This window comes from Numenius arquata, chromosome 2, assembly GCF_964106895.1.
Source record: "Numenius arquata chromosome 2, bNumArq3.hap1.1, whole genome shotgun sequence".
NCBI classification, from domain to species: domain Eukaryota; kingdom Metazoa; phylum Chordata; class Aves; order Charadriiformes; family Scolopacidae; genus Numenius; species Numenius arquata.
This window is the reverse complement of record NC_133577.1, coordinates 66,390,186-66,663,732: the sequence shown is the minus strand read 5'-3', so window position 1 is coordinate 66,663,732 and position 273,547 is coordinate 66,390,186. Positions and strand designations below refer to the sequence as shown.

Below are 273,547 nucleotides of genomic sequence, written 5' to 3'. Positions count from 1 at the left end.
AGCCCTTCCCATACCCCACCAAATTTTCAACAACTATAGGAAATAACAGATTGCTGGCCCTGTACCGTGCTGAACCTTTCATTTTTTTATGTGTCAGAGTAATTATAATTCAGTCAGATAAATCTGAAGCCCTCTACGCCTTGACCTCTGGAAAAGGCCAAAGTGTCTCTGCCTATTCTTTGCCCCATCTCTTGGAATTTTCTCAGCCTGGCAGCTGTGGGGCAGAAGGTTCCCCAATGCATTTCTCTTCCGTTGCTGCTACTCACTTAATAGCAACAGTGAAAATTTCTCACTTCTAGATCTGTTGTACATACAAAAAGCTCTGAGAGTTCCAGGGTCTGTATTTCCAAAAGCAAACAATATATAGAGCTGCATTGGGCAGGCTCTTTAAGCTTAAGCAGCAGAGTGCCAGGACATCCTTTGTTTTGAACGTCAGGCCATGAAAATTACAGGTCACTCTTGCTAATTTAAGCCTGGAGGTGTATTGACTGAGACAGGAGGAAGGCGTTATATCCAGTTTGTTGGTGAGTTTCTCAGAAACCACGGAAGTTTTGAAATCCTTCACGAATTTGAGAACTGTTTTTTGGAAGTTAGAGACAACAACTTCTCTCTGAATTGACAACTAAAGTTAAGTATTAGGCAGGTAAACTGTTTAAGCCCTTTATTTTATTTTTTAAAATGAGATTGTTGAGTTGGGTTTCTTTCGGAGTCCATTTGCCTTCTCTACACTAGCATGCAGAGCGGAAAAGGGTTTTATTTTTCTTCTGCTAATGAGGTCACTTGCACAGTCACAAACTAATATTTAGGAGTTAATGTGTTCAAGGAAAAATCTGCTTTTGCATAGCATCATCTTTGTGTCACTCAGCTGAACTATGGCTGCTCCCTAGTTCTGCTTCTTGTATACTTTTCAAATCAACTGCCAAGAAAATTTCATCCAGATGTTTCTTACAAGGGGTTTAATCAGCAGCGTGGAGTCGGGAATCTTTGTTGTCTGTTTTGCAGTGGGGGTCAGAGATATCTGAGGGGATGGCATGTAAAAAGGTTAAATGCCCTTACCTTCCCAGGAGATTCATGAACAAATGTTTCTACTGGCAAAAGCAAATGTTAATTATTCTATTCCTTTTTTTGAAAAGGGATTTCATCCAAAAAGATTTATTGGGCTCTAGCCTCCACTTTAACATATGGTTCTCTTTTAACATGATAAATATCCGTTTGTACATGATCATAAATAGGTAATGGATTTTAGGGATTTCTTTCTGAGCTGTGTCCAGCTTTGTACTACATTAAAGGGAGAGAAACACAAATGTGCATTACTGTCTCACTTTGAAGCCAAGGTAATCATGGAATATCAGATACCAGCATTGGCCAACCAAGCATGATATATATATGTGCTGTTGGAATTATAGAAAATCATGAATGTATTGTAAAATAAAACAAAGGCTGATAACCCGTGACCTGTGTTGCCCCATGCCCATGTTCCCAAAGTGTGAAGGTGACTCACATGGGCACCAGGGGGGCTTTACATAGGAAATTAGCATTGTGTAGGTTATAATCATAGCAAATGTTAACTTACGTGATAAAGTGCTTTTTCAGATAAAACTAACTGATCTTGGGTATTGAACTGCATATGCTGTTTTGTCACTCTTAAAAGGAAAATAAGAATCACCACATGTTTTGGCTGCTTATTTTTGCTCGCTCTCTTTCAAAGTTGAAGTACTTGGTTTGGTTTTGTAACAAAGCAAAATCTTTAATCAAAATGGGCAGCTTCAGAAAGAGTGCAGAATATCAAGCTAAAGAAAAAGCTAAAAAACCCAACAGACCTCCCCCCAAAAAACTGTGTGCACAGTCTGATTGAAACAAATGTGCTCAGAGAGTGTAAGTCAAGATATGTAATGAATGTTATACAAAATGTGACTGTGAGATTCTTTGCTTTAAGGAGAAAGGCTGCCTGCAGTGTTTCAGGGAGACATGGAGTGAACCGCTTTAGAACATACTCTTTTGCCTGTGAAGTCCAGGCAGTTTGTGACTCTGGATTCCATCATACATTGTAGAGGAGAGAAGGTAGGACAGCATAGGATTTTAATTTTTTTATTATTTTTTTTTTACTATAGAGCAAGAGTCTGTTTTCAGACTTTTGTGAGCCGAAGGAAATGTAGGCTACATGAATGGTTAACTGTCTTTTGTTTCCAGAGTACTTTTCAGCCTTTTTTCTTCCCTTCTTTTCTTCCCATTGCCAACCACTATGTTACCAGTTATTTCAGGGGATATTCAAGATATCTGAAGAGGTAAAGCTTAAACATTTTTTTTTAAAATCCTGTTGTTCTTGAAGCAATGCGATCTATCCATTGCATTTGTATCTGCAGAACAAAGTTTCTTGTTTGACACACACAGATGATACAGAACTACAATAACCCCTCAGTCGTGTCTGCGGTTTGAGAGGAGTCTTTCTGTGATTTACTTCTTAATATGGGTACTTTGAAATCCCCACACCTTGTACTGAAGTTTTCTCAAAGGATAGGCAAAAATGCACTATGTAGTGGAGTACCCAGTCCCAGTTCTGAGATATGCCCTTGTCAAGCTTTTGATAATGTTTGACAGTCTGGTGGTCAGTTCTTCAAGGATCTCTGCCTCTGACTGAGGACATTCTTCAAGTCCAAGAGACTCAGTATATTTACAGGTGGACAGAGAATCATGTTTCCCTCATTGCAGCAAAGCATACAGCAGGTATGGCTAAGAACTTTTTGATGTTATGAATGAAAATAGCCTTCTTATCTCTTGAATGTCAAATCTTACCCCAGATGGATGTGATACAGTAGAGTTGATGTTCCCAGTGTGTTAAAGGAAGCCAGACACTATTGCAGATACTAGAAGGCTTTAGCATAAAGCTGCATTATAAAGTGGATGTATGAACAGGCCAAGCTGCTTGCTTTTGACACCCCTTCCACTGCTGTTACTTTTGTAAAACCAACCAAACAAAACCACTGTAAACCAAAAGAGAACTAAAGCAGTGCGTGTGCACTAGACAGTTAGAAACTTCCCTGGCCTGTGGATCTAATTGTAATATTCACTGCAAATGCATTTGCAGTCAGATACCTATAAAATAAAATATGCAACATCTGTATGGATGTCAGTACCCCGAATCTGACAGCATTAATGAGAGGTAAAGACTTAATGTGATTTTTCTCTGTCAGGAACAGATGCATCTCTTTAAAAAGTCTAGGATCCTCAGGTCTTGGCTGATGTGCAGTCACCATCAGGAGACACTCAGTGGGATTACAGGCTTTCTTAAAGATTGCCAGCATACTTTCTACCAAATGGCTACCCAAAGTGCTGTACAGCTAGGGAGCTAACTGACCAGCCACTCCCCAACTAATTACTTTTGGGGAAGAGCAGTTCAAAGAGAATCTGCAGGCATTTGTATCTGTGATGATGTAGGAATCGGAAAAGCATCCATTTAAATTGAGGTCATGTGTTTGGTATGATCTCAGATCTGCAGTGTTCCAGATTTTGCCTGGATCTTCTAGAGGAACGTCCAAGAACTTTGTCCCGTCCCTTTCTCCAGGAAGAGAATGTGCTTGACTTCTCAGGCCGTCCCAAATGTGGTGTGACGCTTTGAACTTGGGATCAGAAAGCAATTTGGTTACAAGCTGATAGTTACCCGTATCAGAAAAATGAGGTGAAAGTGGTATATTAATATTCTCTTCATAGTTGATGTAGAGGTTCACCATTTTAAGTGCTTGGCTATGTGCGTGGTGGGGTAGGAGGTGAACTTTCGGATGCATTGATTTCCCCAGTGTGAATGCACCCGTGTCAGCTCCAGGATTCACCTGAGGTGAATGGAGAGTGTTGGTCAGGGTCTGCCTGACAAACTTGTTCTCATTTTCAGGTTTCTTGCCCTTACACAAAATACAAAACTATTACATGACATGTAGGCCTATTGATTTTTCACAGGACTGTTTAACATTGAAGGTGTTTATCCAAGAATTGATCCTCATTTTTAGATATTTTCAACATGTTTGTTAGTAAAGTTGCACATATCCCTCTTTTACTACTTTCTGCATATGCACAGAAATGGCCTTAACAAAAGGAAGAACAGCGCTTTGACTTTTTAGAAGACTATGCAGAAGCAAGTTATTTTTAGAAGACAGAACAACTATGGCCTCTGAAGAAAATATGAAACTATATATATAAGTGCTGGAGGTAAAGAAATGAATATAAGCTAATATAAGCGAGACTCCATTCTTTGATCACAGTTGTAATTGCCAAACAATGTGTGAAAATAGCCTTTGATTGGATGTGCTGGTGGTAGTATGCTTAACATAAATCACCTGAATTTTTTTGGGCTCAAAAAGAGACCAAAGAGGCCATACAGATTTCTTTTGATATTAAAAGCAAAGATAAGAGCCCATACCTGCAGTGACTAGAGGAGGGGGACCACCATGTGCTATGTTAGCAGGTTGAATTGCAGGATCACCACCTTTGTAAGAAGCCCAAAATACTAAACTGTGGGTTGACTTTGAGGGCAAGAATTGACAAATGGAAGACATGCATCGATGACAAGAAGAACCTCTTCCTAGCTTAAAGAATTCTGTACAGTGTTCTCTTAAGCTGTGCTGAATTTGCTTTAAAAATAGTAATAAATCTTATTGCTTAGGTCGAATGTTACGTCTGTTGTGTATTTATATGGTAGGAATAATACTTCTTAAAAAAATGCAACATGCCACCTACCAAGAAGCCCAATCTCATTTTATAGCCTCTCTTCATACAGCCATAAAACTTATTTGCAAGAACACCCCAGAATTAATTTTAAACAAATGTGTACGTTATCCAGAGTTAATGTGTGCATTTGTGTAGCAGTGTGGGTTTGTTAATCTCAGACTTGTGAAGGCAACTGTTCACATGCATGCTTTGCCTGCAAAAGAACATAGCTGGCGTTTGATGTAGATAAGATCATTATGGATCATCCAAATACAATTACCAAAACAACAAAGTAATGAAGACAGTCATCTTGCAGTTCTGAGAGAGAGGCTTGCACCAGAGCTTGGGCCAGTCTTCTGTGCATGGAATTCATACACATTATAGTTTTACCAGGCCTCCACAGGACAAGAGATTCATCCTGTTGAACCTGCAAGCCTGGTATTTGTATCAGCGGATCAACTTCAACTTGTATCAATGTCCCTGATGGTGAGTTGCTAAGTAGCCCGTTTGCCAAATTGCACTGGTTGATAATGCTTGCCCTTCTCTGTTTGAGGCACTTCTGTGAATCCTTCACAGTATCTCCAAGAGCAGTGGTTAGTGGCCCATTTTTATAACTGGGGAGGTTGCGTTACTGTTGTTTGCCCAAAGCTATAGCAGTGTGTTGCAGCTGGCATGAGAAATTAAAATTCTGGCTCTGTAGAAGCGCCTGGGAGTTTTGCCATTGGCTCTAATGGAGGCAGGATTTCACCCAAGAAATTTGCTAGGTCCTAGTGTTTGGATCGCTGCTAATACCTTCCAGAGAAGCTCTGCCAGAACGTACGTAGTTTATGAAATTGCTTAGAAACAGTGAGTTCCTCTATGGAGCTGCAATTTTAATCTGTCTAGCAGTGACATTGTTTAATTGTATCTTGTGTGGATTGTTTGGTATGACGAGCTCTCCTGTAGAAAAATGGTTCTTGGCTAGGTGATGACTGACATCCCGATTGCTAATTCCTCTTGAGGCTTTGAAGTGAACCTGATGGTGTGGGAGCAGAATGCCAGGTGACCCACGGTATCATCTGTACCATGTATCAGGGTGCTGGGAAGCTTATAGCCTCTCTGCAGGTATTAACAAACGCGCTGGATCGGTTGTGAAGTTGGAGGTTGATTGCCACTTTTAACAGGCTCTAAAGAGTGTATTTTTTACTGAAGTAAATACATGGTTCCTATGCCACCTCCTGCCCTCTGACAAAGCGTTGATCTTTTAGCTGGAATCACATTCTTAAGCCGAATTCTAACTCCAAACCTCTTAAAATGGTAATTTCTTTTAGTTGGTCCCCAGCAATGGTGAAAGATGATCAGCATTTGCTTTTTCTTGTTATCAGGTATGTTAAACGAATAATTTAAATAATTTAGTTACGTGGCTGATGAAATCACTGGGACTTCAACCAATCCCATGCAGGTTCCTACTGAATTTGTGTTTTTTCTGGCAGGCCTCAAGCTACATGGATTTGTGTGCACATCAGGAAAACTCTCCCTAGTCATATAAATGAGATTCAGAGTAAGATGTAGAGAGAGATCCTGGAAACGTCATACCAGTATATGATAATGGATGTTTTCTTTTTTATTAAAGATACTGGCCTTCTGTCTCTCAGCACCTTTAGAGCAGAGTATGCACCTGCAACAAATAAGGATGCCTTAACCAGCTTCAAAGTCTCCCTGCTCTATTAAATATAAATAATCCATACTGTCCTTTTTAATACAACATACCTTGCCTTGCACCTGACTGTCTTGACAGGTTGCTGTGCACGGAGCAATAATGGAGTGGAATGGCTGCGCCTTTGCATAGGGATTTGTTCACAGCTGTGGAGCTGACACCTGGACCTCAGGAGCAGTTGTGGCTGTGCTCTGGAAGAGCTACGTCTGTATGGAGAAAGCATACTCTGTGCTGTGTTTTCCTCCTGCCATAAGTATCTTTCTGGAGGGTGCAGGGGGTTAAACAAAACCGTAACAAGAGTAATTGGAGAACACCGCAATGCATCTGAATGTGCGCTGAACAGCACCAGCTATCGCCATCCGTTTCTATGCATAGAACGCTCAGGAATTTGTCAGCATGAAGTGAAATTAAACAGGTAACATGGAGTCTAGTTCCTCAGTACAACAAGGATCGTAGTTGTTGAATTCTGCCAAACAGGAATCAACTCAGGGGAACAGCATGGTTAGCTCAGTTTCTCAATTTGTATTATTGTTTTGAAGAAAGACGGACAGGATCTGTCTGCATCATTGTGGGGGGAAAAACCCCAACTTGGCCAAGAGAGAGGCCATGAACAAGAAGTCCCCTGAGCACTGATTTCAGTGGAAGACCAAGCATGGAAATTGCTCCATGGAAGAGTTACTTCTGATGTTCAATTACAGAATATTTATCCCATTGTATTGTTAATCAAAAGGTTTACTGATCTCACGAAGGTAGGACTAAGGTAAGGAGGGTTGCTAATACTTTCCCATTGTGCTCCTCTAATCTATAATACGGTTGATTTCAGAACCCAGGGCTGTCTGAGCCACCAGGCTGGAGGGTCTAAAAGACTCTCCTGGCTGCCAAAAGTAGTTCTATCAAGAATGGAAAATCCGCACAGTCTCAGGCTGCCTCAGTTCTTGTGGTTGCTTCTTGCTAACGGTTGCGAAGGCGCATTTGATTGTTTAATGGGATTTTCTATTACTTATGATAGATATTCTTCTAATAAAATACACATACTGAAAAACCACTGCCACTGTGTGGCTGAAGTAGCAGCTGTTTGTGGTTGCGAATCATGCCTGGCTGCCTGTCACACAAGGGTGAGGGAGAGAGCACTTGTGTTCATCTCCTGTCTGCTCTGGTTAGGCTTTGTCACCCTCTCGCTTTGCTCTCTGTTCTATAGCTTTAGGATGCAGTGATCTTCCAGGGCATCAGGAACTTTCCTTAGATCCTCAGCTTCTGCTTTTTGTAAACAAAGAAATATTCTCACTTCATCATGATTCTGGATTCCTCTGTCTTCCCCCCACATGTCCCTCTTGGGGGTTTGTGGCTGTGATCTGCTGAATTAGGAAGAACAGTGGAGTGATGCCAGATAGATATTCCCACAAAGCATTGATTATTGATAATGAGATTCTTTAACTATTCTGTTTCTTTCTTTAGATACAGCATTGTGTAAAAATGTTTTCAAATAGATTTTTGAGCAATTTTTTTTCAGCATTTCAGGGCCCAATTACTGAATCAGGGCCTGAATCCTGATTGAATTAAATTCTGTAACTGTACAGCAGGTTGGGGAAGATACAGAAAACATGAGGCAAACAAATCCAAGGTTAACTGTGACAAGAAAAAGAGAGTATTGCTTTGTTTATAAAATGTAAATACTCAGTTTATAGCTTCGTATTCTTGCTCTGTTCCTGACTTCAGAGGGGGAAAAAAGATTCAATTTCCTTTTACTTTTCATTTGGATATGGAGTTATAGTTGACTTTTAATTCCAGATTTTACTTCACGACAGTACTGCTGCAGGAAAAAAAAGAATAGCATTGACTACTTAGTGTCAAAGGACATTGTGCTAGTTTATTTTGTTGCCATCTTTGTGGCTTTGATCCAAGGTCACTTGCATTATGGGACGCCTGAGTCCAAGATTTATTCTCCTGCAGGAGATTGCCTAACAGGACACTAACAGTTCGTAATGTAATGAATTCCCAAAGCCATATTAAAGCACTGGGAAGCATTTCATTCTTTCCTGGATGGCTTCTGTTTCACAATATAGTTTCGTAGAGTAACATTTTCTTACTGTTTTTTTACAACATTCTCTTTTTGGTTGAAGAAAAATAGGGGGGAAGAATCACCAACTGTGGGATATGGCTTTTAAAGACACACAGGTGAGCGCTAGTATGTGTAGTGCTAATGGGGAGATAAGGAAAAAAATAAGCATGCCACCTGATTTTAGGCACCTAATTTGGGTTAGGAGGCATATCTTGTTAGGCTTTCGTAGTAGAGTTGGGGATTGCCAGGGTTGTGCTTCTAAGCCATTGGATGCTCTAAATCACTGTCTGGCAAAGCCTGCTTCCTTCTCATAAAGCGAGCTCAGGGAAATGTACCATTCAGGTTAGGTAGGTAATTCTGTTAATGTGGGTACACCCCCGGTGGATTTATTTGGAGGGGAAAGAGAAATGCTCAGGGGGATTATAACCAACAGTAATTAGAGAAGAAAAGTCTCCACTTCTTGTTTGCTGATTGTGTGCAAGTGTATAGTCAGTTTTGCTGATGCTTGTACTTAAGAGAGATTCTGAAACACGAGTAATTTGATGCGTATGCTTTGTCTTGCTACAGTAAATTACAGCCTTTCCTTGCCCAGGAGCTGAGCTGTAGCTCTTCTTTTGGTTCACAGTGTTAGGTTGCCTTAATTGCACCACCTATTGCAATGTTTTTGGTGCTTTTTATTTTTGTCTCTTACTGTGGATGCTCTAACGCAAGTAAAGGATACTACAGGATTCAGAAAACTTGTCAGGCTGCGTTCAGGTCAGCAGTTCATCACTGAGTGCTCTGAAAGATAATCTATGAACGTCAAAGTTGCCTTGAAAAGAGGCAATCAGGAGGAACAGCTTGGAAATCTACTGAGCAGAAGGACCTAAAGCTAGGTAAGGTTCTGATTATGAGTTACTGAATGTGATGAGACCCTGGGCATGTGGTGTCCAGATCCTGGACTTTCTGTTGACCATTTGCTGAACCTTTAGAATTGGGGAGAAACCCTAAAGAAGGGCAATATATAGACCCATAAAGAAGGGAAATCCAAAGGGGGGAAGTAGGTTACAGAGCTGGATTTTCTATCAATTTCTCTTACTATGCCTGCTTAGAACCACAGAATAGTTCAGCTTAGATGAGAGCCTGCAAGGTTTCTAGTCAACCTGCTCCCCTAATCAGGGTCAGCTTGGAGATTGGACAAAATTGCTCAGGGTTTTATCCAGTCAGTTGTGCTGCTCTTTCTTTAGTAGGATGGGCAGGGGGAATTCAGGGTTAGCAGTGGCAGAACAGCTTGGCTGGGCTGTGTGGGCAGAGACGATTAGGAGGGCAGGTGTTTGACTTGTTCAAAATGTGATAATGGCAATAATCTTGAATGAAGTGGCTCCGCTTCAAACAGTCAGAGGATAATTAGACTTTGCATTTGAAAGGAAATGAGCAGGAAAAGCAATAAGCATTAGGCAAGAGTCCCGCTACCATGCAATTTCTAACCCTGGAAACTACAGCTTGCTTGAGGTAGCGTTAGCTTCCATTACAAGGGTATGTCACTTCCTCAGAGCAGTCCAAAAGCTGAAGCATGAACTCTAGAGTTCTGTGTTATCGTGAACTGTAGAGTTGTGTGGGAGGAATGGGTATAAAAGGAGGACCTACATGAGAAATCAGTGTCTGCTTGGATTGCAAAGTGTCAGCAGGTGTCTGGTAGGTTCTACTTGCTGAGGGAAGCAGGTGGCTCATTATTCACAGGAGAAGAAGGAGCATCTCACTGACAAAGTATCTAAGCATGGCAGAACCAGATGAATGGAGGGATCTCTGGAGGTTTCAAGGAGATGGGTTGTGACCCCTGTATTCCTAACCTTTTCCAAGATAACAAAGCATATTGGTGAAGAAAAAAAGGCTAGACAGGGAAATACTGGCTTTTGAAGATTGAGAAAGGCACCTGCAGTGATTTATTTTGTGTTACTGCAGGGGAAAGTAGAGGTACGGTCCTGACCGTGAAGCATTTGCTCAGCTCTAGTTTAGAGACACGCAGCCAGCACAACTGTGCCTTCCAGTCTCAAGCTTTGCCATCAAATTTTAGCTTTTCGCAACGAACCCTCAATGAGAAGTGCAGATGTATTGTCTCTTCATGGATGTACCGGAAAGCCAGGTAGGAGAGACCTGGTAGGAGAGACCAGGATGTGGGGAGGTCTAGGTAAAAATGTGGCGGTGAGGAAGAGAGGGCACAAATCTAGGGAAAAGGCACAGAGCTACGAATCCACTTACGGAGTCCACCTGCCTCCTGGTCGGGAGGCGGTGGGTGCCGGGACACGCGTGGGTGGGTGGGAGAGAGGCCGCGCCGCTGTCCGCGGTGCTGAGCGGCCACTGTCGTTGGTGCTGAGGGCCGGCGCGCCCGCCTCTCCACGAACCCGGCTAGAAAACGTGGAGTGGGGTTCAGGCTTCCCTTCCCTTCCCCTTCTGCTTCTGCTCAGGCAGGCTCCTTCGGCCGGGCAGCAATCACGGGTTTTCTACCGGGTCCCTGCTTGCTCTGAAGGAGATTGGCTGCCCTATAATCTTTCTCTGTGTCATTTCTCAAGTAGCGTAGCTTTGTGGCCCACAAGAACCCAGAGATTTTCACCGTGGCAGATAACTCTGAATATCTCCAACCAGGGCTACCTTTCCTATTTCCTTGCAGAAAGCTACTATTACTGAAATAACTATTCCCTAAGCTGAGCACAGCAGGGAGTCCTCAGGAAGATCATTCTTCTGAAAATGGCTGTGCTGCGCCAAAGCAGGGAGCAAACCTGCCCGTACCATCCCAGCACATTAACTGACAGAGTTGCAAAACTTGAATCCTTAAAATCCTGACTGAACTGATATAGCTGAGCTTCTGTATGCTCTTGATTACAATACTTGATTGCCTAGAACTGCTTACAGTGGCTAAAAATATCTGATATATTCAAACTATCAACGACACATCCAGCATATAATACTGGATGCCACCCACTGGCTTGAAACATTTTTTCAGCATGTGCCTGACTTGCTACAGGAGCCAGAAGGCAGGCAGAGAGTCAGTCAGGGGTGACATTGAAGGAAAGAGGCTTCCATATTACTCATCTCACTTGTTGGATCAGTTTGTGGTTCAGAGTTTTGTAGTACTAAAAGCTCTTTGCAAAGTGTGATTATTTAAATTGATGCAATCTCTCTGATGGTGTTGGAGAGCTACTTCAACTCCAGCATTTCCTAGGAAAGCTGATAGCAAAAGACATTTCTATAGGTTTTATTACATACGTGTGACATTGGTTTGGTCTACATCCATGAGAAGATCGTATTGGATTCAGCTGTACCATTCTATGGATGACTAACATTTAAAGATTTAGCGTTGTTAAATCTAAAAACAGATTCATTTTTCACGTTGTTGAAGTGTTCATGGGTTCCTTCTGAGAGTATGTGTGCCTGTCAGGCTTAAGGAAGAAGAAATATCAACACCCACCATCACCTTGATTCCCTAGGCCAGCTGAGCATCCAAGAAAGGAATATTTGAGAGGAGAAGATCCTAGATCTCTATAAACATTTGATTTATGATGCTGTATTCTCTGCCAAGCATCCCTTCTGGCAGTCTTCTGAAAAGCTCTTGTTAGCAGTCTAGGACACATTTTCTTCCTGCTCCTACCTTTGTCTTGCATTTGGCCCTGTTTTTATTTATTTCAGGGAATGACAGAATGCCTTTATTCAGAGTCACAAATCTTGATTGTAAGATTGACAAAGTTGCTTTGCAGCTCTACAAGAGCTTTACTTTTGTATGTGTTGTTCCTTTCCCTTGCAGGAAGGATGTGAAGTTTCATCTACAACAATATTGCTTTTATTATATTGGCTTGTCCTCAGGATCGTTGTTAGCATGGGATATTTTCATATTTTATGTTAGAATTCATATGATTCTAGAAGACTCTGCTTCATTCCTCCCACATGTTCAAATAGTAGCTGTGCAAAGGAGACTAATCGCTCATCTTGTCTGTGCCAAGCAGGAACTAATTTCCGTAACTGGGGTACCATCACCCAGTCTTTGCCTGCAGGACTATATGCTCTGCACGGGAAGAGTCAGCTGTAGAGGAAACACTCCAAGAGAGGAGTACAACCACTTATAAACCTTCTGCAACAAAACGCAAAGAGTGTTTCCCAATACATGCCAGAAGTCATGCCTTGGGATTTCTGTCATGTATGATTTTTCATCCCATGATCTTAAAGAATGATGTACATGTAACTTTTAAATTTTTTTAATAGCAAGCATGTTAGGAAGATCAGGTCAGGCAGAGCTCAGCTAGCCATCAAGATGATTTTCATTCTGTATGTCACCGATTTGTCATTCCCAGGAGGCTAAATTTTTGGTTAGGTTTGATTGCATGAGGAGACAGGCATAGGCTTAGCTTCCTTCTTCTTTACAGTATTCAAGGCTTAATTGATGGTGGTTACAGAAAGATACCAGATACCTTCAGACACCAAAACGTTTAAATCCAAGTAAAAAATTATCCTGTCAAACCAGCATATTCTGCCAAGTGGAAGAGAGCTTCATTAAAGCACAGCAATGTCTGTTATGTCCCCATTATAAAATACTAGTTTTCTGACCTGATTATTCACATGGAGATTTTGGAGAGAGACATGGAACACCCCCGGTTGCTCTGTGAACTATCTCAACATATTCACCTCCTAGTTTCCCTGGTCTCTGGTGACCAGTGGCTAGGAACATTATATGTGCTTTTTCTTCCCTATAAAGCAGAAAATTACCAGTTTTGCATCAGCAAAGGAATGAGAGTTTGATGGAGCCCTCTCTATGCCCCACTGTGTTATAAGGCTATGCAGTAAATTTATCAATGGCTTCTGCTGCCCAACAGCATCTCCACCCTAAGACCATGTGGCAAATGTTCTGGCTTTGGAGCACACATCTAGCTAATATATCTCTGACTTTAAAGAGACGACGGAGCAGCTGCAGCAGCATGTGTTTCATCCTAATGAGTAAGGGCAAGGCCCTGACCTACCTAATCCAGTTGGCCCTGCTTTAAGCAGGATGTTGGACTAGAGGGCCTGCAGAGCTCCCTTTCAGTCTAAATTATTCTGTGATTCTAACATAGCTGCCTGAGCATATAGCCAGAATCAAGGGTGGCTTATACAACCAGTGCTGGAGCCATTGCTGCTCTAGGGCAGAGGTTTGCCTCCAGGTGCTGCCTTCATTTCTCCTGATGACCGTGGAGGCACTCAGAGATATGGTTTCTGGGACTGTGCTGTGGTGTGGCCGACTGTGCAGTCTGAACACGCTATCACATGGAAGTGCTGGCGTGCCTCTGCCTCCCTGCATCCCAGGCTTGGTTTGCTGCCTGCCACCATGGATGTGGCTGGATGACTGCCAACTACCTCTTTGCAACACTTGTACCTAAGAGGAATCCCTGCAGCCAGACAGAGCCCCTTTGGGCAGCTCTCATGCTTTATAAAAGGCTCAGGAACCTCCAGATGTGAAAACCTAAGGCCGCCTGCCACCCCACCTGGCGATCCATTGCTCTCCACTGCGAGTGGGTCGTTCTCTGTGTTTCTCACAGGGTTTCTGGTTGCACAAGCCAGGACCAATTTATTCTGTGGGCAGTCCTGCATCTTTACTGGAATGCAAATGTCACATGACCCTTCCTACTGCTTCAAAAGAAGATAAATCACCCAAGACTTTAACCTTTATTTTCTAAAAATTGTCTTTTTCAGCTTTGTGTGCCATGAAACCTCCACTTAAACAGGCGGGAACTGAAAGAACAGGAGTTCTTTTGAGTTATACATAAATCAAGTTCAAGCCCAAATAGTGACATTTATAAAGGCAGGTGGCTTGTTGAATAGTATGCTCAACTGCAAGCCGTGATACTAAATGTCAGTCCGGGAATGCTATAAATCCTATCTAAAAAGTGCTCAGATTGTTTTAAGTTTCAACATGCTAGCCCAAAGCTCCACGCATGAGAAAAGAATAAACAGTGTGGGTGGCATAATTGTTACTTTTTTATATCCCAAACATACGCTTTTAGCAATCAGAACCTCATAAATTTTCCCTCCGTGCTTGTCGGCGTTGCTTTGGTTTCCAACCAGGGGCTTTGAACTCTGCTGGCTCTTCTCCAGAACTATGATCTTGGCTGCACCGATGTCTGCGGTTTTGGGGGTCTAGTAAAAATGCTCCTGAGAAAAAAGCATAGCTTCTATCAGTGAAAGACAGAACTTGACAGGTAAGACTAAGGCTTGTTCCCATTTTAAATGAGCCTTCCTTTACTAATCACCTTCTCCTTTGTACTCCCATCCCTGCCTCAAGCCGTGGCTGTCTGACAGTTCGGTCCTTTTAGGTTTAGCCTTTTGCAGCCTGTGCTGCCCCTGTACTCATTTGCTCTATAAGTTTCCCACTTGATTAGCATCTGAAAATCCTTCTCACCTCCTCACCAGGATCTGTGTGAACAGTGTTGCCAGATTTCGAGACTGTTAGCTTCAGCTGCCCGTTCTGACCTGCTGATAAGGCTCTGTGAACCCTGTGACTGGAGCTGCTGGAGACAGGCTGCTGCAGGGCTTGCAGCGTGTGGCGGTTCTTCTCAGGGAAAAGGTTTGGATTTATTTTGATTTCATGTTACTTTCTTGTTTGTTTTGCCACATTTCTTTCTTTGGGGTTTTTCTGGGGGGTTGGGTTGTTGTTGTTTTTCAGCATCCCTGGTATTGCCCAGTAGTCAAAGCCTTTTGATGAGTGTCTCCTGTAGGTTGGGGTCTGATAGGTCCTCAGCGCTGGCTCCAAAGATATCTCCTACAGTGTGACTTTTGCTTTCCTCTCATCAGGCCCCTATCACTGTTCTCATGACAATACCCTGAGCAGCAGCATGCAGCTCTGAATGCACCCGAGGAGCTGGAATGGCAACATCCCACCTCTCCTCTGGCGTGAGCTGATGTAACGCTTCAGACTGGGGTGTGAGTGCCAACCAAGAACATCTGCTACCCATGTGGATTCTGCTGCAAGTAGCAGGTGCACGCTGGGCTGATGCTTAGGCAACGAACAGCAGCCGGTCAGCCTTTCTCAGCCATCGCAGGCTACAGGGCTCACTGAGTACTGGCTACTGTCCTCCAAAACAGATGCAGCTTGGCCTGGGGAGGTTTCTGTTTGCCTCACAGCAAGTACCCTTCCTTGGGTTTATGGGAAATGGTTTTCCTTTACTGAAACTTAACAAATGAGGCACTTACTTCGGATGTCTCTGATGACAGAGAAGTGGGGGGGAAATCTGGGGTTGCTCGCACAACCTTAAACAGATCTGCTCTGATATCTTTTTTCCTCCTTTTCCTGAAAGAAGATTTCACCTTGATAAATCTAACCTTTAACTATAGAAGACCCACCACAGGGATGAATGTCATCTTTATAGAGGAAGAAAAATTACAGGAAGAGTTATGCAGTGCTACAGCTTTTCAGTGTGGTAAATTCAAGATACTCAATTTCCACCTTTATAACTCTTCAAAATGATCTAAGAAAATCACCTCTGAAGCCCAGACTTTGCCTACTTCTCAAATGCAAAGATTAACCTTTTATGAAATCTTCACGTTAAACCTTGCTGCAATTTGGCAGGAGTTTAGGGAGGAGAGAAGGAAATGGTCTGGAAAGGCAACCGTGATTTAAGAAGCTGTTCTCAAACAAAGCAGCCTCATTCTTTTATTTTTATTTATCTAGCCTGTCTTTCGAAGAGTATTTTTTGCCTATCAAAACATATTTATTTAGATCTTTCTTTCATGTGATTAAGACCTTGTCAGCCAGTTCCTGGTTTGCAAGTGCTTGATTCTGCAACCTTAATATTCTCTTAACATTGGTTTGTATATCTTTTCCTACACTTGGTCTTAGGAGCTAATTGAAAAAAACCAGCTTTCCTGCCATATGGAAGCATATGTACCCTCACAGGGGTCAGCAAAATGGCTGAGCTATTTAGACTGAGATTGAGCAGAGACCTCCACTTGAGTTAAGAGTGTGCAGCGAGAGCACTCAAGAGCTATTCGCTCTGGCAGGGTGGTCTGCAGTCCCCGACTGTCAGTGGCTGCTGGGAGTAGTCAGGAGCTAGTCTGCAGACTGGTGTTAAACATCAAATTAAATGGAAGTTAAAGGTGAAATGCTCTACTTGAAAAGCATGGGATGCACTGTGGGTTTACTGTGAACCACTGGGCTGCAGGGTTTGGGAACCGCTGGTCTGTAAGGCCAACTGCTAGAAGAAGGTGGGCCACCTTCTTTGCCAAGGAGTTCTTCAGATGGTTGAAGAACCTGGGCTTGGATTCGAGTTGCTGTGGAAAAGTGCAGACACAGGCATTCCTCCTGTCTCAACTTCTCCATCTCTCTCCGTCGCTTGTGAAGGTAGTTGCTTCCTTCTACCTGCACAGTCTGGGTGTTGTCACTGAAAGCAAGGTGACAGAAGGAGAAGTGCCATCTATGAGTTTTTCTGCTCTATCTTGTGCCACAGTGATCCCTGGAAGCAGTGAATTGCAGAAAAGCTTACTTGGTCCTTGGTCCTTGTTTAAATTGGTGGTAGGGTGTTGGGCCTTTTAACTTCAGAGGCCCGGTCCACCCTAAATTTTTCTGTTTCTGTGTTGCCTTAAGATGGCTCATGCACCAAGAAAAGCACATCATTCTGCAGTATTTTCTGTATTTCTTTAGGAGTAAGCAGCTGAAATGAATATAGTTCTGCCTAAGCAAAGACAATAGTAGGGATTTTTTGGCAGTGCTAACCAACACATTGTCAGTAGCTGTTTATAAAAAAAACACAAAGCAACCAACCTCCCATAACTCTTAACTTAGGGCAGCTTTCTTATTCCCTCTTTCTGGCCTTCTCTCAAGTTCGCTGCTTGCCCATATTGCCCAGCGTCTCTCTCCGTGGCCCACTGAACTCAGCCACTCTCCGTTCGCTGAAGGCACAGAGCAAACACAACGTGGTTGTGTAGCAGAACACTTGTGGCATTGATCAGCTCCTTGTAAATGATTTTATAACCATCCACCGCGGGTGTTGCTGTGTGCCTTGTGTGAGCGCAGAGATCTCCCGTTGTGACAGAGCGTGCCAGTGAAAGCACATATGGGGAACTCAGAGCTTGGTGCAAAGTCAACGGCTGAGGGTGAACTCCTGGCTTTGGCCACGTCGCTCTTGGATTATGGACAGATTTCCAAGGCAGCAGCACATCGACTTCTGGGATAGAGCATACTACTTCCTTCCAGTGTTTCAAAGCCTTGCTTCAAAGCTTCAAGAGCTTCTAAATAAGGCAGTCGGAGCCTTTCTTAATATTGGTTTTCCCTAAATTCATCCTCAAAATATCTGGGCTAATTTTGCTGGAACCATCTGAAAATATTTAGCCCCAGGCAAGCACATTAGAAGGAAAAATTCTGCAAACACTGAACGTTTGGCAGTTAAGAGCAGCTGAAATCAGGGTCTCATAAAAGTAAGTACGAGGCAAATTTAACTATTGTCATGTGTGTCGGGTGTTTGCCTATACTAACATTTCTGGGTGGATACACAAATAACATGTGCAAGTTCATAATATATCCTTTCTCTTTAGGAACCAGCTTTATTCTGGTAAAACTCATTAAAGTCTATGGAATTACAAGGTCATAAATCTTATATAACGCTGGAAAATCAGGCCCTATAGATGTGCTCTGTGTGTGGTATCAATCTATTTGCAGTGTATATATAAATAAGATTTGTGGTGAAATGAGGAAAACAAGCTGCTTGTACATCATCTAGGAATGAGCTCTATGTTGTGCTTAATATTTTCCAGAGACAAATGTGGTGACAGACTTATCAGAAACACTGGCTGAAATGAAGCTGTTGATCCAAACATCCTCATCATCCTTTATCCTAAAGCCAAAGCAAAAATGAGATGTCCCAGTGGGTGTGGGCCATGGTAACATTACTTTTTATCATTATTATTATTATATTCAGATGTTGGTTGTGTTTACAATTACAGTGCTGGCAGACAGACTCTGTTAGAACTGCCAAAGCTGATCATCTAGCCCCAAATCTGATCGTATTACTGAGAACACAGTCTGGGATTTTTACAGGGGCCTGAGACAAATTGACTCTTTCTTCCTCGCCAGCTCATCTTGCCATATCTATTTCAGAGTGAGCCACAACATCTATTTTGTTGAGCCTTCTCCTCTTGCTTTGGATCCTTCTGGGTGGCTGTCAGGCAGAGACCCAGCAAAGTTAGTGGCTTTGTGCTGGTGGAGGGAATGACATGCAGGTATCCGTGCAGGTTTGCCAGGTAAGCGAGCTCAAGTTCACTGTGTGTGAAAGATAAACAAGGGCTTGCTTTCCCACTCTGGCACTCTCTTTTTGTAACAAAAGGAGTTGTGGAGGAGGGGAAATGCCTGACAAGCCAATGTATGTCATTTCTCTGTGGTTAGGCTGATTATTTTTCTGTCCTGGGGATCACAAGACAACAGCGCTTCCATGGTGTACATTGCATCCCAAGGATAAAGTGGGCCTAGGAGCTGAACTGGGACAAAAGATATCCTTCAGGCAGCTCTAGCAGCCAGCACTTCAATGAGTTTCTACTACACAGACTCTGTTCCCTGGATTTAATGGCTGACCGAATGAAAATGAAGACATGAGCAGGTTACCTTTCCCTCTGGAGAGAGAGAGAGATGCTCTTTGGAAAACAAGGTAAATATTCAGGCTATTTGCAAGCAGAGCCAAGAAAGCAAGAACCCCAAGGAAATGGATATGCGCAATATGATTATTCTGAGGAAACAGTCTAGGGTAAACAGCAGAACAAACCTACTTGAGCTTTGATCCTGACTCCAACAGAAGGGCTGTTTTCTACCGTAGGAATGACCCCCTGCAGCTGAATAGCAAAGACTATCTCAAAAGACATCACAAACCTTCCGACTACTGCTTATCAAATCTCAGGACATGAGCTCATGGGGCTTTGTGATAGAAGCGTTCTCCTATCCCACAAAATAGGAAGATCCCAAAGACTCCCCCTTTACCTTACAGGGTATAGCAAAGATACTGGAGTCTGTGGGTCCAGCCCTAATTCAGGGAAGGAGATTTCCCATATCCCAGCTGACTCTGCAAAACACTCGGTCACTGAAGTGGTCTGTGACAGCATCTCCTTTCTTTCCTGCTGGAAGAACTGTTACAAGTAGGGATCCTCTAAGAGAATGAGTGTCTTTTGAGGAAGCTGAAATTTATGTTTATGTTTGTTTGTTTGTTTTTTCTTTGGTAGAAACTGCTTGCAGACATCCCAGGGTTTCAAGGAATCTGAAATTGCCTTTTTAGTGGCAAAATTATTCGTTTTGTCTTACCCTGCATTCTACAGTGCTGTTGGCCTAAGGAGCCTTGGAGAGGGGATGTAGCTTCAGGCTCAGCAGGAAACAGTTTCAGGAGCCGGCAGCCAAAAGTAGCTTTTTCTCATGGCAGAGAGATGCCATGGGAGGCAGGAATCTTTTGAATCCTGAAATCAGTGGGAGACAGATGTCAGGAATCTGCTTCTTGCAGAGGTAAGATCTGCTTTGGCTGAGTGCAAAGGTCTTCTGACATGTCACTCTCAGGGTTTCCCAGATGCCTGAGCACCGTAGTTGGCCGTCCCTGCCATTTGTGGAAGTAAATTTACCCGGTGGAGCTGATGCAGTTCTGCTACAGCTCTCATAGCAGCAAGACTTTGGATCCAAAGTGCCTACTCTGTTTTGAGCTCAGGAAAAAATGTGATTTTGCTTTGAAGGTGGCAGGTTTTTCCTGCCCTACTCAGCTCAACAGCCATGGAGAGAGAAGGCCAGGAAGGGGGAAGAGAGGAAGGTGATCCAGAGCGGTTGCCCTGCAAGGCGATGTCTGGCTGCCTCAGCAACGTGCTGCAGCAGCGAGAGGTAGCAAATCCTGAACCATTACTCCACTTCCAGAGCCCACAGGCTCTGTGCAAGAGCAATCCCTCCCCCAGTTCTGCATCCTCTGGGAGAGAAAGAAAAAAGAACGGGCAATGTGGAGTAATGGTGCGCCTGTCCCACTTCAAAGACTGGCTGGGCATTTAGATTCATAGATTCATAGATTCATAGATTGGTCCAGGCCGGAAGGGACCTCCAAAGGTCATCTAGTCCGACCTCCCCGCAGTCAGCAGGGACACCCCCAACTAGACCAGGTTGCCCAGGGCCTCGTCGAGCTTCACCTTGAATATCTCAAGGGAAGGGGCCTCAACCACCTCCCTGGGCAACCTGTTCCAGTGTTCCACCACCCTTACGGTAAAGAATTTTTTCCTAATATCCAATCTAAATCTCCCCTTCTCCAGCTTAAAACCATTGCCCCTCGTCCTGTCACTGCAGGCCTTTGTAAACAGACCCTCCCCAGCCTTCCTGTAGGCCCCCCTCAGGTACTGGAAGGCCGCTATGAGGTCTCCCCGGAGCCTCCTTTTCTCCAAGCTAAACAACCCCAGCTCCCTCAGCCTGTCCTCATAGGAGAGGTGCTCCAGCCCCCTGATCATTTTGGTGGCCCTCCTCTGGACCCGCTCCATCAGGTCCATGTCCTTTCTATATTGAGGGCTCCAGACCTGCACACAGCACTCCAGGTGAGGTCTCACCAGAGCAGAGTAAAGTGGCAGAATCACCTCTCTGGATCTGCTGGCAACACTTCTTTTGATGCAGCCCAGGATGTGATTGGCCTTTTGGGCTGCGAGAGCACATTGCCTGCTCATGTCCATCTTCTCGTCAATCAGCACCCCCAAGTCCCTTTCCTCAGGGCTGCTTTCTAATACCTCATCCCCCAGTCTGTATTTATACTGAGGATTGTTTCTTCCCAGGTGCAGAATCCTGCACTTGCTTTTGTTGAACCTCATGAGGTTCATCTGGGCCCACCTCTCCAGCCTGTCCAGGTCCCTCTGAATGACATCCCGTCCCTCCGATGTATCGACAACACCACACAGCTTGGTGTCATCTGCAAACTTGCTGATGGTGCTCTCAATCCCTCTGTCTATGTCTTTGATAAAAATGTTAAACAGTACTGGTCCCAGGACGGACCCTTGAGGGACACCACTAGTCACTGCTCTCCATCTGGACTTAAAGCCATTGAGTACCACCCTCTGGGTGCGACCATTCAGCCAATTCCTTATCCACCGAACCGTCCACCCATCAAATCCATATCCCTCCAATTTGGCAAGTAGAATGTTGTGAGGAACTGTGTCAAAGGCCTTACAGAAGTCCAGATAGATTACATCCATAGGTCGCCCCTTGTCTACTGACCTAGTCACTTTATCATAGAAGGCCACTAGGTTAGTCAGGCAGGACTTGCCCCTAGTAAAGCCATGTTGGCTGTCCTGAATCATCCCCCTGTCCTCCATGTGCCCAAGCATGGCGTCCAGAAGGATCTGTTCCATGATCTTCCCAGGCACAGAGGTGAGGCTGACAGGTCGGTAGTTCCCAGGGTCCTCCTTTCTACCCTTTTTAAAAATGGGTGTGATGTTTCCTTTCTTCCAGTCTGCAGGGACTTCACCTGACTGCCATGACTTTTCGAATATCATGGAAAGTGGTTTTGCAACTTCATCAGCCAGTTCCTTCAGGACTCTGGGATGGATTTCATCAGGTCCCATGGACTTGTATGTCTTTAGATTCCTTAGGTGATCACGTACCATGCCTTCAGTTATAGTGGGATGGACTTTGTCACCTGGATCCTCAACTTGTGGGCCATCAATACAAGAGCTAGGAGGAGAGGGGTTGCCAGTGAAGACTGAGGCAAAAAAATTATTGAGAACTTCCGCCTTCTCCTCCTCTGTTGATACAAGTTCCCCACTGCTGCTCATTAGGGGGGGTACATTTTCTTTAACCTTCCTTTTCTGGTTAATGTACTTGTAGAAGCCTTTCTTGTTTTTCTTTATGTCCCTTGCCAAGTCCAATTCTAGCTGTGCCTTGGCCTCCCTGACCTTATTCCTACACAGCCGGGCAACATCCCTATACTCTTCCCAGGTTGCCTGTCCCTTCTTCCATTTCCTGTGTAGCCCCATCTTGCCCCTTAGTTTGACCAGCAGGTCCCGGCTCAACCATGGTGGTTTCTTGCCTTCCTTACCCAATTTCCTACATGTTGGGATTGAGATCTTTTGTGCTCTATGGAGAGCATCCTTAAAGATCTGCCAGCTTTGTTCTGCTCCCTTGTCCCTAAGGGCAGTTTCCCATGGGGTCCTATTTACTAACTCCTTGAAGAGTTGGAAATTCGCTTTCTTAAAATTTAACATCCTGATGGTGTTCCTCTTGGGCTTCAAACTTCTTAAGAGAGTGGACTGCACTAGAGCATGATCACTGCAGCCCAGACTGCCTTCAACTTTGATATCCCTGATGGCCTCACTTGCATTTGTGACCAACAAGTCCAACAATGCATCTCCTCGAGTAGGGCTGGTGATTTCTTGTCTCAAGAAGTTGTCGTCTAGGCACTCTAGAAGCTTCCTGGAGTGCCTGCAGCCAGCCGTGTTGCTTTTCCAACAGATGTCAGGGTGGTTAAAGTCACCCAGCAGGATGAGAGCCTGTGATCGTGATGCCTCTTCCAGCTGGAGTAAGAAGGCATCGTCGACAGGCTCTGCCTGGTCAGGAGGCCTGTAGTAGACTCCTACCACAAGGTTCCCTTTGTTGTCCCGATCTCTAATTCCTACCCACAAGCTTTCTACCTGCTCATGGCTATTCTTTAGCAACAACTCTTCACACTCTAGCCATTTCTTCACATAGAGGGCAACACCTCCACCCCTTCTTCCTCTCCTGTCCCTTCTGAATAGTTTGTAGCCATCAATGGCCACACTCCAGTCGTAGGACTCGTCCCACCAAGTTTCCGTAATTACTACTATGTCGTAGTTTTCCTGTAGCATGATGGCTTCCAACTCATCCTGTTTGTTTCCCATGCTGCGTGCGTTGGTGTAGAGACACTTTAGTCGGTCTGCTGGCTGTGTCTCCTTCTTAGAGGGGCACTCCACTGATTTCCCAACATGTTTTGTGCCAAATACACTTCTGTCCCCTATTGTCTCAGGGGATCTCGGTCCCTCTCTGCAAGACCATGCCTTTGTTACAGTATTTACAGCATCTCCCACTTCAAGTGAGATGGCAGGCTGAAGGCTCTCCTTAGGCTTATTTCTGCTGGACTCGTGTTTAACCCCTTCCCCCTTCGAGCCTAGTTTAAAGCCCTTTCAACAAGCCCTGCCAACTCACATGCCAGTATCTTTTTCCCCCTCTGAGAAAGATGTATTCCATCTGTTGCTAGGAGACCTGGTGCCGTATAAAGTTCCCCAAGATTAAAAAACCCAAAATTTTGTTGGTGGCACCAGTTTCTGAGCCACTTGTTAATTATGCATATTTTTTTATTCCTCTCGGCATTCCTACCTGCGACTAAGGGTACTGACGAGAAAATTATCTGTGCCCCTGATCCCTCGACCAGTTTCCCCAGTCTCTTAAAGTCCTTTTTGATTGTTTTTGAATTTCCAGTGTTGACTTCATCGCTACCCGCCTGAATAACTACTAACGGATAGTAGTCAGAGGGCTGTACCAGACTTGGCAGCCTTCTGGTAATGTCTCTGACCCGGGCCCCAGGGAGGCAGCAGACTTCCCTGTGGGAAGGATCTGGCTGACATATGGGGCCCTCTGTTCCTTTCAGAAGGGAGTCACCAATAACAATAACCTTCCTCTTTTTTTGTAGTGTAGAGGTTCTGATGCGAGGGGGAGACTGAGTTGCTTTAGGTGAGTCCCCAGATGGTGCTTCTTCTACCTTCTCATTTGCCTCACTCTCAACTTCCAGTGCCCCATACTTGTTGTACAGGGGTAAATGGAGAGAGGAGGCGGGCTGTGAAGGTTTTCCCTTGCCTCTTCTAACAGGCACTTGTATCCATTCCTCCTTCTTCCTTTGGTCACCTCCCTCTGCTACAGGGGTCTGCAGTACCTGATACCACACATCTAGTTCTTGTTTGCATTCCCTTATGGATCTTAGTCTACTGACTTCTTCCCTTAGTTCGGCCACCATGTTAAGCAGATCGCTGATCTGCTCACACCTAACACAGACAGTGTCTCTGCCACCCTCTGTTGCAAGGTTCCAGCACTCACTGCAGCCAACTGCCTGGGTGCCTGCATGTTTGTGTAGGGCCTCAGTTTGGGTACCCACAGTTTTTTTAATAGCCTTTGGCCGAGCTCCAACCATGATTCAAAAAAATCTCTTCTGTCAAGTGACTACTTTTTTTTTTTTTTTTTTCCTGTGTGTCGCGCGCCGCCTGCCAGACCGGTCAGCTGCTGCCGCCTCGCCGACCGACCGAGTGTCTGCTCTGACCGCGTTTAAATCCCCGCGGCCGCGCCCCCTCCGCGCCTGATTGGCTGACGCGGACTTCCGGGTTCCGGCTGGGGCTCGGGCTGTGAGTGGGGGGTCCCTGAGCTCGGAGTGAGTTAAGAAACAGAGCTCCTTCCACATACCATTCCTCTTTCTAGTTGGTACAATATTTCCCTGTACCCTTTGCTTTATGAAAAAACTGTTCTTCAAGCTGCTGAGTATTTTCCTTCCATGTCCTGCCTCCTTTGTCTCTCTCCCTCTCTCTCCTAAGTGCATAGTTACCATCCTTGTCTAACTCCCTTTCCTTCTCCTGCACTGACAGTGAATTGAAAAACATCTTTCCATAGAGCAGAAGCCTTCACAAGGAAATCATAAAATCCCACCACCACCCCACCACATCAGTGGGGTTCAGAGCTGGAGAGCTGGCCAGGAAGGGATTGATGTTCTGTCCCGGGCTGTAAGCCCACTACGGGATTTTGAGCTCTTTTAGGTTGGTGTGAGCTGAAGGACGTTTTTGAAGTCCCTTTCTCTGAGTTCTTATTTTCTAGTTTATTTTATCTCCCCATATTAAACTTCTAGTACCTCTTTTGGGTACCTCTTTTTGGGGATTTTGTACGTAAGTAGGAAACTTATTTATCCTAACTCAGCTGGTGTTGTTCCAACAGCTCTTTCTTGTGGACAATTCAGGCACATCTTTGTTGGACCTCAATCCAAAAAACTGCTGAAATCAAAGGAAATGGTGACGTGGACGGAGTGATTAACTTCACTAGTTAGAGTGAAGTAGTGAAATATTTGTAATGAAGTAGTGAATATTATTAAGGTGAAACAGTGATTTAACAAAATCAGTAGTAAGTGCGATAAAACCAGTAGTAAATGTGATAGAGTTTTACGAGATTCGATGTCAAGGTACACTCTATTATTTACTGCATAGAGGACAGGGTCAAACAAGCTGTCAGGGAGACCCTCCCGTTGAGCCACGAGGTTCAGAAAGGACCCCCTTGCTTTCTAAACTCCTTCTCAGAGAGAAGTCTAGGTGTGGCTGGATCCAATCCTAGTCCCAGACTTGGTCAACAGTTTATGTCTAAAGGATTATATATGCGCGATCAATCCTTTACATTACTTAGCTAAGATTTCAAAGTTTAGCATGCTATTAGTCACTTACTGAGAATCTGTTGTGGCAAGGAATCTCTCAACCTCGAGGAGTAGAACCTTAAGCGAGCGTCCTCACAAAAGGGGAGATCCTGGCTTGCAGCCCGCTGCCATGCAGGAGAGCTCAAAGGGCTCTTGGGCTGTCCACTGTTTATACAGTAAGATAATTGACCTATAGTCATATTCTCATGGGAACAAAATTTCTAGGTCCCCACTCCAGACAGTATTTTGACTATGTTGCCAGCCATCCCCCAAAGTCCAGGTGCAAGTTATCACAACTGATGTTGTGATGGCCATGGTGGCCAAGGCCTGAGCAGGAGCCGGGGGTGGGGTGGAAGCAAAACAGACAGAGCACACCGCCACAAATGGGGCTGGGTGTCCTGGCTTAGAGAAGATCAGCGCAGAGGTGAGCCCTTCTCAGGAGAGGACCACCTATTGAATGGACAGTGCCAGCAGGAATCTCCATTCTTAGGACAGTCTGTCCACCTGCTCCTTTAGACGGATGAATCTTCACAGTTGCTCCTCCTGCCACCCAGGTCTGAACATTGCAAGCTGCCCCGTGTTTCTCTTTGAGCTGGTAAGTTTCTCCTACTTTTCTTTGGATTTTTCTAAGCATACACTTGACTCTTGCGAATGGATTTAAGAATTGATTTGCATTGACTTATTGTGTGGTGTTTCAACATGCTGCATAGACAATCCAAACGGGTCAAGTAAAAGCCACTGCTGCATGGGCACGAGTGAAAGCAGGAAGAGGAAGGTGCAGATATTGCTGTCAGCACAGCTGTCTGTGGAGAGGAACCACTTTCACCTTTGTTCTGACCAATAGGTATTTAGGTTTTGCATGACTAAGAATGCAGCATTACCTTCCATTTAAGTCTTGCTTTTTGCTACTTAGCTGTTGTCTTTTTATTTGAATGAATAAGCAGCTCTGAGGAGGAAATATAGCTGTTTGGTGGTTGGGGTTTTTTTTGTTGGTATTTTTTGTTTGTTTGGTTTTTTTTCCTGTGGACAAATGCCTATGTAGAGGAGCAGTGAAGCTCAGCTTAGATGTTATTTTAAGCAGCTCATTTTTGCTGCCTGACCTATATGACTGAGTTAAGGTCACAGGAAAGTGCATCTTTTTTCCCAGATTAGATGATGTGCTTCATGCTTTGGACTGATGTTAATAATTTTGATTTCTGGGACTGGAGGTAGAGATAAAAAGACACCTTAATTCTACTAGTCCTTGTTAAATCTTCTCAGAGGAATTCTGTAAGCTCTCTCTATAAACTGCGTCGTCCGTTGGTTTCATCTTCAAAAGTAAGGGCATCAGCTACCCTGTGAAGGACAGCAGCACAGGGTGTTTTTCAGCAGAAAGATGAATATGGCATAACTGTCAGTCCTGCTCCATTCTGAGTTTATACAGTACCATTAAGCTGACTATCATATCTTTCATTATGTTGCTTCCAGTTATTTTGTATATTGGGAGTAGTTAATGTGCTGGAGGGCAAGGCTGCCATCATTCAGGGGGACACGAACAAGCTGGAGAAATTGGATGGCAGAATCATTATGAAATTCAAGAAGGCAAATGCAAAGTCCCACACCTGGGAAATAATAACCTCATGCGACTGTACAAACTGGGGACTGAGCTAGAAATCAGCTTAATGAAAAAGCACCTGAAGGTCCTGGAGGATATCAAGTTGAACATGAGTCTGGTAATGTGCCATTGCAACAATGTGAGCCAACCACACCAGAGACGGGGCGCGTTAACACCAGTACAGACGGCAGGTCAAGGGAAGTGATTGTTCTCTGTACAGCACTTACGAGGCCACATCTGGCTTAATGTGTCTAGTTCTAGCTTCCAAAATGTATGGAAAAGACTTTCGTAAACTGGAGCAATGTTAGTGGATGGCCATGAACGTGGTCAAGGGGCAGGAGTTTGTAATGTAGAAGGAGAGGCTGAGGGAGCTGGGTTTGTTCAACCTTAAGAAGAGAAGACTGAGGTGGAACCTTTTTGCTGCCTTGAACTACCTAATGGGGGTTACAGAGACAACAGAGCTGCTGAGAGGTGCCCGGAGAGGAATGACAAGAGGAACCAGGTACAACTTGTATCATGGGAAACTCCTACTGCACCTAAGGAAGAGTTTTTCCCTCAGAGGGAGGTGCAGAGCTGAAGAGGTGCCAAGAGAGGCTGGAGGTCCTGAATATTGTCAAAGCTTGACTGTGCAAAGACCTGAGCAAATTTTGAAGGTAGCCCTGCTTTGAGTGGATGGGTTGGACTAAATGCTCTCCCTGCTATTCTTTGCTTCACTTTTATTTAGTGGCCGTGTATTTAGTCTTTCTCTAGCTCATCAGATTTCTCTAGCAGACTATTAGATATTCAAGGTATAGCTCTTCATCATACCTCACAAAGGAAATGTTTGTGGCCTGCAACTTTTGAAACATAAGTGTTGAACTGAGCCTGTGAACACTTAGGTATGTCTTAGCGTTATGTGTTGAATGGCCCCACTGAATGCAGTAGTTTTGTATTCAGTGGCTTCAGATAGGTTGGGTCTATCACTTTAATATTTAGTCTTTATTTACATCATTGGGTCTTTCTTACAGAATAAGAAGTTAACTTTTTATAGAAACGAGAGCTTTCAGACATGATCCTTTGCCTTACAGCATTGTATGGCTGCTCCTTAAATATGCATTTCAGATGAGGTATGTTCTTTTTGCCTTGTAACCATAATTGCCATTTGATTCCCAAAACTGATTTTGGGAAAAAAATGTCCCTGTTACCGTTCCTGTTCCCTCATTACATAGTTCCTGCTCCTTCACTTGTTTTCCAGTCCCTGGAATAGCAGACACGACAGCGGAACACGTCTACTGAGAGGACCAGAAGTAGTTGAGAAGGAGTGGGGCTGTGGAACGGCTCTGGCAGGTTCCCAGTGAGCCGCCATATCCTGCTGTGTGACCCTGCTGCCCTGAAAAACCCTCTCATCACCTCACCTGTGCCAAACATCAGATTAACCACTTGTGTGGCCCTGATCCAACTGAAAGGGCAAAGCCCTGTGGTGAGGGCCAGGTGTAGGTGGCAGGAGGAGAGGGGGAGAACACCTTCAAACCACCATGAAACTGATAAATGCTTTCCCACGCAGGCATCGGTAGGCAGGTTACTGGTTCACAGCTCTCGTCTGTATCAAGCAATCTGTCATTTACAAAGGCAATTAAAAAGCGTGCTGCGAGAGCCTGCTTTGCTGAGCAGAGGGAGGAGAGCGCAGGCTCTTTGAGCTGAGCGTGACCAGGAGCTGTCGGGATGTGTTGGCGTTAGTCCCCTAATGATGTCAGCGGGAGAGCTGCGGCAGAGATGCCTGGAGAACATCAGGCTGCTTGTCTCAGCTGCAGCTCATCCTTGCTGTGATATGGGAAAGGTCACACTCGTGACTACTGCGCTGGGCTGCCTTCAGACCTGCCCAGCAGCTGCGAATGAATATGGAAGGAAAAAAGAAATGAAACCCGAAGCAAGTAATGAAAAGAAGGGGAAAGCAGCCGTGACCTGTTATTGCACTGAGAACTTGTACGTTTGCTAAATACATCCTGCTCCTTTTCCCCTAGCAGATAACCCATGGGGAAACAAGCCTTTGCTGTTGCTGTCAGCTGATGAGGTTATTCCTTTGGTTGTCACTGACAGGTCTGAGGCTGGAGGTCCTGGAGCACCTCCTCGCCCATGTTCCCCTGCCCGGAGGGAGGTGTTATAGGGGCTGTAAGCTTTCCTCAGTCCTACACTTACCCTTAAAAATAGCAAGACAGGTCACAAGAAGCCAAAAGAGAGAGGGGAAAAAATGATGGCTTTGTCACTTTTGCTTCCTTAGTAATGGTCTGTGAATTTTCTTGGAGGAAGTCAAGCAACTCAGGGATCCTAAGGGCAAAATTTCACGAGGACCTTCACGCTGATTGTGTGCTCTGCTACCCTTTTGCAGGACAAGGACGCTCTGATTTCATACTAACACAACACTATAATGCTTTATATTAGCTCAGTCCATTGCTTGGTGTATTCTTAATATGCCTTTCCTAACAAATAGAAAAAAAGCAGTTCATTTAGGCTGTTCTTAGAATTTAGATGATACTTTCACCAATGCCTCTTTCAACAAAGCCGTTTTTACATAATAGAAAGTACCAAGATTTTATTTCTCTCTCATCTGATATAATACATCTTGCCTTCATAATAACGTGGCATAGCCGTTGCATTTTCAATGCCAGAGTAAATGGTACCTACATCGTATTACCAATAATGGTAAGATACCTTGACATATCTCTGTAAAGCTCACCTGCAATCTCAAGTATTTTCCTCTTCCCTCGTAAGACCTGAGGAAGATCACAACCTAATGGAAATGCATTCAAGGGAAAAGTGTTCTGGAGATCCATTTGTTTCTTTGGACTCCATTAAAGTACAAAAGTAGAGTTAAGCTGGGAGCAGGGTAGAGCCTTCACATCCTCACGTCTCTGAAATGCCTGCAACCAAATTGCAGTCCTGATCTGTATATTTTAACGGGGTCGCTGAGAGAGAGCCATTTGAATGCTTCATGCTCTGCATCTTCCAAGTAATTGCAGTTTAAGGATTCATTTTAATGTTAATTTTCCCACTTACATGTTTGAAGCTGAGCTTGGAGTTATGCAAAAAAGAGGCATATCTCAATCTATTTTGAATCTGAAACAACTAAGTGTCAATATAAAACCAGCCCTACATTATAACTTCACACATTAAAACTTTTTACATTATGCTGCTTTTAAGATAGTGAAAGACAAAGGACTCTGCCTTTTAAAAATGACCCTGTAAAAAAAAAAAAAAAAAAGTTGATAAGTTTTCTGAAGAAGCACAAAACAAGATGCTGCTTCACGCATCCATGTCTTTGAAACACTGATTGTTTCAAAGCAAGGAAAAGACTGGATGTTTACACTGCTTTATCTGACCCACATCCCATCCAGCTTCTTGGTTCATTTATTTCTTCTTTGCAATTTATTTCTTTGCCATTTGTTTCCAAAACATAGCTCCTAAAATTAGTCCTATTACCTCCAGACACTAGGATTGACAGGACCTTTAGGAAAATGAAAAGAAAACGAAAAAAAGAAATGAAAAGAGAAGTTTTGCGACGACTGAGACTTACAGCTGAGGGCTGGGGCTCCTGGGTTCTTCTCCTGACTGTACCCACAGCCTTTTCCATAGGCAGTGGGCAAATTGCTGAAAAAGTCTATGCTTCAGTTTGCCTGGGTGCCTCAAAGTCTTTGCTGCCAGAACCAGTTAGAAAATATTTTTCTCTTCATGGGAAATTCTGACTTTTGGTGGTTAAAAAAACCACCAAAATTAATTTCTGTCCAGACCCTCAAATTTGTACCTAAGAGCTGCAGCAGGCTGAGAGCTCTGTCTAGGGACCGTCACCACAGTGTTCCCAAGAGCTCTGTCTTCAGTGCTTCATGCCACAGTTTCCAGTACAGGAGGGAGTCGGGGTCTGAAGGAACCTCCCCTCATTCACAGGCACCCTGCCCCTTACTTAGCTGGCGTGGGGTGCAGCTAGTGTGGTGTGTCCTGGCAGATGTAATCCAGCAGGAACCCCTGGCTCTGAATCTGAGGCTTTGAAACTGCAGCTCTGGTGAAGAAATTTGGAAGAATTTTCAAATGCATGGATTTTCTGCTTCTGGCCAGATAAGTTAGCAAAGCGAATGATGAAAAATGTTGCTTAGTCAAAGCAGTGCCTGTCCATCGTGACTGATGTTGCTGGACCTTCATTGAGACAGTTGCATTTGCTCTGAGATGGCTTTACCTTGCAGCTAGCAAGCCAGTACCCCAGCTGCCAGCCTAGCTCTTCCAAGCCTTGTCCATTCCCCAAACCCCAAAGGAGCGTGGGCATCCAGCTCAGGGCTTCCTCCCCATGTTCTCCCTGCATAAAAGGGAAATCACAGCTATAAGAAACTTTGGCAAACCTAATCTCTTGACTTCTTACTCACAGCAACCAGGAGAAGTGTTTCAGGGGCTCCATGTCCCCTCACTACAAGACTCGGAGGCCTCCAAGGTCTGACAGCCCTGAGGGCAACGCAGTTCCAAGTTGCACTTGCTTGTAGAGTCTGGCAAAGCTCTGGGGCAGTCTTTTGCTTGGGTGGAGATGGTTACTCTGTTTGCTTTGCAATAAGCCTTGCAGTGTGTTAAACCCCGTGAAAGTCTGTAAGGGAGCAGAGACACTGTCCCAAAAGAAGAAAGAGCAACAAATGTCATCAACAAAGGGGTTTTTTTATGTAAATAAGTGCTTTTGGTAGCTGGCCAGTGGGAAGGGGTAGCCTCGGATGCACTTGGCATGCTGGTGGAAGTGGTTCTTGAGGCCATGGAACAGCTTTATTGAGCAGAAATATCGAGAATGAGTTAAGTGTCACTGATGGCAGGGACAGTGGCTGGAGGCACGAGTGGGGCCTTTGGGACAAACAGAATGAGGAGGGGCTCTGAAGATAAAGATAAGGAAAAAGCAGCTGAATTAGATTAGGGATTCAAAGCAAATGGTATTCTTCAAATGGCCAGGCAGGAAAGGCAGCTTCAGAAGCAAGACAAAATGATAGCTGGAGAGTAAAGAAGGCTAATAAGTGAATGATACAGATTTTATTGCAGAAATATGCAGCAAAAGAATTTAATTACAGTCATGATTTATTAAAATGAGTTGGGAAATGTCCCGGTTCAGAGAAGCTTTTTATAGAGGAGGCAGCCCACATATTGCCTATCCAATTAGCAAGAGAGATTTGTGGACATAGGATGTGGACACTGGCAGCCACGGGGTGAATGGAAGTGTGTCTGTAAATCACATTTTGACAAACAAGGGAGAAGACTGTCTTGGCTCATCACAACCACTCCCCTGCCTGTCTCTTTTTTTTTTTTTCCCGATCCAGAACTGGAGTGTTTGTCCCTTCAAACAGCTGTCCTGCCTTTGCTTCTTTTGATGCTGTGAAGTTCATCAATATTCATCAGGGCTGGAGAGAGAGAGACTAATTTTTGGCAGAGGCAGCTGGGTGACTCACTGTCAACACCAACACTGCCAACAAGGCCAGACCCTTTGCCTTTTGGCATCTCCCCCCGTCCTACAGTAGGAAATCTACCCTGCCATCGCAGTGCTGCTGGCTGGGGAGGTCTGCTGAGGACTGCAAAGATTTAGATGTGATGCCCACACTAATCCTAGCATGTGGTCCCAACGAGAGCACAGGAAAAATCTAAGCAAGCCTACAAGGCGATGGGCAGAAGCTTTAAAGGGTGTGCTGTTGCATCTAGTTTATTGACAAGGGAAAGCTTCCACAATTCTTTTGAGAACTTTTCACCCAGCCAGGTGGATTGTCTTTTTTTTTTTTTTTTTAAATTATCATTTAGATTTTTAACTAGAAATGAACTTCTTTTGACCTGTGCACTGCTTTTCCAAAGTGCTGGTCTGAGCAGACTGATTCACATTTTTCTTGCTCTATGAAGTGGCTTCCTGGTTAGTAAAACTTACAAAACATCTGCACTTGTTTTAGGATTTGCTAGTGGTGTTTATGTGTTATGTGCATGGGCAGGGGGATTTAGCATAACTGTATTGGGATGAGATTCTCAAAGGAACTTAAATCCTGTTTCAAAAATATTGCTGTCACTTAGGGCAAAGGCAGATGTTATGGAACATTTGCCACTCTGGGAAGAGAAGCTGTGGGAAGTGTTAGGTGGAGACACCTTGCAAGGCTCCGCAAGACAGCTCTGTCTCAGCAGCAGGGTGGAGAGCAGAGACCAAAGCAGCTCCGAAGCTGTGGTTGCACCCATGCGCTATATGCCTCCCCTGAGTAGCATATAGTGAGGTAGGATGGTGAGTTCGGGGGCAGCCTGACTGATGATTTTCTAGAGCTGATACCAAGGCTGTGCCAGCCTCCTTGGAGGTGTCGGGCCATCTCTGTGCCTGTGAGAGCACAGATGCACGCTGTAGGATTTGTGCATTTCTGAAAAAGATACTTGTGGTGTTGCATTTAGCAGTCTCACCCCATGTCCACAAGTCTCATATCTCGTGATGGTAATGCCAGCAGGAAGGAACAGCATCAAGGGCTGTTTCCTACTGGCCCTTCTGTTAGGGTGCCTTGGGCTGACACTTGCAGTGGTTCCCTTCAGATTTGAGACCTGTGATCATGCCTAGGCTCTGGAGGTGTCTGTGTGGATGGTGGCAGGTGCTGCAAGTAGGTGTCTATTTATTAGTCCCTGGAGGATGACAAATAACTTGGCTTTTGCCAGGTCTGGCTGATCCACGCTGGCTATGGCAGATCAGAAGTGATTCCAGACTTACGACCTCTTTTCCTTCATCAGATAGCCACCACAGAAGTAAATATTGCAGCCCACTGAGGAGAGTAAAATTTCACAGCTGAGATGAGAGCAAGATGGACACTTTTTGTTATTTCTGTATACTAAAAGTAATTTTTTTTCCAGGGGGCTCTTCACACCAACCAAATGAAAACATTGCAGTCAGTTATAATATATAATACATAATATTAATACATATAATATAATACAGTCAGTGGTGCTCCAAAAATTCTGATCTGCTCTCTGGAGTTTCCACTGGCTTTGTGGTGGCCCTCAGGCTGTAACTCAATGATCTCAGCTATATGCTGTGAGTCTTAAGTTTTACATTAACTATATATTTAACTTACTGGGTTGGAACTATTCACGGAGCAATAATATTTTTTCCTACTTGCAAATCTTCATCTACTCTGACCTTCCTTTTCCATAAATGCAGAGGAAATAAAACAGAAACAAAACCTCAAATGTCTTTGCAACTGTTTGATATTTAGGAATCTCATGTTGTGAAGGACATGCAAAGCTTCTGGGTTTTTTTTTGTTAGATACATTTGCCACCAATCCAGACTTGCTATAAGTTTGGGATGTAAATGTGAAACTGACCCAGCATCACCGAGATTTGCCTGATTTCATGTCTGACTTGGACTTGTTTTTGGCAAACAGGCACTTGCAGCTGATCCAAACCCATTCAGAAGCTCAACAGATGCTTCTCTGAGCCTCTTCTATGTTTAAAAACGGAAATGAAGCATGAAACCAGGTGTTTTCCGTGCTGTCCTGAATTCCTGTCCTGATTTTATTTTTCTTGTTAAAACACTGTTTACACGTCTTCTGGTTTATCATTTTCAAAGATGATACAGTGTAAAATACCAGGTTCTAGCTGACAAATGATGGTGGGACTCCAGGAACTGCTCTCTTCTCTAAGGCTCTGCTCCAGCTCGCTTGATTTCAACAGCAATCCCCTCAGCAGGGGGGAGCGAGGGCTCTGGGTGTTGCACAGACCCAATACTACAAATAAAAACTGAAATTAATCATGGACTTGCTGAAATTCTCCAGCCTCTATAATGCAGGAATTCAAGCAAGAAGATCTTAACAGTCCCTTTTAACCTAAATATCAGTGAAAAAGAGACCCACATTTTTGAGATTAAGCATCAGAGGACTTTTTTTTTTTACAAAGAATTTTCTGAGGCAGCAAGAAATACTTTTCTTTAGTTTTAATTCGGAAAATATCAGCAGGTTTTTTTATTTTGAAAAAAAAGCCATGAGATTGTTCAAGCCATTGCTGCTACGTCTGCAGGTTTGCAAAAATAAAGGGAAAATGGGCTGCTGTGACTTGGATATTCCATAGGGTGCTTAGACATAATAATGTACTGATAGGTTTTGCGTGCATCAAGAGTGATCACCGTAATACTGAGCTGAAATGCTAAGTGGAGGAAAATCTATTATTGTCATGACTGACCTGAATCTGGCAGGATTCTTTGTTGTTTGTGGCTTATATTTTTGAAATTGTTTTTCAGCTACTAAAACTATGGCTTCTCTGTAAGCTGAGCTCAGAAAATGAAGGTCAATAATGGGAGAAGAAAAAACTGCTGCAAACCCATCTAAACGCAAAAGTTTTAAACCTCTGGCTCACAGACTTCCAGGAAATCCACCATCATTTTGTTTGCAGTGATTAACGGTGAGCAACTTAGCCCTGTGTGGGATTTCTTGAGTTTGAAAGCATTTAGTTAATTATTCCATCTTAATTTATTTTCTACTCTACAATAAGTCTTGCTGTGGGAAGCAGAGCATAGGAAACACAAGATGGTGCTTTTCAACAGCAAAGCTTCAACAATGGCATCATTTTTCATATTTGCAATATTAAACCACAGTATCCACAAGGGAGGTACCATAATAGCAAAATGCTATTAAAAATCATGGTCTATTTTATAAGAGCTTCCAGTGACTCTCATAATATTTGCAGATAATCTCAGTTTGCCAATTTTCAAATCATTATTCTCCATCTGTGATACCCAGTGATAACCAAATAGATTTTTTTAATTCATTTTTATCAACATTAGTGAGCTCATCACTAACGTGTTGAAAAAACAAAATGCAGGCATTAAAATCAGTGTAAAGGCAATATATTGTTATTCTAGCATGTACTCAAACCTGCATAATAACTGCTAATTTAAGTGTTAAGGTATTTATTTTAGAAAGACAAGAGGGTCTATCTGCCTTTGTACTCTACTCGCCACACAACTTTTTTTTTGTGATTTACTTTCTAGGGTTGGTGACCAAGGGCTTGTTTTGTCTGGCAAGAGACAATTTCACTTAATCAGGTGCACGCATCAAAAGGCAGCAGCCACGATTAAGCATTCACTTGTACCAAATCTACTGTCTCAAACCAGTATGTGCTGCACATGACCTTGGATCCCCAGATGGCAGGAACTTGGGCTGTCATTGGAGAGGAACACAGTAAAAATTCCAACCCTTTTTTCATGGCCTGGCTGTTGGCAGCCACGCTCACACATCCTTGCCCCATGGACCAAGCAGGGACCACTTCATCAGTTTTTTTAAAGTTCCTTTAAAAAAAAAAATGGTGAAAGATAGCTGGGAATGAATGAGACCTTTGCGCTGTGCCTTAAACTCTTTTGAGTACAGTATTGGTTTGGGTGATATTGATGTTCAAGTAGCACTTTGCACATTACACATTAGCACTGAGAACCTACAAGAAGAGATCTCGGTCTTCCATTTGCACCTCTATTTGATGAGGCTGTGTACAGCCTCAAAGAAGTTCAGCATCTTCTTCCTGAACTGCAGTATTACATCTGGACACTAGAGAGCTCCTTTTACCAAAAACAGCTCCCCGAGAGGTGCCTTCCACACATTCTGCCTTTTTTAGGGGAATTTTACTCGTTTTTCATTTTTATATTAAAAATTAATATTCTCAAGGGAAAGCTATCTTTGCCAGAGTGATAGCTGCAGCTGTAACTCCACATCTCCTACCCCCAACAAGGCAGAGATTTCACAGGAGTTGTAACTTGGGAACTAATTATACAATTTCAGAGATAGCAAAAAGTAAATCAAATGCTGCCGGCTTGGAAATTATAATTAAGTTTTCCTCGGAATAACAAACACACTCAATATGTGATTTATTTTGACTATTACTGTATTAATAATAGTAATAGTCTATGTCATGCACCTATGCAGAGTACATGTTTTCATCTAAATTGCTGGATTACAGTCACAGATGCAGGATGAATTCTAACTAGCTCTCTGCAGTCACTCTGCTGATAACCTTAAGCCTTACAACACACAAGCTATTGCCAAACACTACTCTATTAGCAAGCGATATAACAGGATGACGACTGGGTCTACTTTTTTCATTAGCTGTGTTTGACCTGTTCCCCCCAGTTGCCTTTACCCTATCAATCATTTATTCAAAACCAAAACAGAATCTCCTATGCTGTCACTGTAAGGGCATATGCATTCCTGCTTTTCAGACATAAGCACCGGCTGCCGCAAGATGCTATAGCGATGTGACATCCTACCATATTCCCCGTTAGGGATTTTGCTCTAGGATTCTTTTACAGATTCTTCCCAGAGGCACCGGCATGCTAATGCCCACTTCCTAGCTCCTGCCACCTTGTCCCAGTGTGAACCAGAGCCAGTGAAATCAAGAGTGGGGAGCCTTTGCGCTGCATGCAGGTCTGTCTCGGCCCAGTCCTTGTTTGCCCTCAGTGGCAAAAGATGGACTCGAAATCAGGAGATGTGTTTTCACCTCCTGCCTGTATTTCCTGCCTGAATTCCTTTCTAGCTTTGGGCACATCTCTTAGCCTTCCTCTACCTCTGTTGCTTCAATGATGAAGCCAAGGCTTGCTTGCTTCCACCACTTCTTTGCCTTGCTCCCCTGCCTGGACTGGGATCAGGAGGCTTTACACAGAATCACAGAATGATATGGGGTTGGAAGGGACCTCCGGACATCATCTAGTCCAACCACCCTGCCAAAGCAGGTCCACCTAGAGCAGGTTGCACAGGAACATGTCCAGGCAGGTTTTGAATGTCTCCAGAGAAGGAGACTCCACCACCTCCCTGGGCAGCCTGTTTCAGTGCTCTGCCACCCTCAAAGTGAAGAAGTTCCTCCTCATGTTTAGGTGGAACTTCTTATATTCAAGTTTGTGCCCATTTCCTCTTGTCCTGTCACTGGACACCACTGAAAAAAGACTGACCCTATTTTCTTGACACCTTCCCTTTAAGTATTTATAGGTGTTGATCAGATCTCCCCTCAGTCTTCTCTTCTCCAGACTAAAAAGACCCAAGTCCCTCAGCCTCTCCTTGTAAGGGAGGTGCTCCAGGCCCCTAAACGTCTTTGTAGTCCTTTTGCTGGGCAGATATGAGGGACTGCAGCTCCGTGGGCAGTTATGGTAAGGGTAATAACCTGCCTGGGTTTAGGTGCCTCTCGTGTCCTGGCGGGAGGTCAGTGTCTGTGCAGCTGATGGCACAGCTGGGAGACCAAGCTGGCACAGCAGGCAGGGTGGTCCACAAAGTTGGAGGCCCGCTGTTGCAGTTGCTTAGTGACACTTTCAGCTGGATGGACCAATTCATTATGAACTAAAATGTTCCAGATCTGATTAGATTACTTGCAGGCAGCCTCACACTGTGAAAATGTATATTGTTGTCTTTGCCTGGGTGTTGAGGATGATATTCTGCAGGAGGGAGTCAGACCTGATCAGGTTCACCTAGAGAGCCAAGGAAACGGTACTGAGCTTCGAGAAAGCTGCTCTTCCAGACAGCCTGACTGTGTTAAAGGCAGTGAGCTGAAATGTGGCTTGAACATCTCGTCACTTATTTTCCAAAATCAGCATGCGTCAATGATAGCTGAAAGATGAATTCTAATGTTTTTTTTTCTTTGTTCTTTTCAGCCCACAATCCTCCGAAAATGTATAGGAAGATGCAAAGAGGATTTTCTTTGTAGGGCAGCTCCAAAGAAGGTCAGTGTAGGAGGGGAGAGGCTGCCTTTTGGTTCATCTGAAATTCTTCTCTCTTCCAGACTGCTCTGTATGAGCCTTGACCGTGTCATTATCCAACTCATACACTGGCTCCCATACATGCAGAGAAAGTCCCCAGCACAGCACTCAGCAACCCTCTTCCTAAAGGACCTTGAGCTACCCAAAGGTTCCTCTCTTATCTTTGAGAACAGAGGGCTTGGAATGATAGAAAAAGTAACGAAATCCAGCAGTAACTTGCTGAACTGCAGCTAACAAAATGAAAGGGTGTGGTGAAGTCAGGGCTAGCACGTCCCTTGCAAAACCCCATTTCTCAGAAAATTGTGGTTTATTGTTTCCAGCCCTGGGAGCTCACATTACACCCCAGCCAAACCTAGCAGGGCCCTGTCATTCATCAGTCAGTTTTATGGCATGACAGGAGTCTGCAAAGTTAGAAGCCAGTTAAACAAATTAAAAAATTTAATGGGATCCTCTGACTGTGTCTTGCAAAAAGAAAAAAGGAAATGCCTTGGGATATCTTCTTCTCATAGGGAGGATCATATGGGTGCCCAAAAGGCAACAATAGCAAGGTGGACACTGGAGAGAGAGAAAAGCTTGCAAAATTTTACAAAGGAAATTAAAATGTGATTCCTGTCAAGTCACTCCTCATAAGCCTGTCTTTTCTCATCAACATTTTGGACCATGTGATATTCAGAAAAAATGAAACTGCTAGCTGTGGCTGTGAACTACTTTCCCCCTCTAATTTTATTTCACTTCAACTGTCCAGAGAGCAAATCTTTTGGGAGGTATCCAAGACCTCAGTGTCTGAGGAACTCTTTCTAGAAACTAAATATAATAGCTCTGCCAATTTAGCTGACAGATGTGGTTATTTCAGTGATAAAGCGCCCTGGGACCTTCTAATCCCCTTTTCCAAAAAAAAAAAAAAAAATATCCCCCACTATCGCTTTATTCATCTCCCCAAAATATTTTGGTATGTGGTCTTAGGAAAAATGGCTCATTTAAAATCATTTTTATAAACCGTTATTGAATGGATCGTGATCCATAGGCTATTCTTTTCATCAAGTTGTCACCAACTGTCAAGTCTGACTAATAAGAGTTTATAGACCAGTGGTGAGTATAAGGGGTCTCAGTGACACAAATAGAAACTCAGCAGCTCAGCTTACTGCAGCTTAGCTTGGATTAATTTCCCATGGCAGATGCCAGCCTCACGCCAAAAAAAGACTAACCCCATCTTTATGATTTTTCTCTTCTTCACAATTGTCAATCTATGTAAATACAGAGATAACTAGAAATAGGTCCAAATTACAAAGTGTGGATCTCTGCAGCACTTCTTTGAAGTTGGGCTGTGCCTGTGTTTTCCTTCAGGCTACTTTCTAGTCCTTTCCCTTATAAAACCATTTGGAGCAAGCTTGGTATGGTTTTACCCTTTTTATCAACAGGTCTGTTTAGGCAGTGGTGCTATAAATGATGTTGGCTCTCAGGTAATTAATTTTTTTCTCTCCATCTTTTCCCAAGGAAGGATTTAGAGTACAGAGGTGTATTGTGGTTTGATAGAGTGGTTTGCTTGCTATTGTTATCCTTTTTGTTTATAACGGAGAGTGTTGGTCTTTTTGCACTGAGAAGATGGTGATGAGGGTCACAAAAATCCTTAGGTCTTGTGGAGAATCACTCACTTATTCTTGAAACAACTTCAAGGGAAGCTCTGTCTCAGCATACGTGACCTCTAATCTACAAAAGAAAAGGTTGCCTTGTGCCTGAGGAACAGAGCTGTGGCATGAACTCAGTAATAGTTAAGATATGCTGGGCGATGGTGCATCTTTGAAAGCCTCTAGACAGCCCGCAGGAAAAAACTAAGAAGGACCAAGGATGTGGCAGTGAGGTCAGATGAACCTCGAGCCAAACCCCTGAATTTGATGTGATGTCCCAGGGATGGAAGAAAAGGGCAGGTGTAATGTGCTGGGATTGGTCTACTAGAAGTGACGGAAAACCTGATGGAGAGGTGTTGCTGAGCAGGTTTAATAAAAGCGAGTGCACCGGATTTGCTCTCGAACTGTGGCTTGTTTTGATTTCTACACCTTCCAGGCTCCAAATGCTGTTCAGAAATCTTCCAGACTCTATTGCTGGGATCCTAGGAGTGTTTCAGCTGAACTGCAGATGACTTTTGGCTTTGGGCTGAAGCCATGGGAAATTTTGTGAGCTCCAAACTAGGCAAGGCTCAGTAATTTGTTTTTTAAATTGTTTAACAATAGAAATTGAAAGGTTACAAGTTCTTACTGACTGAGAAGAAAGCTGGAGTGGAATCAGGCAGGAGAAATCAGCTGAAACACATGAAGGGAACATGAGTGGGAATAAGAAAGCAAGAGAAACTAATTTCTTTGGAGGGAGACTCTGAAAGGGGGGTCTCTTGTGGTCCCCATTAGCAGGAGGAGCTGAAAATCCTGAGCTCATTCTGAGTGTGCATTCATCTTGGGGAAAACTGAGAAAAACTCACATGTGTCTCCCCAGAGCGTTTCAGTCAAGCCAAGAGTCGGTGACCTAGGTGCCGTCTGCACCCACCATTCTCATAGTACTTCTTCTACTGGTCTTTCTGGTGCTTCCACACCTAGATAATCACTTTCATTCAGAATGGTCTTAATATTTTTCTTAAAAATTTCTCAAGTGTTGCAACATATTTCACCTGTCCACAACAGACTTACAGGAGTGCAGATGAGTGCTGAAGAGCAAGGATCACTGAGGAGGGTCCAATTTATGTAGCGCCAGTTTGAGGGTCACTTAGGTGCATGGTCTATGGAAACAATGGAGAGGGAAAAGGGAGCATTGAAAAGCTACTCCGGTCATTCCCAGCTGCCTCCTTCTCCATCCCGCTTCCTCCGGACACTGCTCTTCTCCATCGGCTTTCAAATTATTTCCTTTGAGAAGCTGTACAGGGTTTTATTGCTTTAGTTTTTAACTGATCTATTAGCTGCCTGTGAATTTCCCAGACGCTTTGGGAAAACAGCAGCCAGCACATGGTGATGTTTGCAGGTGAAAAGCAGACCTGGGTGATAGCTTTCCAGCAAGCGTAGCACTGGTGTTGGCTTAGGTGGTTATAATTCCGCTTGAAAACTTATTTTTGCTTCAACACAGCTAGAGCTCCTCAGTACAACTTGGTGTAAGAGGACTAGTGAGAAGAAGCAGCGCCCAGAGTGGCTGATTGATGCATTGTTTTATCTGGAATGTTTGTTCAACATAAACACTAGAAAGTTAAGCATTGTAAAATAAAACTGTATCTGCTTGAAGAAAGAAAATCCAAAGAAGTCACTCAAAAAAAAAAACACATGTCCTATTCCTTTCTCAGTAGCTTTTATGGAAACTTTCACCCTCCTCAGATTACAATGACTCCATGTGGCTTATTCTACATGTTTTAATATTTTTGCTAAAATTTATTCCAGCTGTTGCTAATCATAGAGATATGAATAATATTATTATATAGAGAAAAGTCTTGACTGGACTTGGTGCAGATTTATTCATTTGTAATTTTTCCATCTTAGACCCAAATATTAAAATCTAGATGAAAGGAAAGAAAAGTAATTGTAACCACTGGCTTCTACTTCACCACGATGAAATTGAGCTTGCTTGGTAATCAGAGAATAAATGGAGAGATTTTCTGATTTTATCCGACTGATTTTATCAGACCATTTGCAGTGACTGCAATTCAATCGAAACTAGGGATGCCAGAAGATCTTGTATATAAATCAGTTACTTTTCTGAGAGAACTGCTACTGAGTTCCAGCTCAAAGATGCCCAGAAAACAAAACCAACTGAATCTGAATAAGGAACAGACTTGGAGTCTTTAATCTCTCTTCTTATTTTGACACATAAACTTCCACAAGACAATTACATTGAGGAATGTACAGCCAACTCTGAAGGCTGAGTACAGGGTCAAATTAAACTGAATTCAGATCAGACCAAGCTGAAAATGCCTCCTTTGTCTTGCCAAAATCAGATTCTTCTTCCGAATCCAATGCCTCTCTGCGGGAGCAATAAGGATCCCAATCACTAAATATTGATCAGAGCGCTGTGCCCAAATCTGTTTCTCATGCTGCATTTGACTCCAAGGGCCCTCAGCGTCTCAGCGTCCAACTTTACAGCCACGTGACAATTTGCATGTGTCCTTGCACAGCCTCGTAGGAAGTGTGTGCTGTCTGAGTTGCTAATGTCCATTTCTCAGGAAAGTTATGCTTTTTAAACAAGTCTCTAGCAAGATCCCCATTTCAAACAGCCTCACACCCATTCTGACCTGTTTATACTCAGACACAATGTCCCAGGCAGAGCAAAAATGCAGTCCAGGGCTATGCAATGTAAGTGAAAAAAAAAAAAAGGGTCATCTGGGTCCCTCATTCACTCACCCAGAAATGGACCTACCTTAAGTTGGGTTTTCCCTTTTAATTTCTGTCGTTCTGAGCCATTAGCTGATTTCTGTGAAGCACATAAAAATTCAACTTAAACTGTCTTGTACTTAATCAACATTAAATAGATGAATGTTAGAAGTGATAACTCTTATGACTCAAGCCCTGTAGGCTGCACTTTTCCCTTGCTCCGATGCCATAAAAAAGATCTTTATGGCAAGGGCAAGACTGAGAACTCTCTATGGCTTTGGGAAATTTCTGCAGTGCTTCTAAGGGAGGAAAAGTGGAGATCCATGCTCAATAAGGAAAGAAAAATGCTTTCTCTCTTGCAGTGCCAATTCCATCATGGGGTTCTGTACACCCAAATCACACACGCGAAAATGGAAAGTACTAATGGCCTCAGCCGATGAGTGAATCCACTGGAATGGACAACTTCAGCAGCCTATGCCATAGTCTGCCTCTGTCTGCACATGAAGAATCCTGTTATTCTTATTACTGGGATTCGTCTCACCTTTGTATTGTCCCTGACCTTTAAGCTGCGACTACCAAACCCAAGTCACTCCATACAGTTTGCTTGGTGTCTGTCCCCTGTCAAATCATGGATGTTCCACCCACTGCAGGGGTTCAAAGACCTTGTACGATCCTGCCCATTGACTAAGGCTTAACCTGGGTTGCTTCAAAGGCAGAAAATGCATTTGTTGTATGAGCTGAAAAAGAGATTCCCTCTAATCCAGTAACAACTATGGCAAGCTTTTTCTCAGCTTGAAATCTCTCGTTTTACGCAAGCACATGAAACAGGTGACAAATGGATCTAAAAGTGGGTCATGGAGGATTCTGTGTTACTTGCCATCTGTGTCAGGGGTGGGAAATGTGCATCCATGGGGATCCACCAAGCAATGCTTACCATATGATATCTTCTTGTTTATATAGCTTTATAAAAACTGAGGGGTTTGAATTTTCAGGGGTAATATTTAGCACGCTCTGTGGCTACCACAGGGAGAAGGTTTATTATTAGGAGGCTGTGGACTGAACTTGAAATACTACATCCCTATTGGAAAGGAGAGGTCATCCTGAGGATACTGGATTGCTTTGTCTCCTAAGGATCGCAAGACCAGGGTACTAAGGGCAACGAGTTTTCCTCTTCTGCTTGTGGTACTTGTGGCTCTTGGCCACAGTTGAAAGTGAAAGCAAAAGCATAGGAACTTTCACTGAGCTTTAGGAAGAATTCACCAAAGATAAACTTTCTCTAGCCTTCATAGACCTAGAAGCAATTTGGTAACAAGCAAAAAGGATCATAAATAAGATTTCTCTAGCTCGGTCCAGCGCAGTGTTTCACAGTGCCGTTGCAGTGCTGCTGGTAACTCCAAAGTTCAAATCCTACTTGGCTGAACAGAACGACGCCTGCTAAACTGAACTCCTTGGAGGGGCTCTGGACCACATGGATTGTTCTCTGTCTCCCCAAAGCTCTTCCAGCACAGATGGCACACTGGAATAAAGACGCCAAACTTGGTTCCAGGTTTTGCAACACTCCTTCAATTAAGATGGCAATTTCCTTTAATAGCTAGCAGAACCTGGTGGCTGGCTCATTCTTTATTTTTTTTTTTCTTGATTTTAACCATATGAACATAATCTGTATCAGCCAAAGATTATATGCGTGGCAGACACAAAGTTTCATCCTGGGGCTACTGAAATGAATTGCAGAACCATTCAGTAACTGGCTACAAGCAGCAATCAATTGTACCAGTTACCAAATGACTTAGTTTAAATGTAAAATTATTTGTTCAGACAGCAAGAAACTATTTACATGTGCTACTTTTGAAATTTACCTCTAGCTATGACCATATGGTAATTTAACTTTTATATTGTATTTACCGCATTCTTATACTTTAATCAGTCAATGCAGAGCTAAACTCTTCAGAACTCCACATTTCAGCTTGAAACTCAAAACTTTTGCAGTTTCTCTCTGCTTTTGAGCAGTTGCCATCTTCAGATAATAACAGATCAATCAGTGCTCAACCCTTTGAAGTGCAACAGTTCAAATATGTCTGCTGCCTCGTATACCCTGCTGTAGGTTTTACTCCGAACGGGGGCTAAACTTTCCTACTTCAAAAGTAATGAGCTCTGCTCAATTAGCAGAGCAAGGTTTTTTTTGAACATCGCATGTAATTAGTTTCGAGGTCTCCAGTTTTAACACCCGTTTGTTAACAATCTTTTTATATAGCTGGCATGAAAGCTGTGGTTCAAATACAAGTAGGCAGTCAAATAGCTGGAGTGCTTCAGCTACACACATGATTCCATAACGCAGCTAGGCTTTTCTGAGAAGCAATTTGGCTTTATATATCGGAAGGGATGACATGGCTGCTTTAGGTAGAGAAAGAATCAAGGCTTTCAGGAGGGGGAAGCACTTCTTATTAGACCACATATTTTTGGAAGTGGCAAAGCAGCTTTGGAGCAAACCATCCCATCACTGGATTTTCTTCTTTCTCTCTTTTTCCTCTCCCTCTGTGTATATGGCTGCATATGTGTCTACAGACTTAAGACCCAATATACAGCAGTGTTCAATGTGTGTTCTCCTGCTCTCTGAATTCTGACTTTTTACTGTTAGTTTCTTTATAGGTGGTCAAGACTTCCAGCAACAGACAGCATCTTGAATTCAGTCTACAATGGTGGCTGCTGCATCACAAGGTAACGTCTCCCTTTGTGGATCGAAAGGAGAAAACTGTGACTGTATTTCAGCACGTCTTGGTGGGAAGAACAGGAGGTCTTCCTCTGTGGCAGACAGAGCACTGCTCTCTCTATTTCAGATGTTTGCTTGAGGGAAGAAAGGAAAGATCTGGTCTGTCTTGGAGAAGTGAGAATAGATTTTCTTCTTGTAAAAGAAACTTGACAAATCAGTGTTAACTACACTTTGTGCATAACATTTCACTCAGTGCGTAAGAAAACAGATGAGAAAATAAATAGGGTTTTTCTCCCTTGCAAAATCTAGGTTGCTGTGCCAGATGAAAGCCAATGGCTAATATTGGTGCCCTCCTAAGGATCATGAGGGCAGAAGGAGTCCTGAATGGGTCAGGACTGCCATCTCTTTCCATGGTTTTTGGTGTTGTCAAGCATGGTGGGTTATGAAAGTGAACAGGAAATTGTAGATCTATATAGGAAACAACGTTATTTATTCCATAGAGTACATCTGTTGTACTATGCGATGTTGTATGGCTGTGTATGTCACAGTCATAAGATATTGACAGTAAATCCCTTGATAAGAAAATGATATTTTATTGCCTCTTCATCATTTACCATTTTAGAACTCTTGTCTTTGTTGTAAACCTTATGTGGTGAACAGTAGGACTTGTGACACAGCAGTGATATGTACCACAGTCCTGGACAACTAATGGAGAGACCTGTCCCCTGTCCCCTACTTTCCTGCTTCATGGCAGGAGTGGGCTATCATTGGACTGGCCACAACCTGTGAAGAAGGAGAAGGACAGAAGGCTGAAAGACATCGGTGAGGAAGACTCTGTGGATCCTGGTCCATGGGGAGTGGACCAGAGGAACGGGGGGTCTTGTTGGGAAGGACAGCCTGGAAAGCCCCAGCTGGGCTGCTGGGTGCATTGGGTTTGTGGGGGTCACATCAGCAGTGCTGCTGACCCCCCTTTTAGTCTGCCTAGCTCACCCATATGCGGTACATCTGCCCCAGAGAATAGTTGCTCACTTCTCAGCTCAGACCCTCAGCTGCTCACTTCAGAACTACAGGGGATTGGAGATTTAGTTTGGTGGAGTAATTTAGGATTTCAAATATTAGCTGGAGTCTGCTGTAAGGCAATTTCAACCTTTAAATCTTACACGATGTTTTTGCTTTCACCTACATTACAGTTCATCCTTCCCCTCATCACTCCTCCCAGTAACTGTCACCATTTTAATTTATGTCAACAAAAAGTCCCGATTCCACCTTTTAGGCATGTCTGCAATGGTGAGTTTGTTTCCAGAGCTGCTGGGCAACTGTGGGCTTCGGTACAGCTGTGCCTCTGGACACCAGGCTGTTTCTCTTTCTGTGCCCGTGCACAGATGTTGGAGTCCAGCTTTACGTGCCCCAGCTTTGAAACTTTAGTGAAAATGAGTAACAACGCACCACCACGAACGGTCTGCCATGCCGGGGAAAGCTCTGGGGAGCCGACTGCCAAAATGTCATCAGCCACTTAAAGGGAAAGTTTGAATGATGACCCTGCTTCTGGTGGAGTTTCCTCCTGTCCCGGATATAAACACGCTGTCCTAGATGGAGTTAACTGTTATTTTTAGCTATGATAAAAGTGCATCTGAAAAGCCTGTTCTGTTGCACTTGGAAAATACCAGATGACTCGAAGTGCCAAATATGCTGGGGGAAAAAGCATTCCTGGAGAGGGCTCGCCCTGGACAGTCTGCATGAACTCTTCACGGCTTCCGCTCCCCTCTTTTTCCCACAGGCGGGCAGGCACGCTGACACGCACACACAGAGAGCAGCTTGGAACTGCACGGGCTGGTGGTGAACCATGCTCAGTGCATCTTTTTTTCAAGAACAAAGTCAAAGTATGTCCAGTGTGTTCGTTCATCTCATTGAATCTAAGCTTCTTTGCCAAGCGGTGTCATTTCTTTCCTTGGGTATAAGCAGGAGGTTTTGTTTAAATGGTAGAAGAACATTTAATAGAACCCTTTTTTTTCTGTTTTCTAAAAAAGTCATGGCCTCATACCTTTTATATGTGGCTGAATAGATGATCTGAACATGGCCTTTCCTTAAGGAAAAGTTACTGGGAGTTGTCACTAACGCAGGAAAGGTTGTGTACGGGAGGGGAGGGACACACTGCAGTCGTTAAAATAATGTTTTGGAGAAGGCAGCTCTCAGGTGATTTTGGAGGAGGGACAGGTGATGGACCAGAGTAGAGAAAACAAGTTCCATGGCACCAAAACACTTTCCCCGCCAGCAGGACGCGGTGGGGACCGTTTGGCACAGGCGATGCTGCGGCATGGATGGTGTGGAGCAGCATCGATGCTGTGGAGCTGCGTGGGTGCGGTGGAGCCGGCTGGGACGTTCCCACTCCCCAGGTGATCACGGCCCACCAGGGAGGCCGGTCCTGGCGCGACCGGCCGTGGAGGGGGATGCCCGCCGGGGGAGGCAGGCGGCCCCGGCGCCAGGCAGGGCAGCCTTGTACCTCTCTCCCGCGAGTGACAGCGGCCACCCGCCGCACCAGGGCTCCGCTCCCTGCCCCGCGGGCAGCGCGGCCTCGCGTGGGTGCTGCCGTGCCCCGCCGCCCCGCGTCGTGCGGGTCTCCCTCCCCGCTGTGCGGGGGCCACCCCAGGCAGCGCCCACCCCGCCTGCCCGGCGGCCCGAGGTGGCGGCGGGGCCGGGGGGGGGGGGGGGGAGCGGTGACAGCGCGGCAAGGAGCATGCGTGGGGGGGGGAGGCGGGGAGGAGGAGGAGGAGGAGGAAGAGGAGGAGGAGGGATGGCGCGGGGAGGCGGCCGCTGTTTATTTGCAGCCGGGCAGGCTGCGCCTCGGCAGAGCGCGGGTGGCCGGCGGCGGTCCCGCTGCCCGCCCCGCACCATGCGGCCGCCGTTGCTGCTGCTGCTGCTGCCGCCGCCTCCCCGCGCCGCGGCGGCGGCGGAGGAGCCGGGGCTGGGGCCGGGACAGCCGGCCCGGCGCCCCGCGCCATGGTGACGGGCTCGGCGTTGGGCTCCCGCAGCCGGGACCGAGCCGCGCCGCCCCCTTACCCGTCCCCGCCGTCGGCGGGCGGGCGGCGCGGCGGGGCGGCGGCGGCGGCGGCGGCGGTGCTGGCGGGGCTGTGCGCCCTCTGCTACGGCAACTCCCTGCGGGGCGAGTTCGTGCACGACGACGTCTGGGCCATCGTGAACAACCCCGACGTGCGGGCGGCCACCCCCGTGGCCGCCGTCTTCGCCAACGACTTCTGGGGCAAGCGGATGGCCGAGAACACCAGCCACAAGTCTTACCGGCCCCTCTGCGTCCTCACCTTCAAGTAAGTGCCCGCCGCCGGCCAAGCGGCCGGACCCGTGTGGGGGTGACGGGGGGAGCCCCCCACCTTCGGCACCGCCGGCTCCGGTCCCGCCGTTTCGTGATTCAGCATTTCTGCCCGGAGCGGTACGGGACAGGGTGAGCCCCGGGGGCGGCGGAGGAGGCGGTTTTCGGCCGCCTGGTCCCGCCGCTCGGCCCGGTGGAAGTTCACCGGAGAAGAGGAACGCTGAGGAGCCGGTGGGGGGGTAGCCTGCCGCTCTCCCGGCGAGCGCCCCGCTTCGCCCGCGGGTTGGGAACAGGTGGCGGCGCCTTTTTTCCCGGGGTGGGGGGACAAATGGGAAAACTCGAGCTTTTCGGAAAGCTCTTTTGGCTGAGAAGGGCGTTCAGATTGAATTCCCCGTGAGTTCTTCCTCATCCATCCCTTCTGCTTAATCTCCAGTACTTTTCTGCGCGATTGAACGGCGATGCCAGAAACTTCCCCGGCGCTGGTTTGAAGCAGCCCCGCCGTCGCTCATCCCTACCTTTCTTGGTTTTTGTTTTTTTTTTTTTTTTTTTTTTTTTTACTTCTTTTTTACCGCGAAGCGGGGGGGGGGGGGTCTGTCCCCAGGGTACCGCGCCGTGTGTCGCAGCCCGCCTGGCAGCTGCCAACCCCTCTCTCTCTCTCCTGTCGGTCCCGGGGTTCCCACGTTCCCCGTGCACCGGGCAGAGCTGCTGAGGAGGAGTTTCGGGTTTTACGGGAATAAAGAGAAGTTGGGTAGCGGCGAAGTAACTGGCATCACTGATGCTGGAAGGAAAACCCAGACGCCTCTCCCCTCTCTCTCTCTCTCTCTCTCTCCGAGGAGAATAACTTGTAGCAGACCAGCTTAGTTACGATTGATACAGTTTTGCCACCCTTGCCATTAGCTTATTCTCTTTTTATTCGGAGGAAACATAAACGATGGTGAATGTTTACCACGTTATAGCATTTAAAAATGATGCGGGTGTTTGCGGGGAGCTGTGCTGAAGACCCAGTGTAGCTGGGTGATGTTTAGTACTAGGGTCCTGTGTGGAAGTGATGGGTGGATGCTCGTTACAAACCTGTGGCAGGCGTAAGGAACACGCTACATAGGCAGTAGCAACTATGCCAGGAGGGGGTGTTCCTGGAGCTTCGTGACTCTGCTGATCGAACTCTTCATTAAAATACCTGGTTTATAAATAAAACTTCATGAACTATGTGAAAATTGCACGTTTCTGTGAGGCGGGAGCAGTTCTGGGGAATGCAGCATCCCTTCAGCCTTCCCACGGAGCAGTTGCCACCCTTTGGTTGTAAGGGTGGGCTTGGAACGAGAGCCATCGGAGTCGGCTCTCCGGGGAAGCAGGGCTGGGTGGGCATGGGGTTGGGATATCCCCGATAAAGGCACAGACCCTTGTAAACTGGGTTGTTTAGGACAGGTTTTGTACCTTTCCCTTGAAGGGGCTCTCAGCAGGTTTCTGTAGAGAGTGACAGGGATGTAGGCAGGCATGAGCAGAGCTGGCTTTGTGCACGCAGAGTGCTTTCTCCATCGGGTGTCCAGCCAAACTGTTGCAGTCTGGGGAGTCATCCGATTAATCCTTTCCTTCAGCAAAACATCCTGGGGTAGTGTGAGAGGCGAGTGAACCTGTGTGTATCACCACTGACCGTGTCGCATGCAATATTGGTTCTGGACTTGGCCTCCTAGATCGCCTTGCAGGATTGAGGTTACATTATGCTAATTAGCCAGAGAATCTTAAACTTTAATAATGGAATGGAAACTAAATGCTTTAGTTCCCATTTATATGTCTTGACTCTGAACTGGTTTTGCCTTTGCTATTTAAAGCAGGGGTGTGTGTGTGTTTTTTTAAAAAAAAAAAAAAGATAAAAAATGAAATGCTGTCAACGTATAGTCCTTTTTGGAAATTAGTGAGACTAATTTTGTGAGCAAGATTTCATTCTCAAGTGCTTATAATAACCATACAGCTAAGACATAGGGTCAAAGGCAGAGCCATTTGTTCACCGCTTGGCATTGCATTTGGAATAGAGAAGGAATCATTTATCTTCCCTGGCTGCAGAGGAAGATTATTTCCACCGTGTCCCAAATACCCTTCCAGCACCCCAGCTTCTACATTCTTCCTGTTTTGATTCTACCAGTTGGGTGTCAGAGGAAGACATTAAGATCCGGGTGCAGTGGATTCCCCAAATGGAGCGCTTCCAAAGAGGCTGCAGGGAGCTCTTGCCAAGCAGCACTGAACCTGTGGTTGAGCTGTGCTCTGCCTGCCTGAGCCACCCACCCCTGCCTTGCCCAGCAAGAGGTTGCTGGTTGTGCTCTGTCCTCCTGCAGAAGGAAAAAGAATTTACCGTGAGGCTTGTAAAATGCTCAACAGAAGTGGACTTTTAACAGGATGGAAATTAATGTTGTCTGTTAATACTTTTGTTAGAATTTACTGCCTCCACTGAGGATACTTGAGAAAACTGTGTGTGCTTTGCAGGATCTTGCTGAGGAAGGGAAGGGGGGAACCAAAGTATTCTGGTCTCTTTTTTTTTTTTTTTTTTAATTTTCTTGTTTTATTTGTTTTCTTTTCTTGTGCTAATTTGATCAAATCCAAGGCATTTTAATAGTAGCATCATTCTTTATACTTGCCTAGTGGCTCTGCTTCTGTTGCATGAAACTTTCATCTGGAAAGACTTGTTTTGAGTCTTACTGTACTAAGATTAAAAATCTGGGACACATCCAAACTGCATGTACAGAACAGATGTGAAGGGTGGGCTGAAATTTATATCTACAGATCCATCAATCTACAGAAACTTTGTCTTGGTCTCTTTTCTGTCCTTCATGGCTGTGAAAGTAAGAGGAAGGACTTGTGATGCCCTGTGGATTTTTCATTAGGCTGAACGTATCCTACATTTATGTTACGTATTCCTGAAATGATCTCAATTTAAAAAATTTATCACCTGTCTGTCAGAAAAACTCTTAAGCAGACATTGCTGAAATTTTGCAACAGTCCCTGATGAACTGGAAATCTTAAGTGACAGTCCTCATTCCAGTAGACTAATGCTCTGGAGCCAAACAGTGAAAAGAGCTCAAGTATTTGACATTATTCACACCGGATCTGTCAGTATGAATGATCAGAGGAAAATAAGTGGCCCGTGTTACTGAAACCATTAAAAAAAACTTAAAATATTCACAGAGCTGCTACATTGTTTTGTGTGGGTTAACATCAGAAGGGGGGGGAAAAAAGCCTGCACATGGACTGTTGAATTGAATAATGTTTGCTTTGCGCCTTTGAACTTCTCTCACCTTTTGACTTCAAAAAAAGTAAAGGAGTGTTAAAACTAATTGGTTCAGAAACATTCCTGTTACACGTGGGTAACTGTTAGGTGACAGGTCCAGCACAACTCCTCATCTCCACAGGAGTTGGGATGGTAGGCAATGGTTTTGCTTAATCCTTAGGAAAAACTTCATGCTCTCTTCTCCAGTTGCTGTCACTCAGAGACATTTACCTGCATCTATTTTCTTCTCCAAGAAGTGATTCAATATACTTCTTTCTAAAGAAGGTGGCATTTTGGACTCAGGATACACTATTTCTTGGTGTCTTCCCTATAAAATGTTAAGATGAAGGGTGGGGAAAAAAAAAAAGAACTGTCAGTTCTGTAATTCACTCAGGATTTTATATTTAAACTGGGTGCTCTCTGTCTTACACCTTGTCTCCACTAACAGAAGTTCAGTGAATCATTTATTCCCTCAGCAGCACTTAAGTTATTCCTTGGTTCCAGTGGTTTTGCAAAAATGTTTCTCAACTCTTGAAGCAGAAGGTGCAATCCTTAGTGCTGTCTCCCTCCTTCCCTCCTTCTCTTCTTGTCTGCCAAATCCCCATTTAGATAGATTTTTTTTTTGTTTCTGGGCTGAAAAAAAAAAAAAAAAAACCAGGTGATGGGGGTTTGATGTAGTCGGCAACACAGCAAACTTAGCCTGAAGGTGTGCAGTGGTAGGAAAGGGTGAGAACGAAGCCTTTTGAAAAACCCCGATGCCAAGATTTAAAGACTTTTAATGAGAGATCAGCCTCCTGGCTTTGCAAGTGGTCGAGAAGAAGTGAAGGCCCTGCCCGCTCAGCCTCTTCGGTAGCAGGATGGAGGGCACTGCCAAGGCAGATGCTGGTGAAGGAGGTGTCTCGAGTAACAGCTCGCCAGGGACAAAAGACTGGGTGAAAAGGTTGTGACGGGTCTAGGCCACGTAGGTATGACAGAGACTCAGGAAGATGACACTGGGCAGAGAAGCACAGGAGATAACTGATCTTCCTCGAAGGAGGTGGCTGTGACTGCTCACTGGGAACGTGCTTGGCTCCGTGGGAAGCATGTCAGAGTGTCCTCTTCAGCTGCTGCTGGGTGGCTCTGGTGGTCCAGGAGGAGAGGAGATGGAGAGACAAGCTGTAAAGGGCAGCACAACTCTCCCCCCAGAAAAGCCGTAGACACGCAATTTGTGCACAGAACCATCCTACTAGCACTCTGGCTGGAAAAAAAAAATGGGGAAAAAGATAAATTAAAAAGTCCAGGCTGTGCTCAGCTGCTGACTGCAGAATGGATGACCCTGCAGGTCTGCCCACCGAGGCTGCTAGCCAGTGATGGCTTGGGTACGTACATGCCTAGGAAGTAAATGGAACCCTTCAGCGGGGTTCAGTATTCTGTGTAGGCACCGAGAGCCTAAAGTAAGACTACCGGTGGCTTCAGATCAAAGCCTTAACTGACTGTGAGCTTGAGTTAGATGTAAATACATAGCCAAAGAGAGAATTAATTCAATAATTCACTGCCAACCTTCTGATCTATCTAGTTGCTTACAGCTGATCCTTCTATTTTTTCAGCTGTATCAGTGGCATGAGTTTCAAGGATAGGGAGCTTAAGAAAATCAAAACAACCTGAGGAAGAAAAAAAAAGACCTTAGATTTTATTTATTCTTGATTTAATGCTATATTACAGTTTGACATCACAGGGTAATATAGTGGAGCTATAATGCGTCAAGTTAAATACACAGTGCACAAGCATTTTCTTCACTCTGTACATCTATATTAGGGCAATATCACAATGTTTAAGATTGTGTCAGTATTTCTCCTGTACAGCTTAGTCTAATATTTCTACCCTAGCTATAGCAATCACTCTCCATCCTGATACTGTGACACCTGCCATGAAATTGATGTAGTACTGGGGTAGCCCCATTGGGCGAGGTGGAGTTTGTGAAGAGAGGCAGTTGGGGTTTTTTTTTTTCAGACTGGTTGTGTTATAGTTGGAATATTTGGACACATTTCTAGGCATATAAGCTTTTCTTCTGGCCCACAGCAGAGTGCCTTTCTGCCATTTGAGGTCTCGGAGAGGGTGTATGTGCTTCAAAGCTTGTTTTTTTTCCCCCAGTTTCAGGTGCAAGGGGGGGTTCCTCCCCGCCTTGAATGTAACTTCATAGCAGATGCCTGATGTTTTTTGGTTGTAGGTTTGTGCTGTGTTTCTCTTGGGGAACTGGCGAGGTTGCTTGCCTTCCCTAGAGGGAGGAAAGGACTTCTGGGGAGGGTCGGGGGATGCTCCCTGTCTGGGCCGGGGCTCCTGGCCACTGTGCTGCTTCCTGCCAAACCCAGAGGTGAGGATCTGCCCCAGAGGAGAGGTGTGTACAAAACACGTAGGACTTCTGCCTAATCGCAATATTTCCTCAGTCCTTAATAAAATTTGACTGTCCCTTCAATTAAAAGCCTTTTATGTTGAGAGGAAGAGTTCACTAAAAGGTCCAGGCAGATTCTCCTGAAAAGACTTGACTGACGTGTATCCAGTCACGCCTATGTTTGCTGCTTGCTTCAGTCCTGTTTTGTCTCTATTTAACACCTACCAGTTCCTGGGGATTTTCTCTCATCTGGCATCCTATTCCTCTTGCACCGATGTCACCTTTAATTTTCTTTTGCCTTCTTTTACCTAAAAGGCTCAGCTTTGGACCAACCTTCTTCCCCACAGGAGCATCCCTGTCAATACTCTTTAGAGTCCATGAAAATAAAGTGCTCTGGCTGCTGCTGGTTAGCTAAAGGCATTTCTCTGCGTTTACTCGCTCTGTTTCTGACTGCTTTCCTGGGCTTTGTCAGTTACTGTCTCTCAGATTTAAACGGGGGAAAAAAAAAAGAAAGGTTGTTCTCTTTTCGTGAGTTGTACTTGGTGGTTTTTTTCTTTCTTTGCCTCTGTATAAATTTAAATGGCACGTTCTCCATGGTGTGAAGCTCAAGCTGAAAGATATTACCAAACTTATTTTAAAGTGGAAAGAGAGTATTGAAATACTGTTTGAAATATTCTCTTCATTAGGCCCAATAGCTTTAGACTAGACTTCTGTTAGTGTTGTTTTCTCACCTTGATGAATGACTGTCCTAGCTTGGTTCTTGATCACGTCCCATCTCTTACTCTCTCTGTGCTCAGAAGAGGATTGCTTGGTGGCTGCTTAAGAGTTTTGTGAGATGTTTGTTTCCTTCAGTGCATTGCTCTTGCTGAGGCAATACTCAAGAATAATTTTGAAGACAAACTCTCTTTTCTTCAAAATCTGGGTAAAATGACACCTGGTTTGTCAGTCTGAAAATTGCCATTGTCTGGCTTAAAATTTTCCAGGGCTATTTGTGAAGGCTTATCTAAAGCAGTGTGAATGATGCTTTCAGTATTCTTAACGCAGGAATGATCATCAAACCACACTTTCTAGGGTTTCACTAGAAATTTCTGCCCTGGCTTTTTTGCTGCTTCCAAGGTGCTGCTGCTTCCCAGTCTAATTGTGATTTCTGTTTTCCTAACTGTGCTGGGAAGCAATAACCTGCTTGGAATGCCAATACTTAACTAGTGCTCTTGTAAGTGATGACTGTTGTGCTCTAAGGGAATTGCTATAGCTTGGGAATTGATGTGGCCTCGGTCTTCCCACCCATCCCCTTTGTGGCAAATCACGTAACAAACCATTTAAGCCTTACTGTCTATTTAATTCTGAGGCATACTATGAAAAGATGATCAGCACAGATCAGCACAAAGTGCTCTTGGACTGTGGTGGAAGCTCTGCCCTGCTTGCGCTGGCCGTTGCACAAACGCTGCTGCAAAAGGCGGCTTATTCGAGTTGTTTCCACACAGAGCTTTAACCATTATTGCCACTGATGCAGCTGCACCGTTTTTGGAGTGCAAACGCTCCTTTTCTTGGCACGCAGTAGATGCATCTGTGGAGTTTGTAAGGAGATTCCACTGAAATCGGGCATTAGTTTGCATAAAGTTTGCCATATAATATCACACAATTCCAAAAGGAGGGGAAGATCACAGGAAACTTAATCCGTCCTTGTATGTTAGATTAATTTATATAAATCTGCATGTGAGCTTTCCTCTATAAAAACTATGGGGGTTTTATGAGGTGTGGGATGCTCTGAGACTTTCCATTAAGTGTTACTCGCTATGACAAATTACCATTATTATCCTGTGCATTTCTATTTCATAACATGTTGTGGTTTTTGTTAGCCTTTTGAAAATAATAAAACAGATTAAACTAAACAAGAGCTGCCCAGGGATGATAATAAAGTCTATAAAAAGAGAAACTCTCCAATTACGGTTTACAATATTATTAAATCACGAGAGGCCTTAAAAAAGGTTGAATGAGTCTTCGTGTGTACAAGTGGATAAAAAGCACTATATTAGAGCCTGGGGGTGCTGGTGATTATATACCGTAACTGGATATGTATGGGATTTGTCGGCGAGCCTGTACTCTTGCGGCACAGCCCTCCTCTGGTTTTGGGTCTGCGAGGATGAAGTCACTGGATGCCACTTGATTTCCAGGCCCTCTGTACGGGGCAGTGTTTACCCAAGGATATGTGTCCCTGCCTGATGACTTACCCTGAGAACGAGTAAGTGCCCGTGGCTTGGGGGTAGCATGGTATGTGGTCCCTGCTCTACAAATGCCATTCTTCCAACGAGGTGGCTGTAGGTGTCAAGGCAAACTACACTGCTGTTCCTGGAAAACATCCATTTGCCTTAACAAAATCAAGGAATTTCTGTGTTAGGGCATATACCTCTTATTGAGGCATACCTTCTGCTTGGGTATGTAGTTTTGGCAGCGCTCTGCCTTGGGTGTAACATGCTGAACCACACATGCTGCCAACACTTGGACACAAAGACCGGTGTTGGGACAAGAGTCTTTGCTTGAATACATGTTTCAGGGCAGCCTTCTCTGCCCTGACAGGGTGTGTGATTGATGATGTGATTTCTGTAATGAGTTTTTATTTTGGTGCTAGCTTGGATGATGCTGATCGGCTCTATTAGAAGATACCTGTCAATGTCACCTAGTATTGAGAGACTGCTCCTTGGTATACATGCTCTTCCTCTCCTTTTCCTCCGGGTCCTTTTGAGGACCTTTGTGTTTGAACTGCCATTCACCACTTCTTAGGAGGCCTAGTACACTCTTTGCCTCCAGGGACTCTTCCAGCAGAGGTGCTGAGCAATGCAAAACTCTTTTTCTCTGAGTGTTTCACAGGTGGCTCCCCTGAGGAAAGACCTCTTTGTTGGAGAAGGTGGTGTCTTCTCTTTCACGTGTCTCCATTCGTAGGAACCTGGTCACTTGCTTTATTCAGCCCCAAATCTTTAGATTGCTGTTTGCAAACACTTCTCTGGTTAGAGGAGAAGTCAGTTCAGAAAGCCAGGCCAGCCCAAAGCATCTGCTCTCCTATCTGTGTGCTCCACCAAGGCCGTAACGTGTCTTTTACAAGTTGTGCTTTAGCTCAGACAGATGTTACCATCTTCATGCAGAAGGGGCTAAGGTCTTCCAGACCACTTGATGCTGCAAATTAGAAATGAAGGTAGTATTGGTGTCTTTGGGGCTTGCAACTTAAAAAATGAAATATTTTCCCCATTTGTGGGCCAATTTAGATACGGAAATATAAGGACATGCCACACCTCCCAATGGAATACAGTTGTTCCCTGCTAGAGTTTCTGTTCATGAACATTATGTTGGAGAAACGCCACTTCTTACTTAATTTTGAGATTCCCGTCTCTGGTTTGCTTCCTTTGTTTGCTGAGCCATATACTGTGTATAATTGCTACATGACTGTGATAATGCTCCTGCCAGTAAACAAAGACAAGACTGAACCTCTGTAAGGGTATTAAAGTTTAAGAAGGGAGAAGTAATTTTTGATTTACTCATCCCTTCCTGCTCTCTTGCCCAGAAGTTGCTCCATAGTTGCTCCGCAGTGGAGCAAATTTGGCTTTCCATAGTAGGCTGCCTTTTTTCCCCATGGGGGTGTGAGCGTGCTGGGGAGCTTTGCAAAGTTCTTGTGACTTGGATTGGAGTTGTTTGGAGCCCCAGATTTGCTCACCCGTTTGACATACAATAAATTCAACCACTGCTAACGCTTCAAAATAATTCTGCTGGGATTGTTTCAGGACAAAAGAATGTTTCCTTCATTGCCACATGGCCTAATTTCTTATGACAAAGAGCTTTAGCAGCAAAAAACACTGGTGTGAATATAGCACCTGCACACATTCACGTTTAGTGTTCATGGACCACCAAGGATGGTATTTAAAACACACACCGAGGCATTCTTGCAGTCAGATTTTGCTGTTTAAGGGACGGCTTATCTAAATACCCTGGTGTTATGTTTGTGTTTTGTTCTGCCTTTTTCTTACACAGGGGAATAGCCAAGCTGTGAGGCTGATGCTTTTCACAGAATCACAGAATGATATGGGGTTGGAAGGGACCTCTGGAGATCATCTAGTCCAACCTCCCTGCCAAATCAGGTCCCAATAACTTACATCAGCTAACTTACAGCTTACAAGCCTTGTTGACTTGATGTTCACCCCAAGAAAGGTTGTGAAGAGCACACCCTGCCTTTGGGATAGGTAACCTGATGGCAGGAAGATCCCTCCCCTATGAGGTTCTGCATCTCTTGCCAGTAGATCTGTTTTGCAGGGTGGGAAGTGATCAGACGTGATCCACGAAGACTAATGAGAGATTTTTCAAGGGCATTGTCAGATGTCATGTTTTTAGTGATTGGTCCTCACAACTTGCCAAATAAATGAGAATCTCTCACATTTTGGTGCATATCACCTGATAATCTCAGCACTTCTTGTCCTCACCTGCCCACATCTGCTTTCTGCAGAAATCAGGTTGCCAGACCACCCTCTGGCATTCGAAGGGGAGCAATGGTGATGACTGTGCTCCATCCAGCTGTTGTACAGCCAGAAATGATTCATGCATATAAAAAATGGGTCCTGCAGGTGGTCCCTGCCGTCGCACGCATCTGCGGGTACCTCTGAGTGGGACCTTCGGCTCCTATGGGGCAGGGTGGCCCTGTGCTGCCCCTTGTTCCCTGCAGTGCACTGAAAACAAGATTTAGGCCTGGGGGTTCCTGCTGCTGCAGCGGATTTACAGCTGAAACCCTGGCTGGGTGTCTGTTACCGCCATTTGCTGTGGTTTGTCATTCGGTGCTGGTAGAAATGAGGGAAAGTGATGTATGCTGCTGCCCTGGAGTGGCTTGCAGGAGAAATGGGGGGAGGGAAGAAAAAGTCCCCACTTTTCATGTATTCTTGAATCACACAGACTGATGTCTTGTCAAAATGTAGCTGCATCAACCCATACTTCAAAGAGAAAGGTCAAGTCATGCTAAAATCTCGCTTTTCTCAAAGTCTCTGGGTTTCAGCTATTGCCTTCACAAACACTCCAGTGGGAGCAGAGTAGGAATGCACAAGTAAGACTCCTGGTCTGGTAAAGTTAGACTGGCCTGGAAAATGCAGCCCAGGACAGATAGCACTCTGTTGCTTATGAGCAAGGAATGTAGAGAGTACTTATAAAAAGCATATGTTGTCTGGCCCTCACAGACACACCGCACCTCCTCTGTCTTACAGAAAAACTAAGGTGTTTGCATCATAGCAACAGCTTGGTGGCTTTGCTGTTGCATCATATCTGTCACGGGAGACCTGGAGTCTGTTAGTAACCACAGGAAGGATTATTGACCCTTTAGCATGTTTACAGACACATGCAAAATATTTAGATTGAGCCTTCTTTTGACTGGGTGTCTCTTTTTTTTTTTTTTTTTAATGGCCTTTAACATTAGTGCTTCCAAATTCCTTGTTCATATATGGAGTCTTCCCTAGATAGAAACACCATGTGTATATGTGTGTATATATATGTGTGTGTGTGTATATATATTTGTCCAAATGTACAGATGCAGTTAATTCTAAAGAGAATTGAGTTATCTTCAACTGCATGTAAGGCAAAGCCTGTCAGCATCTGTTAAGCAAGCTGGCTGTAAAAAACAGTGACCAGAAAAATGTGTTAATGCACACTGTCAAACAAATGTCATAACAGCTTGTTATATTTTATTCTTTCCATGATCAACACAAATAATGAACCCTAATTGTCTCATTGAGTCTAGGGGGATGTTAGCTAACTTCTCTTTACCATCAGTGTCTTTATAAAAATGATGCTAGCTTTTAGACCAGCTTCTTAGTGTCGTCCTGGTGTCAGCAAAGCATTTAAATAAATGCTTAACCTTCAGTGGGTGAAAGCATTTTGAGAATTAAATGGGAATAAATGCACCTGAAAAGCAATTAGATGCTCCAGCCCCTTACCAAGTCCTGGTCTGAGCTGTTCCCAAGCAAAAGCATCTATTCCATAGTAGCAAATAACTACCTGTATTGTAAAGCTGCCACGTGGCTGAGACAACCGCAGGAGGTGCCAAGAGGGAAACAGGACAAGTGCTGTACTTCTGATGTTGGCCGGCGTTACTTGCTGCCAAGGAAGCCCAGGCACGGTCTCACTGCAGCAAACTGCACGGGGCGGGCGCGAGCCTCTCCCGTCGCGGTGTCAAGAAGGTTGCCAAGTGCAACCGCATATTTTAAAAATTGGGGAAGTGGTTTCTCGTCAATCAGATAAACCAGGAGTTCAGAGTGATTTTCGCTAATTAGTTTAATAGCACTTACATTAGAAGACTGCAAATCAGGCAAAAAGCATAATTTGGAGTATTTGAAAGCTGTCCTGCTATTACAAGACCTCTCCAGCTTGGTAATGATGCCTTTTTGTATCCTTACAGGTTAAACATATTGCTGGCTGGTATGAACCCCTTCTATTTCCACGCAGTGAATGTAATTTTACACTGTCTAGTGACTCTTGTGCTGATGTACACTTGTGACAAAGCTGTGTTCAAGGACTGTCGACTTGCTTTTGTCACGGCGCTGTTCTTTGCTGTGCATCCCATTCACACCGAGGCTGTAAGTATGTGACACAAAAAAGGACGGTGACACAAAAGCTAAAAATAAATGCACACTTTAAGTCTTTTTTTTTTTTTTTTTTTTCTAAAGAAACCTCTGAGTCATACAAAATATGGTACTTGTGATTTTTGCTGTGGAGGAGCAAAGGTGAGAATGTACTATATTTAAAATAATTTGCAGGAGTCATTAAGAAAAACGTGTATTCATACCGGCCATCTTTCTGCTCTGGCGCTAAACCTAATTGATGGTTCTAATCAGCGATGCCGGGAATAAATGGACAGTCATTCAGCTGATGAAAATGTTGAGTCTTCTGAAACCAAAGACCTCGGTGAGGCCATGCTCTCCTGCTGGGACATTGTTGCATGCCTTCAGTCATCTCCTATAGTCATCAATTCAAGGGAGGAAAAAGTGACGGGAGCATTAGTGTGTGTTCTGGAGGAGATCGCTAAGATAGAGGTGATATGACCCATGGATTAATTTATATTGATTTCAATTAAAAACCAGGAGTATCATCTTCATGAAAAACTTGTTAGCTTAATCAAATGTCGTGGTAAGTTTACAGAGCAACAGTTTATATTGGACATTTTTCTGTTCATTGTAAGGAAACATTTAAAGACATAGTCATGCTAAAACCTCAGTCCGTTAGCATTGGGAGGTACTTCTGTAGATAAAATGAGTCTTACCGTCATTAAGAAGGAAATGCAATGTCTAGCTATCCCTACTTAAAAAAAACAGAAATGCACTTGTTAGCTGAGATACCATTGACATCACAAGCTTTCCTTATGAGCCTTTGTAAATGAGCGAGGGGAATGGCTGCAGCGGCTGAGAACTTTTGAGGAGAGATTACCTTAATAACAAAAAGCCACGAGCTTTACAGTTACTCCCTGTGCTGTCTCGTGTGAACTAATCAGCTAGGCTCCTTTTGATAATACAGCTTTATATTATAAGGGAGGTTTTAGAAGAGGCACTCTTTGAATTTATTTTTGTCTCCGTCAGAACTTAAAAAGGTTAAAATAAATGCCAGAGCGCTGAATATAGCTTAATTATGTAATCTCAAAAGAGGTGAAATTTCAAAGAGCCTTTTATTTGCTTTATGGGCAATTTTTAGATCTTTATGAAATGGAATATTGAAATAGTTTGTAAAAAGAGTGTTTATACATTCTTCTTCAGTATTCTCTTTCTTGTAAAAAGATTTGGTTAATTAATATGTAGAAAAAAACTCTCATAAAGTCAGCTTATTCAGAAAGACAATAAATTGCATACCACTCTATCACTTTTTGGTGATGAAGTTCATTCAAATAGTAATTATTAACTCATTCCTATACGCTAAGTCTTCTCCAAAGAGTTGCTATTTCATTAGTCTTTTTTTTTTTTTTAACCAAATCTCAGTTCTGGGAGCTGAATGTGTTTCTCATTTGAGCTGCCTCATACAAAATTAAAACAGATCCCTAAAATTGGTATTTTTCTTTGCAACTTTATTAATATTTTAATAAGAAAGTGAAGAGTGACTTAACTGTTGGCTTACTCATTTGTTTTGCCAAGTGAGAAATGCAGCAGACAAAACTGAGCGTATCCTACGTTAACCAAGTGACATTTTGCTATATTGAGGGAGGGTGACACTGGAAGATGAAAAGCTTATCATAGTAGCGGTTAGCGTGGATTGTTCAAACAGTCACTGAATGCCCGTGCCTTTTATATATACATGCTTTTACACCTGTGTGTCTCTTTTTTCCTTTTAGGTAACAGGTATAGTAGGCAGAGCGGATGTCCTAGCCTGTCTACTCTTTCTGTTGGCTTTTCTCTCCTATAATAGGTACGGATCCTTCCTATCAGTTGTGATAATACCATGAGATGCTCTAGTCTGGGGAGGAGACAAAGGGGAAACCTGTCAGTTTTTGGTTGTTGGCAGAAGTGCTTTCCCCAGCAGAGCTGCGTGGAAGTGCCCTGGCCTCTGCTTTCAGCCGTGGTGCCGTATGAGTGATGCTTATGGGAAGAAATAAGCACAAAAAGAGAAGTCAACATTTAAGGTCCCCTCTTCCATTGACATTACGGCTGGCCGTATGCTAGAGGAGGGCTTGTAGAGCTAAAAATTATGAAGAAATGTTTTCAACTGAAGGTAAACTGCCTGTATGTAGAGTGAAGAATGGACGGACACATGCCTGCCTTTGAAATACATGCTGTGACCGTGGGGCTGTAAAACACCTGGTCTGGGAGAGTTAAGGATTGCGTCTAGACTGTTAGTCATCCTTTTCAGAGGAAAACTTGGCACCATTTACTGGTCTGTGTCCTAAAACTACGACTGAACAAGTATAGATAAAGAAATAACTTTACTCGGATGGGGTTTCTGCCCCTTTTGCAATGCTATTTCGTTTGGGAGTAGCACCGTGGCCGTGTGGAAAAACTGCTTATATCCCTCTTGGGATGTTTGCCACAAATCCCCAGTGCTGTTTCATCAGAAGGTTTCGAGGGCATAAAACTGGTAGTGACCCCTCAAGAATCGGCTTGTTTGATTTGGGTTCTTTCTTACCCTCTTCCCTTTCATACAGGCTTGCTGCCCAGTCTAGTAATGATGAGGATGCATCTTTGACTCAGGGGAGTGTGGGTGGGATTGGAGGAATTTTTGCTTGCAGAGTGCATTTTGTCACATAAGGAGAATTAAGCATGTGTGTTCTAGATGACAGAAAGCAGGTGTTTTTCTGACCTTTCTGTCTTTATACTTACTCTGCCTTCCACTCTATCTTTCTGCTTGTCTTTTTTTCCTCCTCTGCTCAAATTCTTGGTGTGCCTCTCAATACTTGTGTTTTCCTTTCCTGTCCTGTGTCTAAACCTTTCCTATTTATCAGCGAATAGTGTAGATTGTTCATGCCACTTCTTATCAGCATCTTAAGAAATTAAGGAAAAATGTCTCAGTATTTGTGTGAATGTAGTAAACATGAAAATAACAGAAGTTAAAATACTTATGCCAAATCTGTTTTTCAGGAGTGTGGATCAGCTTTATGTTGGGGAACATTTCCCTCCCACTGCCTCCCCATTCTTTTTGCTGCTTAGTTTATTCCTTGGGACGTGTGCAATGCTGGTGAAAGAAACTGGAATCACTGTGTTTGGTGTGTGCTTGGTTTATGACTTCTTTTCCCTCTCCTGCAGTGGACTCAAACTGTAAGTAACTTGCTATGCTCCCTGTGCTTTTCGAGTGCTGCCACCTGTGTGTGCAAAATATATATTATTATACACAGCACTGTGGGAGATGGACTTACCCCGCTGAATTAGATGGCACACATTTGACAAATTTGGAGGGTACCAAGGTTTCATTCTGTTATTTATTTATTTATTTGTTACTCTTGCTGCATGATAACTTTTGCTGGGTAGATACACCCGATATGAAGAACTGAGCTCTAAAATGCTCAGTTCACTCTGGCAAGACTAACATCTATTTTTTCCGTGGGAGTTCTGACTGAGCGGTTCTGACTGATCAACATCCCATTTGCAATGTCTGCTTGATTATTCAGCCACAATGTCACAATTGTAGAAATATCATATGATGTTTAGTAGTAAAATCAGATTTGAGCCTTTCTGTCCTTGCAGAATGCAAAAAGAGGGAAAATATCCAGCCAGTTCTGGAATGACTGGGATAATTAGCAGCTCTCAGCCATCACTGGAGAAAAATCAAATACTTTTGAAGCTTTTATGCCTCACCCACTTAATGTCACAAATAACTATGCTGTTCTGTATCCATTAGAAGTCAGAAGTCTTTTGTTTGATAGAAGCTGCTTTTTATCTGTTTCTCTCCCAAACCATACCTGGTGCAGATCTATCAAAGAGTGAACGGAAGAGCTTACTGGCACTGAGAATGGGAGGTCCCACTCCTGCCATCGCTCCTCCTGCTCCCACCGGTGCTGCCCCACAGGCGCTGGAGCCTGTCACGCCCCTGTGTGAGCTAGCGTATCTAGGTTATAAAAAAGGGACACTGAATTCATGTTTCTGCAGTAGTGAATTAAATCAGCTCCCAGAAGGGTTTGGGGAGTGCCAGAGCCGACACAATGCCAGAGCAGCAAATGCAGGGGGGAGAAGAGGGACTCTCCTCTTTCAGGAGCATCCTGGCTTCCCTCCCGTTTCAGCCCTTCCTCTAGGACCCAATGGAGGATGGACCACTTTTCAGGCCCACCTGCCTCCCTCTGGCCCCTCTAGCAGCAATAGCAATCAGAGGGCAGGTGCAATGGATCGGCAGAGGATTTATCCTGTTTGGAGCAGATAAGTAATTCCTAACGGTGTAGCTGGTGGGCAAGTAGCCAGTGAGGAGTTTTCTGGGGACTGACAGCTGGCATGCTTGTTAACACTTGTGTTAAGTGTCTGCCAGGCGTGTTCCAGGAGCTGCCTGGCTAAAGGTAACACAAAGGTAGCTGGAGAGGGACTCTGTCAGGAAATGTAGTGACAGGACAAGGGGTAATGGTTTTAAATTGGAAGAGGGGAGATTTAGATTAGATATTAGGAGGAAATTCTTTCCTGTAAGGGTGGTGAGGCACTGGAACAGGTTGCCCAGGGAAGTTGTGGGTGCCCCATCCCTGGAAGTGTTTAAAACCAGGCTGGATGGGGCTTTGAGCAACCTGCTCTAGTGGGAGGTGTCCCTGCCCATGGCAGGGGGGTTGGAACTCGATGATCTTTAAGGTCCCTTCCAACTCTAACCATTCTATGATACTATGAAATGTTTAATAATTGGGGAAAAATCTGTGTCCTCCTCCTTCACCCTCCCCTCAATCTCCCCCTTCCTGTAGGTTCACATTCCAGTGGCCTCTTCAGATTATTTGCTTCAGTGGCATCCAGTTATCCAGATGTGGCAGTTGTTTAGCTTGCAGGAATGAAGATGTGTAGTCCAGATGTGCTGCATTTTCACAGTTGCTCTGGTTGCATGAATTGTGCACTTTTCTGTCTGTGGTGCTCAGGATTTTATGACTGTATTTGACTTTTTTTAGGGGGCAGCAGAAAACCAGCAGCCTTCTACATGGTGCTGAAATTCACTTCCTCTGCTGCTTCCTCCAACCTGTACAGATTTATTTTCTATTTAAATGAGGAAGAATACCAAGTATTTTCTGCAGCAAAAAATTAGGAATGGCATCCTCACAGTGCTTCCCATCTTAACAGAGATCCACAGAACAGCTTAAGTGCTCATCTTCTGTTACTGTCAGGTCTCTTTCTCTAGATCCAGTTAGGAACTAGTAAATCCAGTCCTTCCAGCATGCAAAGGCTTTGTATTTTAGATTAAATAAAATGTTGCCTGTTGTAGTTAGATACCATGTTGTGCTGTTTTTATAATGTTCAACCTTTTGATAAGTGAACATGAAAAATAAAAATCCTTAAATCCTTTTCTTTCCCATTTCTCCTCTCTTTTATTTTTTTTTTTCCTTTTCTCTGCACGTGTAATCAGGAGAAACGGGGAGATCTACCAGAGACCTGCCCGGCAGCCTGCAGCTTCTCCCTCTGCCTCGCTGCACGTCCCTCTGGCCGGCCGGGAGAATGGGAAGCATCGCTTTTCTCACCGGGGCACCTGGAGCTCCTGCCACCCGGCATCACCCGAGGGTCAGCGCAGCGGTGGCCTTTCGGTGCCCAGCAAAGCCATGTGGGCCATTCGGAGGTACTGCCGCTCTGCTGTGGTTTAGTTTGCAGCTGATCCTATCTTAAAATGTCAAGGCATTCACTTTGTTTTAGCCATTTTCATCTTGAAATGCGCTGTAATTTTTTCTTATGCTACTAGAGAGGGAAGAGAGGACAAGGTGGAAGGGGAGGATTAAGGGAAGAAAGAGGAGGGAATAGAAAAGTGCATTTCTTCTGCTTGAGAAGAAGAGAATATCTGAGGACTGTCTGAATCCTGAGACTTTCTATCCTAATATGATACTGGTAGGCAGTGCTCTCCTTCCCAGCTTCTCCGTGGAGAAAGCTAAAACTGTAATGCGAGTTTGAATGGGAAGAGGGGGTATATGTGCGTGTGTACAATAATGCCTGTACGTGAGGTGAGTGCAGTGTGAGCAGGGTATTATATGATATTGCTATATATCTATATCTACATGTGTCTTTGGGTCTAATTTCTGTACGTGAGTATACAGATATATAGAGATGTGTGTGCATGCATATTTATGTAAATGTGTGAAAGCAGGGGTGATGCCCTCTCTTCCTTTATGCCTAAGAATGCAGATAAAATGGTGAGAGCTGGGCTCGGGCAGTAACAGAAGGATTTTCACCGGTTGCAGTTCTCAGCTTGTTCATTGTGGACCTCACTGGGGAAGGAAGGGCTCTGCAGTATCTCAGGGCCAGGCTCTGGCATGGGACCAGCACTCAACATCCTTATTCCTGTGGAACAGCACTGGGTTCGTCAAAGTGTTTAAGGGAGCGTGACTCAGCGGCCCCATGGATCTGTGCCAGAGTGTGGGGTCTTTTTCTTTTAACCTTCACCTTTGTACAATCTCCCTGGTAGCCCTTGCCCGCCTTGGCCTTTGCTGCTGACTTCTGGTTTTAACTACAAAACACTCACAATATGATTTAATTTGCAGACCTGTAATAATGAATTGCCCTACACTGCCTATTCCTTGGGAGAAAGTGTTGTGTTCCTTAAACAGATCAGGAGTTACCTGCTGCAGTTCTCTGATCATTTAATGGCTGGCACCTGAACAGGCCCCGTGCAGTGCTCCTGAAATCTAGAAAAGGGAGTCTCTTATTCCCTCATAACACTCCTCATTAACCAGTTCAGTAGGAGCTGTTTGTTGTCTGTTTTGTTTTGTGTTTTTCTTTTTTAAATGATCTTTTGCTGCATCAGTATTGATGGCATACAGGCATTACATGAGATCTATAACTTCTCAGATCAGTCTGTTTCCTCTACCTGTAGTTTAAATGGTTCAACCCACTCAAGAGCTTCAGCCCTGCAGGTGTTTTTTCTGATCGGCCTGACTTGGGGATGCTCAGGTCTTTGCTTCTGTTTTTAGCAAGGAGGGGAGTGGGTTTGGTCATGTTGCCTCTCTGTGTGGGAATCTGTGACACAAAAATGGTAAGGATGTCAAGACATTTCAGAGGGGGTAAGTGCTAACTGCTCTGGGGTGGAAACTTTTCCGGCCATTAGGAACAGCTTCTAAAGTTGTTTGTTTGAATTTATTTCTTCTCCTGTATCCCCAAATGAGTAGCACAATTAGAAAGTGTGGGTGACCCTGGGTCCTTCTGATATGCCAGGCCAGAACAGGCTGTCTAGAAGCCTCGTTTAACATCTTGCCTCTAAAGTTTAGGACCTGCTGAGGAGGAGTAACCTGAGCACGATGCTGGTGCAGCTGTGATTCCTGGCCTTCGCATTCTCCACGTCTCTCTCAATGCTTTTGTTCTCTTTGATATTTGTATTTGTTTCTATTTTCCCTTGTGGATACTAATACTGAAGGTGTCAATACAAAAATGTCTCCTGCCTTGCCCCATCTTTTTGTTCCTTCTTTTATCCCTGTTTCTTTCTTTCTTCCCACTACTCCTTTCCCCTTTCCCCCCTCCTTTGCTTTGTACTTTTCCCACACACACCCTCACTCTACCCCAGCTTTTGGGAACATCCCTTTCTTACACTGAGGGGAAAGTCTCTGGTTTTCCAGCCTCTTCGGGAGAGGCTGCAGAAGGTGTGTTGGAGAGACCGTGCACGTGGGATGGCTTCGGAGGGAACTCATCCACACTGCCAACTGGCATTTGCCTTTTGGCAGCTGCCTCTTCAAGTGTTGTAAAGGATTTCTGCACATGGCAAATCAAGCTCTGCGTGTACGTAGCTGCTTTTTTAAAAGGGGCTCTTATGGTGTAAGCCGCTCAGCTTCTCTTTTCAAGTGAGTGACTTGTGTGCAACGCACTTGAAACAACCTGTTGTGTGATGGTTTGCTGTGGGATGCCCACAGTAGAGCTGGCTTGGTCCCAGCAGCTGAGAGGGAAGCTTGCTGCCGCCCATCTGTGTGAGAGTTGTGCCCGAGAGCCGTGGGGGAAAGCCTGGCATGGGTTAATGGATGCTGCTTTGAAAGAAACTTCTCTAAAACACTGTTGGCAACCTTCTTTGGTGGTTTTTTTTTTTCCCCTTGCTCTGAATTCCCATTTCCTCTGAAGGCGGGATAAGGCCAGATAATGATTTCTTGTTGTGTGGAGTGACAGCCTTGTAGGGGCTGGGCAATTTGACCAGTGTCTGCTTGTCTAACGTCAAAGTTTGCTGGTCACTATAAAGAATGGAGTGTGCTACAGTATTTGTAATTTCAAGAGATCTCAATTCTCAACCACATAGAGTGTGCTTGCGGTAGTACGGAACAGCAAGATTAGATGTATTGCTGCTCACTGACTCTCAAAATGACGTTCACATCACCTGGAGGTCTGTGGACCACTACCTGATCGTACGAATGCAGCCTTACCCTCACTCCCATTTGTTGACTCCTCTCACAGGACAGATTAAAATAGTTGAAATACTTTCTGCGCAGAGTCTTTCTCTCGTGCTACTGGCATATTATATGATATGAAGTAGGAAGAACTCAAGGCAATTGCTCTATTAAAATGCAATCCATCTTTAAAAAAAAATAAAATCCTTGCTGTAGCTGAAAAAAGACAAGAAAAAAACTGAAGTTGCTGTCAAATATACAAAATTAATTACACAATATCTCCTCTAATCAATGTTTCTCTGACTTGTATAGGTCTCTTCCATGGTAAAAGAGAGGGGAAAAGATTTTAAATATTTCTAAAACTCCAAAGTTGGAGAGCAGATTGGGCATAGTGAAGTAGCTTCAGGTACCTTATCGAGTGCACTGAGTTGCTAGTTGTAAGATCTTCATTAGAATAAAATAGTTGTGCACTGCTTAATCTGTACTTTTAAGTACTTGTAATGTGATTAATTAGGTTTCTATTTAATAATTTATTATGTATCTTGCTAGTGGAGCTAACTGGAAAATGCAGAAAAAAGTAATGGAGGAGTTAAGGGAATCAGTCTAATTAGCAGTAACAGGAGCTAGTTATGTAAATTCTTGGTGCAGAGATTTCTGTTCTTTATTGGCACTTGCTCTTATCTTCAGCTATCCAGTGTATGTGTGGGTTGCAGTCCTGGGTGCCTTCAGGAGCATGGAATGAGTTAGTATGGATGAAATTGTAAGTTTGATCACCGCAATTTATTGCAATTTTGGGAATGCTGGCATATACTACTAAAACGAGGCTTCTCGGATCTCTTACGAGTTTAATCCACCTCCCTCAGTTTTTAAGACCTGAAAGAGGCTTATGACCATATGTGCCCTCCCATATGACACAAATGGAGGAGGACAGGCAGGAACTTTCACATCAGGCTTGGGCATCTGTTTGGGATAAGGCCAGAGCTTCAGTGCTTTCACTATGATGGTGCAGTATACACACATACATGTCCTATTAAAAAGCAATATTAGTGCCAGCACCTCATTGCTGACCACAGAGATACTCTGTTCGATCCATGAATATGTTTAACAAGGATGATACATGTAAAACAAGTTGTCACAGTCCCTTGTGCACGTTGTGTCCATAGTTACTGCCAGTTATTCTCTTAATCTTGCTTTGTTGAACCTACTGAAAATTGAGATCTATTTTTTGACCTTTTTTTTTGTTTAAAAAAATTCCAAAGCCACATATAGCTGTAGTCATGCGATGTCACACGTACCTCACACTCAGCATTGCTAAATGCTGTCCAGCCTGTGACCTCCCCCTCATACCACCTAGTCACCCTGATGGTTTTGAGCTTTGTAAATGAGCCTGGGGCGGGCCCACAGTGTACACTTCAGGTGTTCTTGAAATACAAGACTCCTCAGTAGCTTGCATACTTTTGAAACTGAAATCTCCATTTCTCTTTGGTGACCTAGGAACTGATTTTTATTGCATTAGCTCTTGGTGATTTGGCTGGAGAGGCTCTTCCTTTAGAATGGACAATAGACTAGTGTTTAATGCTGCCATTTTCCATCTACATGAACGTTGCATTAGCTTTTTGGTTTTTTGTGTTTTGTTTTTTTTTTTTTTTTTTTTTTTTAATTTTTTTGCCAAGTGACAGAATGAGAGAGGCAGGTGTACTTGGAGCGGTGCCCAACAGCATCACTTTAAATCTCTGTGTACATCCAAAAGAGAGTGAGGAAGCTCACTCCTTGTTAGCACTGTGGGATCCGGGCACAAAACCCCATTGATCCAAAATTCAATGAAATCCTTAAGGCTATAGCAGGGATAAATGTGACCTGATGACTAAACCAGCAGCAATGTTCTTTCCTTCTGCAGTAGCAGGGGAAGGAAAATGGAAATGCTCTGCAGAACGTGGTGCATTCCAGGGATGGCTGTGCTGGCCCGAAGGCTGATATGCTATGAGGAAAAGTATGTTGAGGTCATAACGTATCTTCCCTGTGTCCCCGTGCAGCGTGCGTACTCGGCATTTGAGCTGAAACAGATGCTGTTCTCCAACATGAAGGAAGAGCTGAGGGAAAGGGGGAAGAAAAGCACTGGCACACATAACCTGCAACTACATAGCAATTGCTTGGTGCTCATTTGGCTTTTTCTCACTGGGTGCTTCTATTTCCTGTTCTTGTGTAGCAACGATTATTATTTTTTTTTAAATTAATTTGACAGTATAGCACACTTCCGCTTTAACACAAAATTCCTGTTCAAAAAGCAGAAGCCTCAACTGCGTTTCTAATGCTTCTCCATGCCACACAGTGTAATGCTGCTTCCTAGATTCATAGCTGACAGAGGCAGAATAGTGTGACTGGTTTCCCAGATACAGGATTATGCGTGTGCAAACTTTACCTTTTCTTGAATTTGTCAGAGGGAGTTCTTTTAGCAAGGCGCGGCTCAGAGTATGAAACTGCCTGGGTTGTAGAAGTGCGAGGAAGCCATTTTCTGTTAGATTCCATACACCTTTCTTAAACTTTAGCAAGTCATTCTTAGTTGCACTCACACCCTGAAGGTCGGCGGTGGTTGCCTTCGTACGTGGAGTACAGCAGTAAAAAGCCCTGCATGCCTCTGAGAAAACACTAAGGTCACTATTATTAATGTATTATTTTGGTCTGGAGCAAACATACAACAAAAGGAAGACCTGGGTACTTGACACTGGCCTAAAAGGTCCTTGCTTTTGCAAACATCACACCGTTGGTGGAGAAATTCCAGGACAGCGGCCTGGTTTGGGATTCAGCCTGTGGTGAAAAAAGGCCTTGGAGTCTGGCAGTCAAAATGATTTTCTTCTCTAGGAGAGCACAGGGAGTAACCTGGAGCATTAAGCAATGGAGCCAGGCTAGGCTTTTCCCTTCCTTCCTCTCTCACTGGTGATCTCCTGAGGGTTGTGAGGCTTTGTAAATAAAGGAGTGAGCTCCTAGTCTGTGGTGCTCTGAGCAAAGATTGGTGTTGGATTGCCTCCCTGGGAAAGGAGAGAAAAGAAGTTGTCCCTGGCTGTAGGCTGATTTTTTTTTTTTTAATTTTTTTTTTTTTAAACTGATGTTTAAAATTGAACTGAGAATAGGATGACACAATTTTACCCCAAAAGACAAGTAGGACCCTGAGTCCCAAGGCATTGGAAGGCACATTGTGTGCTGAAAGATGACAGATTAGGTAAGTGTCATTGTTAACGCTGGTAACTGTGGGATGGTGTTGCAAGCTTTTTATAATTGTAGCAGATTTACTGAGGCTCTGCTGTTCTTACTCTTTAGTAAGCTTAAGTTCTGAAAGATGTTGGGCCCCCCTTTGGAGAGGTGTATTGCAGAGGTGGGTTTGGCCCGTGGTTTACTCTTCTCTGAGCTCAGTTCTTCAGACCATTTTTCCATTGTGAGTCTGAGCAATAGCTCTAGCTACTGCTGTGTCAGTGTCCTGTCTTCTTAGGGAATGTTCACAAGCAGCAATACATAAATCTTCCTCTCCTTCGCCTGCAGTCAGTGATAATATTTATTGTCATGCTCAGATGCTACCTGAGGCCACTAGAAGGCTCTGCTAGAGTCTAGAAACACGTGAGAGGTGGGTGCTCCTATGCTTAAAGCCTTGGATTTACACGCCTTAGCCTGTGACTGTCTTCCAGAGAACCCTTGTGTAATCTTGGGAAAATAATTACATCTCTCTGTTCCCACTGTGAGTGCTGGAAGATGAGGTGCAGTAATGCATGCTGCTTTTCCACCTCCATTTGTGGTGGTTGTTTTAAGACTCCCCCAAAAAAAGCTAAGGACTGTTTCTCTTATGTATGCTTGTGGCATTATGTGTCTTAACCTTTGAAATCTGCAAGTGCTGTTTCAATACAAGTAGCTGAACTAATTGCTTGCTAACTAAAGTTTATTTAAAAACAGCACCGCTTTGGTATGGTGATGACTAATGTTGCATGCACACACAAAAAGACATGTTTAGACATCATTAGGTTGCAAAATTATGTGCTCACCAGGTAAGAAAGGCCTGATTTAATTTTGGCCCTGTTGTGTGTTTATGTTATGACAGTCTTTAATTACACTATCAGATACCATTTTTTTCTGCGTGATCCCTGCTCTATTCATTACCCAGAATGGATGGTGCTCACTTAATGAGCAACAACTCAATATTTTGTTTCTTCCTTGTCCAGAGCACAGCCCCATGCTCTATTTACTTCGTGGTATTCAAGTCCTGCTCTGAGACAGATTAACTTCTTGATAATTTCTCTGTGTACAAACTACCAAGTGCTGGTATTTCCTTGCAGTTTGTTGCTTCAGTCTATAATCTTTTAAAGTACATTTGGCATAGTTTCTGGATGTGTAATTTCCTTGCTTTTCAAAACAAGGAAGGTGAATAGCCAGAAATTTTAGAGCAGGGAACCACAGGCGCGTGAATTGCTGGATTGAAACCTTTGGATCCACCTTATCGACATCTGCTGCTTGAGTGAGCAGACTAGCTGGTGGCAACAGTAGATAGTGCTCTATGACAGTCAGTATTAAGAGGTGGGGGGCTTTTCCCCTTAGATATTTGCAGACAGAGGAGGCACGATGACTTGTTCCCTTCCAGACTGAGAGAGGAACTGCTGCATGTGCAGCTTCTTCTGGCAGCCCCTTCTTTCCTCGCTCCCCAGTTTGTTGTCCTGTCCTCTCTGCTCCAGCTTGCCCTCGTCTCTTCTCTTGCTTGCTTCTCCTCAGTCATTTAATTGCTTCCAATCTTTGCTCCTCAGGGTTTGCCTTGTGGGTCTTGTTGCTCTCCCCAAAAGCTGCTGTGATAAAACTTCCTCTTCCTAGGACCCCTCCTGTAGTCCTAATGCCGAAGTCCTTGCCCAGCCAGTTCAAGGGCCCCCACCTAAGTCCTTGTACTTCGTATTGCATCCTCCATGCGCTCCCTGGTCCTCCAGCCTTGAAGGTTCAGTCTCCTGCTGTGGGAGCTCTGCCCAGAGAGGGCGCAGGTCACTGGGCTTTTCTTCTTGGACCCCAGCTGTCAACACTCACTGTCTCTTTGCTCCCCTCTTTTCTCCCCCTGGGTTTCCTCTTTTTCTCCAGCTTTGTGGGTTGGGGTCTCCTCTGCTGTGAACTTGGGAGCTTTCCCTGTGCTTTGCTGCCTGGGTTTGAGGAGGAGGGAGCCTGGAGAGCCAGGTAAAAGCCAGGAGCTTGCCCTGCCCTGGTGCTCGGTGTGGTTGGCTTGTTTGTGTGGCTCCACTGTTGGCTTTTTTGTGTATGGCAAAGCAGGCGCTCGTGCATGTGGTTGTTAGAATAGAAGATGCTCGGTTTCACATTTGACTTCCTTCGTTCGATCGTTTTAGCTGCTATTCTGGGTAGTGTCTTTTGTCTTGCAGTACAGAAAAGCACCTCTCTCCCTCTTCTTAAAATCCTTCTAAGCAGGAAGTGGAAGGTAAATAATATCCCCTGGACTATTAATGTGTGGCAGTATCAAGAGGCCCTGTTTATTTCAGTAAGCAGCAAATAAACTTGAGTGGTTTGGCTTTGTGTACATTGAATGTCAGGAAAAAGGGACAAGACTGAGTCTGATGTTATTTTTCTTAGCTGATGATGACTTAACATGTTTTAGCTATTTTTTTTTTTTTAAGGGAAGATTAGTCTTTGAAAGATCCATTAGACTTTCATTTTTGTGAATTCGTAAGTGAAAACTCTGCCTGGGACAATACACCACGCAGTGCAAAACAGAATCAGGAGGAAAAGTTAATGTCTGTGTTCTTGGTTTTGTTTTGTTTTTTCCCATCTTGTGAAAGATGCTGATCGTCTATTCATTCATGCGCGCGGGAAGCGGGGTTTTTTTTCTCTCATTAACAGGAGTTGCGTTTAAGCCCTGCAGTTGCAGTCACTTCATTGTACGTCGGCCTCTTCTGTTCCCTCTGTTGCTAATTGGAAATCCCTAATTTGTAGGTGCAGCCTGTGCATCCCAGAGCTGACTCACAGGAGACTCTGTTCATTCCCTTTACTTCACAGGGCTGCCTTTCTATTCACAGTTCATGGCAGTCTCATTGAACCAGCGTTTGAAATAGCGGTGTGCCCGTGTTCATTGGCTTTCTCTGAAAGCCCTGTAAACCAGTGTCAAGGAATTAACAGTGGCTGAGAAACAGAAAAACTTTAATGGCTTGCCAGGTCTTTTTCCTTGCAGTAAATCTGGGTTAGTTTGACACAGAATGGTATTTCAGTCACCCAGGAAATAAAAACTAAAACACCTGAAGATAGATGATGCCCAGATTATTGCAGGTATTTCCCTGGAGCTAGTCTAATTGAACAGTTTCTCTCTTACATCTTTGACTTGCAGGCATGTTTTTGGACAACTATCAGAACCTTTAGGCTGTTCTCAGGAGTGAAGGATTCAGCTGTAACTATTTACCTCATTAATGACTGATGCTTTCTGAGCTGGTCCATGTCTCCTTTGTGAACCTGGTAATCACAGCAAGTATTAAGAGGAGGGCAACAAGCTCTCAGGACTAAGTTATGTGGCTTTAGGTTTTCACAGACCAATACAAGCAATCATTTGCTCAAAACCACGATGACGCCAGTGTCATCACATACATTAGGTGGATGGTTCCAGTTGTGTGATGAGTACTACTTTGATTTTTATTTTTTTTTATGTGAAGTAGCTGTTGAGATTTAATATTTGGTTTTAAAAGACAAAATCTGTTAGCATGTCTAATGCTTCTCCCATCCTCCCTGTATGCCTTCCAAGATGAATAGATCCTTCCCTGACTAGAAACTTAATCTTCAACTTAATCTAAAGAAGAAGAGTAGTAAATCCACTTTCACATTTCTAATTCAGTTATCCCAACATCCTTTTCCAGCTAGTGCATTAGAAACCTTAATCTTCTACTTGGCTTGGAAATGCTGGAACCCACGTTTCTCTCCTGACTGCAGATCTTTGAAATGCAGATTTTCTTGTTACTTCTTTTAAGCAATTTCCAGAATGTGAATGTCCAGGAAGCTGCAGTGCAGAAGGGACTATTGTAAATGCATTCCACATTCCCAAACATCCATGCTGAAATTCAGATACTGGCCGAAGTGAGCCTTGAAAGACAAGGTTTGTGCTTGGGCTGCTGGAACGCTGCTGTCAAGTGTTGGCTTTCCAGGTCTGACAGGTCTCGCAGCATCTGGCGACGCTCTGCTTTGCCGTATGAATTCTCGTTACCTGCCACAACTGATCATGGAGCAGCTTCAAGGAAAATCTTCCACTGCAATATGTTGTGGTGGTTGTTATTTTATTTTTTTAATCCTCCTTTCTTAAAGTTAAGTTTGGTTGACTTAATAAATTGTCGCTCTCCTGCTGTCTGGGTAATGCAGTTGTTCCCTCTGTTTAAAGTTTTGGTTTAGCATTGTGTTTGCCGTAGGTCCTCTGCTCAGGTTGGGGGCTGAAAGCCTGCTCAAATCTCTCCGTTAGTGACCTATGAGTCCCTTGTTTTTGCAAATCAGCTGTAGAATAAGGAAATACTAAGTGTAAAATTTGTACTTTGAAACTTACTATGGTTGCACTTTGGTTGTACTAGTACAGAAGGTATGGCATGAAATACAGTTCCTTTTAATCTGTGAAAGATGCCAGCAATCCTGCTGGGCATTCGTTTTAGAAGAGGGAAAATTAGAAAGAAAAAAACTGTCTCTTCTCTGTTTTCCATGGAGACTAGGACTTTATTGATTGTTCAAAATAAAGTTCAGGGAAAGAGTAATTGTGAGTCAGGGGTGGAAATGAGAGGGAACATTATGTTTATTTCTCTCCTATAAAATGCAGTTTCATCCCATCATACAACACCTTCAGATGTATCGTTCTTGCAAGACCATGCTAGGAATTTCTGCAGAGACAAAGCTGCTGTAAAATGATGGCCTTCCGTTGTCTTGCAATATTTTGACATTGCTTGATTTAATTGTGTTTACTGCAATCTCTGCCTAATCTCATGACAGCAGCTTGTATCACTGCTGTGCCTGTGAGTTATCTGTGTTTGAAGCAGAGATGTTTTTTTTGTATTTTGGTAGTAAGCTCCATTCATTTGTTGTTGTTGTTGTCCCTCTTCTCCTCCCTTCTCTCCAGCGTTAATTATGTCACACATTTATTTCAGAAGATCAATTGCTTAAAGTACAAACATTTTTGGTACTAGCATCAGGAATTTTCATCTTTAGAAATTTGTCACCTGGTCTGAGATCTAAATGGCTGCTAATGCCAGTCTTTCTAGTCTTTCCATTACAGATCAGCATTCCTTTGCTGATCTTGGCTGACATACTGTGGATACACTATCGTGACTGTGCTTATGATCCTGAATGGTATCTCCATCATGGAATTGCTCAGTATGGAAAACGAAATTCCTTCATTCATTGCCCGTATAAACTTTTGGAGATGACGGATAACTTTCCACCCAGAATGCGTTGTTCGTGCATTTGGTCTAATGCTATGCATGAATATGAATATAGGAATTTTTGCATGATATTTCTTCAGGGAAAAAAACCCAACAACCTCTTCTTACTTTATATTAGGATTTTTTTATTGAACTCATATCAGTATATCAATGTAATAGAAGAACATTGTGGGACCACCATATCAAACCAGTGGTCCATCTAGCCTTAGTATCTGTTTTCTGACTGTGGTCATTACTAGATGCTTACAGAGAAGAGAAGAATGGGAACAGGGCCAGTTATGGGGTCATCTTTCCTCACTGTGCATGTTGAATGTATGCCAGTCAGTGATTTAGAGTCTATGGATCTGGAAGCTTTATCTGGAGCACTGTGTTTAAGACTCTCCACGGACCCGTCCTCCATGGAGTTGTCTAATTCCCTTTTTAGAATCTTTCTCTCTTCTGACTTTGACGACATCTTGTTGCAATGAGTTCTATGATTTAATTACACACTGCAGGAAGAAGTCTTTGCCTTTGCTTGAAAACTGATAATTTCATTGGGAGCCCTTTGACTTTGTACGATAAGAAGCAGAAAGTAATTTTTCTGGTTCACTTCCCTAAGCCCTTCATAATTTATCGTATCTTTATATGTATTCCCTTTCCAGGGTGGAGAGCTCTGTTCTGTTGAATATCTCCTCATGCAAAAGCCATTCCATGTGCTCGATGAGCCTTATTACCCTTTCCTGTACCTCTTTGATCTCTATTAGATCCTTTGAAAATTGGGCAGAGGAAGGGGAGATCTCAGAATAACATGTAGTACTCCAGATGGAGGGACATGCTGGATTTTTATTCAGTCTATTATTGGTTGTTGTTTCCTTTCTAAACATGCTATTCAAAAGTTGCATTTTTCTGTGCTGATTTATAGCACCACCCTTTTTAAAATATTATTTATTCTTTTGTTCTGGCTGCAGTCTGCGTAGGTAATTGAGATGTACAGTCAAAACCCAAGTGGAAAATCTGAGTATCTTTTATTAGTGTGTCTTGAATTGTGTGCACTAGCTTTGGCTGAAGAGCATCTTGCGACTGCCTGGCCTGTTCCCCATTACAGGGGAAGGGCTGGAGCAAGATGCTGAACTCTGCTAAGGTGGGCCAGGATGATTTGAGGGCCAGAGAGGACACCATCAAACCCTGTATCTGCTGTGTCTGGGCCTCAGTTACTTTGATAGGGAAGAGATATTGTAAACCCATTTCTTAACTGCTATGTGGGGGTGAGTAATAACTCCAAGTAACCTGGCTTGGGCCAAGCTCGTGGGCTTCCTCAGACACCCGCTCACGAAACTGAGTCCTTCTTGTTGCTTTTTCTCAGCTTCAGCAGTTTTCTCTTCTCCTCTGCAGTGTGGTCACAGTGCAAAGGGGCTGCCCGGGACCTGTGTGTCCTCTCTGTCCAAGTGTTTATGCTCCATCAGTGAGGGAGAAGCGTTACCTCAGGGCAGAAATTGCTAGTATATGCCCAAATTCACAATCAGAATCTGACATAAAGCAGAGGCAGATGTACCTCAGCACAAGCCTTCCCACTTTTGCTGGTAAATTGACTATTTCTCTCTTAAAATTTGCTGAAAAGATAGACCCCCATATCCCCCTCCTCTCTCCTACAAGCTGAAAGCTTGTTGTTTTAAAGTACAAAGATCTAGACAGTGCGAGTCATGATAGCTGCTGTCTCAGGGCCTTCATGTCACTGTTTGTTGCATTATTTACTTCCATCTGATTTGGCCTCTTGACTCCATCAAAAGCGCCTTTCAATATGAATTAATTAAGAGAACTGTATTTTTCTTCTTTCAATTGCCTCTAAAAGAGAAATGCTCCCAGATGGCACTAGGGAAGGAGGGAGGTGTTCTTTCTCTCTGCACAAGCCATGCTGCTGTTGTAGACCAAAGGCTTTCTCTGCCCCTCAGTTACACTTCGGGAGTCTGCTGTTTTGATGGATTGGAAGGGCTTTTCCCAGGAGTTTGGAAATGCCAGAACCAAATAAGACCCCCCAGTGGCATCCTAGACCAAATGAGCAGCTTTCTAATAACGAAGATGACTTTAATATTGCAGCATCCTGTCTCTGCAGAGCAGTCAGTTAATTATAAGGTGTGAATAAGGAATATATTTCACAGTGCCTTGGCAATTTTCTGAGTTCACTGATCCATAAACAAGATTATTCCCTAATAGTCCTTCATCTCTGCCATTATTACACAAGGATGTTAAACTTTAAATTAAATTAAAAATGATCATCTTTAAAGTTTGTTGAGCCACGGCTAATCTTTTGAGAGTGATTCCAGGATTAGCTATTTTAAAATTACTTAGTTATTTGGGGAGGAGGAGAGAATTGTTTGTCATTCCTGCTGTGCAATTTTTATAAAGACCGCGTTGTAGCACTCTCTGCTGAGAAATGTGAATTAGGCCCGTTCTTTTCTTTCATTCTTTTCAAAGTCCCTGATGCTGTCAGGCAGCAGATGCTTTAGGGGGGGAAGCTGCTTCATCAAGGTACATGGTAATTTTTTTACATTTTTTTCAGCTGTTGCCAACCCAGGAATGAGGGACTGAATTTGGTACCCGAATGCCAGCTGTCCAGCCTGGCTCTGTCTCTGTCCCTCTGACAGTTTGTATGGGATAGAAATGGCACGGGCTGTTGGTGCAAAACTGTCGTGTGGTTTGCGATCTCTCGGGGTTCTGCAGAGCTACAACTCCTTGAAGATGTTTTTACCGTTACTGGGAGCGTCACTGTAAATTTTTAAGGTCAAGAGAAACCATTTATGATCATCTAATCTGAGCTGGAGCATGGTGCGAGAGACTGAGCTTCGTCTAAGAATTACTGCATGAAGACTGAATTTCTCTTCGAGCCGTGTTACGCATCTGTCAGCGGGGCAGTGCAGCCCTGACTTAAAGACTTGATGTGATGGAGTATTTGAAGTATCCTTAGGTGGACGGGCTGCAGCCATACGCTATTCTCACTGTTAAAAATGTCTGCCTATTTCTAGTCTGATTTATCTAATTTCAGCTTCCAAGCACTGCATCTCGGTATGTCTTTTTCCACTAGATTAAACTCTAATGGAAGAGCCCACTAGGGCCCTCCTAGCTGAAAGTTTTGCAGACTCTGATAGTTGTTTTATCGCTCTTCCAGGCAGAATGGAAGGCTGGGCTTCCTCAGGGTATGTCCACCCAGCAGTCGCTGTTGTGATGCAGTTTATGTACTCGGGTTTGAACAAGTCTTAGATTAGGTTGCTTGGGTCCTGCTAATAATGTCTGCAATGGCATGGAGGTCAGAGTAGGTGAAGCAAACTTTCTAAGGTTTTGCCAACCTTTTTTTTTTTTTTTTTAAATTTTTTTTTCCTGTGGATGTCAAGCTAAACTGTTCAAAATGGTAAAATACAGTTAATTTTTGCAGTGCAAAATTTACATACTGTAAAAGTCAGTACTTTGCTGAGTAAAAACAAGTAGATTAGAGTAAAATTAGTGTATCTTTGATAATAAATCCCTATGGGCAAAACCAAGATCTTCCCATGTGTTTGTTGTGTTTCTAGCACAACAGTGTTTCAATCTTAATTGGAAAATTAATCATATGAGGAGGTGCACTTGATACTGCATCTGCACACACAGATGACATTTGGATGGTGCACTGCTCTTGATCTTAAAAGCATTGCCATGGAATCCTTAACGAACGCAAGTGCTCAGAGTCTGGAGTTGACATTTTGTCTGGAAGGACTGAGAGTGAACACTCCGGTCTTGTAGATGCTGTGCTGAGCCCTTGATCACACTGGTTAAACTGGAGAAAAGGGCATGTAGAAAATTTGGATAGATCATTGTTTTAAACACAAGATTGTCCCTCATAGTATAGTTCCTAGCAGGTTTTATATTGAATCTAGCATTAGAAACAAGAAAAAATAAAGATTGATATCTTTATTTTACACTCAGTATGTTTTATAATCAGGAAGTATAATTTCAGAGGGGAAAAATGCCTTTGCTGGATTGCTGGCAGCTTTACCTAGAGTGTGCCGGAAGCTCTCAGGAAAGCAGGGATGTCAGGTGTTGACCTGTGCTGATGATGCTTCATTTGTGAGATTTAGTCAGATTAAAGCACAAAGTAATATGATTAATTTGGCTCCAGGTTCAGTGTCTAAGAATACATAAGACAGAACATCATCATTGTTCCTTTATACCAGCTGAGACCGTGACCCAGCTGGCAGACTACTCTGTGAGTCCCATTATCTTTTACATAATAAGTTTCATATTCTCACATTTCAATTTTTTTAAGCATCTGTCATTACCTCTTCAGAAACCCCTTACAAATTAGAGGTGCATCTTGCATAACTGAAGAGCAATTATTGTTCCATTACCAAGTAATGAAGTGCATACTTGTATGGAAAGAATGATGACTCCAAACATGATAAAGTTCAGCAAGATTCCAAAGATAATTTCTAGAAGTGTTTTCTACCTTCAAAGCTTATATTTCAATAGGTGGCAGATCTTATGTCCATTATCTTCTTTAAAAAACTATTAAGGAAGAAAACCTATATGTGAGAGCTTGAAAAGGGAGCTGTTTCTCTATCAAAGTCAAGGGAGATGTTTTGCATCATAATGAAAGATGCCTTCCTGCCATGGCCCAGACTTTGAGGTTACTGACTTTGATTTAGTGTGTTGGTTCAGTGTGTTACTGGCCCCCAGGTAATTCTGCCAGGACAAGGAGGAGGCTTCTGGGGAGGCAGGAGTCCTGGGAGTTCAGTATGGCATGGCCTTCCCCCAGGTTAGGTTTGAAGAAGACTTTAGTTTTCAATGAGATAAAGTTGCAGGGCTCTTGAGCGAGTCCAGATGGTGCTTCCAGGGCCTGCCTTTGAGCCGTGGGATTCCCGGCACAATCACTTGAAGCGGTAATGCTCCCTGCCAATTAGGACTTCTCTCCGGCTCCCGAACACTGAGGTACTTGAGCAGGAAATTATTTTGAACGTTTAGTCCTCACGTTTAATGCTTTTTTTGAGTAGAGCTTAGTGTGATGATCATGACCTGCTAATCCCTCTAGCAGAGTCCCCCAGTAACTGGGACACGTAATCATGATGATTACTGGGTCATGGCAGCTGAACAGCTGGTGTTGATCGCTGTAGCTCTGTTTGTGTTCCATATAGCTGAAGTTTCCACATCTCCGGTATCCTCATCACACGACTCAGGCCTCTGTAAATTTAGTGAATGGGATGGCTAACAATGCAGATCTGACTGCCTCGCTAAGCCTGCCTGTGGGATTCTTCTCACCTTCTTAATCTAGGTTTGGTGAATTTTACACCATTAATTTTAAAAGCCTTTTCCAATCTGCTAAATAAGTAGCTTCTCTCATGGGAGTTGCCATGGCTTTGGCAAGAAGAGAGGTATACTCTGATTCAGGAAAAGAGAAAAACCCAAAACCTAAACAAACCAGCACAATCCAGAAGATAGTCTGGAGGTGGTCACTTCTTAAATTAACCTCTTTCTTTCTATCAGAAGAACATCATATAATAAGGGAGTACTTGGCTCATCAGACACAGTCCTCTCTTATCACAAGCAGCCAGTTATCTAATCCCTTTCATAGACTGGCTTAGCCCTGCTTTGTGTCCAGTTGGGTTGTCTCCACGGACCTCCTTGGAAGGCTGCTCCACAGTCTGACAAGTTTGCCTGGAAAGCTTTCTTTTCCCAGCCTAAATGCCTCAAGGGCCAAGTTATGCCCACTTAACCCTTGTGTTTGTGCACCTCTTTTGTCTTCCTTCCTTTGTGTGCCTGAGTGTTAATGTGAGAGCGCACAAAACTAAAGAGACTGTCAAGTGAGGTACAAACTGGTGTTCAAGTGTGAGAATCCAGCAGCAATTCTTTATTCATAAGTGTTCCCAGGGAGGGGACACAGGGGATTGCCATGGGTTCTTACTGAATCATAGAATGGTTAGAGTCAGAAGGGACCTTTAAAGATCATTGAGTTCCAAGCCCCCTGCCATGGGCAGGGACACCTCCCACCAGACCAGGTTGCTCAAAGCCCCATCCAGCCTGGTCTTGAACACCTCCAGGGATGGGGCATCCACAGCTTCCCTGGGCAACCTGTTCCAGTGCCTCACCACCCCGACAGTAAAGAATTTCTTCCTGATATCTAATCTAAATCCTCCCCTCTTTCAGTTTAAAACCATTACCCCTTGTCCTATCACTACACTCCCTGATAAAGAGTCCCTCTCCATCTCTTCTGTAGGCTCCCTTCAGGTACTGGACGGCTGCTATAAGGTCTCCCTGGAGCCTTCCCTTCTCCAGGTTGAACAACCCCAACTCTCTTAGCCTGTCTTCATAGGAGAGGTGCTCCATCCCTCTGATCATCTTCGTGGCCCTCCTCTGGACTCATTCCAACAGGTCCATGTCCTTTTTGTGTTGAGGACTCCAAAGCTTCCACTTGGACATTGAGCCATTGACCATAACCCTTTGAGTTGGGTTGGCCAGTTGGAACTGGCCATCCAGCCAGTTCCTTATCCACCAAGTGGTCCATCCATCAAATCCGTGACTTTCCAATTCTGAGACCAGGATGTCATGTGGGACAGTGTCAAACGCTTTGCGTAAGTCCAGGTAGATGACGTCTGTTGCTCTGCCCTTGTCCACCAATGCTGTGGCAATATTGTAAGAGGCCGCCTGATTTGTCAGGCAGCAATGTAATAACCTTCTTACCAGCGTTGTCTAGGCAAGTTTTGTGTAATGACAATGGCTAAGACTCTCCAGAGAAGCTGCCTTTGCTTTTGCCAAGGAGAGGGGTATGTTTGGAGTGCTTGTTTTTATTTTTATTTATTTGCTTTGGTCAAGTGCCATGAAAATCTCAGCAGCTTCAGAAACTTATGCTTCTCATTCTGACTCGCAGCCGTTTTGAGAAAGCATGGAACAAAAAACATCAGCAACTGCAAATGTGTGGGATAACAAACATACCACCAGTATCCTCGCCAAATATGTTTAAGGTCCCTTTATAGGAGAATGAAGCAGTAGAGAACCTCCTGCTTTATCTTGGCAACTGGCAAACTGGAAAAATGAAGTTGAATTATTTTGGATAGTGGTTCATGCTTATGCCCTGTTGTACACTAGTGCAAAACAGGTCTAAGTGAGGTGAGAACTGAAACTTAAACTGGACCTAAAACTTAAATATCAACACTTTCCTGTCATGTTTGTCAAGAAACTTGCCGTTTCCTGTTTTCTTCTGGACTCCCAGAGGCATTAGTTCTCATTATATCAGGACTTTTGGAGACCCTAGCTCCCTTTTCATGAGCTTGTTGGACAGGCTTCCTTTGCCGTGCTGATGGGGTACTTGTTGCCCATTGTGTCAGAGTCTGAATGATTGTGTGAAAATGATGTAGCCTGTAAGCAAAGATAATATGAATCACAGTTTAAGAAAAGGATGATTATCTTTCCTTGCCTGGTAGTGTACTTCCCAGAGGGATGTCTGTCTTTTTTTGTTGTCTTTGCCATGGATTGCTGTCCATGAAGTCCTGTAGAAAGATTGCCTTTTACTGAGCAAGAGTGACTTGCTACTTTTTGGCTAGACAATCTGAAAGGGATCTCTAGGGGAAGGGCGTGCACTTCTATAACCTCTGTTTCCCTTGGAAGGTGTGTAGGCATGGTCATCCTCATGCCTGGCACAACTGCAGGGCTGACTGACCTTTCTTCAGCCACCAGGTGAAGCTGGGGACTTTCCTTCGCTACATCTGGCCTCTCTGGATGCATGAGACAATACTGTAGCTGCTGTTTGAACACTACAGTTTATGCTGCTGCTGGGTGAGGCAAGTCCTCGATGGGCTGGGTTGTTCTGTCCATCAGCTGTGGAGCAACGGCTTCAGAGTAATGGCTCTCCAGCTCTGCACTAAGAAACACCCATCGCTCAGCAATGGACCCAGCTCCTTTTTAGCTAAAGGAAAAAAAGCTAAAGAGGAAATGACTTGGAGCTCTGTGTATTAGTGGTCTAAAATGTTTCTGGTTCAGAGGAGACAAAATAAACTTTCTGCATGAGCTTGGATGTGTGGTCCTCTGCTCCGTCACCATTCATTGACAGCAGTGTGAGGTGAAGGCATTTGACACCTTTCAATATTGGCATCAAGAAGAGATTGAGGCTTCTTAACACCTCCCAGCAGTCGGGTAACTTTAATTTCCTGAGAGCAGAGGAAGGAATGCGGTCCTCCCCTCTCCCTGGCAGGCTTTGGGAGGTGAATTCCTTTGTTTTGGAAACAAATTTGATCTAAAAACATTCTTTTCCATAACAAAAATAGACTGTGTGGTACAGTCTCTAGACCTGATGTGAAGGCTGAATGTTTCTGTTGTAACGAGGTGCCTTCGGTGTCAGGCAATAGATGGCTCCATGCATGGGTGCCACGGCATCTCCTCTGAGTCGCAGCCACAGTATCATTTATATACTGGGGTCCAAAGAGCTGAAAAGGCACAAGCATGAGGGGTTTCATATTTCCTCTTTAGTCTTCTGTTTCTGTGGTTCAGTAAAATCTTATATATAGAGCTATTTATGTTAAGAAACAGCCTAAAGAGCTCTGCTCCTCTGTTTCCTCTGCTTTCCTCCCCTCTCCTGCCCCTGTGCTGTCCTAGCTCTGGGTGGCTCAAATGGAGAGGATCTCTGCTCAGGACATATCCTGGCCTTTTGGATAGAGACCTGCTGCAGTGTGTGGTGAATTGAGATGTCCCCTCACCTGCTGCTTTCGGGAAAGCATTGCCCTTTTGCTGCTGAACGCGCAGCTTTTCAGGTTGTTCTTTCTGTCTGCAAAACTACTGATCAGTCGCTGCTCCCTGAGCGAGTGCGTTTTGTTGTTAGTTTTAAGGGAAATAACAATTACAAAACCAGCAAATGATGTCTGATGTGAACAAGTCCCCTTTATTTAACTTTCTAGCCCTGCCATGTTGGTAAGGATATGTTAATGGCTTTCCTAACTTTAGTTCACTTTGAGGGAATGGTGTTTATGTATTATAAAGTAATAAATGTGTGCTATTCAGTTGAAATTAAATTGTTGCTTTAGGTCTACTTTTCTTTTGTCCACAAATTTGTTAAGCAAATAGATGTATATTTATGGAATAGGTACCCGATGTAGGAAAATGCTCCCAGAAGACAGTAAGAAATTAATACATACAGACCATGTTGCAAGAAGTGTTTAAATAGCTGTTGCCTTCATTTTCCCACACTTGAGTGGAAAATCATGCTGCAGAGAGAAATAATGACTCGGTGATAGATCTTGAAAGAAGTACAGATGAGGTGTCCTTATAATGAGATACTATAATTAGCAACTGCTTTGTTTTGTATTTGGATGCGGCAATTGCGTAGGCGTGGTGAGAAAGCAGAGCATGGCCAGGATTAAGAAAACTGGCTTCTAAATCTCCGTTTTCAATCTCAACCAATCTAATACTGCATAGTAGAAGCATAGTCTAGTAAAAGCACCACTGAGAGATAAAATGCTGGGTTTTACTCTTCCTCCCCCACCTCTCTGCCCTCCCATTCCCTGCAATGTGTTTTCTTTGAGATAGTTGGTTCGTTGTCAAATTTTTTGTCCCTCTTTTTTTTTTTTGGTAGTGATGCTTTCCTTGCTGTGAAACAAAAGATCCAGCCTTACTTCCCTCCTTCTTGCTGTGTGAGTTTTAATTAATGTTTTTGCAAAGCGTGTTAAGATCCTTGGATAGCAGAGTTGTTTTGGCAGTGGTTCAGTCTCCGGGAGAAAAGCATATGCCTTGGAGGCTAGGAAAAAATACAATCTAACAGAAATAGATCCTATAGAAATAGACAGGTGAAAAAAAAAAGTTAGCAGGGTTAAAAAAAGTTGCTTTTCTTTGACTCCTCTAATCTGAAGGTTTAGTCTCATAACAGCACATTTTTTAGTAAAATGGGGTGTTTTCCCTCCTGGAGTTGGGAGTCATCCCTGTTGAAATCTTAGGAATAGTGTTCATTTTGCACCAGTTTATCTTCGAAACAGTATTTCCTTATGCAGCTTTACGCTTTGCTTCTCTGTTTTCGTGATAGAAATGAAAAGGAAACTTTGAAACCTGTCAGCTGTTGTCTTAAAAAAGATGGAGAGCATCCTTTTTTTAAGCAAAGGGATGGAAAACACAAACCCCTCTGGATTGTTGTCAGTCCACAGTGGGGTAAAGATCCTGAATGTATCCTGTATAAACTATTCCAGGGCTGGCTGTACCCGCCCTCTTTCTCAGTCTCCAATATTAAAGCTTTGAAACAGGTTTTTGTTTCGTGCTGTTACTGCAGTGCCGAGTCGTAAAGTCAGCAATGGGACAAAACTGGTGAAATGGTCACCCACTTCTCAGTGTTAAACCCAAAAATGGATTTTGTAGTGCATTATGGGGAGGCTGTTGTGGTGTCCCAGAGTCTCCAGCAGCCCTTTCTCCTGCAGCACCCCAGCAGCATGGACCTACTGTGGGGTGGGCATGCACGCAGCAGATGTTGCAGAGCTGTGAAATAGTCTTGCAAATTCCCTGTAACAGCATAGATAGAGAAGTCCTGAAGAAACACTAGTTGGGCAGGTGTTTGTGGTTTGGTTTTTTTTTTTTTTTTTGAGTTTCATTTCGTTTTTTAAAGCTATCATTCTCCTAGGAGTGTTGGTTTGGGTATTTGGGGATTTTTTTTGCATGGTTGGCTTGAATGAAGTGACTCCTTACAAAGTACACTTAAGGAAGCCAATGTTTGTGTTAGGAATCTTAGGAGTCACATCTGCAGTTCCTGTAAAACGGTTAGCTTCATTTTGGGAACAGATCTACATTTTCCACACGCTTGCTCCGAAAAGTGGTCATGAAGCAGCTTGAGGACATCTGGAAGGCTAGATAACTGGTGCTTCTGCAGAAAGCAGGAAAGTCATTTGGGAGGGAAAGCTGTATGTTAGTTTGACAAAAATATTTACTTGTTGGTGAAGACGTGTTGTACCAAGCACTCTCACTCGCTCCTTTTTTGAGAGTGCAAGGAATTTCCCGTCCCATGTCCTCCCGCTTCATTTCTAGCGGTGGTGATGTTGCAGTCTTTTCTGTGCTGGGCACTGCTATGGATTGTTTGGTTTAATTCACTCTGCCATCCTGGAGGTCAAGTCCTTGAAACTTCTGTTTGGGAAGGATGACCATGGGTTATATGTTTCAGGAGAGCCACCTGATAGGTACTGTGGTATACTGTAGGGTGGGCAGCTTGCTTACAAAGAGACAAAGGTAATAACAGTTACCAAAATTTGTCTCTGAGGAGAAGTCCAGCGGCACAGCTCGTGCTCGGTTCAGCAGTGGTGGTTGAGAGATGGAGTCCCTGGTGAGATGCCGCAGCTCCGGGACAGCCAGGCATTCCCCTTTCAGACCCGTGGCGCATGGTCCCAAAGAGCCTGTCCGACTTCAGCATCCCGGGAACTGTTTGGTCTTTGGGTCTCGGCTGAAGCGGATGACTGAGGTATGATTGCATTGACACAGACAATCTGCAAGCCATAAAACAAATATCCCCACCTTGTTTTTCCAGAGTTGCCTCTGCCAAAGTGCTGTAAGACTGGCTGGCACTTGGGGCTCTGGATAAGCTCTCCTCTGGCCTTCTCATTACTGATTTTAAACATGTGTTACCATATCAACGTTATTTGTGGTCATCTTTTTTTTTTTTCCTGTCAAGAGGCAGTCTGTCAGTGTACTGCTGTTGTGAGATGACAGAAGCTTTTCCATTTATGAATCTGTCTCTTTGATTGACCCACAGACCAGCAAAGAAAAAGCTAGCCCCATGCTTTCTGAGGCTCGGCAGCATGTTTTTCTATCAAAGCTGGCATCAGTTGCTGGGATCTCAAAGGCAAGGTTGCCAAGAGGCCAAGGTCCTGCACTCTTTTGCTCAGTAAATACCAGACCCAAAAGGTGGTTTTTCTCCATCAGTAGTTCTAATTATTTTTGTCAGAGCCTGAACTGTGTCTGGACGGTGTGGGTTTTGAGGAAGCTGAGTCTGAGGGAGGTAGCTGATGGAGAGAAAGAGGGTCCCCAGAGGGTGACTCGGAGGGAAGGATGGCTCTGCATCAGCCCTAGCCTCTCGCTGCTGATCAAAAAGGGCGAGTGGGGAGGCTCACTTCCCTTGGCAAAAGTTAGCTTTTCTGAATATCCCCTCTGCTGCAGCTACTCTTCTTGCAGGGGTTTCCAACAGCTTTCACCAGCATTTTAGTATGTGGCTTGGGGTGCTTTGTTTCGGGACAGCAGATCTGTCAGACTCCTGGTGCACCCTGTCTGGTGATAGTTGGAGGAGCAGAGCAGAGAGTACAGGGGAGGGAGCAAGCCCTCCCGGGTGTGAGAGCGGTGACGTGCTCACACAAGCGTTGTAAATCCCAAGCGGTGGGTCGGTTAGCGCCAGGAATGCTGGCAGGACACGGATGAACAGCACCCGGTGGGATTGTCTCATTCTTCATCAAGTGCTGGCCCTCTACCAAAAATTGCTTTAAAAATAATAATAAAGAAGTGGAAAGACGTTATAATTCCTGCTATGAAATCAGCAAGAGGCGGCTGTTGACAGAAGTGAAAGTGGGATGGAGTCTGTAGGCTTTCAGCTTCCTTTTCCGTAACTTGGTGGATGCTGGTATTATTTATATCAGATGTGGCCTTGCAGAGTCAGTAAAAGAGAAAAAAAGAAATTGAAATATCTGTCATGGTTGAGGTTTAAACTGGGTTTGTGTGCAATTAGGGGATGGTTGGCTGAGGCCAAGGGGTGTGATCTGGTCTATTAGAGTGCTTACTCTAGAGATATTACCAGAGGGGCATACACAGGATCCCAATTACATGTTTGAAATGCTTCCACGTGCACCTATATGTTTGCATCAGGTCAAAACCATGGAGTCGGCTGAAAGCCCAGGAGATGGGCGAAGGGCATGGAGAAGCCTCCATGCAGCCAGCGGTGCTGTAACCTGTGCTGGAGGCGGCTGCTGCTGCCAGCCTGCCCATCCCTGCCTGAGCAGAGGAGCAGGCAGCAGGGGTAGCCTCGGGTTTGCAGCACTCGGGCCAGCCCAGGAGCTGCCAAAATCAGTGTGCAGCCTGTGCCAGCAAGGAACCAAACCAGAGTGTGGCCTGCTGACCTTGGAGGAAGGACGTGAACAAGCACGAGCTCCTGTTGACTCCTAACAGGATGAAAATTAATTAATTAGGTTCATCCTAATGAAAAAAAAACCCCAACAACTGGACATCCTAAAAAGCTTTTTTTAAAATGAGCTGGTTTTTATTATTAATCCTAACTATCTGCAAAAAGAAAAGCCCAAACCAAAACACAAAACAAAATGGAAAAAAAAAAGTATTTCTCAGTGAACAGCAGGTTTTGTTTCTATTTTGGACATCTACTAAATAAGAAATGTAGAAAAAGAGTTAGATTCAATTACAGTCACACTTTTCCCAGGGATGGGATAGAAAGAGGAGGCTATTAAGATGCTGCTCCTTGTCCCCACCAGCCTGGGGTTTGCTGAAGGTTGGTCAATGCAATGCCACTTGTTTTTCTTGTGGAGCTTGCAAAAGTGCAGTGTGGGGCTGGCAAAGTTGCAAATCTGGGTTGAAACAACCAAAAAGTTTCAACTGAAACAAACATCCTCTTCCTCTCCAAGCATTTTGGAGATTTTATTGCTTCCCTGTGAAACTATCAGTATGGCACATATAATAGCTCAGCCTTGTGTAATAAAGAGGGGAAAACCAAATGAAGGAGGCAAAGAATCAGCTCCTGTTCCCTTTGGGAAGTGGTATTTCACCCAGCAGTAAAAGCTGCCTTTCGAGCTGTGGCAGAGGGGCGTCTGTTCAGCGCTTTCTGGGGGGATCTGAATTTACGCCTCACCTGAGCGCCTGCCCGCTGTAGTCAGAGGGGCTCGGGGTAAACGGTGTTCCTCTCAGGTCTCTCTCTTGATATTGCTCATTTGCATAAGATATTGCAGAAGATGGTCTGCTCCCCCTTAATCCATATTTAACTACGGATGCAGTAACTTCCCTTCCTCCTCTCTATTCCTCCTTCCTCCTCCTGTCCCTGTCTCTACATTAAATGTTTGAGATACCTATAGCGCTCATGGCGGACCTTCAGTTTTCCTTTTTTTATTTTTATTTTTTTTTCTTCCTTCAGTATGTTCGTAAGGAAGCCAGATCATTTAAACCAGCTGGAAGATCCCCAAACTGCTACAGTTCTATAATCATTTCCCTCCCAGCTTATAAAACTGGCTCTCTCCAGTTTACTGCCAGGCCCTTTCACTGCAGATTGAAAAAATAAAGGTCTCTGAGGACCGTGTGCTTCTCAACTCTCCGAGAGATCGATCGGATCAATTTGCCTCTGTGCGTTTCGACGTCTCTGTCCTAATTCTGGAGACAGTCGCTCTTGGCATGTTGTCAGGTGGCTGTTTGCAAAGGGAGAGACTCCTGGATCGGCTCAGGGCACTAAAACAAGCTCATTAGAGGTTAAAAACCCCAACAAACAAAAAAAAAGGAAGCGGTGGGTTATTGCTCTGCAATAGGTACCAGCGAATTGGGCAGAATTTTTCTTTTCACCTGAGGTGAGCAGCCTACAGGGTACTGCAGCACGTAGGGCTTGGTCAAGACTTTAAACTGATGCAGATGATTTGTAGTGATTTTTGTAATGTGAGTTTCATTAAGTTGCCCGAAGCACAGTATGTTCATCAACGCTTTGCCTTGGTTCGCTCCATCCATCTTGTAAAATCCGTTTCTTTCTGGCCCTTGTGAAAAGTGCCCTTTTCTGCCTTCTCCATCGTAGCCCAGAGCTATCAATTCAAGGAAACAAAACCAAAGCAGACGTAATAGCTTTGCTCAAGTGAAGTGCACTTGGGCAAGATTATGCTCTCTGGAGGAAGCTTTGACAGGCAGCAGCCACTTAGGTAAACTCCACTGCTTCTCTCCTCCTTGGAAAATGCTGCAGTAACTCCCTGCTCTCAGTGGGGCAGGTTAGAGACTTATGGCCAAAGAGGAGAAGCTCTGAACCAGAGCTGGTGTCCATAGCGTAGGTGCCTCCTATGCTTAGGACCATGGGAGGGGCGCGCGGTGGCCAAATTCAATAGAAAGTGCAGCTGTTTTGGAGACTGCTCCTTTCTTACCCACGCGGGATCCACAAGCGAAGTGTGATTTGAAAGCTTTTGCTTTCAGTGAAGACGTGTGGCTGTTCTCTTCCAAAAAGCCGGGCCTCTTCCCTCTGTGGGAGGTGGCAGTGCACAGGGCTCGCCCCTCGCTTGGTTGGGCTGTGGGGTCTCACCGGAGCAGTCCCCACTGTCCTGCCTTCTGCCACTGGCTCTTCACTCTCGATGAGTCTGGTGACCTTTGGTGAGGGTGTTGCTCTCTGTGTTAGTTTCTGGTGATAAAATGGAGACTGATGAATCAGTACATTTGTTTAGTGTTATTCTTACTCTCTTATTTTTCTCAGACTAACCTTCTTTCTTCAGCGTCCGAGGGCAAGAGTTTTGCGTAGTTAATTCAAGAATGTTTTTCTTCCCATCCATTTCACCGCTTAAAAAAGATCCAGAAGTAAACCAGGAAGCACAAAAAAAGACAGTTTTCTGGAATAAGTAAAGCATTACCATTTCAGAAGATTTTTTCTACAGAGACATATTTCCGAAAAAGACCCTTTTCCAGATGTATAAATAACACATATACATGTAATCTGAAAGTTATTACAGTGGCTTACAAACAACAACCTGTATTGACACTTTCCATTTTTGAATTATGTTTTTAAAATCTTGCCTTTGTTTTTGCTCCACAGTTCAGGTTTCTGTGATTTGTTTTTGTTTAGCTTGTGAGTATATTGGATGCTTTACTTGTTTAATTGCATTTTAACCACAAGAGTATATGTGATTGGCACTTGGAACAAGTCTTTATTTCTCTGGGAATGTTTGCAGAATAGCAATTCTGATTGCTGCTTTATGGATGTTACATTTAATCAATAACTCAAATACAGAAATAATGGCAGCTCTCTGTCTTCTGTCTTTGTTGGCAATATTACCCACGCTGGCTGGTACTTTTTTCTTAATTATTCAGCAAGGTCTTATTTATTGTGTTTAATAATAGCATCAAACATATGCAGTGTAAATATTAAAGGGGAGCAAGAAAAGAAAAAGAATCAGTTGGTTTAATGAAAATATGTTTCCTGTGAGTGAATTTATGCAAGAGTCTTTAGATCAGTTTTGTTGCCGCGTTGCTTGTCCTGGGGTGTCTTTAAAGTGAGTTTGGGAGAATTGGTTCTCCTGCTTTAGCTGCAACGGGACTGCCACCAGGCTGCGGAGCAGAGGCTGTGCTGCTGTTCTTCCATAGTGACTCTTCTGGTGGCCTTTGAGTCCAATGCCCTGGCTGTGTCTGTGCGCCTGTGCTGCAGTGGTCCTGTAAGAGCCACCACTGTTCCTTAAGAATGAGCAGATGTGTTTGTGGTAGCTCTGATGCTGCTTTTCACCTTTCCCCTCCTTCATCACCTGTGCCTTCTTATCTAGACATCTGCATCATTTCTGACCAGATCTCATCACTCTCTGGAGTCCAGACAAGCACAGGCCACAGGAGTATCCTCTGAGGGACCTACAGCCTTTCCCCCAATGTGTGGCCCCTTCTCCTTGCCCACCAGGGCCTGTCTGCCCACATCCTTGCACCCTCCTTTTGGTTGGCTTGTGGGCACCACATGGTAGCCAGAGCTGGTGTCCCTTTGGGCAGTGCGGAGATGCGTTGCACAGTGGGGCTGTGGAAGGGATGAGATGACCTTGTTAAACCGATCTTGATCATGGTTTATCAGAGCAACCCAGGCCATGGCTACATTGGAGGGTTGTGAGAACCTGACCGGGACCTAACAAGGGTGACGAAGCCTTGAACAAACTTCACAATGCGATTTCATGGGTTTCCCTCAAGCCAAATGGGCAGTGTGCCTTCTGTGTCTGTAGAAGAGAGGCTATCAGATATGTGGGATGGCTTTGTTGTCCCTACAAATACACATCTGAGCGTAGTCGAGTGTCGACTCCAGCCCCATCCTGTAAAAGTCTGATGTGGTTGGGGGGCGCGTTACAAGCTGCTGCAAAATCCCTGGGGCAGAAGCTGCTCGTATTTTTGGCTGAGTGCAACATCCCGTAAGCTTTCCTGTGAGCAACTGTGCAGGATCTTTCATGCTTGCCAGGCTTTTAAATATCAGAATTTAAACCCACTTCTGTAGAGATGGAGACTACAAAATGATGTCGTTTTCTTGCTACTGCTTATTTTTGGAAGTTGCCAATGCACTTCAAAGCAAATATCTTAGTGACTTAAGACTGGAGTACTTGTGGTTGTATTTTTCTGGCAATAGATGAGACTGAATTGTGGTCAAAATAGGATAAAATGTAATTATTTTTTCTAATTCTGCCAAGTTTTAGAATTACTCTTTTATTGATGTGCTTTTGGCTTTTACCATTTATTATCTGTTTAGATGAGATATAAAGAATAGCTTTGCAGAGGAAATCCATTTAAAGCAAGCCACTAATCTTTACTGGCTATTGCAGATTTTAATTTTAATTTTTCACAGATGAACCCTATCATAACCGAACCATGAGCGCCTGTGATGAAAGAACCAGTCCATTTTTAATTTGAAGAATTTAGGATTTGTGTGTAGATGATTGTGTGGAAAAGCGACAGATAAAAGTTGTTGGAAGTACAGTGTTTGGTATTTCATGCCAAGAGCAATAGCACAGGCACAATTTACTTACAGGGCTGCTGACAAAAGAAGTCATTTGCTGCCAGTTTTTGAATTGTTTTCTTTCAGATTCTTTCTGTGTTGCAGTATAACTTTGGCATTGAGTTGCATTTGATTGCAAACATCAAAAAGTTTCTCTGAAAGGATACCAGCTCTGAAGAATGTTATTTTGCTCCTTCACTATATTGCTAACAGACTCGTGTCATTCATATTTAAAAAGAACAAGCTATTTTTGAGGATGTTAAAAATAACAGACAGTTTCCTAACAAGAAAAGAGTGAGGAAGGGTTGGGATTTTTTTACCATTTATTTTGTATTTAGAGATGGCTGTGACATATTTACGGATCGCTTTATTTAATCTGACAGAAGCAAAGGGACATGCCAGATCAAATGTCAGATTAAGAATTTTCCGGAAAGGAAATACCTTCTTCCTGAAGTATTTAGCATTGACATCCAGTAAACTGTTTTTTAAGTAGCCGATGCATGTGTTTCATTTTGAAGGAAAAATTTGTGGAAAACAGCCAAGCTTCAGCTCGAGGACAAGACAATACAGCTGAATTCAGTGTCTCTGCCACTGCTGGCTTTTGACAGACAGTCTGGATCCAAACAAGGACCATCCCTTTACATTGTGTGAATTTGAGAAAATTCGCAGTGTAAATGTGTGGGTTATAAACTCTCTTTTAATTTAGAGGGCATTTTCAGGAGAATCCCCTTGAGCTTTTTGGTCTTCATTGATATCTCTTATAAGCAAACTGTTGCTATTGCAGTAGTGTCCTGCACACTAGCTCTTGCTCTCTCCTTCCTTGCTACCTGCTCCCAAAAAGTCTGTGCTAAGATGATCCTTTAACCCATCCCTAGCCCTTAGAACTTGCTGTCCTAAGGTAGAGGCACTCAGGGAAGGAGGGAACATGATCAAATGCATGAATCCCCCTCTCCGAATGTTGTCTTTCACTTGTTTTCACTTCTCTCATTACCACTTGCACTTGCTTTCTAGATGTCCATAAATTGATTCTTGGACATTAAGTCTGGCGAACATCCCATACATGCTGTGTTTTACTTTCCTGAAGGTCCACAGTCCCCCTACCCCATCATAGTGGTGTGATAACTGCTTCTCTTTCCGTCTCCTTATCTCAAAGTCAATGACTCAAACTGCGGATGTGTCATTTTCCCCCCTCTCCTGTTAAGTGAAAAATGTGGGTTTAAATTGAATTTGACAAATAGTTTTAGATTACAAGTAAATTATGCAAGAATTAAAAAAAAAAAATTCAAAACAAATAGGTTTTGAAATAAAGCAATACTCTTCAGGCTACATTTACAGGGGGTTTCAGGCATTTACTACTTCTACGCATTTCACTGCAAATTGTGCCCATGTCTCCTTCTGAAACCAGATTTTCACTTACCACTTTCACTTGATTTACCAGAAATGCTCACAACTAAAACATGATGTGCCTCTCCAAGCATTGCAAAATATTTCTTTTTGGGCTGACCCCACATGATGACTTAAAAAAATGTAATTCAGTGCAGCAAGCACATTTAAGAAAAAAACCCACAACTGAGCATTTGCCCTGATTGAGAGCAGGCTCAGCTCTAAAAGTTTGCTTTCTTCCCCTCCTTCCTCAAATCAAACTCTGTACTAGCAAGTTATTTAAATTCCTTAAAGAATTGTTTCAGGAGCTGGGATTTGGACCAGCTGACCCTTACCTCCCCCTGTGCTTCTCATCAGTACCTATCACTTTTTTTAGGGCTCATGTATGGAGAAGGGAGGGAGGTGATGGGCTTTTTCTCCAGGGGAATTCTTTGCTGCTCCCGATGTTGCCTGATGGCTGAGATAGGGGTGAGTGCATCCATCCCCACCTCGGGGCTCTTGGTGCCTGGGCTCTTGCCTTTGCTGGACGTATGTACAGCGGGACTGTGCTCCTCATTGCATCTTCTGGGGGCTGGTTGCCTGCATGGTGCCATGTGTTTTCTCCATGAGAAGGAGGTAGTGTGCCTGAACATGGTGGCTTCTGTTTTGTCCTGTTCTTCTTGTTGGTTGTTTTTTTTTCCATTCCTTACTTGATCTTTTTGGCGCTGTATTTGAATCCAGGATGGTCTGCTGTTGCTAGCAGTAGTATGTATTTTTTGAGGTGTGTATCTTTCCTCTCCTGTGCTGAATGCAGGATGCTCATCAGAAAGAGACTGTCAATCTCAGAGACACTGATTTCTCTGCTCTTTCTCTGTCATATTTTCTTTTTTTTTTTTTAATTAAAAAAATGTTTGCTTACTGGGATCTCAGGCAAAGACAACAGCAAAAAAACTGGAGCCTTAATTCCCTAATTGTACACACATAATTTTAAAGCTGCCATGGTTCCTTCTCTAAATTAGCAGACTACTTGGACCAGTGTGTGTTTACTGACACGAAATGCTTTATGGAGAGCATCAAAGCAACGCAGCAGTCCTCCGCATCTTTTATGGCTTGTTTGTAAATTTTTACTAGGACGCTGGATTCCCAGGGACACCTCAATAATTGCCACTCACAATAACGGAGCCTTGTGCATGAATGGAGGATAAGCTCCTCCTCTCTTCACATAAAAGCCAGCAAGTCAGCGAGTTTTTTGTGATTAGGGAGCATGTTTTATATAACCTTTCAGACCACAAACTCCCTGCCTTGCACGCAAGCAGACCCCTTTACCAAGTCTGGCTCTCTGCAGAGTGTGTGTGTTGCCCGTGGGTGTTGTGCTGCCTTTTGGAGAAGACTGTATTAGAAAGCCACTACCTCTTTTCTATGCAAAGACACAAAGGCAGCAGTCAGTCTTTTGGAGTCCTGACTATCCTCTGTGGTTTTGGGGTCCATCTGCTCCTGCTAGATCAGTTCGTCCAAAGCACAGCTGGTTTCTTAAGCTGAGCTGCTCTGGGGAAGGCCGGCTCTTTCCTGCCTCTGGTGCCGCAGACCAGCTCCTGAGTGCTCACTGGGGACAAGTGAATGGAGCTCCAGTGGCAGCAGATTTCTTGGATACTGCCCCTGGATCTTTGACAGCAGCAGAGGTCTGAACTTCTCCCTGTATCTCGATCTTTCTCTTCCTTTCTCTCCAATCCTGGCTCCTCTTTGCTCCCATTCCTCTGCTCCTCGTGCCTGCCTTCCCTTCTTTCTCTTTTATCCCCTCCCTTCCTTGTAACACATACTCACATAGACTCTTCTTCAGCCACAAATTTTCATTCCTTTGCAGTCCAAGCAAATGATCTCCTCCAGGTTGGATACAGGCATTGTAGGAGAGAGAATCATGTGTCTCAGTGGCTTTGCAGGGGCAATGCAAGGAGAGTCCTGGTGCTGTTCCTGCAGGCCCCCAATAGATGCTGTTTGGTAGGGCTGGAGACCACGAGGAATTGATACAAATCTCTAGTGAGCATTGCAAATGGAGATTATTCTTTTTTTTTTTTTCCCCTCCCCAGTGCCTTGTCATGTGCCCAGAAGTGGAGTGAGTTGTCACTGAAAGCAACCACAGGCGCATCTCTGTGGTCCCTCTGCTAAATTTCAAATCCCTGCTCTGAAGTATAGAACCACTGAAGTTTTCCCAATAAAGTGTTTGCACAACTTTGTGAACATGGGCAAATCTCTCTAATTGCTTTTTCAGGAGCAGCCTAACTGTTTAACCTGAGACTATCAAGGAAGAAAACAATTTCAGCTTGACACAAGCTCCTGGAAGGGAAAACTTTCAGCCTGAATGAAAAAATAAAGCTTGTCAAAAGAACAAGGAGCTGAGAATAGGGGTTTGTAGTTCAATGCATGGAGCAGCCAAAGCTGCCATCAGTGCTGCTTATAATGCAGTAACTTGAAATACCTCTACACCAGCCCTTAACTGGCCTAGGACAGGGAATAATGAGCCTAATGGTGGATTTCAGTGCCTCAGGTGTGTGTGATGCAGAGGAAATAAAATGGCTGAACTCGATGGAAGCTTTAAATTGCAGGCATGGTACTTCTCTTTCCTGAGATCTGGCGGAAGGTGGCTGTGCTTTGATGAGGTCTTATTTTTCCTGTTAGCCCTGCTCTACCTTGTCTCCTCGTCGCGTCGGTGGAATGTCTGGTATGAAGGGAAGCCCTTTTTCATCTTCTTGGTCACATCTTTGATCCGTTAAGTGCATTTTGCTACTTTCCTTTTTTTTCTCTTTCTGTTCCTGATCTCTTACTGTGCCTCTCTCCCCTCCTTCCCCTGTTCCTCCCGGTTTTCTTCCTCCACTTTCATCCCATGCAAAATGAGGTATGTATTGCCTAAAAGAATAAGTAAAAGCCATATCTGTCTTGGCCTCCACTTGGCGAGTGGGACCACCTTCTCTGCTGTGTATGGCAATGCAGTTATGCCGTGCTCTGCTTTCCCTGAAAATTCAATAAACATCAAGAACCCCAAATTTGTCGTCACATCTGAAAATGTACACGAAGAATACGTGCCGTTATCAGTGGAAATGACTTAAAACAGTTGTGACTTTCATAAAATCTCTCTATGGTCCCCTAAAGAGTCTGTAAAACTGTTTGTGTGTGTTTATGTATCTGGGTCTGCATGGGTAGTGGTGGCTGGGGTTTAGGGCTCTCCAGGGAGATAAGGAACAAGGATGCCACACATGCTGCGGGGAGTGTCAAGACTACTCATAAAGAGGGAAGAAGGAGGGCTTGTCCTTCTCCCTTGCAAAACCTGTAGCTATGACTTATATTTTATTTCCCTGCATTGACAGGTATTTAAACAAATTAAAAATCCAGACATGTCTGGAATGTATTGGTTTTTCTTTTTTTATTCAATTTTTTTACTCCACAATGCATTTTTCCCTCCTCTTTTCTCCCTGGGATACCACATACACTTGACCCTTGGTGGTTGTCCTCAAGGAGCAATATAGGCTGAGCTAGTTTGAAATGATACTTCTCCAATATAAGATGTAGCTGGCTGGACAAATTATAAGGAGGTCATCTTTAGGTACAAAAGGTAAGGTGGTCCCTATAGACAAAATATGGCTTCTGTTAAACTTGTGCATTCTCAAGAGAGGAGTCTGTTGAACTGGTTTGGAATTAGATGTGCATTTACCAATGATCTGAAACTCTGACATTCAATTAAAATAGCCCTTTCTGAGTTGAAAAATGGCTCAATTAGAGGTGTCTTACTGTTATCAATAATTAAAAATAAGTTGACAGCCTTGCTTTTATACTGATCCTTGTAATGGTTTCCTTGAGGGAAACCCCCTATTAGGGTTCTGAAAATGCTAGTTCAGAACACTGGCGGCTGCTGGGAGTTGGATATGTTTCCTGAGAAGAATATAAATGGGAGCAATGATCTTCTCACAGTGGAGGGACCTGGCCAAAATAAGCTTTTGAAATATCAAACCTTGTTCTTCTATGTACTTGTGTTGGTCTTTTAGATGTTGCTGATGGGGAGCATCCATCATACATCTTAATTGTTTGTTCGTTTCCCTTAAGAAAGCCTTCAAAGAGAACACAAGAGCGAGTTCACGTTTTATAGCAAAGCTGAGTCAGCTGCAACGTGGGATAAATGTGTTGCCAATATCGTCTGCGATAGCTCACACAGCTGTGGCAATGAACGGCGGCTGAGGAGCTGCCCTGCTCCTTTCTGTAAACTCTAGATGCCTCCAGTGGTACAGGCAAATTAAAAAAGCTGCCTCCTTCTTAAGGAAGTTTGTTTTGATTAACACAGAGTCCATCTGGTACCAGCAAAGTTTACATTCTTGTAAACTGCACGATATTGAGTTTTACTAGGCCACCTACCCTGCTGTCTTCAATTATAAAACCTCTGAGTGCCCTGATGATGTAATTGACTTCAGGATGAGCCGTGCTTTTCAGGAAGCCGGAGCTGCCAAATATCTGTCTTGGCCTCCGCTTGAACTGTGTGAGAGAAGTCCCTGCATTATTAAGCATTTCTTGGATTTATTGTTTGTTGTGATTCTGGTTGCTTTACGGAGTATTCCTGAAAGTCTTTTAAAAGATAGCAAGTAGGCAATTATATGCTGGCATGAAGCAGGGGTGGAACCTCTGCCCAAATGGGCTCTTTTCACACTTGTTTAGCAAACCTGGTGATTTGGATTGCCTCCTCTAATTTTATCATTTCATTATGAAAATCTGGGAGACCCATACCTTGAAATGTTTGACTGCTCCTTGCTGCGCGGAGCTACCATCAATGCAATTTTCCTACAGATGTCCCATGCCTGCTCTCATGTGGGAATGAAAGTGTGTGTGTGTGTTGGCGTGGGGAGCCACGTTACACTGGTTGGGGTGGAGAAGGTGATAGGGAGTGGTTCCCAGGAACAGTGGGATGTTTGGCAGCCTGGTGTGGTTGGCAAATACATAGAAATCTGACCTGTAAATGACTTTATAGAAAGCAGCTGTTTAAAATGAGTATAAAAGAGTTAAACTGTTGTAATAGTAATTTCTTGATTGTCCTAGCTAAAGACAAAATAAGGAGTTTTGGCTGATCTTAAGGTTGTCTGAGCAAAGTTCAACGTAACTTTAGATGTGTTTGCAAGCTGCAATTGTACGTGTGAAAAAAACACTGCTACATTTTACGTGCTGTCTGTCACTGACGTTTAGCAAACTTCCTCATCCAGGTTCATTTGATTTTAATACATAAACCATGTATTGTTCTTCGCCTGCACCAGACGTGAGATGTTTTACTAGTTACCTTCCCTGAAAAAAGTAGTAGCCTCAGCAAGGTACCCTGGAAAAACACGTGGTTCTTGTAGAGCTTTGATGCACTGAGCATAACCCCTATGTGTCTGCAACTCCCACAGGTTGATCAGATGGGCAGACAGCTGGATTACCAGGCGATGAACCATGTTATCTTTCGTGGTTTCTAGAATAGGCTTCAAGACAGTACCTTCCTCCAAATGGAAAAGCTTTGCTTTTTCATTGAACTATGGTGGAAAGAAACACTTCTTAACTGAAGCTACAAAGTAGGAAAAAGGTTTTTGAGGAAGGATGAGAAAGCTCAGGGCCCTCTGAACTCTCTTGCTTCGCCCATTCCCAGTTACCCATTGGGTTCATTCCGGTTCCTTTTTGCTTGCTGCCCATCTGCACTCTAGCACAGGGTGGTGATTTCCAGCTGCTGTCAGTGCAGGAGTTTCCTTTTTTTTTTTCTTCCTGGTGATGTTACTGCTCCACAACATAAACTGTGAGGGGCCTGGCAGGATTTTCTGAAGTGCTTTCAAAAGGCCTGCTCTGCAGTGGCCAGAGCTACCCTGCAGTTCGGTGGATTCAAATTAACTTTGACTTGCAGATAAACTCATGCCTTGAAACTGTGTCCGGTAGCTTGCATGATGATGTGCTTTCTGCAAGGAAGGTGTGAGATGTGGGCAGCATTTTAGTTACTTATAGGCAGACAAAAAACCTCAAAGTCAAGATGTTTAAAGAGTAAGCATTCCTGCATTGTACTGCCAAGGATGAAAAAGCAACTACTGCCTTGCGTTTGCATTCATTTTCTGGCTTTAATTTTCTCCTCAGGCCAGGCTCGAGAGGAAACAGAGGGACGGGTAATAATGAGGGTTCCTCTGTGCTCTATGGTAGTCTCCAGACCTGAGCCTCAGCAGCCTAAAATGAAGTTTACCCTTGTCACTGAATGGCTGCCTTCACAAATGGCGTGTTGTCCCTAGCAGTTGTTCCAGGTGGAACATCTTTGATGCAAACTTGATCTGCTAAAAGCCAGATCCCCACCGAGCACGACAAAGCAATGGGGTCTGCATGCCCCCACCTCTCTGCAGGTGCTGCCCCCCGAGCTTGGCTGTTCTAGAGGGTGGCAAACACGTGGCCTGGAGATGACGGCCGCCTGAAGAGTTTCAGGTCACTGGTGCAAGGCAATGCCACTTCTCAAGGATGAAGTTGACAGACTGGTTGACACCGATAAAAGCGCTCCTCTGTCTCCAATTGAAGTCTTGGAGAAAAAGCTGAAGTGTTCTGGCTGATCTTTTCCCAGAATAATTCCACCTAAAGCAAATATTTGTAATGGAAAATTTCTGCTCAAAGTGTTGCAGTTAGTTAAAACTACAATCGAGTGAAAATAGGTTCTTGAAAAGAGTCAGACAGCATGATTAATAGAGGGCTCTCCTCCCTCCACACATAAAAACATAAACAAAGCGCAACCCAACACTTCTGTTCCTGCTGCAAATCATGAGGGGGTTGAGTTTCATAAAAGGTTCCAGTAGGGAACAAAAGACCGGGGTTTGATCCAAATGCTATTAAAGTCACTGAGAGTCTTTCCCTTTGGCTCCGGTGGGCTTTGGATCAGGGCCATGGTGAACACTTGAAGGCCAACCTGACCTTTCGTGGAGAGAGAAAGCTGAAGGCTTAGTTTCATCTCACTTGTACTTGCTGGAGCCTGATTAAAATCAGTGGGAGCTCAAAAAACTTTGCACTTTGCGGAGTTCAGCCCTTGAAGACTAGTCTGACATTTAATTCCGATTCAGTGCTTAAATGTCAACATTTGTAAATAAGTAGACACCAAAGACTGAAAGTCATCTGGCTTGCTCTACAAGGTATGGTTCAGTTCCTAAGTTTTAGGCACGACACTTAGAGAAGGTTTTCTGAAGAGCAGATATTTTGTAGAGAACACCCAGATGTACTTCTTTCGTTTTGTTAAATGCTGCCTCTGTTTCTTGCTGGCTTTGCCCCTGGTGCTTTTATCTGCAGTGTAATCTTGTCTCCATCTTGCCATGGTGACCAGGCTTGCAAACTTCCTACTATAGAAAATTTGAACAAAAAGCCAGATACTAAAGACTCTTAGCAGCACTAGGAAGTGCTGCAATCTTGTTTTTTCGAAGACTTGAAGGGTGGAAGCAATTAGATGACAGACTGTCTTAAGGAATTTGGAGAGGAAATAAGATGTGTTTTATATGCTAGATGTTCACAGGAGAAATGTATGATGTTTTCATGCTTGGAAAGGTAAGTTGCATGCAGGTGTGGTGATTCATGCTGCAGTTTTTGTAAATCATTTAAATTGAGTATCCCAGTACTGATTGTTTGTTACACAGAGGAACCTGCAAATGTTTTCCTTCTGAATTTATTTTGTTTACTTGATATTTATAACTTCTTAAAATTATTTGTCATTTTTTTCAATAGTTTTCTAACTCCTATACGCTTAAAATATTAGTGTTGTCTCTTCTGTATTTTTTTTCTTATCACTTTATTACAATGACGAGGCCGCTGTAAGTTCAATAGAAATGGAATTATCATTGAATTAATGTCATAGGTATGGCATCGTTTGTTATATTAAGAAAGCTCCTTAGAATTTGGCAAGTGCTTCTACTCTATATTAAAATAAATGTGTAGTTTTGGCTCCAGATATAGTTTAATTTTACTCATTGAGAAACAGGAAGGTTTTTATGAATGCTCCTGCAATAGCCACCTGTGTGTTCGTATCTGTGCAGTTAATTATCATAACACCTTGTCAGCAGACTTATAATGAAACTTAAGCGTGCAGAATACACTTTAAAAAAAAATAATGCTTAAAATAAGTTAATTTCTGCTAAACAGTTATTCCCATCTCTAGAGACTGAGCAGACAGCTGGGAACAAGGAGTTTTTGCATTTTAATCATGGCCTAAAATTTAATTGCTCTGTTTGGGTGACCTTTTAAACACGTCTCTGTGCAGTCTCCTGGGAGTCTGAAGACAACAATCTTAGTGAGACACACGTGGGGTTTTTCTGAGTATTAAGGAGTTAACTGATGATTGTTTAAAAAAAGAAAAGGCAAAACCAGATTTTGATGGGGAAATTGCAATGTATTAATGTACTATAGCATGTATTATTTGAAGTGGTCTCAGTATTTTGCTCAAGTCATGTGGAAAGAGCTTTGAAGAGTAAGAGTGATGTCATTATTACTGCATGTTAGTTTAGGGTAGTTAAAACAATGTGCAGCTTTTTTTCCAGTTTGAAAAATGAGTCATTGTTTCAAAGTATTTCAACAAATATTTGTTTCCTTATATTTCAGCTACCTGACTGCAAATAACAACCAGAATTTCTTGTATACGGCAAGGCCTTTTTTGAAGAGAGCTGCTTTGGTGATAAGCTACGTAAGTACAAATGGATGTGCCCATGTATTTCTGTGTATGTGCTGAGAATGAGCATTGCGTGGTGGTATCCCAAAAGACTCGGAAAGCTTAGATGGTAGATCTTAATGCAAAGTTAGTCTTGGGAAATAGTGTAGAAAACTTCAGCGGGGCAGAGACAAGAATATTGCTGTTTTCAGTTCAAATTCTCTTTTAGTTTATAGTAGTTGCCCTTAAAACTGTGTAATCATCTGCGACTATTTCCTGCCCTAAATAGAGGGGGACTCTCTGGCGCTGGGCTGACTTTTCAGTGGCATGGCTTTAGTTTCAGCGCAGGGTTTGGGAAAAAGTCACAAGAAAAGCTCTGCCTGCAAATCCATGCTGCTTGGCGTGCTCCAAGCAGGACTTGACATGTTGCAGGAGAGAAAACCAGCACTTCCACAGGGGTCTGCTGGGTGTGCGACTCCCTGTGCTGCTCTAGGAGCTGGATCCCCTTGCTTGTCCCTTGACAAGTGGCTCCCAGAAAAGTGGAGGAGTGCCAGCCCGCAGGAAGTCCTTCCAGGGATTAGGCTTACACAGTATGAGAAACACCAATGGAGCTTGCCCTTATACCTATGTCAGCATGAGTGAAGAATAATAGCTGTTAAGACATCAGCCACGTTTTTCGCCTCTGTATTTAGGTAGAGGTCAATAACACAACTCTGCAGTCTGAGCCGCAGCAGGGCGACGGATTTGTCCTTCCAAATGCTGCCTCTGTCATGGGTAGCAGAGATATGCCAGTCGCTGTCAGTAGCGTGCACACAAAAGTGGGGACACACAACAACAGAGCGTGCTGTCAGTGCTGAGGGTCGGCACGTTTGTCACCCTGCATAGGGCAGAAAAATTGAATTTTGCCTAAATCGCTGAGCTGACTCCCTTCTAGGCACAGAGCAGAGCATGGAGAGCTATCACAACAAAACATTTGCTGGAGGCTTAGTTCTTCTTAGTAGTGCATTCCTAACTGAGATGTTCTTCTTTGAAGGTGATTCTCGTGTTGTATTTCCGCCTCTGGATAATGGGAGGATCCATGCCGATGTTTTCGGAGCAGGACAATCCAGCTTCATTCTCACCATATTTACTGACGAGGTACAATGCTACTAATCAAACAAAAGATTTCAAAAGTGTAGTCTTGATGTTATTTTTTCCCTGTGCTAAAATGTTTTACAGATGGCAAATGAGAAAACTTGTTTTGTTGTTTTTACTTAATTACTTCTCCTTATAGCTCTGTCTAGAATAAAAAGCAACCAGCATTATTTGAACCCCCAAAGCACGCTCTGGGTCCTGTAGAGTTACCTTACATATGCTTTCTTACTGAAAAATGTGAGCTTATTTTTATGCAAAGCCCAAAGAAATTTAATTGCCTGAGCACAGGACTGGAAAGCCCAGTGACTGAAGCCTAATCCTAAACCTTAAAACTGTCTGCTTCTGAGGTATGGGATGCAAGCATTCAGAGTTTTGGCTTCAGCTAAAGTTTGAATAAAAAGGGAATGACCATGCCTGTAGGTGGAGTATCGGTGGCTGATCGGTGAAGGCTGGAGGCAGGATCCCAGTGGCACAGAGTACTGCACAGCTCTGGCTAGGTATAGGATGAGCTGCCATGGATTAATTAAAAACAGCAAACCTGAAATTTGTGTTAACGATTTTTGTTATTTTATCACTTTTTCTTTTTTTTAAGATACATAAATGCTTAAATTTGGTAAAAATGTTTGTTCTTTTCCTTGCTGGGGAACCAGTGTGTGGTTAGGTGATACCACGTCCCTCTGGGCCAGACCAGCAAGGCGGTGGCAGCTGTGACTTAGCTCTTCCCTCCAGACCTAACCAGACCAGTGCTCCGGGAAGGTGGTAGAAAGTTGATTTCCTCTTAAGACAGGGCCATGTGCGTAACTGCTCTGATTTGTTATTGAACTGGGGAAGGACACTTTGGAGGCTTCTGGAGGAATTCCGTGATGTCTCAAACACAAATGGGAACAGTCCTCCTCTGCGGCACTTTCTGGCCTTGCTGGCTCCTCATTCCAAGAGTGGAATTGCAGCTGAGACACAGGTTAACATCAAGCAATCCTTATTCAACATCTGCTGCGGAGTCAGATTGGATCTCATTTGGGAGACCTTTATGATAATGTGACAACAGCTCCTATTACCATCAAGGCTAAGAGTGCTTCCAGGAAGCACGTTGTCTGACTTGGAAAGCTCTGATGTGTTTGCAGCGTTTCTGGCAGAGTCATTAATACCAGACTCTGTGCGGCACGGCGTGAAGGATTTGCTGTTGTCCCTTTTTGATATGTTTATGCTGAGATGGGGGTCATCAAGTCATAAATGATCCCGGCCTGATTCCAATTACCTATTCTGTGCTGCAGATGCCTTTTGTGTGTTTGTCTCTTTACGTCTTGTAATGACAGGGGAAAGTTTTTTAAATGCAAAAACTAAGTCATTCTTAGAGCATGAAACAGTGACTATTTTTACCATCAGCACTGTGGATTTTATTAACAGCTTTATGAAAGACAAATGAGAGCGCTGCTGGCTGAGGTCCTCCCTGGCACCAGCAGCAGCCCTGGCTTCACCTGCAGTCCAGCAACGCCTACCTGCTCCAAACCTAATTAAGGAGACCCTTGCCAGTAAAAAACAGTGTTATTGTTCTGGGGGGATTCTAAAACCTTGTAGTTAGCCCAGCTCTTCCACTTCTGCTGAGCTTGGTCTTCATCCTCAATTTAGCCAATTTACCCAGAAGCCTATATCTTCCATCCAGAAAACCCATCACTTCAGCAAGCCCAGATGCCAGCCATTACATGGCTTTCTAATATGCAGAGTTAAATTTAGCTGTTCCGTTCCTTCTCTGCTGATCTAGCACCAACTTCCCATGGCTGATGCTCAGGCAGGGATCCTGAGAACAGAAGCTGAAAAGTAGGTTTTCTGAGTCTTGGTCAGGGTCCAGTCAGGAGACAGAACTGGAGGCAAAGCTGCAACACTGGCCCAAAGTCCATCCAGCAGAAAACGCAAAAGGCAGGAGTAGAGACAAACGACAGCATGTGTCTGAGGGGGTCCATCCACGAGACAGGCTACCTACAGCACAAGTTCAATGTCCATCCAGGATCTAGGGCTGAAATGGAGCTCCTAAAGCAATGGGCATTAGGTGTGGGACCAGGTGAGGCTCATCAGGACTCTGACAACATGTTGCTGCTGACCTTCTGTGATAATCCTTGTCCTCACCCTCTGGGCATGATACGATATAGAAAGAAGCATGGTCCTGAGCTTCTGTTGACCTTAACCCTAGTCTCCTGGCATGAGCCTTCTCTTAGATGTGAGGTCCCTGCAGAATCTGCCTATACGTTCTTCTCTCCAATTCTTGTTTTTCTGAACTCAAACCTTAAGCCGACCACTGTGTTGAACTTGCAACCAAACAACCTGAAAGAGGCCAAAACATGGCTATCCTGATCCATACACCACCCTAAGCCTGCAGGATCCACGTGCCAGCACATTAGACTTGCTCAGCAACACCTGCTTTCCTGAACCCAGACCCTAACCCTTCACTTCAGAATAGTCAGTGACCCCCCTGACTGTCTCAGAGCTAGCTATAGGCCCAGCTGCACTGCTAGCAGTATTCTTCATGTTAGACCTGTGGGGTCCACCTACAGATGAGAAATTGGAGATGAGAGCTGTTCTTTTTATTGTTGTATCTTGCCAGACTTGAGGAGCTGTGGGAAGACTGGTTAGTCAAAGCGGATGATAGCTTAGGATAAGTTGTGCCTTGTCATGATGACATTGTGCCAGTCATCATGACCTCAGGACTGGGATATCAGATGGAGACAGCAAGGCTGAGAGTCGTTGGCCTGGTTTCCAGGAAGATCTATGTGTCTGGCCAGCGAGAAGGCTAGGCTGAGGTGCAGGTCTTAGATGCAAGGAAGAGAGAGGCTGGAGAGATAAGCTTGTTTTTAAAGCCTGGTATTTCCACAGCGTGGAAATAAGAAGTGGTGTTAGGTGGATTGGAGGTGATACAATTTTCTGGCCCTGGTGTTAGGGGTGACATTAGGTTAGGGTCTAGGACATCGAGGCTCAATGTATGGTATTCAACATCCAAGTAGGTGCTGGTGTGTGTGGATGCTTGCCCAACTGGTGGCTGTCCAGTAACGTGGGAGAGTTTGTGGTTATGGTCCAGCCTCAGAGAAGCTGCTAAACAGTGTGTGTTCCTCAACTGCGGACACCTACAGCAGCAGTATATGAAGAGTTGATGTGAGAAGCTTTTAATGAGGTTTTGAAGGCAGTAATTGGGTCACAGTACTGAGTTTAAAACCAGGATGCTATTTGCAATTTGGGTTGACTTGGGAGGAAGGGAGTGGAGGAGCTAAGGATGATGTCAAGACCAGAAGGAGAAGTCCCGTGAAACTAAAAGAAAGGCCAGTGTTGGGCTGTGATCTTGAGCTGGTTACTAACACCTTAACTATGGATGAAGCAAGAGTTAGTGCTTAGGCAGCAGACAAGCTGTTTTGTAACTCTCTGAAGATCATTCAAGGCTGAAGTGAGAGTTTCAGTTTGCAAACAGTCGTCTTTATTTCCATTGAAGTGGAAATGTGGTTATTGTGCACGGCTCACCAGGGTAAATGTTATGGTTTTCTACAGAGTTGAAAGTTATTGCAAGACTTGGGCCAACTCTGTGGGGCTAGGAGGAAGGCTGATGACAATGAGTAGAATAAAAAAGCAAAACAGCAGTTTGGAAATGTGTGGCAGTCTGTGAAATGCATGAAGTTAGATCGGGAATTGGGGTCTTGGCTGACGTAGGATGAACCCAAAAGAGTATTGTTAACTCTCACAAGGTTTCAGGTGAGCTGGTTCAGCTGGTGAGCTGTACAGGTGCAGTTTGTCCCGAGGCTGGCACATGTGGCTAAGATTAGGGGTAGGTCTAAGTTATGGGTTTGAAAAAGTATTGAGTAATGAGGTGAGATTTTGTCAGCCCTTACGATGGTTGTAGTGTAAATTAGATGACTGAGGGTGTGAGAGAGGTCTGTGCATCCATGATTGTGTGGAGGAGGGGAGCACATAGAAGTTAAGGTGTATTAAATGAATCTAAGAGGAGGCAGGTTCAATGTAAGTCAAGGAGGCGGCTTGCAACAGGTAGTTGAGCTGGGGAGCTCCTTCCTGCAGGATGCTGTGGGTGTGCTGAAAGTTTATGCAGGCTCAAAGAGAGCTTTGCCAAGTTAAAAAAAGAAATCCAGGCTACTAAATATGCAGAAACCACATCCAACTCTGGGACATCATGCTAGCTAGAAACTGGAAAAAAAAAAATGTTCTTATATGCTTTGCTTGGCATTAATTCTTGGTCACTGCTGGAGAGAAGATGCTGATCTCGACAGACCTTTGGTGTGGCCCAGTCTGGCCTTAGAACATGACTGTATGTCTTGTGTAACCTGTCTCCAATCTTGGACAACACAAATATATAAATTAAAGTAGACCGATAATGTTTTATTTAACCATTGGAAGATGAAATATGCTGAAAAAGTGACAGTTTTTCAGTCTTTAAAAAAAAAAAAAAAATCATCTGTTTAGTATGTTCACTGAATTACTGTCCTTAAAATTACAAGTGAATGGGGATGCAATTAAATGTTTTGGAAGTCAGAATATGAATGCTTAAGTCCCTGCAAGGTACCGGATTTTTCCAATATTCCCGAACACCTTAAAAACTTACAGTAACACAAATGAAAGGCACATCTCCATGTCCTTCAGTGTGTTGCTTGGCAAGGTTGATCTGAGAAGATGAAATCGGTCCATCGTTCCCTTTCTCAGCGGAGGCAGAAATGAAGGTGTTGGGAATCCTGCTATTCCTAAACCCTGCTATTAGAGCCTGTCCATACAGGCTGTTGTATGCTGCAGAAAGGATGTACCTTCCCCAGTGACCTACCTTAAAGAAGACAGATTTTCCAGTCATTGTGACTTGCCATCCCCAAATCTGCTATGGGTAAGCTGTTGCAATAGGAAAACCAATCCCAACCGTCTGTTAAAACATTCTGGCTTGTCTTGGATGAAAGTTGAGGAAGAATGCGATTGGAAAGGCTCTGAGAGCTACCCAGCTTTAGGTAAACAGTGTACTGAAGTGCAGCTGGAGCGTTAGCAGGGCATCAAGCGGTGGGCTGTCATGCTTCAGGCGTTTCGCACAAATGTTTCTTTCTTCTGGCGTTCTTCAGGGGAAAGAAGTAGGAGGCCTCTGTCTAAAACAGATTGTATTACTAACACCATGGTAAGGCAAGGGGAAAGTCCATTGTACCACACATCTCAAGGTGTGTGAAACAGATTAAATCCTACCCGTAATTTCAAACTAAGAAAATGTTTTTTTAAACTCTTATCTTCAGGAGTCAAATTATATTAGTTTTTGCTGGCATTTGCCTTGTGATGTCCTTTGGCTGATCACTGTGAATGCGAAGCAGGCTTATTTGTGGTGTTGCATTAAATAGTTAATGCATTTCAACTAAGACTGCCTTCAGATAACATTGTCCTGTGGTTGAACTGCTCTCTCTGTAAGCTGGCTTTCTGCATTTCTTCGCTGTTTCAATCAGGTAAATGAGAATTCAGTGCCGTAGAAGGCTGAAGAAATGCTTATATGTAAAAACTGGTGCATACTCCTTTTCACAGAGATTTGTGACTGTTTTCTGAGCAATGCATTTAATCATCCCAGTTGTAACAGGGCGGACCTGTGCTGGAGAAGTGGGTCCCCGTTCCAGGCAGTTCTGCCAAGACAATAGAGGTCAAATGCAGCAACTACTCTGGTATAGGTATTTTCACTGACCTTAGGGTAGGAAATGCTATTAAAATGGACCCCTGTGACATACCAGTTCTTAATTAGCCAGGCTTGCACATGCTTCCTGAGTGGAAAAATTCCGCCTGTTTTGTCAGTGCCTTCTTTTGTGTACCCAAAGGTGCTTAACTTCAGCCCTACATGTAATCTCCGGAGGCTCGCAGGACTCAGGACTCACTTCTAGGCAAAAAGGTGAACAACAGTTTCGGTACGAATTGCTGTCGTGCCCACCCAGAGGCCAGACAGTCCATACATTAAATGTAAAATGTATTTTTTCGTTCCAAGGCGGGGCTGGGGTCAGGAGGAAGCCTATATAGAAGGTGGTGCTACAAAGCAAAGGCCAACCTTCAGTAGCAGGTTCCCAGAGGAACTTGCTTTCCCAGAGCCACGTGAAAGATTTGAGCATCTCTCTCATTTAAGTTTTCTTGGTTTAATGAGCAAACCCAGGTAGGTAGCGCTGCTCTAGAAATCAGCTTGATAGTAATTTTTAATGGGTCATGATGCTTGCTGCAAGCGCTGGTTACACAACAAGTCTTCCTGGCCAAAACCCTACATATGGAGTGGAAGGGGTGCAGCCAAAGCAATGGCCGTTGACTCCTATAGGAAATGCATTTTGTTTTTCAAAATACTTCCATGCAGGAGGGCCAGACCATGGCCAGTCTTTGAGGCAAAGCGGTGTGCCCAGGACATCCCTTTGGCTCCTGCCGTTGCAGGGTAGGTAATGCTCTGGGGTACAATGGACCATTTCCAGAAACATTATCACAGCGGCTTTATGAGGTCTGATTTTTAATTTCCTGAGGATCAGCTACCAGTATCTCAGCGGCTGTCCAGAGGACCCTCCATCCCCTGCCGCCTCAGTGAGCCTTTTCTGAAGCAGTTGCCCACTGGTGGCTGGGGGGTTTTGGCTGCGTGACTTCTGGAGTGTGCTGCTGTCGGTGGCAAACTGAGGATCACGTTTGATCACAAGGCATACTCTCACCCACAGCACGAGGGGGTTTGCAAACAGAAAACAGTACAAGATCAATCCCAGGTTTTCTATCTCTGAGACTCTGACAGCAGGCTTAGGTTTCACTGGAAATTCATAGGCTCTTTGAAAATCTCTACTCGTCAAGAATTTGATATTTTTCAGATTCTTAGCCACAGAGTTGAAACAACTGAGAGCGAACGGTTCACTAGATCAAAGCTCTTCAGGCTGTGAAGCTATAGAGGACAACATAGTCTGCCTTTCCTCCTGTGCCCCTGGTGCATGCAAACCCACCTTCCAGAGGAGTTACCTTGCTATTCATCAAGTTGCAGCTGCCTGTTTATCAGTATCTTTCTCTTTCCTACTCCTCTACTGACTGGCAGCTCTTTCCCCCTAAATGCAAAAGTTTTGATGAAAGGGAATGCACAGGCACTTCTTCCAGTTACGAGTATTTTCTGTCTAGCTGGTACTTGCATTTGGATGTTAAATTGGGATTTGTCTGTCTGTTGCTTGTTTGTGTAGTCTTACTCCACCATCACCGAATGTGCTGGATAGACAGTGTGATGTTTCTTCTAAGGCTATGAAAAGAAAATGTTTAGGCTGACAATATATAGAGCAGGAAAATAAACTCATGTGGGAAGGTATGACTGGACTGGCAGTTCCCCAGGGGAAGCGCAAATACATACAATTTTAAGACAATATCCTTAAATATCACCACCTGGTTATAATTGACCCCATGTGTGTCCTAGGAGGACATTATTGTGAAGCAGCTCATCAAACACACTTGGTTTTAGGGCTTTGTAGAGGATGAAGAGAGCCTTGAGCTGAAAGCAGCTCAGCTGTTAATGCAACTGAGAAGCTCTTTTCCCTAATAAAGGAGCTCTTCTCACCCTTACAGTGAACTGAAACTTCCCAGAGCCCTTGGCAGTGCACAGGTCTTCTTCTGAGAAGAGCGTTAACAAGGTCTGTGACTTCTGGAAGGGCAGTGACTATCTTTCTGCTTCTGTTCCAGATCCCCCGCTTCTTTAAGCACCCCCTTCTTTTCCCAAATACCAGTGAAGTGCACTGTTATCACCTGTCTTCTAGATAGGTCCATTTTTTTTCCCCATCCAGGAGAATATTTTGCCTTTGCCTTGCTAAAATCTCCAGTGCAGGAAAGTCTTCCACTTGCAGGTGGAGACCCTGCTGGGTCTTTGGGGGTAAGGCTATTTGTCAGGAATGGGATGGGTTGTCCCAGAACTGTGTAGGTGGTAGGTTGCATCACCGTATGCACCTAGAAAGAATAGGGTCACTGCCCCCTACTTTCCCATGCAGCTTCAGTGGGGCATGGTCTGAGTCTTGTGATCGCTTGTGTAGCCCAGTTTTAGACAGAAATCTATAATCTCAGTCCCTGGGAGCTGTGGAAGAAAAGCTTGAAATGCTCCAAAATCAAAAAGCAAGTGAAACTCCTCATAAATTTCTATAAATCTTGTATTTTTTTTAGCTAGTCTCACAATCCTCATGTGCTCTGATTGCCTGGGTTGGGCAGAGCTGAGAGTAGGGCTTTTCCAAGCTTGTTAGTCTCTCTTACAACAAAGGGTAACAGACAATCCCTCGAGTATTTTTCTGTCGTGTTGTTTATAGCTTTAAGTAGCACCCTGTACTTTCATTTTTGCAGAAGTAATCAGTTCAGATAGTTGTTTTCTGCAACAGGTTCTAGGTATGAGTCATCCTGTCTTTATCTCAAACAAAGGACGCAAGAGTACATTTAAACTAAAAAATTTAAAACTAAACAAACTGGATTGCCATGACAACACCTGCTACCCACAGGAGGAACTGTGTTTTTCTGAACATGCCAGAGATGCTGAGAAGTGAAAAGAAACACTTGGTACCAGCTGAAACTTGGATTTCCATGTTCAATTCGCAAATTAAAAAAATGACTCCACTGTAATGCAAATGCTGTTAACCAGCCTGGGGGAAAACTGATTGCCAATTAAGAGGCAGATTCTTCCAATCACCTCACCAGTAATACTCTGTCATCCCTGGGATTAACTGATAGAGAGGGAGATGTTACAGGCAGGGATTTTTCTCCCTTGGAATTCCAGCAGACATGAACAGCAATATAGAGGAGACCATTAATTTAAAATGTAATTCACTTAGTCAACTAATTAAAAGAAAATACTTTTGTTGCCATTTGCAGGTAGGCTGCTGAAATGTAATTAGCTCCTGGGATGACTCCATGAATCTTTGAGTCTTTTCAAAATTTGCAGGTTATTTCCTTGCGGTGTCAGTTTTGGTGAGAGGGTTCTTCTAGAGTTTCTCCTGCTTTTAGCTTCTCCCTGGCTACGGATATGAGAGCCACACGGATGTAAAGGAATATCATGTTCTTTCAAGAGCTACAAGTGAAGAGCAGCACTGAATTGTCAGCGACTATTATTAGCATCCTGTTATTTTTCTGTTCCTACTACCTAGAATAGCGATAGTTTGTAATGTTTTATTTTATACAGCCATCCATCACATTCAAGTAGAGGTTACCAATGCTGAAAGCATATCCAAACTTTTGCGTGAATCAGAGTTCACTGAAGGCTTTCTTGCAGCTTACAAATGCCTCCTAAAATCAGGCAGTGCTCTCCTAGATCTTCCTTCCCTGCCTGCTGGTGGCACACGCACGTTGAATGAGAGTGTTCAACCTTCACGATGAGAGACGTGGCCAAGATTTCTCCAGTAGGGTGTCTGGAGAGGCAAACCAGTCGGCCGTACATAGATGGTAATGACTGTCACAGGCTTTAAAATAGTTCACTGCTGTTGGCAGAGTGTATTTAAGACACTAATTATTGCTGTAATAGAATGGAGTGATTGTCCATCTCCTCTGGGACCTGCCTCTGGCAGAGAGTTGTGCACATGGCTCCCAAGGAAAATGGAAACCCCTCAAGCACAGGGAAAGAGAGACTTGTTTACAAACATCTCCTGATCAGTGCGTGTCCTGGAGCGTGTCTTCTCATCTTCAACAGCAGTTTGTCCTAACCTCCCAGCAGAAATGCATGAAAGCACTCTAATCTGGCTACCCCGAATTCCTCTTAAAATTTGTTAAACTGACTCAATTTGTTATGGCAGCAAGCTGTGTTTATTTACTCTGTGCTGTGTAATGGTTTATCAGCTCCTGCCTTATCAGTGAAGATGCAGAAAAGCCACTAGTCCCTCTTCAACTGCAATGCTGCAGTTTGCAAAGATCCCAAATGCCATCTCGTTCCTTCTTACCCAGCAGCCCAGTCTGAGAAAGTAGAGGAGGGTTTCTGGTGCGTGTTGTGGGTGGCATACAAATTTCCATGAATATAGTGATGCTTATTGAAAATGTTAATATGCCAGGGCATAAAAGGTTACGCTCCCTCCAAAACCTCAGCTCTCTTAAGGCATCAAGTGCAAAACTAACTCAATTTGAAAATCCTGAAAATCTGTCTAATACACAGACTTGTAACAATATCCTGTGCCATGACATTATTCAGATGGACATAAATGGACATGCTTTTTCTTTGGAAAGTAAAGCTAGGAATGGGTCTGAGTTTGGCTTTTAAGTAAGTAGCAGTAAATAAATGCTGGCAACCTTTTCTGAGGTGACATCGTGTTGAGGCTGATACAGAAGTCTGTTTTGCATTGTGACCGCTCAGCGGTGGGGCCGGGCCACATGTAACATCATGAGCGAGCACCTTGGCCTGATGAAGCTCCACCAGATTTTGCCTTGCCGTGTTTCTCCGTAATGTGGGCCAGAAAAGATTGGTTTGATAACTAGGAAAGACACGTTTGTTTCTTTAGAAATAGTGAACAATCAGAATTGTAAGAACATTTTGAGTAAAATTAGATTATGTTGTTAAGGGATGTTTTCTTAAATAGAAACTGTCTTTTTAATCACTGCCTCTGTTAGGAGAGAAGATGGATTTTCTATCATTTTTCCTCTCCTTTACTCCCTCAGGATGGGGAAGGGGAGGAAAATGGAGGGATGTAAGAGAAATGTATCAAATGGCTGGAAACCTTAAAAATGTGGGAATGTTCCATTTTCCATCAGAACTGGGAGCTTAGAAAGATTTGTGGGGAAATGAGAATGTGCCTTTTCCACTGTTTACAATGAAACATTATTCCAGCTCTGTAAGCCTCCCTGCTTTTGGGTTGCTGTGCTGCTGGAGATGTTTGTTTTTCAGATGAGAAGAGAAACTGATATCCTAATTGTTTGTGGTCATTTAAAAATATTTTCACAAAAATTTAGGCCAGTTTCATCCCTGTGTCTTGGCCCAGCGCCCATCCGGGAGCTTCAGTCCTGCCTGCCTGGAGTCACATTTAACTTCAGTATCTTACCCCTTCTGCCACAAATAAAATATGATGTTGTCAGTGCTGTTGTAAGGGGTGGCATTTTGACCCCAAAGAGGTATGTTTGCAAGTGGCAAGTGAAACAATCCTCTGTCTACATGGCTTGACATCTCTTGGGCATCCTTTGTTATCGTTTTAATAAACCTGCGAAAGTACCATGGCAACTGGGTGTGATAACAATAGCCAAAGCAGGCTCAGATGGAAGAAATACTATGCAGGGTAGAATATAATTTCATTTCTTTTTGACTATTTGCCGTCTTGGTGCTGTGTACAATGTAGATTTTTCCATTTGCAGACCAAGGAAGGGTTTGTCTGTTCTAAGGCTGTTGCAATTTTGTTTGATTTCACGATTGTTGGAATAATCTCCAGCCCCTTGCATACAGAAGTATTCAAACTTTGGTATATGTGGTTTGAGGGGGATGCACTTTTGGGCAAGTAGGTGCCAAGCATCAAAAGGCTGGCGGGGAGAAGGGGATGTTGGTTTGATTTTATTTATTTTTTTTTTCTCTCCCCCCGCCTTGTTTTCTTTAGCCCAGTTGCACACATGCTGTTCTTGTTCAGTCTTCTAAAAGCACTGCATGCTTTCCAGAGGGCAGCATGGTTCCCCGTTTCCATTCCCCATTAATTTCCTCTCTATTGAGAATACCAATTAATGAAGATTACAACAATTTGAAAGGCTCCCTACTTCTCGATCATTTCTGTGGCCATCTCATGCAAGCTGTCACCAGCCCTAGTAAGCTGTGATGGGATCAGCCGAGAATCACCCGGTGCCTCCTGTCTTCTGTATTTTCTCTCTGTGCTGGGATGTAAAGAGAAAAGACAGAGAGGTCTAACTTTAATTGCTCAATATTGTGCACATAGGAGAAATCCTAAATTGTAAGTTAAACCCAGCTAGAGGGATATTTTGTATTGCAGGAGTGATGCAGTGAACTGTGAAACTGTTCAATATGTGTACGTACTTGCTTAGTTATTATTCATTTATTGCTGAAGCTGGTAGAAAGTCACTTCAAAAATCCAACATTCAAATGGGAGATGAAGATTTCTTAGTTTTCCAAAGGCTGGTGCATAGAAACCACATAAATATTGATCTTGGGTTATTTCTTTAAATTAGCTGTTGAATTGCCCCTCTTCTACGTTAGCATCGCTTTATGGTATTGCCTGTGAGAGCAGAGCTAATTTTTTTTTTCCTCCTCCCATGTAGTAAGTGGTAATTGCCGAAGGAAAACATTACATGCGTTGGCAGTCATTCCCTGTATTACATTACCTGTTTTCTTTTGCAGGTTTCTAACTTATTCCTACCTTCTGGCCTTCAATGCGTGGCTTCTGCTGGCACCGATCACCCTGTGCTACGACTGGCAGGTCGGCAGCATCCCTTTGATTGAGTCTGTCTGGGATGTGAGGAACTTGGCCACAGTGTTCCTGGTGCTGGTGATGGCGTTACTCAGCCTGCATTGCATAGCTGCATTCAAGGTAACACCAAAAGACACACAATACAACATTTTGTTTATTAAAATCTTTTGTTTCCTACTCTTCAGGTTAAAACATTTAGTAAGCCCAAGTTTTCCTCCCAGATGCATTGGATTGGAGTGAAAAAATTCGTACCGCTATGTAGCTAACGCAGGCAAGCTTAACAGATGAAAATGTCCCTCTAGTTGAATGTCAGTCTCTAATTGGTCTGATTTGAGGGCAAAACTTGGCCTGGAGTCCTGCGTTCAATTACTGCTAATGATCCAAACCCCACTGAAGTTGTTAAGAGTCTCTGCCTCTCCCATAGTCATTAGGCTCTTTGTCACTGCTTCAAACAGGACTGGGAACTGTCTTCTGCTGAGCCATTTGAAAATGAAATCAATTATTGTATTCATACCTTTACTATGTCTCTAAAACCTAAATGTTGGATATAGAAGATTTCCCATCAGCAGAGTAATGGAACACAGGAAATGTGAAATGACCTGGAAATGGTTATTTAGTGTATATAACATAGTGGTAAGCCAAACTTCACAATTCAACAGCCGAGATCTACCATTAATCATATTGCAAAAGTGAAAGTGAGGTTGCACTAGACTTGTGGGAGATCAGATATTAACTTACATGAAAGGGGTGTCTTTGTGGATCACACAGGCAATTGCTTCTGTAGTTGTGTTGTGGAAGCTTCTTTAGGAAAGGTGTTGGTAATAATTTTTGAAATAGTACAAAAGTTTCTCTTCCTTAAACATACATCTCATTCAAAAGCATAGTAGGGGAGTAACATTTTTTTAATACCTAAGCTATGCTAAAATGTGCAGGTCATGTATGGGCTTCAGTCTACCCTGGCAGTCTTCTCTGTGCTCCTGATAAGAAGATGGAAAATGAACCAGTTTGAGACTGCAGAGTCATTAATTTAGATTATACATTGACAGAGGCTGTATGGGAAATATGGGAAAATATCCTATTAGATATTCACTAGTTCTACCTGCAGGTTGTACATCATCTTGTATTCCTCCTGCTTTCATTACTCACTGCTAGAGATATTCAGAAGTGTTTGTATTAGACCTAATCCTGTTCTCAGGGAAGTTAATGATAAAATTCTCATTAGCCCAGTACTGACCACTTCTGAAAAACCTTATCCCATGTTCTTTGAAGTTTGGATTGCTTTTTATTTCTTCTCCTGGCGTCAGAATTGGAACTCTGTGTAAGATTAATGTCATTGGTTTGCTAGGAAAAAATCTTTCAGGATTATCCAAAGACATTTTGTGTTATTTTATTTTGGGTAAAACTATAATCCAGAAGGATTCCTTTGGGTAACTGAATTGTGTGTCTTCTGTCAAACTGCAAAACAAAATGTTCCAAAACACTTTGTGCTTTAAATTTCTGGGTTTTATCACATTTTTATTCATTTTTTTTTTCTAAAAGGCAAAACAATTCAGTATGGATTTATGAATACCACTGTTTGATTTGAAACTGCAGCTTCTACTTTTTTTGTGAGAATAATTTTGCTGCTTTGCCCTTAACCACTGTTAATGTTGTGTTAAGCAACATGAGTTTTGCTCTCCAGGCATATACTTACTGGATGCTTTGAAATTCATCTGTAGATTCCCTTGTGCTTACTCTTGAAAACCCCAAACACAGAATAAGTTGGATCCTAAGTGTCTAACCTAAGTAAAACCAGGACTATCATGTATTCTTCACAAAGTGCTCTAATAAACACTCAGCTCACCAGCTTCTCAGCACACCCACTGTGAGCATGGAAGTGGTAATTGTTCCTGGGGGTCAACTTGATATGCCAGCCCTAGGTATTATTAGAGACAGCCGAAATATCCTGCTTTTCATGAAATTCTAAATGTCTGAAACTACTTTCTATTTTATTTTTAGTGATTCTCATAACAACCTAATTGTGATACCACTGTGAAGCGGTACAGGGATGATCGCGTTGTGCTGAGTAATATGAATTATTGAGGAAAGCAAACAGTAGGAAGAGACACATTTCCTGGAAATAAATTATCCTGTTTGGCTTCAGACACTCTCAGGAATGTCTTCTACAGCAAGGAGAGGGAAGTTCAGGACACATGAACTGTAGGCACAATTCATTATATTAGGCTCTTAAGCAAGCTTCTTTCCAAATGCAACAGTGGTGGCCTTTGGTATATAACATTGCCCTCCCCATTGGGAAGGACCATCTTTCAGTCAAGCCCCAGACAGGCCACTTTTTGCTATTTTGCAGCTTGTAGGTGGCATGAGACGCATCAGTTGATTTTTCACGTTTCATAAAATGTAGGATGTTCTGCTTTTCTTTTTGAAGTGAACACACGAAACTGTCTTAGTAGCCATTTTTCTCTCCTCCTTCATTGCAAAGCCTAACCTGGAAGCAATAGCTTGCAATTTTCTAGGGAATGGTTTTAGAGTGAACAGGCACGGAGTGTGTGCGCCTTTCGTCTGAGCATGTAGGTGGGCAGGGGTAAGAGGACAAAACCTCATATTCAATCTCATTGGCACTAATGCTTTCCTTTCTGTGGCACGGAGAATGGAAATTCTAGAAAAGATTTTGGCAGAAGTGACGACATTTGTGCAGTGAACACCGAGCTGATTTTCAGTGGCAAGAGAGGACGCGTGTGCATCCACAAAACAAGCTCACAGGAGACTTGCAGAATATATTACATGGACTGTAATTAGAGAATGCCTGTATTGGATTTCTGCCTTTGTTGCCATTGAATTTTAAACAGGGCTAATTTGTTGTTGACGTTTGTGATTAGGGTAATAACCTTGTTGGCATGTATGTGTAGTGCTGATAAAGGACATCTAAGGCATGAAGCTTTCTTGTTCTGTTTCGTTTTGTGAACGTTTTACTGCAGAAAGAGAAGAAACAGTGCAAGATTTCTACCCATAAGTGCTTTGCTTGGAACATGTTTGTTACTAGATGGGAGTTTTTATGCTGAAGACAGCAGAAACGGAGAAGACAGCTCTCCAGTTTGTTATTGTTTGGACAGAGAAGCCTCCCTCCTCATCCTGCATGTGCACTTTCACTGTTGTTCTCCTTCTTACGTAATGAGGAAGTCGCTTGAAAAATTGCTTTGTTAATTCCTTGTATACAACTTCCATTAGCTGAGTTGTTTCACGTGTGCAGTGCTAATCCCTCTTGCTTATCGGCCAAAGAGCTCCCGGTGAGCAGCTCCCCAAGAAGGACTTGTTGCTCTGCACGGTATTTAGGTGCACAGCCATGCTTGTCTCTTCCTGCAGCCATCCCCGTCACACGGGATAATTAATGACTATCCTCAGGAGGCCCGACGACAGTAACCAAAAGGCCTGCTCCTTGGTGCACCTCCCACTGTGGGAGTAAAAGGCTTTGTTGTCATCTCTGGCTAAGATTTTTTTCATAGTGACTTGCGTGCCAAAGTTGCAGTCCATCGTTAAGCAGCTCTTTGAAGCCTTTTGAGACTTGATTTCTCACCCCGCAGGTGCCCAGCATGCTCTACAGATTGGCCTCTCTTGAGCTGTTTTAGCCAAGGCACCAGGAGTCACTGGTGGGTCTCAAAATCCTCAGGTTCTGCTCAGCTCTTTGGGGTGAACTTCCTCACCCAGCCTGGCTGGGCTTCGAGTAGCGTGCCAGGGACGTGACAGAGGCTGGGGATGCTATTGCAAATGCCTGCATCCTATAGAAATAATTATAGTTGGGAAAAGAGGGTGAGATTTGTTTATTGCTCATTTTCAAACACAGCCTCAGCTGCAAAGAATAGACGTGGTTTGTCTTCCAGCTTTGTGACTAGGGAGATCACAGAGGTAACAGTGAAATGGATGAAGCAGTCTCTTTTTGGTTGCCAAGCACGCCAGTTGCAAGGCCAGAGAAATAGTCTTGTCTGATGCTTCCAGTGGCCACTAGCATACCCAAGGGCCCATAACGCCGTCTTTCTGTGCTGGAAGAAACAGCGAGCACCTGGTGGACTGGAGAGAGGACAGCAATTCTGGTCATATCGTCAGGATGGCAGTTATTTCTTTGACATGTCATAATAATTCAATGAGCATGAAAGGAAAATCCTTCAGATGTTTGAAACGCCACTCTGCATGGCATTTTTAGGTCACTGCTTAATTAGCAGTGTGATTAAAATGCAGTTTGTCCTGTAATTGTAGCTGTGAACATATGTACAGAGCACATGATGGATCGGATTCACCTTTCTATGTGGTACTTGATATATGGAGGGCTTGATAGTGGGGAAACTCGTGTGTGTGATGGGGTAATTCAGAGGAAGGTGATCTGGAAAACTAATTTGGGACAGTAGCTTTTGTCACCAGTCTGGGGGAATTATTGTACCTCATACTGCTTGGCCCTCTTACGTTTATACTCATGACCAACTACTATGGAGGGACCTTATGGTGGTTCACAGCACCTTCTACTTGTTCAGCAGGAATGCATAATGATGTGCCACAGCTTGCTCACGTCTGAGGAGGGAGTGCTACTTATGTTTCACATCAATTTAAAAAAAATCTCTAGTGTTCTCTAGGATATATCTTTTTAAAGAACATGCTTTGCTGCTGTGTGAGACATGGCTACCTATGGTACAGGAAATTGTGATGATTTTCAGGTTGTATTCATTACATGCAACTGAGATACGTATTATTATCCTGTTCTTTCATATGCTACAGTTGGTTGTTTTTTACTTCAGGTCTAATTTTAAGGTACTGCTACTTCTGTGTTTTTCTGCATACTGCATCCTAGCCAAGATAAGGCATTTTATACCAAATTATTATGACTTTAATTTGTGCTGTAATTGGCATCATATTGCCATTTATCTGGTCGTTTATATGTATGAATATCATCTAAGCATATTCCTCAGTCACTTGCAGACTATATTTCTTAGCTGACAATGTTTAATACCATCAAGGAGAGGAAAACGTTTGTGTCTTCTCTTTGTGTGCATGTTTCTGTTGTTTTTGCTAGCACTCATTATGTGTATTTTGTCGTGCTATTTGCTTTACCCTGCACTCCTGAGACCTTTGCCTCATTGCCCAGGTTTGGCATTTCATTAATAAATCACAGGTTATGGACCTTTCTCGGGAACGGTTGCCTTTTATAATATTCTACAGTAGTATCAGCACAGTTAGAACGTATGCCTAGCAAAATTCATGTGCCACAACACTTCCAGAACAATACCTGCTTCAAAGGCACGGCAAGGTGAATAAGGCTATTTATCGACGGAGTCTATCTGACAAGCTGGAAACCACAGTCATTTTCATAAAAGGTCCATTTAAAATAAATCCTGCTTTCATTTTCCTGAGGGCCCACTTGAATTCCTTCCACACACAGAGAAGGTCAGGACTGATGTTCTTAATCCTTAGCAGCGAGGTTTTTTCTGTGCTGCTTCTGTTGTTAGTGTTTGCTGCGGGGAGAGAGTAATAAGCCAGAAAGACTCTGTTTAGTGAAAGCTGGAGGGAGGGATGGAGGGGGGGAGCCCCTTGTGTGTGCCCTGCCTGCCTTGCCGGCTGTGTTTCTGCTCTGTCGAGTGCTGCAAACAGATCAGCTGTGGGTCCCTGGTGGGGCTGGAAGGAACATGAAAGCCTTCCCAGGGTGTTTGCTGTGCCAGGCAACAAACAAGCAAAAGAAGAAACCTTTCTCAGGTTTCTGTCTGTATGCGATTGCCATTCTGAATTAAAAAAGCAAACACAAGAACTATCAGCATACCTTCTTGCATCAGATTTTTTTTTTTTCTTGGTAGATGTTTGAAATAACTGGTTTGGAGTGTGGTAGTCTGAGTAAATACAACCATGGGTGAAGTAGTTCTGATTTGGCTCACCATGAAGATATTCAGCATCTTCCAAACAGGCTCTTAACTCCTGCAGGAGTTTGTCACGCTAGGCAGGTAGTGCTCATAGGGGTAGGTAGTTCTGCCATTTTCAGCATATTAACACTGAATTACTGTATTTTTCATAGATACCCTTTTTGTTTTCTACCATTTTATTTTTCTGATTTGAGTTAATATTTCAAGACATGCTCAGAACTGAAAGGTTCTGGAGTGTCACAATAATAGGGTGAGAAGGAGAGGGTAGGAGGAATGAGGTCCAAGATACTTACAGTTGAGGGAAATGATGCTACTCATTGTTCCTAGTTGGTCTGAGTTAAACATTAGGGTGCCAAACTATTGCGTGATTTTTATCAGGATCCTTTTGATCAGTGTTACCTCCTAAGAGCGAACTCTTTGTGAACAGAGTTGCTTTTACAAAGATCGCGCTGTTACTTACCACAAGTGGTGTGCATGTGTTTAAATTTTACCTTTTTTTTTTTTCTTTTTATTTTTCCTCCCTCCATGTAGTGACGCAGCCTGTGGTCACAGAATGAAAGGGAAGAGGGGAAAAACAACCTCAAGGTCAAAAGCATTTTTTTAATTCCTGGACCAATTTATTGACTTTCCTATTTCCTTTTGGAATGTTCCACTTCTCTTTCAAAGATGCGTGTACTCCTGCATCCTGCTCAAATCATCTCATCAAGCAGAATTAGAGGCTGTAGAGATTAAGGATTGGGAAAATGAGTTTATATCTTCAGGGGATTTTAGAAACCTGAATAAGAAAGACTGTAGACACGCAGCTGAATGGATGGGTAGCTGAGGTCTACAGAGAAAAAGAAAATAGTAGATATCAAAATTTTACTTTCAGATACTAAAATAAAAAGTGAAATGTCGGTAGGATACACTTCTGTGCCCTGATGTGGGTTATGGGATTGCAAAAGAGCTGCTTTCCACTCTTATTCCATATTTTAGAGCCTGATTTCCAGAATTTCTGAGCATCCACAGTTCCTACTGAAGTAAACAGAGTTTTTAAGCACTTTCAGCATTCTGAAAAATAGGCTGTTTTACCTAATGGTACAGACCAGTGCTTACTTCCTTCTGGAAATGGAAAGTGGATGATTTCATTAGGGCAGTCTGAGGTATGTGCCAAGGATTTGTCTTCAGATAATCCCACATTAGGAAGCCAATGATACTTTCAGGGGTTTTGATTCAGTTTCTGACTGGCGCATGTTTTCCTGAACACTGGTTCCTGAATAGGTGCTGCTGCTGGTAAACTGGAAAGCAGTTTTTGTTGCTGCTGCTGAATGCTGGAAATAGGACCAACATGTCAGTTAATAAGCAGTGGGCAGTGAAGGTCAAAATAGTATTATAAATCTCCATGGCTTTGGACTATCTGTGAAGTACAAAATTTGCTTAATTCTAGTGAGTAGTGACTGTGGGTGATGTTATCAGAACTAGATGATCACCAAGGAAAACTGAGCTATTTTGGGAAGACAGTGAGTTGCTAAGCCTGGCATTCAAGCAGCTGGCGCTATTGAAGATGCTGATTTTTTTTTTTTTTATGAGATGAAAGAATAAAACTGATAAAATGTAGTGATTACAGAATTTGTGGCTCTTTTTGTAGGAGCAAGCTGATTAAGCCTGGTGTCTGCGCCAGATTGGAAGCTGGGCAGTTACCTATTCCTTACTAAATGTTTGAGTTTTTCAGACCATCTGTTGATATCTGACTTTTGGCACCATTCACTTGGTTGTGGTGGCACACGCAGCAGAGCGAAACAGCCATAGATCCACAGGGCCTTCCTGTTTGGCCACAGAAAATAAAGATGTACATCACTTGAATCACAGAATACGGGAGGGACCTTAAAGATCATCGAGTTCCAATGCCCCTGCCATGGGCAGGGACACCTCCCACTAGACCAGGTTGCTCAAAGCCCCATCCAACCTGACCTTGAACACTTCCAGGGATGGGGCACCCACAACTTCTCTGGGCAACCTGTTCTAGTGTCCCACCATCCTCGCAGTAAAGAATTTCTTCCTGATATCTAATCTAATTCTCCCTTCTTCCAGTTTGAAACCATTACCCCTCGTCCTATCACTACACTCCCTCATAAAGAGTTCCCTCTCCAGCTTTCTTGTAGGTGCCCTTTAGATATTGGAAGGCTGCTATAAGGTCTCCCCGGATCTTTCTCTTCTCCAGGCTGAACAACCCCAACTCTCTCAGCCTGTCTTCATAGCAGAGTTGCTCCATCATGTCCCATCCTGATTTCCACTGGTGACCTTAAGGATGGTACATGAAGCATGGCACAACTCTGCCATGGCCTGTCTGTGCCTGCACCAGTGAGGTGGGATGGGGGAGCACCCAGTGCTTGCTTCTGCAGGCTTTGCATCAACAGATTTTCTTCCAGTGAAGGAAAGAATCCTTAGGGTTGATTATCTTAAGTTTGCTTTTCATCACCTTATGTGTAATGTAAATTTGACGCACTTCTACGTTGTTCCTTTTATCTTTAATACTGTATATGTTGGAAGTGCAAGAGTAGATGTTTACAGATCCTGACCTCTTGTCAGGTGAGATGCTGACACTGGTTTGGTGCAGGCCAGTGAGGAGTCATGTTGCCAAGCTGCTTGTGGCTTCATGAGTGACTGTTACAACAGGAATATATGAATTAAGTTTGCGTGCAGCCTGCACTAAGGGCTTGCGCAAATCAATGTTAGGAATAAACCTAAGAAGTGTAATCCTGTGTCTGTAGTCTGTAGACAGCCAGGTAGCTTCTCTGAATCTGTCTCTCTTTTTATGGATAATGCACTTGCTTCCTAGGCCTGCAAGCATTTGAAAATGTGTAATAGCATTCGTTGCTTTTATACAGTCCTGTACTACTGGCTTCCCTGAATACCAGCTTTTCTGCATTTGCAGTCAGATGTTCCAAGCATAACATCTCACTGGCTTCAATGGACCATCCAGAGCTTGCTGGCAGAGGGTGATTTATGCTTTTGGTAGGAAGGAAGTCTTTACTCCATGGAGCTGTTGGTTCTCAATGGTGGAGAGGTGACACTTGCCTCATTCTCAGTATAAACTCATAGAGGAAGAAATTAAACCCATTTGATTTCCACCTTCCCATCAGACAGACAAGCATGTATAAACACCTTCAGAAACATTCCAAGGTAGAACATTCCAAGGTTGGACTTGTTTGCCCAGCTGCTGTCTTCCCCAAGGTGCAACTTTGTCTAGCCGGGGGGAAGGTTGTCCTCATGGCTCTACTTTCCAACAGCTCAGCCCTTGGAGGTGTCAGGGGATGTGAACATAAGTCCTGCCATCACAGTGTGAGACTTAATGGGTCTGGCACCTCAAATGATTCTTTCTCAATGGGAAAGATAGGGAATTTACAGTGGGTTTATGCAAATCCATAGTTTATGACAGGTATGTCGAAGTAATCTGTGTACCTCTTGCGCTCATACTTTGTGGGCTCTGGCTTGTAGAAGACTTGTGGTTTAACAGTAGTCAGCAAATATTTATTTGTGGCAAATATTTATTGTGTAATAGGGGAAGATCTTTTTCAGTTGTAAACTCAAGACTTTCTTCCTTTTCCCCCAAATTGCCAAGGAAGCAATTTCTGAGATTTATGGCTGTGTTCATGGGTTTTGGCCTTGGAGTGATTCTTTGCTATTTTGTTTGAGATAGTGTGACAACTTTTTGCCTTGCCTTTGGGAGAAGTGGTGTTCTGTAGTTCTGTGATGTCTATGAAAAGTAGCAGGTTAAAAAAAATGCTTCTTCCTTGCTTTTTGGTTTGGTTTTGGGGTTTGGTTTTTTTTTTTGGTTGCAATATAATAAAGGCCTAATTGTCATTAGAGATAGATGTTAATGTGAACCCCCCCCCCCTCAAACTATCTGCTATAAGGAATACTATTTTTCTTTGAAGTCAGCTTGTCTTTAACAAAAGGAATCATTCCAAGGTTAATTCAAAGGTGCTTCCCCCCACACCTCCCCGAGATCTCTGTGACAGATAGGAAGATGTTTTATGTTTCCAAAAGAAAGCACTATCTTTAAGAGGAAAAGACATGTCTCTCTAAAAGGAATGATCTATAATTTCTAGTCCTAGCTTTTTTATTTTAAGGAAAAGGGAAGAAAAACAAAAATGTCTACTGCTCTTTAAAAGCTTTTACTACTGCTCTGGGCACCTGGATGATGTTCGTTCTGCCACCTTTAGCTCAGCTGTCTCTTAAGTGGGCTCATACGACCAGAGTAGTTAAACCAAATGAATGGTCCCAATATTTCTCCCCCCTCCCAAAAAATGTAACAAGCTACAGGTTGGGGTTTTTTTATTTAAAAAACATGTGGAGGGCATCTTCTATGGCTTGTGTTGGATGGAAGATCCTGCTGCCCTCTGTTCCTGCAGCCCCACAGCACCAGTCCCTGATGTTCTTGTGCCATTCTGTCCTGCTTGTCTGCTCATTTATAAATCTATCAGCCCCGCCAGGGGAAGGGGTGATAAAAGGTGCATCTGCTAAGTAAATTTTGATAGGGAAATGATAAAGGAGAATACAGTTTCATATGAAACTTGTGGTGTTAGCTTTTAGCTGTCTACGGTTATCACCTGTGGTACACATGGTCCTCTCAACACATCGTGGTTGCATTTCTATCCTTTTTTTTGTTTTCTTTCAGCTGTCTAGGTGAGCCCTTGCTGGGAAGGCAGGGACAGATAGCTCTGGTGTGCCTCCGGGCCCTGCAAGGCTGGAATAGAGGAACGTGCATCTATTGGGTCAGGGCAAAGGCTGCTTTGCTCAGCAGCCAAGTGGTCAATAGAAACTATTTAGGGAAGTGCAAAATAAGATCTAGCTGTGAATAGTGTAACTTTTTCCTCCAGTAAAAATTCCCAACTGTGAGCACAGAGGCCACATCCAAACTGCCTTGTTAATGTCCACAGATGAGTTTCAGCTGACCAGTAACCCCACCACCCCACCTGCTCTTCCTGCCCAGGGGCTCTCCCCAGCCTCTCCTCCCTGGCAGGACCCAGCCACAGGGGCAGGGTGTCAAATACATGAAGTGCCTGTACAAATTTTGGAAAAGCTAATGGCTGGGTAGAGGAGAGAAACCCAAACTGAGCTCTAGAGTGACCACAGCGTGAACTCAGCAGTTTGACCTGCCGGCTGTCAGGCAGGACCACGGGTGGCACAAAATCAGCCGAAGCCTGGCCTTCGAGAACCAGCTCTTCACAAAAGCCTCTGCCTGAACCGGGTGCTTTAAAACACGTGCTGCCAGATGTTTCTTGTTTCAGAAATAAGTAGCGCCACAGAGGGCTCTGCTGCTCCGTGAGTCTGGTTTGTGAGTGCTGGGCTCCCGTCTATGAGCCCTCCCCAAGGGACCGAGTTGGCAGCCCTCAATGGCATTAGTCTAGAGCTGTGACTTCTTGTGGAGGGAGAAAGGGCACACAACACCCTTTTCTCCTTCAGCCGAGCTAATTCCCACATTTTCCTCTTTGCCATTTTATGTACTGGTTTTATTTGTCTTTCTCCAGCATTGTTTCCTCTGCTTATCTGCAATGCTGCAGCCTTGAATAACGCCGTGTCCTTCCTAGGGATGTTAACTAGAGGTTGCTTTCCCAATTATTGACTTAACGAAGAACGAATGGAGAAATATTTGATAGCTGGTTCATTTGAAAGCAGCAGTATATCTTGGGGACAGAGAACACTTTATGCATTAGCAGTGCACTCCCTTTGGCCCAATATAATTCCTTCTGCCTCTGGGTCTTTGTTGTTAAAATCCTGGGGTAGAGCAGTGGCAGCAAATGGGCACCATAGTTAGGCCAGACAAGGTGGGAAAGTGGCGTCAAATGGCAGGAGAGAAATGGAGTATATGTCCAGAGCTGGGTGAGAGGGAATCTGGAGTTCAGCTAGGACTGATAATTTACATTCAGAGCTGAGAAACCATTTTTGATCCTCTTTTTTTTTTTTTCCTATTAAATTTTCTATTGTAATTACAAGCCAAAATGACTATTACTGGGCACCTCTGCTCATCAGCTTTATGGACTGGTGTCAGCTTCAGCTCTGGGAATAATGTATTTTAGGTGGTGTTGTGACTGCAGGAAGGCACTTAGTAACTGTGATTCCAAGACACTGCAAAAGCGGATAATAGAAGCAGGTAACTGTTGTGCTGGTTAAACCAGATATTGATAAAGAAGTGTGGAGACGTGAATTCTACTCTCCTCTCTGCCTCATGTTTCCTCTTTGAGCCAGGGGAAGCCAGTGCACCTTTTCATTGATCCTGTGGTTCGGCTTCTCTAAAGTGACATCAGAACCTTCTGACGTGTACCCTTGCATTTGGCACCCATAGAAAATCATGGAATCATAGAATTGTCCAGGTTGGAAGGGACCTTTAAGATCATCTAGTCCAACCATCAAACTAACTCTGATAAAAAAAACCATCACTACACCATGTCACTAAGCACTATGTAAACCCATCTTTTGAATACCTCCAGGGATGGTACCTCAAAATGTTACTAGTCTTTCCCACAGAATAGGATGAATATATTTTAATACTGGGACTTCTGAATTTCAGACACTGGGCCAGTGGTAACTGGTGTCATTGTCTGTAGCTGTGCAAAAGCAAGACAGGTTGTACTGCTTGGCTGCTCATCGTTGATCGGGCTCTGTTCCTCTACTCAGAAACCTTGTTCAACGTTTCTAAATGTAGATCCCGCCAGTAAAGAGAAGTCAATTTGTTCTCTCCGAAGTTGAGAAATTGCCCACAACAATTAGAAAGTGCTGCAACCACTAAGTGATTCTGGTTGCATCTGTTCCTAAGCGTGACAAAGCTTCTCCCAACGGCTGCAGAAGGGGGCTGCGGTGGCTGAGGAGGCAGCCGTGTCGCAGGGCGGGAAAGCACAGATGTCTGCCTGGGCGATTCAACAGACCTCATGCTACACTTCTGGTAGCCTGATGTCATTCTTGAAGGCCATCAACAGAAAGCATGAGCTGATTCACCCTCTTGGGGTGGAGCTAAATCTGAAACTCAAGGAGGCTTGGGTCTCTCCATGTCAGGAATGGTGGTGGCTGCTGCTGCTCATGGCATCCCAAGGTGCTCATGTTGGCTGTGCAGATCACAGTTGTTTTGAATTTGCATATGGCAATTCGATTTCTCCTCAAAGAGCGAGCCAACATTAAAGTGAGCTCAAGTGAAGGGCGTTAACTGAGCTCAAGTGAAAAACATTAATTTTAACATGTAGCATGTCTCAAATTTCCAACTCTGTGTGAGTACGGAGACCTCGTGTGCAGAAGTATCGTTTCAAGTTTAGATATTGTCTCGAAAGGGATAAAATGACTGGATTAATGTGCCATTTGGGCCTAGTTTTCTTTACACAAAATGTGACTGATTGAACAGCTTTTTCTCAGTTATAAACATTTGGGATAGAACACAGAAGTCTGTGTGTATGTGTTTGTGTATTTACATACAGCCACACTGTGCTAGACATGCTAATATATACATTCACACTATTCTATACTTACATATTACCAGTGTGAGATACATCTTAAGTACTACCTATGCCATCTCAAGAGAGCTGCATACAATAGAGCAGACCTTGGAAAAGATGCCAAGGGTGGTAATACACACTGTGGTTAGTGTTTGTGCATTTTCTGGGCATATCAGAAGCACAAACAATCCATAAATGGGGAAAAAGAGTATCTCAGAATAATTTCTTTTAAATGCAAAATGTATTGAACATTATTCTAAGTTGTTTTTTTATGAATAAGATTCTCAAAAGGGGAAAGTTAGTGGTGAATTAAGTTGGATTTTTTTAGTTGATATTTGTTTAATTTTGTGTTATTGCAGAAACTGGAACACAAAGAAGTTTTGGTTGGCTTGTTGTTCCTGGTTTTCCCATTCATCCCAGCCAGCAACCTCTTCTTCAGGGTGGGATTTGTGGTGGCAGAGCGAGTCCTTTACATGCCGAGGTAACTATTGCAATTGAATTCCTTTCTAATGAGACCACCATCCCATTTTCCAAAAGCAGGCATGATTGCTTCTTCCCTTTTACAATACTGCAAACGTTATATTGCTAGTCAGTATGTTCTCTGCCTTTGAGTTTTGGCATGATAGCATGAGAGATTTTATAATTTGTTGAGAGCAGATTGTTTGGCAGGAGCAAAGCTACCCAAAATCCTTTCTTTTTTTTTTTTTCTTTCTTTTTTTTTTAACACAGAATTTTTTCTGGTGTGCTTGAAAGCTCAATACAGAGATAAGGTGCTGTTTCTTGGGGGGTGTCCTTCAAGACCCTTTGTCTTGGTAGCATTATCAACTTAAATTGTCCAATGTTTTTACCTTAAGGACAGCAGCTGAAAAGTTAACCTGTCATATTTTTATTGTGGTATTGCTCAGCTTTCCCACTAAATTAGGTGGTCAGTAAAAACAAAGGTGGCTACTGCTGTCTTAAAAGGCTGCTGGCTTCAGTTGTGGAATATGCACATGACCTCCTTCCTGTAAGCTGTTGGCTGCATACACATCTGAAAGTGGGGGATTTGCGGTTACTGAGGAGGATGAGGAAAATCCAGCCACTTCTCCATCACTCAGCCTCTGCCCTGGCATTTCCCTCGGCTTCCAGCCTCTAACAATTGTCACTTCAGCAGTTTGGGTGCTTCCAATTGCATTTACTCAACAACAACTTTGAGATGTTACTTCTGACATCTCCACAGTATCCAGACCAGAGGCTGCAGTAATCAGAGGACGTTCATCCAAGACACACCAGACCATTACCTATTTCACGGAATCCCAGGGTGGTTGAGGGTGGAAAGGACCTCTGGAGGTCATCTGGTCCACACCCTTTGCTCAAGTAGGGCCGCCTACAATCGGTTGGCTGGGACCATCTACAGACAGTTTTCCATTATCTCCAAGGAGGGAAACTCCACAACCTTTCTCGGCAACCTGTGCCCATGCAGTTTGTTCCAGCCATGGTATAAATGGTCATTCTTGGATATTGAAAGCCCAATTCTACCCTGGGGTGCAGAGGGTCAGCATCTGTTACCTCTAATGGGAAATGCCATTGTGGAGCTGATGACAAAGCACAAGTCCTCAGTTTCACTCTGGATTACTTTGTGATAACTGAAACAATAGTTTTATTCCACAAAATGCTTAAATGATATTCCTCAGAAAATGTAGATCCAAAAATCCTAAGAACGCTTATAGGTGGTCTTTTGCAAAGCTGTATGTATTTTCTGGTCGTCATTTGGGGGCTGCTCATTGGTGTAAAACTTGGGCTGCATAGGAAGTGCTGCATTTATTGCAAGCTGCTTATGCAGTTAGGCTATATCTCTGTGCTCCACTATATACTGACTTGCTTTTTGGGTCAAATCCTGCTGAATTTATTCACATCACTAGCTCTGCTTTTGTGTGCTGAGAGTATACCTGAAAGTATAGTGAGTGAAGGTTGTCCCTCTGCAAATGATACCCTCAACTAATGGATCTTGCATCATTTCAAATTAACTTGGAAATCAGATTGCTTTAAATTCATGTAACAGAAAATGAGGAAACACATGAAAGCGCAAAGCTATTAAGGAAACAGTCAGCTGAACACAGGGCTGTGTTGAGTGGTTGCATTTCTGAATCTCAAAAGAACAACTGCGGAAAATACTTCAGCCGTCAGCAGTTCCTCGTCCTCCTCCAGATGAGACTGCTGATATAATGAGAGGAGGGGCAATGAAGAAGAAAAAAGGATATGTTTGCGCAGAGAAAATTAATCAGCGTTAACATGTGTGCATATAGTTTGTATAATGCTTTTCATCTCCCTGAGGGCTTTGCAAATATGTGACCTACAAAGTAGGTAATTGATAGTCGCTGCTTTTTTTTTTCAAGCAGGAAAACTGAGGCAGAAGGATTAAATGATTTCTCTGGAGTAAGTGTGTCGGAGTCCCTGGATCTCATACTTTACTGAGATCACTCATGTCCTGCTTTGCGATGTTTGGTTTTTGCTCTTACCCCAGGCTAGCTGGCTGGCAGGCTAGGGAAGGCAAACCCTGCCACTTTGCAGGAGAGGTGGGCAGTTTCCAGCCAAAGGATCCGGAGAGAGCTGTGCTCTTGGCTTCGAGTTACCAAGAAAGGAGCTCTCTTACATCCTCTGGGTGCAAAATGATGTGAGTGGTGAGGGGGACTTCTGCAAACATTCATGACTATGGCAGAACGAAAATAATATGGGGTGGGTTTTTGTTTTGTTTTGTTTTCTTACCCTTGGGAGTGTGGCGGTTTAATAGTGATGGCTTTAGGAAGGGCTTGTGTTCTTTATTTAGAACAGCCTTTAGCAGTTTTCTTATGTTACATCTTGAAGAGGGCTTTTCCTATCCTTTGCCATTCCTTCTCTAAAACTCAGTTAGCAAGTCAGAGGTTGTCGTTCAGCTTTACTTAGACAAAAGTCTTCAATTAGATGGAGAGAACTCAGTGATCTATGTTTTTGGGCTTATGCTGGAAGGTGCTTTTCTATCTCTGTTTCAAGTAGTAGCCTTTTATTAATAATTTATGGAAGTGACAGTTGTGTATGTGTGTCACAGCCTGAAGTCCTCATTCAGTGTTGCTCAGTAGTTACCTGGGCAAAATGTCAAGCATTTTCTTTTCAATGAAAGTTAAGTAGGGTCCCAAGGATTTATGTAAAAGATGTTGTAAATAGTAAGGAACAAGGAATAAGCCTTTTGCTCGATGTCTAATTATATGGCTGGGCTTTGCCTTCTGGGGACTGATGGGTATTTGGAACAATTCCTCTTCTGTCTGTAGCTGTGCCTCAGGGGGAGAGAGATATAAACTAAGTCAAAATGGTTGAATGTCTTCTTTAATTGGCTTTAGCAAAACAGAAGTATTTGGAGAAAATATTTCTCGTACTTAGTTTTCATTTGAGGGTCACAAGCACTTATTTATTTAAATCAGAAATTTTTAATAATAGTATTACTTTAGCCTGAAAAATTTTATAGGAAAAAAATTTATTGTCTTTCAACTTAAAATTTTAATTTTGTTGTTGTTTTCTTATCCTTGTGAGGGGAAAACTTGTTTTCAGGAGGGCTAGGGGTGTGAAATACTTATTTTGAGAGTTGTGCACAGGATTCAACTCTGTAGGCCACGGTTTTCCAAAGAGGCATCACAATAAATAGCTGGAAGTCAGTGAAAGACTTAAACCACTGCGGGCTTTTCCCTCTTCAAAATGTAGATGTAATTATGCTTACTGCGTATCTGTTAATGCTGCTCTGAACATCACAGACAGCCTAATTGTTTGAAAATCAAGAACAATGATGTGCATCCAGTTATTCTGAGCCATGAGCAATTTGTCTGAACTTAGACAGGAGCACTAGTCCTTGCTCTGTGCTGCCCTTCACATGGAGAAACGGGAGAGGCAATGCAAACTTGTTCCATCCAGGAGCTGCCTGCCCTACTGACATATCAGCAGAGCTGGGGTTGCTCTCACCTTATGGGATGGGGCCTTTCCTACCAGAGCAATTTCTGTTTTCCTCATCTTTCACAGCTACTCTGATAGTACTGGCTCCTGTCTGGGCTGCTGTATTATAGCTGGATGACTCAAGCTGTTTTCACAACCTCATATGAACGAACAAATCAACCAAAACATTGCTACGTGGCTTATTTCCAATTTGCTGAAAGTGATAGGCAATCCGGCGGTACCTGCACCATTTTTATGGCAACTCATTCATGGTGGATATCGCAACGAGTGGGTTGCAGAGCACACAGTTACTCTTTCCCAGCACAGGCAATTACGGGTTGCTGTCATTTTTTCCACCAGCTCCTCACTATATCAGAAGTTGATGTTGCAACCCTAATTGTCAATACTAGAAGATGAGATCACTGCTATATACAGGATGGCATTTGCTTCAGTGTCTATCTAAAATTCTGCAAGAAAGCCAGTATCCAGAAAAAAAGTGCACTTGTATTTTTTCAGGAACTTAACATCATGTTAAAGCTTTCCCCGTGCCATAGCAAAGCAGGGACCATATGGAAGTTTTGCCTTTGCATAGAGCATGTTTTTGATTCTTTGTGCTAATGCATTTGTTCCAATTAGTGTAATTCCATACATTACTAACTTTTATAATTGAAAAAGAACCTGGTAGGTCATGGAATTAGCTGTTATTTTTATGAACCTGAATATTCCTCAGCAGAAGTCTCCTTTACTTACAAAACAGCCACTTAAGGATGGGACTTCTCTTTTCGGTGAGCACATTGTGGTCTCCACATCATCTTCGTTTTCTTTAAGACCAGTTGTGTAATGGGGTGGTGCTGTCTTTTTCAGTTTCCTTTGCCACCCCTTTCTTTAAGGTTATTTGGAAGCTACACATTCACCAGGAGCTGAATTCCTGTTTACCTGCTCAACATTCCTTCAGTATTAGGTCAGATCCAGTAAGGGATCATCTGATTTGCAGAAGACGCTTCTCTTCAATTGGAGTGAAACCTCAACCCCAGTGAAGTCAGCTGTGAAAGTCTCATTGACTCTGTGGATCTAGTTTATCTGCTCCATGATCTCAGTTCAGCAACATAATTAAGCTTTTTGCCTGCTTTCAACTTAAATCTACAATTCATTTGGGATTCGGATATGGAATCCAAGTGACACCTGTTCCATTTACTGAAAAAAACATGATTTTAATGCCTTATTCTATTGCTGCTGTTCTTGTAAGGGCCACGGAGCAGCCAAAATTCAGAAGGAGCAAACTGGATTATGTTCCCTATAATTTAGCCGTGGACCGGAGGGCACTGGGAGGGCATTAGGTGCGAAGGCAATGGGCCAGACCCCAGCCCCAGCCTGGTCCCTTTTTTACCCTGAGGGTTGCCTGTCCCTGCTCCAGGGTGTCAATTCGAGCAGCAGCCTACAAAACGGCTCGTGGCTGGAGGCAAGGAGATTGGGACCTTGGCTGAGGCCAGCAACTCTGATTCTGCTTCCCCATTCCAGGGATAAAGACTCCACTCTGCCCTTTGGAAGAGAGCAGAGAGTTTTCATCAATTAATGGGAATTAACTGCTTGTATAAAGGCTAAACGCTGCAAGCCTCTACCTTTCAGATGCGTATCCAAACCTAAGCTCCTAGCTTTTGAAAGCTTGCCCACCCCTATTAAACACTTTAAGGAGAAATCAAAGCAGCCATCCTCTGTTAATGCAGGAAAGAAACGCTGAGATGCTAGTGCCAGATATTTTGGCAAAAGGCAGTAAAGACGTAGGAATAAAAGCCGAAATGATTCTGCAAAGCTGAAAAAGATTAGCTCATGGCGCAGACTGGTCTAGACTGCAGTCTTGCATTATTTTAACTAAATTTAAAACATGTTTTTGAGAAACATGTTGCATTTTGGCCATGTACAATCGATTCAGGAAAAAGCTAAATTTGTGTTGAGTATAAGCATTAATGGCTATACTGGAAAGATTTTTGGTTTCATTGTGATGTATTAGGTTAAAGGAAAACCTTCATGTGCATTTATTCCGCTTCTGAAAATAATACAGATATGTAAAGATATTGCTTTTAAAAAATAGTAATAAATTAAGTTAATGTCGTCTCATGGAAATAATCTGCTTGGTCATGTTGATTAAAAGAGGAATTCTTTTTTACAAGGGAATATGGTGCCCTTAAGAAGATACCTTGTGAAATTTAATAGGAGATAGTTTCTTATATGAAGTTTTTGGAGACTTCCAATGGAATTGAACGGGAAATTATATCCTTACTGTAGAATTCCAGAAGTTATTACAGTATTGATTTTAACTGCATCCTGGGCCATATCAAAAGAAGTGTGACCAGCAGGTCAAGGGAGGTGATTCTGCCTCTCTACTCCACGCTGGTGAGATCCCACCTGGAGTACTGTGTCCAGCTCTGGAGTCTTCAGCACAAGAAGGACATGGACCTGTTGGGGCGAGTCCAGGGGAGGGCCACAAAGATGATCAGAGGGCTGGAGCACCTCTCCTATGAAGACAGGCTTGAGAGAGTTGGGGTTGTTCAGCCTGGAGAAGTCTCTGGGGAGACTGTATAGCAGCCTTCCAGTACCTAAAGGGGGCCTCCAGGAGAGATGGGGAGGGACCCTTTGTCAGGGAGTATAGCAATAGGACAAGGGGTAATGGTTTTTAACTGAAAGAGGGTAGATTTACATTAGATACTAGGAAGAAATTTTTCACTATGGGGGTGGTGAGACACTGGAATGGGTTCCCCAGAGAACTTGTGGATGCCCCATCCCTGGAGGTGTTCAAGGCCAGGCTGGATGGGGCTTTGAGCAACCTGGTCTGGTGGGAGGTGTCCCTGCCTATGGCAAGGGGGATGGAACAAGATGATCTCGAAGGTCTCTTTCAACCTAAAACGTTCTGTGATTCTATTTTAATTAAAACTGTAGCATATAGACCCTTCCCCTCTAAAGTATGTAAGATTTAAGGAAATGTCTGCGGAATCCTTGTGGAATTATATCGGAGTTTTCATTTATAAAATATTTTCTTTCCATAATGCATATGGTAATCAAAGACCTGAAAAGTTTCTGTATTACCTGGAAATATTTCAGATAGGAATCTGTTGGAGGGAAATCTTGGACTCAAACACTCCAATGAACTGGGTTTGTTTGTCATGTGAGTTATTGGAAGGAAGGGAAGGGAAATGTGTCCAAATGTTAAATAGCCATTCAAAGGTTAGCAAACTCATTCATTTCTGGTCCAAATTTTCTCTCTAATAAGGAAAATAAGAGTTCCTGCATTTTCTCTAATTACATCATGTTCTGACTAGAGGACCGCATTGCTAGTGGAGGTAAATCATTTTGATGACTTAGCCGATCATGTCTAAGTGTCTTTAATATGGGCCTGGATGGCTTTTAATTTAGAGCCAAGGACAAAGTCTAACACTAACTCATGAGGTACCTTTCCAAATTAGATGTATTCTGCCAGTGTTTATAGTTCTCTGTGTCTTTCTATTATGACTTGCATACCTTATTCCAGGAAAAGGACTCTTAATTCTGGTGAAAATTTCACATTTTTTTCAGCAGACTCAGTAGTAAGTTAAGTATGCCATCGGTTACTTGGTTGTCACACTGATATTTCTGAGCTGTGAGGCTTGTTTTTTTTCCAATGGGATTTATTTTGTATGCTAAATACTATACCTTGATAGTAGTCCTGAAGCCTTTTAAAACCTCTGGTGACAAAGGAAAAAAAAATGCTAGTTCCATGTCATCATTGCTGGGAGACAGGCAATTTAAACAACGCTTTTCCCTTTGTCCCCAAAACTCAGTACCAGTGAAGAAGCAAAGATGCATAGTGAATGCTGCTGACTGTCCGTGTGTGACAGAGACACATCCCGCATCCTCCTTGCCTTTGGACATTTAGCCCAAAAATGTCACTGTTACAACAGGTTTTTCCCTCGACGCCCCAACTGGTTGGTATTTTCCCATGGACAATATGACATTTTAGTTAACCCAAAACTTTTTGCTGAGGTGTGCTGACTATGAGACCATAGATGAAAAGGTTGGAAACAAAAGACTTCCTCAACCCAAAATGGAGTTTACGGTCAAAAGGACATGGACAACAGAAATGGACGGTTGGATGGATATGGCCCAGAACTGCCTCTTTGCGAGGGACGCTCATCTGAGAGTTGGGACATCAAGGTCCATTTGCCATGCACCAGCATTCTTCTAGGATTGTTAGTGCTGGATCTACATCCTGCTGGATCACTTGGTGGTGGCAGTCTGATCCAGACCTGATCTAGGCCCGTGCTTGTAGTCCCGTCAAATTAGCCAGCCGGTAGCTTGCTGAGTTGAGCCTGCCATGTACCAGGTGCAAGAGAAAATCTTGATCCAGCAGTAAGCTTGGCAGTACAAAGGAAACTTCTCAAAATTTCTGGAATACTGGTGGAGTGTGGTCATTCTAGAGCAGTACTTGGGCTTTGATGGCTGGAGAATTTTGAGGACCCCAAACTCAGAGCCCTACAAGTGCACTCACTCACTGCATCCCCAGCTCTCAGCCTGGCCTGGGGCAGCGGTTTGAATCCGGGTGATCCAGGTCACAGGGAGTGCCCTGACTTCTGAGTTTCTGGCTGTTCTGGGTGACCTGAGTGCAAACTAGCACGTACATACAAGTACACTGTTTTTTTCCAGATGAAAACATTTTTTTAAAAGTCCAGATCTTATCCTGGCCCAGAACAGCTCCAGCCTTGGAAAATGTGACCTTTTTCATAAAACAGCATCTTTGCTACCCTGCCAGCACTGCTCGTTGCTGGAGTTCTGTGCCTGAGAGTGCTTTTTGGGGCAGGAAGAGCCACCCTGGCCATGCTTGTTTTTGCCAGCGCTCCTTTCTGCATCTGACTGAGGGTAGTGAGGCAGGAGCAGCCCGCACGGCATGCCAAACGTGCTTTTTGCAATCAATTACTCCCCATTAGAGAGGTGTGAGCCCAGCCGACGAGTTTAACAGGGATGAGCTGCCTTTTTTTCCCCTGCAGCAACAGCCCTGCCTGTAAGCTGCGTTTCAGCTGAAGAGCTTTGGCTCTTCCTCTCAGCATGTTTCCCGGGAACACGAAGAGCGTGTCGTGCCAGGTAACATGTGTGGAACTGGGGCTAGGAGGCTCGTGGGGAACTTTAAAACCAAGAGAATCAAATATTTGTGTTCAGCGTTCGGACCTGGCAGCAGGCATCGTCTTTCTCTGAACGGCAGCAGCAGAGTATGCACTTAGTTTTAAGTCATGCACGCAAGGGTTAAGCTTCCTTCAGAGCAGCTTAAAAGTGAGGGTTAGTTTTTATGGAGGGAAAGGGAGTCATCTTAAATAAGTGCTGGAAATCAAGAAGGAGGTTTGCAGGCCAGAAAGAGCCTCCGGGGTGAAATGTCAAAGCCAAGTGCATTTTCTGGTCTCGGTATAGTTGTGAGATAATCCCTTTTGTTGCATTAACAGCCCCTGAACTGGGCAGTATTTCTTCCATCCTTTTACAGGCTGCTTGTAGGCAGCTCTTTTCTTAACTGATATGTATGTATATATGCATCTGGATTCTTATCTAGGCTGAGCTCTGAAATCTGGAGTAACCACTTTGATGAAATCAGTGGATTTACTCCAAGTTTATCTGCATGTAGTTGAGATTAAATCAGTTTTTTTAAAAAAAAAAACACCAAACAACTACTTCACAAGATTCGACATTCCCAAAATAACCATTACAAAGTGTGAGGAAGGCATCTTTTCTGCATAGTTTCCCCCCCCTCCCCCTTTTTAACTCCTGAGCTTACAGCCCTACCTGGGTGGGTTAGAAAAAGGCTGTGGTGGGTTAGAAAAGGCTGGGGCTGCAGCGCTGGTGTCCAGGCTGGTTCCTTCTTGCGCGGTGCCTCTGAACTGCAGCGCTCAGCCTGCTCTGCCCACGCACTGCTCCGTGGAGTGGAAACCTGCGCTGTGCAAAGTCGCAACTCAGAAAATCACAGTAAGATGCGTGACTTGGAACGTGGCTCGGTTTTCAGGAGCTTTCTGCAGCAGTCGGTCTCCGAGCTGTTTCTGGAGGAGGTAAGATGGTTTCTGATGCAGGCAGATTGCTGTAGCAGAGCATCCTGATGATCTTGGGCTGTGGCACTAACCACACGTGTCTTTGATTAGATGCCATCGCCGAGATCATAATGCAGCGAAGCCATTCCTGACTTTCACTGGAAAGTGATAAACCTGATCCACAGAGGGAGAGAGGAGCTGTGTGTAAGCATTGTCAGTAACAGCCTTGCCTTGAGAAAGGAGCCATAACGGCCAAAGGAAAGGTTGAATTTGTGATCTAATTACAGAAGAAGTGTTTGCAAATATTAAGTATTTGCTGTTTTGGCTCTTCTTTTAATATGTGTAGTGCACTGTGGGAAACGGGGTCTGTGTGCCACCTCATTCCCATCTGCTTGTGCCTCCTCTCACTTCACTTCCTTGCAGGTGGAAGGATATTAACAAACCACAGAAATTATAGAGGAAAATCTGTCATTGCACAGCTCCCTGCGTGCGATCTGCCAGAAACACATGGCAGTGGCACAGGGGTTTGCCTGCCGGGTGCAGCCCTGCCCTTGCTGCAATCCCGGACGTGCCCGAGGTACCACTTTAGGTACCACAACAGCCTGAAACGTGATGAATCGTGAAAACATTGTCCTTTTAGTCCGTTTGCCGAGCTCTCCCACCGCAGCCCCGTTGAATTTCGGAAGCCACAGGTTCTCCCATAATAAGTGTGCTCATTGTGAGCCGATGGAAAAACTATTACCGTGTTAACCTGTCGGGCTGTTCCTCAGGTCCTGCTTAGCATCTTACTGTGGGGTCCAAGCTGGCATGGACTTTTCACAGGGAGGAACAGTTGCTGCAGCAGGCTGTTGCTTATCCTACAGAAAAAATAAGAAAAAAAAGCCTAGCAGTTTTACAGTAATCCAGTGGAAAATGGACTTAAAAAAATAATAGTGGGTTGGGGATTTTGCTTGTTTCCCATTGTTTTGTTTTGGCTACAAAGTATTTCACAAAAGTGGTTGCATGACAGGATGACAATGCCGAGAGAAAAGCCCTTCAGGAGACATTGTCCCTTCTCTTCGCCTCCCTAGGAGATGCTAGAGTTAACAAAAAAACCTAAAAAACCCCAAACCTACAAGCCTGCGGCCTCCATGCATATGCAGATAGCTATGGAGATGTCTGGAATGTAGTATTTAGGGTATTTTTTTCAAGTGACAAATGGGTCTTTGATGAAAGGTGCTTTTGAGACATTTTCATTTTTTTTTCTCTAAATAAGTGTTGAGTAAGATCTGATTTCCTGTCGAGCCAACGCTTATGTTTGATATGGAGTCAAGTCCCCGGCACTCTGAGAAGAAAAGCTAATGTATTTGAAATGTTCTCTGTGTTTGTAGGTGATGGCAGGGTCATGGCAGAGGCAACCACAAAGGAAGTGTCTTAGAGTCACCTGGCAAGTTACTTTAATTAGATAAGTGCAGTCTCACCTGTATGGGCTCTTCTCCCCACAGTACCAGTCCCTGGATTGCTGCTGACTTGCTAAAACTCAGTGCAGCTTCAGGAGGCTTATCTGAAGCCTGGTGAGGTTGAGATCAAGGGAAATGGGATGAACTTGCATCTCGCGGGTGAAGCACTGCAGGGGTGTTCTCCAGGTCCAGTGACCGTCGGCGTGTGTGGCTGCTGCAGCAGCAGCAGCTGAATCTAGTGTGAACAAGTGTGTTTTAAGGTATATAAGGATTATGCATTTTGGGGACTAGGAAATGATAGTAATATATGTAAGGTTTTTTTCCCCGGATGCCTAGTATATTGCTGTGGAGACTTCTGTGTTTTGTTTAGAGCAGACCACAGCATCTGGAGGAGGGGTCTGGATTTGCCCTGATTTCACCATAATTATTTGGCCTTGAGGTAGAAATGTAAAGAGAGCTGCAAAAATTACTACGGGTAATAGCTTTGGGGATGTTGCAGGGAGTTGTTGTTTTGCAAACAATTTGTGGCATGAAATCACAAATGCACATGCTTTCCTGGCAGCAAAGGACACATGAGTGCTTTCTGCGCTTTGGGAGTTCTTGGCCTGCAAAAGACCTGCAGCCAGGAATGTAACATCTGTCCTCAGCCAGGGGATGGGCTTGAAATGACCATGTCATAAAAAAAGCCATGCAAAAAAAGATGTGGCTCCACCTGACATCTGCACAGAAAGGTCCCTGACAAGATAATGCAGGCGTGTCCTCCCCACCCTTTCCTTCATGATCTGTGGCAGGAAATCGTCTGAAGTTTTAAGCCAAACTTACCAGGTTCTGAAGATAAAAGTATTCACCTAATTAATGCTTTCTGATCCTTTTCCTTTCTTTTGGGTTCCCGTGCAATTTATAGTGCAAGTACATTGTCTGTAGGCTAGTTAGGCTGTAATTGTGACACAGCTACAACTCAGTCCTAATGTCGTCACAATTATCTCTATCTTATTAAAGTGTAAATCATGCATCACTCCTTTAGCCTTACCCTTGGCAGCTTTGTGGTTTGAGATTCTGGTACATCAGCTGCAGGATCCCCTTCCAGCAGCCATTTGAGAACCTGTTCCCCTCTGTATTTGTACTTACTGCTGAGTCCTGTAGTCCTGCTGAGTGTGGATGTAGAGCCTGCCTTTGGGTTACTTACCTCTCTATCTCTCAGGGAGTCCTGTGGGCTTTTCAGCAAGACCACACAGAATGGTAGGGGTTGGAAGGGACCTTCGGAGATCATCTAGTCCATGCCCCCTGCCAAAGCAGGTTCACTAAGAGGAAGTTGGATGGGAACGCATCCAGGCAGGTTTTGAATATCTGCAGAAAAGGAGACTCCACAACCTTTCTGGGCGGCCTGTTCCAGTCCTCTGCCACCCTCAAAGTAAAGTTCCTCCTCATGTTCAGATGGAATTTCCTGTGTTCCAGCTTGTGCCTGTTGCCTCTTGTCCTGTCGCTGGACACCACTGAAAGAGTCTGGCCCCATCCTCTTGACACCCACTCTTTAGATATTTATAAGCATTGATAAGATCCCCTCTCAGTCTTCTCTTCTCCAGGCTATATGGACCCAGGTCTCTCAGCCTTTCCTCATAAGAGAGGTGCTTCTTTCCCTTGATCATCTTCATAGCCCTCTGCTGGACTCTCTCCAGTAGTTTCCTGTCTTTCTTGAACTGGGGAGGCCAGAACTGGACACAGTTCTCCAGATGCGGCCTCACCAGGGCAGAGTAGAGAGGGAGGATGATCTCCCTTGACCTGCTGGCCACGCTCTTTTTAATGCATCCCAGGAGACCATTGGCCTTCTTGGCCACGAGGGCACATTGCTGGCTCAAGATAGCCAAGATACCTTCGTTTCCGTTGTGTACTCCCCTGTGTTGTGGGTAGAGCCTTGAACCGCAGCTTCGTTGCCTTGCTTGCCGGTCCCTTGTCAGCAGAGCAAATTGCTTTATTGCCATGTTTCGGGTTCCTGCTCTGTAAGAGGAAAATTGCAGCAGACCTCCCTTACGGAGTGCTTTGGGAGCCCCCGATGGAAAGTGCCATGCGGAGCTGGGCACTGCTATGTACCTGTGCTGTGTCATTACCCGTGCAGATGGGATGGGAGCTGCAGTCTGAGAGGAACCCTTACTCCTCTCTACCACCCAGCATCACCCTGTAACTATTGTGGCAATGTGCTGCAGATGTTCAAGAATAACCCCTGGAAGTAGCACCTTTGCAGTGGCTGTGTAAGCTCTAATGCAGAGCTGGCTGTGCCCCGGACAAGCAGGCTGAGTGCTGCTGCTCAGGCAGAAATTCCCCACAGCTGGGGCAGGGTTTGACATAAATACCAAGACATTGACGTTTACATTTTTTTTGTTTTCTGGACACATTCACGGTTCTGTTAGAAAAGGCCTGTTCTTGAAAATGTGAAGGTGTAGGGAAATTCCTTTAAAAATGGCCTTGTGCTAAAGCAATTAAATAATGTTTATGTCAGATAATTAATTCCAAGGGAAGGCTGAAATTGCTGAAAAGCAAAATAACAGAGTGAAAACCGTCTGCAGGTTTTTAAGGCATTTCTTATTGGAAAGGGAGGGCTTATTACCAAGATTAGCTTTTCAGAGGCTTTAAAGCAGGGTTCAATAGCTATAAAGGCTGGATTGTTTGGCACCAGCATCTTGGTTTGTAGCTCTAAATGTCTGCTTGCAGTTAATGTAGGTGCAATAAACGTATGTGTGCAAAAGAATTCATGGAAAAAAACAGTGCAAGTGCCATACGAAATGTACTGCAGCAAAATGCAAGCATAGTTAAGTGGGAAAAAAAAAATACTGGTACCCACTTCTGAAAAACAGGAGAACTCTAAAATAACAATGAAGAAGTTTTGAATGATCTCCAAATCTCATGTTGTCTCTAGTTTTGCTCCCTATGTCTATACCCCTCTGTATAGCATCCAGCACTGCCTGGTGCTGATCCATGCGTACAACAGAGGCTCTTTTTTTCCTCAGTAAAAGCAAGAATTATTGTCCCTCTCCATCCTTAGGAAGCCCAGGCAATAGCAATGTGCCCAGCCCTCTAAGAGGGCAGACAAGCTGTTCCAAGAGGCACGCTCACAGCTCCTCGAAGATGGGACGTTTTTCTGATTTCCAGATTGACTTTCACCATATCGCTTGCTTGCTTGCAAGGTCACCTCTGACGGGAATTGTGTTCTTAGTTTTTCTTATCTTGTAGTGGTCTCATTGGGAGGTTGCTGTACGTCTCGGTACAGACCAGCCAAGCCTCTCGATCTCTGACTGGAGCGTGGACAGGTGCGATGAGCTCCCTGCCCTCCAGCCTGCCTGCATTCAAGTGTGGGACTCAGCTGGGGTTCAAGGTGTGCCAGTGTCTGGGAGGGCTGCTCTTTTGTCTCTGTGTATTGATGGTCCCCCAAGTATTATTCCAAATCCTTTTGCTCCCTTTTTTTCTTCAGACAGAGCTGCCTGGGCTAAGATAGCTTTTAAGTCTAAAACTAATCAGGTGCTAAGTAACTGCATAGGAGAGTTATAGATAAGCTAATGAAATTCCTCAGGCAATTGGAATTGAAATTCCTTTCTAAAAATGCCAAGCAGAATTAGCTGAGTACTAAGTACAGCAACGAAATCACTCCATTTCCAACTCAAAGGGACATCACTGGAAGAATTAACATAGCACTTGAAATAAGGTAAATAATTACTGAATTGATTTAAAGTTATACAGGAATAAGACCTGTTCAAAATGCGGTTCACTTCACAGAAAATGCCTCAGTCGCTTGGTGCGGAGAGCCATGAAAATGCCTGGAGGCTGGGCGCTGGAAAAGATTGTGTGTGGCTTCATGGAAGGGCAACAAGGAAGCTCTGCTAAGGCATCTTGGCTGTTCTGGATTGGACACTAGATGGGACAGGCTGGCCCTGATGTAGACATGCAAGACCTGAGCAGGGACTCCTGCCTTTTGAGGTGGCCCTGCTCCTGCTGCGGCGTTGGCTACACCACTTGCTGTCCCGCCACGGCTTTGCAATTTGTAAACTGGAATTAATAGCGGCCGCCACTGGGGTTGTTTAGTGACTTCCCTGTGTTATAATGCTTTCCCCTTCCACGCTGCTCCAGTAGGGCTCAGTATTACTGTTATTACGTGATTCTTTCTTAGCTTGCTGTTCAGAAAAGCAGCTGCCTTCCATGGGCTGGTGTAAGCTACCATTATGCCCGGTGGTGTTATGTACGCTACCGTACTTCTGGCATCCCGGTCTATCATTTAGATTAATTTGGAAATTGTGTAGTGACTTGAGGAAAACTGCTGTTGAATTGGAGTTTGTTAGCCTGGAAAACATAATTAGTCCAAAAAAACCCTATAATTGTGCAATAAATGCAATACTGAATGGTCTTACATTATAAACCAGAGTACTGGAATATAACTTTTGGTACCTTTTCCTTTTTGTTTTTTCTAGTATGGGGTACTGCATCCTTTTTGTCCACGGTCTAAAAAAGCTGTCTACATGGTTAAATAAGTGGAGAATTACTGTTCTGACCCTCTTTGCTTTCCTGCTGCTGCTCTTCTCTTGGAAGACCATAAAACAAAACGAAATCTGGCTGTCACGAGAATCCCTTTTCAGGTATGAGTGACCACGGGAGAGTACTTGCATTTTTGTATTGTTTAAAATAAGTTTGTTATATGGAATAGTTTTCTTTAGTGCAAGTCCTGCTATTGATCCATTGCTGTGATTAACATTTGATTATTACAAAATAACACCTACTTTCTGTTTTCTGGCAACTGTGCAAAAACTGGTATCAGCACTTTATATGCTTGTGTACAAAGTTTGGTTCTGGCAAGTGCATTTTTAAGACACACTGTTTTTAAATAACTTCAGTTCTGTAGATTTACCAATAATGTAACACTTTCCTTTTTAAAGACGTAGCAAAAGTTCATTGCAACCCTCCAGAACACCATAGTAACGCTATTGAATATATTGAATTTTCTTTAGCGATGTTCTTAATGACAAAAATGAAATGCCATGAAGTGCCAAGCTTAATGTACCATATTTCATTTTATTTGATTACTCTTTGCCAAACAGCTCTCTTTACAACCTCATTTATATATTTTTTTTGCACTGAAACAGACTGTTTCATTTTGTGTTTTGCTAGCAAATGTATTGCATTTGCCTCCAGCTGCTTTCAGCAGTTGTCTAATTGTGAAGTAATTGCAAAAACGCAGGTGATCTGCACACGGGTTGCTTAGCTTTATTTTCTAACTTATTGGCCAGAGCAAAGTTTAATTTACACAGCACTAAAGGGTATGAAATTATTTTTTATGTATGCCCTTCGGTCTTCAGGAAACACTATTGAAGTGGTCAGAGCTCTGTTAGTGGGGCTTTTTTTCAAAAACAATCTGGAATAGGGGTTTCTTCGCTCCAGCATGATGCATTGCCCATCTCCCTGAAACACTGTTTGCTGTTCAAACAATAGCAGCCATGGTGACTGATCGGGGCTCGTGCAGCCATCCCCGTGAAGCGCACCTCCAGTCCAAACCCTTCTGGCTAACGGTGGCGGCTCGGAGGAAAGCCGGACACCTTTCTAAGTTGGATGACTCTATTGTTGAAAGTGGGGTGGGAAGATGGCAATTCCATATGCCGAGTTGTGTTGCGTACAGTTGTGGTCACCCGTGTTTAAGAATGATGAAGTCGAACTGGAGTGGATGACAGGAGGACATCTCCTGCCACTAAGGAGCACTCCTGGGATGACATGGGGTGCCAGGGGGTCTGTTGCAGAAGAGGCGGCTAAGGTTATGTCTGCTTAGTTGGATGCAAATGGACTTCTGTCCATCCTACCTCCATTCAAAGCAGGTTGGCCATCTACAAACCAGCTCAAATTCAGAAACCATGCCACTGCTTCAGTGCAGCACTGAGCTGGAGCTCATACACCTTGCCTGAAGGCAGAGATTTGCTGCTGCCCAGGTTAGTATGCAGGGCTTGACAGCTTGGGTCAAGCTGGCTCGTTCTTCGGCTCAGGTCTTTTGGGGACAATTCCAGGAGAGAGATCTGCCCTGGGCTTTTGAAGAAAAGGTAAGAACATTCCTACTGGGTCACCTCATGTCACAGTCTGCCCCTGAGAGCAATCGGCCGCAGATGCCTAGAAAAGCAACGTAAGAACAGGGCCAGCAACAGTGATGCTTCTCTTCCATCCTTTCCCAGCTTGCAGTAATCTGCAGCTTAAAGACTTCCTGAGTCAGGAGTTACTTGCTTTTTTTGCTTTTAACAGCCCCTGATGGACTTTTCTTCCATTACTGTCTCTGACTGCTTTTTTGAATCTATTTATAGTTTTGGCTTCTGCAGCATCCTGTGCACCGGGCTCTGTCGTTAAATTACATAGTGTGCACACTAAGATTTCCCTTCTGTGTGCTGCGAGCCTTCTGCCTGATCATCTTGTTTGGTGTGTTGAATGAGTAGTGAGTAACCACCAGCTCATCACTTGTCTTCTGTTTCCCATGCCTTTGCCCCCACGTCCTCACCCAAGGCTGTCTCTTTACACTGGAGTCTTCTGGTTTTGAACTCTCCTCATATGGATGCTGTTCTGCATTTCTGATCCTGCTTGTCAGTCTTCTCTGGATGCTTTCAAACTCTAATCTGTTCTTTTGAGAAGGAGAACAGAATCACCTTTCAAGAGATATGTGCAACACCGTAACGTAAGACTGCTTTCTGGTTTTTTGTTCTCTTTTCCTATTAATTCCTGATCTTCCATTTGCCTTCTGTGACCTCTCCTAAGGACTGGGTGATATTTTCACAGCACTGTCCACAGAAATTGCAAGATACCTATTGTGAGTGGAAGTGTCTCATTTATAGACATCAGTCTGTGTGCAAATTTATGCAGATTGAGTGTGTGTATACACACTCCTGCATAGTTGTGCCTGTACCAGAATTGCATTTCATCTGCCATCTTCTTGCCCAGCGTTCAATACTGTGAGATCCTTCTGCAGCTCTCTGTAATAAGCTTTAATTCCTGCCGTGTGATTCACATTGGTGTCATCCTCAAATGTGTCGCCCCCCTGTTTGCTCCCTTTTCAAGATCCTTTGTGAACACGTGAAGCAACTCAGATGCCAGTGCACGTCTCTTGGGAACCCTGCTTGCAGTCTTCTCCTATTGTAAAAACTGTCCACATTCTGGTGCTCTTTGCTTGCTGTTTTTCAACTAGGTATTGATTCACAAGAGGACCTTCCCTCTTACTCCACGATGCGTTTAAGAAATTGAACATCCAAGTGCAAAACATTGATGTATGTGATTCTGACTTACCAGGCTATATTTGATTTTCTCAAATTCCATCTTTTTGCAAAATACAAGGTTAATTCTTCTCTGTTGCATTGTAGTTATCCAGAAGTTTGCTAGGGCTAGTCTTGTATTACTCTTTTTCCCGAATTACCTGAAGTGGAAGTCATACTTGCTGGTCTGTTGCCCCCCACATCCCTCCCCTGGAGCCAAATGATGTTGTGGTCATCACCTCCCATTTCTTTAGTACTGAGCCTCATGTAAATGGTAGGTTACACACCAAAACTAATAGCAGCTTCACATTTTATTTCCTTTGGATGCATACGACCAAGCCCAATGGATTTATAACTGTTCTTGGTGTTGATTTGTTTTAAAGCCTCTTTTACTGCCACTTTGTTTTCAGACAGTGCTTCAGACTTGCCCCTGTCTGGCTTAGGACAGGCTAAGGAAAGGCTTCCGTGTGGCAACCTCCTTCAGTTCCCCTGTAGTGAGCACTGGTGCAGATAATCCATTTAGTTTTTCTGCCGTGGCCTTTTGTTCTTCAAGCACTACTTTTGGACCGCCGTCATCTATTAGCCTTAGGGGATCTTTGGCAGGTTTTCTATATCTGATATATTCCATTATTAGCTTTAATGGCTTTAACAAGTTTTTCCTTAAATCTCTTTTGGTCTGCCTAATTATGGTTTATGTTTAACTTGCTAAAGTTTATACTCTTTTCCTTTTTCCTTCTGTAGCTGTGCCATTCACTTTTTAAAGGGTGTTTTTCATTTCTCGTAGCCTTGTTTACTATGCTCTTTAACCATATTGGCCTTTTTGTTGTCCTTTTAAGATCTTATTTGATAGGTGTTATACATCAATTGCAAGTCTGTAATACGGTAGGACTGTTCTTGTTGATGGGAAGGAAACGCACAAGAAGAATAGTATAGCGAGAAGATACTGTCATCCCAGGAGTGGCAGATCTCTTTGGGGCATAAGAAGGAGGCTATATATAGGCCGATGAAGCAAGGAGGGAGAAGTGGATGGAGGCAAGGGCAACAGCAATAAATTAGAAAGGACAGAGCAGGAGGAGGAGATAAGGAACCATAAAGAAGTATGAGGGAAAATAATAAGGAAACAGAACAAATCTATAGATGTGGGAAAGGAGACATAAATCAACCTACTTGGTAGTCTCTGTGAGTGTTGAATTTTTTTTTTTAAGAAGTATGTGCTGAGAGAATCTTTACTCCCATGCCTAGTTCTTCATTCTCCAGTTGCTGCTTTAATTAATTACTGCTTTTTCCCTCCTCTTACTTTTTTCCCCCCTCACCTCTACTTTCCATTCCTCCATTTGCTTGGATGTGTTTCTTCAGGGTCAATCTGTCTCATTTCCCTTGGCTGACATCTGTTCTGTTATACACACTTTCTCTACGCTGGTCCAGGAGATATTTGGGTACTCAGCATGTTATCTGTTTTGTGCCTGTACCCCATTTTGTCCCATTCTCAAGGCTTACCCTGCTTTGACATTGTGCGGCAGCACTGTTGCCACCTCTGGGCCATCCTGACTCTCGGTCTCCAGCCCAGGAGCCAAGTTTTCTGGATGCAGAAATCACAGAATCACAGAATCACATGGGGTTGCAAGGGACCTCTGGAGATCATCTAGTCCAACCCCCCTGCCAGAGCAGGTCCACCTAGAGCAGGTTGCACAGAAACTTGTCCAGGCGGTTTTTGAATGTCTCCAGAGAAGGAGACTCCACCACCTCCCTGGGCAGCCTGTTCCACTGCTCTGCTACCCTCAAAGTAAAGAAGTTCCTCCTCATGTTTAGGTGGAACTTCTTATATTCAAGTTTGAGCCCGTTTCCTCTTGTCCTGTGACAGGGCACCACTGAAAAAAGGCTGGCCCCCTCCTCTTGACACCCACCCTTTAAGTATTTATAAGCATTGATCAGATTGCCCCCTCAGCCTTCTCTTCTCAAGACTAAAAAGACCCAAGTCCCTCAGCCTTTCCTCATAAGAGAGATGCTCCAGGCCACTAATCACCTTTGTAGCCCTCTGCTGTACTCTCTCCAGCAGTTGCCTGTCCTTCTTGAACTGGGGAGCCCAGAACTGGACACAGTACTCCAGATGGGGCCTCACCAGGGCAGAGTAGAGGGACAGGATAACCTCTCTTGACCTGCTGGTCACACTCTTCTTGATGCACCCCAGGATGCCATTGGCCTTCTTGGCCACAAGGGCACCTTGCTGGCTCATGGTCATCCTATTGTCCACCAGGACTCCTAGGTCTTTCTCCTCAGAGATGTTCTCTAGCAAGTCAGCCCCCAACCTGTACTGGTGCATGGGGTTATTTCTCCCCAGGTGCAGCACCCTACACTTGCCTTTATTGGAGTTTGTCAGGTTCCTCTCTGCCCAGCTCTTCAGCCCGGTCCTGGCTGAAGGGAGCAGTGTGGGGGAGGATGGTGCTGTCTGAGGAAATGATGCATCTCCACGTAGGTGCACAAGCATGTGTGCAAGGACTAAATGAGAAGCAAATGAACCACAAGTATAAGAAGTAGCCAAACATTTAGAGCTCTATGCATTTGAGGCATATTATTCCAACAGATCTCTAGAAGCCCCAGGCAGTTTGTCTTACTGTATTGGCAGGTGGCAGGGAGGGCTTTTTTGTTAAATATTTAAGGAACTACCATATAGAGCGAAAGCACAGGCCAGGAGGTCAGGTTCCAGTGTTAATGTCTGAAGCCAGGGAGAGGGAGGTGAGGGCTGTGGGCTAACCTCCACATCCGCTAAACCTTTTCAAGGTTTGTGAGGCTGCCACATTTCCTGTTGCTCCTGGAAAGTATCTGCATGTTCTGCCCACGTTTGTGACAGTACCTGGAAGGAAACGCAGCTGTAACCAGCAAAGGAACTGTATAAAAGTGGCACTTTCTTTGTCAGCAGGTTTTTGGCAGCAGCCAGGTCTGCTGGCTTCAGTAATTTGCAAAAATCAACCCATCCCCAAAGGTGGTGTTTACTGCTGCATGCTTTTGTTAATTTTGAAAGCGAGCTCAGCTGAGGAGAGCAAGTCCTATTGCATTTTATGCATCTTCTATAGAATAGCTTAATATGACCCAACATTGATATCTGTGAAAATCAATACAAGGGTAGGAGGCCAAGGAAAGCGGTTGTTTGTGTCATCCAGAGAATAATTTGCTGTAGAGAACCTTTATTGATGATAATGATTCCCAAAGGAGAGGAAACCCCATCAGTCTTTCAGGGCTCCTGCTGAGGCAGGAGTGGCCTCATTTCCTTGTAAACTGTGCACATTCTATGTGGAAATCACAGAAAATCAATGAAGGCTCTGCCCTGCACCCATTCGCTTTGCAGAGCACTTATTAAAAAACAGAGGGGATCACTGGAGACTTTTCCCAACTGAAGTGGGATTTGGGTAATGCTGGTATTTGAGGTTGGAAAATACCAGTGGTATTTTATTTCTCTAATTTATGTCTAATAGGCTTTTGCCTTTCCATGGAGAGGAAGTGTTACGTAAAAGGGTTTGCCTATTGTTTATTTTCCATTTATGTCGCTTACTGCTGTCGTAGAAGTCAAAAGGGAAGGAAATCCTCTGGAGAAGTGACGTCTGATCTCGATGGGCTTGTTTCTGGCTGGAGACGGATCGGTGCCATAGGTTTTCAGAAGGGCATGTGTGTGCCGGCCTGGGGAAGAGGGAAATAGCAGAGTTTGGAAAAGCACGTTGGAAAATTAGATTGAAATTGTGAGAGACTGGAGGCTTGTGGGAAGCAGCAATGGAAGAACATTGTGTTCTGCTTTGTTACTTATACTCCACCCTTTCCTGCTTGGCTTTCATTATGGACATTATTGTTTCCCCTGTCGATGAGCAAACAGCATTCTCGGCTGGTCAAGAATCAATTAGCAGGAGTGTTTGCCTAAACTCTCTTAAAATATCCCCTCTGCATCCAAGGCGGTGTTTGCTACAGCCTCCCACAGCACAGAGACTCCAGGCAGCCTCAGTCATTGCTACGTGCGTTTGCAAAATGAAACACCCCTCTTCCTGCCCATGCAAGGAGAATAAATAGGTCAGGGAGTGTGAGCGGGGTGATGCAGAAGAGAGCATCGTAAGAACCAGAACCGATTTCTGTCTTTCCTATGTCACCCCCACCCAAGGCATGCAGATCAAAGAAGCTTTATTAGTGACGTTTTAATAAATGGGACCAGCAGGATTAATAATAAATTCTACTTAAAGGGAAACAGTCCAGAATTAAAATATTTAAATGTATGCATCTTACTGTTAAAACCGTGTCTCATTAGAACTGGAGTACTTGTGCATATGTAATGTACTCCTCACCATTAACTCAGTTTGCTCTCTTCCAGCAGGGGCTGTAGCAAAGCCAGCAACTCGTAGCTCTGAGATAGCAGCAGTTTTGAGTGCCTGTCCGTGTCTCTGCCTGTAACGCTGGCGCTGGTGTAATGAAACCCTCTCTGTATAAGAATTAATATTCCAGTAATGCCCAGAGGTTGTAAGTGTGTAGTTAATAGCTCCCAAGGCCAATAGAAATTAACACAGCCATAGCAGTCACACATTACTTGCTGCTGGTGCCGTATATCTTTGTGAAAACTAATATAGAAAATCATTCTCTTAAGAATAGCATCAATTAACTGATTTAATTCAGCGATTAGTCACAAAATGTCTTATTCCTGTAGTGCTCCCAGTAAGTAATTTGGAAATACCTGATGATTAGGAAGCCAAATGCAAGGTGTATTTTTAATATCAGTAGGCAAACCGTGGCTGTGCTGTGCTGAACTCCTTAAGGCAGCCGTGGGCGAAGCTTTGGAAGCTCTCACAAGTAGGCATTAGTGATGCTTGATACCACCGGCTGCAGATAACCAAAAAGATATTGTATTTGCCACTATGATTCTCCAGCGCTGTTTTACAATGAAATCCCCGACAAAGGGTTTCTGCAGCTGTGGGTCCATTCTCCCCATGGGAGGGGGGGTGCACCCCACTGCAGGGGCTCTGTGCAACCCCGTCTCGTTACAATTAACTTCCAGGCCCACCAAAGTTAAACAGGATTGACAGGCAAGGCAAAGCAGTAAGACTTGAGAATTTCCTAATCCTTGCTTTTCCTACCTGAGGTATGAGGGTCTGAGATGATGGGGGGAGAAAAGAGAGCAGCTGGCAGGAATCTGCTTGTAAGCAATAAGCAGCACTTTGTCTGGTTTTATATGAACAGTTTCATCCATCCTTATTTCCCATTACCTCAGAGAGCCCCTATTTATGTGCTGGAAAGGATTCCCCCATTAAACAGACTACCAACTTCTCTGGATTCATGCAGGGGAAATGTTTCCATGGTGTACGTGCTCCTGTGATTTCTTTCTCTCTTTAACCTTGAAACGGCATTTCCTCTAGCAGTGCAAGGTGTACTTTGCTTTCTGTGCTCTCAATTAAGTAAATAAGCATATGCTTGCTCTTCTCCTTTTGTCTTTGCGCCCTCATTATTCATTCCAAATGTTGAGTCCGCTGTGGGTGGCAGGGGAAATGAAGGGGAGGGATGGAGTGGCTGTGCAGCCACATGCCCACAGTCATATGTTATAGCATGAGAGCATACAACTTGCCAGCTAAAGGTGAGAGTCCCATTAGCCCTCACCTCCTGGCCATACTCTGCTCTCAGCACTACGTGCTGCATAGGTGCTGGCTGGGTACTCAGAGTATGCTATGCGTCCCCTCTAGTGGCTGATGCCTAGGGAAAAGGTAGCTTCTTTCTGGTACCTCCGGCTGGCAGATTTAAATCAAGATTTTCTTAAGGTGCTTTCTGTCACTCAAGTTTAAGCAGGGAGCCTGTTATGGCTATACTGTATAAAGTACTACATACTTTGCCCTCTAAGTATTAGCCTTTTTAGGGTCTTTCAATTTAGTAGTTCAGATTTTGAAATACGGCAGCATCTGGCCACAGCTAGTGTTGCAGTGTTGGTGCTCGAGGAGGCCGTGGTGACAGCAGCCAGGATGAGTTGAATTGCTGCCACCTATTTATGTCCACCCGGGGCACGTGGTGTGCTAGTGCATGGGGCAAGCTTGGGGTTGTAACGTGAGTTACACACGAGTGCACAGGAGGTGACAAGGCGCTCAAAATCCAAGTAAACTTTTCAGAAAAGGGACTGTGAGGAGAAGGCAGACCTCGGGGAAGGTGGGGTAACACCACCAGCTAACACCGTCCTGCTTCTCTTCCTCTTTGCAGCTCAGGAGTGAAGACCCTGCCCCACAACGCCAAGGTGCACTACAACTACGCCAATTTTCTGAAAGACCAGGGCCGTAACGTTGAGGCGATCTACCACTACAAAACTGCTCTCAAGTAAGTCCCTTGAGGGCCCGGTGGGGCTCTGGCTGTGCAGTGCAGCCTGTTGTTAGCCCAGCCCTTCCCCACCGGGCACGGGGTGGGTTGCCTGCTCCTCACCCCCCAGCTCCCGGTGGGCAGCTCGGCTTTCGGAGGCTGGGAAAGTTCCCTGGCTTGGTGTTTGCATGTCATTAAATGAGGTAGCCTGGATTCCCTCCAGCTCCCTGTGTGTGTATGTGTGTGTGAGTGTATGTGTGTTTGTGTGCACACTTCAGTATACGGGATAGAAATGTAACCATAGCTACACGTTGAGCAATGAGGTGTCATTTACTTGGCTGAATGTATGCTGGTAAGCAGGAGGTAGTTGTCATAAATGCATTTTCAGGTTCCTGGGCCATTTATCTTAGTAAATTGTTAATGGTGCATGCCTGGAAAATGCCAGTGCTGTAGCCATCTGAAGTGCAGTAATAATAATAGTACTTACTACTTGTATTGAGGCTTCTGTCCACAGAGCTTTGCATGAACACTAAACTAATTGATCCTGAAAATGCTCCTGTGCAGTAACAGGGTAAATATCATTACTGTGGTTCTGTAGAAGAGGAAGCTGAAGCAGGAGGGTGAATTACCTTCCCCATAGATGCATGGTAAATCTGGGGCCAGGGTTGGGCTGTAATCTCCTGTGGTTGGACATCTCCTGCGGTATCTCCGAAGGACCCTCCTGACCACGTGTGGATGGGGTCACTCCCTGCAAGCAGCATCGCTCTGGTCTCCACTCCTGTGAGGCTGTTAGTGCAGCTCAGCTGGGGCCTTGGCTGCTCCCCACTGCCTGGGCAGAGCTCGGTGCAGCAAGCAGGTCACCCCAAGTTCCTAAAACTCTCTTTCCTCTGGTCCTGGGGGCTTGGGAGAAGGGACAAGCCTCTCAGGGGAATGAGTGTAAGGAAAAGGAGGGGACCAGAGACTGCAAGGGAAAGCAGGCATGGAGGGTACAGATAATTTCTTTAGGGGGGAAAAAGCATGTGTGGGAAGGACAGACAAGGTGAGGAGTGGCTCTGATGCACAGCAAGGGCAGAGCTGGCTCCGTAAGGCATGTCAGAAGGTACAAGAAATGTTCTTTCCTGACATGTCGTGTGGCAGGAAAATCCAGAAATTATGTCTATGTTTTGTCCTCTGGCTAGCTGACAGGGTTATTCCAAAGGCTCTCCAAGGGCTCCTAACCCACCCAGGTTAAGCTGGGAGGACAGGAGTTCATTGTCACTGAGGAGGGCTTGAACCTGGGTGAAGGTGATTTTTAGCTTTTCTGAGCAGCATCCTGTTCTGTTTTACCACGCTGGGCATTTAGGAAGTCATTTAGGAAGATCTTCATCCTATTTTTTAATGTTTCCAGGGATGGAAAATCCAACACAACCATCAATAAATAGTACTGAAGGTTAATTACCTTGGCTGTTGAAAATGTCCTCCTTTATTTTTAGTCTGATTTGTTTAACGTCAGCTTCCAGTCACTGGATTTGTGTACACCTTTAAATGCCACACTGAAGAGCCCATTACCAAAAGTCTGTTTTCCATGGAGTGATCAACTCCTCCCTTAACCTGCTGCTTGATACAACCCACTGATGTAGCTGCTGGTGTTTTCAGTGTTATGCGAGTTTTTGCAGCCCTCCAATTATTCCTGTAGCTAGTCTCTGAACTTTCTCCAGTTTACTGGAAAAGGCTATTGGAAGTTAAAAAGCAGAGGGACTCACAAATATTATCCAAGCCCAGCAAGTGAACGTGCAGGTACTAGTACACAGAATAACATAACTGCTCTGTGCTCCTACCGATGTTGCCTCTGCTTGTGTAAATGGGATTTGCTGACAAAAGATTTTGCCCTTCTCTAACTCAGCGGCTCCCACTTACTATAATTATAATGCTGTCTTCTGCTCTGCAGTATTTCAATTGTGTAAGAGTCTGTTTTGAGAACTGATTGCAAACATTTCCTCAACTTTATTAGATAGCACAATTTGTACTGATGGTATTATTGTTTATAGAGCATCCAAAGCGTCTTCGGAGCTTGGAGCCACACAGAACCAACCGAGCTCTTCTCTAGGTGCTCAGTGTCTCAGTGACATCAGTGCTAGTGCTCCAGTTACTTCAGTAATTTCAGTATTAGTTGGCAGTTTTGAAAAGCGAGCCCCTGTCCCCACCTTGCATATTTGCCATCTGACCCAGCAGTGCAGACCAGAAGTTGGGAGTCTCCTCCTGGCTCCATCACTGGGAAGCTGCATTACTTGGTCCCACCACCTCATCTCTTTGCACTTAAGCCTTCCTTATTTTTGTGCTCTCTTTTCACCCCAGTCACAGGGAAATCATTTTGGACTTGTGTAATAAGCAATAAAAGTGTAATTAAAAAGTGTAGTAGGTGTTCTCTGGTTGAGAATTACATTCCATGTTTTCCCCTCAGACATACCCCTTCTGAAATGACTAGGGTTGTGTGTAGGCCTTGTTGCCTCCACAAGGTGCCCGTGCATGCTGGCTGTGTTGAAGCGGTGGAGAAGGTGATGGATGTGGGACAGGCAACATGGTGATGGATGTAGTGGAAGACCTTAGGCAGGTATCACAGATAAGAACAGATTTCATGTCCAAGTTGTTTACCCATCCTCACAGACTCCAGCTGTGCAATCGCTGCTCGGATTGTAGACCAATTACTCTACAATTAGAGAGAAAGAAGTAGTAGCTGTAATATCCTGACCAGATTTTGATGGTTCAGGGTATTTTTGGCCACTTGCCTGACCTGAAAATGGAAGAACAGCTGGGAAGCAGAAGCACCGTGAATTTCCTCATCAGGGAGTAGACAGACCAGCAGCTCAGGTGCTAACACAACCAGCTTCCCTGACTTTCCCCCAGGAACCCCTCATCAGGTGTCTGCTCTGTGGGGGAGTCCGGGTGGACCCACACTTACAGAAAGTGCAAGCTGCTCAAGATGCTTCAACAATCCAGCAGCAGCGTCGTCAGAAGTAATGGGAGATCAAAATATCATATCTGCCTAGTGCACAGTGAACAGATCAATAAGGGAATTAATAAGGAAATGGAGTCAATAAGGACACGGACTGCCGCCGCCACCACCTGGGAGCTCATGGCAGGTAGGAGAAGGGAGAGCAGTGTCACCCCGTACCAGCTCTGTCTGAGGCACGTGGGTGATGGCTCATCCATCATTCCAGCTCGCTTCTAAAGCTTGTGCCAAATTACAGTGTAGGTCTGCTTGATCTCCGGTGAATGAGCCTAACTGTTTGCTAAACAAAAGTGATCCTGTCAGTCGGCACTCGGCTGCTTGAACCGCTCCGTAATTACCATTCCACCAACGTAACGATGCGTTTCCCCTCCCTGCTTCTCTGCCAGAAGTGTCGGTTGCCATGTAGCTGTTTAGCGAAGCGACCCATAGCTCCTGTGAAGCAGGCAGGTGATGTTGTCGCTGTAGCTGTGGGAAAAGATGTTGAAGCGTACACAGGTTACGTGGTGAAAGAATACCAATTGAGACTAAATCCTGGGAAAGTCGATCCCCGGTGCTTTAGTGGCTTGCTCCCATTCCTGCTTTGAAAGGCAGGCAGGACCTTCGGCTGGCACGTGTTGGTGTACCTCTGTTAACTTCAGGGCAGAGAGATGGTGGAGTAGAATAATGTGTTTTCTCTGACAGCGAAACTGCAGGGCAGGTTTCCAAGGCAAACTTGGCAACTGATCCTGACAACCACCTGTTGATGTCATTGCAGGTGGCCCGTCAAAAAACTCATTCCTTACTCCAGCCCAGGGGCCAGTGACAGAACACCCTGCCTTAGGCTTAGGTAATTAGCGCAATTTAATCATGCTGTCCAAGAGCGGGAGAAATGAAAACTGAAACGAAATGCAAAATTGGAGGACAACATTTGAATCGGAGAGGGAGAGAGAATGAAAAGAAAAAAAAAAGTTGTGTGTGCGTAGGAAAAGCTCCTATCATAAGTTGAGTTTCTAAAAGGAGAGTGGAAGCGGAGCCCTTCGGAGATGCGAGATGAGTTACTCGTAAAAGCAGACCTGATGAACAGCTGGCGTTCTGCAATTGTAGCAGTGGGTTATAAACCTTTCATCTTACCTTCAGTAAAACAAGAAAAACACACTGCTGGAATAGACTACTTCGCTGGTCTAGCTGACATATGGTAGCGACCCCAGGAGATGCTTGTTTGGTTTTTTTCCTGCAAAAAGTAAAGGCCAGGAATACTCCATCTGAGATGCGAGCTGACCGTGGCTACTCTGAAAGCTGGCCTTAACGTTCTTATTGCTGCTGCTTCTGCTGCAGATCTGCGACTGTTGCTAGGAATTCTGGAGACCCCCTGCTGCTGGAGATCAAACAGTGCTGGTCTTACCTGAAATAAAACTTGTCTCGCCACTTTTGTGTGAGTGAGAATATGAGGTTGTGCCACCTCACGCAAATATGAAGAAAAACCCTGATGTGCTAATGAAGACATTTTTGCTGCTGTTGATAGTTACCAAGCTTTTGTCCTGCTTCTCCTCAGCCTTATTTGCTTGATGTTGCTGTTGAGATTGTTTTATCGCTCCTCAGGAACGCACATGAGTTGACATGCAAAGAGGGTAAAACAGCAGAGCCTTAAAACCCGTTTGATGAACATTCATTATGTCTTTAATAACCCTTTTAACAATGAAGGGAAAAAAATTCACCTTCCTTGCTACAGTTGCACTCCTTCAAAATTTTAATTCCCAGAACAGCTCTATCTTACCCTCTGTATCGCCATGCTTCCCACGGATGGCAGATCGATGTGAGCAACAGCAGGTGGGGCTGAAGGAGGTTGCTGTGTTTCTTCTTGGAGTTGGGTGAATAAATGTGCTAATAATAATTCTGTGCTATTCAAGCTACATTTCTGTGTCCAGCAAAAGGTCAACATCTAAAATTTCATGTTTGCACTTTTGGACATAAAAACATAGATTTGCCCTTAATTCAATAATATTCAGTAGAATATTCAGATGAAAGTCGCAGAAATGAACTGAGATGGGGGACTGAAAAAGGAAAAGTGCTGGTGAGAAAAAAAATACAGACAGTAAGGCCAGGAGAGAGGGAGACTCAGGCTGGCCCTGCAAGCATCAGGCACCCTGGGGCAACCTGGAGCTTCAATCTGGGGTGCTGCTATTTCCCAAGGGAGGCATGGGCAAGTGTGTGACTCTTACCATCAGTGGTACATACTCCAATAGTATGGAGTCCTGCAGGAGGTATCCACCATATATGTAATACTATGAGTTTATGCGCATAAATGCACCAGTGTGTGTACACGAGAGTGCACACACGTTTGCAGTGTGCTTGTGTGTGTGTACGTGTCCATCAACGGGTTCATAGCCACAAGCTCCTCTTGGACTTTCCCAGCCAAACGCTGCTGACCAAACAGAGCAAGAAGGGGACCAACCTGCCATCAGCAGATCCATGCAGAAACCTCCATTCTCCCTTCTGGCATCCTTCAGAGAAGGGAGCCTCCAGGCAGCGAGCAGGAATCCTCGGGCTCGTTTGCTTTGCTTCTTAGGGAGGTGCTCTGATGCTCAGCCTTGAGAGAGAGGAGAGAGGTTAGATGAACCAGTCTGAACATTGTGTGGCTTGGCTCTTGCAGCTTGCAAATAATATGGCTTAGGTCATTGCTCACAGCAGGGAAATGGGGAGTACTGGTTTGTGGTATCAGGAAGTGTCATGAGATCATTCTTATGTATACTTGGTACTTGAATGTGTGCTAGATGGGGGAGGAAGGAGGAAGAAGCAGTGTGGGTACAATATCCATATCCCTCACTGAGAGAATAAGATTGGTGCATAACATCACTGGAATGGGTAGAAAAGAAACAAGCGAGGCTGCTCTTTCTCCTCACTCCACTTTAGAAATAAAGCCCTAATGCTGTAAGGGAGACTCAGGTTTCTTGCTAAGCTTTCCCACACACCTTCCCACTGGGTTTTCATATATCTTAAATCAACAGTATCTGGGGTTGTTTAAATTCGGTTAAATTGCACTCTCCATGCAGTAAAAAAATTGTGTTCATACAGCCCTTTATGTGTGTGTGTGTCTGTGTGTGTGCCTTGAAAATGCCTCTCAGCGTGGACTGCAGGTGGCCTTGGATACCATCTGTGATTTATTTCTGGAAAGAATTAAAATACCAGCACCATTTGTTAGCCTGTTTTTACAGTGAGTCAAAAATGTGCAGTGCTTCTTTGCTGGGGCTTCCGGGGCTGCATTTGCTCCCGAAACCGTGAGTGCCCTTCCGACACTTAATGTTACTTAGGTCAGGCCCTTGGAGCAAGCCCTCTGGTTTAGGCATTTGATGAAATATCTTCATAGAGACTTCACATGATACCCTCTGTTAGTGGATGTTACAGATCACATCCAAGGAGCCGGAAACATCTTTGTGCGGTGTTCTTCTGAATCGCGCTTTGACAACAGGCTTTTGGGGTAATTGGTGCTCTCGTGTACGTGTATGGTGGCTGTCCTGAAGCTAGACAAAATTGTTGAGTGATTTAATAGTAATTGATGGCTGAAAAGGCTGCCTGATAATTTGAATCAGAGACTTAATGGCCTTTACAACACAGCGCATGGGATGATGGCCAAATTACTTCAACCAGTGTAATTTATTTTTGAACCTGTTCTCTATGAAGTGCTAATCCTTGCTTGTTTTGGGGTGTACTTCACCTCTGCTCAGTTTTTCTGCTTTTTAGTGATGAAATATTGATCAGTCAAGGCACAGACTTTTATTTACTCAAAACCCAAACTGGTTTAAGTGCAACCATGAGCCTGGATGCAGAGGCAGTATGTGTGCAGTGTAACTGCGTTGACAGCAACGCAAGCTGGATGTCCCTGCTGGCACGGACAGATACAAGTATAACTCACCCCTGGCAGGGTCCCTTCCTAGACCATGGCTTCTCTTGTGAGTGCAGGTCCTTCTACACTGTCTTTCAGGGACTTGCTGGCTTTTCAAACGCATCTTCTTGGAGAAGAGCCACCATCTTCTATGAGAATGACTGTTCTATAGCCTTCCTCAGACACTGTGTCATTGCTCTGACTGCTTACATATCGGGAACTGATGCTAAAAATCTGGGGAATGGAAAATACTTCCTTAATGAAGCTGCAAAGTTGTTGTCTTATTGGGACAAGACATCTAATTTGATTTTTATGTGGGCTATGTAGGGAGAAAATTATGGTTGTATTTTGCAGGTGTTCAAGTCTACTTTTCACTGTTGACTGCTGATGAACTTCACATCCAAGGGTTAATTACTTGTTCCCACAGCCATTTCTTTTTCCCACAGGCTTTTTTAGCCTGTTGTCCTTATCTTTATAAAAACTTTGCTCAAAGAATGACCAAGTAGCACTGATGATTGTCGTGCTAAATCATCAGAGACTTGCCTTCGCCAGTCCTTACCAAGGGGCAGCAGAAAAATTGGTTACCAGCGTGCATCTGTCAAGGATAACCGTGAGACTTTCTGTGAAGGCTTGGCAGTAGAAGTTGTGGTGCTCTCATTATCCCCAGACATTTCAATGGCCCCTTCGAGCAATTCGGGTGGTGCTGGAATGGGGCTGCTCTGATTTACACTGAAGACTGAGGCAACTCCAAGACATCTCTTAGACAGCCGTGATCACGGGTGGCAGTATGGGGCTGTACAGCTTCCTCCAGCACCTGTGAGCCCTGGGAGATGACAGGCGTGATTTCACCCCATCTGCTTAGGCGAGATATATGTTGTTATTTCATCCCCTCACGTAACGATTTGGTTGAAGAACTCACCCAATGGTCTCCTGTTTGCTGTGGTGTCCCTCTGGTTTCTGTGGGCTCTACAGAGGCACCTGCACTGTTCATGCTTTCTTTATCTCAGGCGTGCCATGAATTATTAGTCCTTTGTTGAGCTTGAGTGGTTTCTGGGATTTTCAGGACTTACACGGATCCTGCATAAATTCTTTATGTGAGAGTATAAGCTGGCAGCCCAGTTTGATAACCTCATGTTGCCTTGGCATTGAGGGAACATGCGAGTTTAGCAGGAGTGGGTTTATTTATTTATGTTTAGCTGTGACATTGTTTGACTTAAAATCCTTTTTTCTCCTTAGCTCTAGATCTTAAGCTTCTACCCCTACCCAAGTTTGAAAATTTAATGAAAATTCATAAATGGTAATATTGTTTAAACTGCTACAGGTTTGTTTTTTAAATGGCATGCTTCTGGATATGGTTTGGAGTTTTTTAATGGATGCCGGGCTCAAAGAATTCATGGGGCTTTTGTCAATCTACAGATTAAATCTGTTCAGCTTCTCTTTTTTTCACATTTCTGTCTTGGAGAGGTTTCCCTTGATGGTAGGGTAGAGCAGAGCTGCTGTGCCCTGTGCTCTCTGCATCAGCCTTGGAGGCCCACCCTGGTGAGAGGGTTTGCCGGTGGCAGGGCATCCGCGGGCTGCTTTTGCTGCTGACTGGGCTGTTGGGCAGGGGGAGAAGCCATACAGCCGGGACCTGTCTTCCTTCCACCGATCCCTGGCTGCGATTCAGCACTTGCTATTTATACTGTATTGGCCTCTGGAGGTCCCAGCCGAGATCAAGATCCTGCTGTGCCAGCCACTGACTGTAGCTGAAGGTTGTCATCATCGCAGAGATCTTTTGCTGTGAGCAGAGAAGCAATACTATGAGGAAGGGAAGTTTTATTACTGTCACTTTAGGGACAGGGCATGGAGACCCTGAGAGACAGAGATGTCCCAGGCCACGTGGGAAACATGGCAGAGAGCAGCACTGTCTCTCAGTGTCCACATTGTAGGTGCTCAGTGCCAAAATGTGGGTGACTTCTGCCCACTAGAAGGTAGAAGACATTTGAGGTCGGCTGGGGTACCCAAAGCATCTGGGGTACCTGCCCTTCAGCAGCACCCTGGGTGGGTGTCTGAAACAGTTGTAGGCACTGGTGGTCAGGCACTGACTGATCCCCACTGACTTCTTGAGCAGGACCTCCATCAGGACCGAGCTGGTCCATGTGATGCCAGTGAGAACCCTAATGGGACCTGCAGAGCTGCTCAGGGATGCTCTGAAAGCCTCCAGCACCATGCTGGGGTGGGATAACTCCCTTTTTTATTCCTAGCGTTGTGAGCTGGACCACCTCATAGCTGAGTATGTGGAATCAGGCGTGATGTAATACCCGGTGCTGGGCCATGCTGTGTACAGCCAGGAGTCTGGCTGCTTTGTCATGCTTTCACTGAAGAAGATTATGCCTGCGGCTTTCAAAGGAACCCAGAAGCGTTAGATCTCTCACTTGTCTGACTTTCAACAGGATTTCCATTTTTTTAAAAAAAAGAAATGTAAAAAATCCCAGCCTGCCACAAACCTTCTGCCAAGCAGGAGGGTGTTACCTTTGAGGAAATATTGATGCAACTACTAAAACTCTTCAAGAGAAACCAGCTGCTGCTTAATGGTGCAGGATCATCTCTCCTTCTATAAAAGGAATTCAAATGCTGCAAATTGAAGGTCTTTTTGAGAAAGACATCGGATCTGGTTCCGTGACCTACATGTCTCCACGTCATGTGGAGCAGCTCTCGGAACAAGGTGCCACGCTGTTGTGAGGCCGTGGCCTGAGTTGTTGCCAGAGCAGAATTGTTCCCTGTAGGATGACTGGTCTCTGAATTACATCATGTCAAGTTTTAATCCAGCCTGACGTAGAGCTTTACTGGGAACTTACGTAAATACAGGAAACTGAGTGTGATGTAATATTGAAATTGGAAAATTGGCTTGAAATAGTATACCAGAGTAAATACAAAAAAAGCAGTATAAAAATTTGGCCCAGATGAAACATTATTCACGTAACATTCTTACTTTTGTTGGCAAAATGATGGCAATAAAATATTACGGTATGTGTTAGAATGGGGCAAAACATGCCTTAAAAACAAGTTGCCATGCTGCCAGCAAGTAATTGGGCTTGGGTAATTAAGGCCTGATTCTGTGCGCTTAAGCTGGCCGAAGTGAGCCTCATGGGTGCTGAGCGTTGGCGGTAGGGTCGCACAGGCACTGGGAGAACCAAGAGTGGGTAGCAGGGGCGCATCCTGCAGTATGGAGGACCGCTGGGAGGAGGTCTGTCCCAGGGCTCTTCAGGCCCTCTTCCCCTTCTACCATGAGAGAGGCAACACAACCTGTTTTCTCAGGGCAGCGCAGCAGTGGTAATTAATCACAGCTGCTTCAAAGGTGGAGCGTTCCCTGCAATTGCCAAGTTTAAATGCATTCTTTACTCAAAAGGTGCATTAACAAAATAGAGGCACGCTGGATCTCCCCAGCTGAATCAGTTGCTGATTTTTCTCTCTAGCCGAAATGAATACGCTTGGGGCTCCTTCGAATATGGTGAAAGATGATGCTGGTGGGTTTTTTCTTTCTGCTGCTGCCGCCGTGGCATGGCCATTAGGTTAATGATGGCCAGTGTTGCTTACAGCTTTTATAATGGCTTTAAGGTCTCATGTTTTAAGTCACTGGGAACATGCTTTCGACAGGTTTATCATCAGTGCGTGGAGGGTGGCGAGGGGCTGGGCACTAGGCTGGGGCATCAGGGAATGTCACGTCAGTGGGCAACACTTCAGGGTTGTCCCAGCTCTGAGAGGTGGCTCTGGACTGTTTTCAGTAACATCTTTTATCACTCGGTGGCTGCAGGGGGTTGCCCGGACCCCTGAAAGCCAACGTTGCAACCTTTTTCGTGCTGTTCGTGGTAGTTTCCCAGGCTAATTGCACCTTAGTCTGGCCCCATGCCCTGTTGCTCTCTTGCCCCCTGCACAGCGATGGCTGTGCAAAAACCACATAACGCTTTTAAGAGCGAATGGGGAGTTGTCACGCTAATGCCTTTTGCCCCTTGAATACCGCTGGCACTTGCCCAAGGGCCATTTAAAGGCAGGACTGTGAGCGGAGGTTGCCAGTTGTTTAAGTGGTCTCTCTGAATTAAAAGAATTAAAATTCTTGGTGGATTATAGGTTGTAGCCATGACAACAAATTCCCTCCCTTTCTCTTTTTTTCTGGAATTGTCTTGTGGTTCAGATATGTTGCCAGACAAAAAAACGTCAATTTTTTTTTTAAAAAAACCTAATATTTCAGGTAATAGCATTAAATTAAAAAGCAAAATAAATGGTCATCAGTGTTTTGATGACTGTATATGTTTTATGCCTGGTATCTTCTTGTGAAACTGGAAATCTCTTGACTGTGCTAGTCAATAAGGCTTTTGTTCAGTGGTATTAGATGGAATTTTGCTAGCCTAAAAGAAGGGGGGATAATTACTAACAGGAGTTCTTGTGCAGTGTATACCTGTAATAGTTAAAGGGAAAGCTGCTTAAATTTATTCTGACAATTGCAGATACAGCACCGGAGGAATCATTTGAATTATTCATTCTGCAACAAGGAAACATCCCACTTGTCTTCTCTTTAGAAATGAAATCCCAGTCTGATTTAAAATATACTTTTATGGGTTGGTTTCCCTTTTTTTTTTAAAGTAATTTTGCCATTTCAAGACTTCTATTATAATTACCTGTGAATGTAGGTTTTTAGAGAAAATTATTCTGATTTCTAAAAGAAAGGAGAAAGTTTTTTTTACATTAACTGCTTCTTGTAGAATAAGTTTAATGAAATTCAGCTTTCTTTCATAAATAATGCAGCACTTGCATTTGATTAGGTGAAGCCTAGAGGAATTTCTACCTAATCAGATGCATAGCAAGAAGGATATCGCCTGCAGACTGTTACCATTGTCAATGGCGGTGGCATGGAAAATACAGCTCCGTGTGTGTCCAGATAGAAAGCTTTGTTTCTTAAGAGAAGTTGCAAAACCAAGGTATATATGTTCCAGCAACTGATTCCTTGTGTCTCAGAGTGTCCTGGCTATTTGTAAAACAATGTCTGAGTTCTGAGTGTTATCATTATAGTGGCACAAAGAGACTCCATTTCTGACCCTTCCAAGAAATAAATACATGTGGGGAAGAGACAATCTTTGCATTAGAGAGCCTATGGTCAAAATAAGCAAGGTAGGCACCAGGAATCATTGGGACCAATTCCAAAAGCATTGAAAAACAGCACAAACCTCCTGATAACATAAAAATGGAAAAAAATGTACGTGTGTCACCATTCATTAAAATAATAGATCACATACAGGAAAAAGCAAACCAGTTTGCAAATGGCATATTTACAAGTTTTGCAGAAACATTCTGAAAGTTCTTCAGTAAATGTTGCTTTAATTAGTCACCTGTGGTCAAGTTTTATGACGGTCTGTAAATCCAGCCACAAGACTTTGTTCTACTCTGGTTTTATCCCCAGGAAGCTGTTATTAACACCAGTGGGTATGGATGAACAGAGGGCAGTTTGAGTAAGGCCGTTAGTCATTACCATATTAATACATAAAAAAGGGCCTTGGCCCCATTCTTTAGCCCTGAGGCTAACGGCATAAATTGACCTGCAAGCGTTCAGTAACTGCTTGTGTCCTCCGAGAGACAGTGGCTGAGCCCAAGTGGCTTTTGGGACCAGACCCTGGTCTGGGCTCAGCCCTGGACCACTCCTGGGAACGATTTGAGCGTGGTGTTGGTTAGGGATCATGTTAACAATATATAGCAGTGTGGAATGTCATGGGCTCAGGCTGTGGTTCTGGTTACTTTAGTAGAGGTGATGCTCTCTTAGGGCTTCGTTATGCTCTGGGCTGAACTCAGTTGAGTGGCGTCTTGCTCGACTGCCGTAATGGAGTAATATTCCAAATAAAAGCATAAAGAACTGAACCCTAATGGCAAAGCTCAACAACATTGCCTTATCTCACTGTGCTCGGATTTTTCTCTTAATGTTTGTTCAGATATGTAAAATTGCAAATGTTGGAAGTTCTTCGGGCCAGATGCTAAGCGGGTTTAAGCTGACAATTTGTGCTAGCTGAGGTTCTGGTTTTTCACTTCTGTTTTTTGGAAAGGGCAATGAGATGTAATAAAAAAATGTAAAACACAAGAAATAAGAGCCCAGGATACATGGGAGATGTACTTGCATCCTGTGATAGGTTTTAGTGCTGAGCCTTGAAGTATATTTATGGTGCTGCTGGTCAGAACTGTGCAATTTAAAGGTGAAATCAGTTCTCTTTTTAATCTTGTGTTTTCATTCCTCTCCAAATTGGTGCAAGCAAATCTCCTGGGCCTAAAATGTCATGGGAGCACTAGAGGCCAAGAACAGAATTAATTTCTGAAAGTTTGAGAGCAAAACTATCAGGTTTAGGGCTGTAAAATGTTAATCTGTTTCTGACTTTCCCGAGAATTGTCTGAAATACTTTTGCCCCCTCGTAACTCAGGCGACTTCATGTCAGATGTTAGAGCTGTTTTTATGTGTGAGTACTGACAGAAGTAGTGCACGGCTTTTATCATAGCCAATTGGAAAAAAAAAGCCTCAAAAATATAACTCCCAAACGTTTTTTGGTCCAAAACAATGTCAAAATCCTATGGAAGAAGTGAGAAACAAGGCTGAGCCTTCGGTCATTTGCCCTAAGGTAGACAGGACATTCTTAGCTCAAGATATCCTGGTCAAGGTATCACACACAGCTGCGTCCCAAGAGCAAGCAAGCTTGGGCCTTCGCATTGCTTCCCTGCTGTTGCTGTAGAAAGCATTTCTCCCAGCCTGCTTCAGATGGGAAGGCTTAGCCTTGATGACCAGTGGGTTTTAGGATGCCAAGGTCAAGACTCAACACCATACCCTCATCACCGTCTTGTCCTTTGCTGATGGCTTCTCCCAGCACAGACAGCCTCTCACATGCAGAAACGTGCAGGCTCACTGGGTAGCTTCAGTGATGGAAAGTGATGCTGTTTCTGTGCCAACTGCAGTCTAGCCATGGATTTCCTACTCTTTGCTCCTCTGTGACAACATCAATTAGGGAACTCTTCAAAAATCAATTGAGTGGGGAGTGCAGGTAGCGTGGCTGAAGGGACACTGGGCAGTGCAGACACTTGAGGCACATAAACTGCACCTGAGAGCTTGCAGCAGGAGAAGTGGTTATCACTGAGAGATGGGATGCTTATCTGTACATGAGGGATGTTCACAGAGTCTGCGGTCGTTAGTTACTATAAGTGGTGATTGTTACATTTATCTTTTGTCAGTATAATAGGTGAGGTTTTAAAAAACATATGTGGCTGCATCCTTGAACGCTCTCTCCTCAACTGTGTGGCTTTGCAGTCCTTGTCTGCTAGGTTTGGTCTTGGGTGGAAAAAGGATTTTGGGGCCCTTCTCTTAGTTGTAGGAAGCATCCTGCATTTGTTATTGGTGCATGTCCACTTCTCCCGGAGTTCGCTCCTGTGTTCCCAACTTCACCCCCAAGTAAGACCCTGCCAAAATCACTTATGTGTGGTGGAGCGAAAATGTGACTGATACAAATGTTGCAGCAGTGTATAAAATGCTAAATTATTCATGGTACTTAAGCACAGAAAATCCCAGGGCTGAACTGACATAATGAAAAACTCCAGGCAAAAAAAAAACCCACCATGCAAAGTCTTAGATTAAAACCAGTTGCAAACTTTAGAGTCAGACTGTATTATAGACTCTTAATCCCTTCTTCTTCCTTTAAATGCCCCTCCTCATGCTGTACCCTGGGCTATCATAGCCAACTACTTTTAATGTCATTATCTGCATCACTTTCCCATGAACAGGGACCTAAGGCAAAGAAATGTCAGATGACTTGTCCTGGTCCGAAATAGAAAATCTGTAGTGGCAGCAGGATTTGCAGCTAGATCTCAAAACGAAGCCTTGACCACCTTAACTTGTTTCCTCCCTATCATCAATGAAATGATTATCTGGAGGAGTTCAGTGGGCAAACACCTCTGTACAGTTTCGTACCAGAGCATCAGAGGTACTCACACAGCTGGTCTCCCAGCTTGCCTGGGACCTCTGTGGGCTGTTCTCATAGATTTGTTTCTTTATCATAACAAGCGTCAGTTTTCACCCATCTGTGACACAGAGGGTTCTGGGTGCTAAATTTTGCCCTGGATCAGTTTCACCTCTGGTGTTTTCTGGTCAAAGACCTACAAACGAAAATATCGATGCAGGGGCACAACTTTGAGAATTTAAGCAGCTGAGTGGACTACCTCATGCTTCTTAATTCATGGAGGTTTTTAGCAGAGATGCACTGGGCCCAATATGTAGTGTTATTACTGAAACAGGTAGATGTAAAGATCAACAGATCAGTTAAAAGGAGAATGGAAACAAGTGCCAAAAAATACAACTAGAAGCTTAGGGAATTCATAATGTTAAGCAGTCTGTTTCCAGATTTTTTTATCATTTTGCTTGATCCTGAAAACATTGTTCAACAGCTTCAAACATTGTTCAGGTTTTCTTTTGCACTTTATTATCACTCTTGTTGTGGAAAACTGATTTAAAAAAGGACAAAACAGAACAATTTAAAAAGTGTTGTGTTGGTTTCTGTATATGGCAAAACATTTCCATTGGAAATGTATTTTTGACAAAGCAGTTCTTGCTTGTTTGAAAAACATTTTGAATAAAGACGTTCAAGCTGCTTTAGTCACTTTGCCTTTTGCTTGGAGGGTAAAATAGGCTTTCAAAGCTGTTGAGTGTTCCCTTTTGCTCTGGAGGCATACAGGAACTGTAGGAGAAGATCTGATTTGCAATCTCTTTGGGAGATGAAAAGGTTCCTCAGGATCCCATCAGGACCTGCAGCAAACGAAGGGAAAACAGTATTTCCTAGCTGACATCCTTCACTTTACAGAATGCCAAACAGCAGTGGTGGCAGCATTAGTGACTTCAGCTTTATTTGTCAATTAATGAGTGTCTGTAACTTGATATTTCCTTTTTCCTAGACTGTACCCTCGTCACGCAAGTGCTCTCAACAACTTGGGGACATTGACCAAAGATGTGGTGGAGGCAAAGGACTACTACAGACGGGCCCTTCACTTAAACCCTCAGCACAATCGAGCTCTCTTCAATCTCGGCAACCTGCTCAAGTAAGTTGAGTGCAGAACTGGCACCAAGGAAATTCACATTCTCTCTACACACATCACCAAAGTAGGTTTTTCAGCTGGTGAAGGAGTGACATTATTTCTTATTGCCAGCCAAGAGTGTGGCACAAAGTTGAGGCTTAGTTTGGATATCCTAATGCCGTCTGCCACGTCGCTTCAAGTGCTGTTTACAATTGTGTTTCAGCTGGAGGGAATTCACTTGTTCCAAAACAGGCATCAAAACATGAGGCCCCTAAACCCAGCTAGTCACCAGAGACTCCCATCTCAAGGGAGAGGTGTAAGCCTTTTCAATGGAGCAAGCCATGTTGTTCAAAGACAGGCATCTGATACAGATCTAATAAATAATACAGACCCAGCAAATCTCCCTCTGCAAGTTCCCGCTTCTCTTCATTAGCTGTATGGAAGGTCGATGCGTAGTTTAGGCATAAGCACCCAACTCTGAGATTCTCAGAGCAGCAGAAGGTTCCTCCCATTGCAGAGGGGGTGGGTCTGGATTTGAGAGGAAAGCTGGTTTACATCCCTAAAGAGTTACTCTGCTGAGCAAGAAAACAAGTTAATCAGCTCATAATTTCACTTATTGTTATTTAGAATGTCAGCCTTTAGCAAGGAGAATAGTAGATGATCATAATAATGCAAATTAATTTGACTAACCGTATCTAAAGACTGAACTTAAATCTAGACAAGAAGCTTTCCCAGTATGACCAGATCTGCTAATGCACCAGCAAAAACCTCCTTGTTTTTGTGAGGATAGCATGTTATTTGCTGACAGAACTGCATAATCTACAGCAGTAAAAGTACTTTTTTGCTGATATAAACCACACCTCTTTTGCTGGAAATAGGCCTCTGGTAAATCTTCTGGAGTAAATCACACTTTAGTGTTGGGCTGGTTTTAAAGTGGCACTGTCTCATCAAAACATACTTGATCTCTCTGGTTCTAAAATTTTACTTTGAGTGTGAGTTTATATGACAGATATTAACTCTATTGTTGAAGTTCTGCCTGGTCCATTTGGTAGTGGAGAAGTTACCAGAATAATACTACAAATAAACCTGATGGTTTGGGGTTACAATATGGCAGCTGAGTAATTCTTAAATAGAAAGTAAGTGAATGCTTTACTGGAAATACTCACAAGAGAGGAAAATGGTAAAGACAGTCTTATTACAAGAGAAATGGAAGATCTTTGTATTATTCATCAGATCTGGTTGATTGAAATTAATATTAGGTGGCAATGCTGTTTAAAAATACATATTGTCCTTTTAATCCATCATGTTTGCCTTAGTTATTATTCTCTGCGATTTTTTTTTTTTAAATCTAAAATATTAATACAAAAGGACATAGGCCAGAAGCAGCACCAGTTCATCCTGTGTCAATAACACCTAAATCTGGCCTGTTGATGGGCTTTTACAACCCAGCAGTTGGGTAGAAACTGGATTTGTTGCACTGGCAGAGCACAAAGGAGGCATGTGGGAAAATCTCTTAGAGCTGCTGTTTGTTTTGTGTGCATGTCATGGTTTTCCTAACATGATAGTTAAGATACTGTGTGTCCTGTTGGACTGTATGTGCCCTGCATCCTTCTGTGGTGCCATATATTGCAGTATCTTAAAGGTGAGTGATGCTTGTGCTAAACTTGTTAAAAGAAAGCGCTCAGGTTCCACCTGCCCTTTTCCCACATCCATTTGCTCCTAGTTTCTAGACTTGTTTTTATGCTTCCAAAACACACTAGTGCATCTGGTCACACAAATAGCATTAATTATAATGGAAACTGGGTGTCCTCATCTCCCTATTCAGCTTTAAAAGACCTGCTGAAAAATAGATATAGTTCATGGTGGAAGGATTAACAAATTTGAGAAGCAGATGCTCTGCAGGCAGATCCTATATGAATGTCTCCCCTAATACACTAACCTAAATCCCTTGGCCAGAGCCTTTTCTGGATCATCCACCAATTTAGCAGAGATCATCAGCCATGCTGGAGCATGAGGTGTCTTGTGAGATGACCAGACGGGAATGAGGCAGGGATTTCAAGTTTCCTTCCTACAGCTTTGACTTTATTTGTTTTCTACCTGGCTCTCCAAATTATCCTTTCATATATATGTATATAGGGCAACTAGTATTCTGCAGACACTAAATGCTAGTATAATCTAGGCAATAAATGAAAATCTGCAGAATATTACAGGCAGATATTACTTTCTGGCTGTACTATGACACATTATGAAGAGTGTTTTGATTTTTAAACATATGGCAGAGAGAGGATAAATGGTCAAGCCATAAAAGCATTTTCTGTCCAATTTGCAGAGGCTTTGATGCGTGGTGCAGATCAGGAAGAGCCAGATCTGCGACACTTAAGGCATGTCCAGTAACAGCACTACTTGTACTGAAGCACGTAATGAAACCGTCTGGCATGGGGAATTCCCAGCTGAACTCTGCTGAGTTCCTTATACCCACCCCTGCTCACAGTGTGGAAATCTGATGGCGGATATTAGATTTCGCCTCCTCTGGAGTGCTGAGAAAGGGGAACTCCCAAGATTTTGGAAGGATGGGTTTGCTGTTCCCATGTGGGAATCTGCCTCTCGTTATTCCCTGTAAATGAGCTCTCTATGTAAGCATCCATTGCTTGTGATTTAAGCTTGAGTAAAAATCTGTTTTGAGGACCACAGGGTGGAATTCTCAAGTTTTTTTTTCTGCGGAAGTCCTAGATGAAAAAGGATGTTTCCATTTTCTGTTTGTACATAATGAAGACAGCTATGTGCCAGAAGATGAATGTTCTCAGGAAGCATTGCAGGGTAATGGCTGAAGAAGCCTCTGGTTTTGTTTACATACCCTAAAATAAAGTTGTATGTCATCATCTTCTTGCCTAATTACAAATATTGGAGAGTAGATAATTAAACAATGCCAACAGATTTCTTAGTTAAAGTAGACCCAAAAGATGGCCTACCTAAAAGTGAGAAATCTCTTTCTCCGCTTTCATGGTCTGTGATCAGTGACAGAGAGCAGCCTGATACTGCTTTCTTGTGTTTTATTTTGAAGTTTCCCATTATATAAATATTTAACTCCTCTATAGAGATTCAGTTTTGTTGAGATACAGCTTGAAAAACTGAGATAAATATCGTTCAGAATACCTCACAAATTTATAGCCTGTGGGATATTCTGTAAAGAGACAAGAAATAAAATATTATGAACATTTGAAGTAAATATTTATCTCAGCTTTCTGTTGCAGGAAGAATGGGAGAGAACTTATTTGTGGTACCTAAAGCACTCCAATATTCAGTACACTATTTCTTATGAGGAAAAGCCTCATAACTCTTACATGCTTTGAGAGTGTTGTGGCTGCATTTTCAAGGGGAAGGTGAAATACCTAGGAACAATGTCCACTCAAATCTTGAGTTTACTCAAGGGGCTGATTCTCTTCTGAATCTAGAGTAACACACAGGGTGACCTGTGTGTTTGTTGCTGTTATTTAGTCCAAGTTTAGCAAACCCATCTATTCAGAAGGAGGAGGAGTGTCTGCCCTCTCTGATACAGGCTTCTGGGTCTGTGTGTATGTGAGTGCGATGACACAGGCTTGTGTAACTGTCTGAGGATGCTGAAAAACATGAGATACTGTGTGTATTGAGATTTAAGATCTTTCAGAGAGTGAAACATTCCTCCCTTCCGTTCGAAGAAGCAAACTGAGCGATAATGTTCAGCAATACTGCATCTGGCTTTCTGGATAGTCTCCGATTAGGGTACTCCGTGTTGTATGAAGGGCTGTAGTTATTTGTCAGTATCACATACACATTGTAGCCTGTTTCCAAAAAAAGAAAACAAACACCCAACCCCTGGCAGTGTCAAATTTACAGCAGATTAAAAAGCTAACAGATTGGAACAGACTTCTGGAGACCATTAGGCCAAGCCCGCAGCTCAGAGCAAGTTTAATTGGATCAGGTGGCTCACGGCTGTGTCCAGCTGAGTCTCAAACACCTCCAAGGACAGAAATGCCACAATCTCTCTGTGCAACCTGTTCCAGCGTTTGACCACCCTCGTGGTGAAAAATACTTCTTCTTATATCTAATCAGAATTTCCTGTGTTCCTCCTTGTGTCTGTTGCCTCTTGTCCTGACACCATGCACCTCTGAGAAGAGTTTGGCTCTGGCTTTCTGTATCCTCTGACCAGGTAGTTGCAGTCAGCACTGGAGTCACATCTGAGCCTTTCTTGCACTGGAGAGCCCAACCCTGGACAGACATTGCTCCAGATGTGGTCTCACAAGTATCGTATAAAGGAGAAGGATCACCTCCCTGGACCCACTGGCTTTCTTTGCCATGTAGGGTACATTGCTGGACAACTTGTTGTCCACCAGGACCCCAATTGTCCCCAAACCTGTGCTTGTGCATGGGGTTGTCCCACTCTGGGCGCGGGACTTGCATTCGCTTTTGTTGAACTTCATGAGGTTCCTGTTGGATCTGGTCCCTTTGAAAAACAGCCCTGCCTTGCAGTGTATTGTCTGCTCCCCCACTTCGGTGTCATCCACATAGTATAGATAAATGGCAAAGGAGTGCATCTAAATTATCTGAATTGGTTTTAAACCAGGGAGTTGAACAGGCTTGGAGGCTTCCTTTCAGACAGCAGAGTTAGACAATGCAAACTCACCTTGGATTATGGTGTGAAACCAAGACGAGATGTTCAGAGCAGCTGTGGAGCCCTTGTGGGGTTCTATGTTTCTGGCTTTAGTGCAGTCAAACTATTTTCACAAAGTAAAACAGATCTTGAAAGTTCAAAAGTCCTCTAGAGCACTAATTCCTGGGTACCTCTTTCTCTTGTAAATGAAATTTGCTCCAGTGCTAGCAGCCCCCACACAGCGTTGTGCATCACCAAACTTCTGCGGGGTGTTTTAAGCTGATGCTTCTCCAACTGCGGGGCACTTGCGAAAATATGGAAGAGTTGCTCCCTGGGGAAAGAGCTGTTCCTTGCTCTCAGCTCGAGCACACTGATTGTAGAGTGGAGGCTGGGAGCTCGAGTGGAAGAGGGAGTCAGGAGAGGGCATTGTAAGGCAAGGTGATTTGGGGAAAAATTGGATTAAGTGATCATAGACTCCTTGTGTCAGTTGAATTTGTTCCTCTCTCTGTCATAGTGAAGGTACACATTACCTGGCTTTTCCTGCTCCAGATCCCCAGTTTATGGTAAATTAGTGTATTGGACTGTTCTTCCAATGCTCTTGCGCTCTTCCAAATTGCAGGAAATTTATATAAGTGACGGCCTCGATCTTGCAAAGCGTTGGCCTTGATCCAAGAAAGCACTTCAGCCAGTAATTAATTTTCAACTTGCATACATAAAAGTTAAGTACGCGTTTAAGTGCTTGGCCAGAGCACTTGGTATCTTGCAGGCCTGAGCCCTCCGAGAAACTACTGGATCTGCTTTTTTTACTGTAATTCAGCCTGTCACATAAAAAGACGCCATAATCTTTCCCTCTCTACACCCACTTTCAGGAGACAAACATTGTTCTTGGATCAAAAGGGAAAAAAAAAGCCATTTTGAAAAAAAGAGTAATTAAGAGGACTGCCCCATGTTCAGAGTGCATGCTTGTGGTTAATGGGAACTTTTACTGCTGCTGAGTGGATCACTTAATCCTTTTATTTCTGTAGCTGGCATTTCCTACATTTTTTTTGCCAAACATCAATACCTTTATAAAGCAGTCATCTGTTTTTGATTTATAAAAATGTGTCATGAAACTCCAGCCAAGGGATCCAAAAGTTTTATAAATCGACAAGCTAGCTAGTCTTTAATTAGTGTAGGAGAAAAGTGGTTCTTTATTTGTTTTTGCTTCATTCGTGTAATTTATATGGAATAGCACTGGAAGAAGAAAAAGACTAGCACAACTGGTTTTACTTAGCTTAATGCACAGGCAAAATATTCTTCCAGTTACACAGCTAGAAAGAGAAAAAATCTGCAAAGCCACATATATTATCAGCTGAAATTTGCACCTTATAAACAAGATCTGGTTACTTGACCATGTCACTCAGAAGAAATCTGAGGCCAAAGCACCAAGGTGTTCACATATTTTTCTGTGTCCCAGAGGCCTTTGTTTCTTTTTGTAAGCCCTGCTATTCGTATTCTTTGTACAGACAACACAAGGAAAATGTTGTTCCAGTCCAGCTAAACATCCTTAGATGTTTGTTCAGGAAGCCTTCTCATTTTCCAAGGAAAGCAATACAGAGCGATATTGGAGAAATTGTAGCTCAAATAAATAAACATCCTCAGATTTTTGTTCAGGCAACCTTTTCTGTTTTCCATGGCAATAAATGCAGAGCAATGCTGGAAAAAGCCTAGCTCATCAGCATAGCCATCTCTCAGCTGTCTCTATTCATAACCCTTAGGGTCTCAAGAACAGACTCCTCTTGCCTAATGATAGACTTGCTAAGGAACTATTTAGAGATCCCAGGCAGATTTAACTTAGCAATATTTTAATTTCAAAGTATTAATTTAACTAAGTCGTAAGTGGATCTATAACAGCACTCATCCAGGAACATGCAAAGACTCTGTGGGTATTTTTAAGGAAATGCAAATGGTTTGGCGTCTCCACCCTACTGATGTGAGAGCAGGGTTGGTGAGATCAAATGTCCTGTCCCAGGTCAGTCAGTGCCTCAGAGACATGACTGGGGCCAGACATCCAGATGCTCACTGCAAATCCGGTGTTACCCTGAGAACATCCCATCCCATAGGGCATGTGACTTCCCAAGGACATCACTCAGAAGGTCTTTTGCAGTAGTTCATGCCTGGGGACACTTTTGCTATCTTGTCCTTCATGTATCTTTAACTCCTGGTGGAATGAATGGGGCAGAGTTTCATGTATTTGCCATAAAGAGAAATACTGAGAGGAAATGTACAGTAGGACTGGAGAACTTTACAAAATCTAGCGGTTATGACTCAACAGACAGAGCATGTGGCCTGCTCTGCTTGCCTTATAGCCAAAATAAAATACTTTTTTGCTCTTCAATGTGTGGGGTTGAGGAATGCACTGTTTTGGGGGTGTTTTTTGTCTTCACTGGAATCATTGTGTAATGCTCAGTATGACAAATCACCTAAATAGCTCACCAAACGGCAGACTCATTAAAGCCTATGTCCTCCCAAGTCCTGAGAATAACATATGGAAACAGCGATGGGCCGAGGAGATGCTGGGTATGCACACTGTGGAGAGGAGGCACTAGTGAATCATTTAGTCTTTGTTGAAAAGGTCAAGCTGGGGACTTTCACATCTCTTTAAAGTAGTTGAATCAGTGGGATGACCTCAACATGCGCTTACAGAACATTTCTTTCTTTTTTCCCTCCTTCCCTGTTCTGCAGGTCCCAAGGGAAGAAGGAGGAAGCTGTAATCTTACTGCGGGACTCTATTAAGTACGGTCCAGAGTTTGCAGATGCTTACTCAAGCCTGGCCTCGCTGCTAGCCGAACAGGTAACGGGCATCTCTTCAACTCTCATGCCTTCTGCACGTGTGTATACGCTGCTGCTGCAGCCGCGACACCTCCTGCACATCCCGATGGAGCATCCTCGCCTCGCACACGTGTGGTGGCAGGCCTGGGTCCACGGCTGTCTGCAGAGAGCTGTCGGGATGCTTTAGGGATGACTTTTTGAGGATAGGAGGCAACTCGTTGGCAGTGAGTAATCACACCCACATGATGTGGCTCTGAATTAAATGGCTGTTGAAGTTGTGAGTAAATATCCTCTCTGCAGCTCCCCATGTCTATAGCGAAGTCTTAATCCATCGCACCTTGAATGTTGTGACAGCAGAATAGGCGAGCACTTCCCCCTCAGACACACACGCCTACATAGATAACCTTGAGATTTCATAGTAAATCAAAGCTAGGAAATGTCAGAAACCAGGTGGCCTCTGCAGCCCAAATTCTGCCCCTTGCATGCACGCATCGGGATATGGCCCTTAATTACTGTGGTAGATGATCATGTACAGGAGGTGGGAAGGCTCGCTAGCTTTATGTTGCTCTTAATGAGCAGCTGTTCAATATTTTATTTAACCTCATTGTTCAATATGTGCCCCCAGGCCTTATTTACTGCGTATGGCTCAGGCTGTGCTCTGGAGGCAGGATTACTCATTTCCTCTTGGGCTTGTTCACCGTGCTCGTTACTTGGGGCTCTCCCTACTCTCTGTAGTTAGGTGATTTATTTCTGTAAGGTCCCTGTGAGGTGAAATGTTGTCCCCATGGAGGAAGAGGGAAATTGAGGCACAAGATGCTTGAGTTCACAAGAAGCCACACCGCGTGGGTGCCCATGTCAAGAGCACCAAGCCCTGCTTTTTGCCACGTCTGCAGCTGCAGATGAGGAATTCTTGCTTCGGGCAGTGCTCCCACAGGCTGCAGCCACAACCAGTGGCCCCAGTCTGGGGCTGCAGGGGCGGGTGACGAGGTCTTCATAACTGCACAGCTCCAGCACACCTCCGCAAACCTTTTAAAAACTGTTTTTTTTTTTCTCCCCCAAGTTCCAAATCTAACTGTTCCATAGCACGGGGTGCTAAAGATTTCTTAAAAAGGTTGCCAAATGCAAATACAGACAAAGCAAAAGGGTATCATCTTTCACTGTTTTCCATTAATCTGGTTAGGGAAATCTTCTGTCCGTAAGGGAAGTTGATAACTTTCAGCAAAACTATAAGCAAAGGTCTTGTTCTGGTTTAGGCTTCTTTAATGATGTAGGCACTCTGCAAAATTGACCTATGATATATATGGGTTACTGAAAGGTGTGCTGTTTTATTTTCCCTTTAAGCAACTTTCGGATATTTAAATCTTATCATTGATATCAGCTGCAGGAACCTAGAAATATAGGATATGAATTAAAAGAAGAACCTTATTAAATGGGAACTGTGTTTTGAATAAGCCCGTCAATGAAGAGTCTCCTGCAAGTATAGGAAATGAGTCCTCTGCAGTAATACCTGGTTTTAATATTAATTGAAATTATTAATTAGAACCATTGATTGTAAGGTCAACAGAGAAATAAAACCATTATAGAGTCCCAAGGCCTTCTGCCCAAAGCAAATGCCATTAGTAAGTCCAGCAATAATTCATCTACTTTTATGTATAGATCGTTCATCCTCTTGTGACTTGAGTAAGTGGTAGGGAATATAGATAGTTAGCGCAATTTCCTCAGATAACAGTGATTTCCTGCAGGCTTTTAACACCTTCTCATGTTCAGCCACAGTAGATGATGACCTGGTCGTGCGGCTCCTGCCTCTCACACCCATCCCAGTGACCGTGGTAGGGGCTGTGCTACAAATACATGCTGCTTCACGTGGCTACGAGCTGCAGAATCACACCCTAATGCTGTGCGCCTCCTGGAAGGGTACGGGCAGTAATTTTGACATCTTCAGCCCAAAGGATGATGACAGGACCCTGTTTTTCACTTTGGAGTTTTCCTCTTTGTCCAAGCAATAGTTTCCAAAATGGCTAAAAGTTACAAACCTGTTTTTCTGTCTACTTGTGGCCCACAGCTCTTGGGGTATCTCCGATGCCAGGCAGTACACAGTGATCTGCATGGACAGTATTGCTGTATAGCTTTGGGGAAGGGAGCCCAAACTGGTTCCCTCTTGCTGGGATGTGATAGAAAGGGGCTGAAGTGCCAGAAGTGGCACATTAAAGTAACTCATATGAGGTGACCATGCCCATGGTAAACTGCTGCTCCTCCAGCTTTGCTCTAAGGCTAAGAAGGAGGGAAACACGTGGAAGTGGCTCAGTGAAATAGCGTGGAGATTGTCATAGTCGGTCCCACATAGTGTGTTCCCTCCTATCTTAAAGGCGATGAATCCGAAATAGGGCTTAGGAGTCCTTTCCTCCCCCAGCTGTAAAAAATGCTCCTGAGAGGAATGTCTCATGTGCCAGGGAATTAGCCTGTAACTCAGTGTAATTGCCCTTTTCTCTCCTTGATAGTCGATTCTGAAGCCAGAGCTGACATAGAGAGAAAACACTGCCACGTTGTATAAAAGTTTGGATTGTTTGTGCCTTTTATAAATGCTTGCCCTTCTTACTGCTCTTTCTGCTTGGTCTCATAACTCGGTCACAATGTGTTGTTATTTTCCTTGTTTCCCATGATCGCTGCAGTGGTGCTAATATCAGAAATCAAACATTTTTGTTTGCCATTCCCACACCACTCCTGTGGCGCTGCTTCCCCGGGATTTGCCCCGATGCACTTTGACAGCACCTTCTTCCCAGCTCTTGCAGTTTCTTCAGCCATCTCCTGCTACTTGATGGCTCTCTTCAGGCCCTAGTTTCTGGATTCAAGTGATTTGTGTGTGTGTGCCTAACAGCCTACACTAAGAAGAAACTTTTTAACCTGCTTAGCTGCAGAGGAGAGCCTACTCAGGCAAAACCAGACTGAAAAACCAAGCTGTAAAAAAACCCAAACTTAAAAACCCTGGAGTTCAACTGAGAGATTCTCACATGCATAATTTTTTTAATATCATAAAAATCTCATACATTTTTTAAGCCAATTTTCTGAATTCTGTGAGGTTGATGAATGTTTCATGAAGGTCTGGGAGTGGCATTATTAAGTGTTAATGAGAATCAAGCCTTGATGAACTTACAGCATTTCTCCCAAGAAGAGGAGAGGCTGTGAGGCAGAAAGCTCTGGCAGGGAAAGCTCTGGCACAAAAAGTTGGGCCCACCCTTCCCAATTTCTGACCATGCTTAATGAAAACACTTTGTTAGAGAAATCATCCCAGACTGCGCTGAGCCTGAGGCATGCAGGGTCAGGATGTTAGATGCCAAAAAGGCAGTGCAACCATGATAAAAATGCTAAAATTGCTCAATATCAGTGACTGTGAATGTTTTGACATGGGACACTGCTAATCCCATGTGCTAACACAGCCCTTCCTTGCGTGAAAGATCAGGTTTATGATCAGTAAATAAAATGAAGAAAACTGACATACGTGCACACAAAGCCACATTCCTTGGCTGAAAATTAAGCTTAGAGGAAAAGAAATTAATACAGAAAGCTTTGCAAATATGCTTGTTAATATCTCAGTGACACAGATGCTTTCTCAAAAAATTACTCTTCGTTTTAGACAGTTCTGACAATCACTACACTTTTCCTGACCCTGCAGGATAATGATGTCAGATTCACATAAATATATCCAAAATGTCCAAACTCAAGCACTTTTTAAAAATGTGTTTCTGTGTTTTATCACACACTATCTTTTCTGCTGGCTGACCTTTATCATATAAATGTGAAAGCACTTAACCACAACAAACCTTGTGCTTTCATCAAGTCATAGTCTTCCAATGCATTTAATTCCAGTTCTCCAGCTCTGAAACAGGAGGTGAGAAAGGAGTCCACACACTTAAGCAGCTACAGAGCAAAAGCTGCCATCGAATTCACCTTTTAAATCCAGAGAAAGCCCCAGAGGCTCCAGGATTTGCAGGACTTGAGGAGAGGAGAGGCCACAGCTGGGAATGAACCCACCTCTCATTTCAATGTGGATTCAGCTCCTGAGAAGGAGGTCTGCCTCGGTGGCTCCAGGCTTTCCTCGGCAGAGACCCAGGCAACTGATTTCACTTGGAAGCATCATCAGGAGGCCGTGGGGTTTTTCGCCGTAGGGTTGTGCCACTTCATGGAAGGGGAAGATTTGGAAAAAGCGTCTTTGGTGCTGGAGGCTTGCCTGGCACGCTCTGCACCATGCTTGTCTCCGCTGTGCACAGCCTCCTTCCATAAATACACCCGACAGCAAGGCTCTGAGGTTAGAGGGCAAGGAAGACAGTGATAACCCAAGCTAGCAAACATGCAGGCAGCGGGCATGCACTGCCTGGCTGGAGGGAAATGGAAACCTTATTAAGTTGCTGTTTGATCCAAATGAGACACCTTATTTTCCTTTCAGGACTGGGCTGCCCATAGCTCAGGCTAGACAGAGCCCAGCCAGTGAGACACTTTCTGTAGGCAGGGTGTTCCCAAAGAAAAGATCCCTATCTTCCAAAAATGCTCAGCACCAACAAACCTCCTTGAAATCTATGCAGAATGGAAGGGCTCAGCGCATCTGGGAATCGGAGCAGTGGCACGTCCCGTCAATCCCACTGAGCTACATCTCACATGTTGACAATGCCTGGTTTTAATCTGTATCTGTCAGATTTTTCCCACTCTTTCATTTCCCCCATCCTCCTCCAGCTTCCCTCATCCCCCTACACAAGCTCCTCATGCCCCAGCCCTCATGCATGCCAAGCTTTCGTTCCTTGTATTTTCCCTGCTGCTTAGCAAACGAACAGCAGAGCTCCGGAGGGGAAAAGTTAGCCAGCGAGATGCTCATTAAACAAATAAATTATAATATATCAGCTCCCAGATGACAGATAGTTCTCAATAGAACCACCACAACCCCCCTCACCCTGCGTTTCCCGGCTGAATGCATGCCCAGCTGGGGCTCGCTGACATTGCACACAAGCCACCTCCTTTTCCAGCTGTCATTTTAGTTTCACAGGTAGCTCCCAATTGGGAATGTATGGGGGAAAGCTCTCTGAACTGCTCTGGGGTACCAGACAGCAGCTGTATATCACATCCATGCCATGGGGTCTAAAATTTTGGCTGCTTAGAAGGCGGGGTGGGCTGGCACCCGGAGCTCCCTCCCATGCAGCGAGGGATTTGTCACAAAATGCAGGTATGCGGCCAATGGTGCTGACACCCTTTCTGCCACGGCTAAGAAATCTCCTTCTCTTTTAAGGAACGGCTTAAGGAAGCGGACGAGGTCTATAAGGCTGGCATAGAGAATTGTCCAGAGAGCTCCGATCTGCATAACAACTACGGTGTTTTCTTGGTTGATACCGGTAAGTGAGAAGGAGCAAGGGATTTTCCCCTCTATGCCTTATTAGGTTTGATTTGTTTTATTCACCAGTACACGTCTAAAAGGGTGTCAAAAGCTTCCAAAGGAATAGATGTGCCTCCACTGTAGCCTGGAAATAAATATCCCTGCGCTGCTGAGATGGCACAGTGCACTGAAATTCGTAATCAATGCAGGCACTGTGCGGCAGTGGCATTCAGCCCAGCTGGTTCCTTCAGTGTTCCTCACCATCTTTGCACAGGCAGTTGTCCTCTTCAATTTGAGCTGGGCAGCACCCTGACAATACCGCCGTTTCTCCAGGAAAGCTTGGCCACATGAAACCAAATCCCAGGCACACAAGTGGATCATCATGGTCTTTGGAGCACTTGCAGCTCTACTTGGTGACAAAGCAGCTCTTTGACTGTAAAAGTTGAGTGCCACCGCTGTAAAAACAAACAGGGCTTTTAAACTTCAATCATCTGTGAAAACAAAACCTAGGATACTGTGGGGTGAACTGATTTCTCAGGAGCTCTGTAATGACATCCAAAGCCTTTATTTTCTGGGCTTCTGGTTCCAACTTCTCTGGACTCAGGCACTTCCTGGCATCCACATAACAACAACAAAAAATGCCGCTGCAATCGTCACCTTTTATTGACAGCTATATATGCAAGGCCGAGTTTGACAAATGACTTGTGGAAACCAAACTACTGTCACACTCCAGTCTCTCCAGAGCAGAGCTGAGACTCAGTGATGAAATGTCGTAGACTTAAAGTGTGTGGTTGCTACCCACTCTGCCCCTTTCACACCATGCCCGGCTCTGGTGGCGCTTGGGAAGAAAGGATGATGTCGTCCATCAGTCTGCAGCTGGCTGTCCTGCCTCTGAGCTGATGCTCAGCCATCACTCTTCTGTAGTACGAGTGTGAAATAAATATGAAGCCAAAATGGGTATTCATAATGAAAAAAGACATCATGTCATTAGCACAGAGGTTGAGGTTATGAATTTGTGCCCTGGCAAAATTCTAGCTTGCAAATAATAAAAATTCCTCAGTAATTTCACTCTGACATTGTACTCATCTTTGCTTCCCAACCCAGATAAACTGTCCTATTCCTGCCAAAAATTGTGATTCAAACGCAGTGCAGTTCACTTTCTATTTTTTGCACTTGTGTTTTCTGCCAAAGTCAAAACTAACTTTTCCTGGTTTACTCCTACACTTCCCTACACATAAACAACAGGAAGAAAACCCCACTGACTTTTTGATCCTTCGGGCACAATGTGTAAATAACCCTCCTGGAGACATGACAAGGCGCGAAGGAAGTGGCTGGTAGCGAGCCCGTCACAGGCTGCGCTCTTCCCTGGCGGGCACAGGGAGATGCTGTGAAGCACCACTCCAATTAACTTGCAGGATTTGGTGCAACAAGCCTCCAGCATGTGTCAGCTCTGGGCAGCTGTTACTCCAGACAGCTCTGCAGTGGTCACAGACACTCAGTGTGTCTCCCTTAATGGTGCCCATGACCCCTGTGTGTTGAGTGGGGGAGGCACTGGCTGACTTAAGGGCTGAGGTGCGTGCCCAGCTGCTTCCCAGGATGGTTTGTAGATAAGATTTGCAAAAACATCTGTCTGCTTAGCGGTGCTAGAAGATTGAGGCCACTGCTGGATGTTTTGAAAGAGCCCTGCCCTGAAAAATATGTCATTGACCCTGAATGAATCTTAAGTGCTTCTAAATCTTCCTGCAGATGTCCCTCCTCTCTCCTGTAAAGGAGACATGGAGAAATGTCAATGATACTTTAATGTTGCGCAGATAGTCTCAGGAAAACCAAAATAAATCTGAAAAGCTGTGAAAATTAGATTCCCACAGCAGTATGTTCAGTGCCCCAACAAGCTCAGGCTGTTTTCAAGTTCTGCTTTCCAACTAGAAACGGAATTAAATACATTGTGAAGTGATTTGGCTTAAAAACTGTCAATACTCAAAGGCTTGGTTGGTGGACAAAGATCCGTGAGTCCTGGTTTTCATCAGGAGATTTAGAGGTCTAGAACTGCAAACCAATTAAATAAGCACTGAGGTTAAAAATACGATATTCACGTTGCTGAAACGCTGGAACTCTATACTGTGTCCCATTAATTTATTTAGCAGGTAATCAGTTCGCCCTGCCTGAGGAAAGCACTGCAAGGTCCTTGTTGAGGAAAGCCATTATTTAGCTAAATAAAAATATACCGTTAGAAAGAGAACTCTAGACTTTTGGGATAGTGTTCTGGCACCTTTCTTTTTGCGTGGTGGTGTGTTTTGTTGTGCTGGGTGATGTCATGGACTGCGGGACCTTTCGCCTGCAGACGTTTTCGCACAGCGAAGCAGTGCCACCCAATGGCACCTCGGCAACACAGAGATGGTGCTTACGTGCTCCGAAATCGGCTCCTGGTCTGGGATTTACTGCCCCGAGGTGGGAATTAGCTGGTCACTGGCACCTTCTCTCATTCCCATTGAGCAATGCACGGAGGCTGATCAAGGCCAGTGCAACAGAGGTGGAAGGAACAGTCGTTGTCTGGAAGGAGCTGAAAATATTTGCAGCTCTGCTGGGGTTGTGGGGAATACTGGGTGGCTTGTTCTCCCTGTCTCCAGTGAGCCAGGGTGGAATGGTGCTCTCCCAGGAGATGGGACGTGTGCTGCAAACCCCTCTCTGGGGTGGGCTCTGTCCTTAACATGGGGGGTTTGTTGCCCCTGCCCCCGCATCATGATAGGAGGGTACTTTCAGTCAGCAGTCTTCTTCTGGATACTGGAGCTGAAATCCTAATTTGGACAGCAATTTTTTAATCTATAGAAAGGCTGGGGCAGGATTTCTTTCTCAAAATGGTTCTCCCACACAGAGCAATAGCTGAAAGAACACCCAGAGCATTACTGCGTGCTGAATTTGCGGTGGCATTTTTCTGAGGCAGCAGCTTAATGGTTGTTCTCTTCTCCAGGAGCTCCCGAGCGAGCCGTGTCCCACTACAGGCAGGCCATCCGCCTGAGCCCCGCTCACCACGTGGCCATGGTGAACCTGGGCAGGCTTCACCGCTCCCTGGGGCAGAACAAAGAGGCTGAAGTGTGGTACAAGCGGTAAGAATTTGGGATGGGAAACAGAGGTTTCCCTCCTCCCAAGCCCATATAGCTTGTCTCTCTAAACCACCTCTGATACGTGAATCTGTCAGTGCATGTTTGGGTTTTCACCCATTCCTTCCCCATCTTTTCGAAACTAGGTTTACCTTTGCTTGTTTGGCTATTTTTGGGGAATGCCTGGAAAGGCAGCATGGACTCAGGTGGTGTTGACTTCCCAAGCCCCCAGGATGGACACAGTGCTGCTTTTGGCTGAGGGATGCTCTAACAACAAAGCCAGAGGTTTCTCGGTGACATGAGCAGGTTCTTAGCACCAGTAGAAGCCATAACTGCCATATGGCCTAGGACCAAACCCTTTCCAGCAGTATGCCAGTAAGCAGGCTCTGACTCCCAGTATGTAGCAGGGTGGACCCTCTGGGGTTTTTTGCCTCCTTTTTTGCCTCCTGATTTGTGCTTGCACTCCCTGGGCTCTGCCACTGTCAGCTATTGCCACCCGTGCTGCGTGCTCGTGCTCATGCGCGCTTTGGAGCTGGCCCTCTCTCCTCAGATGGCTGGAGGGATTGCTGCTGTGAGCATGCAACATCCCTGGGATGTTAAATTTGTGCTTTCAAATTTCCCAAATTTCAGGGCACTGAAGGTATCCCGGAAGGCTGAAATCCTGTCCCCACTGGGGGCTCTGTATTACAACACGGGGCGATATGAAGAAGCTTTGCAGGTTTACAGAGAAGCAGCATCACTGCAGCCTTCAAACAAAGAGATCCGACTGGCGCTGGTGAGTTGGGGCAAGCTCGGCCAGGGCAGGGCTGCAAAAGTGGAGTGGGATGGCTATGTTAGCGTCAGTGTTGCCCAAGGCTCAGAGCTTGGTTCTACCTCCACACCGGCCATCCAGCGACCAGCTCTCCCGTCCTCCTTGTTTCTTCCTCACTGCTCCCAACCTCAGACCCATGTCTCAGTCACTGCCTTTCCAGCTGAGTAGGACTTGGCATAGAGATCTGATCTGCCCCTTACTTGCTAGGAGGGGTTAATCCTTCCACCTTTCCTTGAAGTGCCTCAACACCACCAGTGGGAGAATCAGGAGCCCAGCACCAGCCACTGGGTGTAGCATTGGGTATTAAAAAAGGGCTGACCTTTTTAAGATCATAACCCTTTATAACGTGGCTCCATAGGCTCAGGTTTTAGCAATGATGGGGCGGACGAAGGAAGCCGAAAAGATGACAAACCATATTCTCAACGAGGATGCAGAGTGTCTGGAGTGCTACCGTCTTCTGTCAGCCATCTACAGCAAGCAGGAGCACTATGCCAAGGTACCGTGGCCATGGAGTACCCTTGTCCCGAGGTCTCACACACAGAGCTCAGTTTTAATTTTATGTTCTGTCTTTCCAGAGACAAGTCACATGCCTTAGTGCACATCTAGTAGATTCATTTTTTCACTAAAACCTTCTGTTTATCTAGGTACTGGGACTGAAGCTAGGCAGCGTGATTTTCTTACTACTTACTGCTCCTTCTGCTGTCAGACCCACTGCCCATCAGCCACAGGCATCTAAAAAACACATTTCCACATGTGTTAACACTGTGGGACACACAAGGGAAGGAGGAAGATGACTGTTATGCTGGGAGGCCCTAGTTGTGAGGAGAGTATGAGAAGTGAAAGGCGCAGAATACGGTACCAAAATGTCCTCTTGCTCTTTCACAGGCACTTGAAGCTATAGAAAAAGCTCTTCAGCTAAAACCAAAGGATCCAAAAGTCATATCAGAGCTCTTTTTCACTAAAGGAAACCAGCTAAGAGAACAGAATCTCCTTGACAAGGCTTTCGAGGTACGACTGCTCTAAGCCCTACGGACAGTTTTGTAGGTTAAAAGATAGAGTCAGCTCATTGCATCTAATACTCCCTGGTGCATGCACCCTGGCTGTTGTCCTTGGGAGCTCAGCAGTACAGCTAAAGCTATGGGGCAGCTAACTTTGCCAGACTTTGTAACTTTTTTCCTCATTCCTGTGTGGAAATACAGCTCCCTGCTCTGAGAGGTTAAGTACAGAGTTGTCATGGGATTATGGAGAAACCTAGGCATCTTCTCATTGACCAGACCCTTGGTCCATCCAGACCCAGCCTCTCTTGCTGGCGATGACCAACTCCACGTGGCTCAGCCAGAAGCTGTTATATATAACCACATTGTTATATCTCACCTCATTACCAAATAGCTGAGAGTTTGGCTTATCCTGTGGAGCAGGAGGCTTGATAGCTCAGAAATTATGTTAGCGTTAAATAATCACACAGAATATTGTTATTGGGACAGTTCTGCATATTCTCAATATCCCTAGAGGTGTCTAATCCTGATTTAAATCTTTTCCTGTTGTGACACCATAAAAACAGTGCTGTTTGACAGAGTTTAGAAGGTCTCCTTGCTTTTTCTCCCATGCACATTGGCAGAAGCAGTGGGGAGAGATAGGGCTGCCCTCAGGTCCTTGTAAAACCTCCACACAGGTGGCTGTAGCAGCTCCAAATTAAAGCCTTGCAGATAATCCCTTCCTTATCCCTGGAAGTGTTTAAGACTAGGCTGGATGTGGCTTTGAGCAACCTGCTCTAGTGGAGGTGGCCCTGCCCATGGCAGGGGGGTTGGAACTTGATGATCTTTAAGGTCCCTTCCAACTCTAACCATTCTATGATTCTATGATTCTATGATAAGGAGCTTCACAGCCCACACATAGCTTGTGAGTGGCAGGCACCTGCCCGGGGAAATGACCCTGATGTGCAGGAGACCCCAGTGGGGCAGGGTGGCAGGGAGGGGGTCGCAGGGGTTGGTGTGGCTCCTTGTGTGGCACCGTGGGCAGGGAAAACCTGCGAGATGAGATCAGCAGTGAAGCAATATGTTATGCTGCCTATGCTGGAAAGAAACTGAAATTCAGTTTGTGAATTGTATATGAGAAGCATTTGAAATTATTTTTTAAGCGGATTCAGGGGAGAGGAAACTTAGTTTCTCCTGCCCAAGCAGCAGCGCTTTTGTTTGAAGACTGAGACTCTTAACCTAAAAATGTTTCGTATTTATGTAGAGCTATAAACGCGCTGTGGAGCTCAACCCAGACCAAGCGCAGGCCTGGATGAATATGGGAGGCATTGAGCACATCAAGGTAATGGCAGTCTTGCTTTTCCTTCAGCTGTAAACTGCAGAAACTACTACCCAGGGCAGGAAGCTAAATTTGTTTCAGACTGCCAAGAGCTGTGTGTTTGTGAACAGTGAGTGTCCCTGACATATTTATCCAAAGAGGAGGAAGGTCTGTCCATCCCAACTAGTATTTCCCAATCAGGTTGCTCGGAAATATGTATCCTGTAATGCAAATCCCATATTTGTAAGAGGGCAGGCTGCAAGGAGCAACCTGCCCATCTCTAAAGTTTTCCAGCTTCAATTGTTGACCTACCTTAAAAAATGTCACCGTGAGTTGACTTTTAAGATTCCTCTCTGCATAATTAATTTAATAAAGATGTCTAGTGCAGAATACTAGCATGAAATTATGGAAAATAGACAGCCCACCCTGTGTTTGCTTATCTTTTTGAATACTTTAGCATATCATTATGATTTGGGTCTTAAAAAAGTCACATTGTGTGATATCCTCGAACTATCCTATTACTGAGTAAAATTAACTCTTCTGGTACAACGTAACAGAAAAATGTAAATCTACTTCTTGCCATGTGTATTTGATCAAATTTAGGCTAATGGCACTTGATGATCCATCTCATAATGAAGAAAAATTCCTATTACCTAACAATATCAAGGTTTATAAACTCTTTTTCCTTTGTATTACCATCTTCACCATTCCCAAGGAATGCACTTTCTATGTCAGGGAATGCAAATGAGATCTGTCACTCATTTTCTTTGTAGGGAAGCTACATCACTGCCCGTGGCTACTATGAGAAGGCCTTACAGCTGGTTCCAAACAGCAAGTTGCTGAAAGAGAATCTGGCCAAACTGGATCGCTTGGAGAAACGGTTTCAGGAAGTCCAGGAGAAAGACCAAACATAGCATTCAGTCACCAGTGGAAAGAAACTCGTGCCCCTTGGAGAAAAATATGGTGGAAGCCTATTGCTCGACGTGATGTTGAAGGAACTTTGATAGGACTCAGAATTACAGAAGGCAAATTTTGAATGCATGCTTATGTTTGACCAAAGTTACAGGAGACACTTGGGCTGGGACATGCTGGAGAATGAATGAAAACCTTCCTATAATCAGGATTTATGTTTAGGCTGACCCATTTTAATCACACCTGGAGCGTGGGTGGGACACGTACCTTCAATATCTTGGTTATCACTGGGGAAACCATGGAGACAAAGCACTCATCCATTGCAGTGAGGGTGAAGTAGCACCTTCTGTAACTCAACACAGGCTCATGTCCACATAAAGTACCACCGATGGGCTTCATTGCAAGTGCTGCCAGGTCCTTCTGAACCAGGAAAGATGGTCATAATGGTCACATAAAAAGGTTTCAAGGGGTTAATATTGAGGAAATGGTGGCTGCTTTTGCAGCTCTAAACGTGACTTGAAAATTACTCTAAAGAAAGGGAAAACAGTATCTGAATATCACTCTAGAAGGATGATTCTACAAGTAGGACAAATGGTCCTTTGAGGGAAAACCTCAGTTGAATGTTTTACTCATAAGATAGCCATTTTGTAATAATTCAGGTTCATGATATCAGTATTGTCAAATATCATATGGCTTTACCCTTTGCCCTCTCCCTCCGGGCCAAATAATTATTACTCTGAAAAAAATGGAAGCATCCAAAGGCAATGGGAAGCTCTAGGATTACTTGTCCTCCTGTCTAGTCCCCAGTAAAAAAACCAAACAACTGACCTGATGAATACAGGAGGTAAAGTAAAGCCACAGAGAGATTAGGGAAGATTTCCCAGGCCGGAAAGGTACTAAGGAGGCATTTTTATGGGTGTGAAGGGACAAAGCCCATTTATCATGGTGATAACACTGACAAAACTCTTTGTCAAAGTGTTCTCACCCCCTCCCCCAAAAGATACAGAAAATGACTTATAGCTGATCAGTAATAAATCTATATTTTTAAATACTGAAGTGGGAAAAAAATTCTCTTCAGAATTGGGGCTTTTATTTTTGAGCTTTATTTATTTAACTTATAATAATCAAATAATTAATATATTTTCTCTGTTTTATACAAATTGGGCAGTATTCTTCACAGCTGGCCACATGGCTGGGCATTGTGACTTGTATGGTCTGAAAGGACCACTGAGGCGTGCTTGAATAACTCCCCCTGAGGATGTTTCTAACACAAATGGCTGCAGAGCACATTGGACCAAACTGCCCCTGCAGTAGCAGCACTTCTGCTGCTTCCACCAGGGTTTGTACCAGCTCACAGAGAGCGTTGGTGGGATCGTGCTTGGTGCCACTGCCTTTGGGTTTGGACATCAGTGTACGTCATCGGTTTGTTTCTCTTGCAGCAGGAAACCACCGTAAGAGTTGTGATACTTGAGCTTGGTTGTGGCCAGCCCCTGCAGAAGAGCAGCCCGGGGCTTGGCATTATTAGTGACAGATAGTTCAGGTTAGGTATGCGATGCCTTGATACACATCCGCCAGGAAAGGCCTGTGTGACGGTGATCCAGATGGCACCCAGGCTTAGTTAGTGTTGGCCCTGGCACCTTGGCAAGCTCCACATTCACTCAGTGTGATGGGACAGCGATGTGCTGGTGGCTCCACTGGCTTTGCTTAAAAAGCTCAGTGTCTAGCCGCTGCTGGTGGTCAAATTACTGACAAGTTGTTAACATGACTCCAACTGCATTTGGAGCTCAGAGGGGGGCCAGGCTGGTGCAAGTGTCTGCCCTGTCAGGGCTTCTGGACCCACTGGAGCTATGGCTGTGCACCCACCAAGACAAGGCTGGACTTGGGAGGTACTGGTCCCCACTAGCCAAGTGCCCACAGCTTGGTAGAGGCTGGCTCCTAAGGTTGGTGGGAGGGAGAGACCATCGGAGGGAGAAAGTGGCGACACACATTTCTGGGCTCTCTCCCTTTGAACCAGCTTCATTAATCCCAAGGAAGCAGCGAGGACCAAGACCAAGCAAGTCTTTCACTGGTGAATTTTCCCTTTTTCCCCCAGCCCAAGCAGTCTGCTTTCCTTTTTGGGGCCAAGGATGGGTTTAAGGTCCTGGGGCTGGGTCAGCAACCCTTGTCTTGTGGCCTAGCTTTTATCACCACAGACTCGCTGACCTGATGTTTCTGCCAGATGTCGGTGCCAGAGCTCTGCTGGATGCCATGCATGGAGTAGCTTTGCACAGCCCTGGTGCTGCCGGGATAGCTGGAAGGAGATGGGTTTGCACCAGCAGAATTCCCTGGGATGGGGAAACTAAAGCTTAAAGGGTCTCCGAGAGCAGTAGCTTCCCTACCATGCATTGCAGCATTGTAGATGGTTCATTACGGGGGTATTCAGAGGTACCTGGATCATAAAGCTCTCTGCCTTTCCTCAAGGGGAGTCCGTCTTTGGGGCGCCTTCACCAAAGCCCAGTGTGCCCAGACTGGCTGGCTGCCTGCAGTACCACTGCGGTGATGAGTTTGGGGGCTGGTGGAGTGGTATTTGGTGCAGCCCCCCCAAAAGCAGTGCCCCCTGGCGTAGCAAGCATCTGCGGAGTACTCCCAAGAGCTAGCCGAAGCGTGGGAATAGGGTTTGGGGGAGACACGTCTCATTTAAAAATGTGTATCAGCTATAAACTTCGTCTCATAAAGATATATTAAATAAATACAATATATTCTACAAGCCCCACAGCAGTGTGGCTTTAAATTGTGGCCAATGAAACATATTTTTTCAAATATAAAAGAAGTTGTATTTTTTATAGCGATGCTTTAGGGGGATGACTTGGTTTTGTGTTTTTAACTTCGGGTTAAAGCTTAGTTTGTCTTTCCTGAGAGACCTGGTAGAAATGATTGTCTTGTTTTTGTCCTAGAACCTCATCAAAATCACCTTGACCACCTAAAACCGGTGCACGTGTAAAAGTATAATATAGCTTTGGGTATAGTATATATAATATAGCCCCCCTCCCAGATCCTGGAGAAGGATTGCCCTTTTTGCAACACTGCCTTACTTGCAGAATACCGTAGAAAGACGAGACCATCCTCCTGGTGAGGGAGGTGGTTTGGTTGGAAGGCATGGTGTATGTTCATCCACTCGCCTGAATTAGTCAGGTAACGTATCCATGGAGTTTAATCCTAGCTGAACCAGATGACGTTTATATGCTGAAAAGCCGACTTTCCACATTTTGGAGCTGGGTTTACGGTAATTACGGGGAGAGGAGGGCACTGAACCAGCACTTTATACCCCATCTATGCAGGATGACAGTCTGCGAACCAGCAGCGTATTTGGAGGATGATTCAGACCCTGAGCTACCGAAGCAGTTAAACCCTCGTGAAGTTTTGAGCTGAGACTCTGTCTCATTGGTGTCTGTGCTGTGTTTGTTCGGGACATTAATCTTGTGAAAGGTTTATTGCAGGCGAAGAAGAAGAATGGACTATGATATGAAATGGGTTACCTCCACCAAAATGAAATGCTATTGTGGAAGATAAATGGAGCGACTTACCTTGTGATAAACTGGATATTATCCTAATTAATCATAGGAAATGTCCTCTTCCTCTAGCATTGCACAGCTTCTAAAATAATGAGTTATAAATACATTGTTTTCTGCCAACTCCAGTGCTCAGCATGGTTAGCAGAGATTACAAATTAATAAGTAGCTGGAGCTCTACCTGGTCGGGGAGAGTTCGCTCGCTCTGCACGTTGCTTTGGCTAAACCTTGGTGCTTGCCAATACTAAAATGGAGAATTAACAGAAAGCTGATTAGACAGGACTCTGATGTATTCACTGTGCATTTTAATCCTAAATGAAAAACATAATAATTGTGTTACTTTTTCCTTTCTCATGAATAATATTTTCAGCTGATGGGTTTTGTTTTATTTTATTGCTTATTTAAAGTCCAGCATTCTTCGCTTCCATTCCTTTTCCATCCCTTGGGATAAATGATGCAGTGGGGGGCATTTTTTCCCTCTCTCAGAGACTCCTTGGACTAGATTTTCCTACAAATGTGCAGGCAACTTGTTTTGGCCAAACAGTAAGTGAATGCAGCAGTGCAAATGGCCTTCATTCCAGAGATCTCGACAAGGACGGGGCAGAGGGTTGTACATGCAGACACATGGCTGAAAGAAGTCTTAAGTCAAAAAAGTCCAAAATAAAGAGCCTAACTTGCAGGGAAGGCTGGACACCCCTAAAATTATATAAAAACTATAAAAGCTTCTCAGCAGTTACAGAAACCAGGCCAGATATGGTGTACAATATTTGGTGAAAGAAGAAAATTGTCATTCTAATTTTAATAATTAGGCAATTTAGAAGATAGTTGTATGATCTTTTGCCCCACTTGTCCTCCAGCTCGGTGAAACAGTTGGTATATGCTTAAGTCTCCTCAATCTGTATGTGATTAAGTTGACCAAGTGCTCAATTTCTATCTTTCATATATGCAATTATGCACAATCTTTGGAAAAAATTAGCCCTTAGAGGGCTTTTTTTTCCTCAGCCTTCAGCCTCTTGCAGCAATTTCAAAATGCACCATTTTGCTTTGCTTTCATGTACATTTAAACCCAGCAACAAAAAAAAAAAAAAAAAAAAAAAAAGAGAGAAAAGAAAAAAAAAAGCGCTCGGCATTCCCTAGTGTTTCAATGTGGCAAAGTTGCTTCAGGTAATCTCGATAACTTTGTGCAAAAGTTCATTGCCATGTTTGTACTGACTTGCTGAAATTTTTTTCTTCTGGAAAATACCCCCGGTGGTATCCTCTGTAAAAGTTATGGCTTCTACAACTGTATTACTCTAGAAATTTTTGCCTGAAGTGGATGTCACGCTGCGTGTGCCTCTCATGCAGGAGTTGTTTGCATTGCCTGTTGCTCATATGGTTCTTATTTCTGTATCTAATTTTTTTTAAATCAGTTGTGCATATCTTTAAAAAACATAAAAAAACCAAACAAACAAGAAAACAGCCCGTGGATTAGAAATCTTTAAAAAATAAATTCACACTTAGCAGCAGCTGGATGTATGTCAGTGGTACAGGAATTTGCAAAGTCTTTGCTTTTTTCACTGTGGGATTTATGGCTAGATTTCACATAAAGGAGTTATGCTCAAAGTCTCTGCAAAAGAAAATGTATGTAAATGTCTATTTTATATAAAAAGTATGAAAAGTAAGTGCCGTGTCTGGTTCGGTTTTCTTGGCTATGGAGTCAGTCTGTTCCTTAGGACCAACCATGAACAAGTTCTTCTGGAGGTGGAAGGGCCAAAATTTCTTACTCCACTTGACTTACATTTTACTGGCCAAGGAGTCTCAGTTATTGGTCATGTAGGAGCAACTATGCAGCAGCACGTGTATTTGAGTCTGGCCATATAAAAATACTGGAGCAGGCATTTTTTGGAGCCTGAGCATGAGAAAGGATGAGGGCTGATGCTTACACGGTCTTGATGACTGGGCATGTTCTACTCGCTAAGTTTTTCATGTCAGGCTTTATACATGTCAGGAATGTGTCAATTCTACAGAATGCAGAGAGGAAAACAGAACAGAAATTAGAAAGAAACTCATTTTGTTCTAATACCCTTCTTTCTGGCAGACATTCCCAGATGCTTCCGTGTTCTGTCAGGGCTTGGGTTTACTCAAGGTATCATGATGGTGATAAACATCTCCATTGAAAATAGATCTGAAAGAGAATCAAAAGCCATGTACACAAGCCAGAGAATTTCCTGCCATCTTGGTGTGTGCCAGACCCTCTGTAGCATGAAGGGGAATTGCATGCTCATGTTGAAGTCAGCCCTTACGCCCTGAAGTTCTTCTGGATCCCAACAGCGCAGGGTTTCTTAATGGAGCTTGCTACCAATGACCCCCTGCCCAGGTCCTTGTTTGTACTGATGGAGAAATAAGGTGTATGGCCAGGTCACAGCCTGGATCCTGCCCCGCACAGCAGCATGCAGGTTTTGCCCTTTCAGCAGAACGAGGAATACAGCGTGGTGGTCTTGCGTCCCTCCATTGCCTGCAGATATAGTTGGCCTTTGGCCTCCCAGGAGGGGGGCCTTCTGGCTGCCAGCTGGCCAACGGGGCAGGCAGTGCCCATAGGGACAGGCAGTGGCACGGCAAGTGGGGACAGCCTGGGCCAGACTCATGTCCTCCAGGCCGTGCAGCCCCCAGGCTGCTCAGCAAGATGGGGTGGAGATGTGGGCTATGATGTGGGTGATGCCACAGCCCCACGTGCCTGGAAGCACCTCAGCACCCGGAGGGGCTCTGCAGTTCCTGGCCCAAAAGAAAAGGCAGCTCCGTGTTTCTGTTTCTCTTGCAGTATGCGGATAGCAGCTCTCCCTTTAAAAAAGGTCAAATATTTCTCATCCTTATGGCAGCTACTTAAGCCTCTTCATAAACCCCATGTGTTGCTTCACAGATGAAAAGCTGTTAGAGGTGTCCAGCTGTCCTGGTCTCCTCTGGGAAAGAAGAGGCAAACACACCACCATGGTTTATAAACACACTCCTCTGGGTTGGCCTGGGCAAGGAGACACCACAGGGTGAGGAACCTGGCCGGACTTGCCTTTGCCTCTGCTCACCCTCCTCTGCAAAAGCAATGAGATTTGTTTCAAACTGCAAGGGCTGAGGCAGCTCAGGGCTAGTGGCAATGATGAGAGGGGACATTGGCTTCTGCTGCTGTCCCTGTGCAAAGCAGACAGCAAACTACAAACAGGAAAGCCCAGGGAGCTGGTGACACCCAGCAAGACATGGCTGGAGAGCCTCCAAACCCACCTGATTTGCAGTCCTGCAGCCTCACCTGCCAAAACTCATTGGCCCTCTCATCTATTAAAGGGGCTCGTTAGGTAGGATGGAGGAGGGTTGTGTCTCTTGTTAGCACAACCCAGCTCAGGCTCTGGCACTGTGTACTTTCCTAGGGCTGGAAGCAGGGCTCCTCTTGCTGTTGGTGTCACTTCTTGTTCCATGAGGTGAGTCCTGTGTGCCGACTGGGGGGCAGGGGCTATGGGGAGGTGTGCACCAGTGTGGGGGTTGCAGCAGTGAGTGCTGGAGTTATTTGCTCTTTTAGGGTAGCAAACAGGTGAATATAAGCAGTCAGTTTTGATAAATCATCCTGGAGCTTGATATGCTTGTCCCTGGTAGTTGGGTTTTGGGCTGCTCTTGCTACAGTTCTGATGGGACTGGAAACCTTTCTTACCCTCTCCTGGCTGCTGTGGCAATTCAGCTGTTCTTCATGCAGGCTGCTCAGATGTGGTGCAGTCCCTTGGTTGTGCAAGAAAGAGAAATGTCTTGGTCCTACTGAGCTTCCTAACTGGTGACAATGGGGCAGTCAGGTCATAAAGTGCCTAGGAGAGCAATGAATGGCACCATGTTCTCAAATCTTTCTTATGCATCCTCCTGCAGTGGCTAACGTATTTATAACTCCCTGTCTGGTCTGCTCCCACATCTATGTAAAAATTTGTTTCCTAGAAGAGAAGGAAATGGTAATGAGACCAGTGCTAAAAAGATCTTCCCAGCTGGGGCAAGAGATGGGCTAACCACCTAACTGCCATCCCTCCTATCTTGCTCCAATATGATGCTGGTCCTTCTGCTGTTGCTAATGCTATTTTTTTCCCCACCTAAGGGAATGGTGCTTTCTCCATCATTTACCTCGCTGATAAAGTCTATTTATTTTCTACTTCACTAGTAGACTTGCTGCTATAGCAATAATCACCACAGTCTCTTTTGGAAAAGCTAGTCAGCAGCATGGGCTAGGGAGAGCTTGGTCCAGGTCAATGGCTCAGAAAATTGTGCCTGATTTTGTGACTGAGCTTTCTGCAGTAGTCGAATGCTTTGAGTCCAGAGAGTGTCCTGGGAATATAATAAAGAGGTATTAAAATCAGGAAGGAGAGAGAGGCTGAGCTGAATGGAGAAGCAAGGAGCTCAGTTAGCCCCTCTACAGCCAAGAGTGCTGCAGAAGTTGTGCAAGGATCCCCCACAACCTTGTGGGGCAAATCCCACTAGTTGCTGCTAAGGTCTTGGGGTGGTTGGCCACCCAGGTAGAGGGGAAAGATACGGGCTCCTCAGTTCACTGGCTCTTGGGCAAGGTGGTGTGAGAGATTGGTGGGCTTTCTAATATCTGTCAACCTGCTGGGAAGGTTAAGCAAGTAGCATTTCCTTCAAGCCTACGCAGAGGACATAGGACCCAAAGTTAAAGAGAGGGCTGGAGAGGTGTCCTTGTGGTAGTTATTAACATTTTGGATCCAAGACTCAACCTTCTGGTGACTTTAGCGAGTTATTCCAGGACCTAGCCAGGGCAAACACGGTGTGAGTACCTCCTAAATCATGCGCGTTATATTGCTTATGTTTGCATGGCTGGGAACGGACCTCTTATCTCAGCCTTGGCTTTGGAGAGGCAGGGGACCCCTCCTATTGGCACTAGGAACACACTGGATAGGAGTGATTAACAAAGTGATTTTTAGCTGGTGCAGATGCAGGCCAGCTGAAGGGAGTGGAGGAAGAGCTGCTGTCCTCTTCTCAGCAATGGAGCCAGAAGCTTGTTGGCTTCTGAACCCTCTCCTGAAACCACACAGCCTGGAGAAGCAGACCTCTGGTATGAGGAGTTGCAACTGGTTGCTTTTCTTTGTGTCCCAAGTATTTGAAATCACCCCTCCTGTGTGATCTTTGCTGACGTGATCATGTTTTGGAGCTGACCCAGGGGAGCAGCACACCCCTTCCTCCTCCACCCAGCATGTGGTCCAGCAGGCCTGTCAGTGTGTGCATCCCTCCCTGCTGCGTGAGGGCTGAAGGGGGTTTTCCCAGAGAACATAACTGTGATTGTCACAAATTGTGCAGTTCAGTGAAGCACCTAAAACTTAATCAGAGCCAGCCATCCCTGGCTGGACCCTGCTCTAAGTCAAACTTTCCCCATGCTCATTGTCCGTGTTTCTAAGGCACAATCGGTGCCAAAAGCGATGTGAGAAAGCTCTGTCTCCTTGTGATGTATTTCAGACCAAAGCCAAGAGCAAGTGCTGGGCCAGCAGAACTCTGCCAGTTCAGAGACAATGCCTTTCATGATTTTACTTACACAGGTTAAGTGCTCCAGGGCACTTAAGGTATGGAAGCTTTGAAATAATGAACTTTTAGTAAAGTCTGGTGGCATCATTGTAACCTGTTGCACTTGTTACTTAATTTTGTAAGTCCCAGTTGCATTTCATTAAGTATAATTAGGCTATTTGGTTAAATTTAAATTTGCCTTTTTTTTTTTTTGTGACTGTGCACACACATCACAAAAGTACCTCACAGGAGACCTCAGCTTTGCACACATCAGCTTCTTATCAAGAAATGCAATTTCTGTGTGTTTTCATTTATACCCATATAATTGCCTTCAGCTTGGAAGCTAGGAAAGCTGTGACACCTGGGATTTGTACCATTAATTCCCTACCTGCCAGAAGAGCCTGAGGTGATGTATCTGAGCATGTGGGGGATTGTCTCACTGCAAAACACTCTTGTTTCCATCTTCTGTGTAGATCTGAAGTGTGGAGTTCATCCCATTGACCTGAAGAGCCCAGAGAATGCTCTGCTGCTGGGATTCTTCTTTTGAATTGAATTGTTGGCGGGAGATAGTTGGTGCACAGGGGGCATCCCTGACAGGTTTGTGTTGCAGTGGGCTGCCTTTTCCCTGGGGAAAGGGGAGGAGAGGCAGGAGCATCTCTTTCATCCTCAAGTCATTAAATATAGCTCGCTCCGGAGTAGAAGTTGAACTAAAAGTCCTTCTCACTCAGCTTCCCAGGCTGACTCCCCTCCCAAAGTGGGAGAGAACGAGCTGATCTAATAGTTAAGATGAGATCTCTGGCTGGTGTGAGCTAATGCATCTGCAGAGCTTTTGTGGTGGACATCAGCTGAGTGTTTACTGGGTTTTTATGGTAAAGAAAGAGACTGTAGAGGCGGGAAGGGAGGGTGCCTCCCTGGTCTCCTGTTGCAGAGGAAAGTTACCTTGCCTGGCAGTTTGTGTTCACATAAAGAAAAGCACAGAGCAATGACTGCGGGATGATGCTTTACATGTAACTGAGCAGGGTACGGTTCAATTTAGAAAGAAATATTTGTGTGCACGTTGCCAGAGCAGACGCTGGCACCTGTGGCAAACAGTATTTACCACCTCCCTCCCTCCCTTCTACCCAGCCCCTGCACATGCAGCAGCTCAAAAATATATGTAGATAGTGGCACCAAGGGCAGGAAGGCAAAGCAGGGGGTGATGTAGGGAGAGGGTAGGGTGCTGGGGCCAGGGGGACGGGTCAAGCCCTTGGAAGCTCAGGAAGACAAGGAAGAGGAGTGAGATGTCTGTCCAGTCCCCTCTGTTTCAAGGTGCTCCAGGGTCTCATTCCTCTTATACACCACAGGGCTGAAGGTGGCTGCCAAGGGTCAGCCAGGGCTTGGAAATGACTCCCCAAGCCTGCAGGCAGCTGGGCATCCCACACACTAATACTGGAAGGAAAGAGTTGTTTCTCGGGCTGGGCTGATCTTTGTTATTTCTCGTTTTGGGAGGAAACAGGAGTCACTTCATCTCAAAACATACCTGACCCTTTCTTTGAAAGTGTCCCTCAGACTGGGCCATTTCCACTTCTGTGGTCACAGTCTGGTCCGAGAAGATGTGGTTATTACCGCTGCTCACTGTGTGGTCAACCTGGAACAGTAAGTCAATGTGACCTCCTCACTCACTCTTGACACCTCTTGCAGCAGAAGTTCCTCTTAGGACACAGGGAGTTCCTGGGCCCACATGTGGGGTCCCCAGTCAGGAAGGAAAATGCCTCCACCAGGGCTGAGTTGGGCCAGTACTCTGCCACAGCCAGATCTGCCATGGGTCCTCAAGTAATTCGTGCACCCCCCAGCACCCTACTTGATCCTGTTGGGTCTCTGCATGTTCCTCCCCAAGGCCTGGGAAGAGGACTGCCCTGCACAGGGAGGCTGCAAATCAAATTCAAATGTCAAGACCAGAGAAGCATTTCTGAAGCAGCAGGAGAAGCACTGCAGCTTCCTGGTAAAGCAGCCCTGGCATCTGTCCCATTGCTCTTAGCAGTCACATTGGTTTCGGTACTTTTAATGCAAGACCAGCTTTACGGGTCACGCTACAGACCTCTTAACGGGCAGGGAAAATGATATAAGTGGCCCCTTTGCCAGCCCTTTTATAATACATTATAATGTAATTGCAGACCAGTCAGCTTCACATCTGTTTCTTGCTCAACTTGAGCACCGTTTTTGAGGACTGATGTTGAATAATGAGAAAGTTGCTACGGTATAAAAATTTCAGTGTGCAAGATTAACCTTGATGATGGGGCACCTCCTTGTTTCTCTCTTCAATGCAAAACTAGCTGGTGCTTTTGCTCTCCAGTATTCTGCTGCCAGTGCTGTTCCTGCGTTCCCATTACTGCAGCGTTTGCATTGCCAGGCAATCCCGGTGGCAGACATTGCTGGGAAGTAGGGGAAGTTTCCAGTTCCAGTAAACAGCCTCCTGGGAGTAAAGCTGAGCTGTGCTATTAGTCGGTCTGTTACTTATGGCTGAAAGTGATTTAGAAAATGAAGGACTTCTCCGAGTGGAAAAAAATTTTTAAATCTTAATTTACTAGAAAGCATCGAAGCAAAGGCTCAGGTTGAACACCCTGTACCTTGATTCAAAATGCTCGGGGCCACACTTCAGGGCAGGCAGCCATAATAAAGTGTGTGCCTGCCAGCCCCCTCAAGCCAGGCTGCCTGGACTTGTCACCTCCAAATGCCACATGGGTGAAATAGCATGGTGGTAATTCACAGAAGTTGGACTTTCATGAAGGGATGCAATCCCATAGAGGAGAGACTGAGAGCAGGGGGTTACAAAATATAAAACTACTGCGAATCAGTGGTAAATAGATTTCAAAGCTCTTGTCTGGGCACTGGGGTTTCTTGGACTCTCAAGTGAACACAGTGTGGAGACAAAATGCTTCAGGTCTAGGTTTTGTCCCATTTTGATAACAGTTCAGGCAGACATTTATTTAGCCCTAATTGCAAAGATCTTGAGATGAGCTCGCTGCTGCATTCTGTCCTGTGCTGTGAGAGTTGGTAATGGGAAATGCTAACAGCTGAAACCCAGATGAGCTGTGTGGCTCCTGTGGGTGTCTCCTGCAGTGCATTGTACCGGGTGGATCAATGAACCCAATTCATGTCTCCCATTGAGTGCAAAACTGTCCCACCCTGCACCCCACTGCACTTGCTGGGTCCCTAGAGGAGAGTAAACTCCTTTGCTAAAGATCTGGTTTGCTAAAGATGGGATCTACTGCCCGTCTACTTGCTGGGTAACTCTGCTCTGATAGTGTAGCTATATACCTCCTTGCTAAAAGAAATACTGAAAGGTGTTTTGACTGTTGGAGCTGATTGCTCTAAGTTTAACTGTGACATTATACTGCTTATAAAATATGCAGAAAAAGCGTAATGGGCATACACTTCTCTAGCGTTAATTTAAACTGCATGTAGCTGCCTAAAATAATCGTGAAGCTCTCAAATGTGGGCCTCTGCTCATCTCCTAAATGTGCTGATAACAACATTAGAAAGGAGGATTTATGGGGCCAAAATGACTTTGGCAGTCAGTTCCCATTGCTTTTAAGGCTTCTTATGTGCCTTTTAGGATCCCAGACTGCAGGTAACAAGGGCTGAGCTTGATGTTTCAAGGCCAAAAATGGCACAGGGAGTTCTGTGAGTCCCAAGGCAAAAGATAAACTGTCCTTTTCCCAGTACTGAGCTGGCTGCAGTGAAATCTGCTGGCACCTCCTCTGGCCTCCTGTCCGCTCTGTGTTGCCCGGGTATGAGCAGTGGCTTGATATGTAACAGATGAAACAAGAAGCCTATTTATCCATTTAAAAGTAAATCTGGCTTTTCCAGCTGAAGCTCAGGGGATCCTCTGCATTTCTGCGAATGTGAAATCAGCCCTGCTGAAAGTCCTGTTAGTGAAGGCCAGCCCCAGTTCCCAGGGTGGGAGCACACTCTGGGGTTGCAGGCTCAGTATCAGGGTGGGAACTCGCAGGAGATGGTTTGTGGCAGCGGCTCTTCCTTCATCAACTTGGCATTGGTTTTTTCAATCAGAAAACTCCTGAGGAGCCTGGTGGTGACAGTGCGAGAGTGTCCCCTTCAGTGGGCAGACAGGCAGGAGTGGAGCATCCCTGTCTCATGTCGTCGCCCACTCAGCATTCAACCAGCTGCACTACATGGGTTGTGATGTGGCCCTGCTGCACTTGCAGCACCCAGCCCAGTAAGCAGGAACCCAATGGGATGTGCCGCAGCTGCAGGAGGGTGCTTTACGCAGGCAAAGACCTCATCTGATGCACTGGTCCAGAAAAAACACCCCTCTTCCTTCCCTTCCCACGTTCTCTGTGGTAGAGAAATGGCCCCTCAGTTATGCCTTTAATTCTTACCAAAGTACAGCAATTAGGTTAATTCTTGTTCTAGGTTTCTCCCAGAAGTTTATCCCTCAAGTCAGTGTCTGTGCTCTGGCTATGCCCATGCTTTCTTTGTGCACCAGATTTATGTGTGCCCTTGTGTTCCCCTCGCACAAGCTGTATCAGCGTGGTTTCCTTCGGCCCCATTGTGCCAACACTAGCTCTTGGCTAGCTGCTAGAAAGCCATCAGCTTCCTCTGGGCCATAGCCCTGGGCTATTAGTAGTGGGCTGCAAGGGTCTTGCCAACTAAGAAACAGGCTGGATTAAAACCTGCTTGCTCTACGTACTTCTGCAGGCAAAGACAAAGCCTCTGGAGGTAGTTTTAGGGTGTGGGAGTCAGGGAAGTTGCACAAGTCTCTTACTTTCTAGGATTTTCAAAGGTGATTCCCTGAGTTGTATAGAGCTACGATGGGTTACGGCCAACTGGCCATGACTGCCTGTGACCATCAGATGGCAGATCAGCCAACATAAAATAACCTTCTGTCGCTGTCATGTCTCAAATCACTGACTCGGGAGGTGGTAGCCTTACTGTTTGCCCATAATGACAGGAATGAGGGAAATAAGACCCAAGAAATGTTCCTTTCAGGGCTTAGACATCCTGGCGGGCAGCCTGATGGCTTGAGGGCTGCCTGTGTGCCTGTACTCTGTGGCTAAGCAGGGACGTCTCTAGGCATGAACTGGGCTTGACAGCATCTGAGTGATATGGACAAACCTTGAGGAAACTACAGGGCTCCCTGCTTAGCCCTTCTGAAGGCTGGGCACTGCCAATGCCTCATCAAGGAGGCCAAGGAGAACTGTGATGTGGTTTCCCAATATTAGGGGAAAACTAACCAGTGTGAGTCTGGGTTAAACGGAGCTGAATTGTTTGAGTTTTTCATGTCCTGCCTAACTCCTCTGATCTGATCAGCATGGGTCTTTGGGGAGAATGATGTAAAGAATTTCTCACAAGCATCCACCTGTTCCCACACTATATGAGACTGATACAGAGGGAACCTAGTCTCCTTGTCGCTGCCATGCTGTTCCCCCTCTTTTGTCCCCTTCCCAAGTACCGTTCCACTTAAGTTAACATTCAAAGATAGTTAACAACCTTCCTGATCTCTCTCTGAATTTGCCTCATGTATAAACTCAATTACATGTGACTAACTTCAGATTATATTCCCATTTTATAGATACCCACATGTGACTGTCATGTTTTGGGAAGGAGAGAAATGGAATAGTGTGACTAGAAGGATGCTGTTTGTGCCTGTAAATCAGACATGCTCCTGGAAGCACAGCGTTCATGAGCCCATTTGTGCACCCTTTCCTCTACAGGGGACAAGGTTCAGCCCATCTGCCTTCCCCACAGGGATGAAGACTTCCAGTCTGGGACAGTGTGGGTGGCTAGTGGCTGCAGCAAGGTATCTGAGGGTGAGCCTTCTCAGGCAGGGTCTTCTGGTCACAGTCGCAGGAATAAAGGGTAGTGGATAAGGGAAAGGAGCCGTTTTCTTTCAGAAACAGAAATGCAAGAGAAGGTGACTCCTGCCAGATGGAAAATTCAAGTACCCCTTTGCTCATCGGGTCTCCTCTGCTTGTCAGAGGACCAGCCCCTGTAGGGATGTGCAGATCAGCGTTTTCCTGCAGTGTGGGACCTTGGAGCACATTAGGGAAGGTTGTGCTTTGCAGTGCTGCTGTGCATATTCATGTGTGCATATTGAAGCCTCTTACAAGCAGAGCTGCCTTACAAGGTGTTACAAAAGTGGAAACCGTTCCCTTGTACGTAAAAATGTATACTGCTTTACACTCTCCTCTACCTCTCGGAAAACTGTTCCCTCAAAGGAATTGCACTTGCTTGAGTTTTGGTAGATTTTAAAGGACATGGGAATATCTGTAAATGCCACTTTTTATTTTTACATCCCCAGTGGTTTGGGGCTCATCCACAGTGGAGGAGAGAGAGGAGACTTGCCTGTCCCCTGCTCCCCAGCAGAGAGCATGCTGTCTCCTAGCCAGGGCTGGTCTCTCACACTAGCAGCTTTCTGGGGGCTTTGTCCTGGCTCCTGAAAGTCTCCAGCCCTGTAGTAGGGTGCTCAGGAGAAGAAAGCGATGTCTGTTGCCCAGCCTGCACGGTAATGACCTGCTACAACCCTGTTTTTGAGGCACTGGCTGGGGGAAAACCAATGCATTACCTGCCTAGCTGGATGCCTCTGCCTGGTGACCCCAAACTGTTTCAAAATGTCATCAGCCCAAGCAGGCAACTGTTGTGGGACCCCCAGCTGCTTGTGCTGGGGTGTTGGGGAAAGGGTGGATGCAGCTCGTAAGTGATGGGGCTGTTGGCTATCATTCAGCTGGAGGGGTGAGCTGTCTTGCAGATGCTTGACGTGGCCTGATTGCTCCCACAGTGGCTGGGGTTCTGGCTCCTGTCCTGCAGAAGGTGGAGCTGCTCCTCATCCACAGCCAGACCTGCAGCCTGCTGCTGAGGGGCATGAACCTGCCACTGGTGCGGGGCTCCATGCAATTCGGTGGCTTTCCTGACAGCAGGGGGAAACGTGTCCAAGGTAACAGCTTGTCTGCCCTGACTCCTGCTGGGCAGCAGGCTTGCCATGTCCATCTGGAAACCTTCTCCCCTGGGGAGAAAGGGAGGCAGCAGCACTGACAGTGCTGTCAGCGCTTTGCTGAGCAAGGGCTATACAAGGAGCTTCAGGATAACAAAGGCGGGAGGAGTCTTTTGTGGCTGGGAGTATGGATGTGGGCAGCAGACTGAGGCATGATTGCCCCATTGCCTAGACCTGCCCTAGGCATTGCTAACAGCAGGCCCTCCATCTCTGCATGCAAGTGCCACCACCTCCGCTGAAACCAGGGGAGACCTTCAGTGGTGGGACTCCAGGCAATGGGCAAGGCAGCCTGGCATGGGCAATGCTACCAGGAGGTTGGAAAGAAGGCAGTTGCCACCTCTCCCTTGATGTCCCCTTACACACACTCAAGCATTCTGATATCTTCACTCAGACAGGCCCACTGGGCAACGGGCTGCCAGAGAGGAGTTTGCTTAGCGCCAAACTCTTCTCTACTGGTCCTAACAGTGCGAGTGGGGCCAGCCTTGCCCTGCCCTAGGGAAGGCTGCTGACCAGGCTGTCACTAGCCTCCTTGGGGTGTGCTTGCATTAATATTTTTTTTAACCAAGCAGTAGCTTGGGAAACTCCCTGCCCTCTGTCATATCTCGTGTGAACATTTTCAAAGCAGTGCTGCAGCCGGTGTTAGTGACAGGGCTTTCATTTTTACGTTCTTCATGGAAAAAAGGGGTTTGTGTATGGGGAAGGGCAGGTTGCCAAGCTGCAAATCAGATGAGGGGATTGAAACAACAGAGCTTAGATTAGTGCGTTTTAGATCAAACAAGCACAGCTGAATGAGTAGGGATGGTGCCAGGGCCCTGTGACTGGAGAGAAGCAAGTCAGGTTGTGTTGGCTTCTGTGGTAAAGCTGGCCCATCATGCAGCACTGTCAAAGGTCGGGGCTGCTGGCACAGGAACAAATGGCACCTTTCCTCCCCAGAGGAGTTTGGAGAGGGTGACTCTGGGGGTCCCCTTGCATGCCTGAGGACCAGCAGCACCTGGGCTCTGGCCAGTGTGGTGTCCGGCGGGGGGCAGTTGTGCCAGAGGACAGGATACCCTCAAGAAAAGCACCACAACCCAGGGATCAACAGGCATCTTCTTCTGGGTGGCTGCATTTGTGGACTTCACTGCCCAGCACGTTACCCTAGGTGGGTATGACTACTGGGAGGCTTTTTGCTCTCCTGCCTGTTTAGCACCATAGGGATCCAAATTGCCTTGCTATTGCTGCCTCCCTCCACCCACAGCAGTTCTGCTTAATTTCCAGCCGCTGCATCAGCAGCAAGGTATATTATCTTTTAAGTTGGGATGGCAAAACCAAAAGTTTAAACGGATAAGTCCCCCTTTAGAAACCCTGTAATAGTATCAGATCTGACCCCTCCGTCCCCTGAAGGAAAAGCAGAAGGCTACTCAAGCTGCCGACTTTCTGGCTGAATGCAGCCCTTCCAGCTTGGCGAGGTGTCCCCTGAGCGCTGCATACCAGCCCTGCTCTAATAAAAGCCTGCTTTGAGCGCTTGCCGGCTCAAGATCTGAACTGCTGTTGTGTTCCTGAAACAGCGTGCAGGATTGATCGGGGGTTATCTCCTCATCAAATACAACCGAGAATGTGTATGGGAAGAGGGGCACTGTATTAAGGGCTGCAGGTTTAGTGGTTGATCAGAAGTGCCTTTCATAGCTAGGCACAGGTCTAGCGACTCCCTGCCAGCCACTTGTATTTTTCTGTACAGATGATTACAGGGCTAATACAAGTTATTAAAGAGATGGTGTTATTTCTGTCATAGCCATTAAAGTAGAGGTGTTGGTATTAACTAATGCCCAACCTATTATGGCTTTGCTAGGGATTTTTAATGATTATGCTTTCAAAAGGGGCCTGTCTGCAGCTAAGAAAGTGCCTCTTAATTGGGAGCAGTAACTGCAAGGAGCAGAAGCCACGTGGCTACGAAATGGGTGCATTACCCTTTGTAAAGCGGAGCTATCGGGATTCAAGTGGACCAAATGCCCACAGAAGATGAAGGGAAGGTCAACGTAAAAGTGGTGCCTCATTAAAAATGAGCTTGGAGTAGCCAAGTCAGCTCTTAGCAGGCTGAATGAATGTGAGCCCGCTGTGTCGGTGGGACAACTCCTGAAAGTTTGGGGGTTTTTAAGTAGGACTTTGGGTAAGAAATTCTGTGCTCTCATCTGAGGCTTCTCTCAGCTGCATGTCAAGCACTTTGTGTTTGAAACAACTGCAGTGCCATAGCCCGTGTCTCAAGTGATAGTGCCTGTACTGCAATACCCCACACAAGCCTTTTTTCTCTCTGGCTCCTGCGCCAAGCCCTCTCCCTGCACCAGTGAAGTGCAGCTCCTAAGGCATCCTGCTCTTTGGAGAAAGTGGGCACACTCAGTACCTGCAGGCTTTGGAGGGTAATTACCCTGACAACAGGTAACTGTAGTTTAGTCATAGCCTTCAAACACTGAATTTTCCTTGGGGCACCCACCAAAGCATTTTCCAGGGCTTGGAAGCCCTAACCACTGCTGGCCTGGGCACTGCTCTCAGCAGTGTCTGGATGACAGTGGTTGTGTGTTCTCTGCAATTCAAATCCCCAGCTACGTTTTCTGGGCAGGATAATGCTGTGGGGGAAGGCAGGAAGACAAAAAGTCTGTTTGTAATACGGATTCTGTACGAGCCGCGCTCATGAAATGGCTGTGGCTGGCTGGAGATCTGTTGTACCCTTTATCTTTTGGTCTGGCCATATCGATGCCAGATCACACAAAGAAGCTCTCAGCTCCTGCAGGAGGCAGGGGAATGAGATGGACTGGGCTGGCAGTGTGTCAGTCCCACGGCACAAAGCTATCGCTGCTGTAAGGAAGCGTCAGTCTCCACCTAGTGCGGAGCAAAACCACTGCAGTCCTCTGCTGTTGGTAACTCTCTTCCCAGATGGCTTATGCCAAGGGGGAAGATGATAAAATTTACGTGGTGGAGCTGGTGACATCAGTTGTCGGCTTCTGGTGCGTGCTTGCAGGAAAGTGGCCGCTGGAGACTCCCAGCCCACAGTGGGACTGACAAGGGCTAAGCTCAGCCATGCAGATATGTGCCTTTACTATTGCTTGCACTTGGAATATAACAGTGCCAGAGGACAAAATCATCTTGGTACACTCCATCAAATTAGATGTGGAGCACCAAATTGGATGTGACCGTGACTCTGTGTGCCTCTATTTGAATGGAAGACAGCTGACCAGTAAGTCTGGGTGCCTTGGGGTGAGGGCTACTGGATGTAATTTCTTATTGTTCATTGTCATGAAGAACAGCAATTCTAGCTAACCTTTGAGAAGCTGTTTGTATTTTGCACTGTGAATCTAAAGAGCTAGAGACAACAACACAAATGGAGCAGGGCAGGTGGGACTGAGGAACGTGTTCATATTTGTGCTGGCATCTAGTGCAGTGTGGTGGGCATCTCAAAAAATTTATTACAGCTGTACATAATTCTGTGTCCCCTCTGCCTTTTCTCCAGTATACTTATTTTACTCTTATGGACCCCGAGTATTAGAGTAAACCAAGTGCTTTGCCTTGCTTAGCTGGGGCACGTCCAGATGAGTTTCCAGTGTGTTAGTGAAGCTAGTGTCACGTGTGTTCAAAACACAGCTCAAAAGCTAGCTCTTCCTTGGTTCAAAATTGGTGATATGGCACAACAAGCATGCAGATTACTTGGTAACTGTACAGATAAGACTAAAAGAAATGTGGCTGCTTGCCCCTCTGTAAGGTGTGCTTAATACTGAACCAATAGAGAATAAATATTTCCTGCAAATACTAGCTGCCTCTCCACTCTAACTTAGTACTAATGACGACGTGTTGATGATAATGTTAATCCTTAGTCCATGCAATTCATCCTCTAGGAGTATTTGGTTATTTTGGATGAAGTTCCATCCCCTTAATTTCTCTGTACCACCTTTAAATATGTAATAGGCAATAAAAGCCAAATAGTCTCTCCATTTGGTGTGGGAAGAGACCTTCCCAATGGGATCTAGCCTAACGAACTGCGGCCAGATTTGCCTGAATAAATATATGTATGTTCAGCCCACTCTTACCATCAAGTCCTTGTCTCCTTCAGGTAAATCCTGTGGGGATGTCTTGGCAGCCCCTCTGCTGCCAGTTGGACCAGGTCACTGTTAAATTTGTTTCTGATGGGAGCAACATTGGCCGTGGCTTCAAGCTCACTTTCACGGCCATCCATAAGGAGTCTGAAGCAGGTAACCTCACTGATGCTGTAGAAACACCTTTCCTCTCCTTTCTGACCCCCTTAAAATAATAACAACTAACTTTAGTGTGCCTGAGTTCCTTAAAAATCAAGTTGTTGACTTGGGTTCATTAAAAGTATCATATAACCCCATCTGTTCAGTTGTCTCGTTTCTCATCTGTGTATTGCAGGTTTGGGCTGTGGGAGTGTCGCAATGTTAGTGGAAGAGGGGAAGATTGATACTGCTAATTACCCTGACTTGTATCCCAGGAACATGAAGTGCCACTGGCTCATTGAGGCTCCAGCAGAGTATGTCATAAAGGTAATAAAAGGAGAAACTGCACTTAAACCTCTGCACTAAGACCTGTTCAGGTGAGCGATTCAATAAAATTCTGCCAGAAACATCTGTGACACGCAAGACTGTAAATTACAAGGTTTCTAGGTCACTGATTCTTTGCGGGGCATATTTTGTCAATTAGACATTACCTCTGGACTCGTGTATGGAGGGACTGTGACTGTTGTAAGCGCTTAAAGTCTGTAGGCACCAATCTCATGTCAAGATAGCTTTATCTTGAAGTCCATCACAGATTTGAGGGTAAAGGGAAGGTAGAGAGCATGTTGCAAACAATATAGTCAGCCTTTTCCTCAAGGCAGTGTCAAAACAGCCCAAGCTACTCTTATACGAAAGTGTCCGCTTCTCATTGTGCGCGGGCTGTCTGATAATAGTTCTCACTCATAGCACCAGCATCTCCCTTTGTTTTTATTGCCTCTTGCTGCTTGTGTACAGCAAGCATCCCACCAAGCTCATCCCAGCCCATGATGAGTCACGCTGCCATTTACATTGTTCAAAGCAGCTACATCTCTCCTCCCCGGCTGCCTTGGCTAAGGGGTGGAAAACCAGTGTTAAGCCCAGGGATGCTCAAGGGTATGCAGACCTATTGCATGGGTTGCTGTTGCTCCACTGGTGTGAGAACTTGCAGTCTGGGTACGAAACAAAACAAAGGAAAATCACCCACTGTCCACGCTTGAAGGAAAAGGTCTTGGAAGGGCACTCCATACGGGACACTGACCATTCAGAAGTACAACGCATTAAGTGTTGCAGTAAAGATGACAGAAGAAATGCCTTAAGGCAAAGCTTGGGCCAGCCTCATCCTCTGCAGACCTGTCTGTAGGTGGGCACAAGAGGGAGCAGTCAGGTCAAGACTGCCAACAGACTGTTTTGATGCAAAATATGATACACTCGCCAAGGGAAGCCATGCCCAAATTCTTCTGAAACCTGGTTTTTCTCCAGCCCATGGTTAAGATGGTTAAGTGTTTCAGTCTTCACGATTCCCTCTCACTTGGCCACTTTGCAGCTGAAGTTTGAAGGCTTTGCTGTGGAACTTAGCCCAGGCTGCATTTATGATGCAGTTACTCTTTACGGTGGGGAAGAAAATGAGTTGCATGAGCACTAATCGTTTTAGACTTAAATTAGAAATCTCTGTGGAAACAGGCATGTTTTATCACCAAAATACGCTCTCTCTGATAACATCCTACTCAGTACCACTGAAAGGTCAATGTAAGGGCTTCTGCAGTAGCCTTGAGGCTTCCCGTCTGTCTTGCCCATCATGATGCGGCCAAGTGCGCTATTGGCACAGGAGATCCCACGTCATGGTCCAAGTCCATGCTTTCTCCTGGAGAGCTGGCTGCTGTTGTGGAGCTGGATGTAGGAACATGGCTCATGTTCTGCTGCAGAATGTGTTCTGCACAAGTGTGTGCTGCTGGATCAGGCCTCCACTCTGCATCTCTATCAAAGGAGAGAGCAAAAGCAATTTAGCTCTAAGTGTCACTAAAGAAGACAAATGTTCAAAGTAAGGCAGAGCAAAAGAGCGGTTGTCAATGGGTGTCTAATTCCACTGAAACGGATATGAATTCTTTATGAATTGAACTAATTCTGTTGGAATTTCATTAATGAAAAATTGCTAACCTGAGGCATTGCTTTCCCACACTTTCAAAAGGAAATATTTTTTTTTTTTAGTTCCTGGCTTTAAATCTGCTTCCTTTTTATCAATATAAAAGTCTTTAACTTTAGTGAAATAAATGTTCTTAACTTTCCTTTTTTAAACTTCTATATTTCCAGATGTTCCTCCTGCTTGGACCAAATGAAAACATCTTGTAACACCCCACCTTTTAAAAAAAAAAAAAAACAACCAAAAAAACCCCCCAAACCCCCCAAAAAACCAGCTTCCAGACATCACATTCACTTTAGCAGAGCTTGATATTTACTCTTAAGGTGAAAAGCAACCTGCTGCTCACAAGTGAAGATACTAGAATTGAATTTTGGCTACCTCGTTACAGTCTTGTACGTGAATCAAAAAAGAGTAAAGTGATAAGGGGTGGTGTTCTTTTCTTTACACCAAATAAACTGGGTGAGAGGCTTGAACTGTCCTGGGTTTGCCATTGACAAGCGATCTTCGTCAAACCACTTCTATTTTTTCCCCATCTATTTTGTGGTGGTAATTTAGTTGCTTGTTTACCAAATGCTGCATAAGTATTAACGATACAGTTTCCTTGAAAAGAAATCTGGTTTCCATTGGAAAGGAGTATCTAAGTGGGAGGAAGAAAGCTGACAAACTTGGATCTGGAATCTTTCAGGGAAGAGCTTTCAGCATCCTGGAGTGTTTCAGTCAATGCTTTCCAGCACAGCTTTGCCCTTAGAAATTCAGATTCCTCCAGGAAAGCTCCTCTGGAATAAAGTGCAAGCTTCCTATCCAACTGCAATTATGGGATGTCCAGATGCTATTCAAACTGAGTGCTCTCAATAGGAATAAAAGTCTAACACCTGTGCTCTAGGTCCTCAACACGTACATGTAAACCATTCACAGAATCACAGAATCACAGAGGTTGGAAGGGACCTCTTAAGATCATCTAGTCCAACCAATGAAAAAAAAAAAAAAAAAAAAAAAACAAACAAAAACAAAACAAAACCACCACACACGCAACCCACACACACACCACCACACCACCCAACACTAATCCATATTCCCAAGCACTATGTCAACTCCTCTCTTGAATACCTCCAGGGATGGTGCCTCAACCACCTCCCTGGGCAGCCCATTCCAATGCCTGACAACCCTTTCAGTAAAGAAATATTTCCTAATATCTAACCTGAACTTCCCCTGGCGTAACTTGAGGCCATTGCCTCTTGTCCTATCATCTGTAACTTGGGAGAAGAGACCGACCCCCGCCTCTCTACAGCCTCCTTTCAGGTACTTGTAGAGAGCAATAAGGTCTCCCCTCAGTCTCCTCTTCCCCAGACTGAACAACCCCAGCTCCCTCAGCCTCTCTTCGTAAGACTTGTGCTCCAGACCCCTCACCAGCTTCGTTGCCCTTCTCTGGACCTGCTCCAGCACCTCAATGTCTTTCGTGTGGTAGGGGGCCCAAAACTGGACGCAGTACTCGAGGTGGGGTCTCACCAGTGCCGAGTACAGGGGGACGATCACCTCTCGGGTCCTACTCACTACACTGTTCTTGATACAGGCCAGGATGCTGTTGGCCTTTTTGGCCACCTGGGCACACTGCTGGCTCATGTTCAGCCTGCTGTCGACCAACACCCCCAGGTCCTTTTCTGCCAGGCAGCTCTCCAGCCATTCTTCCCCAAGCCTGTAGCGCTGCCTGGGGTTGCTGTGACCCAAGTGCAGGACCCGGCACTTGGCCTTATTGAACCTCATCCCGTTGGTCTCAGCCCATCGATCCAGCCTGTCTAGATCCCTCTGCAAAGCCTCTCTACCCTCCAGCAGATCAACACTGCCACCCAGCTTGGTGTCGTCTGCAAATTTGCTGAGGGTGCTTTCGATCCCCTCGTCCAGATCATTGATAAAGATGTTGAAGAGAACCGGCCCCAGTACCGAGCCCTGTGGGACACCACTCGTGACCGGTCGCCAACTGGACTTCATTCCATTCACCACCACTCTCTGGGCCCAGCCCTCCAGCCAGTTTTTAACCCAGCGGAGAGTATACCCATCTAAGCCATGAGCATCCAGTTTCTCCAGCAGGATACTGTGGGGACACAGAGAGACTTTGCTTGTACTCATCAACAGCGGCAAATACAGTTCTCAGGTGTGGGGGTTTTGTGCAATGAAGGGCATTCACACTGCCTGTTGAAGATTACTTGTAATTCTACTATGAGAAAATTAGGATTACTTTTGTGTACCTGTAGCATAACTGTAGTAGATTAATTCTGGCTGCTAGTGCTTACTGATGTCACTGATTAACTTTGTAGGCACCTCTACTGAAAAAGTTCTTCTCTTAATCAGAAAGTCACCAAAACTCTAGGGCTTTGGTTTTTTAGATTTGGCTTTAGATTAGCTAAAGCCACAAGTGCTTACAGGATGACATTTCTCATTTTAGCTATATTTCTATACAGCTTCTTTTTTATTCCCACAGCTAATCTCTGTGGATTCTCAACTCCCAAACTAGTGCTGAGTCCAGGGAATACTATGCTGGTACATTTTGAAAGTGATGAGGAGAACAGCTTTAGAGGGTTCAGAGCTTGGCTCACTTTTGCTCGTTCAGATTAGTAGAGAAATGCTTGCTGTGTTTAACAATGTCTGCATCATCTGCATCTATTCTTAGATACCTGAGTTTATTTTTTAGGCTAATCCTGCTGCATTCTGTCAAGGTAACTTCAGAACAGTTACTTGTGGCAGAGCTCCCTTCCCTGAATAAGGGAGACGAATCAATCAAGTTGGGTTTTTTTTTTCCTCACTGAGAAATGAGATGACTAACTTCTGTTACTTGAAAGAAGCAGCCTTGTTAATTCTGTCGGTTTGATATTCCCCGTGAAAATCTCATTATGGAGGAAAGTCTTGATCCTGGGGGCTAGTCTGCTATTGTTGCTTTCTACTTTCATGAATGTATGTGCCAACTGCTGGTCCTTCCAGAGCGGGGAATTTTTTTTTTTTTGAGGAGACAAACCAGAGCTATTGACCCAAGTTGGAGCTAACTCTTATTTCCTCTTCTGCAGAGGAGACAGGAAGAGAAGATTCACGATTAACTACTGTACCAATGTTGCCCCTGAAGGATGTCCCCTTAGGTAAAGAAATTCAATTCTGCTCAGTTGATCTGGTCTGAGGAGCTTTCCTCTAACATAAAAGAGGATTATGCAGTGATGTAGATGCTTTCTGACCTCAGGTCCCCTTCTGTGCACTTCTTGCACGGATGAAAATGATAGGCAGGTGCCCCATCTCTCATTTTTCATATGTATGGTATGTCCTCTCCACTCTGGTTGCAAGCACTTCCTATTGGGAGTGGGGACACAAGGTAGAGGATGGGAGAAACCTGCTCTCAGTGCCAGGCCCTCGTTTGCTCTCTGAAGTGCTCACATCCTTAGGATTCACAATTTTTCATGTACCTGTTTTTCCTTCCCCCACCACTTCCAGACAGAGCAGACTAATTTGCTCTCTCCTGCACCTTTGGCCTTGCTGTATCCACTGGGTGAGGTTATCTAGGAAAAGAAGAAACTTGCCCATGAAAGTATGACTAGTTTTCTGGCTCTTTTGCAGATGCCTGTGGCCTTCACCCACTTACTCCCCAGTGGTTGTTCCAACACGTCAGTGGGGCTGAAGAAGCTCGTTCTCACTGTTGGCCATGGCATGCCACCCTGAAGCTCCTTGGAGACTACCAGTGTGATGGGGCTGCACTGTGTGCAGCTGTGAGTGTGACCAGCACATCCCCAGGCCACCGCTGCTCCTGTCCCCATGCTGTGTGCTCTTCCTGCTCCTCCAGGCTGGGGCACAAACAGCTGGAGAGCTGTAAATTGTATTCACACCTTCATATCCTCTATGAAACCTTCCGTCTGCCCTTCCTCTGTGATCACTGATTTTAGAGATGGCAACAGTTTGGTCTTGCTTGTAGGAGATCCATTAAAGTTAATTGGACTATCTGCTATCAGAGCTGTAGCAAAGCCAGAACTGATGCAACACATTTGTCGTGGTAAGAAGCTCTTGCTCAGCAGTCCTGGGAATAAGTGACTAATTAGAGAAGAGCCAGAAGGGAGGTATGACTGCTGAATAAGGAAGCTGTATGGCTGACTGTAAGTAGCTCCAATATGTTTACTTTCATTATACAGATCCAATAAACCCTTGCACTGGACTGTGACGGTAGAAGACCATGATAGAGCCCCGAGAGAGTCAACAGAACAGACAAAAGCCAAGCAATACCACTAAAAATGTTGACTTTGGTGTATTTGCCCCTACAATATTTCTCCAAACAGACCTATCTGTACAAATAAAACAGCGTTGACAGCAAGGCTGATATGTAGCACAGGTTGAGGAATGAGAAAGGAAATCCAGTAACTCTGGTCTCATTCAGCTAACTTGCAGTTTTTAGAAGTATGTTTTATATCTGGTTCTTATTACTAGCAGTAAAAAGTCTTAAAATCTCACAGAGATGACTGAGTGTCCTCAGCATCTTACTCTCTTGGTGCTGAGCAATGTATCTGTCTATAAAAAGCTTGCTGACTCTTTCTTCCTAATGGGGAGGAGGAAGAAATACGTGTGGAAAAGAAGAACAAGTGACTCACGCTAGTCTTCTGCAAAACCTTAGTGGCTTGTGTTTGCACAATGAAGCAGGCAGTCTTTGCTCTAGGCTCAGGAGGTCTACATAATTCGTCCCAGCAATCTTCTCAACTGAAAAATGTGAAGTGGGCAATATGTCTCTTAAGTCCTTGCACCTTGTTTGTTTCTTTTCATGACTTATTTTGAGCTGGTCATTGCTTGTGGGATTCTTGCCCTCTTCCTTTACAAGGGCTTTCAGGATACACTTAGAAGGTAGCTTGTTCCTTCTCTGCCCTGACTCCTCTGCCTACACAGGTGAGACAGGTGAAAACCATTATGATGCGTCCTTACTTTGACATGCTGAGCTATGAATCCAGCATTGCCCCAATGCAGCTAGATGTCCCTCTGGAGTACAATGCTGCTGTGAGGCCGGTGCGTCTGTCCAACAGCACAGAGACTTCATCCTCCTCTTCCCTCTGCACTACATCTGATGGAGGATCATCGAAAAAGGCGGCTCTTCTGATTTTACATATTTACATATTATGAGCGGAGCTTACATTTCCATCTCATATTTTATTCTTCTGCCCAGACTGAACCTCGAATTTATTTTCCAAGCAGAAGGGAGCCAAGATAGGTGGTTGCAGCAGACACGAGTGCCTATACTTGAAAATGAAATCTGTGAAAGAAATTACTACTTCAGTCACCCTGGAGGGATCACAACCAGGATACTTTCTGCTGGCCTTGTTTCTGGGGGAGGCCAGGACTCCCGTCAGGTGAGGTAAAACTAAAAGTGAGTGCTCTTGAAGGTGTCTGCATGTGGATGTTGGTAGACCATCTGGGGGGAGGGACAGGGGAGGACAGAGGGCAGAAGAGCATGTAGCAAGCCACAGTTAAAAGCTCCAACAACTTGCTGTCCCTGGGGTGGTCGGTACTTATAAGATCAATAGATGCACTTGATCTGTATGGGAGATACATGCAATGTGCAGAGTTGCTTGGAAGTGCGAGCACAGAGTTTACTGGTCTTTCTCTGGACTGTAACTTTCATGAGACCTGCAGAGGAGAGGATGTTCTTCCCTTGTGCTTCCCAAGTCCCATCTCCTATCGCAGTGAAACGCTTCCCATTGTAGCTTGTTTGGAAACCCTTTCATAGCACTCTTTTGTCAAGACAAACTATGAAGGCTTCTATTGCTTTTATAAAATTCTTGTATTCAGAGCACTGTTCATAGAACTAACTAATCTCCCTGAAATCACGAGGCCAGCAGGTAAGAACAGCTGAATAAGTAAAAGGCTAAATAATTCTGAGTGAGGCACTGTCAAGCTAAAATGTGGGTTCTGCTCAATGCTGCAATTTTATGGTGGACTAATAAATTATGTATAACACTAAAGAGCACTATTCAATCGTATTTGGTCTGCAGTCTGTGCTCAGTCTTCACTGATAAGCTGCCTTTAAATCAGCCTCTTCATTCCAGGCCAGGGCAGAGTTGTACCAGCAGCTGCGCCCCCTGTTCTTGCACGGAGGTTTTTTCTCGGGCAAATCTGATCTGTGGCAGCTCTCTTCTTAGCTGCAGCAGTGTGGAGGCCAAATGAGATAAGAGTCCTCTCTCTCTCTTGGTTCCTAGGGAGGTTCTGGTGACCCCTTGGTTTGCCACAAGGAAAATGGTCCATTTACTCTTCGTGGTGTAGTCAGCTGGGCTGTTGGCTGTGCCAGCCCAAAGAAACCAGGGAATCTATTCAAGGGTGAGGATTTTCCTGGACTGGATAAGACCTCCAATGAAAGGTTGAGTTTTCATCTCCAATGAAAGGTGAGTCTAAGATGAGTCCTGAATATAATGCCTTTGTATAAAACTTCTCAAGTGCATTGAGGTTTTGTCTGGTAGACTTTTTGAGGCAATTTAAGAGGGAGGAAAAAAAAAAATGTCCAGGTGACTTCTTGCAGAAAGTCCCCACTCCCTCCTCTTCCTCATGCTTTTCCCCTAAACAAACGTGATAATTACTGGAAATTGGGATGGGAGTTTCAGAAGCATAAGATTTTTATTTAACACTTCTGGCTCTCAAATTGAATATATAATCTTTGTATAAATACTTTTCTCCCCAGAAGTGTTCAAGGCCAGGCTGGATGGGACTTTGAGCAACCTGGTCTAGTGGAGGTGTCCCTGCTCATGGCAGGGGGGTTGGAACTTGATGGTCTTTAAGGTCCCTTCCAACTCTAACCATTCTATGATTCTCAGTAAAAAGTGGCTGCGGATGAAAACGCCTGTGCTTTAATGGGCAGAATAGTTTGGGACAACACTGTAAAGTGAACTTTTGCGTGTATCTCAATATAATTAGCACCACGTTTGGAAGTCTGCAGGATAAATTTCGCTAGAGAGAGTGAATAAAGACTGATTACATGAAAGTGGTAGGTACCTTACAAAAGGAAGAGGCCCCTGCTCTTAAACTGGGGCGCTCTCATGCAGAGAAATGAAGGGAAAAAACCTGTTTGAGGTTTTTCACGTGAACCCAGCATTGTCATACTGCTTCCACACATCAGCTCTCTCTTTTCTTCTTTCCCAGAAGTTTATTTCCTGTTGAGGCTCCTCAGGTCATGGTGAATTTGGCTTTATAGTTTCATTGGCAAATGGAGAAATCCACTACTTCAGCTTGTTTGACCTGATGGGATTTGAGAGGTTTCAAAGAGCCACCAGATAGCTTCAAGTCTCTTTTCCATGTTAACTGATTTGTCATTCTAGAGAAATGTTGCACTTTGGCTCAAAGTAGTTGCACTGGGGAACTGCTGATGCAAAACATTTGTCTTCCAGAGCTTTATCCCTTCTCCGTCCTTGCATGTGCACACATACAGCCAAATATGTAATTCTTCTTTTAGTGAATAGCTGTGATTATCCCCCAGCATTTCTTGAGAAAGAGCTAGTCCTGGACAGAGTTTTCATGTTTCTTCCCATCCTGTATTTTATTTTATTGTTGCCAGCAGAAAATGGAGGATTTCTGCTAACAGGAATAAATTTAATTTAATTTTTTTTCTGTACCCTGAATAAAGTGTGCTGCAGTTATGAGCAGGAAATTAAAGTATATATTAAATAAAAGAGCACATTGTGGATAATGCTCTACTCTCAGGTGAGATGAGCACTTTGACTCTCCTGCTTTGTGCTGCAGCTGCCGGTCTTTCTCCCTCGTGGCATTATTCATAGTCCCACACTGACCTAATAGAGATGTTAGTACAGGTGCTGACTAAGGGGGAACTTTCTTCTAAACTAAAACCAGTTAACAAAACAAGTCATCACTTGTATGGTAGCCAGACCATCCCCACAGATAAGCTGGGAGCTGGCTGGAGATCTTCCATAGCCTTGGATCTGACACAACTGGCTGCTGACCACTGACTCTGAGGGCTGTAATGGCTTTCATGGATTTACTGTAGGTCAGGCAGTTTACACAGGGAATTGCTTAGCTCTGGAGCTATAAATCTTTCCCAGAGGTGGAGGCTGTAGTATTGTATACAGCTTTTACATATGGCTTCATACAAAAGGCTCAAAGCCCTGAGGGCTCTTTGAGCCAGATACTGACCATTGGCTCCTTTATCCGACTTTCACACAATTGCCTTCCCGTTGCGGGAAGTGCTTGGCTGTGCTGACTGTTCCTGCATTCTGTATTAAACTGTCTCTAAGCATGCTGTACCTCTCCTCAGATGCTGAACAGAGGAGGGAAGTGGGGGTGCTCCAGAGACCTCTGCACAGAAGCAGCCAGCGAAGCTGCCCCCAGAGCCGAGGGGGATGGTGTGGTGGCTGCAGAATGGTGCTGAGCTGTCGTGTGCCAGCGGCCGCAGTGCTTGTTTTGCAGAAGGTGGTGGGGCTGGTTCAGTTCGGGAGCAGCTCTGGGTAGCACCCAAGTTTGAGTCTCCTAACATCTTGGTGCAAGTGGATGCAGCTCTCTGGATTTTGTCCTGGGAAGAGCATGTGTGTGTACACACAGGGAGAGGGGAGGGAGGGAGGCTGGAGAGCAGAGCCAAAGGAAGACAGACTCTGTTTTAGCTAGAAGCAGTGGGCTCATGTGGAGGAGCCAGGCGTCCCTTAACACTGATGCTGCAGGTTTTCTGTGCACTTGGGTATGTTGCTTAATCCACTCTGTCGTTCTCTTACCATCCTTGGAATGAGGTATTGCTTTTTTTTTTTTTCTTCTGTGTTTTGGACTGAGTTTCTCAGGGGAGGGAGAATTACTTAGTGTCTTACGCATGTACTTTGCTTGAACAGAGCCATGGTCTTGGGTGAGGCACTCTGTCAACTTTTTCCTGCTTTTAATGCACAACAAACACCCCTGTCCTCCTCATGTGCCTCCTCCTGCTAATTAAGCATTTAAATATTTCTTCACATCCAATACTGTGACAGTGTTGGAGAAAGACTGATGGAAAGGCTGAAGTACCCCTGAGTTACTGGGTGACGCTACCTCTGCCGACAAGTTGGAGAATGCTTTTTAAAGCCATGAGCAACAACAATCTGTTCAGGAGGGGATGTGCTACTGGCTCTGCTTGCAGACCTGTGCTGTAGCCAGGCTGTTGGCATGCAGTGTGTGCTTTCCTCCTCTTCCCACTGCCATCCTCGCTGGTGCTCCAAGACATCACACTACTGAGATAAAAATAGGTCCCCCAAAGTGATAAGCAATAGGAGGTGGGGATGCTTTCACTCCTCAGGGAAGTGCAGCACAGCCAACGACTGTAGGGGCATCATTAGCACAGCAGCTCCAGGGCTGGTTAGCAGGGGCTGGAAATGCACGCAAGGCTCTTGCCTGCACTGGAACAGACTTGTCTCAGCCCAGCTGCTCATTGCTGGGGGAGCTCAAAGTCACAGCAAACACATGGTGCTGTAATGACCTGAATTGGAGTGTCACCCTGAATGCAAAAAATTATTTAAAAAGAGCCTAGAGACAAGCTCTTGTGGTTCAGCCTGCTGGGCTTTACCCTCTTCCAGACCACTGCACTCCCGTCTGCACTGCTATCCCCTCCTGTCCCCTGGTGCAAGCACAGGGCACCCATCCTCCAACAAAGTGCAGGAGCCCTTTCCTTACCCTTGTGCAAAGCTGTGTGATTAACTTGTTGCTTTTCAATCGAGACTGTGGTGAAAGAGGTTTGAGGTAGTGTGTTTTGTGTTTGTTGGTTTTTTTTTGTTTGTTTGTTTTTTTTTTAAGCCAGCTCTCCTAGAGGAAGCGTGCTTCATCCCTGGAAGTGTTCAAGATCAGGCTGGATGGGGCTTTGAGCAACCTGGTCTAGTGGGAGGTGTCCCTGCCCATGGCAGTGGGGTCGTAATTAGATGATCTTTAAGGTCCTTTCCAACCTAAACCATTCAATGATTCTACCCTGACCCTAACTTCACTTGGCTGAGCTCTCTTCCACTGCAGGTTAAGCCATGTCATGCTTCTCTACATGTGCCCTCTGACAGTCGCTGCTGCTGTGCAGTGTTCACACCACAGCACCTTCCTCAGGAGGCAAATGCTCCTCATCTCCTTTCTGGATTTGAAGTATTTTTCCCTGGCTGAAGGGCTCAGCTCTTCCCCTCTGCGCTCTCAGAATCCTGTGCAGGTACGCAGAGATGCGGTGTGGTGTCAGCATCTAGTCTGAGCAGAAAGCTCATAAATGTTGGTGTGGGAGGAAGCACACTTAAACAGAATTTAAGCTGCTCTACAGAGGGTATGACTTCAAAAATTGCTGTCTTGGGAGGCGAACAGCTCTATTATGCTTGGTACTAAAGGGACATACAGTTCTCATTAGTGATCTTGTTTTCTCTCCTCCTGCTCTGTTATAACCACTCAGATGCTTCCAAATATTTCCCTGTTGATTTGGTCTTTTATTTAACAAGTGTTGAATCTGTCTGCGCTGTGTGTGCATGCAGCTACAGTCTAAGCCTGCTCTCCTCCTGCCTTTCTGGACAACCAGAAAATGCATAGACAAAAGCATAATATTTCATAACTCTTGTCAAAGGCTGGTCACAAGATCAATTTAAAAAAAAAAAAAAATATATATTTTTTCCTCAGCAGTGAGTGAACATTTGAGTTTGGTAGGACTGTCAGCCTGGGACCTTGACCAACCTGGTATATTCTGGTATCTGTTTATCTGTTTTCCAGGCATTGATTCAAAGCACAGCTTGGCAAATTTGTAAGCAAGTCTCCTTTCCTCTAAGGCCTGGCAGCTCACTCCTTTATGCTGCCTAGCTTGTGCCCGCTGCCTGGGTCTCCGAGGCTAAGGCAACAGGGCTGCCTTGTGTCCATGTACATTGAGAATTTCTGCAGGCTTGTACGAGCCTGGATGCTGGAGCCTAAGAAATGACCCGACTGATGGGAATGGGTTTAAAAAACCCCAATATATATATGTATGCCCTATGTAGGGTTAAGCTTTTTATCAGATCCATTCATTTTGGCCAACTAAATGTGCGCCTTTCCAGTGGCTGCAGCAGCTGTGCTCTTGCCAGTGATGTTGGGACATTCAAACTTCCACCAAGGAACAGGCGCTTTTTTTTTTTTTTTTTTTTTTTTTTTAAAAAAAAAAAAGTTACATATTGGAAAATCATTTCCCACTAACTTTATTAACCTGCTAGACTATCTTCAATCATGGGCAGAATTGGCAGTTTTTTGTAGAAAGCTCTTACTGTCTTTTCTTAATGCTTTTATCACTGAAGTGCACATTTATCCACAGAACGTGTGTCAGAAGTGGAGTTAGAAGAGCCCCCGGGGTTTATCTCTGCTCCTTCCTCATCAGGATACGTGGGAAGCACAGAGTGCTCTTGGATACTCTGACTGTCTCTGAAGGGCATGGCAGAGATTATAGTAAAGGATCTGTCAATAACATCATCACTGAACTGCCAAGAGGAGTTTCTTGGGATTTATGAAGAGAGCCAGCAAGGAAGAAAAGTGCTAGGTAACAACAAATGATCCAGCTGAGGACACTCAGTCCTAGAAATGTCTCCCTTTCACTCGGGCCGGCTTCAGAAAGGATTTCCAGCCCCAGCTGCACAGCTCCGACGTGTGGCAACCTGAAGTAAAGCTTCAGAACCCAGAATGTAACCTTAATTAAGACCTTAATCCCTGTTTTGGTTTGCTGCGTTGGCCCAGTAGGAGAACTGCCCTCTCAGTGCACTAAGAAACAAACTGTGGTATTTGGGCAAACCCTTATGGACACTTGTCTATATAAATGACTTGTGACTTGTATTGGCAGCTTCTTATTCAAAGTCAAGCCTCCTTCCTCCATACCCTCTGAGACAAGGACGTGAGATGCAATGATGGTATGCCTCTTGGGGATGGAATAGATGACACTGAACCATTAGTATCCGGGAAACAGGAGTGTGGCTCTTTATACCAGAAAATATATTTTCTCCTGTGCAGAGGGCTATGGTTCTTCCTCACCATGACCCTGCTGAGGTGCAAGCTGATCACTGAGACACTAGCCTAGATGAACACAATCCACAGAATTAAAAAAAAAAAAAAAAAAAAAAAAAAAAAAGCTAAAATAAAATGAAAGTGAGGTCTTTAATGCTCTTTATTGGAAAGTTTAGATTTCTGGAGGCCTGTACATCCATGCATGGTTTGCTCATGTACTACACACTGTGCAATTAAGTAAAACCTAGTTGAATTGTAGTGTGGCAGGGAGCAGAAGCACATCAAGGCTACTCCAGTGAGTTGGGCCATTTCAAAATGCTGGGAGGGAATGCTTTGTGCTTCCTGTTATAAAGACTCTGTACATGGACTAGGGGAAAAAATGGAAGAGATAAGATGCAGGGCAGTAGCACACGCCTACATTTGTTTGAAATGGCAAGTCAAATGCCAGCTTTCCTGTCTGCTATACAAGCTGTGTAGTATATAAACATTTTATATATAAAGAAAATTAATCTCTACCTTCACTGTATTGAAGTCTTGGGGCAGAAGGGAGAACCAGTATAACTTTATGCACACAAGTGATGAGCTTTAATTTAGTTACTATCACTGAAATATTGTAGAGGCACTGGAGCAGGTTTGTAGCCATGAAAAATACAAAACAATGTGTTAATGTCTGAAGGCGTAAAGAATAAAATATGCTCTACTGTACAAACCTGAGGAACGAATTTTTTTTAATACGGTGTGGGGCTTCGATTTACTTCTTCCCCCTCCTGCACCTGTCATTCTGAAAAGGATGTAGAAGTACAGCCGAGCCTGACAGGTGTCCAGGGGTTGGTTTGGCTCTCTACAGGGAGAAACTAAACAGGCTGGAAAAGATAATGGAGGAGAAATGCAATGGCTTTACAGACTGTTATGAATGGCACAGAAAGGTGACTAAGGAATACTTAGTCACTAATTTTTGAAACATAAGGAGTAGGGACATCAAAGAGAAGTATCAGACAACAGCATGAAAGCAATAGAAATTAATTGGAACTTGTTGCCACAAAATGTAAATGAGGAGGGAGGAAGGAATTTGAAAGGAATGGGGGAAACCTTATGAAGGTAAGATCTTGCAGAGGTTTTATTGGGTATGCTGAAGGATCTCTGACTTGTGAAGATGTTCCTCCTCCCAGCTCTTCGATGTGTTTATTTCTTCCCCTCCCTCATCCCCCTTTATTCTGCCTTTGTTTAGGTCTAATTTATTGTGATTACAGATGTTATAAACTACTTATGCAGAAGCATCTCTCCTGGATAGGTATCCACACTGATATCCCGGACGACAGACCCTGGTGGAGAAATCCACCATCAGCCTTTGGGAGTCCTGTGGGTGAATTCTAGTGTATGTTTTCTCCAAATATTTTCAAAATCAAGCAATGTCTCTGGAGAAAGTTTTTGGATAGTAGCTATTCTGTGTAGAGTCTCATCCTTTTACGTCACACCAGTGGTGATGGTTAACACTCTAGGGAAGAGGCCCTATTTAACTTTTACCTGGGTGTAAATGAAGACTCTGTGTGTGGTCATCGTAGCTCACGCATTAGGAAAAATCAACTGGTTTTGAACAAGAGCACCCTTTTGTTACCAAACACACTAGTAATGCTTCTAGGGAAAGACCTTTAGGGTAATGAGACATGCTAGGAATATTTTTTTTCATTAAAAAAGCCCCAAACTACCCACCAAATCTGTAGTTTAGCATGTCAGTTAATTCCGAGTTGGAAGTGAAAGAACAGGAGAGGAGAAAGATAGAGGATACGCTGAGGAGCTCTTAGAGCACTCTACAGCTATTTTTCTCCAAGAACTTATTCATAAAAGCACACGAATAAATTCTAAAAGTATGTCTATTACAGCTGAGAATAACAGTTTAACTATCATAACTATTTATATGCAGGACAGAGGAAAATACTATCAGAAATGGGGCCATCAGTCAAACTTTTCCCTGAATAGGAGTCTAATAGATAGCTCCCTGGAGCATCCTCCAGTACACAGACTTGCTGCTATGTAACAGCATTTGTTATGGCTGGCAGTTTTTCAAGGTTGGGTATATTAAACTAGATTCCTATATCTATTTATATGCCAGCATATTGAAACAGCCTGTTTTCTTCCGCCCCAACCCCTCCTTCTCTAGACCTGGTGAGAAACAGAAGTCAGTGGATGCCTGTCTCTAAACCAAATTACTCTTAGTGAGGAAACTAAAACATAGACTTGGGCTTTAATGTCAGCATGAGCTAGAACTTTTGGATGATGGTTATGATGGAGGAGAAAGAGGCTGGAAAATTCTGAGAGCCGGAAAGTAACCTGAAAACAATTTAGTGTGCTTGACAACTGAAAGTTCCTATCAGTGGAAATGGAGTAATGGCAAAAATTCCCTGTCCCATCCCTCTGAAAATTTAGGTCCAAGAATGAACACTTAAGTAATCTAGCAATTTTTCAGGACAGAAAGCAAACAAAATGTCTGGCCTTGTAGGTAGACTTTGGGCAGCTGAAACAGTGCAATGAACTGAACAAATCCTTGCTGGTCAGCAGTAGGGCACTGGTGGCAGAACAGGGACTGGAGATGCTGCCTGCTGCCTCATCAGGAGGTGGCTGCATAGCAGCTACATTACTGACATTGAACATCTCTCAAATGTGAATAATTCCCCACTTTTCTGCCTTTCCACAGAGTAACTTTTATGACTTTTGCTTACAGTTCTCAAATGGTGTTTCTACAGCAGTGTTGTGCTTGGATTTGCTTCTGGCTGTGCTGTGTCGTACTGTGCAACCTCATGTGGTCCTCCAGAGCCACAAACCCATGGTGAAGGTGCTGTTCCACTCCATTGGCCCTGCTGCTACTTTCAGCGCCAAATATTTGATGCTCAGGGTCCAAGGTACATCAAGCTGTACAACCATTTCTGTCTAAAGATGAAGCGACCTGTTTGACCAAAGCTTCAAGAATGCACTTGTTTTCAAGATGCCTTTGTGGGCTTTCCAGAGACTTTCCATACAGATGTTCTCCAAACGTGTAAAAGCGGAGTTCTCCTAAGCTTTGGCCTGTATAAAAGTGACTGTTATGCAAAGTGCTGAAGCTTGAGTCAAGGCTACAGTGAGTTTGAGTTTTGTAGGTCTGGCCTGGTAGAATAGGAATGTAGTAGCTTTCGCAATTGGTTTGTCCTCTAATTGAACACATCTTTTTCCAGATGAACTTTTGGAACGAGCATTTCAAGATTCTTGCTCTGTGAATTGGCTCTCACCCATGATACATGCTTTTCAATTGGGGTTATACGTCATATAGGAAGTGTCCTAGTCCCTAGTGAAAGTCTATAAAAAACTTAATAGGAAAGCTGAACTTCATGCTCTACATTCTTATTCTTCCTAGGACAAAAACCTGTCAATAGCCCAAAAATTCCCAAGAAGGTGCCTTCAGAGTTGTCACAACATAAGGATGTCATGTTTACACATCAGGAAGGGATGATCCAGTCATTGGGATACCCCATGAGATACGCAAATGCCACCAGGTGAGCACCTGAGTTGTTCTGGCTTTTGGAACTCTCACACTAAAGTCTGCAAATATCTGTGGTGTGGGTTTTTATGAATCCATAGGTATTTCAGCTCATTTTTAGAAAACTGGGCAAGTTATTCAGAGCTAGGAAATCTGGGGGCATCTGTACCTTCTTTTCAGCAAACAAATCTGACACCTTTGGGCCAAGCTCTCATCATAAATCATGTCAGAGGTCTGAACGTGGCATAACTGAGAGTTTAATAATAGCGGTGCTAAACTATGTTACTAAAATTCTTCTGGCACTTTCATCTGTTTCCTTTCTTCCTCCTCTTATCGTGCTTAGTTAGGGTAAGAGATAACTTTCCATTCACATGGCAATAGCATAAACTTCTGAACTGTTTGAAAGTTAAACTTCAGAAGTAATGAATAATATGACTGAAATAGATTCGGACCAGTATCCCATCTTTGATTTTTTTTTTTTTCCTTTTCTCTTTTTAATGGGCATTACAATCCCTTTTGCCTTTGCTCACATTTTGATAGCTATCCCTAGGAAATAAGAGCCAATTGTAAAATATGCCAGCATTGTGACTTTGTTCTTTACTTTGTGCTGCAGCTGCCACTGGAGAATTGTAGCCCCATTAAAATCCATTATTCGGCTTGAAGTCCTGGACTTCTGGACTGAAAGAAATCTGTCTAATTGTCACGGCCGCTGATGATGTATGAAGGATTTGGACTAACCAAAGAGTTAATAGGTGAGTGAGAGTTCACCTTAAGGCTGGGGTGAGAGAAACAGAGGAGCTGAACCAAGTTTCTTTTGCAGACAAAGAAGTTTTACATGGCACACTTCCATGCTCCAGGAAGGATTTCTGATAACAGTTGGAGCTACTTCAGCTAGCTCAATATCTTTCCCTCCCTAGAAATACTGTTGCAATCAAATGTATTGGATGCAAGGTCCTGATCATGGCATGGTTTTGCTTTGGAACAATGCGGGTCTGTCTGGGTTGCTCTTTCCCAGGCTTGAACTCGCAGCATGACAATTTGCTCTGTGTGTGTGTGTGTGTGTTTGAAGCTGTGTGTCAAAGGCAGCAGGTCAAAGTGATGGAGCCTACTGCCCTGCTACGCCAGAGGAGATACGTACCCACCCTGACTAAGGAGGTATTGTCTTGGTTATGTAGGATATTGCTGGGGAAACAAAGCTGTACAAGTATCTTCTGTATCAGGAAGAGAAAGCATAGACTGGAAATTTAAACTGTTCAGGCACTCATGGATACAAGGCTCTTCAGTGCCAGGTCTGTTACTCCCCTAGGGAATATGGATGTCTTACAGTCTTGTGGGTGTTGCATGGTGTCTTGCACAGGTGGGGGCTGCCTGTCAGAGCAGGGATTTCTTCTGACAAAAGTAGTTCAGGCAGTGGGCACTTGCCAGTAGTGATTTGTAGTGGTTATAATGGGCACCTCTAACTATTTTGGTTACCCATTTAGTTACCATTTCGGTTGCAAGTATAGCAAGCTATCTTCTGGACATGTCTGTAGTCCAGTGCGTGAATTCAAAGCTGAGTGCCATCATTAGTAGGCTTTTAGAAAGGGAAATCTCTTCTAACGTTACATTTTGCAAGGTTTAGCCTTACAGCCCTCAAGAGAAAAAGGGGAAAGTGGAAGGCTCACATCCCATCTTGGTCTATTTTGCAGGCAATTTCTGTGGTGATGTTTCCCTCTGTCTCATAAAAATCTTGAGTTTCAGTGGTGACAGTGACCTTCACTTCCAGGGCTGAGGCAGCCACGAAAGGCTTTCTCCTGACTTACTCTGTTCAGGATATATTATCCGGTAAGTCTGCTAAGACTTTGGAGTGGGTATAGAGCAGTAAAGCCTAAAGTATTACTGTTATAGTTTTTTTTTTTTAAAAAAAAGGGTGTTATGTAAGACCAAAAAAGCTTCCATGCTGTTTAGGTGTTTTCTGAAGATGTTGGGTGATGTATTAAACAGTATTAGATCTGTTCAGAAAAGAAATGGCCATTAAGAATGAGAGATCTATTAGTGGTCTTGAGTGATGATGATTAAATGTATAAGTAGTGATCTAACGCCTGTGCTCTCCACTATAAATCTGTAAAAAGAAGACAGCTGACTTAGCTGTTGCTCTCTATATGCCCCTTTCCATTCTGCTCTAGAAAACCAGAGTCCCCTGTCCTCACAATCTGTCTGTTATTACATCGATAATCTCTCTCCTGCTTCTTCACCTAGTAGGCAAAACTGGGTTTGGGTACTGCTATTACCACTGCTCCCCCCAGACCTCACCTCTGCCATATGCCCAGGGAGCTACACTGTTAATTGAGCTCCAAGCTTACAGACCAAAGGAAACCTACCTCGATTTCTTGCTTTCCAGGCCAGGGTTCAGCTGGTGACGTGGGCAGACAGTTTTCTCTGTGAATAGCATTGCCCTGGCCCCATTAGGCAAATTAGTACTTTAATGCTTCAGATGAAAGAAACTTGGAGCGGGAGCGATGTGTCCAGTCTGACTCTTCCGTTTTCGTGGAAGCAAACCATTTTGCATTTCTAGCAACTTGAGCCACACCTAATCTCCTTTCCCCATCCCCCTTTCTCCTGTCTTACCTGTGCTCCTCACTGCTGGGTGAATGAGCACATCTGCTTCTCCACGTATCAGTCAAGTGTGCTGGGCTTCAGATGTAAATCGCAGCAATTACATTTCTCATATTAAAATTCATCAGACTTACAGCCCCACCAACAAAGATATGTCCGCTTTTTCAGTGCACACACACGTTTCCAAGATGCACTTCAAGTCCTATCTCTGAAAACCAGGAGGAGCCTTTTCCATTCACCCGCAGCCTGGCTGAAAACTCTTGGCTCAGGCTGCCCTCCTCAGAATAGTCCTGTAACCTCCTCTGCTTTCGTGTGCTTCAGGTAAGGCAGTGCTTTCCTTTTGGGTCTGAAATGTGGAAACACCAAGGCTGCTGACAAAGGTAAAACTGATTTTCACTTTCCACAAAGAGCAAAAAGCCTATTAAAAAAAAAAAAAGAAAAGAAAACAAAAAAAACAACCCCGTTCTCACTTCCTTTTATGCACATTCTCTACTTGTGGCTTGGGGGTCAACCTCTGTCACAGATAAGTGTGAAAACTTGGGTATGAGACTGTCACCAGCAACATTACCTATGTCAGTACTGAAAGTCCTTTCTTCAATCACCACATCCCCATTTTGTGGTATTCACTTTCAATTCCTGCTGCCAGAGCTGCTATGTATACAATGAATGGCTACTTGATTGAAAAAAAACAAAAACCAATCAAAACCCCACCAAAAAAATCCCAACCTTTAGCTAATTCCATCAATCTCTCATACATTGGATCCAAGATCCTTGAACCCGCCACTGCACTTCGTATGAGGACTTGAACTTTAGCCAGGTTAAGCAGCCTGCCTGAAGCATGTTCCCAGCTTTCAGCCACAACGACCCTCAAGGTTGAAGTTTAAAAGCCTCGTCAAGCTTCCACATCTTTCATGTTTCCAACAGGCTTGGTCTCCTTTCTCTCATCACCCCAGGAAGTATGCTGTCAGCCCTGCTCTCCCTTCACCCCAGTAAACTGGGGTGTTATGGTAGCCAGTTTTATTTATGAAACTCGTGAAAACAATGCTGACTACAAAAGCACATAATTAAAACACTAACATGCCTACAACGTGGCATTCTGCATTTTGATCAGCTCTGTGGCCACTATAAACGCAAGGCAAAAGAAACATCTATGCAAACACTTTAGGAGCAGCTAATGAATTTTAAAGTTTTAATTTGGTCCATTAGGAAAGGTTACTCCAAATGATCCTGTATGTAGGTTTTCAGTGTCTGCCTTCTAGATCATTTGTCAGAGTTCAAGTATTTTCCAAGTCTGTAGCCCTTTTCCTAGTTGAACAAGTTCTCTGTGTAATTGGCATGTAGAACTTGTGCTTTAAAGCCACGGAAGTGTTCACTTAAACCAACAGAACTTAAAACCCAACACTTAAGATCTCCTCTTTCTCCAATATTCATGGGCTCACTTAAGGAAATTAATGCAGAGACAGTTTTTTCTTTGTGATATGATGTTTTCTCTTTTTGTTTTTAGAGTGCTCGGGCTTTGATCTAATTCAGTTGCAGCCACTGAAATAACATCTTTCAATTACCCTGACGTTTACCCTGACATACTGAACTGTACTTGGACAATTTATTCTACTTCAGGAAATAAGCTGAAGGCTGTACTTAACGATTTTGTAACTGAGGATGCAATGGATTGCATTTTGTATCATTTGAGTGTTTATGATGGCCCACATCTCTTCAAGGCTTCTGGGTAGGTTGAACTACATGTTCATTTACTATCTTCCTTTTCTGACCCCTTTTATTGAATAAGGTGACCAAATTGCCTTCAGTTGTGAGGCATGGAGGAGGGCAACACTATCTGATTAGTGCCTGCACAGCAGGGCCAGGCGGCAGCAGGTTTCCTGAGAGCTGTTGAGAGCAGCTCTTGTCACCCAGGCCTTCTTCAGTAGAAGTGGCTTGGACTCAGCAGCTCTTGACTTTCAGCATCATGGCTGTATCTGAGAGGATACTTCCATCAATTCTTCTTTTAAACCCTTTTTTCCTTAACCCTTTGTATCTTGGTACTTGTCTCACTTTGTGTCTGAAATAGTTTGAGCAGATGCTGCTGTGAGTACCAAAGCTGCCTTGTGCCATATGGACATCAGGATTTTTGGGTACAGAAATGTTCACTGAAATGGCTTCATGCCTTCCTTGTTCTCCCACTGTCTCCTCTCTTTTTCCTCCCATGTACGTAGACATTTAGAGAACTGGCTATTGAAGTAATCTCAATAAAGTATGAGAGATGCACTTTCACAGAGCATGAGAACAATTTGGCCATTGCACTGGGCTTCACCTCTTCAGCCTGGGTAGGGAATGATATTGCATAGACCGCTAGAGATGTACCTCCTGAAGGACCTCAAAGAAATCCTGGCATCCTCTAATACCTCTGGGTATCAAAAAGCTTGTATTGAAAAGTCTGTCCGTGGAAATAAGAGTAGGGGCTCTCTCTGAAATGGCAATCACTACAACTGAGTATTTCCTTCTTCCCCTCACCAGCAAACTTATGTGGCCAGAAAATGTGTTGTAGCATGTTCTCCAGCAGCAGCTTCCTGACCTAGCATTTCAAAACTGATGAATCTGAGGGGTACAGAGACTTCAAAATCCTTCTTGAAGAGTTGTATCAGCAGCCAAGGCAGTGAGCTGGAAGGCAGCAGCCAGTGTAAGAAAGAATCTGGGTCTTTCCCTGCCTATGCCACAAAGGAATCCTGTTGTTAAAATAGTATTGAAGGTTATAGGCAGGGACACTCGTAATGTTTATTTGCTGAATGTGCTTCCCTGAAAGCTATTGTCTGAGATCATTTCAAGGTACTCTTCTGTGCTCTGATGCATCCAAAACCGCAGCAAGTTAATTCAGTGCTCACCCCAGGCACTTCACGCTAGGTGGTGGTCCTCATATCTCTGCTGTTCTCACTGTCACCAAGCCAAATACAGAAATGACCCCGAGGAATGACTGTTTATTTAAAGTATTTTTTGGGTTGGCTTGTGTTTGTTTAAAAACAGATGCTTGTTGGGAGGAACCATTGGTCTCAGCACGTAACTGACCTCTGATTAATTAGTAACCACTGTCTGGAACCTGACACTATAAACAGGAAGCAGAATGCCAAACAGCTTAATCCTTCTCTGCTAACTTTTGCTTCAGAGCTTGGTTGCTCTTACTAGAGGATTGTGCCTTTTCCTGGGGCACACAGAAGGGGGATAGAGGGAGCCTGTTATAAAAAGGTTAGTTCCCATGGTGTGATCCAGAGTGCCACCAAAAGAGGGGAAATAGGAGATGTGTTGTATCTCAGCCCTTAAAAATCTCAGTAGGTTTCTCCAAACCAGCTCTACCAATGACAAGCTTTTAGTGGACTTATTTTCTGTTAAACCTTTTTTTGCCCTAGACTTAACCTCTGTATTACTGGTTTCTGAGGAAAGTAAATACTATTCACTTCTAGTTTTGCTTCTTTCCTTTCTCATGCTAACACCTCTCGTAATCAGTGAAAACTGATGGTGGTGAGATACAGGTTATTTATGCACTGTTTAATTTGCTGTTACTGGAGACAGTTGGGAACACTTTAGTTGAACCAATTTTAGAAAATGGAGAGTTACTGTAATGGAAACACTTCATAAATGCAGTTTTGACTTAAAAAAAAGGGGGTCAGGAAATGCTTTTCACCTGCAGAATGTGACTTCCTGAAAATCTGTGGAGAGCTGCTTACCCAGGATACGTTGCCAGCCCATACGCATTTGGGACATCAAGGTTCAGGTCCTTCCTCAACTGGTATTAGTGGAGGACTTTATTTTTTTGGTATAGTATGTATGGACAACTTCTGGTCTTTTGAAGGGAAAATTAGAGCAAGCATTCCTAACTCTCTCCAGTTCAGATGCTTCAATCCCACCAGTGGGCTATTGTGGAACCTTTGGTGGACATGGCTGTCCAGAACGATTCTGGTGCTTGTTTGGTGTTAGAGCATATTCGCTCACCTGGTTGTGATCAATTTTTTTTAACAAAAAATAAAACAAACAAACAAAAAAAAACCCAGCCAAAGTATCCTCACTAACAGTGAGGAAATAATTCCAGAGAAATGTGAATTTCCAGTGGTGGATGTATTCCCTGTGCTGGAGCCTGCAATAAGTACTGAATCACTGACGGACCCATACAGGAAGCCCAGGATGGATGAAAGTGGCTGGTCAACCAGCCTGCAGTATGAGGGTCAATGCTTTTGTGGAGGCTTTCTAATTGGGTCCTGATATGATGATAAACGGGTCCTGACAGCGGCACACTGCAACTTCAGGTGGGCAATGTCCTCTTACCCCAAAGCATTGAGGGCTTGCTACCTTCTGGACAGGACAATTTCTAAGCCATCTTCTCAGTCCGGGCAAATAGAGATGGACTTACTGTTTCCCACATGTCTACATACATCCAGAGCTGCCCTCCAGCAGCTTAAACTTTCCTGTTCAGTTTTCTGTGCTGCTAGTAATGGTGGCAGCTGAGATGGAGTATGGGCTTTGATGTGTACCTGGTAATTAATGTATGCATGCAGTCCTGGGAGAGTTTGTCCTCTGTCCCTCCTCAAAAACTACTGGTGCCTGTATTATGTCTCTGGCCCCCCTTTATGTACTTACTGGCCTCAATAAGCTTGAGGTACTACATGCTTCTGTTGAACCTTCATCTGTTGTATGCAGACACCCATGATGGTGGCGTAGGTCTCGAATGTTTCATCAAACGAGTTGTACAGCCCAGATCTGTAGCTTCAATGTAAGCTCCACCTGTGTTGGTGTCTGGTTCCTGCAAAGGTGAGCGACTGACTCGCCTCTGGACTCTGTTAATCATAACAGCAGCAAACCTTTAGAGGTACAAGTCAAAGTTCTGTCAGCACAGCACAAAAAGCACTGATTCCTCAGCTGGGATTCCCAAAAGTGTCCCTGTCATGTAAGATTATAAGTCTTGAAGCATGAGTGTTGCTTGGCAGCAAATGTTACAAGTGAACTTTGGACTCTTCCTGTTGTCTGAACTATGGGTTTTTTAGACTGAAAAATGTGTTTGCTTTCCTTCTTCCTTGCCCAGTGCTCAGACAGAACAGTTCTGGGGAAAAAATACTTGTCAAATGTGAAAGATGACAATCTCATGCTTGTGAAAGCCGTGCTCACAGGCTATGGCTTTGGTGGGTTTCCTTTCAGAAATGACCTGGCACTCCTAGTGCTGCAGAAAACACATTGAGCCAGGTACTGCTTGGAGCCCAACGTATTCAACTGTGCTGGGATTAATGATTATAATAAGACTCTGATGTGGGGCACAGTGTTTAGTAGGTGTGTGGGGAGGCAGGTGGGAGGTCATTTGTGTATCTTACACACTAAGAGATGCTAAGACGAAAATGAACAGCGAGCCTTTGAACAGGCTTGTTTCCTATTACCTGGCTAAAATACTGTATGAGGTATAGGAATGCTTCTGCTGCTGATTCTGCTGTTGAATCAGGCTCCTTCAAGCAGAATTCCCTGTGACTTTAAGGTATAAAGTATAGGTTAGACATGATCCTGAGAATAGCAAAGATTGCCTATTCTACCTGTCTTCCTAACCTGCCACAGCTATACTATGACCATTGAAGTTAATGAGCCAAAAATAAGCATGCATGACCCAAGGGTGCTGTTCTTATTTTTTTCTCCATAAATATCAGTATGCACAGCACTAATATGATATGCACCTCTGTGCTGGTGGCAAAGTAATGTCTGAGATAGCAGGGGCTGAAATTTAAAGAAAAAGCTTTTCAGTTGCTGGTACGCTTTGTCTAAACCACAGAATATTCTTGTTAGAGAAATATTTTGCTGCAGTGTATAATTTAGATTTTACACAATGAGGTGCAAAGCTTGGATAGAGCTGAGAGAAATTACTCCTTCCAGTTTTTTATGTGCAACTTGGGGGAAAGAAAGGGGAAGAACTGAAGACAAACGCTAAGCAGTGGGGAAATGTGATCCAAATAGAGCCGGTGCACAAGAACAAAGCATGTGAATAAGGAAGCTATATAAGCATATGGATCTCGCCATGTCTTGTTAATAGTATCCACAAAGAAAATGCCACAGTCCTTTCAAGAACTGCCTAACTACCTGCACTGGTGATGGGAGGCTTCTGCGCTCAAGGACTGAGGTCCTGGGGCAAGCTGGCCAGAGGAAATTGTCTTCCCTCAACCCCCTGGATCCATGTCTCTTTGGAGGGTCTCCTCTCTCATCTTCTTAGAAACAGCCTTCAAAAGATGTTCTTTTTGACTGTGCTGTGGCCTCACAGTGGTATTAGGAGAAAGCCTGATTTGACTCATTAAAACAGCACTCTCAGGCATCCAGAGAGTACAGTGAGGGAACATATACATTATTAAAACTCTGTCTCATCTGCTTTGCAGTCTGGTTAAGGGATATTTGGGAGGAGGGGGAAGTGAAGCGGTGAGCTCAGAGGCAAGAAAAGCAGGGGGCTGACAGAAGTAAGAGCAGGGAAGCTGTACCTGGTGTCGATGGGAATTTACTTTCCAACACAGCCAGTCCGGCGGCAACAACTTGCCCACCAGGCAGCAAGGAGGAAGCAAGCACTGCCGCAAGATGCTTAACATCGGGATGGGGAGAGATGGGAGCTGGCAGTAGGCAGGAGTTACTCCAGTATGACAGAGCACCTATGACCTGTCAAGGGCAGTGACAGCTCAGACTGGGGGCAGTGCCAGGAGAGACTCCCCCCCTCTCCCTAAGTGTTGCCTGCAGCATGGGAAACGTTTCTTAGATAGGAGCTAGGCAGCCTGTTCTGTCGGAAAGCTGCCACTGTGGGAAAAGCAAAACCAAGGTGTAGGATAAGTGAAGGGGAACAAATCCAAGGGAAATAATGTCACTGTCATGGTGTCTCAATGCCTGGGGCCTCTGGCCTGTGTCATCCCCCACTGCTCGACAGTGTGGTCAGATACCTCCTAGTGACAGTGTCTCCTTGGGACAGCAAGGTGGCTGGGGAAGAGAAACTTCTCTCCCTCATTTTCAAGTTGAAGAGAGCTCTTCCACCTCCTCATTCAAAATAGCCATGAACGTGGCTATTCCAGGAGACATGGGGTACGTGTGCCTGAATGCAGCTGGCACAGAGCTGGTCTGTGTCCCATCTGACTGGCCAGACTCTAGTACAGATAGCAGCAAGGAAGCACACTACTAGCTGGCTGGAGGTTAATCTGGGAAAGCTGATGGGGTGATGACTGACTTGGGGAGGCTGCCAGAAGGTTTCTGAGTGCTCACGTGTGCCCTGCAAGAGCCTTTTCTCCCTGGTAGTGCGCTGCCTTTTCTCTCTCTTAGGGGCTTGCCCCAACCCTTCTGGTCTTTTGGTGACCCCTGTGAGAGACAAAGGAGAGGTATGGGGACTATAGGGCTTAATATATCATGCATGCTTCCCACTGGTGACTGCCACCCTATTACTGCTGCTTGGTTCCCCCTGCCAGCTGTACACCTCCCAGCTTTAGAGGGCCCCGCTCCAGGCTCCACTGACAGCAAAAGCCAAGGTGCCTCCATACAACTATCTGGAGAGAGACCCCTTCTCCTGAAGCATATGAAATACTGTTTTATGCAACATTGGATAACATTACGTGCAAAGGGAAGTAATCCCCAGGCTGGAGTCTGCCCGCAAAAGTGCATGGATGGCCATGGGAGACTTGCGGGGCAGTTAATGCAGAGTGACTCCTATCTCTACAGCATCCCTGACGCTGCTGCGCTTCCCAGAGATGCCAGGCTCCAACAAGCAGAGATCTCTCTCCTCTCCCACCAGCCCTGTGTGAACTACTGGGGACAAAATACTGAAGAGGCCAACGTCTGCATGGGAGCTGTGGGGACAGCTTTTCGCATGGTATGTAACCGAGGGGGTGGGAACGCTGCACTGCACACAATCAGGACCCAGAGCCATGCCTTCCCCTGGCTTCCTGGATGTGAATGCTTCTGACACCATTGACAGGTGACAGCTCCTTGCTTTCTCCTTCTCTCCCCTTCCTCTTTTCCTTCTTTCAGGGAGACTCTGGGTGGCCGCTGGTCTGTGTGATTGACGGGCATTACAAGCTGGCTGGTATTGCAAGCTGGGGCAGTGACAAGTGCCATCCAGAGTCTGCACCAGGGTTTCTGCCTGTGGACACTGGATTTCAGCAGTCACAAACCAAGATGTTTGATTACCATGTACAGGAGGTTTTCAGGTTGTTGTGTAGTTTTCCTCAATGTAGAGGTTGTGATGTATAGCGGGTAAATGTTTGTCATTCAGGTCACCTTCCTGCAATCCCTTCCTCTTTGGAAGTTCAAACTCGAGCACTTGGTTTCAGAAATCCTCTTTTTACTGCAGCAAAGCTTGTGGTGCTGTAGCACTGATATAAATTCAGTTCCTGAAAGGTGCCTATCCTTCAGTGTTTTGGGAGCATGTATAGCATTAAGTCCTTCACACAGCTGGTACTCATCTGTCAAAATAAAATTGGTACCCCTTGTTCATCTCAGATAACCTGATTTACCAGAGGGAAGTAGCTGCTGCAGCAGCACAGGTAGCTGAAAGGGACTGCTTCAGCTGCAGTGTTACTTTGCTGAAAAGGAAGCAATCTGGAATTTGGTGTGATGGCTCATCCATTGTAAGTATACCTTCAGGTTTCAGAGCGATTTATCTATGCCAAGCTCTTAGCCTTGTCTCTCATGTTAGGAAGGCCATACTGACCCAATTCCATTTGCCAGAAGCTTGGGGTTTTGTTTGAAATGGAAGGATTTAAATATAGTTTCTTGGAGGAGGGAAAGGTGGTGTCTGACTTATCTAAAGCTTCTTATGTGCTGGTAGCTAAAAGCTAGACTTGGAAGTGAAGTGTATTTGTGAAGAAGGGTTTTAATGCTTAGCCCTATCAGCATGTATCAGTGAATTACAAGCCAGGAAACCTCTACCTCCATCTGTCTCCTCTGGTTTCAGCACTGTTGTGCACTACATATGCATCTGTCCTTTAAAAACAAAGATAGCAGGCTCTTTTCCATCTCCGTGCTGTATAGTGCCCCCCACTTAAATATGGAAATACAAACATAAGAGAATTTGTGATGAAGCAACTTGATGGCTGTTGTGTAGCCAAGTGAACTCGGCAACTATCTGCTGCCAAAATGGCTGAAGCACTACAGCCTGCCCTTACACTATGTCATTCAGGTACAATAGTTTAATAATTCAACAGTTGCACACATGATCTTTTGACTTACCAAATACCAGACTCTCTGTTGTTTAAAAGAAATGCTTCTCCCTCCTATCCCCAACCCATGCTGCTTTTGGAAAGAAAACCTCATATTCTAGCACAATTCAGAAAACATCAGTCAATCTTTACAAAAATAATAGTTCCCCTGAACTAGCGGAGCTGTAAATTGTGGTGTTTTGTCAGGCTGCTGTTGCTGTCGACTGGCTTGTTGTGTTATAACTAACTTTAAAAAATTCTTCTGCCATCGTGACGGCAAATGTGTTGTTGGTTTTGGCTCAAAGATGTGATTTCCCCAGTGTGTCTTCAGCTGTGCAAATAGAGCAGCTTAGGGTTTGTAATTCAGTGCTGTATCGCAGACCAGGGAGGCTTCCTATTGTGAAAATGTGGGTGCCATTAGGTGAATAACCTGCTCACTGAAGCCTTCAGAGGTGTGGGGGTAGAATGGGTCATGCTCTTGGTGGCAGGGAGCTAGGGAGAAGGAAACCTGTTCCCAGGACTCCTGACATGCCAGTAACTACTTCTTAGATCTGGAAAGAGGTTGTGCTGTCCAATGAAGTGACAGCCTCTTCCCAGGAGCTGCAGCGTGAAACCAGCTCTGAGGCACACTTGTGGTAGCAACAGAAACCCCTGGTGTGCCATAGTGGATTTTATACCTTAAATTTAAATGGTAGAAGAGTGTTGGAAAGCTTCTGGTAAAGAAGAAGAGAAGCAATTAATATTCACCTGGACATTTTTTCTTTATTGACCTAGAAATGGGCAGCCAGGTACTAAGGGGCATAACTACTGACCTGGTAAGGTAAGTGTCACCACATAAAATAATTTGGACTTCCAGTGCAGAGCTAGAATTGAAATGAACATGTAGGGTAGATGCTGTTTGTGTCACCCCTCAAGATCTGGTGCACGGTCTCCTTTTGGACTATCCCTTCCAGAGGGACCTTGACAGGCTTGAGAGGTGGACCCATGCAAACCTCATTGTTATGGTTTGAGAGAACCCATAACAATCTATTGTCATTAGACAATTATTCTATCACCCGATGACCCCTCCCCACCCGGAAAGGGGAATCGGGGAACACAAAGAAACACAAGGGTTGAAATATAAATAGATTTAATAGACTAAGACTAAATAATTAACAATAATACTAAAGAACCAGTATTAATCCCAATACTGATATAAGATATACAGGAATTATACTCAGCCAACTATATCAGTAGGAAGCTGTGCACTCCCAGCAGGGACAGCAAATGTCGGACACTGGGAACGCAATGGCTTCAGGAGGAAGGGAAGGCCTCAGGGTTCCGGCACCGGGGCAAGGAGTTGTCTGGACCTGCCGCCATCAGGGAGAGAGCTACGCAGCAAACTTTTCTAATTTATATTGGATGTGATGTTCACGGTATGAAATAATGCTGTTGGCCAGCCTGGGTCAAATGCCCAGGCCTTGCTCCTCCTCATTCCCGCACCTGGTGAGGCTCAAAAACACTAGCCTTGAATCACACAGAGCCTGGCTGGCTAGAAAGTAAATATTTTCACAAATTCAGACACTAGAGTCTTCTAAAAGTGCAATTTTCCCCCTCATTAGAAGAAAAGTTAGTCCTGTGTCTCTCAACCCAGAACACTCATGAAGCTCAACCAGGCCAAGTGCGAAGTCCTGCACATGGGTCAGGGAAATCCCAAACACAAATACAGGCTGGGCAGAGAATGGTTTGAGATCAGCCGTGAGGAGAAGGACTTGGGGGTGTCGGTTGATGAGAAGCTCAACATGAGCCAGAAGTGTGTGCTTGCAGCCCAGAAAGCCAACAGTATCCTGAGCTGCATCAAAAGAAACAGGACCAGCAGGTCGAGGGAGGTGATTCTACCCCTCTGTTCTGCTCTGGTGGGACCCCACCTGGAGTACTGCGTCCAGCTCTGGGACCCCCAATGTGAGAAGGACATGGAGTTGTTGGAAGAAGTCCAGGGGAGTGCCATGAAGATGATCAGAGATGATCAGGAGCACCTCTCCTATGAAGACAGACTGAAAGACTTGGGGTTGTTCAGCCTGGAGAAGAGAAGGCTCTGGAGAGGCCTTACAGCGGCCTTCCAGTACTTAAAAGCAGCCTATAGGAGAGATGGGGAGGGACTCTTTATCAGGGAGTGTAGTGATAGGACAAGGGGTAATGGTTTTAAACTGAAAGAGGATAGTTTTAGATTAGATATTAGGAAGAAATTCTTTACTGTGAGGGTGGTGAGACACTGGAACAGGTTGCCCAGAGAAGTTGTGGATGCCCCATCCCTGCGGGTGTTCAAGACCAGGTTGGATGGGGCTTTGAGCAACCAGGTCTAGTGGGAGATGTCCCTGCCCATGGCAGGGGGCTTGGAACAAGATGATCTTCAAGGTCTCTTGCAACTCAAACCATTCTGTGATCTGTTTGATGCAGAGACGTTTGGTGAGAGGAGGCCCCTAATCCAGGGTCAGGTGCAGCTCTTTGCACAGAGGAGTTTTCCCTCTGCCCCTTTTTACAAGCAAGCCTGTCTCTCATATTATGAATATACCCACTGCAGGAAAAGGAACAGCAGAGCCAAGAATTATTTACACCTTTTGCAGGAAGAGGCACTGAGATGCTGAAGAAGGAGGCATAGATGGTGGGGGGAAAAGTGGAGTTGCATAATTAGAGCATGACAAGTAATTCCCAGAAGCTTGGACCCTAATGAGCTCTTTCCTCTAGTTCTAGACTTGTTTGAAGCAAGAGCAGATCATAAATTAATCTACACAGCATTGCTTTTTGGAGGAATAGCTCTGTTTTCCAGGAGAGTGGCTTTACCACACTGCAAATGTTATTCTTGATTCAGCCCTTCAGAAATACCTCGTGCACAAATCCCACAGCACTGATGTTTTTCTGCTTAAAGAAGACAAGTGTATACTGCACCAGTTATAACTCTTCTATGCCATTTGACTATATTGCCAACACATTAATTCAAAATCAGGATGAAGTTCTCCTGACCACCATCTCCTCCACCTGCCCAAGCTGCAGTTCAAGTTAACTTTCTCTTTCCCTGGGCTCTGGGGTTTGTATATTAAGGTCTGGAGGGAGAGCGAGGGCTCCTGCCTGGCAGTAGCTGGATGTGCTTGAATGCTGTGTGTGAGTTTTTTATGGAACAAGATATGGGACTATGAAATCCCAAATAGGCTTCTCATTAAAATTTCTCAAGTAGCCAGGAACACAGCATGTCCTGACGCTGCTAGAAATGTTTTGCTATTAGCAGTTACTGCACGAAGCTGATTGTCCTATCAAAGAGGCATGTTCTGCTTAATTGCAATGGAGATATTATCCTGGTTCACTGTCTTCACTTTGTGGATTTTTTTCTCTTTGCTTAAAAGTAGCTTCACAAGAAACTACAAGCTGCTGACTTTATAAGCAGGGCTCTTTTAAATTTTAGCAACTGCTGGATTAACATGAGTGGCATGAAGTTTTATTTGTTTTTTTAATGAAAAAAAACCCCACAAACAAAAATCAAATTTTTGAATACTTTTTCCCCAGAATAGCTCTGCTTAATGGTGGGGCTCCTTTTAATGCTCTAAGTAGCCTGTCATATTTGTATATGGGCTGAAAGACCTCCAAGAAGAATCTGTAACATTTGATGTAACTAAAATTCACAAACTCAAAAGCAAATCAGTATATCCTTGAAGAAAAATAACCTGAACTGTCTGGACACTGCGTTTTAGCATCTACATTTCCTTGGAAGAGCCAGTTCTTTGTGTGTATGTTTTCTTTGGATACAGAATGAATGCACCCATATATAAATAAGGATCAGTTGCTATTTTTCTTCTCAGTATACATACAGGATTTGATCTATGCTTGCTGTACTCTCTGCTCTCCCTTCATCTAGTGGTACCATTTATACAATCGCTGCTTTTCTGATTAAAGTGCCTGAGTACAAGCTGAAAGTTTGACACAAGACAGCCAACACTTTTTAATTACCTTTAGCTCAACTCGAGCTGTGGCACATCTCTCTGAATGCAGCTGACTTGCAAGAAAGTCTGGGAGAAACGGTGCACTTTTTATTTATGCTTTTTCTCTGGCAAAATTGCTCTGTGAATTTTTATTGCCTAATGGTTTCTCTGACACCTTTTAAAACTGTTTAGCTCTTCACCGAGAGACTATTTTATATGAGACTTGGGCCAGTAAACCATTTCTGTGATCTGGGAAGTGCTATCCTTCCTTCACAGAGCAATCCATTTTGAAATTAGCTGGGCCTGTCTGCTCAAGAAGAACTCACAGTTGCTTGGCTGCTGGTCCTGAATGGACCTATTAAATGCCATATTTCTGTTAAAAAAAGCAGCAAAAATCTATTGCTGACTAGCAGGTCCTGAAATTCATGTGTGTCAAGGGTAGCATAAATAGTTTCAGTGTGTGATTTTTGAGAGAATAGTGGTCTCTGGCTTAGTAAATGCTAACTTCTATCCAGTCTATTGAAAAAGGTGATTATATAAGGTGGAAATCAGCTGGGGCTTCAGCAGAGCTGGGAAGAGCTGGCTTCTCTTCTATTCAAAATTACTTTTAAAATTGACAGCATCTAGTGTTATGGCTGTTAATTGACTTGTCCTCTATTAAGCTATGTCCAGCCTCGCTTGCCTTCTCCTGTGTGATTCATGACCTTCTCCTGTGTGAAGCATGGTCTAAAGCTCCAGGTCTTTTCTCTCCCATGTCTAAGGGAGAAAGAGAGAGAGAAATCCCAGAGAAATGCTATCACCCTATATCACCCCCATTGATTTACAAGGGAGGACCAGTTTATGGCAGTTTAGATGGGACACTGCTGCTGCCGCTGACCAGCAAAGTGGAGTTGTGCTAGATTTTCTTTCTTTTTTTTTTTTTTTTTTCTGGAAATCCCCTTGTGACAGGTAGGTGTCTGCTCACTGCGCAAATCGTAATGGCAGGCTCCTGGCAAGTGACGTGCTGCTTTCCACTGTTTCCACATAAATGCTTCCAGTATGTACCCTAAACTATATTTAGCTTGTCTTGGTATATGAGATTTAGTAATTAGAGAGGAACAGGAGAGCTGGGACGCCACAAGGTATGGTGAATAATCCCAGAGAAGAGGCCTGAGGAGTGTGTGCTGTAGGCAGAGAACAGGGATATATATATGTAGGCATTATATCAAGAGCACACCATGCTCTAAAATCATGACAGTCTCCGTGTTTAGATTTGCAAGTAAAGATCAGGTTTCAGAAGAGGAGGGCATAGAAGTTTTACTTGGGAGTGAGAGCTCTTTAGCCTTAGCCATAGGTTGAAGAGTAGAACTGGGTCCTGAGGACTTGGTCACCAGTGAAGACAGTCAATGATAGGTGTCCCAGGGTCCCTAACGACTTCTATTTCCTTGCACTGACCATGGGGAGGAATCCTAGTTAACGGCAACCACAGATCATGCTCAAACTGAGTTTCAGATCTCCATGATACAGTGCTACCCTAAATGCTAATGCCAGTGCCAGGCCCCAGTCCTTGCAGAGAACTACGTTTCTGCTGTCCTGTGTCCCGGGGGCACATACCCCATCATGCAGGAAGGTGCAGACACCACTTCCTGAGGACCTGGAAGCACTCAGGAAACTAGTGCTGGGGCCTTTTTTTGTTGTTGGTCTACTGTTGGCTCTGCACAGGTCAGAGAAGGAGCTTATCCCCCTAAGCGCAGCACTGCTTGGGATATCTGGTAGTGAAACCAGTTGGAAGGCAGCTGTTCTCACTTTCTGATCAGGAAAACACTTAAATAGGAGCAGTTTGAGTTGAATTCCTTTATAATTGCTCCTCTCCTTATCCCAGCAGTTTCTGAGGAAAAACAGTTCCTCTGAAAAGCCAGAAGAGCACCTTACTCTACCACTCCCTTCTCTAGCTCGGCTGATAATCAGTATATTTTTTTTGTACCAAAGTAAAAGCACTAAATTTGGCAAAAGCACGTGCTGTAGCCTGCTCCTCCCTTGTAGCTCCCTGAGAGATCTGCTCAGAGGTGACCTGGCTGGAAATACCAGCACAGTCCAATGCCAGTTGGGAGTCTGGGGACTGTTGGGTGCCTTGTTTAGCTATTGGAGCCTTCCAGAGTGGTGGGTCAGAAGAAAGGATGCACCCATCTGGCTTGCAAGAGGCAAAGCAGAGTTGACTTTTAAAAAGATGCAATAGACTCAATTATACCAGGTATTTCTCAGAGTAGAAAACCATGATTTAGTTGCTTGAGGGTTTTTCTTGTCTGCCTCTGTTTTTATTAAGCTCATTTTTCTTTATCCCTGACCTGTGACAGCTGAAACAGGCTTCCTGGGAGAGAGAAGATGAGTGTGTGTGCACACATGGCAAGGAGCCAGGGAATAGCTACCAGGCCGGCTTGTTGGGTGAAGGATGCTGTACAGTGTGGGTTCAACACCGATCACGCTTGTCCTGTGGTTGGGACACAAGGCTGGGAGTCCAAGCAGATCCGCACGCATTTTTTTTCTTCTGCCCCCTCACCTCAGCTCTTCTGTCCTGCTTGACCAAAGGCGAGTGAAATGCAGGTTTCCTTAAAGCTGAGGGTTTTACTTCCTAGATTTCCTAGCCATAGTGACAGACTTCTTATGGGTGGATGCCACATTGCCAATGTACATGGCAGGCTGGGGTACAGAGGGAAACCTCCGCCAGCTCTTGCTGCCCTCTACCTGCTCTTGCTGCTCTGTTTCCAGCTGATGAAATCTGCTCCTCGCTTCTAGATGCTGCTGGGTGTTGAGAGAATGTGTGAGACAGGAAGGAAAATGTGTCTTTATGGTAGGTGGCATGGCATGCTGTAAGCTTAGACATCTGCTTTCCTTCTTTAGAGCAGCTTCACTCCCAAATAGTGCCAGGTGACAACGTGCTTGTTATTGAGATGGTGTGTAAATTTCTATCTTCCAGCTGGATTTGAGTAGTCATGGATGCTCACTGCATTGGCTTAGGGTCCCAATTTTGAAGATGCCCTTAAGAAATGCTCCAGCTCAGGTCACTAATGTTTATCTTCGGGCTTCCTGTGGATGTTTTCTCACTTTCCTCTGCTGCCGCCACCACGTGGACATGTCTCCGTGTTCATTTAAGGTTTGTAGTAATCATTCAGAAGAATATGATCCACCCTTCAATGTATTGCAGTTTTCAACTGCACACAACATGTTTCTTCATTTGCTGTCAAATTCAGCTGGGAGGAATTTGATACGTTAGAATAACAAAACAAGGAGAGAGAATCTCCATCATATTTTTCTTTCCTTTTTTTTTTTTTTTGTCAAAAGACTTCCAAAGGGTGTGCATTTTTCACACTTTAGAAAAGGTTATGTAGAGTAACTGAGTGTGCGTAGCAAGTCACAAATCTCAGCCAGAAGTTTCACAGACATATCAATCAAGAGCCAGGCTCAAACCTGAGCAAAATTTTTCCAAAGGGCCATTTATGAGGCAATTATATGCAGAAGAATCTGTGTCACCGAGGGTTGATTGACTGGCTTTTACGTGCTATACATTCAGCTCTGAAAATTGCATCTGGGACTCGACACCATTTATGCACTCCTGGAAATACTATTTTGAGAGCAGAACTCTATTAAAACTGCCAGCATGGAGTTCTGGAGAAGAAGAGAGACTAATGAAGATGTCTGGTGCAGCTCATACAGTTTAATGACACAACAGCATTGGTGCAGCAGTGCAACCTGGATCCTGTTCACCTTGGGGCTTATTCGGGCCAGAACCAAGTGAGTATTTGAGTTGGACACAGATGGATGATCTAATTTTAGTTCAAACTATAACTTATTTTCCTGTATTTCTCCATCAATAACCTTCAGCATTAAATTCATTATTTATAATCTGTTGCTATATAAAAAAAAAAAAAAAAAAAACCAAACAAAAAACCCAGCATACAAATGCAACTCTCTTAGAAGTGGTGGGATTAAGCTGGGGCAGGTCCTGCAATCTTAGCTTTTGTGAAGTTAACTTGTTTCAGTGTTACACATGAGCAAACTGCTTAGGAAGTCCTTACTTTGCCTAGTGACAGGGTATGAGAAAGGAAAAGAACAGTCCTTTTTCCTCAGCAATGAAACATCAAAAGCAAGAGGTAGGTTGTGGTGGGGGGTGATCTTCTCCCCTTTCCCCTTTCAGTCCAGGATGCCGTTCAGGGGTCACTGCTGTACATAAACACCTGCGAGTGCTTTCTCCTCCCTTTGTACCAGAGAACATCCTTGTGAATGGCTGGAGGGGTCTCATTTGGTCACTTTACAGCCTTGGTGGGGGACAAAAAGTTTAAATGAGACATAGACTTCAATGCAGTTCTCAGTGTCTGGAAACCTGTGCTGAATCCGGTTGTTCACACTGATGTCAACTGTCAGGACAGATTACGGCTGGATTCAGTCCTTGATATTAGCCACATAGCAGGATGACCAGTGTGGTTACAGTATCTAAAAGAATAACTAATTCTCATGCGGTTTTATCCTTTACAATAGCTCTGACAGAGCAAGTTTGGCCCCAGGGCTGTGAAGTCCTGGTGCCAATATAAAAGAGAATAGCTATTCAGCCTTAGAGAATCAAGAATGACTCTTCCCATTTTCTCTCCCTTTCCTCCCTCTACTGGCCAATAGAATAAAATCATAAAGCATTTAGAGTTTTCCTTTGGTCTTCAGAAACATTCTAATGTAGAATTCAGCAAAAACTCCAGCTCTGACTCAGCTTGAAGGTAGAATTAAGATGAGTGAAAACAGATGCATCAAAGGCCTACCTGAGGTTTCCTTGCTTTTCTAGAACTAACCTTGTATTCAGCCCTGGGCTAGCATCTGTCACAGGAATGCTCTAATAAGGCTAACTAGTGCCTTAGACAGAAAATGTTCTGAGAGCGAGCCTGGTGCATCTGACTGCCTGGGGTCACGCTGACCATTATCGCCCAAGAACTGCAGAATCACTGAGGTGTGAAGGCACCTCTGGAGGTCCCTAGTCCAAGCTGTGCTGAGAACAGGGTCACCTACAGCAGGTTGCCAAGGGCTGTGTCTAGTCAGGTTTTGAATATCTCCAAGGATGGAGACTCCACAACTCTCGGCAGCCTGTTCCAGCGTCTGACTGCCCTCAAGGCTAAAAAGCTTTTTCTTATGTCTTCTTTACTCCCTCCTATGAGGTATTTATACACATGGATAAGGTCCCAGTGAGTTTTCCCTTCTGCAGCCTATATTGGTACATGAGATTGATCCTTACAAGGTGCAGGACTTTGAACTTCTCCTTGTTGAACTTCACGAGATTCCTGTCAGCCCATTTCTCCAGCTTGTTGAGGTTCCTCTGGATGGCAGCAGGACCCTTTGATTAACCATTCCTCTCCATTTTGGATAACCTGAGGGGGTGCTCTGCTTGTCCAGCTCATTCATAAATATGTTAAACAGTATTGGTCACAGTATCACCACTGCGGTCTGCTGCTAGGGAGAGGAAAAAGAAAAAAACACATCTTAGGAGCTGTGTGTTGTCCCATGTATTCCACAGATCAAGGAATAGAAAATGCATTTGCTGTTGGTTTCTGTATGTGAGATGAGGTGCATTTATGGAGCTGCAGGACAGAGATGGAGCCTGCTCAGCGACAAACAGCCCCATTGCTTCCCTTCTGGGAGGGGAATTTGTCCAAAGGATACAGCTTCCAACCCAGATGGTGTGGGAGATCCTGGTGAGCTCTTTCACTGGCTGTTTTCCTCAGATCTTGAGATCTTACTGTACAACGCATTGATAACATTGCTTGGAAACACATCACAGCCTTTGCTGTCCACTTCTGCAATCTGTATCATACTTGTTCCCTTGATATAACATTTTTTGGACTGGAAGAGTCACTGTTCATGGGAATGCAACCTGTGTCATTCTGTGCCTTCCAGAAGCTTTTGAGGATGCTAACAGCAAACCTTGCAAATATCCAGTATTGGTGTTAAATGCTTTTACACCCCAGAGTTTTAGACTTTACCTTCTACATTGCCTACTGGTTTATATCTTCTGAAAAGCAGCCTCTGACTATAAAATGAGATGATATAGCAACAAGCACTTTTTAAGGTCTACTCCTGCTGAAAGAAAGCCTGTCCAGCTGCATTAAGAGAAATATGACCCTCTTAAAGGGGGCTGCTCACCCCCCCGACAGAAGAAAGCTATATTCTGTTCTGCCTTAGACAATTTAGTAGCAGCCATTTCAAACACAGCCTTCAGCATCTTAAAAGAAAACATGCTTTTGACAAGGATGCTAAAGAAAAAGACCCTCATAAAAAGCATGAGTAATAAAAGTTACTCTCTTAAAACAGCTGGTGATATAATGGGAGGTATACTGGACTGAAGTTAAATTTTGCTGTCTTTTTGATTACTGGCATCTCAATGAATAGGTTTTTTTCTCTCTCCTGGTCTGTGTGGGAGTTACTTGGAACAGATCTGCTTTAGATTTAGTACACTCTTTAGACCGACAGTGAGAAAAGCCATCTTTAACCATCTCTTTCACCCTCAGGAGAGCTTTTTGTCTTTCTTCCTAGCTTCTTCTAGGTTTTTCATCTACAGCAGACTAGATGTTTCACAGCTTTCCTTCTAAGAGACTTAGAAGCATCCTGTATATTGTGGTAAGATGCATTTCTTATAAGACTTCTTGAAATCCTCCACATAGAAGGTTCACCCCACTATTGAAAACTGTTTTGAAGATGTAACCTACAGTATCTTTGGCAGTATTTTATATGGCCATTTTAATGTAGTTTCTACCTCTCCTGCTCCCCAAACTACAGTTTTTCAAAGGATAATAGCCCTGCTTCCATAGGTGATAGAGAGTCCTATATACTAAGGATACATCCAGGCTACACAATTGTTTAGGATCACCATAATTTTCACCATCTCAATTCTTGTTGGTCTGAGGTGTGTTTTTAAATTTCTGCAGAGGTTTGTGGGGATACAGTTCAATCATCACCTTGCCAAAATAAAAATTAAATATGTCAGTTCTGATCTGAAGTTATTGCAGTGAAGTGATGCCAGCAGGATGTTTACTCACAGGAATATAATGTGGATAGTCATAAGAAGCGTTAACAAATTTGTTGGGGTTTTTTTCCTGGATAAGTAGGCAACTCAACAGAATGCAGACAGCCCCTCAAACACTGGTATTCTGCAGTGCCTGCTTATGGCTTCAAAAAGTTGAGTCTTCTGGAAACATCCGCAGAAAATTGAATATAAAGGATTTTGTGATGCAGTGGTGTCCATTTGATGACATGTGATGAAAAATACCCAAGTGCTATCCAAAGCTTTCAGGTAAGTTTCTCTCCAAGCACATCATCCATCAGATGATGAGCTCAGAAGTTATGGACTGCCATGTTAAATGTTGGAGAAGTAATCCTCGGAGGACTAAACAAAAGCTATGACTATTTCTTACCCATATAAGAGATTTTGATAAATTGTGTTTGGTGTGTTTCCATTACACTTGCTTCCCAAGAGATCCAAGGGTGTAACTAACTGTACTGGAAAGGCAGATTTGGCATTTTGTTGGAATACCCAGGTGCTGGGAAGAGTGATGGAAACCTCCCTGTTACATGTTTGTTATGGAAAGCATCGCATCCAAGTGTTGCAGACGTGGGAAATACTCTCCCATGTGTGGGATTTAGGAAGCCGTTCCAATCAACTCAGCAATAATCACTGCCTTCTCCCCTTTCTATTGCTAGAGATACAAATCTTTCAGTCCAGCAAACATGCTGTTTGGCATGAGCACTTTATACTTCTTCAAGGTAAAAATAACCATGAATCACCCCACCTTTGTGATATTTTGTTTGATAAGCGATTCTCTGTGACGGGTTCATGCTTTCAGTCACTGTGAAAATGTCATCAGTGAATAACCATCCATAAACTAACTCCACGGTTCCTTTGGATTTAAATGCTTTCAGAAGGTTCCTTTTCTTAAAAAGACAGAGCTCCTCTTTTTTAAAAACCAGCCAACCAACCAACCAAACAAAAAACCCAACCAAAAAACCACACCCAACTTTCCTTAAATAGTTCCCCAAGCCTTCCGGGAGTACAAGGTAGTCACACCTTGTATACGTTTCTGTGAGAGCTGCAGTTAGCTCTGGTACGTAAACACTGCTAACACATCCATGTAGCAAGAAATACTGCGTTGTAAAATACTTCTGCATCCTAGATTTTAAAGTGCTGTTAAATTGCTTTACAGCATCAGCTCTGACTTCATTATTGGTAGCAAAGAAGTGAATAAGGTGTTTGAGCATTTTGTGTGAAGACTTGTTTACAATTTTTTTTTAATCCTAATGGAACCATAATTCTGAGACATGCAAAAAAGGGGCCTGCCTAAGTAGTAGCAACTTAGTCTTCCATCTTGTCATTTAGCTGAAGAGCTTGGCTCAGGCATACTTAGCCAGAGCTGCTGCTGCTGCTGTGGTGGTCTGAGAGCTGGCCAACCCAGCCTGCCGCTGCGCATCCACTTCTGAAACAGTAATTCCATTTCTCTTCAAATTTATTTGTGCCACCTGGGGACAAAGCTACGGGAGCCCTGCTCCTGCCTGTCATTTTTCAAGACCTTAGTTTGGTTTTGGATTCTTGGAAAAGAGCATTTGCCCTTCTGGCAATATCAGGTTTGTAATACATTTTCTTTAGCAGTGACACGTTTAACCTTTCTCAGAACCATTGCTATTATAAATATATGGTGCTTTTCCAATATACAGTAAAAATCACCCTATAAAACATTATTTATTAACCATGTGTGGAGGCCCAATATTTTACAATACTATTTTACTCTCTAGTCATCCAGAACTCTTCTCATCCGGGCAAAACCAGCACTGGTCTGCATACGATGCACCTGGGGGCATGAGGGCTGACACTTGGCTCTCAGCCACTCAGAGGCCAAAAATCCACCAGGCTGAGGAACGGAAACCTAGGTCCTCATCAGAAAGCAAGAACTGAGACTTTTGGAGATTGTTGCTTTTGAAGTACAAGAGCGCCATGTACTGGATGGCATCTGTATAACCTGACTCTGGTAGGGGGGACGTTAACGGGGACAAGCGTGACCTGCAAACCAGATGGAGGGTGGCTTGGTTTTGCACCAGGTGATGTGCGCACGTCTGGAGGGCTGCGTGACTTTGCTGGGAAATGGTGTGATGTCCTGGGTAAAACATGGACCTGGGCACTGGGAATCCTGCATCGTCCACCAGACTCTGCCTAAATAAGAATTTCTCAGAGAGGAGGGAGCACATTCAACACAGAACGGGTTTAAGTCTGGTTTCCAAAGGAAACAAAGCTTGTCCAAGCACTGCATTTTTGTCTGTCCATGTTTGCTGTCACTTTACCTCAACATTTGTCAACTCTCAACATTTGTCAATTCCCTCAACATTTGTCAACTCATTTACCAGTTTAACCAGATTTGACTGGGGGAGGGTGGTGCAGAGGACAGGAAGTTGCTGCAGGTTTTGGTGGCTGGGTCACTGGGTGACATAAGGATAGTACTTCTGATAGGTTCAGATGGGTGCCACCACTGAGGGAAAGGCTACTAGTCATCAGCCACTGATGCATTAGCTGTACAGCCCAGCTCAAACCATCACCCCCAGCAGATGCGGTTTCTAGCCCAGCAAGGAAGGAAGGAAAGGCTAGAAGAATAGCAGGAAAGAGGAGGGAGTGAAGGGTGCTGTGAGGGACGTTATGAGGTATGAAGGGGTTAGAAGGAACATATGGGAAGAGAAAGGAATGGGAATTATGTGACTGAATGGGAAACCCATTTTTATCAGTTGTGCTTTCACAGAGGTGCTTGCTGTTTGCCTTTGCCTTTGGGGTGCTGTTTCAGCTGACAGGCGTTGCTGTGTTTCTAGAAGAAAGGAAGAGGACCAAACAACTCAGATTGATTTTCTATTTGTCCTGATACACATTCTGGCATCTGCAAATCTAGGTTTTGCTTTAGGCTGCTCTTCTTGCTCTTATTTTCCTTTTATGAAGGTCTGCAGAGTAAGAGAGACCCTTCACTTGCCGTCAGTCATTTCCAGGGAACTTTCCTCCTGCTTCTTCACTCTGAAATGTCACTATGTCCATTTTCTGGGGCTCTGTGCTACCTCCTGTCATTTTCCACCACACTTTTTTTGTGTGTTTGTTTCTTTTTTCTGTCTCTCTTTTCCTTGTCTATATTCTGTTGTTCCTTCATTTTACAGTTGCCTTTCTTCTATCTCTTATCTTCCTGTCATCTGCCACTTCCATTTTGAAATGTCTCTGTTCACCTACCAACTAGAAGGGCAGGTCCAACTAGATCAGGTTGGAGAGTCTCCAACATCTCTGGGAAACCTGCTCCAATATCTGACACCCTCATGGTGGTATTTTTCTTCCTGGCATCTAAGAAGAACTTCCCATGTCACAACTTCGTCCATTGCCTCTCTGCTCTAGCTCCCTGACCATCTTTGGTAGCCCTGCATTGGACTTCCTTGTTTTAGCTTGGACTGGCTGTTTTTCTTGCAATGGGGAGACCAAAACTGCATACAGTACCCAAACATGGTCTCACAGGTATTGTATAGAGGGGAAGGATCATGCCTGCTGGCAAGGCTCTTCCTAGTGCAGCCCAGGAGTCTTATTGGCCATCTTTGCTGCAGGGACGCACTGCTGGCTCATGGTCAGTTTGTCCACCAGGGCCCCCAGGGCCTTTTCTGATGGGCTGCTTCCCAGCCAGTCTGTCCCAGGCTGTGCTGGTGCACGGGGCTATCCCTGTCCAGATGCGTGACCTGCATTTGCTTTTATTGAACTTCAAGTGGTTCCTGATGGTCCATTTCTCCAGCCAGCACAGGTCCCTCTGACTGGCAGCCATGCCCTCCCCTCCTGCAGGAGCTGTACTACGCCTAGTAACTGATCAGCAGCTAGATTTTGGGCTAGGTATCTTTCTCCTTTGAGCACAGTGGCCCAGAAAATTTTCCATTCAACTTACAGTCTGCTTCCTTACAGGCAGACTATCAGGCCCTATCTCACCAGTTTTGTGTAAGGCTGTTACAGAGGACCATTTTCAAAACTTTGCTACAGTCAAGGAAACAGCATCAACCAGACTCTACATCCACAGAAGTCATTGCATCGTGGGCAGCAATCATAGAATGGTCAGGCTTTGGTAAGTCCATGCTGGCTGTTTCTAATCACCTTATTATTCATGTGCTGGAATTTGCTTTGCAATCTTCCCAGGGACAGAGGTTGGCTGACTGAGCTGTCTGTCCCTGGATTATCTTTCCTGCCCTTCTTGAAGATGAGTGCCACGCTTGTCTTTTTCCAGTCACCAGGAACCTCCCTGATCTCCGAGACATTTGATGGTGATGGAGTGGCATCAAAAAGGCATTGGCCACCTCCTTCATCCTGGGAAACTGATCTTCCTTTTCGCCTCTTTTATCCATTTTCTGCCTCCATTTTTGTTATTTTCCTATTTAAAATACATTTTTTTCCCTGCTTTTTTTTTTTTCCTCCTGCACCTACACAATTTCCCTCTCTAACTTCTAATTTTCTCTTTTTCTTGCTCTTTTCCATTTTCTTTTTCCTTTCCTCAGGTATAAATGACATCCAGCTATTCAAAAAAGAAATCCTACAGAGAAGTCAGACTTAAAGCTTTTGTACAGGATTTTTTCTCATACTGGGCACTACACTCAACTAGTTGTTCTTATTCTTAAATATGACCCCTCTTCTTCTCCCAGGAGCTATAACATGAAAAGATGCTTAAACAAACAGACACCCACCTGAGCACCACTAACCTGGGCTTATCTTCTTACATCATACTTCTTTTTTAATGAAAACCTGCTGGCTGCCTCAAAAGATAACTCTCTAAACAAGCACAGAACAGCCCCTTAGAGAAATATCTCTCCGGTTTTATACACACAAATTTATTACTGCATCATACTTCTAAGAAAAGAGTTTTTCCTTATGCTTTTCTCTCCTGCAAAAGACTCTTCCCACAGATTATTTTTAAAGTTTCATTACAAAAAGTAAATCTATTAAACCTGAGTAATAAAATGAAATGGTCCTGATTTAGTCATGTTAAAGGACATGTTCAAACTACATCGAATCTGATCTTGAAAGTCGAGCCGTGGTGTAAGCACTTAAGGAGATCACATAAAGACAGATGAAGCAAAAAACCAAAAGGTGAGTGGAGAGGTGCGTTTAAAAGGTTTAGGAAACACCATCCCAGGGAGACATTTGCTCAGCCAGCTGGGGAATCTCACATTGCCCCTGGTTGGAATGGATGACAGGGATTTTCCTGAAGACTGGCTGCACTCGGAGTAAGTTTCTCGGACCCCCCCCGCATCCCCAGCATTCTTGTAGTGTCATTCCCCACCCATACTAATGCACCACAAACTCTAAGGACACTTTTGAGCTGCTTCTGCTCTCTCACCCAAATGGGAGAAATCAGAGTCCCAAAAGGAGCTCTTGGGTTTTATGGGCTGTCAGGATGGCCCAGTGGTAGGTAACGCACTTAGATGGAAAGTCAGCATTAAATCTTTCCTCACTTTTAAACCAGTTCAGCTCTTCATTGTCTCAAGATGCAGACAGCTTTATGCCTAGCCAGGAAAAAGAACTGGGGATATTAATTATCTGCCCTTTTAAACATCATCAGCCATTTCCTGTAATTTATTACATAAAATTGCTGAGGGAGGACAAAAAACAGGATTTACCTACATACACATAAAAAAATATTTCTGCTACTAACTTTTTCAGACATCTGAAGATTTGGCTTTCTTCCCTCTCTTTTTCTTTCCCTATCCTTTATCTGAAATATGCCTTATTTCTCTCTGCATTGGCTTTGGTGTCTAGACTCTTTCTTTCATCTTTCGTTACAACAGTGTTGTGTTCCCTCACCTGCTGGTTATTTCTTTTACCTTCCCTACTGCAGAGAAAAAAGTAGCTTTCATTTGGAAAGAACTCCAGCACCGAGATGTCCAGGAGCTCCTAATCATTAGGGTCTACAACCCAGGTTTTTAGGTTTTTCTCCCTCTTCACCTCAAGACTTGCACCCTCCAAAAAAAGCACTGCTCTTATATGGAAATACAACTCACTCAAATGTCATACATCACCATGTCCCACCACTGGGAGTCCATAGGTAAGTTAGAGACTGCACCAGTGTATATCTACTGCCTTGTACTTAGAGGGCCATAAATACGAAAGGTAAGAGTTGAGACAGATTATGTTTGGGAAGTGCTGCCTTGGGTGTGAATTAGTCTTTAATAAAGTTTCTGTTGGTTTTTTAGGGATAAATTTGACTTTTCTTGTTGACGCAAAACGGGTCCAGAGGAGGGCCACGAAGATGATCAGAGGGATGGAGCACCTCCCCTATGAAGACAGGCTGAGACAGCTGGGGTTGTTCAGCCTGGAGAAGAGAAGGCCCCGGGGAGACCTTATAGCAGCCTTCCAATATCTGAAGGGAGCCTACAGGAGAGCCGGAGAGGGACTCTTTGTCAGGAGATGTAGTGACAGGACAAGGGGTAATGGTTTTAAATTGGAAGAGGGGAGATTTAGATTAGATATTAGGAGGAAATTCTTTCCTGTAAGGGTAGTGAAGCACTGGAACAGGTTGCCCAGGGAAGTTGTGGATGCCCCATCCCTGGAAGTGTTTAAGGCCAGGCTGGATGGGGCTTTGAGCAACCTGCTCTAGTGGAGGTGTCCCTGCCCGTGGCAGGGGGGTTGGAACTCGATGATCTTTAAGCTCCCTTCCAACTCTAACCATTCTATGATTCTATGATTCTATGAAAAATTTGCCCACTTTGTGGGAGTATGGGGCACCCACAACCCTTCCTCTCATAGTGCTTCCAGGAGGAGGAATGGGCCCTGGCAGTGAATAACAGAGGAACCTCTCTGTAACGCAGAGATGGTTGTGTGTGCAGGATGTACTGCTGCAGATGGGTGTGTTAGGGTTCCTTCTCCTCCTCATGGACTTATGAGGGAAGAAAGGATAACAACACTGAACTGCAGAGCTCCTGTGAAGATACCACATATGATCTTCTGCCAGGTATATTTTCTTACTGTTTTTTCTTGGCCTGCTTTTCCCCACCATTATGGTCTGTGGGCTCTCGTGGTAGCCTTTGCTCAAGAAGACCTCACTTCCGGTTCCTCAGACTCCTTCACTTCTGCAGGTGTTTCCAAACTATCTGTATCCTCACCCGGATACAAAACCAAAAGGTTTCTGTGGGCAGTGACTCCATGAGGGCTACAAATGTCCATGTGTGCTCTGCAGTACTTTGCTGTACTCCAGAGTCTCCCCAGCTGTCACCAGTGGTTGCAAAACAGCTCCTCCTGGCACAGCTTTCCACCTGGCCTGAGTGCCCTCATACTGTGAAGCATCACAGCTGGATTGATACAGGCACTGAGGAGAGAGGTGAGGGTGGTTGATGGCCTAACACAGGTAGGAATCGCTCTACAAGAGCTCACCCTTCCCTGGGCTTCAGCAATAGACAGAGACATGCATGTGTGTAGCTCCTCCAGAAGGCACGAGCAGCACACGCCTCCATGCCAGCCCCTTCCCCGTGGCCTGTGTTTTGTTTTGCTCCTCTCTGGCTTGGCTTGTCTTCAGGTCAGGCATTGTGGCAAGAGATGTTGGACTCGGGACCTTTTGTAGAAGACATTCTTGGGAAAGCACGTGGCTTCGCCATGTTACCATAGGGCATCAGGCAACAGAGCATGGCAGGCTCGGGATTGCTCCCTCCTTCCCGAGTAAATTCCTCTTCTATCCAGCAGTACATGTGTGCATTCACCCCTCCTTCTCTTGCTCTGTCCCTCCACAAGCCAGATGCCCTCTGCTCCCTCCTGGGACCCACTCTTTTTTGCTGTACTGCAGGTGACTCATATCAGTTTGGGGCTGAAGGGGCAGTAGGGTGGGTCCTGCCACCAACACCATACAGTCACAGGGCAAAGGTGCCTGTATGCCCAGAGAGATCCAGTCTGCCATATGGTTGTAGCAGAGCACAGGGGCTGGTCAGCAAGCTGATGGGAGATGACGGCGAATTGGGACCTTAATTAAGGATGTGCAGCAGAACAGGACATTGTTCTTTGCCTGCTGCCTTTCTGCAGAGTAAATGCCAGCCACCACAAAGCTCTTGTTCGGTCCAACGCAAAGGCAGGGAGGAATAAGTGTGTTTTGGGCATAGTAAAATATTGCTATACATCAGTGCTTCGCATGGCACTGCACATACTAACTGTTAGCACTGGAAGAGTACCTGGGGATGGGCTTCCCTTGCGTGTGAACGCAGACTTGGGATGCTTGAAACATAAAGCTGAGCTCCAGAGTTGTCTGGGACCTCTGTGCAGACCTAGCAGCTGTGAACTAGATCGTGGATGGTTACAATGTGCCTTGGCCAGGATCTTAGGAGAGCTGTATGTGTGTGCTCTTCTCTGTTTAAGACCAGGATTAATACACAGCGAGCTCTAATTTGGATTCCAGGAATAGATTTCAAGAATCTATCCTTGCACAGCCAGGATGGCTATTTGAGGCAAAAGTGAAATTGATTTTGGTTTAAAAGGGCTGTAAAGGAAGACACAAGTAAATATGGAGAAAAATAATCTAACATTGATTAGAAAGGAGACATTACCCACCAGGCAGTAAAACACTGAAGATAGGCCATTGAATAACCATGAAAAGAAAATAAGAATGCTCTGGTATATACAAATAAGAATCAGAACACTGTACTCCTGCAATGGAATTTTTTGCTTTGGCTCATGTGCCATTCTTTTGTGGTTTATGATTAGAAACCACTGTGAAAGATCAGAGATGCGCCCTGTAATGTGGAAAAAACCTCTGGATCAGGATTGGTAACAATCAGAAGGATTTATATCAAAGTTCACCCTAGAAAGGCAGCAGTGGGGATGCATTCTGGGAGCTGAGTGCAAGCAGGATTTGTGTTCGAAATTACGTCAGATATACAAAACTGCAGGAAAAAAGATGGATTTCAGACTTGATGCTGGCGTGGAAAGGGACAATCTGGCTGTATACTTACGATATCTGTAACGTGAAACTGTGGCAGTGGTTTTAATTACACAGATGGGACTTACTGAATATATCAGTTTGGAAATGATAGAGAGATTCCCAAGGAGTGGCTGTATCACAGACATCAAGTTACTGTACAAATTTTGACTACATTTTTACAACTGTACAGTGGACTTTGAACCTTTAGTGATGTGTTCTGGGCATTTCTACTTCTAGTTCTCCGTTCAGCCCAGATCTGATGCTGTATGTAAGGCATATCTAACTTGTTAATGAGAAAATAAAATTATTCATTCTACTTCACCCTTGGGAATTTATAGAAGCTATATTATCAAATATACCTGTGAACTCCTTAGACTTACGGATTAGTTCCAAGACAGTGAAATAATTAGTGTCTCACCAAACTATATATGACACAATTAAATATTTTAAGAGTAAGAGCTTAACTTCTAGTTCAAGCATTCAACTTGGTAAGAGTTCAGATTTAGAATATTGTGTGCAATCTTAAATATCATTCACAGAATTCTTAATGGGATATGCTTTTAGGATAGTCCTCGTAACAGCCAGGATACTAAGTTTCATCTTGCACCCAGCTCTAATATCTGTATTTCAAATAATTACATTAATGTCTACTGTTGCATACATAAGTTATATATCAGACCTGCAATGCCGTATGGCATTACCTAGTCTAGTGGGAGGTGCCCTTGCCCATGGCAGGGGGGCTGGGGACAAGATGATCTTTAAGGTCCTTTCCAACCCAAACCATTCTATGATTCTATATAAAATGACTAGGTTTTTTGAAATAAAGGTTTGGGAAAAGCAGTGCTTGAGATACTACCTCCCTACCCCAAGGGATGGGTACGGCTCAGTGTTAGTTTGGACCCTGGCTGGTTAGATGGTGACCTAAGAGGCAGAAACCACAAATGGTCCAAATGTCAAGGTTTTTTGCAGGCCTCTTAAATAGTCCTTCCTGTAACACTGTGGTGTGGTTCCTCGGGTGTTTTAAGTGGTCCACGTGAGAGTGTATAAGATATATAAACCTGTGACTTCAGTCTTAAGAAAAGCACATTCTCCATCAGCACAAGTCAAAGACAGCTTCTCTCAGACACGGGTGACTTCTATAGCATTCATGTTGTTGCTTTATAGAAATGTGCCGGAGGTGCCTGCCATGTGTCTTACTGCATCGTAATAATTAAACAGTGACTATCTGAACGTACAATTATAAACCTATATTCATAGCTCCTGTTTGTCTCAAAAAAAAGCAATCATCTAGCTCACAGCTGGATCCAGCCTCTGCACCTCCCCTGTCCTGCATGTTTCCATATTGGTCTTCTTCAGTCTATGGAGTTATGGTAAGTTTCTGAGGCAACCAGCTATTCCCTAGTTAAAGTAATGATGTGCTGCAGGGGGATCTGAGTGAAGGAAAGGATGGCATTAGAGGCAACTGCTGGTGTGGGATGGAGAAGCAGTGCTTCTGTCTTTTGGGTTCCTTTTTTCTTGTGAGACCTTAGGTTTTTCTTCAGTCCTCTCTGTCCAAAATCCTGTGACTTTATGCAAGAATCTCAGACTTCAGAGAAGGGAAAATTATGTTTTTATCCAACGTATATGCATATAGAGGGGCTGAGGAGGGAGTTTTGAAGGGTCTTAATTTCCTGCTGGTGCTGGGGATGAAGAGACTGAAAGGGCTGTAAAGAAGATGACATTGCCTCTTTCAGAGGAGCAGTGAGAGCAGGTCTAAGCAAGTTAGGCACAGACACATATACTTGCCCTGGTCTTACGTTGTTCGTTATATATTTAGTTTATTATAGCTGCTGGAAACAAAGAGCCAATATTAGGTTTGAAAACATGACTTATACAAGATAAAGAAACCCAGAAATATAATGCACGTAAATATGAGAAAAGGGAATTGCTTGCTCTCAGAAATGTGGAATAAATTTGCAGAGGCACAGTAAAAGATGGGAGATTATAAAAAGGCATTAGGGCTGTCACTGTAAAGGACTCAGGGAATTACACAGCAAGCTCACATTACCAATTCAAACTGGAGTTTGCTGTAAAGAATGGTCTGGTCTTTAGAGGTAACAGAATAGCAGTGCAAAGGGCATCGAAATCTGATATCCTTTGGAGAATTCAGCAGGCTCATATGGGTATAGAAAAATGTAAATGGGAAGCATAAGCTATGTACATGTAGCAGCTTCATAAAAACTCAGAGATAAAGAAAATTGTAAAAATGAGCCATTTCTTCAAAATACCAACTTAGAAAAGAATAGAACTCCTGCTGACAGATCAGGACACATTGCGGCCATGATTTGAAGTAAGTGTAGATATATTTAAACTTTGCTTTTCTGGTCAAGACTACATTGCAGTGTCGGATCATTATTTGCATTTCCCTGTGGTTGTGCTATAGGGAATCTAGCATTAGAGCATCTCATGATGCCCATCATATCTGCATTTGCCAGGCAGACAGCCACAGAAGGGGGCTGAGTAATGAGCCATGGTTCAAAGAACAGGATTTTCAACCATTTTCAAGGGCTGATGGGGGAGATTCCACCACATAACATCTAGTCCCAGATATACTGTATTGAAAAGTCTACTGAAAAAGTGAACTAAGATACTTGAGATTTCTTTAAAAAAGCTACCGGATCTAAAAGAGATTCTTCTCCTGCTGAGCTTGAGTGGCTGCCTTTAAAACACAGTCGGCCTCCCTTTATTTTAAGAGGTGATTGAGAACCAGACTTACTAGTGTGGGACTAATCTGGGTGCTTATATATACAGTTGAAGATATGCAATAGTCATACTATTTCACGGGGAACAAGGATACTAAAGTGCAAGGAGACACAGCCTGCATACAAAACCAAGACTTTGTGGACTCACAGAACTTTGCCTGCCAAGGGGATTGCTTCTTTCTCCTTCAGAGTACAAATGCCTGAAGGACAGGCTTTGGGGAGGCAAGAAGAATATGGAGATGAAGCCTGGGGAAGCAGTGCCTGAAAAAGACTACTGCAATCAAGCAGAGATCAGTAGGAGCTCCTGAAAGACATTTTGCATGCTGTTAGAGCAGCTAATGCCATTTTATTTTCTATTCTTTGTAAGAGCCACAGCAGGAGAAAAAAAAAAAAAAAAAAGGAAGAGGGAGGTGTAATATATGCTATTATTAAGAGGATCGGTGAGAATTGGCTTGAGAAGATCAGACTTGAGAGAAACTGGGGCAGAGAGGCCCATTCTGGTACCTAGTGTATTATACACTTGTATTAACTTTCCCTACCATAAACCGCACTTAAGGTCTGCTTCCCAAGGAATACAAAAACCACTGTAAAAACATTTTGAACTTGTATGGTTGGATGCTCTTGGTCTGTTTTCTTTTTTTGTTGTTTATTCTAAGCTGTGGTTCAAGGGTTTAAAGGGCAGCTAAAAGTAACTTTGCAAGTGTTTGCAAGTCTGTATCTTTCCACTCCTGTTAATGTCAGTAACCCACCTCTAGCCACAGTGCCGCGCTCTTCAGCTAGCACAAGCACTGTCTCACCAGAGCTCCTGCCCTACCAGGTGGAGGACAATTCCCAAGTGTCTGTTCCAGCAGATGCGTGACCGACTGACTATAAGCCCTATTTCTCCAGCTGGAGTTTCACCATGCTCGTGAGCTCCTGCGCACTCGTGAGCAAATGCCCCAGACCTTTGGGAGCCACCAGTTTAGGATCTCTGGGTACCCTCTGCTGCTTCTGCTGCCTGTTGTAGGGAAAGCCCACACCACATCCATCTCCCCTGCCCAGAAGAGGGTGGTGGCTGCCTATAAAACCTTTCAGCTATCCCCAACCACACCCCACCTCCACCGTCACCCCTTTCACCTCCTCTGGCTCCTCTTTCCTTCCCTGGCCGTTCCCACTTCCAGGGCTCCCAGCTCATGCAGCAAAGGACCAACTCAGCCCTCCCACAGATATGAGGCACTGCTGGGGAGTGCCACAGCAAGCAGACATGGTGGGTAGGCAAGCTCTGGAAGAAGCAGGTTGGGTTGGGTTGTGTACAGCTCAAGTGTGTTGTCTTGGTAAAACAAAAGGACCAATGTTTTGGATTCTGTGGCAAGGCATTACGGTACAAAAGTCTTAGTAAACAGTGTGCTTACCGTAACGCTGGGAATACATTTAAATTTAGCTTGATTATGCTGTCTCATCTTTGGCTATGACTGAATAGTGGCTTTGTTTATAGCACCTGTTTTCATGTACCAATAAAGCAGCTCATGAGGAGGTGATGTTCAGGTGAGAAAGGGTGAGTCTTTCTGGATGGGGAGGCAGAAGGAATTTGATGGTGATTCTCGTTGTCCAGAAAACTGAATGCCAAGTGTGTATTGAACCTGGTGCGACTTCAGCAGCATCTCTGATCTTATTTCACTTTGGAGAACCTATGCAGAGAAAAGAAACTATATGCATTTGTACCAGACTGTTTCAGGGAAATACACTCAAAGGCTACCTTTGTTCAATAGTGCTGAGAGATGAACTCTGTGGCCACTGAGTTGTACCAGAGCAATATGAGGATAAATGGGTTTTCTGTCATGTTAGATGTGAAACTCCAGGAGACTGTCCAACTACCCCGTCCATCTTGTGGCTTCTCTTCCTTAGCTTTGGAGTTGTTATGTTGCAATGCTGAAGGGACCCATTGCACCTCCATGTGGCACCTCAGGAACTCTGCCCTGCCTGTTCGTCAGGTGTCTGTAAGCTTTTTAGGACACAGATGTGAATACTCCAAAAGAAAGATTTTTTTTCCCCTCTTCCCTACCGCTCTCTTGCACTTAATATTCTTCTGCAACACCTTTAGGAGACTTCCAGCATGTACCTGTGTGTGTCATATTCCTCCTACAAACAGCTTACTGGCTGCTTGCTAGAGACAACATGCTTGACTAGGTAGACCTTTGTGCTTGAGACTTGGCCTCACACCTTTTCACCCATATCTTAAAGAAGACAAAAGTAATTCTGCAGGTTACAATTACAAGTGAAGATAAATCACAGGTCTTAGGGCTTACTGCTTTTGTTTCACAGAATCACAGAATGGTATGGGGTTGGATGGGACCTCTGGAGATCACCTAGTCCAACCCCCCTGCCAAAGCAGGTCCACCTAGAGCAGGTTGCACAGGAACATGTCCGGGTGGGTTTTGAATGTCTCCAGAGATGGAGACTCCACCACCTCCCTGGGCAGCCTGTTCCAGTGCTCTGCCACCCTCAAAGTAAAGAAGTTCCTCCTCATGTTTAGATGGAACTTCTTATGTTCAAGTTTGTGCCCATTTCCTCTTGTCCTGTCACTGGGCACCACTCAAAAAAGACTGGCCCAATCCTCTTGACACCCACTTGTATGACTTCAGAGCCACGCATGGAGCTGATTGCTAGGAGGAACTGCTGCCTTAGTTGGCTGCTGACACCTCTATAATCAGGGATCCATGGTCACCGAGCAGCAGAATATATATGAATGCCTCATAAATAAGTCAGAGATTTACTTTTCTATTACTTGTGAAAGTAATGAGACTCCTCAGCTGCACAAATGGAAGTTAGGAAAAACAAGCTTGTTTCTTTTACAGTTATGGAAAAATAAACCTGATTTCCTCTGTCTTCAAAGCATCGCTCTGGGAGCAGATTTGGGTCTTTGGGAGACTTTTTACTGTGTATTTCAGAATGTTTTAATGCTTTGTTTCTTTGAAAGTTATGTGCATAGAAACCAGTTTCTTGCTGCTTCTTCCATGTATCTCTTGGTTTTCTGAAAATCTCTCAAGTAACATACCTGTAATTACAAACTCAGATCTTGTTTGCTTTGAAAGGCTGTGCCTAATGGGCAAAAAAGTAATTAAGATTTCCAGCCAACTGTAGCCAACTTTAGCCACAAAACTGTTTATTGCAGAGGGAGATGGAATAATTGACTCAACTTTAGTCAGCTTTGAAAAACTTAATCAGTTGTTTCAGAATATTGGCAAAAAAAGAAAATTGAATTGGACTCACTGAATTGGGAATTGTTGATTCTGGTTTCGCGTTTGAGTTTTCAGAGTTATTTAAAGTATTCTTTTCTACTATATTGTGGGCTGGGCTTTTTCACCTCGTAATTAACAAAGATTTCTTTAAGGACTAGAGTCCTTACCTAAAGGAATATGCTCTTAAGGTGCGTGAGACTGCTAAAGAGCATAACCATCAAGGAAACTAGAAAATAGTTACCCTATTGCAGCTGAGATTAAAATGAAAAAGAAAATGAGGATGAGGACTTGTATGGCAAGACTGTAAAATACAATCTGAGGAGACTGATCTGGACATTTTTGTACAGTCACAAAGCAGCAAAGTAAGGCTTGTTAACCTTTTTCATTGATCCCAGTTTCCTTTAAATTCAAGTTGGAATGTGTAATTTTTCCCTTTTTTTTTCATTACTATATAGTGTAATACAGTTGCTGTTGCTATTAACCTTCAGGCAGACAGAAAATCAGTGAAGGCTGATGTATGATACACTTTTATCTGGAATTAATAGCCCTTGCCCTCAGTTACAGAGAAAATATTGTAAGACTTGATTTGTGATAAAGGTAGCAGGAATGAGAGCTAATGTGGCTCAGAAAAGCCATTTTCTGTTGTGTTATGGCGAACTCTACTTTTTGGGACCACAGGTTTCTCACAGTACAGAAGGAGTTAGAGAAAGCAGAGGTAATTAAATGCCTACAGAAGCTTAATGTTCCATAAATGGCACGTGGAGAAAGCGCGTCGGTAGCTGCTCTTGAATCCCAGGTGAAGAAAAATCTCTGCCTGGTGCAACCAGCTGTTACCTGTGCAGGGGATGGAACGGGAAAAGATTGATAAAGATGTCATGAAACATGCTTTGTTGGGCTGCACTCCAGTGGGACCTGCGGTTATATGGCCCCGGTGGGACTGCTGTTGCAAATGGTATTGAGAAGATGTGGAGGCATCCTCTGCCCAAACGGGTGGCTAAAGCTTCTTTATTAGGGAGGGAGTTTGGTGGGTCTTAACATTAATTTGTAGGCAGCAGCACCCTTGGGGAAAGAGGTGGGGTTTCATGGGGCTAGTGAGTGGGATGACTCGTATTTTCACAATTTCTGCTTTCGTGTATGCCTGCAGTGTCGTTCGTGTCATATGGATAATATCTGTGGAAGGGACCCACCCACTACACTGCGTGGCTGAAGACACGGCTGCCAAAAAAATGGTGGAACTGCTTTAGTATGAAACCAGGTTTACAGGGCACACTGAGCAACAGGTGAACGGTTAGAGGTAGGACCATTGGGTCCTTATTTTGAGTTTAAAACCAGAGCTTTTCTGAATGGTGTTTAAACTAGTCAAGGATATTTAGCTAATGCCCTGGTACTACTTTGAAAATTTCAGCTGACAGTTCTACTTGAGACGCAAGCCAGTCAGGTACAGCATCCTCACTGAGGTATGCTCTCGGGAGGCAGGAAAAAGCATGCCAGCCAAAGCCAAAAAGGTAGACAGGGTGGAAGATTGCAGCAGAGGCCATAGGTGATAACTGGGCTTGGGCTCATAAAATACATGGCAAACTCTGATAATACCAATGCTCTTACTGTGGAATACAGACTAGCACAAAGTAGTAAGTGACAATTTAGCTCTTTCATAATTTGCTTTTGATACAAACTGTTGTTGAAACAGATTTTTCCCATGTAGTTTGTTATCAGAGCTGTGCTGCATGTGGCCTTTCCCAGCACTCTCTACCATAAAAGGCAGAGGAGATCTTGCTCCGCCTGTCCATCAGAAATGCTTCCCCTTCACTCCTTCACCTCTCACTATTTGGACCTATGCTCTTGCAGCTGGAGTTTTTGCATGCCTGTTTTGGTTTTTTCTACCAGTAGCATTAATTTTACTTGCCTATCCTACAAGGAATAGTGTCTTCTTCAAAAGAAAGGTGGAGGGAGCTGGGGCAGGGCTCACAAGAAAGAATGTGTGATCTGTGCAAAGTCCTTCCCTCTGCAAAGGGAAGGCAGCAAAGTCTAGATTTGTTCAAGCTCCGTGTCTGTCTCATACCTTTGGAGTCAGCAACTGCATTGCTCAGGCCAGACTTTGTATTTAGGAATAACCCTGCTCTCTCTGCCTTGGGAAAAGTTGCTATCCATGGGTATCCTCTTTAGAGTTGCTGAGGGCAATTAGAAATAAGGAAATGGCCCAGTATTTACCAAGTTCCTGAATCATAAAGTTAATTTTATTGAAATCACCCATGGGGCACGTTGTTGTTCTTCTCTGCTTGTGTGATTAGTGCTTTTCTATCTCCCAAGATCAGAAGACCACTGCAGGAGTCAGCAAACCATCTGTGGGCCACTGAGAAGTCAGTGAAAAATTATAAACTTTTTCTTCAGTTGAATGTGTGGAAGGCTTGGTAAACACTTTCCCACTGTTCTTCCCAAAATCCCACAGAGCATACTTCGGTCATTGCTAGAAATCCATTGTGACGCACGTCAGCCCCTTACTGCTGCATCTCATTCCAAAGGAACAGCCATTCCTGCATTCCACTGGGGAAAAACCCACCCGGCTAAACGCCTGTGCATCAGCAGCACTTTCAGGACATACGGTAACAGGAAAGTTTTGCCTGGAGTGGATGGATCCTTTCCTGTGGCATAAGCTGTGTGTGCGTATGCCCTGGGACCCATTACGCTGTGCCCAAACAGCAAAAGATGCTGTGGTGTGACCAGCACCTCGGAAAACCTTCAGGCACAGTAGCAGGGTGAAGCCTCCACTCACCTGAAGGAAAGCGTCCCCAGGGAATAAAATACCACCCCATCACCCAGAGTTTGTGACAGAAAGCAGCTCTGGGCTTTAGCTTTAGCGTCGGTGCTTGCCTACCTGCCAGCGCCTGCAGGCACGGCGAAACAAAGCCAGTGCTGGGAAACATGGACGAGGAGGAAAATTGAGGGGGCTCGGTTCCCTGGGGCGTGTGTCTTGCTGTTGACCGTCCTATGTCGGGGCAGGGACGAGATGTGACCGGAGCTCTTCCAGCACGGGGGCTCGGCCGTGTTCTCACCTCTGGAAAACGCAAACCCACGCCCGCCCCCAGCCACCCCCCTCGCCGGGCCCTGGACTCCCGGTCCCCGAGGCTGACAGTGACCCCGTCGGCGGGTCTCCGCTCCACCGCATCGTCCCTAGTCCGAGCCTCCCTCCCGGAGGCGGCCCTGCGCCGCCCCCGCCGCCCCGGGTACCCCCCTCCCCAGCCCCGGCGGAGGCGGCGGGGCCGCGCCCGGCGCAGACAAGGGTTAACACCAGCGAGCGGAGCCGAGGGGAGCGGAACGGAGCGGAGCCCAGCGCACCGCGGCCCCGCAGCGCCGCCGCCCGGCTCCGCCGCCGCCGCTCCCCCCCACCCCTCCTGCTGCCTCCCCTCGGCCCCGCCGCCGCCGCCGCTGCCCCCGCCTCGGCCTCCGTCCGCCGCCGCCGCGCACATGGCCCCGGTAAGTCCCCCGGGGGAAAGCGCGTCTCCCCGGCGCCCGCCGCCGCAACAAAAGCGGGGGCGGAGGCGGAGGGGGCCGGGCCGGGGCGAGCGGAGCGCCGCGAAGTAACGGGGCCGGGAGCGCGGGGGCTCTCCGGGGGGGGGGGGGAGGTGAACGAGGTGACATTGTCGCAGCGGCCGGGGGGAGCGGGGAGGGGGACGGGGGGGACGGGACACCCTGCGGGGCAGCGGCGCTGGGTCGGGGCCGGCGGGGGCCGGCAGGTGGCCGGGGACCCGCAGCCCGATGAGGAGCGGGCGGGCACGGCGCGGGGGTGAGCGGCTCTCCGCGGCCTGCGGCCCCCGCCGCCCCGGTGGGGAGGGCGGCCGAAGGGTGAGGGCACGGCCGGAGCCGTCGGGTTAGGAAGAATTCTCTAGCGTTCGGCTCCCTGATGCCAAATCTGGCCACCCCACGCGTGTACCGTGTCACAGGAGCTGAGAGTGGTGATGGCAGGCAAGGCTGCTGCAAGAGCTGCCCCGCTGCTGGGGCTGGAAGGGCTGTCATTTTCCAGGCAGCCGGAGCGGGACGGGAAGCCCCGGTGCTTCGGGCAGGGATCCGGCAGCTTTGGGCTCTTTCCTGGGGGGAAGAGAAGGAGCTGGTGTGCGGGGTGAGACCAGGGCAGCCTGCGCTTCCTTAGGGGTCCCACCCAGTAAGGACTACACGCTGGGAAGTCCTCCATGAGAGCAAGCAAGCGCTCTTGTTCAAGGGCTTGCGCCTTTCCCGTGTGTGACCTGCCTTCAGCCCTGGGAAAGATGACGCTTCCAGGGACAAATGGAGGACCTGTAATTTTGAGATCTTCTTCTAAGGAGCTCATCTTCTAAGGACTTCCTTCAGTGGGTAGAAGCAGAGCCTGTATTTCACTCAGCTGTGTTTGTGTCACTCAGGCAGAGTAAAGGGAACACAGGCATCCCCGACCCTCTCCGTGGGGATGTGCTTGGTGTGGTCCCTC

The 273,547-nt window shown here is 44.5% G+C and overlaps 2 protein-coding genes across 2 annotated transcripts; both read left to right on the top strand.

Annotated features, from left to right (window-relative positions):
* Positions 1-49,192: 49,192 nt before the first annotated feature.
* On the top strand, positions 49,193-193,815 carry TMTC1 (transmembrane O-mannosyltransferase targeting cadherins 1). The gene is made up of 20 exons (XM_074168877.1): positions 49,193-49,515; positions 61,566-61,743; positions 63,483-63,556; positions 64,723-64,899; positions 67,163-67,369; positions 106,137-106,218; positions 107,216-107,319; positions 119,594-119,783; positions 133,383-133,504; positions 148,888-149,052; positions 157,900-158,013; positions 173,787-173,930; positions 181,258-181,366; positions 186,617-186,719; positions 189,669-189,804; positions 190,429-190,573; positions 190,968-191,105; positions 191,495-191,617; positions 192,848-192,925; positions 193,675-193,815. The coding sequence occupies exons 1-20, from the start codon at positions 49,193-49,195 to the stop codon at positions 193,813-193,815; spliced, it is 2,853 nt and encodes a 950-aa protein (XP_074024978.1).
* Positions 193,816-200,799: 6,984 nt separating this feature from the next.
* OVCH1 (ovochymase 1) lies at positions 200,800-232,221 on the top strand. The gene is given in 20 exon segments (XM_074167449.1): positions 200,800-200,804; positions 204,418-204,504; positions 206,920-207,003; positions 207,005-207,085; positions 208,618-208,679; positions 209,648-209,803; positions 212,958-213,088; positions 213,939-214,077; positions 214,256-214,386; positions 215,420-215,486; positions 219,070-219,138; positions 219,608-219,746; positions 220,174-220,252; positions 220,916-221,100; positions 221,208-221,373; positions 222,220-222,321; positions 222,323-222,377; positions 231,339-231,477; positions 232,075-232,166; positions 232,169-232,221. Coding segments are annotated over 20 exon segments (2,022 nt in total).
* The last annotated feature ends 41,326 nt before the right edge of the window (positions 232,222-273,547 follow it).

Coding starts and splice junctions, on each gene's coding strand:
- TMTC1 (XM_074168877.1), top strand. CDS start 49,193: ATGGTGACGGGCTCGGCGTTGGGCTCCCGCAGCCGGGACCGAGCCGCG. Junction 149,053..157,899: donor TCACGAGAATCCCTTTTCAG/GTATGAGTGACC, acceptor TCCTCTTTGCAG/CTCAGGAGTGAAGACCCTGC. Junction 190,574..190,967: donor AAGAGATCCGACTGGCGCTG/GTGAGTTGGGGC, acceptor GTGGCTCCATAG/GCTCAGGTTTTAGCAATGAT.